The sequence below is a fragment of the Carettochelys insculpta genome, chromosome 1 (assembly GCF_033958435.1).
Source record: "Carettochelys insculpta isolate YL-2023 chromosome 1, ASM3395843v1, whole genome shotgun sequence".
In the NCBI taxonomy this organism is placed as follows: domain Eukaryota; kingdom Metazoa; phylum Chordata; order Testudines; family Carettochelyidae; genus Carettochelys; species Carettochelys insculpta.
The window spans coordinates 28,645,047-28,933,404 of NC_134137.1; the positions used below are offsets into that span (position 1 = coordinate 28,645,047).

Below are 288,358 nucleotides of genomic sequence, written 5' to 3' on the forward strand. Positions count from 1 at the left end.
GGCCCTTTAAAGGAGCTGCTTGCAGCTGCCCCGGAAGGGCTAATGTGCTCTGTGACCCAGTCTGCGGTCTCTCCTGGCCCCTTATTTCGAAAGAGGATGCTTGTGTGTGTGGACGCTCTGCATTTCCTTCCAGGGTGGCTCCTTTCGACGTTCCCCCTCGCTACTTTGACGTTGAACATCGACGTTGCCAGCCCTGGAGGATGTGTAGACGATAATTGTCGAAGTAGCCTATTTCCATGTTCTTACTTCGAAATAGGCTACTTTGATGTAATGTGCTAGTGTAGACATAGCCTAACTGATTAACCCTTTCCTGAATTTCCTTTTTATTGTAATGTTGATTACTTGATCTCTTGTTTGCTAATTGTGCACCTTTGTTTGTCATGAAAACAGGGAGCACTTTTTTCTCAGACCCATGATCTTGGCTGCTGACAGATTAATTTTTCTCTGGTCATGTTTCAGCTGTTGGAACCATTGAGCAATCACAACAATGCTTTGGACCAAGGCTGCTGAGCAAAAATGTGAATTCAGGCAACACCATTTTACAGCCTGTCATCATGTCAAAGGGAATGACACGGTTGTTGTACTTGGAGTAGTTTGAAGAGTTAAGTACTAAGAGCAATTTAATGTTCCCATATTTTTATTTTCTTTGAAGTATTTAATAAGCATCAGCTTTAAAGTGTTATTACTTCTCACTACCACTTCTGATGACAGTGGATGATAAGCAATAACATATATCTACTCTACTCCCATCATGATTGTGGTGTTCCCCCATTATCTTCCCTAATCTGAATCAGTTGTACATGGAAATCCCCATCTGGCAAAGACCTGCTCAAGCAGAAGATTAGCAATAGCAGTGGCCTTTTTGTTCCTTATGGGGATTGCTTCTATTCATTTGTGGGGTGGGAAGCATCCATGAAGACCAAGGAATATAGATTTCCTCTGGCTGTTTTTGGCAATGGTTCAGTATAATCAATTTGGAATTAAATTTGTGGGACATGAAATTTGTTAGTGACTTATTTTTCCTTTTTTTTTCAAATGGTTTAAGTTTTACATGTGCACATCCTAGAGAATTTTCTATATATTGCTTAGCATCCTGATTTATCCAGGCTCACCAACCAATCTGCTGCATTCCTTTCAGTCTATTTCTAACCCCTTGTTGCCCTTTAATGAGTACAACATGACATAATTCTGCATTACTGTAATACACTCCAAACCATTAATCATTGGTGGTTTTGGACTCATGAGACTAGCACACACTGGCGGGACCACATCATTTTGGAGTCCTGGGATGACCATCAGTAGGTGCAAAACTTTTGCACGCGCAAGTCTACTTTTATAGAACTTTGTGATGTGCTGGCCCCACCCTGAAGCACAGCAACACAAGAATGAGGCCAGCTTTACGGTTCAGAAGCGAGTGGCAATCACACTGTGGAAGTTTGCAATGCCCGACAGTTACCAGTCAGTGGCAAATCACTTTGGGGTGGGAAGATCTACAGCGGCATCTGTGGTGATGGAGGTGGCCCGTGCAATCTGCCGGCATCTTCTCAGGAAGACCATGACTCTGGGAGGTACACAGGCAATAGCGGATGGCTTTGCTGCACTGTAGTGGGGCAATAGATGGCACACACATCCCCATCATGGCTCCAGACCACTGGCCTCAGAGTAGATAAACCAAAAGGAGTACTTCTCCATGGTGTTGCAGAAGTTGGTAGATCACAAAGGTCATTTCACCAACTTCAGTGGAGGATGGTCAGGGCGGTTCATGAAGCACGCAGCTTCTGACATTCTGGCCTGTACAGAAAGCTCCTGGAGGGGACTTTTTTCCCCATTCAGAAAATCATGATTGGCGATGTGGAGATGCCTCTTGTTGTATTGGGTGACCCTGCTTACCCTCTGCTTCCTTGCCTTATAAAGACCTGCTCAGGAGCCCTGCACCCCAGCAAGGAAAACTTCAATCACAGACTCAGCAGGTGCAGAATGGTGGTTGAATGCACCTTTGGCTATTTAAAAGAGAAGTTCAAATGCTTACTGACCCGTTTGGACCTTTCTGAAACTAATGTCCCCAGTGTAATGACAGCATCCATTGTTTTGGACAGCATATGTGACTCCAGGCAGGAGACTCTCCCATCCATCTGGAATTCTGAAGTTGAAGCCATACACAGGGCTTACTCGCAGCTGCCTACACAACCATCCACCAGGAACCACACTGAGGCAGCAGCAATAAAGAATGCTTTAAAACATAGCTTAATGAATGATCTGTAACACACATCCTCCCAATGTATTTCTCTGTCATAATGACAGTAAATCATGTTGTGTCTTAACAAAAGAATGCTTTTTTCTTGGTGGGAGGAGGTTAAGTTGCAGTACGTAGAATACACGTGGCAGGCAGCTGTGCATTCAGCCCTCCCACAACCAGCCTGGTCCCATCAGCTGCACATCTGCCGCAGACCTGGGAGTATTAGTGGGCAGCTGTGCCTTCAGATGTTCCCCAACTGCTCGGTTCCCTCAGCCATGTGTCCTCTGTAGACCTTTGAGTATTGGTGGGCAGCTGTGCCTTCAACCCTCCCCCAACTCCCACAACGATTTGTGTTCCCTACCACTCCTGCATGCCATGAAATCACACCAAGCTCAGAGAAATGATTTTACTTTGTGGGGAGGAGAGGTTTCAGTGGCAGGGAAAAGAAGCCTTCTCAACGGTTCCTGAATAGCCTTTTGCAGCGTCCCTTAGGGCTGGAGCAGCAGGCTATCCTTGCCCTCCCTTCCCGCGTTCAGGGACCATGACAACAGAGGGTGGGCAACCTATATTCAGGAGATTCCAGGTAGCAGGTATCAGCTCCTGCAGTTCTGTGTTGGGAGTCCCTCTGCAGCTGCAGCAGGGAACACAGGACCCTTATTTCTTCTGTAACTGCTGTTACGAGCTTTGTGGTGGCCTCACTCTGCTTTGCCACTTGCTGCTCCTGGAAGTCAAGCATTTGCTGCTGAAACTCAGCTTGACTCTGATGCCACTAAGGTGTACTATGATGCCACTGAGCAGTGTCCTTTGTCAGCTTAGTGTGTTCTGCTTTATTTTGCTTCGTGTGCTGCAGGATAACATCCTGCTTGCATCTCTTTCTCCTGTTCCTCTCTCCTACATTGAGCATTGCCTCTGGAAGGTGGTCAAAATTAAGATACAATTCACATAATGTGCTTTCAAATTGAATGAATGGGTCTCTGTGTCTATTATCAGGGAAAGCTTCCTTTTTGAAGGCCACTAAAGGCTTATTAAGGGTGGCACAGTAAGCATGCATTTCACATTACATCAGTTGCCATCACTTATCCAGCACATTTTCTGGATAAGCTATAAGCAATTCTCCTCTTTTTGGTAGAAGGGGAGGGCTGCAAAGCAGAAGAAGCCACCAAATGTCCTGGCCACATGTCCTCGGGGTGTCCCAGGGTAGGGAAATTTTTTTTATTTTTTTACCTTTCCTGGAGCACTCCTCCCCAAGGAGCAAGCTGTATAGAGGGAATGATGGGGAAAGGTTCAATTACAGCCACATGGATTTCTGCGTGGAGGGGGCTGACATAAAATAAAACAAATTTTAAAAAAATACAGTAAATAATTCAAAGAAATTCTGGGTGGAAAGAGACATGGGGAGAGAGATGCCCTTCAAAGCCTGGCAGCTGCATGGCACCGGGGAGTCCTGAAAATGAAAAGAAATGATGAGAGTTTCAAGAAGAAGGGTTCTTTCGAAGCTGGGGTTTATTTCTGAAATAGCCCCATCTACACTGCTTTTTTTATTTTCAAAAGAATTTCTTCTGAAAATAGATTATGCAAATTAAGCATGAGATATGTAAATCAATGCCTCTTTTGTATTTTTGATTCTCCTCATTGCAAGTATAGATGTAGCCCTTGTACCATGTTTTAAAGGGACAATACACTCTGTTTCAGGGAACAAAGGAAATCATGTAAATACAGAAGTAATCCTACCTACTTATCTAAGGTAGAACTGGTACATTTTTAAAGTGAAAACAACCTATGCCTGCTTGCCTATTCCCCCACCTGTGAATTTAGCACTCCACCTACTGGCATGCAGTACTGGTGGCCAAAAAACTTACCTGTCCATAGATGAGAAGCAGCACAAGGTTTTCAAAAGTATCCTGTTAATGTGTCTGGACTCTGGCTGGACCACATCCTGAGGAGAGAAGATCAGACCTCCCTGCTCAAACCCATGTGTCAAATAATCCCTGCTATATTTGCTTTTCTGTGGACACATCTTCAAGTGGACCTGGAATGAGACCAACAATCTCACGCAATGAACCTGCCAGATAGTTACAGTTTCTAGTTATTCCTGTCTAAGGTTTCATTAGAACCAGTAAAAGCTAATGCTGCTAAGGGGTCTATTGTTAACCCTCTAAAATCATCTAGCTCCATGATGTTATGATTAAAATATAGTGTAAAGTCAGACCAGAGTAGTATAAGGAAGTGCAAATTGGGGAAAACATGCCAAGTTTGAGCACACCAGACAGTTACTGAGCTGCTGGTTGCATAAAAAATAATATATAAAAGGTTACTAAATTTGATGGGTAATATAAAAAAGTAATATTTTACTCCAATTTTTTTCCTGTGAAATAATTTTGTTGAAAATATTTTGTTCAACGAGCTATGCCAAAAAAGTCCTCATTTACTGAAAGCATTTGACAAAACTTTGAAATTTGGACATTCTTCAAAAGTATATATATATATATATATATATATTACAAAATCCACATTAAATTTGATATTGTTTTTTCAGTCAGAGTTCTAAGTATATCAATAAAAGATATCATGGAGGCTTATAGCCTCTAGTTATAAGCTATCAATTTTCCTATTGGTATCTATAACAACCAATGAAAATCGATAAACCATTAATAAAAAAATCTAATAATTATATATTAGTTCTTTAGAATCTATTTATATTCATATTCTTAATATGAAGGTGACAAATCATGTGTTGGCTAATGAATTTTTTTTAATTTGTTCACTGAAGGAATGTGTCATCTTACACATATACCTAGTTATAACTAATTCTATCAGGCTACTCATATATCTAAAGTTGTGTGTTTTAGTAAGCATTTTTTCATGTACAGAGTCCTACATTTATCTAAAGTTGCAGGAACATCATCAGTGATATTACCCCTACACTGTGCTGCTCATTAAATATTGCAAGGGGAAGTATGTACCAAAATAAAATAAAATAAAAATTCTGCACATGATATTTTAGAATTCTGAAAAAGGTCTGCATAGTTTATATGTCAAAATAATACATTATAATCATGTCACTTTAAATTATTTTTGTAATTTATTTCAAAATACACATCAGCAGCTACGTCTGTAATAATACAAACAAAAAAACAGGAAATGTTTTTTGACAAATGCAGATACAAAACTCTGAGCAACAATTAAATTCACTTACAACATAGAAACATATTTTCGAGGAGTCAGAGATAACAGGAGATAAAAGGGTGTCTCCGTGCCCTTCTTCCCCTCTACTACCATCATCCTAATGTATTCTGTACCCCAATCCCTACTTAGTCAGATATAGTTACACTGTCTCCATGTGGCCATGAACCCTCACTCCCTCACAGCCCATGGTTCCACGTTGTTACCCCACGAGCTCCACCACATTTGTCCTCCAACTAGCCCTTCTGAACCCCAGCCTGTAACGCCCCCCAAATCTCCTATGCCCCACTCTGTCTACCCCCACATATTTCATGTCTCCTCACCTAGCCCCCGCAGCAGGCCACTGTCAGGAAGGCAGCCTCTGACCCATTTCTCTCTGCAGCTGGCTGCTCTGCGCAATGAGACAGCTGCCCTCTCTTCTGGTGCCACATTGGCCCCTGGTGGGGCCAAAGCTTCTCTTTGCCTCCCCATCAGAATCTGCAGAGGCAGAACATAATATGTACAGGACATTAATTCTGCACTTGTGCAGTGGTGCAGAATTCCCACAGGAGTTATTAAAGCAAAAAGAACTGCCATTCAGAAGTCTTCTTTGGGATACCCAGCATCTTGATTATAATGAAATCAGTGTCAGATCTCTCTGGCTTTTGTTGAAAATTCTTTAATTTTCTAAGAGCTGAAAGCTTTCTAGCAGCATCATTATGAATTTTATTTGGAAGGGAAAGAGAATGAACAGCTGTCACTCTTGTTCCTCTGCCTGTATTTTGCTGAAATTCGTATTTTAGTGTCTGACACCTTCAAAGAAGCAAACACATAATTCACCATCTGTGTATATGAGTGGAATGCAAGTCACTTTGAGCCACTGGCCACAGCAAGCTGAAAACTTACAAATCTGAGTTGTTAAAAATTGCCTCTTTTCTTTCTCATGGATTTAGAGATTCCATTACAGTTGTAATTACTGAAAACACATTTAACTTTGCTCATTGGTATTGTTTTTCAGTGGCTAGTTTATAAATAGGCTGTCCCCTTAGTGACTGTACATTCCCTGGGGGCAAAGGAGTTAATACTGTACCTAGGAGCAATGGAAGTTCACTGAGTTAGAAGAATACACTGAGCATCTCCATACCCCCTGTGAACCCACTGACCCCATTCATAACCAGTGGAAGGGCTCTGCAATCTATTATTACTTCATGGCTATGTCTACACTAGCACACTATGTTGAAGTAGCCTATTTCGAAGTAAGGACATCGAAATAGGCTACTTCGACGTGTATCATCTACACATCTTCCAGAGCTGGTGCCGTCAACGTTCCACGTTGAAGTAGCGACGGGGAACATTGAAAGGAACCACCCCGGAAGGAAATGTGGAGCGTCCACACACACAAGTGCTCCCTGTCGAAATAAGAGGCCAGCAAAGCCCCAAGCCGCTCCCTTAAAGGGCCCCTCCCAGACACTCTTGCCCTGCACAGCATGAGATCCACGGAGCCGACAACCAGTTGCAGACCCTGTGCACACAACATGGACCCCCAGCTGCAGCAGCAGCCAGAAGCCCTGGGCTAAGGGCTGCTGCCTGCGGTGACCATAGACCTCACAGGGGCTGGGCAGAGCGTCTCTCAACCCCTCAGCTGATGGCCGCCATGGAGGACCCTGCTATTTCGAAGTAGCAGGATGTGGATCGTCTACACACACCCTATTTCGACGTTGAACGTCGAAGTAGGGTGCTATTCCCATCTTCGAATGGAAATAGCGATTTTGACATCTCACTGCCTAACATCGATTTCAACGTCGAAATACCACACGGCACGTGTAGACGCGACACATGCTATTTCGACATTGTGCCAGCTACTTCGAAGTAGCTGGCTAGTGTTGATGCACCATATGAGATATATAAAGTACATTGAGGCTGTGTTGTCACCATAAAGTTAGATTAAGGAGCAGTTCATAGTTGCGCCACTCCAGGAGTACACCCAATGTGATTCAGAGTCACTATATGATTCCTCACTCCACCTTGCTCCAGGGAGTTAATCTGTGGCAGCCCAACACCTGGCACAGATTACACACATGGCCACACACACACAAAACACACACTCCCTAGATACTTCATTAGGCCATGTGGATGAAGACCACAATAAGTTCTGTAGAGGCTGCTCTCTCCAATGAGCTCTGACCTGCAAGGAGGACAGATGACTTGGTGAATGAAGAAACACCTTCTTACTTCACCCACAGATCACAACCGTACCTTCAGAAGGTATAAAACACATATTTTTTCTCACAATTTAAATTAAAGGAACACAAATACTGAGGCAGTGGTTTAGGTTGCAAAGTTGTTGACAATTTTTTTCTGTAGCAGCTTAAAATATTCCTTTTAGGGTTTCTGGCTTTATGCAAATATAAGTGGGGGCCTTTTAACCCTGATAAATTTTCCTGCTGCTTTACATCTTTGCAAAACTTTTGACATCACTGAGGTAAATATAAATAAAGGAAAGTACTTTACAGAGCATTTTAATTCATGAGAATGAGCCAGGCATCCAGCTTGCTTTGACTTGTATACAACTGAAAACCTTCCTATAATCAGATTTAGTTTTTCTTCATCAGTGACTCATGCTGATGAGCTGTTTTACAACGCCAGTGACATCAGCCACCTTCACTTTACTATGCAAACTATTCTCAGCTTATGTTCAGTGTGATAGCATTTGATAGCATCAGCAGCTGTCTGGTGGTGAGGAGTCTGTAGCCTGACACTGAAAGAAGTCAGAGGGTACTCATCAATGACATGCAATATGTCTGAAGTTGCATAGTCTACATGGCAGGTCATTAGAAAAACTGCATTTGAAGTTACTGGCCTCACAGTTCCCCTGCCCTGTTCAAAACTGGTTCATGGATGACCGCGGGTGCCTTTATAGGTCAAAACCTAGCAGGCAGATGTTTGGTTTGGTGTCAAGAGAATGGTTAATGACTGTCATTGTTAACCACTTGTTAATGCCAAGCACATTCCACCATCCGGTCCTGTGGTGGCACAAATGACCATAAAGGGAGTCTAGAAGACAGGTGAACTGGTGGTTGGTTGAAGATGTCAAACTACAGAGGCAAGTCGCTCTTCTCACAGATCTTTGCAAGGAGCATAATGGAGGCCCTCTCCCAGTAAATATGGAGCAACGTTATGTTACTGAGTATTGATAGCCATGGCAATGGAGTTGTATGTAAACAGAGCTCTCTTAAGCTCTACATCAACCAAACTCATGTTTGAATAGGAGAAAGCAAGGACTGACGTTTTAAGTATCTGGTCACTCACACATCTGGATAAGCTGGCTAGTTTTCTGAACAAGTTGTTTCAAGTGCATATTTTGGTTGCAGCCTTCTTCATGTGGTTGTAACGCTTCAGTGACCTAGCCAATGTCACACCGAGTTAAACCACGCTTGGGTTGTGCTGAAGAGTCTCAATTTCAGAAAATATTTAACTTTTAGCTTGTATTTGCACAGTGCAAATGGAACACACTAGAAACCATCTTTGAAAAGGTTGGCCGCAGAAGCCATCAACTACTGTCATCTACTATCAGTTTCACACCACTCAGAAACTCATCAATTTCTTAGAAACGTGCTTGCTAGCTGCAGTATATGACATCAGCATAGATAATCTTGCATGAATACTGATGGAAAGTCAATGATGATGATGAACAGTATTGGTGAAAGAACTGAAACTTGAGGAAGACCATTAAGCTGACATTTCCAGGAACTGCAACTGTTGCCCTTGTGTACTCCGCACTGCTTGAGTAAGAGCTTTACTGCTTCGACCATCTAACACAAGGCAATTTGAGAGAGATTACGTAATAGCCCTCTGTGACAAACTGGGTGTGTCTACACTAGCCAGCTACTTCGAAGTAGCTGGCACAATGTCGAAATAGCATGCGTCACGTCTCCAGCCCCGTGTGCTACTTCGATGTTGAAATTGACATTAGGCGGCGAGATGTCAAAATTGCTATTCCTATCCGAAGATGGGAATAGCGCCCTACTTCGACGTTCAACGTCGAAGTAGGGAGTGTGTTGACAATCCGCATCCCACTACATGGAAATAGCGGGGTCCTCCATGGCAGCCATCAGCTGAGAGGTTGAGAGATGCTCTGTCCAGCTCCTGCAGGGCTCTATGGTCACTGGGTGCAGCAACCCTTAGTCCAGGGCTTCTGGCTGCTGCTGCTGCTGCTGCAGCTGGGGGTCCATGCTGTGTGCACAGGGTCTGCAACCAGTTGTCGGCTCTGCAAACCTTGTTCTGTGCAGGCTGAGTGTGTCTGGGAGGGGCCCTTTAAGGGAGTGGCTTGCTGTCACCCCAGAAGGGCTAGTCCAGCCTGTGACCCCGTCTGCAGGCTTTGCTGGCCCCTTATTTCGAGGGGAGCACTTGTGTGTGTGGACGCGCCGCATTTCCTTCCAGGGTGGCTCCTTTTGACATTCCCCGTTGCTACTTTGACGTTGAATGTCGACGGCACCAGCCCCAGAGGATGTGTAGACAATACGCATCAGAGTAGCCTATTTCGATGTTCTTACTTTGAAATAGGCTACTTCGACATAGTGTGCTAATGCAGACGTAGCCACTATGTCATAAACAGTGGTCAAATACAGGGAGATCAGTGCCTGTCTTTAATTTCTGCTGAAAAGCATTTTTGATAAATGTGGTCAAGACCAAGTCTAATTTACAGCTGACAGGCCCTTTCCTAATCCGGTCTTCTCAACCTGCGAGACATCATCTAGCTCCAGAACAACTTGTTGGAGGATCAAGTGCTCAAACACTTTAAAAAAATACACTGACAATAAGAATATTGGGTGGTAATGTGTGACAGTGTGGGAGTCCTTGCTCATCCTCAGAATGGTGATTATCTTCACTTACTGCCAGAGGCATGATTGCTTCTTCTCATTAATGACTCATACACAGAAATTAGAGACCCACTGTGATGCCTCTGGTCTCAAGTGCTGAAGCACTTCTGGCTAGATGTTAGGATAACCTGCCACAGTGCCTGGTTTAATGAAGTTAAGTGCTTATCTAGCTTGTCGATCATGAATGGCTCTGGTTGATTCCTGCCCACGTTCTGATGTTGAAGCTGATACCATTTGTTGTATGCTTTGCATTTAAAATACTTCTCTGCATGAAACTTTGCAACTGCAGTAGATAGTTTACAACTTCACAGGGCTTATCCAGTGGGGGATTTTGATGTGGAGGTCACTGGGTAGCTCCCAGGTGGTGAATCTGGTTCCAGCATTTCCAGCTGGAGTAAGTGAAGTCAAGGTTCTCCATAAATTCTTTTCACTGGCCGCGTCTACACGTGCTGGCTACTTCGAAGTAGCGGCGCCAACTTCGAAATAGTGCCCGTCACAGCTACACGTGGCAGGCGCTATTTCGAAGTTGACATCAACATAAGGTGGCGAGACGTCGAAGTCGCTACCCCCATCAGGAGATGGGAATAGCACCCTACTTCAATGTTCAACGTTGAAGTAGGGAATGTGTAGTCGTTGCGCATCCCGCAACATCGAAATAGCGGGGTCCTCCATGGCGGCCATCAGCTGAGGGGTTGAAAGACGCTCTGCCCAGCCCCTGAGCTCGATGATAGCCACGTGCAGTGGCCCCTTAAAGCTCCCCGCCCCCTGCCTTCCTGTGCAGGAAGCTGAGAGATCGTGCAGGCTGCAGCCCAGCCATGCGGCCAGCCTGCACACTCCTCTGCAGCCAGAACAGCTGCCCACTGCTGCGATGGCTGCCCCCTAGCCCCCAAAGCGCCACCAGGACACCCCCCCAAGGGCAGCCAGGGCTCCCAGACCAGCAGGCAGGCTGGGAAGCAGCAGCGGGGCCCCTCCTGGATGGAGGCTGAGCTTCGGGACCTGCTGGGGCTCTGGAGTGAGGAGGAGGTGCTCCAGGTAATGGGGAGCAAGATGCAGAATGCGGATGCGTTTGCTCAGCTGGCCGAGGGCCTGGCTGCCCGGGGTCACCCTGCCCGCACTCCGGATCATGTCCGCAGTAAAGTGAAGGAGCTGCGGCAGGGTTACGCCCGGGCCCGGGATGCGGCCGGCCGATCCGGGGCCGCCCCCGTGTTAGCCGGCGGCCAGGTAATGTGCGTCCGCCCACTGGATGTCCCCCGACTGTGGGAGAGGACCATCAGGTATGTACCCCCCAGGTGCGCACCCCCGGGGTTGAGGGGCGGGGGGATCAGGTATGACCAGGGCCCTCCACATGCCCAGACGACCATGGCCCCAAGGACAGCGGTGGCATGTCCCTCAGAAGAGTGCATCAGCATCTGCCCCCCAGCAGGACAGCGCCATGCCCCATCCCCAGGGTTGGGGGGAGCGGAACCTAGGGTCCCCCGGGGGGAGGGGGTGGGACACCCATCATCATCAGCAGCAGCATCTCCCGGGGACGGGGATGGGGAACCTGCAGCAGAGGGGTGGGGGGACAAAGGCCATGGCTCGGGGCCCACACTAACGGCTGTCTCCACTCTTCTTCCCCCCCGTGTTCCGCAGCTGCACCATCGGAAGGACCGGAGAGTGCCGGCGAGGTGTCAGTGGTCCCAGAGAGCCCACCGGGGCCATCACTCCAGCCCAGCCCCTCAGCAGAGGACCAACCAGCCCCACGGTGGGGACGATGGTGGACCCAGCACCACCACCGGACAGCGACAGACCCCCAGCTGCTGGAGATCCACCATCGGCAGCTGGAGGTCGCCGAGCAGCGTCTGCGGGTGGAGGAGCAGCGCCTTCAGCTGCAAGAGCAGGTGCTGGCCTGGCGCCAGGAGGCATGGGGGGCCTTCATGCGTACGTTCGAGCGTATCGCGGACTACCTGGCCCCTCATGCCACGCCGGCCGCCGCCCTGCCCGCTCCACCCGCTGCTCCACCCGCCGTCGCACCGCCACCTGCCACCGAGGGCCCTTCCGCCGAGGGGGACCTGGGGCCAGCTGACACCCGCTGGCCTTATCTCCCGGTCTGCCCGGCCCCCAGCCAGCCCCGGCCAGGGCTGAGGCTGAGGCATGGATCGTGGCCACCCACCCCCAGTGCTGGACATTAGGGGGTGTGGGGCCCAGGATGTGCCCCCCCCGCCCCCTTTGTATATATTCCCCTCAGTTTTATGTTCGTTTGTAAACAGTTTCTATTAGACCCCTGTTGTTATGATGCTGATACCTGCCCCCCCATGTACATAGTTCTCCCCTTCCTTGTCTTCCCCTTTTTCTCTTTCATCTTATTGGACTTATAATATATATATATGTAATATTTATTCGGCCTGTAAATAGTTAGTTAAGATATTAATAAGGAGAGTTCAATATAGATCTTGTTTTACAAACAAATGTCTGTTTTTATTTTCAAGAAAGGTGTGTGGGGGTGTTCTTGGGTGCTCTGTGGTGTGTGTGTAGGGGCAGGGAGTGTTGTGGAGGATGGGGGGGCAGTGGGGGGCCTGCCAGCGTTCACCCCGCAGCCTCGTCGAACTTGGCCCACAGGGCCTCCCGGACCCGGGTCCCTTCAGGGTCCACCTGGCAACTGGGGGCAGCGGGTGGCTGCACATCGGCCCTGCCAGCCTCCACAGCCCAGCCCTGAAAGAAGGCCTCCCCCTTGCTCTCGACGAGGTTGTGGAGGGCACTGCGTGCGCCCACAATCTGGGGGATGTTGGTGGGGCCCACATCGAGGCGGGTGAGGAGACACCTCCAGCGCCCTTTGAGGCGGCCAAATGTGCGCTCCACCACCTGGCACGTGTGGTTCAGGCACAGGTTGAAGCGCTCCTGGCTGGCTGACAGGTGGCCCATGTAAGGGTGCATGGGCCAGGGCCGGAGGGGGTATGCCGCATCTGCAATGACGCAGAGGGGCATGGTGGTGTCCCCCACAGGGATCTCCCGCTGGGGGATGTAGGTTCCCGCCTCTAGCCGGCGGCACAGGCCCGAGTTCCGGAATACCCGGGAGTCGTGGGTGCTGCCAGGCCAGCCCACATAAATGTCCAGGAAACAGCCCCGGCTGTCCACCAAGGCCTGGAGGACCACTGAGTGGTAGCCCTTCCTGTTTAAGTAGCGTCCTCCACTGTGCTCTGGGGCGCGGATGGGGATGTGGGTCCCATCCAGAGCCCCGAAGCAATTGGGGAAGCTCAGGGTGGCAAACCCCGCGATGGCAGCATCCGGGTCGCCAAGCCTCACGAGCCTGTGGAGGAGCAGGGCGTTGATGGCGCGGACGACCTGCAGGGGAAGCACATGGGAGAGCACCAATGAGGGGTGTGCAGGGTGTGTGTGGCCCTCCCCTGCCAGGGCTCAACACCTGTATAGCTCCCCATCAGACACTGACAATGGCTCACATCCCCCTGTCTGATCTGACTTGTTTTTTCCTCTTTTGATAAGTACTGTTGATACTGGGTCATTTCCACCTTGCTGAATAGACCTTGCCAGCTCTGGCCCTCCCTCTCACTGGGACCCCACTCTTTAAATATGCCTCTGAAACCACCGCCCCCCCCCACTCATGCATCTGATGAAGCGGGTCTTTGCCCACAAAAGCGTGTGCTCCAAAATATCTATTAGTTTATAAGGTGCCACAAGACTTCTTGTTGTTCTCGAAGCTACAGACTAACACGGCTACCTCTCTGATACATGCTATTAGTGTAGCTAGAATCGACTTATACCTGGTGTAGATCAGGGCTCTTCAGGCTTGTGCTGATGTCCCTTACTCCTTGTGACAGTGTGGAGTACCAGGTTTGACAGCCGAGCCCAGAGAGATTGATTTTGCCACATCTTCACTAATGCAGCAAAATCGATCTCTGGAAGCTCAATCATAGTGCGTTGACACCCCACCCCTCCATAAGTACAGACACACCCTCTGTCTGCCCCCAGCCTCATTCACTTTCACCAGGCTGAGGCAGGGGATTGGGGTATGGGAAGGGTGGTGCTAGACATGACAGGTTTGGGGTGAGAGGGGAGGTGAAAATTTTGGCCGGGGGAGCAGATTCTAGGATGGGGCTAGGGATGAAGGGTTTGGGATACAGGAGGGAGCTCTGGGCAGTGGTCAAGGGGTTTGGAGTGAAAAAGGGAATTCTGATCCAGAGCAGGGTAAGGGGTTCAACAAGGGGCCAGAGATGCATGTTCAGTGGTGCTTACCTCAGACTGCTCTTGGGAAGGCATTGTTCACCCTTCTCCATTCTGAAAACTAACCATTTCTTCCTACCCTTTGTTTCCTACCTTTCAATCAGTTACTCATCCATGACAGGACCTTCCCTTACATCCCACAACTGCTTTCTTTAAGAGCCCTTGGTGAGGGACCTTGTCAAAGATTTTATGAAAGTTGAAGTACACTATATCCCGTTTGTTGTCTACATGCTTGTTGATCCCGTGAATTTTGTGCTACTTGCTCTTTAGTATTTTTTATGGGCCTGTGTAATTATATCTTTATACAGTAAAACCCCTATTTATGCAATTTCGATTTGCACGTTACTTGGATAAATGCGAGTTGAAATCACGAGTGGCAGGGAGCTGGGAACCAGGCAGCTCCTGGCTCCCCTCCACTCCCTGCTCCCCTCCATTTGCAGGAGCCAGAAGTCAGGTTGCCACTTGGTTTGCAGCTCCCCCGACTTGTGCGAAATTCGACTTACATGCCTTTGCCTGGAACGCAGCCCACACATAAGTTGGGGGTTTATCGTGTGATTTATAATTTAGCATGTTTTGTTTCATCTTGTTACTGTGAAAATAACCAACCTAGTCACCATCACATTGACGTAAAGAAGGAACAAGGCAAAATTTCTGCATGCACACATGTATATTTTAATAACTTCTTTTTAGTTTTTCACAGAAAAGATTGTTCTTGACATCTAGTCTGAAATCATAGTTTGTACACAAATTTCTTCCAGTTCTTTTCCATGGCTAGCAAAATTTTCATCACATCATTTTCATGTCAGACAGTGACACTGTAATGTGTTGCAGGGCTGTAAGTCGGAGGGAATCGGAGGCACTAGGCACCTTTCAGTAGCTCTCAGCTCTTTGCATTGAGACTCTACAAGACAGTGACTGCACCGGAGCTTCATTCTAGCTCTTATTGAAGTCAATGGAAAGCCTCAACAATGTCAGAGGAGGTTGGATCAAGCAATTAAAAATGTATTTTGAGAGAGGTTACTGGTTCTGGGCCTGATTGAGTAAAGTATTTAATGACATACATAACCTTAAAGACATTAAATCCCAATGACTTCAGTGGGATATAAGTATGTGTTTAAAGGTAAGCACATCCTCAAATACTTTACCAAACAAGAATTGACCTCAGTCACATGGCTGAAGTTAAGTATGAGGGTAAGTGTATTGCTCAGCAGGGATCACCAATGGTATTCCTCACTGTAAGGATAGAGGCGTGACCCTACATCCCCATAGGTTTTTTGGAAATGTTTTTGAATATGAAAGTGCATAATCGGCATATGCCTATGCAAAATGTGGCATGTAACCTCTTGTTGAATATTTTATAATCCACTGAATGTGTATGTGAAATTAGCAATATGAAGTGTAAGCCTGCTTATTAATCTTGATCTTTTAGAGAAAACAACAGAGAGGTAGCCCTTTTAGTTTGTATCCTAGCAAAATAAAAAACACAGTCATGTAGCACTTCAAAGATTGACAAAATAATTGATTAGGTGATGAACTTTTGTGGGGCAGACCCACTTCTTCAGATCTTGAGATTTCCAGTACAACATTGTCTCCAGGTCTGAAGAAGTGGGTCTGCTCCATGAAAGCTCATCACCTAATAAATTATTTTGTTAGTCTTTAAAATGCTACATGACTGCTTTTCTATTTTTCTAGAGAAAGCCATCAGAGTTACTTAAGAAACTTAATGACTTGGTGCTCAAATTAGCTATAAATAGTTTTGTTTTCCCTAGAAGCCTGAACTGTGGTGGGGCCTACAAAGACATGTAACCATGCTGCCTGAATCCATCCTGAATTTTGCACTCTTTCAATGGGGAGCAGAGAAGAGAAGAGAACTAAGGATTCCTGCACTGGGGAACAACAAAAAGTCCTGTGGCACCTTATAGATTAACGGACATTTTGGAGCATAAGCTGTTAGCTAATTATCTGTTAGTCTATAAGGTGCCACAGGACTTCTTGTTGTTCTTTAAGATACAGACTAACACAGGCTACCTCTCTGATACCTGCCCTGGGGAAATTCTATTTAAGGGATGGAAAGCAATCAGCCTTTATCTTCAGTTGGCCTCACACATTGCTCCCCTCCTCAATACATGACAACGTCTGGAAAGAAAGAACACTAATGAGGGCAGAAGCTGTTAGACCCAGGTCAGGGGTGAGCTCTGGCTTGTGCCTTATTTCTTACCTGAAATAAGGCTAGGGTGAGGAATCATGTTTTATAGCAATTTCTCTTGATGTATTAGACTTAGCCGACATGTTTATTTTAGTTTAAGAACTTATTTTGTCTGTCACCACTTGCAACCACTTACATTTGACTTTTTATACTTCATAAAAATATTTTTGTTTATTCTCAAACCCAGTGTAAAAAACTTTTATGGGGGTTGGAGGGGGAGAGAGGGAAAAGCAGCTTTGCATATCTATATTTCATTGATGAAGACAGTGAACTTATGAACTTTCTCTGCATAAAACTTTTATACACAGTAAGGCAGACTTATTGGGGTTTTGGTCTTATTTAGAGGTGTGTTCCTGGGTGCTGACAAGTCCCTGTAACTGAGCCCTCCCAGCTCTGAACTGTTATCAGTGTTTGTGTTACTCTGCTGGGGGGCTGTTACCCCATCTCTGTGCCTTTGCTGAGGGAGACCAGAGCTTCTGGTCTAGCAGGACAGGGAGGTGAGGTGCTCCAGAGTGCAGGAAGGCAAGCTCAGTGCTATGATCAGCACATTGGGTGGCAAGTCTCAAGGGAATCTCTGCGATCCAGGCTGTCATAACAGAGTCTCTTTGAAATCCTTATTGTTACTACTATCAGCAGAAGCTGTTTTAGGATCACAGTTGGAGTCAGCAGCAGATTTGCCATTGACTTCAGCAAGTGTCGAATCAGCTACATCACCCCTGCTTATACTTTTCTTCTGTCCTTACATTTCAAAAGAGATGTTCAGAACTTAGAAGACTGGCGTTTTTTCTGAAGCTAGTGATCATGAAATGGAGTTTGCATGTTCCACTGGGACAAATTCTTCCTTTGTTTAATTTGATCTCGTTATTGGAGTTGTGACAGAACATTTTTGGCTAAGTCTCCTCTTTCGACTGTCAGTGTATTTGTTTGAGATCCCCATAGCAAATGAAAGGTGTGTGTTCCTAAATATGTCATCTGAAATGCTTCAAGTTTACTTATGATAGTAATATATATCTACAGTATTAATGAAAGTGGTATGTCATGAATTAGAAACAGTTCTCAACCCAACAGCTCTACCATGTTTTGCTTAGTTGTGGAATGTTCTATTTATTCCTACATCATGATGTTTTCTGTAAAGTGAATACCTTGAGAATACAGCGTCATAATTATACAAAGAGTAAATGAACAGTGCTTTATCAAATAAAATACAAGGCATGAACCCAAGCTATTACCTTCTGGTAATATAAAGGAACACAATGTTGCTCAGTAGCATGTGAACACGTAAAAGAACACAGATGAATTATTTGCTTGTCAGGATGATGACAGATAAAATAGTAATACAGTAATTTTAGAAAAAAAGGTATTCTAGCCTTAGTGCAAGAGAATCTTCTTAAGTATCTACATAAATTAGTAATGTAGGAAGATTCAGTGAATCACAGACCTATGATATAACACGAGACATAGTACTTGGCAAATCCATCACACTTTTCATCTAAGAAATGTAAGTGTTTAAAATCACTGATGGCAACCACAGTGCTGTGACGCATATATTACTATCCCCATTTCAGAGATGTGCAAGCTGAGGGAAACATTTACTCTGACTGATCCTCCGACCACCTGTAAATTGGGATTTTAAAAATGGAGCCTAAAGCAGTTATTTGTCAAATTCTCCCTGAAATTCCTGAATGACTTAAACAAACTCCAGATCAAAATACTAGGTGGTGTGGTTTGACCAGCATCACATGATGACGCTGTGGCAGAACAGGCAATGGACCCTCAGGTCCCTGACTCACTTTTTCCTACGCTAACCAAACCAGTCCTGTTACACCTTAAAGACTAACAAATTCATTATTGGGTAACGAGCTTTCATGTGTAAGATGCACTTCTTCAGATTTTCAGATTGTACTAGAAGTAGGAGAAGAATCTGAATAAGTGGGTCTTACCCACGGAAGCTCATTACCTAATAAATAAATTTGTTAGTCTTTATGGTGCTCCTGGACTGCTTGTTTTTTGTGAAGCTACAGACTAACACGGCTACCCCCTGAGACTACAAATCAATAAACTACATTGCCTCCTGTGAGCACCAATTTAGAAAGAGCTGATATAGAGAAGCCTATATCTGACCTAGAAATAAGGAAATAGCAAAAACGAAACAAAACACCCTAAGCAGCTGCACCCTAAGCAGCAAGAGATTTCAGCCCTTAGAGTAACAATCTAGATCAAAATACAGAGGATAAACAGGCATTCAACCACCCTTCTGAATACCTCTTCCTCTCATGTGTTCCTTGGAAGTTTCAAGATATAGCTTTTTTTTTTTTAGCTTCATGACTTATTCATATAGGTCGTGTCTACACTAGCCCAAAACTTCGAAATGGCCATTTCGAGATTTACTAATGAAGCGCTGAAATACATACTCAGTGCCTCATTAGCATGCCGGCAGCTGCGGCACTTCAAAATTGCCGTGGCTCGCTGGCGTGCAGCTAGTCCAGACGGGGGTCCTTTTCAAAAGGACCCTGGCAACTTCAAAATCCCCTTATTCCTAACAGCAAACAGGAATAAGGGGATTTCAAAGTTGCCAGGGGTCTTTTCAAGAAGGAGCCCCGTCTGGACGAGCTGCATGGTGATGAGCTGCGGCAATTTCGAAGTGCTGTGGCTGCTGGCATGCTAATGAGGCGCTGAATATGTATTTCAGCACTTCATTAGTAAACTTCAAAATGACCGTTTGCATGGCCATTTCAAAATTTTGGGCTAGTGTAGATGTAGCCATAAAGGGACAAGAATTCCATTCAGGAAGCTAAGCCAACTCCATCCCCTTAGCACAGTATTTACTGTATTGATTGTCTTGCTTGGGACCCACCCCTCTTAATCACTCCAATTATTTATTTATTTATCTTTTTAGAGCAGCACAAGTAAGAAGCAGCACTGACTGTAGAAGGCTCCTTCTCTCTAAGAAACACGAGTCCACACACTGCCTTGGGGTTGACACCAATGGGTAACATTCTGCTCTTCCCATGCTAGGCAGCAACACTTACCCTGGGCTCATTTATAATGACCTGCAGATGGACCCGTCAGAGGTTGATCTTCCAGGATCTCATTTAACACCTCTGGTAGGGATGCGCTATAGCAAACATTGAGGGTGCTCCCACTGATTCCAGTTGTGAGGAGTATGGGAAGTCAATGGGAGCCACTTGCTGTGGGGATGGAGCCAAAGTTTGAATCAAGGTACACAGACTCCAGCTATGCAATTAACATAGCCGGAGCTGCATATAAGAATTCAAATTTATCCCCTAGTGTAGACCTGGTCTCTGACTGATTCTCCTATCACTGTAAATCAGGAGTAATGCCACCCAAAACCATGGAATTATGCTGGTATAAAATACATGTCAAGAGACAAGAATCAGGCCCTCTCTTTCCCTTCTTTTCAGAGGGGTTTCTTCTACTCCCACACACCTGTAGAAACCAGTACAGAATATTTTACAGTTCCTTCATTTTAAAAGGAAGCTGTTCATGCTCAGGCCAGATTGTGACCACTTTGTTCACTGCAAATAGTCTTTGTCTTCATGAGTCAGGGCCATTGAAACCAAAGGAACAGCTTGTACAACTTAGCGAAATCAAGGGTCTCACAAACTGGCTCAGAGACACCAATGTAGCTTGTCAAAGAACAAGAGAATTGGGCCCAAAGTTCCATTTACCCATTCCCCTGGCTGCGGCAGGCCCTTAGTGAAAACACTGTCTTCTATAGACCTGCAAAGCCCGAGTCTCTCCTTTTCAAAGACACAGAACAGAGTATACGGGCAGTGAGTAAGACCATTTGACAGCACAACCCTCTTTTTATCTCTTTGTAGGCTACATGTCCCCAGGTTTCCAGCACAAAAGACGGGAAATATTTATTTATATGGTCAAAGGACCATTATCGTAGTAGAAAAAATGGGAGCTATATGGAAACAGGATGTGTAACAGAACCACGCAAGTACCAAGTGCTGGGCAGGGCCTGATACCTGGGGTAAAAGCACAGCCCTAAAGCATGCTGAATTTTGGGCCTACCAAGGAAGGAAGAGAGCTTAACAGGGTTGGATCCCCTCCCTGAAGCTGGCACAGGAAGTCTGTGGAGGTGGATCTCTTCCTATCTGAAAATCTCCCTTTCCGGTTCTGTCTCTCCAGCCACTGAGTCCCACAAAAGGCACCTTTCAGGGACTAGTGCAGGAACTGAGCCAATACCTACTACAATGAAAGGGAAATTCCCACTGATTAGGCATATAAAGAAGGTGGAGGCCTGGGAGGGGTGAGAGTGATGTGGAGGCACGGCTGTGGTTGAAACTGAGCAGCTCCACATCTTGGGAAGTGGACTTAACCTGCCTTAGTGAAAGCAGAAAACGGGAATCTCTGGCCTCGTGGTGGCTGGGAGTGATAGTAAGACATTTCCAAAATTCTTAGCTGTTATTAAAAATGCATATTTTCAGTTGTTCCTGGGACACTGAAATGCACCCTGAAGCAATGGCTCTCAACCTGCGGCCCACTCAACACACAGCAGAGGCTCATGTGACATCTTCAGGGATATAGAGGTTGTGTATCTGGGCATGTGTGCAGCTTGAATAACATAGAGAGTACTGCATATGCTGCCTATAATGGTAAGCAGGCAGACAACCATAGCCATGATGGCTAAGATTCTCAAAGAGCAGAGGAAATTAAGCACCCAACTCCTACTGGCTTTCAAAGGCAGTTAGGTGATTTTGACAATGCCACTATAGCTTCCTCTAGCGAGGTACAGTGGCCTCCCTTGACACAGAGGCTGAGGAGGCCTCTCAGAGACATTGGTGGGCAGGCCCAGAACACCTGTGCCCCGCCTCCCAGACAGCAGCACCTGAGGCCAGAAGTACCAGGGGCAGGGCTCAAAGCTCATTAAAAGGCTGAACTCTGGGCAGGGCAGAGGCCTCTGACCAGGCTCCTAGGAGCCAGAGCCAGGGGACCCAGGCCAGACCACCAGGCCAGCAAGAGCCACCAGTCAGCTGCCCTGACCAACCTGGAGGGCTGCAGCCAAGCCTGCCATCAGCCAGGTACCCAGACTTTCCTGATCTACCAGGGCCCTTGGGCCTGCAGCAAACCCCATGCCCTGAGACCCTACTGGAGCCAGCCAGCCAGCCCATAGCCAGCTTCCCCAGGGACCCAGATGGGCATGAGCCCGGAGTCCTGCCTGCTGTCCACAACACCAGGGCCTTGGACCTGCCTGAGCCCATGGTCCTGCCCCCTGCACACTATCCAAATGACATGGAGATGCCCGACTGGCCAGACCCGCCCACTACCACTTACCTGGAGGAGACCCGCCTTCCTCAGCTTTCCAAGCACTCTGAGTGGGACCAAATACCAATGGAGGTGGAGGTAGGAAGTGGCACAGGGAACACTCCACCTGAGCCCATGGTAGTATGTAGTATGATCCCCACTACCCAGATCATGGTGCGAGGGCCCCAGGCTGGGATGCAGTGGAGTGGGAGGGCCTACGTCCCCCTTTCCCACCCCTGGAGAGGCAGCCCCTCGCCCATCCTGAGCCACACCGATTTGGTGGCTATCTGGTTGCCTGCTGCCTGCCTTGAACCATGGCCAGGCTCACTGACTGTTTACTGAGGCCCTACCCTGAACCAGGACCTGGGTGTGTAACCTGCGGGCCGGCAGCCCCGTAAAAGGGGACCAGACTCTTGGGAGACGGCTGTTGGCCCCAAGGTCGGCCGTATGCAGACTGGGGCAAGGTGCGTAGGCCCGTACCGCCCAGAGGGGGCACACACCGCTCACTAAGAATGTTACACTTCCTTACACCCCTTTAGAAATACTTTTTACTGTTATAAGAAAATACTTTAGCTGGGAATAGATAAAAACTTGGAGCAGAAACGGTGCACTTTAGGAGAGGGAGAATAAAGGAATCCAAACAGTTCTGCTCACAGTTAACAAATCAACATTTTCCAAAGAAAGATGTGTTTTTGAAAAAATCCTGATTGGTTTACTCAAATAGCTGCTGTACTCCTCTTCCAAACTGCTCTGTTCTGTCTAGAGCTTGCCTCTTCCTGGGAGTTGACAGAGAATGCTGTGCAGCATTACTAATCAGACTGCACAGAGTGCATCTCAGGACACATTCCACTCACAACATGTGTGATCTGGTCTTTTGCCTTTCTCTGGGCTTATTAATGGGAGAAGGCAATGCTGGGGTGCTTATTTATTCTGTTCAAAGCAAGTGTTACTATTCTAACATGAAACAAGTCTACTTTGACCCAGGAAAGGATTGGTCATCACTGAAAGAGCTGGTACGGTATTTCAAAGCTGAAATAAATGCTCTGACATAAATGAATAATATTCTTGCCTACATTCCTACAGCGTGAGAAGATCTCACTCTCTTTCCCCTCTAAAATTTCTTCCCTGGGGTAGAGGAATATCAGACTAACTGTGACCTTTCAATGACAGAATTGTAATGTGCTACTGGTGCACCAGAAGCAATGCAGCAGCTTTTCTCCCTTCAGTGTTGCTATGTACAGGAGACATCTATGTAACACTGATTCTCATCTTCAAGTTTATCATTACCTAGGGTCAACAGCAACCAACCCAAAATTTATTTATCCAACTGTCAGTATCTTTTATAGTCAGAGTGCAGGGCTGTGCTTGCAAACGAAATGCCAGTGAATGAGTTAAAAAGGCTCAGCGCTCCAAAATAATAAAATGCACTAAAGACAGAAGCTGATATGGCCCTTTGAAAATGGTAAATTAGAAATAGCCAGTGGTATTTGTACTTCAAATGTGCTATATACTTCTAAAGCATTTACTAAATTATTCCAGATTTCCTCTGAGTGCTGGTATTTTAACTCTGCTTTTTGCATGAGAAAGGTTTTCTTTCTAAGCATTACCTCACAATCCTTGGGATAATACAGCCACACCTTATTTGACAATGGGAATGATTCCTATTAGATTTGGCAGACCAGGAAAAATTTCCCTTCTCCCTCCCTGCTAGCTACATAGCCTTGTCTTGACGGATCATTTGACTAATCTGTTATGACAGCATTTACCTCCAGCTCCAGGGCCTTCTCCTGACTCTCCCCTCCTCCCCTTGCTAGGAAAATTACAAATCACTGGGCAAAAGGTATAAATCTCAGGTTGGGGGATGGGAAAATTTTGACAGCAGCCACAGAGGGATGCACTTCTGTTGCACGTGGATGATTTTATTGAAATTTGACATGATCCTGCGCTCAGACTTTCAAGGTCTCTGCTAAAAGCCAAGCTGGTGTTCGATGCATGGCTTTCCCCACCTCTCCCATTATAACAGTATCTCCACTGCAACACATGAAGCTCCGCTGTGGTCCTCTCAAGGGCCAAGCTCTCACTGAAGACTACAGAAACTGGGGGTGTTCAGAAGCAGGCCCTTAATGTACTTGGCACGTTATGGCTACCTCTACACTACAGTGATCTTACGGCTACATCTACACTACAGCGATCTGTTGACAGAAGTTACTGTCAACAGATTGAGGCTACAAATATAAGTGGATTTCTCTGTCGATCCACTCTGTCGATAGTGAGCGGCCGGGCAACCCGGCCGCTTTCTCAACAGACTGGCCAGCCGAAGGCACAGCAGACAGGGCTGCCTGGTGTCCTGGAAGCCCTGTCTGTTGACAGAGGGCTCCCTGGAGTGTCCACACGAGCTTTCTGTTGACAGATTCCATCGAGAAAGGCATTGTGCCTCCTGGAGAAACGGCAGAATGCTGATGACAGAATTGCCATCTTCTGTCAATTTACTGTTGACAGAACGCATTTGTAATGTGCATGTGCCATGAGTTTTGTCAACAAAACTCTCTAGTGGAGATGTAGCCTATGTGATGGATTTCTGAGATACTAACTGCTATAACTGCGCTAGTCAGTGCCACAAGGTAGGCACAGTGATGACTACCATAGTGAATACCAGTTAACATACATGAATATAAGCACCAGAAGAAAAAGCATTTCTTACTTGAAACCGCTGGGCATGACAAAGTGTTGTACATATTGAGTCAATGAAAGGTGTCCCAGAGACTGATTCTGACCAGATCATAGCACTTAGCACCCTCACCTTCAATGGAGGTTCCTTCCAGGATTTTGTCACAGCTCCTTGATGGTTCAGGCTCATATTGGGGACCAAAGAGTCTCATTTTAGTGACATGCTCTTCCACTGGTGCAACTACACAGCAACCTCAAGGCAGGTTATTACTCTTGATTTACACCCAGGGAAATTCAGACTCAATATTACAATTCAGAGCATGACGGAAACTCCCCAGTTGAAGCATACATATCCATGCAAGATGCACCTCCATTACAGGAAAGGTCAGTTCAACTTGCAAACCTGAGACATTTCCATTAGGTTCTCAACTGTAATGTTGAGAATGTTTAAAAATAGTGCCTTTAATTTGTGGAAAAAATGGTACTAAAATGGGACGTATAATCTACAGAGGAGCAGATCCAGCTTTTTCTTAAATCATGCTGACATGCATATGAAACGACTGCTTGTTTGGCGGAGGTAGAAATTAATTTGCCTACAAGTTATTTTTCTACAAGTAAACTCTGCTTTTCAATAACCATGTCTTCCTGTTCCTTAGCTGCTACTGGCAACAACTTGTTAGCCTCCTGCAGGCTTCTTCGAGCAATGTCTTTCAGTGTAAAGCCATCCTGATGGGTGAACGCTCTCTGAATTCAGGCTTTTCCCTTGGGCTGCAGCTTGGATAACAAACTTCCTGCTAAACCATTACTCCTGTGATATTTTTAAAAAGCAGGAACAAGAATTACAGCCTCCCAGTCAGACTTTCATGCTTTCTCCTTTCAATCATATCCTAGAAGGAATTAAAGACATGGGATGAATTCTGTTCTTGTTTGTGAATCTAGAAGTATTCTAGTGAAGCCCATTGGGTTATATCAGCATGAGATCAGAAATGGCCCCTTGTGCAGCATGCCTACTAACAAAAGATAAGAAAATCATCAATACAACAATACAGAACTAGAAGGGACCTGCCAGTTCATCCAGTCCAGTCCCATGCTACCGCAGGAAACCCATCATATAATCCTGTTAATAAATTTAACCAAGTTCCTTCTTCAAGTCACCACTCTTCCTACTGGGAGGCTGTTCCAGTTCCTCACTCTTCTGATGGTTAGACACCTTCTAATTTCCAGCCTGAATGGGCTTCTGGCCAGGTGACAGACCTCTGTTCTTATGCTAACACTGACTTTTAGCTCATCTCTCCCCCTGTGTACTCCCCTGAACACGAGGAGGGCTGAAACTCAGCCATGCTGCAGACAGCCCCTGTGTAAGGAGCTCTACGACACTTTTGTTGTAGGGCTGTGATGGAAACTGCATGTGTGGCAGCACACCCTCTGAGCTATGGAAGGGGTCTCTGTGCCAGCCCCAAGCAAGCGCCTGTGAAGGGACATTTGTGAACAGGGCAGTGCCGTTGCAGCACCTCATTCTCTAGCACATGGACTGAAAGAATGGCCCTGGAGGTGCGGCACGGCAATGCAGGAATGTGCCTGCAAATGGTGGGGACAGATTTCAACCTTTGCCAATCTTATACCAGGCCCCCAGTTGTCCCCGGGCAGGCACACTTATGCAACCCTTTGTCACAATGATGAACACTTACTCGCTTGAGCAGTCCTGGGGACTTTACTGTGACTGCTTAGGAGAGTCAGTACCCGCCAATGTAAATGCTGCACTCATCTTCTGCCCCAAGCGCAGTCCTTCAGGGGCTGTGAGAGAGGGCAGAGCATCACACAAGGCAGTGGGGTTGGGTTTAATCATGGCATGAGATGAATTCCTGCCATGTGAAATACACAGCAACAAAAGCACTGAACTGCTAGGATGACACAAAGCAGAGAGAGAAAGGCACCTGCTGTGGAAACATTGGTGGGCCGGCTGCTTTGTCAAGCAGCAACTAAGAAGTGGTACAATAACCAGAGGGATTCTCCATAACAGTACGGAGCAGCTGACAGCCTGGCTTACACAGCATGTTTCTAAGCCCAAAGAGACATTCCATTATGTAAATCTGGCTGATCCATCAATGTGGAATTAAGTGTTGCCAACCTCTTCTGACTTCCCTGGCATTTACTGTTACTTCTTATATATACCTTCTTGGCTTTGGGGTGAAAAAGCTTTGTAGTATAAGGGCACTGCACTGTTTTTTGTCAGTCTGTACACCGTAAAGCACAGTGTAGAGTGCAGCCAGCAAAAAGCTCTATTTGTCAATAACATTTGCAGCTACTGAAGTCAACGAGGCAAGATTTCAGCATCACAAACCTTACCCCTTAATCTCTGTGCAGCTGTAAAAACCATGCCTCAAGGAAAGCAAAGTAATTCAGGCTTCAAGCCTCTCCCTTCAGTTCACACCACAATGTGGAGAGAGTACTCAGATCTCAGCAATACTGAAAGATCCAGTGATTAAGAGCACCACAAAAATGCAAATAAAAACACAAAACAGCTACATTGCACCTTTTGTTGTAGCACTGCCAAAGAGAATCAAAAACACAATTAAGCCCCACAAAACCCTGATGAGGTAGATGGTTTTAACCCCCTTTTATAGATGGGCAAACTGAAACAGAGGAAAGAATATCTACCCCCACTCCTCATAAGAAAAGCCCGTGGTTTAGACAGAAGTTGAAGTGAAGATGTCTAGCCATTTAAATCCCTGTTATATTCTTGTCTGCTAAAATTCATAAGGATGGTACTAGTTTCTCCCACCATTTGGACTAAGAGGATAGCTCATTAGTCTTTTAATAATAAGATAACACTTTTAGTGGAGCTAGGACAAGCTATACAGCGTATAAAAGTGTTTGCTCTTTGTATGTTAATGCAACAGCTCCACCTCAGAGAGGAAGCAAGCAACTGTAAACATTTTGTAGGTAATTGCAACAGAAAAATGACCAATATATCTGTACTTGAGGTTAACAGATTCAGTTATTACACCACTCATAACAAAATAACCATAGCCCCCTCCCTCTTCATGTACAGCAATGCCTCATAACTATACAAATTGTTGGCAGAATTATGTTATGTTTAATATCAAGCTAATACAGATATCAATAGAAATATTCATTATTGATATAAAGGGTCTGATTCTCCAATTTTATGTTGTGGTAACTGTCTGAAAAAGGTCTGACTGGCTGGCCATAGAGGTCTTTTCTGTCCATAAAACCATATTAATTTACAAACCACGTAATGAATTAAGCCCAGAAATTAGTGGGTGGGATTTAGGCTGTCGCTGAACTTCAATGGGATTTGGGCACCTAACTCTTTTAGGCTCTCAAATTGCAGCCAATCTGAAAACAAACTCTTTCCCCCTTCCATTTACTTCAAGCAGAGCAAATTTTGGGGCACAGATAAGCACCAGGGAATTTTCCTCACACTTCTCTGCCTAGGCCCTTCAGTCCTGCTATGCCAGTCCTGGTGTCTTCTGAGCAGCAGCTGTGAAAGCAGAGAGCAAACTCATTTTCACTTGTCATATATACAGCAAACCAATATATGAGCTACTGAAAGAATACACCCCTCTTCATGCAGACCTCAGTATTAACAGACACCACTCCAGAGCTGCTCCTGTATGCTGAAAATTAAAAAACCCTGGTGATAAATAAAAGTTGAATCGAGAGCCATAAAGTAAACCAAAGTGTGAAGTGGTGACATAAAGGAAAGCCACAGTGATGAGCGGTGCTGAGACCCTCCTGGTTCACTGTATGTCGCGAGCGTCAGTGATGCTCTTGAGCTTTACATGAAAATTATGGGCCAATGATGATATAAATCAATGATGATCTATTAAAATCACTGGAACGACAGTGATTTGTGCCAGCTGAGGATGGGACTCTGATTGTGTCCATCTTTAGTTCCATCGTATCCTCAGAGAAGAGCTTTACCATGAGGAAACAGAACTGGAGGATTAAAGAAGACATAAGGAAGGCCAGAGCAATGGGATTGGATGGGAGGGAAAATGTTGGTCCTTAGGACGTGGACGTTCTGATTCCCCCCTGGTTATTATGTACAAATTGGGAAACTGCTGTTAGGAAAGTGAATGCAAACTCTGAAGCGCTAGGAAAAGAAAAACAACATTCTACAGACTGGGCCAGGCTTCCATCAGCACACATGAAGCGAAAGGTCACAGCAATTAAGGCTAATTCTTAACATATTACAAATGGTGATGCAAATGACACACTTGGCCCAATTCTCCTCACAGTTATATTGACGTCATTTAGCATCATTCCACTGGAGTCAGGTGAGAGGCTGGAGTCCACTTGAGACACTCCAAAGTATGTGAGTTGTAAACTCACATCAACCAAAAAAAGGGATGCGATCTCATTCTTGGTGCAGTCTGTATGCAAAGTGATCACGACTTCCATGCTGACTTGGGGATACAGCAGAAAAATCTGACTTTGTCTCCTGCCACTTTTCCTGATACAACTCCCTCTATGGGCAGAAATCATACAGTTTTTGCAAACCCTCTCTGTGTCAAACTGGGACAAGTTACACTAGTTTACCAAGTATCCCCATGGGCCAACTTACACCTCACCTGAGACTTATATCACCATAGTATTTGGCCTAGGTACTTCAAAGGGTTGCACTTACTTCCTCATAGACCAGAGAGAGCTCTCCAACTATACCCCTACCTGACAGTTCCTGGTATGGAGGCAGGCTAGGAAAAATAAACTAATATTTTACTTTGAGAATCCCAATCTGCAATATTTAATTTAAATCATTTAATATTTTTGCCTGGAGTTTTTTCCATTTCAAAGCAATTTCACTGGTGTTCAAATAAACAGTCTGTTTTCCAAAGCACTTTTAATTCTGATCAATCTGGTGTTCATTTAAGCAGCCCCAGTCTCAGACAATTGAGATTACCAAAATGAAGTGGAGAAATTTCAGATGTTTCATAGATTGTTCTTGAAACAGATATAAAAACAACTGTGCTTTTCACTTTTTTTAAAAACATCGGTAATTTACACACTGATAAATGACACATCCCCACCGTTAAAACAAATATTCTGAGCCCTTTTGGCTTTGAGCATAAACATTCAACAAGGCTTTGTACTCTGCTGTAGTCTCCCTATTTCAGAGTTTTAAATATTCATAAATAAAAAAACTTGTACTCTTTGGTACATTGTGTCTGCTTAACACACAGCTGTGATGCTTAAGTGTTACAAAAATAATTGCACTTCTTTCTTCCTTAGAGTCCTGTAAGTTTGATAGCTTTTTAGCTGAAGGATTCTTTATTGTATTCAAACCTTGTCCCATAGGAGTTGTTGCTGTTGCTCAATTTGTGGAGTACCTTGGAGATTTCATTTGGTCCACAACAGAAAACGCCAACGGTTTTCCTATCAAGAATGAAAAGCGAGTCACCAAGTCAGATAAATTGTGAGTCATGTCTAAAGGCACACAGAGACAAATTCTAATTTCTCTTGCCACGAAATTAGAATCATAGAACCCTAGGGCTGGAAGGAACCTGAGGAAAGCATCTAACCCAGTCCCTTGCCTAAAGCAGGATCAACCCTAACTAAATCATCCGAGTCAGGACTTTGTCAAGCCAGGACTTAAAAACTTCTAGGGATGGAGACTCCACCAGCTCTCTTGGTAAAGCACTCCAGTGCTTCACCACCCTCCTGGTGAAATAGGTTTTCCTAATATTCAACTCACACCTCTCCCTCTGTACTTTCAGACCACTGCTTTGTTATGCCATCCATCCCCTGAGAATAGCCTCTCTCTATCCCTTTCAGAACCTCCTTTCAGGAAGTTGAAAGCTGCTGTCAAATCGCCGCCCCTCCGCCTTCTCTTCTGCAAACTAAATAAGCCCAAGTCCCTCAGCCTCTCCTCATAGGTCATGTGCTCCAGATCCCTAATCACTTTTGTTGCCTTCCACTAGACCTGCTCCAATGCATCCACATCTCTTCTATACTGAGGGGGCCCAGAACCAGATGCAATACTTCAGATGAGGCCTTACCTGTGCTGAATAAAGAGGAAAAATAATGTCTCTAGATCTGCTGGAAATGCTTCTGCTAATGCACCTCAATATGCCGTTAGCCTTCTTGGCCACACGGTTGACTCATATCCAGCCTCTCATCCACTGTAATCCCCAGATCCTTTGCTGCTGCACTGCTACTCAGCCAGTCAGCACCCAGCCTGTAACAATGCTTGGGATCCTTCTGTCCCAAGTGCAGGACTCCGCACTTGTCCTTGTTGAACCTCATCAGATTTTTTTTGGCTCAACCCTCCAATTGATCTAGGTCACTCTGGACCCTATCCCTACCCTCCACTGTATCTACCTGACCCCCTATCTTAGTGTCATCTGCAAATTTTCTCAGGTGCAATCCATCCCCTCATCCAGGTCATTAATAAGGAAACAATACTGTCCCTAGTACCGATCCTTGGGACACACCACTTGAAACCGACTGCCATTCAGATATTGAGCCATTGATCACTTCCTGTTTGGCCTGACCATCCAGCCAGCTTTCCATCTATCTTACAATCCGCATATGAAATCAATACTTCCTTAATTTATGGGCCAGAAGAGTTGTGGAAGACTATCAAAATCTTTGCTGAAGCCAAGGTATACCACATCCATTAACTTTCCCATGTCCACAGAGCCAGTGACCTCAACATAGAAGCTAATCAGATTGGTCAGACACAACTTGCCCTTGGTGAGTCTATGTTGACTACTCTTGATCACCTTCCCCACTTCAAAGTGCTTCAAAATGGATTCCTTGAGGATCCCCTCCATGATTTTTCCAGGGACTGAGGTAAGACTGACCGGTCTATAGTACTCTGGATTGTCTTTCTTTTCTTTTTTAAAGATAGGCACTATATTTGCCTTTTTCCCATCATCCGGGACCTCTCCCAATATCCACAAGTTTTCAAAAATTATGGCCAAAGGTTTTGCAATGATATCTGCCAGCTCCCTCAGTATCCTTGGATGCATTAAATCTGGATCCATGGATTTGTGTGCACCTAGCTTTTTTAAATAGCTTTTAACCTGTTCTTTCCCCTCCAAGGGCTGCCCACTTGCTTTCAATACTGCATGGTCTAATGCCATAGTATAGGAGCTGACCTTGTCCATGAAGACTAAGGCAGAAAAAGCACTGAGTACTTCAGCCTCTCCCAGGTTACCTCCCTCATCCAGTAACAGCCCCACACCCTCCCTGATAACCCTCTTTTTGTTAACATGCCTGTAGAAACCCTTCTTGTTGCCCTTCATATTGCTTGCTAGCTGCAGTTCCAATTGTGCTTTGGCTTTCCTGATTACTCTCTTGTATTCTCCAGCCATATATTTATACTTGTCCTTAGTCATCTGTCCAAATTTCCACTTCTTATGTGCACCCTTTTTGAGTTTCAGCTCACCAAAAACTTCCCTAGTAAGCCAAGCTGCTTGCCTGCCACATTTGCTTTTCTTAATGCAGATCAGGATGGTTTGTTCCTGTGTTTTCAGTAAGACTTTAAAATTCTGCCATTTCTCCTGAACTCCTTTCACCTTCATATTAGCTTCTCTGGGGATCTTTTCCATCAGTTCCCTCAGCGAGTTAAGTCTGGTCTTCTGAAATCAAGGATCTGTATTTTACTGCTCACATTTCTTCCTTTTGTCAGAATCCTGAAATCTACCATCTCATGATCACTGCAGCCCAGGCTGCCACCCACTTCTATTTCTCCTATTAGTTCTTCCCTGTTTGTGAGCAGCAGGTCAAGCTGCGCACATCCCCTGGTTGGTTCCTTCAGCACTTCTACCTGGAATACACTGATGCCATATATTTTAAGGACAGAAAGGACCATTATTTCATTTAATCTGACTTCACGTACATCAGGTGCAGCCATCAGAATATCACCTGGTTATCTCTGTATTGATCACAGCACATCTTCCAAAAAGGTATGGGCCTGAACTGAAGATATCAAGGGATGAAGATTCCATCACTCTCATTGGTAATGTGTTCCACAGATTCATTACCCTCACCGTCATTGTTACAAAGTGTGTTGCTTCAATGACTTCATTAGCGTAACATCTTGTTTATGCCACTCTGAGCTCACAATCCAAGTCTATTAGGATTCAATACTCTAATTAAAAGGAAGCACTACCACCAGATTATGCATTACTCCTAGCAGTAACAGAATGTCTCTATTGCTACAATGTTCTCAATTTAAGTATTTAGACACGAATTCTGCCCTCCCTCTATGCATGTCAGAGTCTTGTGAGCACCCAAAGACAGAATAGGGCCCTCTATCTGTGGCCAAAATCATGAAGCTGGATTCACTGATATACTCCAGCTCTTTTGCATCACTCCAGTCACAACAGATAAATAAATAAGTTATCTTAGTGTCTTGTCTTCAACTAATAACAATTAAATTGGGTTTGTGGCACCTCTGAATCATGGGAGGAACTCCATCAGAATGTACTGCTGAATATGCTCCAGATTCTCATCCTGCTCTGAAAACTGAAAACACGTACAGAGGAACAGAGTAAAGGATGTGCATGGAAACTTATCTGTGACATTTCCTCACTTTTGAGTGCTCACCCAAGAAATCTTAATGTTCTTTCAATATATGTTGGGGTTAGTGTGACTGGTTTTTGTTGTTGTTGTTGTTTGTTTGTTTTGGTAATTTACATCAGGGATATTTGATCTGTAGCTACTTTTCAATTCTGAAAATCCAGTCCTATGTGATTTAATCCCTAGGCACCATTTGGAGGGGAAAAAAAGAGGGGATATGAGTATAACTAGAATGGGACTATGAATCCAGCGTGTCCAAAATCATGGAAGTCATTAAGACATTTAAATATGGATTTGGGTGACCAATATTAGGAACATTTGAAAATATTCATTTTTTTATCCAACTGGAATTTTTAGACTCGTATTCTATAGAGGCAAATTCTTACAATAAATTATAAAAATAATATTATGAAATTGGTAAGGAAAAGGATAAAGAATATTTAGCTAAGTCAGCAGGGCCTGATGAAATTCATCTTATGAAATTCAAGGAACAAGCTGAAACAATCTGAGAACAGTTCGCAACTGACTTTCATCCTCTCATGGAAGATAACTGAGATTCAAGAAGACTAGTGAAGCGAAAACTTAGTATCCATTTTTAGAAGGGGAACAAAGGATTTAGGAAATTATATACCAGCCAGCCTACCTTTGATTTTGGAAAAAAACTACAACAACATGATAAACTATCAATCTGCAAGCACCTACTGAACAATAAGGTTATAAAAATATTCAGCAAGGAACTGTCAAGAACAAATTGTGCCAAATCAGCTTAAGTTTTGAGAGGCTTACTGGCTGAGTGGCTTGGAGGAAGCAGTAGCTGTGATATATCTTGATTTTAATTAGGCTTTTGACATAGTCCCACGTGACACTCTTACACAAATTAGAGCAATAGAGTCTAGATGAAATGATTATAAAGTGGATACACAATTGACTGAAAGACCTATTCAGAGTGCTTATCAGTGGCTTGCTGTCAAACTGAGAGGACATATTTAGTGGAGTTCTGTAGAGGATGTGAGTCCTGAGTTTGGTATTACAGGTTGAACCATCTAGTCTAGTACCTTGGAACCAGACCAATGTTGTACAAGATAATTTGCTGGCTCACAGGAGGTCATATTGTCTAGCAGCATTACCAACACTTCCACTGCTTACTGGGTTCTTAGAATATATTTGGTGTAGATTACAGCTAAATAACAGTACAGAACATTGAAAGCCAGGACTGGTGGCTGTAAACATACTTTATGGGACCACTGAAAACTTGGCTACATCCATGGTAAATGTTCGTCTGGCTAACTAAAACCACGACGGATTACAGATGTTGCTATATGAGAGAGTGCCGGACTAAAGAGATTCAACCCGTTTTCAATATTTTCATTAATGACTTGGACAATATACTACAGAGTACACTTATACAATTTGCAGATGATCTTTGGCTGGTAAGGCTGCAAGAACTTTGGAGGACAGCAATAGAATTTCAAATGACCTGGACAATCAGGAGAATTTGTCTGAATTCAACAAAATAAATTCAGTAAAGACCAATGCAAAATATCCACATAGCAAGGAAAAATCAAATGCACAAATACAAAACGGGGAATAACTGGCAAGGTGTTAATAATACTGAAAAGGATCTGGAGGGTACAGCAGATCAAAATTTGAATATGAGTCAACAATGTGATACAGGTGCAAAAAAAGTTAATATAAGTCTGGGGTGTACTGACAGGAATGCAATATGTAAAGAAGTCTCACTCTATGCAGCACTGCTGAGATCTCAGCTGGAGTTCGGTGTCCAAATCTAAGCACCACAATTCAAGAGAGATGTAGAAAAGTGGGGAGAATCCATAAGACAGCAACACAAATAAGAAAACTATTAGAAGATCTGACCTATGAAGAAAGGTTAAAAGCACTGGCATGTTTAGTCTTCAAAAAAGAAGACTGAGGGGAGCCTGATAACAGTCTCCAAATATATTCTGAGCTCTTACAAAGAAGAAAGGGATCAATCGTTCTCCATGTCCACTGAAGTTAGGAAAAGCAGTAAGGGGCTTAATATGCAGCAAAGGAGATGTAGGCATTCCCATCACTGAAGGTTTTTAAGAACAGGTTTGACAAACCTAGGTTTATTTGGTCATGCCCCAGTACAGAGGGCTGCACTGGCTGACTTCTTGAGGTCCCTTCCAACCGTATAGTTCTATGATTCTATGACTCTTTAAAAGTAAAAAGGGATGGCTGAAATGGGAACTTCCCAACTTTTTAGAAACATCTGAAGAGATGGAGATTCTTACTAAGCATTTGTTAATTAAAGCTCTACAATGCACAGTAATGCTCCTTACCATTTATCCGTGCTACTAGCGTACATCACAGCAGCTCCAAGGAAACATTCTGACAGATGACATGAATGCTACCAGTAACCCGGTGTCCATACTATGAACTCTTTATTCAAAAGGCACATCATTGTTAGCAGGACGTTACTACAGTTGGGTCAAATCCAGGTCCTAGAGTCCTTACTCAAGTCTTAGGGCAGTGTAAACTCCTGTTATATATGGAGAAGTACCTATCTCACAGAACTGGAAGGGACCTTAAGAGATCATCAAGTCCAGTCCCTTGTCCTCACAGCAGCACCAAGCACCATCCCTGATTATTTTTTTTAATTTACTTGCCCCAGATCACAAAAAACCCCCTCAGGGACTGACCTCACAAGCCTGGGTTTAGTAGGCCAATGCTCAAACCACTGAGCTAACCCTCAATAGCAGTTTTGTTCTAGGAATTTCAGTTTCAAATATTCAAAAACTGAGGCACCCAAAATCAGTGGCCTCTTTTAAAAATTGAGGCCTATGTATATAGCAGAGAATGACAACGGCAGTTGGCTGGCACATACAATCTATTCTAATGTTTTGTTATGTTCACATCCCAGTTAACTGTCTCATCCCCTAAACTGCACTGAAGGGAAGTCTGTGTTGCATTGAAGAAAGTCTGTGTTGCCAGACGAGGAAAAAAAAAAGTATAATCTCTGAGTATTGACAAAATTATGGAAACCTGTGCCTTTGAAAGAAGAAAATTTATCATATAAAAGTCTTTGTCCCACACTTTTAAATTTAGATATCTAAAATTAGTCAGCTAAATCCATAACTACTCTAAATAATGGACAGCAACTGATTTTATGCAATTAAGAGAAGCAAACACTAGCATTGCAAAAGTCAGGAAATGTCACAAATATAGTTGCATGGGCAACCAAAATGACTGGTTGAATATGAATTACAATACCATTTTAATTACTTGAGCTGATAGGGTTTATAACCTTTCCTACACACTCAGCAACCCCCTCCTGCTGTTATATATTTACAGTGGATGCCATAATGGTGCAGTGTCACTTCATTCACAAGGGGAACAAAATCAGCAGCCTGATGTTCAAATGGGCTGAACCAATTACTGGCTACTGTCTTGCAAGGATCTGTTGGTGCCACACACTTCTAAAAACTGGATAGCTTGTGCTCCTGTAGAGGAGGGCTACGTCTACACGTGAAGCCTACATCGAAGTAGCCTATTTCGATGTGGTGACATCGAAATAGGCTATTTCGATGAATAACGTCTACACGTCCTCCAGGGCCAGCAACGTTGATGTTCAACATCGACGTTGCGCAGCACCACATCGAAATAGGCGCTGCGAGGGAACGTCTACACGCCACAGTAGCACACATCGAAATAAGGGTGCCAGGCGCAGCTGCAGACAGGGTCACAGGGCGGACTCAACAGCCAGCCGCTCCCTTAAAGGGCCCCTCCCAGACACACTTGCACTAAACAGCACAAGATACACAGAGCCGACAACGAGTTGCAGACCCTGTGCATGCAGCATGAATCCCCCGCTGCAGCAGCAGCAGCCAGAAGCCCTGGGCTAAAGGCTGCTGCCCACGGTGACCATAGAGCCCCGCACAGGCTGGAGAGACAGCATCTCTCAACCCCCCAGCTGATGGCTGCCATGGAGGACCCCACAATTTCGACGTTGCAGGACGCGGATTGTCTACACGGTCCCTACTTCGACGTTGAATGTCGAAGTAGGGCGCTATTCCGATCCCCTCATGAGGTTAGCGACTTCGACGTCTCGCCGCCTAACGTCGAAGTTAACTTCGAAATAGCGCCTGATGCGTGTAGCCGCGACGGGTGCTATTTCGAAGTTAGTGCCGCTACTTCGAAGTAGCGTGCACGTGTAGACACAGCCGAGAAGAGCAGGTAAGCTCTGAATCTGAATTTTTTTTATTATGCATTTAATTCAAAGTCTTAATGTTATTAAATATTTATTTAATACTTTAATTAAATATAGTGAATTGTTGAGTAAAACTCATATAGAATCACTCTTATTCTAGGTACTTACATGACCTTAATCTCCACAGTATCTCAGCCCCTCACAATCATTAACAGATTTTTACCCTGACAACATCTCCATCTGCTTGGCAGTCGGTTTCAAGCAGAGTGCCCCAAGGATCAATTCTAGGGCCAGTACTGTTCAACATCTTTATTAATGACCTGGATGAGGGGATGGATTGCACCCTCAGCAAATCTGCAGATGACACTAAGGTCAGAGGTCAGGTAGATACATTGGAGGGTAGGCATAGGGTCCAGAGTGGCCTAAATAAATTGGAGGATTGAGACAAAAGAAATTTGATGTGGTTCATCAAGGACAAATGCAGAGTCTTGTACTTGTGACAGAAGAATCCCAAGCACTGTTACATGCTGGGGACTGACTGGCTAAGCAACAGTGCAGCAGAAAAGGACCTGGGGATTACAGTGGATGAGACGCTCGATATGAGTCAACAGTGTGCCCTTGTAGCTAAGAGGCCTAATGGAATACTGGGGTGCATTAGGAGAAGCATTTCCAGCAAATCTAGAGAAGTCAGTAATCCCCTCTACTCGGCTCTGGTGAGGCCTCATCTGGAATACTGTGTCCAGTTCTGGGGCTCCCTAGTATAGAAAGGATGTGGATGCATTGGAAAGGGTTCAGCAGAGGGCAACAAAAAGGGGTCTGGAGCATATGACCTATGAGGAGAGGCTGAGAGATTTTGGGCTTATTTAGTTTGCAGAAGAGAAGAGGGAGGGGTAATCTGATAGCAGTCTTCAACTTTCTGAAAGGTGGCTCTAAAGAGGAAGGAGAGAGACTGTTCTCAACGGTTATAGATGACAGAACAAGGAGCAATGGTCTGGAGTTTCAGAGATAGCGGTGTAGGTTGGATATTAGGAAAAACTATTTCACCAGGAGGGTAGTGAAGCACTGGAATGCATTACTGAGAGAGGTGGTGGAATCTCTGTCCCTAGAGGTTTTTAAGTCACAGCTTCACATATTCATGGCTGGGATGATTTAGACGGGGTTGATCCTGATTTAGGAAGGGGGATGAAGTAGATGACCTCCTGAGGTCCCTTCCAGACCTAGAATTCTATGATCCTTGTGTAGGGAGCATTTTACAACAGAAAACTGAGTTAAAGAGAGGTTAAGTGATTTGCCCGGAGCCACTCAGGAAGTCTGTAGTTCAGCCAGAAATTGAATTGAGAGCTCTTAAGTCTCAAATAAGTCTGTTCCTAATCACTAGACACCATCATTCATAGTAAATTTTAGTACTTCTATAGTGCTTTATATTTTCAAATTATCCTGCAAATGTTCATTCATCAGCCCACACAACACTCTCATAAGGTATGCAGGAAAATAAGCACAATCATTCCCATTTTACATAAAGGAGAGGGAGAGGTGGAGTGACTGGCAAGATAATAAGGGCCAGAATCAGGACTTGCGATTTTCTGATTTTAAACCATGTAGTTCATTCCTTATAGATGATTCTCTTCCACAACATGGAGAAAACGTGCCTTATCTTTACATATCCTCTCTCCCTACATCTTTGTTTCTTTTATCTTTTATCTGATCATCTAAACCCTGCAAAATTAAAAAACTATAATAATGTCTCAGAAGTAAATAGCACATTTTCATCCTGGTGCTAAAAGAACCACAGAAAAGGGTAACACCCTTTCCCCATGTAGATTACATGAGAGTCCTGAACACAGGATTCAAAATATATGCTACAAATTGTTCCAATGCAAATACATGGGACTGTAGATGTGGTATAAAATATCAACAGTAGATGGTGCACTTTTGTTCCTCATAGTTTGTCTGAAAGGCTATGAACGTGATGCTGGATTAAATTAATCTGTTAACGGTGCAGAGAACTATTAAGTTCTGGCAGGGCTCAGATATTTGAGCCTTCCCCATCTGTGAGTCAAGCAACCAAAACCAATGAAATGGATGAACTGAGGAGAGCACCCCAGCTGCATGTTTGTTTCTATAGGCTGTTTAGTAGCCATAGTGACAGAACAGACTGGAAGAAATCTCAAGAAGTCATCTAGTCTAGTCCCTTGCACCGAGGCAGGCCTAAACTAAATATTATCTAGACTATCCCTGATAGGTATTTATCTAACATGTTCTCTCTTTCTGTCTCTCTAGGCGTCACCAAACCAGGACTACACACCAACCATGTGTCTTTTAAACATGTCCAAGATCCTGAATGCTAATACCAAACTTGTTTGGCTAAAAGAAGTGCTCTTTGTCTTGCTTTATTTAATGGTGTGACTATTACACCAGGGCTATTCAGAAGGACTTATTGACAAATGGGAAGAAGTAGAAGAAGAAGCTAAAAAAAAGTCAGGAGACCTGAAAACTGAAATAGAAAGACTGTAGTACTGAGTTTGCAGCTGGTAGTTCTATGAAAGTTAATGGGACTTTTTTGTCTTTACCTGCACAGAGCACACAATTGAAGTGTTGAGAGTTTGGTGGTCTTACAGAACAGACCAGTAGACTTTAGCAGAGGGGTGGTATGGACTGAAGAAGGACGTACGAGTCTACCAATAAAGTAAAAGATGTACACAGCCAATAATATAGAAGCTTTACTGAGCTAGTACACAATAGTCATTGTAGACTTACAATGATGGAAGAGAAAGGAGTACTTGGAAGTCCTACCAGGAGTGATGAAAGAAAATGTAGAAAGGAAAAATCCGAAAAAATTTCTTGAAAGTGATAGGCATTCAGACTAGTGTGAATCTCCCAAGATAAATGAAGAAAGTTTCCATTCTTTTGGTCTTTTAAATAGAGAATGGATAAAAGACAAAGAAAGAAAGAAAGAAATGACACCGAAAGGATTAAGATTCCCCAAACTATGCAGGAGGATGTGATTATAGAATGAACCTAGCAGTAGATCCACCTCTCATGTGGTTCCCCATCTCCCTTGCCATGTCCCTATCTCTCTGTGACCCTAAAGAGCCGGACTGCACAGAGATAAGCCCCTGCAGAATTGTTCTGCATGCTGCACAGAGAGTACACACCTCTACCTACACCCCAACTCCTGCCTTCCTTCTGCACAACACTGAGTGGCAGTATTAATATATACTTGTTTGCATTACACTAAACCCCTGAAAAGGAGTGTGCTAAGCACTTTGCTACTCCAGCTGAATAGCAAGATTAGCGCCACACTCTACAGATTACACCTTAGGTCCTGACCCTGAGAGATATCACATACCAAACGCTCACACTGAGATCAGTAAGATGTGCTGTGACTCAGTCCTTCTCAGGAGTTAATCCTCAGAAACCAGTCTCATTGGCACCGTGGTTAAACAACTGGGTCAAATTAAATCCAGAAGAGGTGAGTCCATAATTTGGAGTGTGTCTCACTTATTCTACATCTGCCTTGTTGAGACTGTAAGCTTTGCCTAGTACAACACTGATTACAGAGTCAGCTCTCAACAAACAGTTAGTAGCACTCGGATGCCAATGCCTGCTCCCCCGCCCCCGGCCAAGAAAACATATTTTCTGAAAAAAGTCATAACACAGCAGGACACCGACAGTGTCTTACTGTTCCATTTCTATCGTTCAAACTGCAAAATGTAACAATAACTGCAGAAAACATCAGTTACTTCCTTCACTATAAAACTGGCATATGTTACAAAGAAGATATTGATTACAGCAAAGGATTAAAACATGTTCAGTCCCTGTGCAGAGACACAGAAAAACGACTTTTATTGCCTGGCCACTGAGCAGTTTAGTTGCAGGAGAAGATGAACTGCCATGATTGCTGAAACTGAAAGGTTTTATTTTACAGAGCATCTCCCAGAGGCAACACATTAGATAACATCAACATCAGTAGCTTGAATGTTACATGAGAAAATAAGCCCCAAAGTCATTTCCATATAAATGTAGCTGTTTATTAAACATATACAATCCCCATCCCTCAAACTGTGGCAAAACCCATCATGATTGGTACTTACTGTCTGTTACACTTGGCTATTTCATCAAAAAGGAGCTTCCAATGAGGCCGTCCAATCAAAAGCCTTGAGTTCAGGACGTGATATTTTTCACCAACTATTTTCTGTGAGAAACAATAAATCCAGTCACTGTGTGGTTTGGTAAATACTTACACATCACTCAGAGCTTCCCTATTGGTTTTGTACATGCCCTGGCTTCCCAAATGGTTCAAGTGTAAAAAATGAACTAAGTATCAAACTGTGTGACTTAAATTGCAGCCATTTCTATGCATCAGTACCTTGGCTCCTTGCCTTTCGAATAGCAGCTCTCTGCTGTTTCTTACATAGCTGCTTATTAGTCTCCACATTACTTTTTAAACCAATTTTCCAATTAATACAGAGGGTTATAGTTACAGTCTCATTACTCACTCCTTAATCTGCTTTCACTGCTACCCTTAAAAGGACACTGTCCATACAGGAAAATCACATTTCTGTTTGATGTATTTTTACCTACTGTTGGGACAGGTAATACCTAAATTAACCAGGGCTGAGAAAACGACAAGGGAAATCTTGAGACAATGAGTTACCAACTGCTTTGAACAGGCTCAACAGCATCAGGTTCCAAAGCTGAGTCCTTAGAGTAAGCCCAGTATTCCTCTAACAATTCTAGCTCCCCAAAACCCCAGCTGTCTTTATGCAATAAAATCTGTTTCCATTGCATCACACTACCATTACTTGTTTTACTCTCCTAATATAATGTAACATGTGGCTGGAGAAGTATTATATCAGATCCAATTCTCCATGTTAACCCCATAATTGAATGATCTAAACTGTCTATTATATTAATACGAAAGTACATGGTAAGCTTGAACCAGTTTGCCATTGGTGAAAGTGAATTTCTGAAAAAAAAGGGGGAGGAGGTGCGGCGGGGGGGAGGCTTGATTATCTGCTTTACTGCATCGTGGGTCACTCATTTACACAAGTGCAGAGTGAGAAAAACATGACACTATTCTGGATTGGCAGCACTCACTTTGGATTTTGTCAAAACAGCACACATTAGCACAATGGAGAAATGCATCCAGTGCTCTCTTGAGATATCTGGAGTAACTATTCAAACACAGTTCTAGACTTGCTACCACTTTTTCTATCAAACTGCCATAGAAAAAGAGTTTTAATGCAAATTATGTAGCTACTGGGCACACAATTTAAGAGTAAATATTCTAAGTGGCCTTTCACCTTTTACAGTAATATAAGATTTGATCCTGTGCTAAACAAAGCTAAAGCCAAAGCTCACATTGATTTCAAGTGTGGAGAATGAGGCCTCTCCTTCTGTGTGTTCGTGCAAAGTGCATATAAAATGCTAACACCCAGATCACCACACGCCAAGTTCCCACCAGTGGGAAATAAATTCAGCTCTTGACACTGGCACGCTGCAGCATCTGATAAAGCACAGTTCAGGACATTTTCTGGCTGCATACTTTAAAAAGTTTTAATTCTTTAGACACTTGAGACAAAACCATAACAAAAAGAAACCAATGGGGATTTTTAAAAATAGCCTATTTCTCACAATGTGTTTGCCCTTCAAAAATCTGGGGCTAGAATTATTCCAGCCTGATCCTCAGTCCAGGAATGATGCAAGTTTCCCATAAAGCCTTGCCAACTGTCTAGTCTGTGGCCTGGCGTGGAAGAACCGCTTTCCTAAAAGAGGGAGATATGAATCTCTGCTCATTGATAATCAGCTGACTGCTACCAGACTTCAGTTTTCTAGTGCTACAGGGCTGACCGTGTGATAAAGTCCTCCTGAGAATAGGCCTTATTCCCTGCTTACACCATCTGCAACATTCGATGTTCTGCTTAAATGGCAGTTTGTGTTGTCTACCACCACAAAGTCTAGTGAGGTTTACAAACAGCAGTTAGCCACGTACCTGAATCCCATCTGTTTGACTCAGGTACAGCTGGATGTTTATGTAGTCTGGGCGGTTTTCCTGCCAAAGCTGGGAAGATCAGAAAAACATCATAGCTGTGTCTACACTAGCCCAAAACTTCAAAATGGCCATGCAAATAGCCATTTCAAAATTTACTAATGAAGCGCTGAAATACCACATTCAGCTCCTCATTAGAATGCCAGCAGCCATGGGACTGATGCAGCTTGTCCAGATGGGGCTCCTTTTCAAAAGGACCCCGGCAATTTCAAAATCCCCTTACTCCTAACAGCAGATAGGAATAAGGGGATTTTGAAGTTGTCAGGGTCCTTTCGAAAAGGAGGCCCGTCTGGACGAGCTGTGCTGTGGCGAGCCGCATCAATTTTGAAGTGCTGCAGCTGCCGGCATTCTAATGAGGTGCTGAATATGTATTTCAGTGTTTCATTAGTAAACTTTGAAATGGCCATTTGCATGGCCATTTCAAATTTTGGGCTAGTGTAGATGTAGCCCATGTGAATTAATACTCCTCTTCTGATACAAGCACGCAGTTACTCTTGTCCAGTACCCTGATTAAGCTCGATCACCACAACAGATACAGCAGGCACTTTAATGAAAACGACACATGTACATATCTTCCTTTCACGCAGAAGCTTCCTTATATCCCACGTATGCGCACACATTCTTTTAAAAAGAATTAAGAATAGTTTAAGAGTCCACCCAATCTCTGTTTTCAGAATTGGAGATGACTTTCAGCTTCCACAGCCACTCTACCCTCCCTCAGTCTGCTCGCCAAATATTCTGGACTTTCAATTCTCTTCAAATGAACCTAGACACCTTAGAATCTTCTTGACAATGCAATGGACTGAGTGTCACTTAAGGATCACATAAACTCTGATTTCAGGACCTGTCCCAATATTTTCACATATTTTATAATAATAATACTAATAATAATAAAAAGTGATAAAATCTTGATTTAGCAGCAGGCAATGGCAAAAATGGCACTGACTGCAGGGGTGGAGGCGTGGGGGGCAGGATTTAGTTCACTATTTTGTCGCACATGACTCTGATCCAGTCCTTCCACGTACATCAACAACAAATTTTATCTGCCATTTTGTTGTCCAGCCACACAACTTTATCAGGTCCTCTGAATCCCATTCTTTTCTACTCATGTTTAAAGGAAACAGTGTTGCTCCTAATCTAAATATTCAAACATGCATGTATTTATTGTCAGCATCCCTTTAAAACCAACCCTGTGTAATCATCCCCTTATACCTTGTTATGCAGCATACACAGCAAATCTGCAAACCAGAGAAAGGACTGGATTTCCCTGCACACCCAAATAAAGTAAAGTCTTCTGAGCTTGTAGCATTGCCAGTCATCCCTTTAAAATGAAAATGATATATTTGGGAGATTAATTAACATGAAGTAAGAGGCTTTATATTCAATGTGCAAATGTTAATTTCCATTTCCATTACGTGAAGAGAGTTTTCCACTATCACACTGAAATGCCCAAATCAGTCTAAAATGATGGACTTAAATACTGAACTTATATCACAGAACAACATGCTTCACAGATACTGCCTTTATAGCTGAACAGCATATACTGCACGCTGGGTGCTCATATGATTTCATACATCATGAGCAAGATGCACGTTATCTAAAAGCAAAGCTGCCTCTACATTTCAAATATACAGTGTACATTCCTCATTGCAATTAAACGGCAGAGTAATTCCACAGACTTGCTTCTTCCCAGAGGAGGTGATGCTGAAGAATGCAAACTTCACTCAGCAGAACTCCAGAGCAAAGTTGGGGGCATATTTGGCAATTAGGTGCATGCAAGCATCAGACGATTTCAATTCTCACTTTGCATTTCTATTATGAGAGTGCAGAGGCATAAAAAAGGTTAGAGTCCCATTGTGCTAGACAAAGGCATTGTCCCCAAAGATCTTCAATGGATAAAGCACGTTCATAGCATTCTGGCATTTGGTTTAGAAAACATGACACTTGTGCCATATTTCCTAAAGGAGAAGAAGACACCACCTGAGCTGAGGGACAGAGGGACAATCGCAACAAACTCAGCTAGAAAACAAACATGAAATAAAATCTACTGGTTAACAGATTTAAAAAAAAAAGTCCGTGCGATTTTTAACTCGGATCAGCCAAGGCTAGCTTTATGTTATTGTGTCTTATTGACCTGTAAGTTAGCAGCGGGAGCTTAAAATTGAAGACCATCACAGGTGCATTAAGGATTTCCAAGCTCGGCATTATCTTCGTGTATTAGGCAAAATGCCACTTCCAAGGGGTTGGTTATGGGACAACGGCACAACTGCTCCACAGCTCTTACTGCACAACACGAGTTACAGTAACCACTGTGGTCTGAAGAAGTGGGTCTGTCCCACGAAAGCTCACCTAATAAACTATTTTGCTAGTCGTTAAAGTGCAACTTGACTGCTTTTTGTTTTAACCACTATGGTCCCACATACCGACATTAGGGGTGCCAACTGTTCAACTGCAGACAACTGGACTCTGCCCACCTCATTGCCGCACGCACCTCTTCTTCCAAGTCCCGCCCCGTTCGCCCTTCTTCCCTCACTGCTTGCTGCTTTCCACCTCCCCTTAGCTAGATCCCCTGCAGCTACTGCCTGACATGTAGGAGGTCCTGGTGCAGGCTGATGATCTAGTGCCTTCCCCTCTGCGCATCTGACTGGACACAGCTAATGCATTAACATTAATGATAATGGTTTGCTAATTCAGCTGTATAACTGATAGACCCAATAAACATGCCACTGTCCTTTTCCACACATCAAATCCCTCCATTGCAGGCCTGCAGAGAGCTGCCATGGGACAAATGCTCCATGATACACAGGATGGAGCAGAAAGGTGCTAGCTATACGGGTATTCAAGCCTGGAGAGTCTGTATTGGGAGAGCAGCTTCTCTAATATCCTGGCACCACCTGCTGCAAATACAATGCTGTATTTCTCCCTATTCTGCATGTCACCTGTGCTGGGAGAAACCAGAACAAAGGTAATGGTCTGACCATATGGCATGAGATCACCAATAATGTATCATATGTACATTATGGAAACAATCAGCTGTAGCCATTTACTTCAGAGCAGTATTCGGAAATGATAAAAGCAAATAAATGTCTCTCAGAATAAACAAATTGAAAGACATAGAAGATGGGGACCAGCTTTCATAAACTGACTTTTGAATTGAGCAAACATTAGAAATGAAGCAGCCTAAATGAAGGTTGATTTGCAGCATCCTGTGGCCTAAATCGTAAGTGAAAAGCATGTTAAACACGCATCCTTAGCTCCACCTACAATAGGCTGTGGCATGCAATAAATCTGAATTATCATTACGCAGCTCATGATCTGTCTATGACAGGCCACATCACCTATACGTATGCCACAGACTATTACTACTTGTAATTAATCGTTAATTTCTACATACTTATGCAAAAAAGCTTTTGACTTTCCTTAAAAAACAAAAATGATTTATAATAAATAGGCATCATTTATTAGATATGTGAGAGAGTTAGAGAAAAGCTGGAAGATCCCAGCTGCAAAGACAATATCAAAATAAATAAAAGGAAACAGAAAACAAAGCACTGCATCCTAGTCCTGAAAGATACCCCAGTATCTTCCAAAGCTGCAAGTCCTTAACCACAAGGGCTTTGCCTTCCTATGCCCTTGAGTTTGCATACCACAGGTGCCATTATCATTCCTGCCAAGCACAATTTCTATGAAGGGGCATAAACAACAGCAAATCCACCCAATAGACTTATGTCCTGTGTTGCTGATGTCCTTGAATATTAACAGCAAAACATACCTTGCTGTTACTATTGTACCACACTGCAGTTCAAGACTGGTTCACTGTAAGGCTGAGCTATGGTATGCAGTGTTTGGAAGTGTCTGATTTATCTGATTTTAAGAACATTCATAGGACACTGAGCTGCTGTGGCAATGACTACACAAGCCTCTCACTGCCTCTAAAAACATACTGATGGGGGCAGCTGTCTCATTACCTACTGCTGGCCCATAGTTATATGTGATGTGTCTGCTCATCACTGTCAGGGATGATCCAGCCTGAAAGAAATGGTCAGGAGAGGCATCTGGACTCCAGCCTTTGGTGGAAATGAAAATGCGCTTTAGAAAACGATGCTTTCCTTTCGAAATCTCAAGAGCCTGAGAGGTCACTTAGTTTAGTCCCGTGCTCAAGCTTCCCCAATGAGGAAAACGTGCCTCAGTCCTGACTTTCAGAACCCCTGTTATCTTTGTCCCAAGCCCGCCCTAATACAGTGGGGAGTTTACCAACTGAAGGGCCGGGATTGCAAACAAACATCCCCATGGACTAGGCAGAGCTCAGACTCCATTTTCACTGGTGGCTGGATGGGTAACTGTCTGTAAGGTCACTAGGCAGCACTGTGCTACCTACAGCACTCTTGAGCACTGCATTTTCAGATTCATGAACAGCCAGCATGGGATTTGGCATTTTAGCAGAGAAATCGGTGATGATCTTAAACTCAAAAAGGATGCATACGAGAAGTGGAAACTTAGACAGATGACTAGGCAACAGTATAAATATATTGCTTGAGCATGAAGGGGTGTAATCAGGAAGGCCAAATGAGGGAGCTAACCTAGTGACAGATGATGTGGAAAAAGCTGAAGTACTCAATGTTTCTTTTGCCTCTGTCTTCATGGACAAGGTCAGCTCCCAAAGTGCTGCAGTAGGCAGCACAGTTTGGGAAGGAGGTGGGCAACCCTTAGCAGAGAAAGAACAGGTTAAGAACTATTTAGAAGGCTGGACATACACAAATCCAATGGAGCTGGATCACATGCATCCAAGGTTGCTGAGAGAGTTGACTGATGGTAATCGTGGGAGGTCCCTGGCAACTGGAAGAGGACTCATCTTTAACAAAGGGAAGGAGAATCTGGGGTACAACAGACTGGTCAGCCTTGCTTCAGTCTCCGGAAAAAAATCATGGAGGGGATTCTCAAGGAATCTGTATGAAGCACTTGGAGAAGAGGAAAGTGATTACAAATAGTCAACATGGATTCACCAAGGACATCCCATGCCTGACCAACCTGACTGCCTTCTATGATGAGGTAACTGGCTTTGTGGAGATGGGGAAAGGCAGTGGATGTAATATACCTTGACTTGAGCAAAGCTTTTGGTGCGATCTCCCACAGCATCCCTTGCCAGCAAGTTAAAGATGTATGGATTGGAGAAATGGACTGTAAGGTGTAGAAAAATCTGGCTAGGTCATCAGGCTCAATGGGTAGTGCTCAACAGCACCATGTCTGGTTGGCAGCTGGTACCAAGCGTAGTACCCCAAAGGCTAGTTCTGGGGATGGTATTATTCAACTGTTTTATCAATGACCTGTATGAGGGGATTGACTTGTTGTTAGGATCAACAAGGACAAGTGCGGAGTCCTGCACTTAGGACGGAGGAATCCCAAGCACTGCTAAAGCCTGGAACCAACTGGCTAAGCAGCAATTCTGCAGAAAAGGACCTGCAGATGAGTGGATGAGAAGTTGAATATGAGCCAAAGTGTGCCCTTGTATCCAGGAAGGCTAACAGCACACTGGGTTGCATTAGTAGGAGCACTGCAAGGCGATATAGGGAAGTGATTATTCACCTTTATTTGGAACTGGTGAGGCTGCATCTGGGGTACTGTGTCCACTTCTGGGCTCCCATTACAGAAAGTATGTGGACACACTGGAGACAGTCCAGCAGAGAGCAACAAAAATGATTAGAGGGCTGGAACACATGATTTATGAGCAAATGCAGAGGGATTTGGGCTTATTTAGTTATTTATAAAAGCGAGGGGAGATTTGACAGCAGCCTTCAACTACTTGAAGGAGGTTTCCAAACAGGATGGAGAGAGGCTGTTCTCAGTGGTGACAGATGACAGAATGAGGAGCAATGCTCTCAAGTTGCAGTGGGGGAGGTCTGGTTTGGATATTAGGAAAATTACTTTAGTAGGAAGGTGGTGAAACTCTGAAATGGGTTACCTAGTAAGATGGCAGAACCTCACTCCCTAGAGGTTTTTAAGTCCTGGCTTGACAAAGCCTTGGCTGGGACAATTTAGTTGGAATTAGTCTTCCTTTCAGCAGGGGGTTGGACTCAATGACCTCCTGAGATCTCTTCCACCCCAATGAATCTACGATTTTCAGTGGGAGACCTCAATCCCCCTCCCTGTTGTTCCTTCCACTGGAGAACGGTATTAGATAATAGAAACTATGCACATGGGGATTTACAATATGCAACACTGAAGTAACTGTGGAAAATGGCTATAAATGGGTTAGGCTCACGTACAGTAGTGTGTTGAGTATTGATGCAAATGGAGTTACTCCAATGCCTCCAGCCACACAGACGCTAACCTCGTAATTCAAGGATTCTTCAGAGGGACTTCCAAAAGGACCATCAATATATACCCTGCAGAAAAAGCAGAAATGCTTTTTTCAAAAATGCATTAAAATATAATGCTACACAGTAAAGGAGTGCAATGGATTTAAAACATCCACAAAACCTACTTAAGCTAAATATTCTTTTTGGGAGTCAGCAGAAGGAAGCCTTTCCTGGGAAAGTGCATGTGGTAGAGGCTGTAGAAAGGAACCTAAGTCAAGACTGGAAAAAATAAACTAGGAATACCAAATCTCTGGAGCAGGCATGGGCACAATATGACCCGCGAGCCAGATCTGGCCCCCCCATAACTCTCTGGGTTCAGCTCAACAGGACGCTCGGGCAGGCTGCCTGCTTTCCAAGACTCCTTAGGACACCCAAAGCAGCTGGCTGCTGGGACAAGTGTGTCTCTGCAGGGACACCCCCGATAGCGGGTTCTCTGTGCACTGGCTCTGCCCCAAGCATCATCTTCACTATTTCCACTGGCTGGAAACCAGCCAATGGGAGCTGTAGGGGTGGTGCTTTTGAGCACTGGCAGTGAGCAGAGACCCGCTGTCTCCCTCCCCACAAGGGGTGCACAGAGACACAATTACCTGAGCAGCTGGCCACTCTGAGCAGTATGTGGGGCCGTGGCTGGCAGGCAGCTTGACTGAAAGCTCCCAGCCACAGGCTGCCTACAGGAGGAGGTGCACAGACTGGGAGGAAGTTTGATTACAGGAAGGAGTTGTTACTTGGAGTGGGGAGTTGGGTACAGGAAAGGGTGCTGGGTTGTGGGGGGCGTTGAGTGCAGGAGGGATTGGGATTTGGCACCTGAACCAAGGGGGTGGGCGCAAGGAGATGTGCAGAGTCTGGGAGGCAGTTTGGGTGCTGGAGAGGCTTGTGACCTGGGGCGGAGGGTGGGGGTGCCAGGTGCAGACTCTGACCAGGAGAAACGTACAGTAGGTGACTCCCAGCTGGCAGAGCAGCAGGCAGGCAGGCTGGCTGGCTGCCTGCAGATCATGGTGGTTCCACACTGCCCAAAGTGGCCAGCTGCTGGAGTAAGTATGTCTCTGTGCGTCCCGTGGTAGAACAGCAGGTCTTTGTGTGTTGCCAGAGACTGTAAACACTACCTTGAAGCTCCCATTGGCCATTTTCTGGCTAATGGCAGCCGTGAGGATGGTGCTGGAGGCAGGGGCAATGCGTGGAGAAGCACTACTCCCCTCCACACAAAGGGTGTGCATGCAGAGACAGGCCTGCCCCAGCAGTTGACTGCTTTGAACAAGTGTGGGGCCATGGCAGGCAGCCTGCCAAAGCGCCCCATTGGGCTGCGGGACATTAGCAGCCCAGTGGGTCCTGGCACTCCAGATCTGACCCACAGGCTGCATTTTTGCCCACCCTGCCCAAGCATTTCAATTTTTAAAAACATAATAAAGGGATTGCAATAGAAAACCTGCACTGAGGCTAGCATTTTCGAAAGTGCTATGGGATTAGGAGCTTAAGTCCCATTTCCAAAAGTCTCTGAAGCACTGAGAAGCTAGGTCTATTTGAAAGTCATTGCAACATGGGCTCCTATGCCCATAAATCACTGCTGAAATGGGATTTGGGCATTTTTTAAAATCTTACCTCTAACACTCTTTGTTAAGTTTGAAAATGCCTCTTCGGTCATTAGAAGAATTATAGACAACTCTAAAAATGTGTTGAACAGTTTCACATAAATCAAGGTTATCTTTTTATTAATAGTGTACGGATCTGATGCAGTTTTTGACTCATACTGGAGAAACCAAACTAGCCAGAAGTAGTGAGTATCAGAATAGATGGACTAACACAAAAAAAAAGAGTAGGGCTTTGGTTTTTGATGGGTCTACACTTGGTGTAGCTATTGACACTTGTGCAAAGTGAACATAAAACAACACCATTTTGATGGTCTCACAGTGCAAATGTTTTGGAGACATGAGCCATTATAGTCTCAGAATATTGTACATGGACAGCGTCAGTTTATTCAGCTAAATATACTGTGCACAGGGCAATTATTTAGGAAAACAGATTACCTCATTTGTCCCAGAAAAAAATATTCTACCTCAGATTGGTCAGACTTTAAATTGAGGTCCCACTGAAAAATAGTTTATCAAGTGCTAGTATGTAATTCCTAGCTATTATAATAAATGGCTCATCAACTGTTATTGTTATTAAATCTCCAAAATCAACAGGTAGTCTATAACCAGGGGCTGTAAATATCTAGAACTTCTTCTAGCAAAGTGCATATGGCTGTCTCTGTGTAGATCTCTGACATGCTTATAGCAGCTATTAACCATTTATTAACCCTTTAATAATCACTTATGAAGGGACCCTTAATACAAAAACATACCATGACAACTACTACTCTGAGGTTTGATTGATTTAATCCACACAACTTTAAATGCAAAATGAAATGAACATATTAAATGTTTAACTTACTCATTTTTAGTAAAGTTCTATAATATCTCTCCTTACCCCAGAATTCATCATTTATAATGTTTAGTGTTTCACTTGTCATATTGTATCATACCTATTATACAGACCTCGGACTATATTGATTTTGTCATTGCAAAAATAAAAGTATAACAATACCAGCAGTACTGCCAACCTCTCCTTTATACCTACTTGAATTTCTTCAAATTAGCTACTGATCTTTCTGTAACCTGGCTAGGTTCCTTTCTGAAAGTCTTGAAGCTATTACATTATTGATTCTATTACTGACTTCTTAAATATCTTTAAGTAATCCTAGTGCTAGTCAATATCGGCTCCCCAAACAACATAGTAATGAGCATGGCACAAAAACAGATTAGGTAGAAAGATAGGCATGTAACTTCATTGTTAGGCTGAGAAAGAAATTTAGCATGCTGTATACACGCATCTTGTAAAAACAGGACTTTGTTTCTATCTTTTAATAAAATATGTTACAACATTCTTCTCTAGTTACTTAAAAAGTATGCAAAATTGATATAGAAACCATAAAATGCACAATTTTACTCATTACTGAACCGATACACCTTCTCGAGTGGAAAACAGTAGCAGCTTAACAGATCATTGCAACACTGCACAGCCATTTAACAGAAATGCTTAAGTAGCATTTGCTACCTAAATAACATAGCAGTGGGACTGTAAATAGCTGGACTGCAGTTAATCATCCTGAGATTCGAACCAGAGACCTTTAAAAAATATCTAGACTGCAGTGTAGACCCAAGGTTAATAGAACATGAGTTAGCAGAACTTGCAGTTGTTAACCTAGGGCTTCAACTTCTACACTCCTTTGTAACCCCAGGCTAGGAATTATTGACCCTGGACCCCAATCTGGGGCTCCTGCCTCTACATTATGTTATGTGGACCCAAAGCCAAATCACTCATACCCATCTTTCCTACCAAAACGTACCTGCTCTAGCCCTTTGTTCAGAATGCACCAAACTTGACTATCCACTGTTCACCAAACTTCAAGGTCAGCTCGTGGGATTTTGGAATACGTTTGGGAAAACTCCCAGGGTACGGGTCCACTAATCAAGTATCAGAGGAGTAGCCGTGTTAGTCTGGATCTGTAGCAGCAACGAAGGGTCCTGTGGCACCTTACAGACTAACAGAAAAGTTTAGAGCATGAGCTTTCGTTGAGTTAACTCACTTCTTCAGTCCACTAAGGCTGTGTGCAAATTTCAAAGTAATATGGCTTGAACCCTAGCCCCGGCCTGGGTTTCAGACCCTGCACTTGCATGGGATTTTATGCCACTGGTTCAGTTCTATGGGTTAGCACCATTTGTACAAAGACAAAAGGGAATTAGGCTTGAACCTGAATTCAAACCTGCACACTTACCATTAAGAGAAAATTGCCATGGAGACTTTCATGACAAATAGTGTCTCAGACGTATATCTGATTTGTAAAATGACACCTCCATCAGCACAGTAATAGCTAAGAGAGTTGAGGTCCAATCTGAAGTCTTGGTTGAGAAAATACATATGTATGAAATCACCAGGATTGGTCCCTGCAGCCCACAAGCATTCTTTGGAGGTCTCTCATTCTTGTATTAACCTAGCCAGACCCTGCTGAGCTTGTGAGATCTAAGATGACAGCCAAGATGACAGGAATACAAGCCAAGACCAAACACTTGCCTTGCATTTTATGAGTTTCCTTTTCTTTCTACCACAAAGTTTATGGTTCTTCTTTGAATATATAAAATCATGGCCAAAATCTTAAAGAAAAAAAGAAAACCAGGCAAACTGGATACCGAAAATTGCAGAGATGCAGCAGGCTTGTACAAATATCAGCTTCACATGGTCTAAGATCAAGCACCATGGACTGTGGGCCTGAATCCTACAGAGAGCTAAACAACTCCTGGAATTACTGAATACTCTTAAATCCCAGTAACATCAGTGGGAGTTGACGCTGCTCAACATCATTCAAAATTGGCCCAGAATCAACAAAAAGCATAAGCATGTGTTAAATTCCACGCCTATGACACAAAACCCTTAAGAAAATGCTTATAATTACTTGCATGCATATGTTCTGCTTGCTGAATTAGGGTCATAAACATCAGATTTTATTAGCAAATCCCAAAAAGAGTAAATCAAAGCTAGCTTTGATGTCTTGCCTGTATGATCAATCAGAGCTGGACCTCGCTTCCAATCAAGTCAATGGAAAACACTCCCATACTGAAGGATCAAGTCCTTACTGTACTGACTAATGATTCAAACTCATAAGCCTACAGAGAAGCTTATGCAACTCTCACATCCTGTCAACAGGCGCCTCTCCCACTCAACTAATCATAAGGAGAGAACAGTTTATTAGGTGAGCTTTTGTGGGACAGACCCACTTCTTCAGACCATAGCCAGACCAGAACAGACTCAATATTTAAGGCACAGAGAACCAAAAACAGTAAGCAAGGAGGACAAATCAGAAAAAGATAATCAAGGTGAGTGAATCAGAGAGTGGAGGGGTGGGGGGGAGGTCAAGAATTAGATTAAGCCAAGTACTTAAGTAGATTAATCTAATTAAGTACTTGACTTAATCTAATTCTTGACCTCCCCCCACACCCCTCCACACTCTGATTCGCTCACCTTGATTATCTTTTTCTGATTTGTCCTCCTTGCTTACTGTTTTTGGTTCTCTGTGCCTTAAATATTGAGTCTGTTCTGGTCTGGCTATGGTCTGAAGAAGTGGGTCTGTCCCACAAAAGCTCACCTAATAAACTATTTTGCTAGTCTTTAAAGTGCTACTTGACTGCTTTTTGTTTTGATAGTGTATAGACTAGCACGGCTTCCTCTCTGTTACTATTCATAAGGAGAGAAGTTTTGCATAGAACCCAAGATGTCTGCAAATGAAACCTAACCATGTTCCCTTGAGACAGCCAGGCCAAAGGGAGGTGATTTGATTTCTTGTATTGAGTTTATTCCCAGATGCATAATGTTGAAGAGAAGTTTTTATTTAAAAACATGATTTATGTAAAACGTATAAAGAGATTACAATCTTCAGAAAGTTTTATTAACTGCCCCCAGCAACGCAATTCAAATGAAGTCCCATTTTTCACATTTATTAATTTTCATTCTTAAGGGCTGCTCTCAATTATTCTAGCACAACATCTTGAAACACAGCAGAGGGTATGTGCATGAAAACATTGCCAAAGGAAGAATTATGGCATGGTGTATGTATTTAAAAAAACTCAGAGAAACATGGAATGTGTATGGTCTACATAAAAGTTTAACACCTCTGCTGTATTCCACTAAGCAAATGCAAATGCTGCTGATGGGTCTTGCCTTTTTTCACGGTTTCGAGATGTGGGGAGGGCGGGGGTCGGGGGGATACTGTGTTAATGAAGCAATGAACTGGATAAGAAGTTCACAGTGTATTCTAAATAAAGTAGTATTAGAGTTTGTACTGAATGTTATTTAAGTTTTGTAAAAAGACTGCGAGTGAACCCTAGCCCCACAGAACTCAGAAGCAAAGTTCTTACTGACTTGAATGCAGACAGGATTCTACCAAGGAAATGAACTCTGGTGCCTGAGATACCTGTGCCAAAACCCATGTATGCCAGTGGACACTCACTTCAATAAGCTTTGGATTAAGTCTAATTAAATAGAAATGTGTAGGTTTTAGTCCCCCCTCCCCTTTGTAGTCTGCTAGGCCAATACTTACCTGCTTCAGAGAGATTTCTTCTTCTTTTTCCTTTATGATACTTTTCCAGGTGAGGATTATGGCAACACCACAGAGAACGAGGAGGACTGCCCTCCTTTTCCTCTGGAACATGTTGCAGCTTCCTTTGGCCGTTTCTCCAGCATTCTCCGGCCAGCCAGGAGATATAATCCTCTCACATATCCTGGGTCTCCCTATGCCCAGTGGCATGTGCCCAGTAGAGTTCCAACAGATGACTCCCTGGAGGCACCACCTCAGTTGGCTCCTCTCATTTCAGACAAGTGGCAGCAATAATCCAAGGCCGTCCCAAATAGCTGAGCTCCTCGCTGTCTCAGAGAGTAAGCTCAGCCACCCTGCACAGAAACCTCATTTCTGCTTACTGTACCTGAAATCTCATTCTTTCTGTCCTTACCCGATGTTCGTGACCATAAATGAGAATGAAAACATAAAGTGACCCGTATGCCGAAACCATATCTACACCAGCCCCTGCCTTCAGAAAGGGCATGGTAATGAGTGAGTTGGGAAGATGCTAATGAGGCACTGCCATGAATATGCAGTGCCTCTTTAGCAAAATGGCGGCCATACGCAATTTGAAAGAGCCACTTTCGAATTGCACACCACCCATGTAGACATGGGCCTTTTGAAAGGACCCCCTGGACTTTGACAGCCACTTTTTTCTAACACCAAATAGGAAGAAGGAGCTTTTGAAAGGCCCCCATCTGCATGGGCGGCATGCGATTCGCTTTTGAATCACGCATGGCCACCATTATGCTAATGAGGTACTGCATATTCATGGCAGTGCCTCATTAGCATCTTCCCAATTCGCTCATTACCATGCCCCTTCTGAAGGGAAGGGACTAATGTAGTCATAGCCCAAGAGTATCATTTGAAAACTCAGCTCCCACTTCACCACCAGAGATGGGTATAGTGGCCCGCATTACTGTCACACCAATCTGCCAGTTGACCTCACGCTACCAGTTGCCATTCCTTGTGAACAAAGACCCCTAGATACTAGAACTCTTCACTAAGGCAGCTGCTCCCTGCTTCATCTGGCAAGAGATGTCCACCTTCTGGGAGAGGAGCATGAGGTGCTCCAATTTGGAGGTGCTGATTCTCAGCCTAGCCACTTCACACTCAGCAGAAGAAGGTTCCTTAACTCACATTTATAACACTTGCATAACATCTGTAAGATACACCCATTCCTATCCATCCCCAAAGGTAAAACTATTGCCCAGGCCCTCATCATCTCACTTCTCAGCTACTGCTGCTTTCTGTTCTCTGGCCTTGACAAATGCAATCTTATGCCCCTCTTATTTCAGAATGCTACTGCAAAGATCATTTTGTTAGCCCATTGCTTTGACCACGTCACCCCTCTCTTCACATCCATTCCCCTTTCTGCAGTGCATAAACTGCTTTTCTTCACTTCCAAGGTCCTTTAGGGCTACTTCCTCTCTCCTTATCATCTCTCACTCTCTATCCAAATATCATCGCCTGCTTCCCATCAACCCAGGAGGTCCATCGCCCAGTTGCTGCATTTTCAAACATATACCTTTGTGCTGTCTCCCATGTTGCCTCTTATGTTTGGGAGGCCTTCAACATCACAAAACTACTTCAATATCCTCCTTTAAATGTCTCCTTAAAACCCTCCTTTGATGTGATACCTCCAAAAAACTGACAGGAGTTTAGCTGCTAGTATGCCTAGGTAAGTGCCTGTCACACTCACCAGCACTGTCTCATTGTTTCCTTAAAACCCCCGTTTGTCTTGTCTTTAGCCATCTACTGTCTCTCATTTAATACTTAGAGTGTAAGCTCAGGATCTATTCTTTTGTTCTGTTTTTAAATAGCATCTAGCACAATGTGGTCTAGGTCTATGACTGGGGCTCTTAAGCACTACAGTAATAAAAATAACAGATGGGTTAAAGCTGGGTAAATCTAGAACATAAATCAGGCATACAGTGTACAAGTTCCTGCATTGTTTTGAACATCTGACTCAATATATAGGTTGCTTATTTTATATTTGACAAGTTATAAAGGTTCACAATAGTTTATCTTCCAAGTAGACCAGATTTGCTACTATCAACAGAAGGTACTTGCAAGAGCACAGCAAGCTAATAAATAGAACTCCAAGTAGTTTTTTGGTCTTTGTAAGGTATTAAACATTGTTATCTAAATGTCAAATAATTAAGTGCTGACAGCTTTGTGCTCAGAAAACTTGTAATTGTTGCCATTATTTCAATATCCTTAGTCTTTTTCACATTACACAGAATGATAAGTGAATAACATAGGCATGAGCCTTGGATTGGATACTTTTTCACACCTACAATATGCATTGATTTCATGATTTAAAGTGTAACAAAAGGTGACATCTGGCATGTGAAGCTGGTAATTCCCCTGTGTTCTCCCAACTTTGCAAAGGAAGACGTTTTCATTAATGAAAACAGCAACCACCTAGCCATCACCTTTTTGAAAACCCATTGGGTCCAATTAGCTTTACATATTTCATTTTATGTAAGATGCAAAGTACTAGTATTTTAATTCAATTTATATTAGGGGTTTTTATTTTGAACACCCTGTGCTCAATTTCTATCCAACTGAATCTAAAAAATTATCTATTTCAATATCAAGCCCTGTTTCTGACTTAGAATATGTACAGTGGCTTTCAGAGATTTTATAGAATCTGCTTCCTTCAGGGTATTTATTGGTACAATGTCTAAGTTATAATGAAAAGCACTGCTCAAAAACACACATGGAATCAACTACCATAATATTTTCTTTTCACAGAAAGATTCAAAATTACTATTTCAGTATAACTTCTAGTATAACGTTTTGAAACAGCTCCATAAGATTCCTTTCTTATTGACTGTAAAAAATCTTCCCCTTAATATTGTCATTTAGCCCACTGTTTCTTAAACTATGTTCCGTGGAACACTGGCGTTCCATGAACAACCTGCAGGTGTGATGTGAGCATTTGGAAAAATACGATGGTACATATGTTCTGTTATTAAAACCAAATATAATGTTATGTCTTCATTGCTATGATACATGATTAAATTATCAAAACAAAACGCAGTCAGGTAGCACTTTAAAGACTAGCAAAATAGTTTATTAGGTGAGCTTTCGTGGGACAGACCCACTTCTTCAGACCAGGTCTGTCCCACGAAAGCTCACCTAATAAACTATTTTGCTAGTCTTTAAAGTGCTACTTGACTGCTTTTTGTTTTGATAGTGTATAGACTAGCACAGCTTCCTCTCTGTTATGATTAAATTACTTCACTTTGGTTTTGTGTATATGCTGATGGTCTTGGTTTTTGTTTTTTTCTTTTGGTCTGACAACAATTTTTCTGAAGAAAATTTTTGTAGGTGTTCCCCATAAAAAGTATGATTGTTTGGTGTTCCATGGTCCCAAAAAGTTTAAGAAACACTGCTTTAGATCAAAGAGATTGTTATCGTCTTTCCCCTCCAAACAGAATCCTTGAGGGGGCCATTTAGGGCTCTGAGGCAAATAGATTAAAAAAGGGAGGCGGGAGGGATGGTGCTTGGTCCTGCCAAGAGGGCTGGACTGGACTCGATAACCTCCCAAGATCCCTTCCAGTTTATGAGATGTGTTGATATGTTGTCAAGAATCAAGCTCTTTTAGAGAGACATGTACTAATCTGCATATTTTGTTTGTTATCAAAGTGAAGCCAACAGTGGAGCACATTGGTGTAGAGCCAGCAGTGCATGGACAATCAATGCCTTCAACCCATCACAGAATGCTTTAAAATCATATCTATCAGCTGCATCTTGGAGTTGAACTGCTTGATATATTCACCAGTCCTCTGTTATTTGCTGTAATTTGACTTGTGCCTCCTGCTTAGCTCAAGTATATGCTAATTTCCTGGAGGCATTCTCTTTATCATAGATCCAAGTCAGGTGTGTCACATGCGTCTTATAAAGAATAGCTTGGGCATCTCTGTCCTTGATGTCAAACCACTCCTCGTGCCTGCATTTTTGGAAACTGAGGACCCTGACAGCAGTTCTGTAGGTTGTGTCTTTGATGTTAATCTAATCATTTAAATAATGGGTTACTATTCTGGACCTTCTCTGCTGATGACTAAGAAAGCATCAAGACTGTGTTGAAACTGCTTGTGTCTCAGGTATTTCCAGTTCACCTACACCCAGCTTTTTTCGAAAAGCAGTGGAACGATAACGTTCTGGTGGACAAAGGTTCAAGGAGACAACACTGTGTACCATGTAGTGATCAGAAGAGGAGCCAGTTCCATGCACTGCATGAGTCAACTTGACCTCAGAAAGATCTCTGGTTTGTGATGAAGAAGTCAATCATATGCCAACGCTTAGACTGAGGGTGCACGCAAGTTGCTTTTTATTTGTTTGAGCTAAAACAGCAATGTAGACATTGTGTCACGCATGGCAGGCAGCTCAGGATGGACACTCAAATACAAACCCGGTGGGGTTGAGAGGGCTAGTGAAGTCTGTCTAGCCAGGCTGGAAATCATACCCTCACAGCTGCTGTGCAGAGATACCCAAAGTGGTTGGAGATGACTGGTACAGAATATTCTCTCCTATGTCAACTGCTTGCTACCCCAGCCATAAGATGAAGGAAGGAGCATGGTGGGGGCACGGGCGTGATGGAGGGCATAACAAGGGTTGTGGAGTAGCGGCTTTGATATACCCAATACTCCGCTGGCAGGAGTGCCTTTGTGGAGCCCTAAGCTACACAGCACTAGCTGGCTATGAATGAGTGTACATACCCTGCACTGGATCAGCAGGGGTTAACCCCATAATGTGGGTAAAGGAGGACACACCACCTTGCCCCAGGTGCACTTGCTCTAGTTGAAACCTACATACAAAATAGGAGCTCAGCTCAGTCTGGGCTGACTGCCAAAGGGAGCAGATGTGTGTTGTAAGCTCTGGAGAAGAGATTGCTGGCATTCCAAGACATAGAAAGCAGCTAGGCCAAGGCACCAACTGACCTCAGCCACTGGGGAGAGACAGCAAAAGCCTCGAGACTGCCAGACTCAGGCCAGGTCCACACAAGACCTGAAAGTTGATCCTAGATGTATAATTCCAGCTACGACAATTGCGTAGCTGGAATCAACTTATCTAAGATCAACTTATTGGGCCATCCCCAGAGAGGAAAGTTGATTGGAGAAATTCTCCCGTTGACCTCCCTTACTCCTCACAATAATGAAGAGTACCAGTGTCGACTGTCGAGCCCTGATAGGTTGATTTTGTATGTCCCCACTAGGCGCATTAAATTGAACCCTGGAAAATGGACCCTGACCAGGTCAATCTTCCTGTAGCTAGAGATGTATCCTCAGAAGGAAGTGTAGGGAGTAGCCGGGGGAACTGCATATTGATCCAGTTATGGAACTGCAGATAGCATGGTTTGAAAAGATGCTTCCTGATCCTACGGCAGAAACACCTGTCACAGACACTGGCCTACACCTGGCTGAAGTAGAGTGTATCTGGGTCCATCTACCCCAGCTGCTTCCAATCCCCTCATGGGATAGCCCACTCTCTTCTGGCCTAAGGCTGCAGTGCCCTTCCCATAAGTGCAAATCTCTTGGACTTGGTCCACTAGATCACACTGCCCCAGGAGCTAGGACCACTATGGCAATGTGACAGTAGACCACTCAGGTTGCCAAACTCCATCCCTCACCCCCCCCCCCACCACAAACCAGCACTCCCCTGACAGAGCCATCTACCACATGACAACCACGCTGAGTTTGGGAGCTACAGTTCCAATCTCTCCAATCTGTCTGAGATAGGTCGCAACAGAGTATCAAGGCCAAAATGTTTACTCATTCACTTCACTGTTCATTTGTATTTATAGTTAACAGAACAATTAATAACTCAATAACTTAGTCCCAATCCTCCATTAGAATCCAACAGCACAGCTATCAATGGGGCTCCATGTGAGTGCAGGAGCAGCAAAGTGGTGTTGGGGCTTGGACAGTACAGTGGAGGTGGCCATGTAAGTACAGAGCTAGATAGACTGAAAGGGACCTTCTACATAATGAAGGGTGAGATTTTCAAATATGTTTAGTGCTGGGCTTCCCTGCTTCACTAGTAAAGCTTTCATTAAAATTAATGAAGGTAGCGCTACATCAATGTTGAATGCTTTTGAAAACTGCTGAAGGCACCATACTGCACCACCTGGAAGGCTGGAGGGCACTGTGTGTTTTATGGCTGGCTTCCCTCACAACTACATTGTTTCCTTCATAACTGAATGAAATCAAATACATATTATGCAATGTACTCAAAGAGAGAACCACAATTGTTGTCTCTATTGTAGCCAAGTAGCAGGACTTTATTCTGTTTACTTATTGCCGTAAAAAAGGTCTGTAAAAGCCCATATATGAATTGAATGGATTAAGATGATTTTGTTCTCTCAAAGAAACATGCCTATTTTCTGTACCAAAATTATTGGTTCAATATTTTTAATGCTACCATTATTTTGGTTCCTGAAAGCTTCTATATTGTCTCTTCATTGAATGCATCTAACATATTCCTGTGATTAAATGCCGAATACAATTTAATTTCATTATAAAAAAATTATTCAATATTCTTTTATGTCCATACTAATATCATAATTACATTAGATATTCTTCTAAACTCCCTGAGAAATGTTTTGGTGTTCCATAACATTGTCTCTTATTGGTATTGCCTAAGTTAATGAAGTTAAATAAGCAACACATTTACATCTTTAATAGTTTCAGCCTTTTGAGAAAAGACATGCTGACTAGTCTAACTTGTCTCTCTGAAGGCTAGATTCAGCTATAATACAGGGGTACCAGGAAGTCTCTAATGATGGAAACACACTTCTGAAGAACACTGAAGCCATCAATTTTCACTGGGAAGAAGATTTTGAAGACCTTCTTAACCGTCGTAACTTCATGGTTGCAAGAGAAGTCCTTGAGTGAATCCCTCAGTGATCTCCTAGGGATGAGCTTGGATGCCCTCCAAATTTGCATAAGTTTGCACAATACACAATGTCATTAAGTAGATGTAGAACAACAAGGCAGCAGGCCCAGACTGATACCTGCTGAAATCTTTAAAGATGATGGACCAGAGCCAATTCAGCAGCTTTACCTGCTCATCCTTAAAATCTGGATAAAGGAGGAGATACCTGGTGAAATGAGGGACACACTGATTGTCACCCTCTTCAAAAAAGGGGATAAAGCGGCCTGGGGAAACTATTGCGGCATCTCTCTATTTGCCACTACAGGCAAAATTGTGGCTTGCTGATAAGAATAAGGGGATTTAGATGTTTGCAGGTTTCTTTTGCAAAGGACCCCTGTGTAGATGAGTCATGGGCGAGCGAACTGCGGCGCTTTTGAAGTGCCGTGGCCTGCGGCACACTAATGAGGCTCTGAATAGTAATTTCAGCACCTCATTAGTATTCTTTGATTTGGCCTTTGGCATGGCCATTTTGAAATTTTTTGTAAGTGTAGACACGGCCAAAATGGAGAGAAGCAATACATGATGTCCCCTGCATTTTGAACTTGCCCACTGACAAGCTGAGGAGGAAAAGAGATGCAGAAGGAAGGAGACACATGCTTTTGGTCCTGGTCAACAGCCTCCTGCTGTATCTGGAAACATCTGACCTCACTGTAATAGAACTTGTGGTTCAAGGATAGGCCTTATCACCCATCTGAGGATCCACTATTCCCATGGAAGATGACCATGCTCACCACCCCCAGAAAGTCTACAAACACATGCAGAAATCTGAAAATCAGCGTGTTTATACTGAATCCAGTCCTGAAAAGAGGTGTTAAATGTGGCTGTGTGGATATCAAATGGCTTTAAAATCTATCCTTTGTATAGTATCTACTGATATATTCATTGCCACCGTAATTGTCTGTTTCATATAACAAATTTTATAGCCACAGTTATTGTCCATTCTGTACAACAAATTATATTTATTATATTTTTGTTTTAAAATAGTCAATAGTGGAAATGCATCTTCCCTCTTCTGTGTGTGTGTGTGTATTTTTTTTAACTTTGGGAAATCATAATCCTTCATATGCCTATGCTTGGAACCCACATGGAAGTTTCTGTCTGTCACATAGCCTGCCCACTTCTCCTTGGCAGCAACAATATTCTCTTCTGTCAGTGTCCCCTGGTTCGGCTAGCACCATCCTTAATGCTCACTAGGCCAAATTCTTTGCTGAGAGAACGTCAGCAGAGCTGTCCCAGCCATAGCATGATTGAGGGTGGGTACCCCGGGCCCTGCACCTCAGGTGGCCCACAGCAGCCACCCCAACTGATCTATAATAGGATGGTCCTCCATTTTGTGGTTAGCCTACAGGGTCCTGGGCCCATGCTTCTTGGATGAGGTAACTACTTCCAGGATTTGCCCCAGCATATGAGCCCATCACCCCTTTTTATGATCCTGTGAGTAGAGCAGAGGCCAGGAAGAAAGGAGATCAGGTTCTCCACCTCTCTCACTGATTGACTGTGAGAACTTGAAGACATTCACCCTGGGAAATGGGACACTACTCATCTCTGGACATTGTGAGGCCACATAAATGGTTGCGACACTCTTTGTGACTCCCTCGCTATAGAGTATAACATACTATCCTAGCTCATTTTTATGTATAAGTGTTTTTCAACACTTGTCTTTCCGTTTTTTGATTATTTTGCTTCAGGTTTATTATTGAACATTTACGCATATTAAAGCTCACTTCCTTTTTACTTCCACTCACCTTTTTAAGTTTGTCAGATCATTCTGCAGATTCAATCCATTTGCTCTAGAATTTACTACCCTTCCTGGCCTGATATCACTTGAGGTTTTAATTAACATGACATTTACTTTTCCCTCTTTGTCATTCAATACTTAATATATTGAGAGGAACAAATCCCAGGATGAACTGCTGCATACCTGATACTTCATCGGAAACAGTCTAATTAACAACTTCTCATAGTGTGTAATCTTTCAGTTACTTTCTTTACAAAAAAAAATCCATACTAAGCAATTCTTATTTATGCAGTACTTTTTCTAAAATTTCTATAGGTCAAACTCTAGACCCAAAGAAGTTAGTGGGGAAAAAAACCTCACTGATTTCGTTAGAACTAAGATTTGGCGATAGGTGGATTGAAAGTTACTTTATCAAGCACTTTTATCCACCATTTGACCTTTCTTCACACTGGATGAATTGATTTAAATCAAACTGAGATAAATCACCATTTTAATCATGATTTAAATGTTTTTGTATGTGCCACAACCTGTTACCAAGATTGATCAGCCATCTAACTGCTGTATGATTGAGAGTGGCAAGGTGTTATATTCCAACCTCTAATCTTTTAATTGTGCACCCACTTCCCATGTTTGACCATCTCCATCACTGCCACACAGTCACCTGAGAAGACAGGGGTAAACAAATTTCTATATAGCAGATACTCTTGCCATTCCAGTCTGTTAAGCCTAGTCCAGTCTGGGACACCAGCTGAAAATTGGTGGGTGTAAATATGGCTTTTAAAGTCCGTCAGAATGCATGTCTCTCTGTCCCATAATTGCTATCCCTCTGCGAGGACACAACTGTCTGCCCTGTTATGCCACTGTTCATCCAAGACTGGAAGTATAATGGTATAACAAATAAGGTTTTTCTATAACCGCACTGAGAGGCCTAAGACATCCCCTGTACCCAGAAAGAAGAGCAGCAGTCATTAGCTGTAAAACTAGGAATCACAAGCTCACACTCCACCTAAATTTTATTACAATAGTGTCATACCAGCCTGTTAGAAGGAGACCCTGTCCTAATGGCACCCACTGTCACCAGATAAAGAAACAGATCTCAAGATGGGTAGAGAAACTGGCAAGAAAATACTTATCTAATTTGTCTGGCAAGAAAAGCTAAGGTTGTGGAATCCTCATTCTGTGATGATTGTCCTCACTTTCCTACTGGCTGCCTGTATGATCTCTGTCTGGTTTGTAATCATTTATGTCTGCTGTATAATTAATTTTGCTAGGGGTAAAACTACTAAGGTGGTGGGGTATGACTGGTTAAATACCTCTGTTACAGTAGGTAACAACTGGTTAGTAAAACTGCACTAAAATACTGGACAAGGTTCAGCTAAGCAGGACTCAAGTTCCACTATATAAACTGGGGTCCAGGAGTGGGCCATTCTGCTAAAGACTGACAAAACAAAAAGAAGTCAAGTAGCACTTTAAAGACTAGCAAAATAATTTATTAGGTGAGCTTTCGTGGGACAGACCCACTTCTTCAGACTTCTTTCTGTCCCATGAAAGCCCACCTAATAAATTATTTTGCTAGTCTTCAAACTGCTACTTGACTGTTTTTTGTTTTGATTGTATATAGACTAGCACGGCTCCCTCTTTGTTACTGCTAAAGACTGAGAATTTGTATCTTACAACAAACAGACTTTAAAAACAGATTGCCCAGAGAAATTTGTGAATTGGAGCTCATATTTAAATTTGGCACATTGACACTTGGGCTAAACAAAGACAACAATTACCTCACACATTACAAGGACTGCTTCCCTTTCTTTGATCTTCAAAATTATCTCAGGCAAGACACTTAGCATCCCTCACCCCTCTCCTTCAGTCCTATGTACTTGATTGGTCAGTTTTTACTGCCTTTTTTTTTGTTTTGTTTTTTGGACTTCTGTACTTATAGATGTCAGTCTGTACTGGAAATGCTATTGATCTGATGGAGTGGGTCTGTCCCACGAAAGCTCATCACCGAATAAATCATTTTGTTAGTCTTTAAAATGCTACATTACTGGTGGTTTGTTTTGTTGGGGTCCAGGAAGGAAGGGAAGGGAAGGGAAGGGAAGGGAAGGGAAGGAAAAGAAAAGAAAAGAAAGAGAAAGAGAAAGGAACAGCAAGCAGAAGAAGGATAAGACCTGGGAGACGAATTCATCTCCAAGACACAGTCTAAGACCGGGGCTACTGGGACTCTTCTGCATGACCGTGAGGTGTGGCAATCAGCATCCAGAGAGACTGACTTTGTCTGACCAACTGGGGAAGTCTGCCTGCTTTTATCAGGATTGGTGAGCATGAGACTGGGTGCTCAGCATGCATGCTGCTTTACTGGTAATTTGTCAATAGAGAATATCACTGTATAAGGCTTTTTCAGTGGCAAAGATCCTGCAGACCCATAGGAAGTTACACCCCCAACCCTAGGAACTGAGTAAGGGTCAGTGTTCAAATTAACAGGATTGTACTTGAGCCTTAGGAATTAGGTAAAGGTATTGCATCCCTGAAGCGTGGAAGGGATAAAGAAAGGTGTGTGGCTAACAGCAGTGGACAAGCAGCACTGTACATGAATGCATGCATGGCCACTGAAACAGAGTTTTGCGGAGTCAGTAGGAATTGGAGACATTTTCATTTGGAGGTGAGCAGGCCTTTTGGTAGGAAATTGCACTGCTTATTTGCATCTCTTGGAACCACGTTTGGAATCAGAAAAACAACCTGGTTGTTTCCATGATTCCAAACATGGTTCCAAGAGATGCAAATAAGCAGCACACATTTCCTACCAAATGGCCTGCTCATAGCCTAAGGGTGATGGCATCTCATGGAAGTTTTGAGGGAGTTATATGAGCCAACATCTATAAGATAACTGCAAATGAGAGATGTGGCTGTATTCAACTCTGAATCAATCAATGAGATTCATATGCTCACTTCTGCCCCAAGCTGCTACAAATATTCTGCTGGAGCAAATACCAATGCCAGGTACTGTGACTTGTAGCACATTTGCCTCTGCTTACCAAGGGATTCCAACTAGCTTCTGGCCAAAGGCACTGCATGAGGGTCATCTTTTTCTTGAAGTGCCGTAGACAGATCTAGGGTGTGACTCTTAAATAAGTGACAATTGTCTGTAAAAGGAGCAGATGATCTGCAACACTACGGTTTGATTGGACAGGCAATTGTACAGATAGAAAGTTGTGGTGAATGACTTGATATTGGATGGAATGCCATCATTATGAAGCCAGTCTGAACAAAAGGCAATTGTGGTTCAATAATCTTGTCAATGCACATTAGAATCAATTTCTCCATAATCACGTTTATGACACAAAGGAGAGAAATGAGTGGATAGCTCTTGGAATCTCACAGCAGGCTTCATGGCTTCAGAATGGCTATGACCTTTGCCCCTCACAGCATTTTTGGTTCAAAAGCTCTTGGAATCTTCCAGCTATTTTCCTAGGGATGCAGTGTCTTGGAACCTGGGCAAACATTTAGCCAAAGAATGAATGGAAACAGAGCAGACATTGGGGCCATGTCTACACCAGCCCAAATCTTTGAAATGGCCATGCAAATGGCCATTTTGAAGATTACTAATGAGGATCTGAAATGCATATTCAGAGCCTCATTAGCATGCTGCTGGCTGCAGCTCTTCAAAATTGCTGCTTTTCGCTGCCGCACAGCTCGTCCAAATGGGGGTCCTTTTGAAAAGGACCCCACCAACTTCAAAATCTCCTTATTCCTATCTGCTCATAGCAATAAGGGGATTTCGAAGTTCCCAGGGTCCTTTCGAAAAGGACCCCCATTTGGATGAGCCGCAAGGCAGCGAAAAGCGGGAATTTTGAAGAGCCGCGGCCAGTGGCATGCTAATGAGGCGCTGAACATGCATTTAAACGTCTCATTAGTAATCTAATTAGTAAACCCATTTCGAAGATTTGGGCTAGTGTAAACATAGGCCGGGAATCTCAATACACATAAGACAGTCAGTGAGCATTTCAATGGAGTGGGCCCTTCTGTTAAAGACCTGAGCATTTGTGTCCTACAACAAAGAGACTTTAAAAACAGATTACATAGAGAGATTTGTGTACTGGGCTTTGTATTAAAATTCGACACATTAACACTTGGTCTGAACAAAGACAGCAATTATCTCACACATTACAAGGACTGCTTCCCTTACTTGGATGCTCGTAATGATTTCTGGCAAGAAACCTAACATCACCCAGCCTTCACCCGCCTCTTTCATTCAGTTCATGTATTTGATTTGTCAGTTTTTATTGCAATTTTTTTGGACATCTGTACTATATATCTGGGTCTGATCTGGTTCCGGACTGGAAAATCTATAGATCTGAAGAAGTGGGTCTGTCCCACAAAAGCTCATCACCTAAGAAATCATTTTATTAGTTTTGAAAGTGATACATGACTGCTGTTTTGTTTTGTAATTAAAAGACAGTATCTATCACCGACAGGAAGGATGATTCAGTGATTATAGCACTAAATAAGAGCCTAGAGAAACTCAGGTTCAATTCCCTTCTCTGCCACAGACTTCCTCTGTGACCTTGGGCAAGTCACCTATTCTCTTTTTGTCTCAATCCACCACCTGTTACATGGAGATATTAGCACAGCCCCATCTCATACGGGTGTTGTGAGGATATATAGGTTAAAAGTTGTGAGATGCTCAAATACAACAGTAATGTGAATTGTGTAAGTAGCTTAGATGGACAGAAAGCTCACAGTAAGTCACTAAGGTAAGAGGAAGGACAAGGTGACAGAGTACACCTACACGTGATCTATGATTACCAGCCTAAATGCTAAAATGGCAGTTCTGTGCATTCTGATGGGGAATTCTTACCAAGTGCCAGAGGTCGCATGGGAGAAAGTGTGAAAACACATGTTGGAAAAGCTAATCGCTCTGCAATTTCCTCTACTAATTCGTTTGGAATTCTTGAGTGTATCTCACATGGCCATGACAAATTTTACAAGTAATAATGATATGACTCAGAAGCATGTTGTCTTTCCCTTTTTTTCTTTTCCAGAAGCACTGTCTCTTGTGCGTTGCATCTACAAAGTAGCTCAATAGGGAAAGGATAACGATCCACCAGTTTGTGAAAACAGCTTTCAAATACTGCAATGATAAACATCATCTTCTTGGACGTTACAAAATGGATATATCAGGAAGAACAGTTATCAATTTTAAAAATAGAAGTAAAATTGGTAAAGTAACACAGTGTTTGTGTTGGGCGTTTATTTATTCATCAAAGTAATCTGTTTTCCCTTATATTAAAGGCTTTTACATGTAGAGTACAAAACATTAATTGGGGTGGGCAAACTTCTGGGTTGCTGGCCACTGACCTACAGAAAAAAAGATCAGTCCAGGGCCACACAATTGAGACTCAAAACAAAAATCCCACCTCACTGAGGTGGTCCCTGACTTAAAAACAAACAAACAAAAAACGACACTCTCCTCCTTCCCCATGCACACCATCCCCAGGGCCGGGGGTGGGAGGAGGGGAGGGCAGGGCTAGTAGATTTTGTGGGCCTCCCTAGGCTTTGATGTGGGGCCAAAAATAAGAGATTCAGTGTCGGAGGAGACTACCATGAAACAGGCTGAGGGTGGGATGAGGGCAGGAGGGGGGCGTGGGTGGAGGGCCAGGGTGTGGGTGGGGTCTGGGCAGGTGGGGAATGCAGGAGTGGTCTGGGTATGTGGGATTTGGGCAATAGGGGATGCTTTCACCCGCTGCAGCTCCTCCGCCACTCCCAGGCACCACCCCTTGCTGCTCTGATTGGCCGGAAGAGAAGCCTTTCCACACAGCGCTGCACTGCAGTTCCCCCAGCTGAGAAAGTTAGAGGGGGAGTAGAAGTGGCAGTGGAGCATGGAGCCCAAAGCCACTTTCTGCCCCTGCCAGGCAGAGACCCTGGGCCGGATCTGGTCCTGGCTTGTCTGACTCTGGCCCATGAGGCTAGAGGCTCCACACCCCCTGACCACAGAGTGGGCGAGATGCTGGGGAGCAGAGCTCCCAGTCTCGGGGGCTGGAGTCAGGCTAGCTGTGGGCCAGGTCTACACCACAGAGCAGAAGTTCCTCACCACTGCTTGAGTTTTAAGGGTGCACACATGCTGGAGTACTACAGCTACTATGCAATGGTAGCAAAATCTAACCGCAGATTTGGAGAGGAAAATGGATATTAAGTACCACTGATGCTGCACCACTAGCCTGCTCCTGTTACATTTTGGAATGAGCCTGCACAGAGCCAGGCTGGGCTCAGAACAGCCCAATCACACACTTGCACCATCCTCTCAAGGTCTGCTGGGCAGTCATGGCACATCGCCGAGGATCTGGTCAAATAAGGAGTGGGGATTATGATGTCAGGCATCAGTGTGAACCTCAAGATGTCAGCTATTAACAAAGCACTCCCTTCAATTAGGTTGTTTAATAATGAATACACGAAAGCCATATGAACACACATACACTCACAGAGCAAAATCGTGACTTGACTGACACCATAAAAGGGAGCAGAGAGAAAGCTCAGTGTCCCAGGAATGTGACCAGCTAAGGGCCCAATTCTATGGGGAGAGGCAGAGACCAGTGCTTTGACTGAGATGCACTTTATTGCCCTTCTGAGTAGGAACCTGATGCTGACCTGCATTCTGCTAGGTAGTGCTTGATGCAAAAGGTAGCATAAGTGCCAGCCAGCTCGGAGGGCGGCAGACACCCTGACCCAGAAACTACTCTCCTTTGAGAACACAAAGATCAGGCAGACAGAATACCCTAACGTGCTGCTACTACTACTTGTACAAGGCAAAGAGGATCCTCTCCCACACTACTTTATGCATCAACATATCACAAGGCAGACATCTGCTCTAAGTCAATCAATACTGACAGCATATCATTAGTTTTCTGAAATACAACTGCAGCACCCAGAGGCCCCCCAGTGTACAATCAGACCTCTGTCGTGCTAAACACACTCATTAAAATTGTTTTCACCACACCGAATAACACTGTTCCTTCACATTCAGTCATCTTCCCCATTAAATGCTTAAAGGTCGATGATACACAGCCACACATTTCTGACTTTTTGCCAAGGGCAACATGATATACAGTGTCACTCTGCCCCCTTCCAAATCAATTGGATGGAGCTCCAAATTGCAAAACTTTTCTTTCTAAGTTCACTGACAAGTTTAAATCCAGCAGGCCAAACTGTCACATACATGCCTCCTTTAACAAAAGACGGGCAAACCCAGAGGCCAGTTCAGCATGATTGTTCTACATATGGAGATCTTCCTCGTTGCCCTTTTGTTTAAAGACAGCACAAATATTTTGGTCAATATCTTAATATCTTTTCCAGATAGCTGTGATCCCATTGTGTGGTAGCACCTGCTGTCCCTGCCCAGATGGGAACTGAGACACAGACATGGAATAACTTAGCTGCTGTCAGCCTTTACCTAATGGGTTTTGAGATGTTCCTTATACAGCTGATGTGATGGCACTTTAGCCATAGGCAGTAACAATACAGAAAGCCTGGTTTTGTGAGTGGCATTTGACTGAAACTTAGGACCTCCTTAGTTCAATTTATGGCTCTGCAACAATGTCTCTTATACCAGGATGAATCTAGTTTCCATTTCCTGAGTTTGGATAAAGCAAACAGATGCTCTGTGTCATTTTCCTGTTGGATGATGAGGGAATTTACTCTAAGCTCAAACCCAATCCCACCTGACTGGGAATCTTTGCAACGATGGGAGAGTCCCATGCTAGATTTTCAGGCTCACACAGCATCACTTAGCCTTTATAATCCAAAAATGGCCACAGCATTAGTTTTATGACTCATCCAGAAAGAAGATCATGTTGGTTCAATAAGAAGATTCACATTATCTTCCTTATACGACATAAAAATACACATTTTAAATATGTTTATTCTTGCATTAGAGAAATATAGAGTCTGATTCTGTCATTCTTAATTGTCCCTCATATGGCAGGAAGTCAAACCTGACAGCCCATGTGCTGAGAAATTGCCACTGATGCCACCGACTGCTGCCTTTTCCTTAACCATACCAAAATTACCCCAGAGAAAATGTTACAGCTTTCCACCAGACAATTTCAATGTATTTAGTTAGCACAAAATCTAGAAAATAATTGGAGACATTTCAAATTCTGTTCAGGAGGATCCTGAGGTAAGTTAACAACTTAAAACAACTTTCTTAGGAGCTACAGAACTCTGCTAAACAAAGGAAATATGAGGAAAATTCAGAAACACAGTGTTTCATAAGGAGGGTAATTGTATCTTAAACACTCTGGTGTTTAACTTCCAAATCACCTACAATACTATTTCCTGGGAGCTACTCCTGTGGGAATTCTGCACCATTTCACAGGTGCAGAATAAATGTTCCCCACAGGTTTTTTTTTTCCCTTCCAGGGCCATGGCTACACTAGCCCTGCCTCTTGGAAGGGGCATGGTAATGAGCCACTTCGGCAGATGCTAATGAGGTGCTGTCATGAATATGCAATACCTCACTAGCATAACAGCCATGCACGTTTCGAAAGTGCAGCTTTCGAAACGCATGCCACCCATGTAGCTGGGGGCCTTTGGAAAGGACCCCCTGATTTCGAAAGCCCCTTCTTCCCAAAACCAAATGCAAGGGGGGTTAGTGTGGCCACAGCCACAGTGCTTCTCCTAAGGTGCTTACAGAGGCAGACTACGGAGCAGGCACATTCCCACACATATGCACACATGAAGGCCAGGAAGAGACTGGAACTAAATAAACACAATGCTATATGGAAGTGTTTTTTTGACTTCTTTTAGGACATAAGGTACCTTGACAGGAATAGAAAATAAAGTCATAAAGCAAAATGTTACATGAAGCCTGTGGGTTTCTAAAAACAAAGCAGATTATTTTAATATCTTTCCCTTTTGGTTTGTGCCTACAATGCAGCTTTTGTTTTCCCCCCATGGTAATGACAATCTCATTAGTTTCTACTGAAGAGAGTACAAAGACGGCCTCATTTCACAGGTGCAGTGCATTCTGCTAGGTGAAGTGACTGCTTCCAGTAAGTACATGATTAGAATAAACAGCATAAGACTATAGGAGTACCCACTAAACTTGCGGTGTACTTTAAAAGTCTCTTCATTTCTGCCACATTTGTATCCCTTAAAACACTTCCACAAGAAGGGAACAGATAACCAGGGACTCTAAACACCATCTAGTACATTGTATCAACCTAACAGCTCATTAAAGATCCTTTATTGTAATGGCTTTTGTGTTTTGGGCTTACCTACTTTATTTTCCAATTCCCCTCAGAGAACAGCTTCACCAACACTCAGGATGGATTTGGCAACTAATTTGACTGGCTCTTCCTGTTCTACAGCTGCAAATAATGTTTTCCAGATGCTAACTGTCCAGCTGTTCAAAAGCACTTGTGATTCTTGTAACTTACTTGACACGGGCTTAAAAGTATTTTACTTAAAAACAGATTTGGCATACTAGGGTCAGTCTCTCAAGTGTAAATGTTTAGCAGGGAGGGTAAGTAAACAGTGGGACAACTGACTTAGGGATGTGGTATAGCTTCCATCACTAATGCTTTAAATGAAGACTGGATGTCTTTTTCTACAAGATGCACTGTAGACCTAACAGAAGAAAGGGGCTTCATGCAGGAATTACCAGGTGATGTTACTTGGCTGGTACTATACCAGAGGGTCAAGACCACATGCTCATGTCTGGCTTTAAAATTTAAGAATCTCCTTCTCTTTCCTCAAGGCTCATACTTGCTCTGAGGAAGGTGATGTGGTGTACTCAGACAGCTATGTTACAAAGCATAAAAGGGAGTGGGATGGAGAGCGATCGTGGCACCATATCATCTCTGCCACCTTTTGGGTGGCTGGCACACCAAAGGGCAGGACCCTGCGCTGAGGGCAGCTCGTGGAATATAATTTTGCTTAGGATCCACATAGGAGTATGAAGGGGGAAATGGAGGGGTGTTCCTTGCTCCCTCCTGCACTTTGGCCACATAGTCAAGGATCAGAAATATTATGGACTGTAGTAATTTCCATGTTTCCCATGTTAACATACATGAATTTTGTGTACTTTAATTTTAAAAACCAGAATGGAGCTGATTTTGAAAATCAAAACCTTTATGAACATTTGTGATGCAGGCATCTGGCACCTAGCAATTGGACGGAGACTCATCAAGTCACTTCTACAAAGGCTACCCGGCAGGCTAAGCATTAGCAATAACTTTCAGTCACTTCTGTCTGGGACTGAAGCAGAACAAATCCCTACAGAAGGTCAAAGTTTTCAAAATAAGTAAATAAATAAAATACGCATGGAGGGAGTGTGGGTGGGGGAAGGTTTGGAGAGGACATTTTTCAGCCATCTCTAGTCATAACTAGTTCCATCAAACAAACTCTCAGGCTGTTCAGGAGCTAGAAGAAGAACGTAGGTGCTGGACATAACCCTTGGCTGCTAATGCACAGAGAGTGAATCATGTTGCCCCTTTGTGGGTATTCCACAGCACTAAGAAGGAAGCTACAACTGCCATCAGCCATGACTCTTTTGTTCAGGAGAAAAGGGTTACTACAGTTGAAGGATTCCATGCCTAGCTTCCCGTGTATGAGTCCTATATAAGGCCCTTTGTTGACAGTTTTTACCAAAATATTCCCAGGTTTTACAAAAACCATCACAGGCTGGACATCCCTCGCCTGGGAACCTTGGGACCTGATGGGTACCGAATGAGGGAATTTGCCAGACCAGGGAAGTCCCCTGGCTCCAGTCACCCAACCTGTTTCTGCCCTCCCTAATCGGCTTTCCTACTGTCAGCCTGTCCTGGCTCTATCTCATTCCTGCCAGTTCTGGCTCCTGCCCCAGCTGGGCTTCTGGATGCTGGCCCCGGCCCTGCAGATACTGGCTTCAGCACTTGCCAGATACCGCAGCCAGCCGCTGGCCCCAGAGGCACCAGCACTACCACGCTCCCAGCTGGGCAGGTGACAAGCCTCCCTTGCCACCAGGCTTCCAGACAGCAGGATTCCTGGCCTCCTGCCACTACGATCCCAGTTCCAGAGCTCTGGTCCAGCAACATCCATGGTCTGCTCCAGAGTGTCCCAGATTTGGGAGTTTCAACCTGCAGTAGTTTTTACCAATTTTCAGCTCTATTTTGTAAGTATCTGAATTCCCCAGAATGATTTCCTTGGTTTCCTGCTCCAGAAGGACAGATGATGGCTCAGTAACCCAGGCAGCTCAGGTTACCAATCTGCCATGTCTTACTACCAGAATGACTCGAGCTTCGGTGTATGTACCATTCTCAGTCCCACATTCACTACATACGCATTATCAGATTTGCAACAGCATGGATAATTATCAGCAATTAAAGAAAAGAAAAGTTAGTAAACTGCTTTTCACGCTCAAATGAGTCAAAAATAAAGAATAACTCACTATACTTTAAAACTTAGGCTTTGTGGTTTTTTGAAAGCTTTGAAAGAAACAAAACAGACAGGAGAATGGAATAATAGTTACCCTGATATTTACCCAGACATCTACTACATTAATTTTTGCACTGATTTTCAGGCACTTTTTTACAGTTTTGTAATACACAATGGTGTATGTCAAAGAAAAAAACTGAACAAAAAAACCTAGAACAAATGGCCTTATTCATACAATAATTCTGTATGTTGTCCATATGTTGTTTCTCTAATTGCAACAGCAACATCACAGAGAATAATCATCTTGATAAAATCTTTTCTAATTTGGATAAAACAGTGTCATGAAAGAGAGCAAAGATTTACCCAGAAACAAGCACCATCATAAAAGCAGAGCATAAGATTTCCATCAAAGGAAGCCCTTTTATTAACAGATTGTGTTCGATTTCCACCGACATGGCAAATTTTGTGCTTGCTAATAAGGAGAAGGTAAAGCTGCCTTATTAATGAGCTGATTAAGGCCTTCATTATTTTTATAAACAGTTTTGCTCCATAAATAATTTTAGGTGGACTTGATGTGTGACCAATTCTGCCTGCTCAAATTTTAATTCACATTATTATCTGCTGGTTTAGTTTAATATGAAGAGTAGGGAGGGATGAGGCAGGTTTTTCTAACAGCTTGTTCCTTGTATTTACTCACATAAACAATACTAATACAGGGCTGGAGTGGAACCTCAAGAAGCCATCTAGTCCACATTCCCCTCCCTCCCTTGCAATGAGACCGCATTAAGTATGCCTAGGCCTGGGGTCAGCAACACGCAGCTCTGGAGGCACGTGTGGCTCTTTAAGGACTCTTTCGTGGCTCCCGACATTATAACTGCAAAGTTAAAAAAAAAACCCAGCACCCTCCTGATTATGTTCAATAAAGGATGACCGTCTAAAAGCCGAACAATGAACAACTCATATCTAAATACCAAAAGATATGTGATCTCGAAACACTGGATAACTCCCCCTTTGATAACTGCAGTGCATTGTGGGATATCATACTGTACCAGCGTTTTAATCATATTGCTAATAAAGGCTTGATTTTGAAAAGGAAAAGAAAGCTTGCAGCATTCTGGCTGTTAAGGGCAAAACATATTTTAAGAAAGAAAACTGACAAATAGTTACAAAAAGTATGGGTCGATTTCATTTATTAAGGATTATCTTGTATTCACATGCATTATGGCTCTGAATTATTGATTTTTTTTTTTTTACCAAATTCGAAAAAATGGCTCTTCTTGCTATTTTGCTTCCCGACCCCTGGCCTAGGCCATCTTTTCACAACCTCTGCAAGTGGCACTCTGCAAGGTCTGAATGATCAAAAGTTGTTACTATCAAGTGGATATTCCTCTACGTAGTACATGACCAGCCCTCGTTATTCAAACTATTAATATTAAGGGTCAGATGTTTGCATCGGATAATCACCAACACATTTGGGAAACTCACTGACACCTGCAGCAGAAGTGCCATGGATTACACAGATAATAAATCAAAATCACCTTGTCACTCCTACACCTGTTCCTTCTATCAAAACAAAAAAGCAGTCCAGTAGCACTTTAAAGACTAACAAAAATTTATTAGGTGATGAGCTTTCGTGGGACAGACCCACTTCTTCAGATCATAGCCATAATAGAACACACTCAATATTGAAGGCACAGAGAACCAAAAATAGTAATCAAGGTGGACATGTCAGAAAAATTATTATCAAGATGAGCAAATCAGAGAGAAGAGGGGTGGGGGGAGACAAGGGAGTCAAGAATTGGATAAAGCAAAGTATGTAAAAGAATCCTTATAATGACACAGATAATTGCCATCCTGGTTCAAACCATGTGTTAATGTGTTGAATTGAAGATAAAAGAGAGTTCAGCAGTCTCTTGTTCCAAACGGCTGTTAAAGTTCCTTTTCAGTAAAACACAGACTTTCAGGTCACTGACAGAATGGTCCACTCTATTAAGTGCTGACTGACAGGTCTGTGAATCAGGAGTGTTTTTATGTCTGTCTTATGCCCATTATTTCTTTGTCTTAGAGAGTTTGAAGTCTGTCCAATATACAAAGCATGTGCACATTGTTGGCACATGATGGCATATATGTTAGCTGAGGAACATGAGAATGTGCCCATGATTCTGTGAATAACCTGGTTAGGTCCAGTGATGTTATCTCCAGAATAGATATGTGGACAAAGTTGGCAACGGGCTTTGTTGCAAGGAAAAGTTCCAGGATTGGTATTCTTGTGGTATATTCTGTGGTTGTTGGTGAGAACCCTCACAAGGTTGGGAGATAATCTGTAGGAGAGAACAGGCCTGTCCCCTAGGGCCTTCTGGAGTGTGGCATCCGGATTAAGGATGGGTTGTAGGTCTTTAAGAATGCGGTGCAGTGGTTTGAGTTGGGGGCTGTAGTTAATGACCAGGGGTGTTCTGTTATTGGCTTTTTTGAGCCTATCTTGGAGCAGTTGGTCTGTGGCTATTCGTCTGGCTCTGTCGATTTGTTTATTTTATTTCTCCTGGTGGGTAATTCAGGTTTATGAATATTTGCACTTTAAATGAGTGGACCATTCTGTTAATGACCTGAAAGTCTGTGTTTTACTGAAAAGGAACTTTAACAGCTGTGTGGAAAGAGAGGCTGTTGAATTCTCTGTTATATTCAAATCCAACACATTAGCATATGGTTTGAACCGGGATGGCAATTATCTGTGTCATTATAAGGATTCTTTTACATACTTTGCTTTATCTAATTCTTGACTTCCCCCCTCCACCTCTTCTGTCCCTCTGCTCTCTAATTTGCTCACCTGGATAATTTTTCTGATTTGTCAAACTTGATTACTATTTTTGGTTCTCTGTGCCTTACATATCGAGTCTGTTCTGGTATGGCTATGATCTGAAGAAGTAGGTCTGTCCCACAAAAACTCATCACCTAATAAATTATTTTGTTAGTCTTTAAAGTGCTACTGGACTGCTTTTTTGTTTTGATAGTATATAAACTAGCATGGTTATGTCTCTGTTACTGTCCCTTCTAGGTCAGATATAAATCATACTGCCGGGATGATGGGGGAATTTTCAATGACACTAGTGTCTGCCATATTCACTCCGAGGTACAGGATTTCAGGCACTGGAAGGATCAATCTGGCACTGTTCACACATGTTAAAGCCTACCAAATGTGTTAAAAATATTTCCAGCTAGACTTTATGAAGTAAGAATGATGTGCATTTCTGAACTGGGAACACTCTGATTTGACTCCATTTACAGATCTCTCACAAGACCCAGCACAGTGTCAAAGTGCATTTTTGCTCTCAAGAGAATTTGGAAATAAATGTAATCAAGGAAGGATGATTTCCATATTAACTGTCTCTCAGTTATTCTAGACCACATTTGTCTGTCTTTCAAATTAAAAGAATGGTTCAGCTCAATCCCTCCCAGGCTTAACCCAATGTAGGGGACTTGAAAGAAGGAAATCTCCATGAGGAACACTCCTAGAAATTCCCTGAATCATCCCACTGATGGGCAGAGTTTGCCCAGCCTGCAGAAAAAGCCAAAGAGTGATGACTTATGGATTCCCCCAGATCCAGGTACAGTAAGGTCATGCAAAGTCATATCCTCAGGCCGCTTGACTGCTCTGCACCCCCCACCCCCAGTGGTGAATCCTGGTCGCCAGTGGGCATAGCTGTTTATGGCTATGTCAACACAGCAGTGTCATTTGGAAATAATCCTTTCTGGAATACCTATTCCAAAATATTTTATTTCGAAATAACACATCTACACACAAGAATGTATTTCAAAATAGCACCCAGCTATTTCGAAATAGCATGTCCAAACACATAGGCTACATCTACACTTGGGTAAAACTTCAAAATGGCCTTGTTAATGACCAAATCGAAGAATACTAATGAGGCGCTGAAATGAATATTCAGTGTCTCATTTGCATGCTGCCAGCCATGGCACTTTGAAAGTGCCAAGTTTTGATCACGCGCAGCTCATCTACATGGGGGTCCTTTTCGAAAGGACCCCACACATTTTGAAACTCCCTTATTCCTATCAGGTAGATGCGTAGATGAGCCACACGTGAGCAAAATGTGGCACTTTCGAAAAGCTGCAGACAGCAGCACACTAATGAGGGGCTGAATATTCACTTCACCGCCTCATTAGTACTCTCCGATTTGGCCACAAGCATGGCTATTTCAAGTTTTGCCCAAGTGTAGACATGGCCAAAGTGCCTATTTCAAAATAGCGTCATTGGACATCATTCTGGCTTAGTTTGAAATAGCGCTATTCTGTATCTTAACAGCACCTATTTAGCCTTCCTGCAATGAGGTTTACACAATTCGAACTAACATGCCAGCTATTTCAAATTTATTTATTTATTTATGCTCACAACGCTACTTCAAAATAAGGGCTGTTATCTCAAAATAACATTGCTGTGTGGCCACAGCCTCTACGAAAACTGGAATTAAGATCCATAGACGACACAAGACCTCCATATTACCATTTCCTGGTTATCTCTGCAAGGAGAACTGCTCCTTCCATTCTACTGGAGTGCTTCACCTTCCAACCCCCTCTCCATATAGATAGATCCATTATCTATAATTTCAGAATGCACTCTCTTTAATTTCAAGATGATGCAGTACAAGAAGGCAAACATATTTTGACTAGTAGGTCAGTCTCACTAGTTTTAAGCACAGAGCATACAGATGCTTATTTCCCCTAGGAAAGGTGATGACTTAGATGGTAAAATGTCAGCAAAAATAATAAGCCAATGGGGGTCTAAACAATTGATGACATTTTGCAAGTAATTAATTTACAGTCTCCTGTGAGAGCAGGAGGAATTTCTAATCTCTTACATGAAGATACACTCCTCATGCCATAACAGAGAAAATTCAGTCTGAAAACCTGATCAACATGTATTATTGTGAAATGTGACTCACAAACAAATGCTAGAAAATGTTAAAGTAAACTAGAACCATCAAAATGGTGTTTTACAAAATTGAAAGCCGTAATAGAGCAATCTTGGCCTAGCCACTTAGAATAGTTCTGTGGACTGTTTTCATGAACAGTGTCTGTTTTCACAGAAAATGTTGATTTTTCATACAAAGACAGAAAGCTCCAGACAAGAATTTCTTTAAGTTTTATGTGACAACTCAAATAATTCTAAAATGTTACTGTGGTGTTCCTCCTTCATGGACTGAATTCATCTCCCAAGATGCACAAGCCATGATGAACTGTGACCCTCATTGCAAGGGGAGACTGTCATGATTCATGGGAGATGTAAACCAATCAGAGAGTCCACTCATAAATCAGAATGGAAATATGAGGTATCAAAACTACAACTCCCATCAGGCACTGTAGCAGCATTTCTGAATAAAAATATTCCATTTTTGCCAACATATTTCTGTTTTTAATCTTCTGCCAAAAATCAATTATTTAAAGGAAAATTGTTATAAAAATGACCTCGCCCTTCCGTAAAGTATATCCCAAATAGGCAGTCTCTTCTTTTACAATCCTACACTTTGTTTGGTTTGCATATAGCCCAGCCTTCTATACAGATCAAAGTATGGTCACAAATTAGGTTATGGAGTTCCTCCCCATTTCGGCAAGGCTACATCATCAACATAAGATTCCATAAAAAGCCTGCGTAAGTGGTGAATTACCCTCAATGGTGGGCACATAAACATACTAAGAAAAGCTTTGCACCATACATTCTTAGGGTTATCTGTTATTAAGCATTTTTAACAAATTCATGATTTCATCTCATAGACATTTTGAAAGTTTTATGAAGCTTTTGTATCCTACCAGCACACCCCACCCTCATTTAGAAGAGATGTTTTCAATAAAACAAGTTCCTCTATGTTCTACTATACAGACATCCAACGCGCTGCTGAAATTTAGATGACTTACAGCTTAAAAGTGCTCATTTAGCCACATGAAACTTTAAAACAGCTAATGAACATGGTAAAGGATACTGAGACCACTGCAACGAATTATTAAAGACCTACAACCTATTCTTAATCAGGATGCTACACTCCAGAAGGCCCTGGGTGACATGCCTGTTCTCTCCTACAGACAACCTCCCAACCTCATGAAGATCCTTACTAACAGCCACAGTCTATGCCCCAGGAACACCAGTCCTGGAACCTTTCCCTGCAACCAGCTGCAACCAGCCCGCTGCCAGCTTTGTCCACATATCTTCTCTGGAAATACCATCACTGGACCTAATCAGGTTACTCACAGAATCACGGGCACTTTCTCATGCTCCTCTACTAACATCATATATGCCATCATGTGTCAACAATGCCCAGATGCTTTGTATATTGGACAGACTTCTAACTCCCTTAGACAAAGGGTCAATGGGCACAAAACAGACATCAAAACACTCCAGACCCACAAACCAGTTAGTCAACATTTTAATGAAAGGGGGCATTCTGTCAATGACCTCAAGGTATGTGTGTTACTGAAGAGAAATTATCGCTCCGTTTTAGAAAGAGAAGTGGACGAACTGACATTTATATTCAAATTCGGAACATTAACACATGGTTTAAATCATGATGGGAACTTTCAGAGTCACTATAGGGGCTCGTCTGCATACTTGACTCAATCTAATTCTTGATCTCCCCCCCCACCCCTCCACTCTCTGATTTGCTCACCTTGATTATCTTTTTCTGATTTGTCCTCCTTGCTTACTGTTTTTGGTTCTCTATGTCTTAAATATTGAGTCTGTTCTGGTCTGGATATGGTCTGAAGAAGTGGGTCTGTCCCATGAAAGCTCACCTAATAAACTATTTTGCTAGTCTTTAAAGTGTTACTTCACTGCTTTTTGTTTTGATGGTAAAGGATAGTTCTTGCCATTTCTCTATCTTGAACCCCAAAACCTGCTGCTATGCTATGTTTTCTTTTTCAGTCTAATCTGACATCCTTTGTGACCTTGCCTATTCCAGACACAACCCTTGCACTTTGGTTAAGATGGCTACTGCTAGGACACGCAAGATTTTTTAAACTGTCTTGATACCAGTTATCACCACCCAGGTTACTCAAGAGCTGGCAACTCTCCCACATTTCTTGAGATCCTGGGGGGGTCTCAGCTGAGATAAGGATAAGGTGAGATTCTTCTAATTGCCCTTGGCAATAGTCCCCTTACTCAGATCAAGAGCTATATATAGTTAGCACTGAGACAGGTACTGTACACACTTGCCTCCAGGAACAGAAATATAAACAATAAACACTGAAACTAACACAACTGTACTTAAAAGTTAGTCAAGCAAGAGATAAATATAGGTTAACTGTTACAGATGTACCAGATCTGTAGGTGGTGCTGCAATGGCTCAGCAAATAGTCAACAGCAACATTCACTAATTGGCTTATGCGTATTGAGATTCCTGACATCTGCTCTGTGTACATTCATTCTTTGGAAGAGTGTTTGCCTGGTTTGTCCAATGTACATAGTAAAGGGACCTTGTTGGCACATAATGGCATATATAACATTGGTCGAGGTACACAAGAATGAGCCCTTGATCCTGTAATTAACATGGTTAGGTCCAGTGATGGTATCCCCAGAATAAATACGTGGACAAAGTTGGCAATGGGATTTGTTGCAAGGAATAGTTCCAGGATTACTATTTTTGTGGTATAGCCTGTGATTGCTAGTGAGAATCTTTCTTAGGTTAGGAGGTTGTCTATAGGAGAGGATAGATCTGTCACCTAGGGTCTTCTGGAGTGTAGCATGGTGATCTAGAATAGGTTGAAGGTCTTTAATGATGCATTGCAGAGGTTTGAGCTGGGGGCTACAAGTAATGAGAAGTGGCGTTCTGTTATTGATCTGCACATTTCAGTGGAGTAGGCCATCCTGTTAAAGACCTGAGAATATGCGTCCTACAACAAAGAGACTTTAAAAACAGATTGCATGGCGAGATTTGTGAATTGGGGTTCATATTTAAATTCGACACATCAACACTTGGTACGAACAAAGACAGCAATTACCTCACAGATTACAAGGACTGCTTTACTTCCTTTGATCTTCGTAATTATCTCAGGAAAGACATTTAACATCCCCCATCCCTCACCCCACTCCTTCAGTCTCATGTACTTGATTTGTCAGTTTTTATTGCAATCTTTTTGGACCTCTGTACTGGAAATGCTACTGATCTGATGAAGTGGGTCAGTCCCACAAAAGCTCACCACCTAATAAATCACTTTGTTAGTCTTTAAAATGCCACGTGACTGCTGGTTTTTTTTTTGTTTTTTTTTTGTTTCTTAACATTCACCTAGTCAACACTCTAGAGCTGCATTGCCAGAGTTACAGAATGTTGGCCTGAACTGCCCACTCAGCACTCCAGTGCAAGAGAAGAACAAGGACTATAAACTTGAGTGTCTGCACTCAGGGATGCAGTGGGACTCTGGCAGTCCTAGGTGAAACTAGGCAGCGATTCTGTACTGCGCCAGCCTAGGCTGTACAGGACTAGCTGTCAGTAACATTTGTTACATGAGAAAGCCAGAGACTGTATCATAAATTCCCTCTCGTTTCTTCTGGGACTTAAAGTAGCTACACTGAGTCTTAAGACTGCTCCTTCAACCAAGAGAGTGCAGCTAGCAGTAACTCACTCTTTCCTCAAATCTGCCACACAACTGACAGCTTCTGCTATCAACGCCCAGCTGTGCCAAAGGAGTCCTTGAACGTGGGTCTCATTACTAACAAGTTGTCAACCACAGCATAATATTACTCTTGGTTGCGTGTGTTTAAGCCTGACAACTCAACAAAAGGACTCTCTGCTCCAGCTCCCTCCTGGGAAATTGAGTCTGCCACCTCTCTGCTGCAGTTTCTGACCCAGTCCCAGCGGGTACCCAGCACTACATCATGGGATTTGAGGTCCTTTCAGGCCAGCACAAAGCATACAGCGGTATTTCTCAATCTTTCTGAAACCATCTTGCTGCCTTCTGAAATTGAGTCAGGAAGATCTTGGGGACTGGAACCAATCCATGGACCAGTCACTGAGAAACGCTGGGGTAGAGGCCTGCTCAGTCAGGATAAGGTTCAGAGGTTCCTTAAACAAAGAATGGCACTTAGTTTAACCAAATTAAGGTTAAGAGGTGAACCGATTACAGGCTGCAATTATCCATATATGGAAGAATCGTCTGACAGTAGTGGGCTCTTAAATCTAGCAGAAAAGGGTGAAAAGTGATTCATGGTTGAAAGCTGAAGCTAAACAAATTCAGACTAGAAAAAAGACACATTTTGAACAGTGAGGGTATCACAGGCTGCCTCTGCTGCTTCCTAGCAAACCTCACTCCCTAGAGTTTCACAATCACACACACAGACCAGGGTGTTTTATCTCTCACCAGGATGAGCATTTATTTCTCTCTTTCATAGTAATACCATGCAATGCAGGTTAATATCAAGAATAAGCTTGCCTTCAGCACTCATTCCTTTGCCCAGGCCTACCCTCTGAGCCCTCTCTTGAGTTGTCCTTGGCTTCTGTTTTCTTCCCTTTTAGTGTTCTGATACTTTGTTAGTGATTGCCACCAAGTGCTCAAATTCTCTCAATGGAAAGTAAATACTTGCCCTCAGTTGGGCCTGCAGCCTATTCCACGTTGTAGACATGTCCAGGATCAGGGTGCTGCTGCTGCTGCTACCTAAAATGTTACCTTCAAATGTGGTGAATTTTCCTTCACATGAAGTCTTTAAAACTAGACTACATATTTTTCTAAAATATATATTCTAAGTCAAACAAGTAATGGGCTTGAAGCAAAAATTAGCTAATGAAGCTCTATGACCTATAGTACATAGCAGGTCAGATTAAATGGCCATACTCAACCCTTCTATCCTTAAAATCTCTGAATCATCCAAGAAGATTTCCACCTAGACTTGACATTTCTGGTACTTCTATGGTAAACACAAACTGAGACAAACACAGCATACTTGAAAACACAGTATCAGGTAATTTTTAAATAGGGATCAACCTGCAAGAAGTGCATGGTGCTTCTGAGAATATTTTACACAAGGGTTTGATATGTTCCTAATTAGCACAGTTCTGTTCTGTATTAGCTTATTTCCGGCATGCTTCACCTAACAACATAATTCCTCATTCAAATGCAGTGACTCTCAGCTACTTTATCTTTTCCCTCAATCATTTTCTGTTTTACCTCTGACAAGCATCCAATTTGGCCCTTTTAAGAAGCTTGGCATCAGGCAATGTAAGAAGATTACATGAATGCTGTTTAGTCTCTCACTCTTAGCAGGGCTCACCAGCAGTACCTCTACGGAAGTCAAGGGGAAATTGTAAGCACATCAGTCAGAGGCCCATGAGGCCCATGATGTTGAGAACTAAGTTGGATGTTCTCTAAACATTGTCCCAGTGCCAGGGTCAATAGCTTGATTAATGAACATAACTGTATCTTCTTCATGAACATTTTTTATAGTCAGTGTCAGCACTGCTACTGCTTACTCTTGCATCATTTGTGGATGGATGTGTAACAGGTGGACATCTCAGAAGCTAGGCAGGATACTGAGTTAAATTAGATCTCATTATCAATGCAAAGTGGGCTCTGACAAGACTATACCAAGGGAAACATTCTGAAAAGCAGCTAAGTGAATCAGCAGCCTGAGGATATGTCTACGCTGCCCTGCAGTTCAGACTAAGGGAGTGTGAACAGCAATGTGCACCGGAGTGATGCTCTGTAACTCCCAGTGTGAATGGTGCAGCTGTGAACTTAAAGGCCCCTAATTTACACATATGTAGTAAAGGTTGAATCTCTCTAGATGACCACTTAGCATGGGTGTGGCCAACTTTCCATGATCCATAAAGTTTTTTACAGACCTTACTCCTGGCTCTCAGTGTTCTGTGCTGTAATTTACCTGTAAGTTACCCCTTAATGTCTTCTAAGAGCCCAGTAAACAGTGAAAGTGTTGGTGATATTGTCAGATAATATTGACCTCCTGTGATTCAGGAGATTCTCTGGTTCAGCACAGGTAAGGTCCTGACTCTGCCAGACTGGAGAAGTTCAACCTGTACTCTCTGAAGATGGAGTTACTCCTGACCCATAGAAGTGTGGTTAGGGGAACAGGTCCTAAATATTTTTGTGTTTCAGTTCCTGTGCACAGATTCTTACCAGGCTGTTACTATTCTAATTATAATATAGGCCCCACCCTATGGCATCCTGCAGCTGCATACTTCATGCTTGTATTAGGATATGAGAATTGCCTGGATCCCATGGTACCTACATATTGGCTGGGTCTACACTTGCCCCCAACTTCGAAATGGGGCATGTTAATCAGGGTGATGGGAAATTACTAATGAAGTGATGCTAATTCTCCCCCATGACAACTTCGAAGTGTCAAACTTCAAAGTGCTAGCATGCATGTACCGACAGGGAAGTGCCTGTGCTATTCTGAAGTGACTTTATTCCTCACAATTTTGGGGAGTAAAGGCACTCTGAAGTAGCGCGGGTACTTCAAAGTGCCCGCGACTACATACATGCCTCCACTTTGAAGTCTGACACTTCGAAGTTGCCACAGGGGAGAATTAGCCGAATGAAGTTCTGCACATTCACCACAACACTTCATTAGTAATCTCCCATCACCCTGATTAACATGCCCCCTTCAAAGTTGGGGGCAAGTGTAGACAAGCCCATTGAAAGATACTATAAGCCCCCAGATCCTCAGCTAACGCTTTATGCTTTAAGAAGTTTTTTTCTGCTGAAGTCAATGGAAAGGGACTGATTACAGCATCTGGTTTTATGTGATCTCAGCTTACATTAAGTGTTCATACAATGGAAATCTACCCAGAATAGGGAAAAGGTGAAAGTGGAATGAGAGTATGGCCTATTAAAGGAGTCTGACTAGGTTCCCCATATAGATGAGCACCAACAGAAGCTTGTACCAGAATTTTCAGAGAAATATGGATGTATGAACAATCACCAATCAGTTTGTAAATGAACTACAGCCAATGACTCATGTCGACAACAAGCAAACAATTCTGTACTGAGTAATGCCATTATAAGCAGCAGTCAATTACTTATGAAAACATCTGTAAAGAATTTTTTTAATTAGCTGCCACAGTCAGGCTGATTCCATGTGTTAGGATCAGTCATTCTTGTCAAGAAATGGTACAAGTTCAGCCAATCATATTGTTATACTATAATGCAGGAACATTACAATTTAAAACAGCATTACAGCTCAATAATATAAACAGCATGAGATTCTGATGAAAAGAATTTACTTTGTGATTTTCAGAGAAGCTGAGTACCTTCAGTTCTCACCAAATTAAAAGAAGAATTGCAGATGCTCAGCCTCTCTGCAGTCCTAGTCATTAGTTACAGTACAAGTATACTGTACCTTCAGGAACACCCACTATAAATCTTACTATTTTTACACAGTCCCACAGTCAGAGACTTTAATTGCAAAAAATAAAAAACACATGTCTTTGTTTATTCCTCAGCGAATAACTCCCTATTGAATATGAACATCACTGAATCGGTCTGCAGGTTTTATCACTGCTGTCAACAGAATAAAGCAAATTACCCGGGGGAAGAGAGTGCTCCTGTGAAACCAAAAAGGGAAGGGCAAGCAGATGATGAGAACTAGGGGGAAAACATTCAAGACTGCAACCAAGCAACAAAGCCAAAGCCAAAATACTGACCATAACCTAAGCAGTGACTATACTATTAAAAGGGCGCAAAGGAAGACTTTCCATAAAGATTACTACCAATATTAATATCGCCCATCTATTTTACATGGAATGCACCCAGATAGTCTGGTCATGGTCAGCAGTGCAAATCTACCAGCAAATAGGTAGATTTTGTCAAAGAAACACTTACTTTGACTTTCCATCAACTTCAGTGGATCCATGATTTCATCCTCGGTATTTTAAGTTTTCGGTGCCTACGGGACATGCTTTGAAGTAGCATTATTTTCAGCAAATGATGAACATCTAACCTTTTAATTATTAAATGTTCTTGAACAGGGGTCATCAACCCCTGGCACGGGTGCCCAGAGTGGCACATGAGCCAATTTTTATCAGCATGCGAGGCGGAAGCTCAGCTCCGCCTCTTCTCCCCCGTGTAGCCAGGAACTTGCACAAAGCCATGCCACCTGTGGATTAACAGAAGACCAGCTAATGCTACCAACCACAACCTACATGGTAAAGCTCTGCACCTTTATTTATTAATGAAGCTGTTGTAAGTAGGACTATTAGTGACTTCAAAAAGTGTCACCAGCACTCGGTCTGTGCATAGAGGTCAAAAGGTCAAATTTCAGAACTACACCTCGGAAAGGTTGCTGACCTCTGTTGTAGAAAAATGAGGGCTTGCCTATACATTATTGCATTAGCTATCTGCACTGACCCTTATGCTGCTCACTAAAGCTACATCTACACGTGAAGCCTACATCGAAGTAGCCTATTTCGATGTGGAGACATCGAAATAGGCTATTTCGATGAATAACGTCTACACGTCCTCCAAGGCTGGCAACGTCGATGTTCAACATCGACATTGCGCAGCACCACATCGAAATAGGCCCTGCGAGGGAACGTCTACACGCCAAAGTAGCACACATCGAAATAAGGGTGCCAGGCACAGCTGCAGACAGGATCACAGGGCGGACTCAACAGCAAGCCGCTCCCTTAAAGGGCCCCTCCCAGACACAGTTGCACTAAACAGCACAAGATCCACAGAGCCGACAACTAGTTGCAGACCCTGTGCATGCAGCACGGACTCCCAGCTGTAGCAGCAGCAGCCAGAAGCCCTGGGCTAAGGGCTGCTGCACACGGTGACCATAGATCCCCGCAGGGGCTGGAGAGAGAGCATCTATCAACCCCTCAACTGATGGCCGCCATGGAGGACCCCGCAATTTCGATGTTGCGGGACGCGCAACGACTACACGTTCCCTACTTCGACGTTGAACGTCGAAGTAGGGCGCTATTCCCATCCCCTCATGGGGTTAGCGACTTCGACGTCTCGCCGCCTAACGTCGATGTTAACATCGAAATAGCGCCCAACACGTGTAGCCGTGACGGGCGCTATTTCGAAGTTAGTGCCGCTACTTCGAAGTAGCGTGCACGTGTAGACACGGCTTAAAGGTTCCATAGTGCACTTTAATGCCACTTGGAAATTAAGCCTGACATCATAATTCACAGTACACAAAGAATTACATTCTCATAGCAAACAGCTTCCCATTATTTTCCGGATTCCATTCAAAAACCACCTGCTTCTTTTCAAAACTGTTCTTACACTTGCTCCAACTCTTCTCATGTACCTCTCTTCTGCACCCTGCTCCCTCTGTTCATCTATCACTGGCTCTCCTCCACGCACTCCAGTCATGGCTGGGGAGAGACCCTGCATTTCAGAAGTTCCTTCCATCTGGAACAGTCTTTCTATGTCTTTCCATCTCAGTGACTCATATCAACCCTTTGCTGAAAGCGTCTTCCTTCCTTTTTCACGCAACTCAGTTTCTCTTTTATGCTCTTTGTTTCAATGGACTTGGCAAAAATACTACTTATTATATAACCCTGCTCTTCTTTGGCTTTGTCAAAATAGTGTTATTGTTCAACACGCTCAATAAAATGATGCATTACTGCACAATCGGAGGCTTTGGTCAGGAGCAATGTTAAAGGGAGATACAGCACATTAAAACATCTGAATGGATTTCCATGCTGAAAGACAAAAACTTTTTAAGCGGGGTAATCTCTTAACTCCCTTGCATCGGTTATGCAATTGTTTTTATAACAGAGAAGCACAACATGAGGAGACAGTGACAGACAGATAACTTGTTTGTCTGTATTCTATCAAAACAAAAAAGCAGTCATGTAACATTTTAAAGACTAACAAAATAATTTATTAGGTGATGAGCTTTTGTGGGACAGACCCACTTCTCCAGATCATAGTCATACCAGAACAGACTCAATATATAAAACACAGAGGTCCAAAAATTAAAACAAAAAGCAGTCAAGTAGCACCTTAAAGACTAGCAAAATGGTTTATTAGGTGAGCTTTCGTGGGACAGACCCACTTGTTATCAAGGTTGACAAATCAGAAAAATTGCTATAAAGTTAGGCAAATCAGAAGAGCAGAGGGATGAGGCAGGGCAGGGCAGGTGTGTGGGGTGGGGAAGTTAACTATTAGATAAAACATCAGAACTAGCATTCATATTCAAATTCGACACATTAAGACATGGTTTGAACAGGGACAGCAATTACCTGACCCATTATAAGGACTCTTTACGTAGCTTGATGTTTTATTTTGTTAGACTTTAAAGTGATACATGACTGCTCTTTTGTTTTGATAACAGGAGGGGATGCTGTTCTGTTTGCTCCTAGCATGCACATCTATTCCTTTGGTTTGGCTGCCCACGCATTCCTAACAAGGGCAGCCAGACAGTTTTTTGCACTCGCATGATTTCACAGGATAGCCAGTTAAAATCCAAATGAATCTGTCAGCACAAATGATGGAATCCCACAAGACAAGAGCAGGGATTAGTGTGACAAAACATCCGCCTATGTAGACACACAATGTCAAGTGAAATGAAGCTCCACCAGACACTGATCCGTGCAGCTTATCAGCCGCACTTTGCCACTTTACTCCTCTGTGACAGCTGGGTGCACTTGAAAGATGTGTGTTTCTTCCTGATGCAGCCATGAAGAGCACAAGGCTTATTTTATGGGAGGCTCCCTGATGGCTCTGCCTTAGGCATTTATGCTGAAAGCATTTATAGTGAAATGCTTCTCTCCCTCCAGTGAATTCAGAAAGACCGGCTCTCCTGAGGAGGCAATTTACTTACCTGGGATAATTCCTTTGTTGAACGCTGGGTAGAATCTCTGTGTCCAGACTTGAACGGAGAAGCAGTAAATCTTGAAATCTTTCTGTCAAAGGAAAAGGAAAAGGTCTAAGGTTGTGCCTTCATTTTATAAAAGTTCAGCCCAGGAGTAAACAAGCAGTATCTGACATACATTCTCTTCTATGGTACTGTTTAAAAGTCCAAAATCTAGACCATTAATAACCAAAATACTTCCACTAACACACTGAAAACTGCTGAAAATACTAGAAATCATTCTTCTCTATGAAATGTTACAATAATAATAATAATAATAATGTTTTTGTACTTACTATTGGTTATGTTTTGTATTCTCAACCAATAGCACCATTAAGCCCCAGCTGATGTCTCAGTCCCTACTCTGGTTTTAGGTATTACTGTGATGATATTCTAATTTGGAAAGGATCCTGCCATGTCTGCAAAGGAGTCAGTTCCAAAGGTTAAGTGTCTAAGTTGATTTGATTAAATTTGTTAACAGCCTTTGATACAGCCCAAAACGTACTGAACACATTTCTAAAAAGCCTCCAGGACCTGCCAAGGTATATGGGGATTCTGGCTATCTTCCTTCCAGTCTCTGGGGTCTCCAAGAGTCACCACCCTTGCCCTCATGTGTAGCTTCTCAAAGGTTTCATTCCGTCATTCCACCTGCTGAATAAGGGTAGGTCCACACAAGCAAAGTAAACTGCTGCTACTTCAAAATAATTTGTGAGCATCTGCACAACACAACTATTTCAATATAATTTGAAAATAACAGCTCTTCTGGAATATCTTATTTCTAAATACGGCTGATGTGTAGACATACCCTAAGAGCAGTGTCATCCACACAAGATGCTACAGCTTTTTGGCTCCCTTGTGTCAGATCCTGGTAATGCACATTCCAGGCTTGCTCTGTGCCTAGAGACGGGGATCTGGGAGAGACTAACACGATCAAAGGGCAATCATGACTTCCTGAAAAGACTGATGTGAGTCTGACTAGGAGGGAAATTAGTGCCAGGAACTGACATGGGCTGTATTTGTGTAACCCACACAGCTATATGTGGTTAACTGTCCCATATAATGGCACTAGACCACTTCACAGAGAAAGAATGAGTGTCCTCTACATCCTGAGCTGAAACAGATGTTTGGACAAGCCCCCACATGTAACTGCCCAGAGGCAGAATTGAACCTGGGACCTCTAGAGCGTAGTGCAGGCATGTCTGAGCTAAAACCCAGCTGGCTCTCAGCTCAGGCTGTAGAGGACACACTGTTTCTCTATGAATGGTTCAGTGCCACTACATGGGACAGTGAATCACACATAGGTGTGTGGGTTACATTTTCCCCATAGCGGAGGAAGCACCTACCCTAAGCTCCAGAGGTTCCAGGTTTCAAGCCTGCCTATAGGTAGTTATATCTCGCCAAAAGAAACTTGCCATTTTGGATTATTTTTTGACCCATCTGTTCTTGGATTCTCAGGGAAGTGCAGTGACTTGACAATGCACTAAATGTTAAATCAATGTACCACATCTCTCCAGTGGCTTCCTGCCTCTAGTTTGGTATTACTACAATGTGCTCTATAGACATAACCTGACACCTATAGAAGTCAATGGGAGTTTTGCTACTAACTGTAACAGGAGCAGAATTGGACTCTATTTGAATGCATGTGGAAGCCATTTGGAAGTTTCAGTACAGAATTCAGCAGCCCTTCTAACAAATGAAATTAAGAGTAAGCACATTAGAGTTATGCTCTACATATTGCAGGGGCTTCCCATCAGTTTCCCAGTGCAATTTAAGATTTTGGTATCTCAAGGCTGAGAAAATAGCCTCAAAGACAGACAGAACACTTTTTAGCAAGGGGATAGACACGTTGTGCCACCAGTGTCTGTCTGAAATAGGCTACAGTCTAGGGGATACATCACAAACCAAAAGACAGTCTCTCCCTCTCTCTCTCTCTCTCTCTCTCCCTCCCTCCCTCTCTCTCTCTGGATACACCTGGCCTCTCTTGTAGGTGCAAGCCAGGTGTATTTGACACAGTCATATTGAGAATGGTTGCCAGTAATGTGACTGTGCTCGCCATTGAGGAAGTGGCCAAATAGTACTGGCAGGAGCCATCCTGCATGTCTTTCTTAATGGAGTCTGTTTCCCAGATCAGTTGGACAAAAATATTTCAAACTACAACCTGTTGCTCAGTTTAGATGGGCTTTGTCTCCTTCTCTACCTATGGGGGCTTTGCGCGCCCTTCCATGCCAATGGGCAAGAAATACCTTCTCACATAGCCATGTATTTTACAATCTCCACAAGGAAGTGAAACCTTCAGCCCTGACAATTATTCACATGAAAGAAAATGCTATTGATGTCCTTGTCTCTCCCTGCTCTCTCTCATCAACATGTGTCTAAATTAGACTAAGTTCCCTAGGGCAAGGATTTGTCCCTTTATTTCATTGTGTTTATTTAGATTTAAATAACTAAAAATATACCTATCCAAGGCTCTAGACACCCTAACACACCCATAAATATCACCAATCAAATCTCAGCAGCATTAAAATAATCAGTTTGACAGGAATATCACCAAGATGGACACATCGCAAAACTCTATCCCTAGTAAGCATCTACAGCTCCACTGACTTCTACTGCAGTTCTGGGCACACAGCAGCTCTAAAAAGACAGGTCCTGTTTTGGTTTGCTCCCATCTGTCCAAAAGATCATGAGCACACTCATGCAATTCCATTCACTCCATGGAACTGCTGCAGATAATGAAGAAGAGAATATTTTAGGAAAACCTTAATTATTCTGTCTTCCAGTTATCAATTTACACAGGCAGAACTGTGCATTTCAAACATTTTCTTTTTTGATTATATCACTATCCGTGACATTCTCAGATGTTAAGCATGTGTAGTTCTCATTAATTCAGTCCTTCAGAAGATCACACCATAAGAGACAGACCAAGGTCACATAGTTCCTCTGTAACAGAGCCGGAATAAAAATCCAGGTCTCCTGATTCCCATTCCTCTGCCCCTCACCCGTTTATGAAATATATTACAGGAAATAACAATACATTATCTATGCTAGTTAAGGCAGAGAATCCTATATCTGTTACTGAAAAACATTTTGACTACAGATCCATTAAACCAGAATAGCGCACAGCTGCAGTTTGAGGTGCTGGTCCCCTCTAGATCCAAACCTCTGACCTTCTTTTGAGCGTTTCAGATGTCCCTGAACTCTTAATGGATCCATTGTGCACACTGGACCGGATTAACAGTACAAGTGAAGTTAATTGCTTTTTACAGGCAATGAGGCTGCTTAAGCATATCAGTACAATTACCACATCTTTTAAAAATCAATGTTAATAAGAATGAACAGAAACGTAATTAGAAAGTGACTGTAAAATGAGCAAAGTGTAAGAACAAAAATGCTTCCCTTTGTCAGCTATGCAGCAGATAACGCCACTCCAAATGCTTTGCTCACTCCAAAGTTCTCCCCATAGGGACGCACACACAGATTGGAATATTTCTCATTATGTTTCTGTAGCATTCCTGATTCCATCTGCGACACAGGTCTCAGTTCTACCCTAAGCTACATGGGCGTTTACAGCTCTTAGTGATATCAAACTTAAAACATTTCCTTAGGTCTGGATAAATTCATCCTGGCTTTTTGTTATGAATGCCTCCTTGAGCTGCTGTTTACTATCTTGCTATAAAAGATTTTTCTCCCCATAAGTCATATCTCATAAAATGAAGTGCTTTAAAATGAAGTCCAGGCCCACCACCCGGGTTTTGTCTCCAAGCCTGGCAAATTTAGAAGGCACTTTCTCTGTGTAATTTTTTAAAAAAGTACAAAGGATTTAAGATGGTGTTTATGCCAGTTAACAGCAATAAAATGGATTCTTTTTCGAGCAATACTAGGTCACTAGAGTCCAGCGTCCCTTGTTTTTGTCTGATGACTTATTAACGTCTGAAAATTTCTGAAGTTTAGGAAATGCTGAACATTCAACTTTCTCTGAAGAAAGTCTCTATTACAAATATTCTAGGTAAGACTGAGATGTGGGGAAGACTCAGTGAGATGGAACATTCATAAGTGGTTAGAGCGCAAACCACAAAACACCTGGAACAAATTCCTTTTGTTATTACTAGCACATAGGAAACCATTTTCATCAGCCCTCCCTATTATGCTTTACACAAAATTAATCCATCCTTGTATTTAGCTCACACATTTAAGAATGCTGACAATTCCCCGTCCCCAACAACCACAATCTCGTTCTTAGAATGACCTGGGCATACTCTTATTCATAGAGCTGGTCTGAAAAACTCTTTTCCTCACAGAAGATTTTTACAAGTTTTCATTCAAAATCTTTTGACTTTGGCCTAATGACTTGGTGGACAAAATATTTTCTATGGAAAGTGAATGCTTTTCATTAACAAAAACACTGCTTTGTTAAAAGCCCAGTTTTCCAATTCTAAAACAGCTTTCTACCAGACCTAATTATTTTAATTACAGTAGCATCTGTAGGCCCCAACTGGAATGTGTGTCCCATTGTGCTACGTGCTGTATGAACACATACTAAAAGACAGCTCAACCCCCAAAGAACTTATAGCTTAAATGGATAAGACAGGGCGAGGGTGGCAAAGAAGGAGGAGTATTAGTCTCATTTTAAAGGAGGAGAAGTGAGGCACCAAAAGGTTAAGTGACTTGCTCTAGGTGACACAGAAAGCCCATTGTAGGGCTGCGAACAGTTGTCAAATCTTCTGAGTTCCAGTCCAGTGCCTTAACACAAAATTGTTCTTCCCCTCAGACATACTGCACATTATGCATAGTTCCTTTTTTAAGCCAACTCTACGAGACAAGTCACATAAAGTGCTACAATATAACAGTGCTCAGAATGAATAGAGAGTTTTTCAAAAACCCATGAGTTATATTTTAATATAAAAAATCATCTCTTTATTTAAATGTGTTAAGCCCAGACACTGGTGCTTGCTCTGAAAAGTCTGTGCAAGGCTTCCATTGTGGCTGCTCAGAGTTGGGTATACAAGGATGTGGGTGAATTTTCCTAGGCCTCTCCCCAGTCCATGGTGGGGTGGGGGCGGGGGGACAGCGACGGGGACAGTCTAACACTGGAATCACCTGTGGTTTGGTTATTCATTTCATTATAAAACAAACAAACAAAAAAAGATGCAGTGAGAGCAGAATGCAACCATGGCTTCAGTGAGTGTGTGTGTAAAAATCCAATACTGTATAATAGATACAAGGACACACTCTATAAAAACAGTACTAACCAGATACATCAAGATGATCACAAGTGTAAGATACTTTTATATATATTCGCCCAAGTGAGCTGCAGCTGCCCCACTTTGCATCTGACATATTCAAGTAGCTGCAACAAAATACAGGAATGAAAAAGTCCATTCCAGGCTGAATTTTGTATCCATCGCCAGCAGAAACACCATCTCATGACTGTGTTCTTTTGCAAAGTACCAGCTGGCCTGTCCATTCACATTTGGTCTTATTTTAGACCTTAAGTACTGGATCATTTCACGAACTGTTTCCAAATACACATTCATTATGGCACTCAAGAGAAATACACAACTACTATATAATGGCTTGAGACATTTAAAATTAGAGTGGACAAAGCACTAGGACAGGAGAGAATAATCTTGCAGTTGCAGGGCTGGACTCATGGCCTTTTCCATCTGTAATTTCTGTGATATCCAAAGGCTGTTTTGAGGTTGTTAACAGGCCATTACATGCATCATCCCCTTCATCCACTATTTTTCGGTGCTCTGCAGCTCCCTACATCTCCAACCCATATAAATATCTATCCCCTGGAAAAAGAGTGTTCAGATTCCATCACAATAAAACACTGAACAAGTGCTAAAATACCACAAAACTAGGTGGCAGGGCAGGGGAGGGAAGACAGAGGGGTACTATATAAAGATTGGTGCAAAGTGTTTTTAAATCTCCCATCCATTTGTAATTTTTTTTAGATCACGCAGAATTCCCCTCATGAGACAAATGCAATGGACTCAGCTTTACAGAGTGGAAGATATGTCATTTTAAATCAATTTCTTTCTTCGCTATTGCTTGCTGCTCATGATAGCTAGAAGTGTTACAAATAAGTTTTCAAAAGCAAGCAAGTTCACACAAGAAGGAATAACACAATGAAAGAGAAGGATGGTCCCTTTAAGGCACCCTGGGCAAGTAACTTAAGAGAATGACTAATGGATGATTTGGTGGGTCTGTATTAGATTCACTAAATCAGCCTTTGGTGGATCAATCGCTGCAGTGGCAATCCACCCGGTAGTGGAGACAAGCCCTCAGAGCCTAGACGAACAGACTCAGACTCACAGGACTTTGTCTATGGTACTACATACAGCAGGACAGAGTCTCTGGCTTGGGCTGGAGCTCATGCTCTGTCGCCCATTCCACTCCCCTGGCTTCAGAGCCCAAGCTTCAGTTTGCACCAAACATCTGCACAGCTGTGTTAAGCACCATAGTGAAAGCCCCATGATCCTGTGGCTGTGGAATCTGGCTCTGCAACTCACTGCTGCAGGTTTTAAAATGCAATGTAAATGGGCCCCTGGTCTCTCTGCACTTCAGTGCCTCGTTTCTAAAATGGGGATAAGCGCACCTCCCTTCCTCACAGGGAAGTTGTGAGGGTAAATACACTAAAGGTTGTGCAATGCTCCCAAAACTATGGTATATGGGGCCACATAAGCCTGGAAAACACACCACCATTATGCACCCTGAAGCCAATGCCTTTCCATGGCCTCCAATCCCTTATTAGACATACATTTATTGAAGCAAAAGGGATAAAAAGCAATAGAAACAAGCTTTGAATAAGCTTACATTTGTATAAATTATACATTGTAACTATATATTACCACTAATTATACATCACATAAATAATGTAGCACTCCCATTGTGTTGTCAGCTCTCCGAATTTTTCAGAATACTTACAAGTTTAATTGCAAAGGCTTCCCCTGCTATGGCTGCACTGAAACCTCAGGGCACTGTAAAGTAATCAGAGCTCAGCTGGATCCCGAGTTCCTCTTTTCTGTATCAACTTTAATAGTTGGCTTGGGATGGTCACTGGAAGAAAGGCATGACTTTTCCCAAGACCCCACCACATCTGAAACCACCTCTTACCAGATCTCATGAAGTACAATACCAAAACAATGTGTGAAGATCATTTGAATGATGGGCAAATGAAACCAGACATATTAGTTTCTATTTCATTCAGATGCATAGCATAAAATATACCATGTAATGTGTCAAGTAATGAATCCAACTATTGTTTTCATCTCATTCTACGCACATTTTTGCTATTATGCCTTAATCTGAGCTAAAGAAGTTATTTGTGGTAATTTAAACCAGCCAATATCCTCAAGATAAATTACAGTTGACAGTCTAATCTTAATACTTTTCTTTTTCTTTAGTGGCTTGAGAATTGGCTTGCTAAACCCTTGAGGGGGTCATTTAGGGATCTGGGACAAACAGTTTAAAAAAAAAACCTGTCAGGGATGGTGATAAGTCCTGCTGTGACTGCAGTGGACTGGACTCAATGCCTTCATAAGGTCTCTTCCAGTTCTATGAGATAGGTATAACTCCATATATATATTCACAGTCTATAAATCATGGATGTCCAACCTTTTGGCTTGCCTGGGCCGCATTGAGTGAAGAGGAATTGTCTTGGGACGCATATAAAATATATAATATAGTTAATGTATATAAATCACATAATAATGTTAAAAGTCTACGATCTTGTGGGGCCGCATTGCTAGCTGTCCAGGGCCGCATGCGGCCCGCGGGCTGGACACGCCTGCTATAAATCCTGATTTACCTGTACTAATGTCAGCAGGAGTTTGCCTCAGTAAGTACTAGGAGATTTGCTCCTCGATTACCTTTTCCATCTTTCATTTCCATGGTTCTAGGAATGTAACAGGAGTATTAAAAAAAAGTACAGGTTGAACCTCTCTAGTCTGGCACCCTTGGGGTCTGACTGGTGCTGAACCAGAGAATTTGCCAGACCACAGAAGGCCAATATTGTCTAACAGCATTACCAATACTTATACTGATGACTGGGCTCCAAAAGACATTTTTGGGGTAAACTGGAGCTAAACAACAGTACAGAATACTAAGGCCGTGTCTACGCTAGCAATTACATTCGAAACTGAGGTCGGAAGACGGCCTTCTTTCAAAATAATCCATGGAGCATCTACACACACCCTGTCATCTTACTAAAGTAACTTCGAAAATAACTTCCATCCCAGTCAGTCCTCCGTTCCCACGTTGGTAAGAGCGGCCCACTTCAAAAGATTATTTAGAAAGACAGCAAGTGCAGATGCTCTTTAGCTGACTATTTAGAAAGAGGGAGTCTTCCATGGTGGTGATCAGCTGGCAGGTGGCAGTGCCTCTCTCAGCATAAGGGGAGTTCTGTGTCTCCAGCATCCGGCTGTGTTTAAAGATGCAGGCTCCCACAAACCTCAGGCATGAAGCTGACAGCGTGCAGGCAGCAGGGAGACCACACTGCTCTCCAGCTTGCTGGCTCCTGCAAAGCCTCAGCCAGCCCCTCGTCCTATGGCCAGCCATTTGGATCCCTGCCCACACCAGGGGTCCCCAAGGACAGTAGGGAGCTCTCCCAAGTGGCAAGCCAGACCCCGAAGCACCAGGCCCCCTGCTGGATGGAGGCTGAGCTCCAGGACCTCCTCTCTCTATGGGAGGATGAGAAGGTCCTCCACCAAGCAGAGGTCTGGCGCTGCAGCCTTTGAGTGGCTGTTGAAGGGCCTGGGGCCACCCCATCCACAGCAGGCCCGATCAAAGGTGAAGGAGCACCGGCAGAGCTATTGCAAGGCCTGGGACACAGCGAACACAAGCTACCCCTACTATAAGGAGCTCCACCACCTCACGTGGCCCAAGGAGGCCGGACCTGCTGTCATCATGCTGGATACAGCCGAGCCCGACGCCGAGCCAGAGATGACCACAGAGGGCAAAGAGCACCCGGGACCAGCAGCCGGCACCAGGCACCCACAGAAGACACAGCAACTTGATCCCAGCAGTGATGACGAGAGCTCAAGCAAGGGGGGCCCTCATCATCAACATCCCGTCCAGGCCATCCTGCGAGGCCCCATCTGCCTGTGCCTCACCCGACTTCCTGGAGGGACCCACTGGCAGATGGCTTGCATACCAGCTGCTCCAGTGCCTGGGGAGGGGGCACTGGATCCCACCCAGGGTGGCCACAGGGCTCCCACACGGCTGCCAGCCCCGGTGCATGTGGACCCCAGATGGCTATGCTCCCCGGGCTCCAGGGGGCCGATGCATGGCATTCAGCGCCTTGTGGCCAGGAAAGCACCAAGGTTGGCCAGCTGGCCATGAAGGGACCAGGGGAGAGAAGTGGGGGAGCCCATGCCCTTGGTACCCATGCAGGGAATCCTGGGACATGGGCATCGCAAGGCCCCTAGGATGGGGGAGGTGGGCAGGGACATAGGGTCCTGCATCCAGAACTAACAGCCTGTTCCCCTCCCACCTTCTGTTTCCACATCTCCTGCAACCAGCAGCCAGACCAGCCCCACCACTGAGGGCAATGGGGAGCGGCCTGGATCCTGAGCAGGGCTGCCACTGGGCCATCCACCAGCACCATCAGAGCAGGGAGGAAGAGGTGGGGGACGCTGCCCACACTGCAGTCTTGCTGGACCGTACCAGCATGCTGCAGGAGTGGCTCGTTAGGGAGCAGCAAGCCTGGACCGGGTTGCAGCAAACCTCAATGCCCTGATCCAGGCCACGGTGGGCTGCTTGGCCCTGGCCACTGCCCCCTCGCGAGCCACTCTCGCACCTGTCCCTCCTGCCCCCACCCCACCGTCCCCACAGCACCTGCTGGATCGTATGTTGCTGGCCAGGGCCAGCCAGGAGGAGGCTGCACCCCCCTGCTCCTCCTGTGCTGACCCTGGGGAGTCCCCAAGGGCCTTGCCCCAGCTGCACCCTTACCTCCCTGTGCCACCAACCCCGGCCCAACCCCAATGGGGCCCCCAAACACAGAAGGGAAGGCATGGGTACAGGACATGGGTATCCTGGCTCTCAACTCCCGTCAACAGGTGGAGCCCCTGCCCCGACCCTTGGCTCTTCCGAGGCTCAGAGCCTGCCTGCCTGGGGCTGCAATGGCCTGTACATAGCTCTCCCAAACCCACCCCCCGTTCACCCCACAAGCCACAGGTGATTCAGGGGACTGGGTGGAGACATCATGCCCTGAGGATGGCCTCCAGGAGGGTGGCTAGTAGGGTGGCCACCTGGAGCCACTCGTGCACAGTGGTCAGGACCACGGCTATTGTGCTGCCACAGCCTCGATGAGGGGGGAACTGCTCAGGGTCCATGGGGGCCCAGGCTGCCTCCTCTGCTCTGTGTCATTTGCATGCCTGGGGACAGTTAGCTGGCCCTCAGTGTGTGCAAGCCGAGTCTTGGAGTGGCAGGCCCTTTAATGGGATGGCAGGCAGCAGTCCCGGAAGAGCTCATCCGCCATGCAACCCCACTCGCAGCACTTCCTGTCCCTGTACTTTTGAAAGAGCACTCTGGAACATGTGGACACTCTCTTTCAAAAGCACGGTGGGGGCCATTCAAAAGGGCAGGTTGAACCTTCACTCCCCATTTGCCTGCGTGGATGCTCCCTTTCAAAAAGCTGTCTTTTGACGTTAAGTTTCAAAAGCCGCCCTTTTTAAAGGGAGCTGTAGTGTAGATGCAGCCTAAGAACCAGGACTGGTGGCTGTAAACAAGCTTCACGGGATCACCAGAAACTTGACCACACCCACACCTATGCAGTCAGCAGCTGACTAAACTCAGGCTGGACCACAGATATTGCTGAACCAGAGAGAGCCATTTTAAAGATATTCAAACTATCGGTTTGATATAGTATAGCATCTGCTCCTACTCAAGCCAACAGAAAAATGTTTCATTGGGTTGAACGGGAAACAAACATATGCTGTAAATGTTATCAGTACATTAGTGAATTCGGATGAAACATTTCCAAATCCAGTTGGTTAAATTTTATTTAGACCACAGTTCCTTTTATAATGCTCATGAAATATGTGCAGCAATGTACTTTTCAAACAAGAGCATTTTTCATATTCCTAAATTCACTTATTTAGAATCACAGAAGATTATGCCTGAAGAGACCTCAGGAAGTCATCTAGCCCAACTGCCTGCTCAAAGCAGGACTAACCCCTAACTAAATCATCCTCGTCAGGACTTTGCCCAGCCTGGCCTTACGAACTTCTAAGGCTGGAGATTACATCACATTCACATGCAACACATTCCAGTGCTTCACCACTCTCCTAGTGAATTAGTATTTTCTTAATACCCAATCTAGGATCTCTCCCACTGCAACGAGGGAGACCACTGCTCCTGATTTTGTTATCTGCCACCATTGAGAATATCCTGATTCCACCACCTTTGGAACCCCCCTTCCGGTAGCAGAAGACGTCTGCCAAATTCTAACTTACTCTTCTCTTTTACAGACTAAATAAGCCCAGTTCCCTCAGGTTCCCTTCAAAAGTCATGTGTCTCACGCCCCTAATAATTTCCATTGCTCTCATCTGGACTCTCTCCAACTTCTACATTCTACCTCTAGATTTCATTAAATCTATAGAAGAAGATTATCTTAGGATGTCCACGTAAGTGCTTTCCACAGAGCATCAAACTTATTTAAATCCTACGAAGTATTGGCTTGCCATTATAAATTAAGCATAACACCACACATGAGAGGAAAAGTAAAGTCTGCTGCAAACAGAAATGACAAAATATAATGAATTAAGCATTAAACAGTTTCTTTACTGTCCACTGAATTACTAGGAAATTACAATTAGCAAAATTAGTTAGCCATGCTATTCAATTATGGGGTGTAATTATCCTAAAAAATTACACAGAAAAAAATATACAACAGTACATATTCAAATAAATTATTACTCTTCAAATTAATATTATTTTGCTTTTTTAAAAGCCCATCACTGTTGAGCTGAAGGAGCACTTCAGTAACACTTATAGCACAATCAAAATTGCTGGGATAATTAACTATGCAGTCAGCAGTTCAGTGATACTCACTAAAGGAAACAGTAACTTTGGGTATGTTTTTAAAAAAATGTGCGTGGGAGTGTATGTGGAATTTTCCCTGAGGAAATGGCATTTATATCTTACACAAAACACGTTAGGAAATACATTCACTTTGTGTTCAGGGAGGTAGCTAAATTCTGTTTATTGAAATGAGAATACAACCCACCCACTTATTTATTCAGATTTGAAATAATAACAAAATTACTATAAACACTCTGAGAGTTCTAACAATTATTGATAACACAATACAATCCCAGCAGTATAAAAGCAATTCTTCCACAAAAACTCCTTTCCATCACTCCACTGTTATGGGAAGCATAACCTCACAGCACTTCTCCAAAAAGCCCATCAAAATTCAGTTCCTGCCTCCCAACCATCCAGTCACACAGCAAGATATTTTCCCTGAGGAGAAATCCTTCCGGATGCTCCCCTAGGGAGGGTGGTTATGCACTTATTCCATATGCACAACGCCCTGCATAATTTTTTTTTTTTTTTTTGGTAACAACTGGGTCAGAAATAGCCAAACTCCCACTGTAATTAAGTATAACTGCTTCCAAACAGGCTTCATCTACACTCATAAGTTCCCTTGGAAAATCTGTCCCTTTTTTCAAAGAACACGTGGAGCATCTACACACAAAATGCACTCTTTCGATCCAAAATCAAAGGAATAAGGCTCTTCTTCTGGATGCTGTCTTCTGCTCCCAGATCTGGAAGACCCTTCTTTTGAAAGCTTTTTTTTTTTTTTTTTTTTGGGGGGGGGGGGGGGAGGACAAAAACACGTGTAAACACTCCACGGGCCCTTTTTTCAAAAGAGACTTCCTCCTCGTGCTGGATTTTTTGATCACTGTCGCATTCTTTCCAAGAGCAGCTCAATCTTTCGACCACCTTTTTTCTGTGTGGATGAGCTCTTTTGAAAGATGTTTTTTCTGAAGAGAACTTCCAGAAGAATTTCTTTCAAAACATTGCTGTAGTGTAGACATAGCCACACAGAACATGTAGACGCTCTGCAAGTTTTGTCAACAGAAGCCCTATTCTGTTGACAGAAGCTGCCCTTGTAGACGTGGCCTTAGACAACTGGACTTCTGACAAAACAAAATTTTTCACAAGTGTTCACTTCCTGCTAAAAAATAATTTTGTTGTTAAAAAACCAAAATCCAAATTTATTTCTGTCAACCTCCAAACTATTTCAATCTGGCTACACTATCGCACTGCCTCATGTCCTCCTCCTCTTTTATCGAGCAGGATTCCCATACAGACTACCTTTCCCATGATGTAGACTACATCTCCCATGCAGCAGGATTCCCATTCAGACTACAGACTCCCATGACACTCCACCTCTCCTCTCCAATAGGTGAAACTATAGTCATGATGAACAACAAGAAGTCCTGTGGCACCTTATAGACTAACAGATACTTTGGAGCATAAGCTTTTCTGGGCAAAGACCCACTTCCTCAGACGCATGAGTGAGGGGGTGGGTTTCCAGAGGGGTATTTAAGAGTGGGGTCCCAGTAAAAGGGAGGGCCAGAGCTCACAAGGTCTATTCAGCAAGGTGGAAATGCCCCAGTATCAGTAGTATATGTCAAAGAGGAAAAAACAAGTCAGAGCAGACACGGGGATGTGGGACCATTGTCAGAGTCTAATAACTGGGCCATTAGCTCCATTGCTACGGGGCAGCAGTGCTGACATGCATCACCACGGAGGCACCAGAGCCCCTCCACCTCCCATCTCACTCTGACAACCTACAGAAGCCTCACCTCCTTGCCAGCAAATCGCAGCCCCCCTCCCCCAGTCACCCCGGCCCTGCCACTCTCTGGCAGTGCAGCGCCATCTGCCTGACCCCTGCCTCAGGCACCCAGAACTGCACCTTGCCACCACCCCCTTCCGCCTCTCCCATCCGCGAGGCCCGAGAGTAAGTGCACGAGTGGGGGTGGTTTCAGAAGGGGGGTGGTTCAGAGGAGGATTAAAGGGGGGGAGTCTCAGTAAAGGGGAGGGCTAGAGTTGACAAGGTCTATTCAGTCAGGGCAGAAATGGCCCATCATTGGTAGTATACATCAAGAGAAGAGAAAACAAGTTGGATCAGTCAGGGAGGGTGTGGCCCATTCCAAGATTCTAATGTGGAGGTGTGAACATCCAGAGCAGAGAAACTGCTCTTGTAAGGGGCCAGCAACTCCCAGCCTCTGTGTAATCCTTGGTTGATAGAATCAAATTTGCAAATGAATTGCAGCTCAGAGATTTCTCTCTCCATTTGATTTTTGAAATTTTTTTGTTGTAGGACAGCTACTTTTAAATCTGTTACTGAGTCTCCAGGAAGATGGAAGTGTTCTCCTACAGGTTTTTGTATGTTATCATTCCTGATGTCTGATTTGTGTCCATTTATTCTTTTACGTAGAGACTGTCCAGTTTGGCCAATGTAAATTGCAGTGGGGCATTGCTAGCACATGATGGCATATATTATATTAGTAGATGTGCACGTGATGGTGTGGCTGATGTCAGGTCTTGTGATGATATCGCTGGTGTAGACATGTGAGCAGAGCTGGCAGTGAGGTTTGCTGTAGGGATTGGTTCCAGGTTTAGAATTACTGTGCTGTGGTCTATAGTTGCTGATGAGAATTTATTTAAGGTTGGCAGGCTGTCTGTAGGCGAGTACAGGTCCACCTCCCAAGGCCTGTGAGAGTGAAGGATTGTTGTCCACGATGGGTTGCAGATCACTGATGACTCGTTGGGGAGGCTTTAGCTGGGGGCTGTATGTGATGGCCAGTGGTGTTCTCTTGTTTTCCTTGTTGGGCCTGTCTTGTAGCAGCTGGCTTCTGGGTATACATCTGGCTCTGTCAATCTGTTTCTTCACTTTCTTAGGTGGGTATTGTAGTTTCAGGAAAGCTTGGTAAAGGCCTTGTAGATGTTTGTCTCTGTCCGACAGATCAGAGCAAATACGGTTGTACCTTAGTGCCTGGCTGTATACAATGGATCATGTAGTGTGCCCTGGACGGAAGCTGAAGGCGTGTAGATAAGCATAGCGGTCCGTGGGTATGTGGTATAGGGTGGTGTTTATGTGCCCATCACTTATTTGCACAGTATTGTCCAGGAAGTGGATCTCTTGTGTAGACTGGTCCAAGCTAAAGTTGATGGTGGTGTGGAAACTGTTGAAATCACGGTGGAACTCTTCAAGAGCTTCCTTCCCATGGGTCCAGATGATGATGATGTCATCAGTGTACTGCAGGTAGAGGAGGAACTCCAGGGGATGAGAACTGAGAAAGCGTTGTTCCAGGTCAGCCATAAAAATGTTGGCATATTGTGGGGCCATGCAGGTGCCCACAGCAGTGTCACTGATTTAAAGGTATAAATTGTCCTCAAATCTGACATAGTTGTGGGTGGGGACAAAGTCACAAAGCTCTACCATCATTTGTGCCTCAGTCTCATCAGGGATAATGTTCCTAACAGCTTGAAGTCCATAATCACGATGGGTAATGTAGTCTGATCTAGGAGGTTGACCTATAACAGACTGGGGGCTTGACGCTGCCTAACTACCACTGCTCTGCAGCAAGAAGCACATATTTCCAAATCAATATTTTTATTTTCAAGCAAAATATTTTGATAGTTAATTTTGGTCCTCCCATGCTCACCAAAATCAATCTTTTCTGGTTTCACTGAAGTTTTCTTCAGGGAAAAAAAAAAAACCTTAATTTTCGCAGTAGCTAATGTACTGATGTTTCTGTCTATAAGCAGGGTGACAACAAATAACACAACAGATAACTTCAGTATAGTGTGACCTGGACTAACTTGGTAAAAATGTCACTGATCCCCCGTTTATTTATTTGTTTGCTTTATTTGTTTATGGTCATTCCATTCTCACTACCACCAAGAATTGGGGGTCAAAAAAAAGCAGTACGGACTGCAGGATGACAACATATAGGTGATGTCAGTTAAATGAGTAGCATGATGAACAATGACTTGTCAGATGCTTCTTTTTTTTATGACAGTTGTGCCAAGGCCCTGCTAATTAGTGTCTCAGCACACCCTTCCGTGGATAGCATTACTCTCATCCATTTCATTCCCTTGCACAGCACACAAGGATGCAATGCCATTCACATTTTGATAAACAAAAGCCATTCTGTTGACATCTCCCACATGGTTGTATTCGCTTGTAATATTAATCACCTACTAAATATTAGTTAACTAGCAGATTTACCCACCATTGATCAGGTCCTTAACTCAATTAAGAGGTTTTATTTTGAAAATAAAAAGAAAACAAACATGCTTTATATAAATGATTTGATTGCTCAAAAATACAGCAATGTTTTCATGAAGTTATTTTTTATTTTGGATTTCTTATAAAAAGAGACTATTAAAATGTTTCCTTTTAATTTTTTAGGAATTTTAAAATAGGAATTCCATCAAGTGCATTTTTTTCTTCAGCCCTATAAATTCTTATAATTCGCTATGCTTTAACAAAAATGGGTCATAGTCAATATGGCTTCCCATAATATTTTTTCTAGTTTTCAAACCTTTTGCTTTGATGTAGCTGTGTCAAAACAGAGCACTGCTCCAAATTTCTCCATTTTAATCTCTTTTCTGTAAAATTTACTGAGAAGCAGTCCTAGTCCAGGTTCATCCTATTTTTCCGGTTCATCTGGATTTGGTGTCAACATTCACCCAGCTATATCAATTTTGAGAACTATGCTCAATTTGGTGATTCTGTCTCTTTTCTGTTTGGCTTTATGAACAGCAATCCTGTTTTCCCAGCACAACCAAACCCTTATGTTGCTTTAAATTGTGATAAGAAGAAGCTGTATATCAAATCTGGTGGTCCTAGCTTTCCAAAATATACAGTAGATAAGCATAACCTAAACCATTCTGTCACAGAATCACAGACTCTTAGAACTAGAAGTGACCTCAAGAGGTCATCTAGTCATCTACTCTGCACTCCTGGTGGGACTAAGTATTATCTAGACCAGTGGTTCCCAAACTTTTTGGCATCACGCCCCACTTTTGATCTTTGAGAAATCCTCATGCTCCCCCACCTCTTCTTTACCATCATCCAACCCCCCATTAACAAAAAATCCAGTTAGTAATTTAAAACATGACATAAAAATGTTATTTAAAATTAAAAATAAGCACACATAGATTTTCTTGGCCCTTTGCGAGTGCCTGGTGCAGCCCCAGCTGGCCAACTGCTAGAGCTGCCCACACCAGCCGCTTGCCCACGTGAGATCTGCACTGCCAGAGCCAACTGCCCAAGTTCCGCTTCACCAGGGCCAGCCAGCCGCCTGACCCCTGCAGTGCTGGGGCCTGCCACCCACCCAAGCCCCATGCTGCCAGAGCCAGCTGCCCGCCCACCAGCCCAAGCCACCCAAGCCCCACACAACTGGGACCAGCCATCTGCCTGCCAGCTGCCTGAGCCCCGCGTTGTGGGGACCAGCTGCCAGCCCGAGCTGCCTTAGCCCCATGATGCTGGAGCCAGTCGCCTGAGCCCCCCAAACCCTGCAAGCTGCCCGCCCCACGCAAGCACCTCCCCTCCCACAAAGCTAGGCACCACGAACCCCCTGCTCTTACCCCATCCCCCTCACATGAGCCGGGCACCCCCAGCCTCCCATTTAAGCCCATCCTCCTCCTCCTCCCCACAACCCACACTCACTCACCTTTGGAGGAGGCAGCTAGCTCCATGTGGGTCTTCGCCAGCTGCCTGCTTTTTATAGCAGCTGCGCCACATCATGCACATAAAAAATGGCAGAGGCTGAGAGCTGGAAGCAAAGGCCAGCTCTTTCTTCAGGGGGAGGGGGAATAATGCCAGGGAGGGGGGCTGGGTTGCCTCACGCTCCCCTGCAATTTCTTCACAACCCCCTCCAGTTTGGGAAACCATGATCTAGATCAGCCCTGACAGATATTTGTCTCACTTTTCTTTAAAATTTCCAACAATGGAGATTCCTCAAGCTCCCTGGGCAATTTATTCCAATGCCATTCTATGTCCATTCTAAACTGCCCTTACTGCAGTTTAGGCTCATTCCTTATGCTATTCTCAGAGGTTAAGGAAAACTATTTTTCTCCACCTTCTTCCTTGCAACAACCTTTTTATGTACTTGAAAACTGCTATCATGTCCCCTCAATTATTTTCTTTTTTCAATTCTTTTCTTCTCCAGACTACACAAATCCATTTTTCAATCTTCTCTCATAAATCATGTTCTCTAGACCTATAACCATTTTTTGTTGCTTTTCTCTGGATTTTCTCCAATTTTTAACTATACTGTAAATAGATTAAAATAAATCATTAACCAAAAGGAGACAGGAATAAATTTAATTTACTGACTCGACAAGAAAAGGCTCAGTGTTCTTACTATGAACTATAAGTTAATGACAGACTGCTTACATTTGTAAATTGTTTTACTCAATCTGCATTATTTTACTTAAACTGATCTCCATGTGATTTGGTATAAAACATGCGGTTATCTGAGTCAACTTTGCTTAGAGTTGTCTGTTTTGTAATCTAAAGGGAAACAATCAAGATGCTTCTACAGACTTTCAGTTTTGGTTTGACCTCAATTGATTTTTTTTTCAACTTTTCAGAACTGCAACAACCCAACAAATCAGTTACTCACCGAGTTCTATTTAGTTATGCAAATGGAATAAGTGACAAAATCAAAACTCTTTAAAATCATTTCTGTGACCCTACGTCAGGGAAGCACTGAATTCAGTGAGTAAGACTTACAGAATCTGGAGTGAACTGCAAGATCAAAGGGCTTCACAAATAATATGAAAGTCATTAGTGTGAAAATCCGATAGCTAAGACTAAAGCCTTGGGGTGCCAAAATCCTGGGACTCTACATCATCAGATCGAAATACCAGGGGACGATTGCTACGACAGGGCACATCATCCTTTGATGGTATATGTACGAGCTATGCAAAAGAACTTCATCTCAGAAGGAAAAGCTCTCAGACTGAGGAATTCATAAACAGACTGACATGTTTACTGCCTTCGACCATGCAAATCCAGTATCGGGTGGATAAGCCATGAGAGAAGCTGCAGACTCAAACACTGCCCATAGATCCTCACCACTGCTGCTAACTACCATCTCTCGAGACATAAAGGGGCCATATTCATATTCAAACAACTGGATATTTGAAAAGAAACCTGACAGTAATCAATAACTAATGGAGACAATGGAGCAGGTTGGTCACCTTTTTCACTCAAATGCCACTTTCTTTTCCTTTTCCTTCCTTACCATTCTGAACCAAACCCAGTTAGGGTTGTGGTGACTACTGATTACATGGTTGGCTGTCTCAACAGCTTTAAGTGCATCCTGGGCAGCTGACAAACTTATCAGGTTCCAGTTAGGATGGAGAGAGTGGCTCCATGCCCCCAGAGGTGGAGCTAGGGGGGAGTTTGGGCAGGAGAGGTGGGGCAACGACCAGCATCCCCCAGTCAGCCCTTCAGCACTGCCTGGAACATACCACTCAGATCTCTGACAGTGATTTAAAGGGCCCAGAGCTCCTGCCACTGCAACTCCCAGGTCTTTTTAAATTGCCAGGCCCCAGGGCATCTGCCCTGTCCTTTTTGCCCCTCCTCACCAGTTGGCCTGATGCCATCACATAAGTTTCTAAAATGCAGTATCACCCTCTTTCCAGTTCTTCCATTTACTGCTAAATTATATCTGGCTGAAATGTCTCACAACCCATCAGGACTTGCCCTCAGGAACACCTCCCATAACCAGAGCCACAAGGATTTAACCCAGGGTTAACCCACCATGTCATCATTACTGGAGAATTTCCTACCCCAGGAAATCCCCCAGTGTCTATTTTAGCTACTTTTCTAGCTCAAACCACAGAAATCAAATTCCAAAACATCCTAAAATTTTATTTGGTTTCTGGGTTAGAAGCTCCCAGGATGTAATTCATATATGTTTTCAGGTTTTATAACACCCATCAGAAACCAAAATTTTTTTTTCCTATTCAAATGAAATCTGGAATTTTCTTGAAACCACTTGACTCCAGGAGCTGGAGAGTTAAGAAAAACACAAAATACGGCAAGAGTTGGCAACAAGCAATGAAGATCATACTATACATGATTCAAACCACTGTAGTCTATACCTAAAGCTGAGGAACCTCACTGCAATATTTATCTTTATTTCCAAACGAAGCAGACCAAAGTCACACAATCTACCACTTCCTGGGCCAAATGAGTGATGTACAGGATACTAAGGCTGTGTCTACGCTAGCCCCCTTCTTCAAAACGGGCATGGTAATCAGCCTGATCGGAGAATACTAATGAAGTGCTGCAATGAATATGCAGCACTTCGTTAAGCTAATTCTACCCACGGCAACTTTGAAGTTGCAAACTTGCCGTGTAGCTGCAGGCACTTCAAATACCGGCGCAACTTCGAAGCTGACATGGGGAGAATTAGCCTAATGAAGTGCTGCATATTCATCGCAGCACTTCATTAGTATTCGCCGATCAGTGTGATTACCACACCTGCTTTGAAGAAGAGGGCTAGTGTAGACACGGTCTAAGAGTTCCAAATTCAACTGAAGGCTGAAAGAGTGCTATTCTACTGTCCTTGCGAAATTGTGTTGTGACTCAGCAACACTGGATCTGTCTTGAAAACATCTTTAACATGACGAACAGTCTGAGAGCACAATGATATCATTACAGGATAAAAATTATTAAGGTGCAGTACAAAACCGATGCTTTTAATATAACCCTAACCATTTTGTCCCAGCAGACCTTCTAATATATTGCAATCTCTTTACTGGATTTATTAAAAACATATAGTTCACCTTTATTCTTCTGTGTGCTGTATATTTATTTTCCATGACAACATCTTCCAGAGCAGCAGAAGAGCACGTCTCTTTCAGTGCTTTCAATATCACTTTCTGTCTCAAGACCTAAAGTACAGTTAATGAATGAGACACACTGTTTGCTACACTGTGGTATCTCGCTTTTGCTGCTGTTGAATTGCTGGACAGATCATCATGGCCAATAACCTCTCAATTCCTTTCAGAAGGTTCTAGCTGGAAAGTCAGCTTTAAAGCAACCTAAGAATTGTCCTTGCAGGAACAGTGAGAGGTAGGAACGTACTAGGAGACAAAGCTGTCAGCAAGTATTAGGCCAAAAAAATTTAAAAAGGACTTCTGCAAATGTTCAGCTAACAAAGTGCCCAGGTTTGGAGGGGAAAAGGGTCAGCTGCCAGAATCAGGGAAGCAGAAAAAAAGAGATGCTAATCAGCTCCTGTTTATCTACTGAATCTGAGAGAGAGACTATAAGCCTTTGTCTGGTCTGAAAAGTTTTGCTCTTTAATTAAAGTGGCAACTCTAACTCAGCTACTTTTATGGCCCCCATCACCACCCTGTCTGAGCACCTCCCAGTCTTGAATGCACTTGTCCTCCCAACACCCCTGTAAGAAAGAGGGAAGTGCTATTATCCCAATTTTACAGATGGCAAGTTGCCTAGGCAACATCCCTTCATTTCCTGTGAGTTACTTGTCTGAAAGTGCTTTATTCCAATTTGGAGAGCAAAATAAACTATACCGGTAAGTGTATAAACTAGGGCTTTTATTGCCATAACTACATCAGCAAACAAAAAAAAAATCACGGCTCTGACCAGGATTAATGGACAACTTTGTTGGCACTTCCCATCTGCTAAATGTTTTATAGACATCAAATCATTAATCCTCACAACGCCTATGCAGTGGGAGGGTTGGGAGGAGCAGACTTGATGGAACCCTGGACAAGGTGGGAGTGGGGGCTCTGTGCTCTCAAAAGGGTAGAGGCCTCTATGGAAAGGGGCAGGGCGGGAATGAGCTAGCCTTCAGCACCACCTGGAATGCACCATGCTGGTTCCCCCACCCCTCAAGCTAGCCCTCAGAGCCATTAATTTAAATTTAAAGGGCACGGGCTCAGGCTGCTGCGGGAGACCTAGGCCCTTTTGAATTGTCAGGCCCTGGGGAAAGAAATTATGTCCCATTAACAGAAGGAATTGCCAGATCAACTATCTTTGCATCACCATCTGCAAGAAACAGCGCAGTAACCAATCTTTCAAACCTCATCTGCCTTCACAGCTACTTTCATCTCCTGCGCACATGCCATTGTCTCCCTGCTCCCAAATACCCAGCCACAAGCGCTTCCATTCAATTTTTAAAAAGCACAAAACCCACATGACTGACTTAGCCAAAAATATCTTTGGTAGGTATGCCTACAGCAGCACAGTCTATCTGCTGCTCTCAATCATTAGAGCCAGAAGCAGTCCAGGTTATCACTCCTTCACAGCATCTCCCAGGTGCAGGTAGCAAAAGAAGCAGCGAGGGACATGGAAATTGCTCTGAACTAACCAGAGAGTCTCTGATTCACAATACTTGAGCACCAATGCATCCCTTTAATTCAGGCGTTTAATTTAGATCTCTGCAATACATTGTGAGCCCTCGATGTTGGATGTAAATTACTTGAAACGTAATGATGGGATACAGAAGGAGAGCTGGAAATAACAGGAATTCAAGCTGTGGAGACAGACTTTAAGGAAAGTACAACTGTCTATAATTGTCCATATTATTATTAACCATACTTATTACAGTAAAACCTAAGGACCAACCAAGAACATGGTTGGAGTGTGTCTATATACAGAGCAGAACACAGCCCCTGCCCCAGACAATTTACAACCTAAACTGATAACACAAGGCAAGGGAAACGGACTCTAACATACAAAACCATGTCTATTAAAACCAAACAGCCAGTGGCACCTGCTGAAGCTCGCACCCCTCAAGAAAGACCAGTTAGTTAACACCTTCTTGCCTTCTTTGTTCTTCAAGCAGCGCTCTGGTCCTGGGAAGAGACAGTGAGTAAGGAGTCCACTCTGCCCCACATCAATGAATCAGAGTCAGTGAATATAGAACACATTCTGCTACAAAATGCAAATGACCTGGCTTCCTGCTAAGATGGAAAATGCAAAGCTGGAAAAAGTCAACCATCAGGCACCAACGACAACTGTCACCTAAGTAAACAGCTGTCACAGCAAGTGGCAAATTAGAACTCTCCTCCACATGGAATCCGGGTTGACACCTGCGGTCTGGCAAACATTGACAGAGCAGCAGAAGAGCAGGGGAGAACATGAAAGTAACCTGTAATCTCAGTGTGCCATAGGTGTTAATTAACCTGGCAGCCAACCAAACTGCTGGCATTAAAATCCCCTTATCTAGGGAATGCACATTTCAGCATTCCTGCAGCCACCGTTACACTTGGCACAGTGACAGCAGGTAATTGTAAAGAGCACAGAGAAGGAGGCACGTTGCTAATAATTAGCTGACAATCAGAGCACCTGTTATTACTAACAAAACCGTAAGTGTTATCTAAAGAAATACATATCTGAACAAGTCAGTGGTGGCATTGGATAAAGCAATAAAAGCAAGTTTTGAAAAATAAATGTAAATGACTTCTAGAGAGAAAAAGTTCATAATCGAAGTGTGATCGTTGTACTCAAGCCTCCAGAGGATAACATTTCAAGGTATTTGTGCCTAAAAAGGAAAGTTTGTTTCTACATACCTGTCCAGTCTCCCACTATTTTAAGATGGACCCCAAATGTTGCTTTGGTATCTGTAGGACACTGAAAAAATTAAATAAGTTAAGGAACATTTCTAAAAAATAATGAAATAAAAACTGAGATTTAAGTACAATTTTGAGACCAAATTCTTATCTGGTATAAATGGAGGTAGCTTCAGTGATTTACACCAGATGAGGACCTATCCTTTTATTATAAAGTAGCTGAAAATACAGTACAATACAGAAAGCTTAGAAAGGGAGGAAGGAAAAAACTTGTTCTCCTTACCCTCTGATGACAGGATAAGAAGCAAGGGGTTCAGATTGCAGCAAGGGAGATTTAGGTTGAACATTAAGAAAAACTTCCTAACTGGATAAAGTGTATTACCACCTGAATCAAAGGAAGGCATAAATTCTGTAGAGAGGTTGCAGAATCTCTGTCATAGGAGAATTTTAAGAAGAGGTGAGACAAGCACCTGTCCACGATGGTATACATTGGGGGTGGCCAACATGTGGCAGCAGCACCAATTCACAAGCTGGCTGTTGGGTGAGTGGTCAGCAACCTGCAGCTCCTGGACCACATGTGGCTCTTTAAGGAGCCATTTGCAGCTCTGAACGCTGCCATCACTGACTCCTCCTCCAGCTCCCTGCCCTGCTGCTCTGAAATAATGGAACTGAAGTTAATTGGTTTAAGGGATGATAGGAGTGATCAAACCAGTAAACCAATTAAATTGAGTCCCATTATTTCAGCAGGGCAGGGAGGGAGCTTCCCACTCTGTATATGGGGGAAGGGAGTAGGAGGGCGGGAGTGGGAGCTACACTGCCATGCTGAGGAGGAGGCGGAGGAGCAGCGGGGGGCAACAGCGGCTGGCCCCAGCAGCTCGGGTGGCTTGAATAGGTGGGTGGGCAGCTCAGGCAGCTGGCCCATGGCTTAGATGGGCATCTGGGGCACATGGCTGGCAGTACAGGGCTTGGGTGGCTGGCCCTGGCAGCACAGGGTTCTTACAGCTTGGGCTGGTGGGTAGGCAGCTGACCTGGCTCTTGGGGCTTGGGCAGGCAGCTTAGGTAGCTGACCCACGGCTTGGGCAGGCAGCTAGTGGGTGGGCTGCTGGCCCTGGCAGCATGGGGCTCAGGCTTGTGGCTCGAGTGGATGACCCTTGCCTTGTGGGGCTCTGGTAGCTGGCGGGTGAGTGGCTGGCCCCAGCAGCGTGGGGCTCAGCTGGCTTGAGCACAGGTGGGTGGCTGGCGCCCACAGTGTGGGGCTTGGTCAGCCTGAGCAGGCGGTTCTGGCAGTGCCTGGCTTGGGTGGGCAGGCAGCTGGCGTGGGCAGCTCAGGCAGCCGGCCAGCTGAGGCTGAACCAGGCCAAGAAACCAGGCTGAACAGGGCCAAGAAAAACTATTTGTGCTTGTTTTTAATTTTAAATAAAATTTTTATATCAAGTTTTTGTGTTTATTTTAAATTAGGAATTGAATTTTTTGTTAAAAGGGGGGTTGTGTGATGGTAAAGAAGAGATGGGGGTGTGAGTGTATCTCAAAATCAAAAAGGGGGCGTGGGGCTGAAAAGTTTAAGAACCACTGGCCTAGCCGATACTAGCCAGACAACCTAGGCTGCAGCCAGTAACACAGAACAATGGGGCCATTTTATTCAAGCAAAGGTAAAGTTTGTAATTCCACACCTGGCCCGCTCCTCCTGCTGCTTTTCTGAAGCAAGCATGCAGCATGCAGCACCCTTCCCCCAGATGTCTGCCAGCAGATCTCCAGAACAAAACCTATGCAGAACTGAAATCTTGAGCTGGGTTTTGTGCTGGATCTCTGCTGTGCGGGTAAATTTCTCTACCCTGGGCAATGAAGTGATCTGCTCTACCCAGATGTCTAGAATTCTAGTTCTGCACGTTGTCTACAAGATGAGTGTGTGCCTGGCACCCACAGCCTGGCTGCCATGGAATCTGATGCTGTACTCACAGGAGGTGCCAGCTGCTCGCCCATGGCCCAGCCATCACAGAGTATGGTTTTATAGAGAAATGCAGAACTGCCAAACCAGAATTTTTTTTAAAAACAGATATTGAAGAAATATAATTTTTGCTTTTAACTGAGGAGGCACAGGCAAGAAGCAACCCTTCCAACCTCCTCAACCCTGACCAGTCACTGTCAATACCCACTGAGGAAACAGACCATCGTTCCTCTCCTGCTAAAGCCTCTCCCTCCATCAGCACGAAAGGCAAAACACCCCCTAACTCAGGTGGGTGCAGGTTCAAACCCACTGTTCTTTATGTGACTTACATGAGTAATTCCTTTCTGCACTATTCCTAACAATGACCCCATAACATCAGGATTTATTTCATCTCACATTTAAGAAGTATATTCTGACACCACAGGTCTAAGGGTCCCTTGGAGGGTCCTAGAAAATCTTATTGTGCCATTAAATCTTCATAGAAAAAAATTAACTCATCATGTAGGATATACAGAGACGGGTTTTTAAAGCCCTAGTTAAGATTTTGTTCTATAAATAGTAGAATCACATGTTCCGGTCTTCTGAGATCAGCTAAACTTGAGAAGCCTGGCGTAACCCAGACTGCCAAACAAGTGCTTGGATGGACGTTAGAGATGGATATTCGTCATCAGAAGCAAGATCCCTCATGGATCAGATCCTACCAACTCTAAAATAACTTCCCACATTGCCAGAACAACAGACACATAACCTGAAGACATATCGCCAATTGCTACAATGATCAGTATCACCCAGAGCAACCCACCTTTTAAGATCAATGAGTCTTACACATGCCTGTAACAACTCGTGCTTACCTCATCCAGGACACTAACTGCCCTCAAGAGCAATCATGTGGGTGAAACCAAACGATCACTACACTCTCAGGTGAACTAAGAACCATATATATTTGCAAATTTGACTCCATCAACCAAGGATTAACAAGAGACTAGGAGTGGCTGGCCCCTTACAAAAGCGGCTTCTCTGCCCTGGGTGTTAAGATCTCCCCATTAGACTCTGACAATGGGCCACCTCCCCGTCTGATTTGACTTGATTTTTTCCTCTTTTGATACATACTGCTGATACTGGGCCATTTCCACCTTGCTGAATAGACCTTGTCAGCTCTGGCCCTCTCTTTTACTGGGACCCCACTCTTTAAATATCCCTCTGAAACCCGCCCCCACCCAGGCATCTGATGAAGCAGGTCTTTGCCCACAAAAGCTTATACTCCAAAATATCTGTTAGCCTATAAGCTGCCACAGGACTTCTTGTTCTTGAAGATACAGACTAACATGGCTACCTTTCTGATACTAAGAACCATATATGATCCTGAGAATACGTCCATATGGGGATAAAAAAAAAAACAAAACTGTTGTCTAGACATTTGGCCTAAGGCTACAGCCCAACATCTGCACAGCAATTCGTAGCCCCAAGCACGAGTCAGCTGAGCTGACCCAGCTGCAGCCCTCTTCTCATTTAAAAGAGTAGGCATGAAAATATGGAGCCTTGGCACGTTGAAATAACACATGCCAATGGCAGAACTCTGCATACAATGGCATTAAATGCTGCTCGGATGACTAAAAATCTGAAATGTAAACCTAGATTCTTTGGAGCATAAGCTTTCGTGGGCAAAGACTCACTTCATCAGATGCACGAGTGGGGGTGGTTTCAGAAGAGGATTTAAAGAGGGAGTCTCAGAAAGGGCAGGGCCAGAAATGACAAGGTCTACTCAATCAGAGTGGATGTGGCCCATTATCGGCAGTTAATGTGGAGTTGTGAACATCAAGAGAGGAGAAATCAAGGCAGCTCAGTCACTCCCTCTTTAAATCCTCCAATGGAACCCACCCCCCACTCATACATCTGATGAAGCGGGTCTTTGCCCACAAACGCTTATGATCCAAAATATCTGTTAGTCTACAAGGTGCTAAAGGACTTGTTTTTGGAGATACAGACTAACTTGGCTCCCTCTCTAATACTAGATTCTTTGGCATTTCTAGTCTCCAAACCAGAGTACCTCTGATCCCTGATTCAGGAAAACAAGTCTTTTCTGGACAACATTTACACATACACTTAAACTCACATGATTACATTGCACTGAAGTCAAAGGAACTTCAGAGCATTCGTAAAGTTAAGCACAAATTTAAGTGTTTTCCGGAACTGAAACCCTAAAGAGTACGCGTATGACCTTTAGCCAAACTAAGAATGTGAAAGTTACTTCAGGAACACAAGATACGCTCTTTGCAGCTCTGATCAAAGACAATAAAACTTCTTCTCAGAAAGCTGTAGAAGACAGTGACTACAAAACTTGTTAGGATTATCCACTTCCAGGATATACAAGCTGTTTCAAAGAACAGTATTTCTGTCTTTCCAAACGAACATACATACTTGTGCTGTGTCTAGATTGCTGAGAGCTGTTGGCAAAAGATAACGCTAACTGCACAGTCTGCCTATCTTTTGCCAACAGTTCTGTCAAGAGAAGTTTTTCCAACATTTGGCCCATCCACCTGGGGCCAAATGTCAGAAAAAAGCCCTCTGTGGAGACATCCCTTCTTCCTCGTGGAACAAGGTGTACAGGGATGTCAACAGAATGCTCCATCGGCAGATCTCTTCTGCTAGATCTGCAGTCTGGGCACGTGCTCTGTCGACAAAACTTTCGTCAACAGAAGTTCTGTTGTTGACAGAAGTTCTGTTGACAGAAGTTTTGTTGACAGAGGCCTAAAGTCTAGACATAGCCTAGATGACCTACTTGAGAAGGTAGGGTTATTTCCTAACTATATTCTTGGACTGTTGTAGAAAAGGAAGATGCTGAACAATGTAAAAATGGAATATTTCTGTACACAAAAGAGCTGTGAATGAACCCTACTTGATGTACCAACCTAATTAACATGCTAGTGAAATAATGTACATTTATTTTTGCAAATAAACTGTCTGGAATACATGAAACTATGCTCATTTTATCGTGTTCTCAAACCAGACATGAATATCTCAGAAAAGTGGAATATTTGACATGTTCTAAGAACCTCTAAAGGTTATGGGACACAACAGTAATATGTGCAAATTGGAATAGTTCTATTGATTAATATGGAGTTACCCTGATTTATATCACCTGCGAATCTGGTCCTATATCCTCCAAGATTAATCTTCTGTATTTGAAATGACAGATTTCCTGCTAAGAGGTTTAATTGAAAGTGAAATGTAGAACATGCCAAGCCCCACACACCTTTTTGTTTATTTTGTATTCTACCATTTTAAACTCTAGATTTCACATTCTATACCTGGAGCAAATTTATGGAATATAATTTATCTGCACCCTTTTCTGGAAAAAACACCTGCTATTTCTGAGCCTTCACAAAGGCATATTTCATAGGGAGTTGTCTAGCTACATGAGATTTTTAGGTATCTCTGAGTTACAACTCCAAAATCTTGTATTCAGAGGACATCATGTGGATTTGTGACAATCCCTGGAAGAGTGCATGTTCATAAACCAGCATATGGATGACTCTCACCTGTGGTGTTGTTTATTTCAATCAGCAACAGAAAGAACATGGGTAATACTCTTAATTTAACTAATCCAAATTTAATTAATTGCTATTTACTAGTACATACTAGCAATATACTCGATGTTATTTATTGGTTGTTTTAGCAAAGAAAGCATAAATTACTCTACTAAATTAGAGTGGTAAGAGCTCATATCCACTTTACACCAATGCAAGTGACAATACAAGGTGCAGAGCAATGAAAATTCTGGTCCCATGTGTAAGCACAATGAACAAATTAAAAAAAAAAGATAAGACGTGTAAATTATGATCTACAGTATATAAGTATGATCTACAGTATATAAGGTCCTCAGGTACCTGTTCTGAGCCTTTCCCTAGAACCAGAGATGTGTTCAGTAGATGGCCCTTGCCTATCACTTTTGCTCTCTGTGGCAGTTCGCTACGGATTTTGTAGCCTTTGGGATATATTTTTGATTTTATTACGGTGGGGGAGTCACTGGCTGGTGGATACTCCAGACCACACTGTAGAAAGTTCATCATCATCACAAAGGCTCAAAGATATTAGGGATCACATGGCAAGACAGTAGCAGATCCTGCACTAAACCCTTCTAAGTTCCCATCCAGGCTCATATTCACTAAGCCAAATAATACCTCTAGTTGGAGAGAAATTTTTTCCTGGGTTACCTCATGTAATTCGACTTGGTCCTGGGGATAGCAATGGAGGGAAGAGGGACAGCATTCTCTTTTGACAGTGGCACACTACACAGAATTAACATCAGCCTAAGGGACTAGAACTTCCAGCAAAAGTGACTAGCCAGATGAGATGCCTCTGAGGCCACTCCAAATCACCCACTGTAAATGGCTGTGCAAGAATTCCTGGCTGAGCTGTACTCCAGGAATGCCAAGTATGTGCATCCCATGGACAGCTCCCCTCTTCCCACACCACCTGCAGTTTGTCCCCTACATGAAATGGACCTGCTCAGAATCTACTGCCCAGGGGTCCTCTACATAGGCATAAGTGGGAACAGGACTGCCTATTAATTGGCAATGACCATTATTATGTGTACTCTGGCTGGCAGAAGAATGAAAAGGGGACATATCCTCATTCTGACAGCTAAACAGACAGAGCCATGATGTGATTCTAAGAGGAATTTGCAGACATCCTGGCAGACACTGTGACCGCTCCGCACTCTTGTAGCTGGTTCCTTGTCACAGTGATTTCCTCCAAGGATAAACACTGCTCTCTTGCAAACCTTCACTTTATTGTCCAAGTTTGTGATCGCCAGATCAGTTACGCAACTCAGACAGAAAAGCACTTATGAGTTAATGTATAAAAGAAAATGAGAGAACTAAACTCCGCTTAGCTAGATTTTTTTTCCTCACAGGGACAGTGGGAGTGGATTTTCAACTCTGCCAATCAGCTGCAGAAAGAATTTGAGTTCAAAATTTGAGTGAGCCATAGCTTGTCTGGTTTTGACAGGAAACTGATCGAAACACACCCAAAACAATTTATCCAGAGATTAGAAAACAATGAAGAAGATTGATGACAAACACAGGTACATTAGATAAAGAATACAGTCAATACAAAACAGCAAGTCTTTGGTCTGACTCATGGCAAGTAAGCCATGTTAAATCAGGCTAACCCAGTTTTAACTAATGAATCACACAGCCATCAGAAAAAGGTTCTTGTAAGGGCTTAAAAACCACATGTTTTTGTCTGAAAGAATGAGCTGCGTGGGCAGTCTTCTCTGCAGCATCATTTATTTCTACTGTGGACTATTTTGCAGATTTGGCTTTGTTTAAACACCCTCCATGTTGTAAACTGAGCCTCACAAGAGACTTACTTTAACTGAGATATTATAATTTGGTTGTATGTGGGAGAACCCTAATCACAGAACATGATTTTGTGATGGGGGTGTCTGAATGAACGAAGAGAGATCTATTGTCTTTAAATCTACCAGCTCTTTGAGGCAGCCGCAGCACTCAAAGCAGGGCTGCCTCCCACAAAACTCTGTAGCTCACAAGCTTGTCTCTTTCATGTACAGAAGACTGTCCAATGAAAGATATTACCTCACCCACCATCTCCCACTTAGGGGTGTCTAACAGCTGCAACATGGCCCAGGAAATCCTTTTACTTTCCACTCCTTCTGGCCAAGTTCTTTCAAAAATTCTTTCAAAAGAAGCTGTTTTGTGTGTAGACACTCTGTGGGATATTTTGAAAGAGCCCATAACTTGCTAGTGTAAAACGCAGCCCATAACAACTGCCTTGTGATTGAGCTGATGAAGTGGCTCTGTTCCACAAAACCTCATCACCAAATAAATCATTTTGTTAGTCTTTAAAGTGCTACATTTTTGCTGTTTTGTTTCATTGGAGTACAAACTATCATGGCTACCTCTCTGTTACTGCCTTGTTTTCGTGCTTTTAAAAAAGATATTTAGTCTTGATTTAAGATTTCAGTTAATGGAGACTTGGCCACATCTCTGTGTAATTCTTTCGTTGGTTAAGCCAGTATTGCCCAAAATAATTTGGTCACAGAACACTTTTGGGCTTGAAATATACTGACAGAACACATATATGCTGGTTCAAGGCACAGGGTGGGTGGAGGGTTTCATACTGAAAAATTGTCGCACATAATGATCAAAAGTTGCTTTAAAACAATTAGTGTTTTTAGATGTCTTTTATTTTACAAGGAATGAAAAACAACAAGAGAAAATCATCTAAGTGAATGAGGTTCGCAACCTTATAATTAAGTATAAAAACAAAAATTAAGTACAAATGCAAAATAAAATGTCATTACAACAGCCAAAAGAAAAATAGTCAATGTCATTCTCTTGTACAAAAATAGAAAGGACAATATTGTTCAAAAAAGGACTATCCTTCCTTAGAGCTTAAAAGAACATTTTTATGAAAAAAATGCAAAACAAATTACGTATGGAAAATATTTTTTAATTTTGTGTTTTTATAAATGTGTTATTTTTACAAAAACTACTGGTAAATAAAAATAAGTAACATTTGACAGTTTTTTTTAATAGGAAGAGTGTTTCTGCATCTTTTGATCACCAATCGCTTAATATTACAAATGATGCTGGACAGCTGGATCCTGATATCAGGTGCAGCAGCAGGTGATTTTTCTGAACGCAACTTGTGCCAAATTCCTCTGAATCAGCTTGGACTGTCTCATCAAGAGTCGTACAACTATACAGTAAGGTCTCTGAGTATGCCAGGGTTCCAGTCCAGCACCCTCACGTAACCCGGATTTCGCATAAGTAGCAGTCCAGCTTTTTCCCCAGCACAACACATGTTCTGCAGACGGGGAAGCAGTGGAAAGGTAAGTCCTGGGGTGGGGGGGCAGTTGGAGAGGGTTAAGCTTGGCAGTGGGTTGAGCCATGGGAGGTGGGTGTGGAGGGGATAAGGCTGGGGTGGGTTAGGGCTGCGGGGGGAGAGGGGTGGAGTTAAGCTGGAGCTGTGTGCAGGGTGGTGAGTCAGAGCCGTTCTCGGGTGGTGAGCCAGGATGCGGCGAGGTTGAACCAGAGCCAGAGCCAGGTGAGGGTGGTGAGACGGCAGGAGGGTGAGCTGGGGATGGGGGGGGTTGAATTGGAGCTGCACTTGGGAGTAGAGGGTGAACCAGAGCCATGCACGAGGGGTGGTGAGCCAGAGCCAGAGGTGGGGGTGTGAGGTGAGCCAGAGCCATGCGCGGGCGGTGAGCTGGCAGGGGGTGTTGAACAGGGACCAGGGAGGTTGAGTCGGAGTCGCGCCTGAGGGGTGGTGAGCTAGAGCCAGAGTCAGGGGTTGGGGGGGTGATCAGGAGCTATGTGCAGGTGGTGAGGAGAGCTGGGGGGGCTGAGCCTGGTCCGTGCAGAGCCAGTGGGGTTGAGCCAGGGCAGGGGGAGCAAGTTAAGCGCAACTGGAAATCGCGCTACAGGGTTTTCTGTAGGAATCAGGGTCAGTTGCATAAGAACAGGGTCTCATATTCTGAGACCTTACTGTACTATTATGAATGAGTTATAAATAGGCATATACCTACAATCTTAATACTATTCAAACACCTTAGTATTTTTGATACATACATAATTTTATATTTAATATTTAAGAAGGAAAAATATCACTAGTATCAAAACTTTTTCCATGGAACACATATTCACACCCCATGGAACACTTCCATGAAAAACAGTTTGGGAAACACTGTGCTAAGCTATCTTCACTGTTAAAATTAATTTTAGTATGAATTTGTCCAACTCTTTTTTCTTTATTTTCTCTGGAGGCAAATGTCAATGTACAATTGTAAATGTCTTGGCAATGTCAATAGACAAACATTTTCCAAAATGGAACTCCTTTTGCAAGGTAAATTCTGGGGTTGTGGGGGGGCAGTTGGGGAGTGTTAAGCCTGGTGGTGGACTAGGGCTGCAGGGGGGACAGTTGAGCCAGAATCATGCACGGGGAGGCGGGGGAGGGCGGCTGAACTGGGAGGGGGGGGAGCGTTAAGCTAGAGCCATGAGCAGAGGTGGTGAGCCAGAGCCATGCTCGGGGGGTGAGCCAGCGGGGCGGTTTGAACCAGGACTGGGGGATTCAGCCAGAGCTGCGGGTGAGGGGTGGTGAGCTGGAGCCAGAGCCAGGACGGGGGGTGATCCGGAGCCGTGAACGGGTGGTGAGCAGGGCCAGGTGGGGTTGAACTGGGGCCGTGCAGGGCCAGGGGAAGCAGGATTCTGAGTTGCACTTCACCACTCAAGGACCTACCATTGGGGTTCTTATGACTTTTTTTTAATGCACCTGGAACTGGTCACTGTCAGAGACTGTATATGGAACTAGGTGGCATTTGGGTGTGAGCTAGTATGGCAATTTCTATGTTCCTATTAGTTAAGTGTGACCAGAATTTTACTCCCTGTTTAAATAAAAGCCGAGGTTTATTTAGAATGTCTCTGCAGCATCAAAAATGATTCTGTAAAACAACAAGAACAAAAATACCTAAAAGCAAATGGATGCAAGGCAGCACACAATGAGCAAAAGAATGGTTAATATACACTATTTTTGCTGCACTTGAATTCTACTCCAGACAGTTATTAGATTTCCTATTTTTATGAAAAGCAGACAAGCCTCCGGGACTTAGATTGTCAGCAATATACTTCACAATATCTGTGTCTCTGTTAGCATTCTGTGGATCACCTCATAAAGCCACGTTTACCATACACAAAAGGGTTAGAAAATTAATAAAACTCATTAAAAACCTATCACTTTTAGATTTAGTTTTCTCTTGTATTACTCTGTTAGCATTAGGCTACTCCCTGAGACTCTTACCTACTTTTTACTCAGGCAAACTTCCAACAGCTTTGGAATTTGGGGCACCTCAAAATCTGGCCCTTGGGTTTTTTCCTGTTGTACATAATTTGTTCCTTAGGTTTACCATCCAGTATACAGACATCTTCAGCAATTTCCAGTTTTGTTCTTTGCATAGTACAGTACTATATTACTTGCTTGAATGACTCTCAGAATCACATTTCACTGAGGGACTGAAAATTCCACTGAAGTCAATGGCAGACTTCCCACTGACTTGAATGAACTTTAGATCATGTCTCCAATAAGAAAGAAATGTGGTTCATGGTTCTGTAAAATAAAAAGCCTATCTCACTCAAGCAACAGGAAGCATTTGCATCCACATTCTTGTTGGCATTTGTCTGAATAATGTTTACATTTTCATTTGTTTAACTCGCTCTACCAAGGTATCAAGCACCAACGGTCTCGAAAGCTTTACAACACTAGTCCTCAAGCCACACTGGCTGAAGTTAAATTTGTCATGTATTTAAACCCATGAGCCAACAGAACTAAGCTATTTCTCAGGAAAAGTGTGAAGTAAAATAAAAAGGGAAGACCAGAGTGCAGAAGAGAAGCTCATAAGGATGGAAAAATGCATTAAAAAATAGACATCTACAAGCAATATTAAAATTTTTCATATAAACACATAACCCCATTTCAGTAAAAGAGAGAAAGCCATGCTAGTCCATGTTCCATCAAAACAAAAAAGCAGTAAAGTAGCACTTTAAAGACTTACAAAATAATTTATTAGGTGAGCTTTGGTGGGACAGACCCACTTCTTCAGACCATAGCCATACCAGAACAGACTCAATATTTAAGGCACAGAGAACCAAAAACAGTAATCAAGGTTAACAAATCAGAAAAAAAAATGATCAAGGTGAGCAAATCAGAAAGCAGGGCGTGGGGGAGGGGGGCATCAAGAATTAGATTAAGCCAAGTATGCAAAAGAGCCCTTATAATGACCCAGAAAATTCACATCCCGGTTTAAACCACGTGTTAACGTGTCAAATTTGAATATAAAAGAGAGTTCAGCAGCCTCTCTTTCCAAAGTAGTGTGAAAATTCTAGCTCAGTAGCCGTGTCTACACGTGCATGCTACTTCGAAGTAGCGGCACTAACTTCGAAATAGTGCCCGTCACAGCTACACGCGCCGGGCACTATTTCGAAGTTAACTTCGACGTTAGGCGGCGAGACGTTGAAGTCGCTAACCCCATGAGGGGATAGGAATAGCGCCCTACTTTGACGTTCAACGTCAAAGTAGGGACCGTGTAGTCGTTGCGCGTCCCGCAACTTCGAAATAGCGGGGTCCGCCATGGCGGCCATCAGCTGAGGGGTTGAGAGATGCTCTCTCTCCAGCCCCTGCGGGGCTCTATAGTCACCGTGGGCAGCAGCCCTTAGCCCAGGGCTTCTGGCTGCTGCTGCGGCAGCTGGGGATCCATGCTGCAGGCACAGGGTCTGCAACCAGTTGTAGGCTCTGTGTATCTTGTGATGTTTAGTGCAACTGTGTCTGGGAGGGGCCCTTTAAGGGAGCGGCTTGCTGTTGAGTCCGCCCTGTGACCCTGTCTGCAGCTGTGCCTGGCACCCTTATTTTGATGTGTGCTACTTTGGCGTGTAGACGTTCCCTCGCAGCGCCTATTTCGATGTGGTGCCGCGCAACGTCGAAGTTGAACATCGACGTTGCCAGCCCTGGAGGACATGTAGACATTATTCATCGAAATAGCCTATTTCGATGTTGCTACATCGAAATAAGCTATTTCGATGTTGGCTTCACGTGTAGACGTAGCCAGTAAGACACAAACTCTTAAGTCATTAACAGAAAGGCCCACTCCGTTAAAGTGCTGGCTGGCTGGTTTGTGGATCGGGAGTGTTTTTATGTCTGTTTTGTGCCCATTAATTCTTTGTCTAAGAGTCTGCAGTCTGTCCAATATACAAAGCATCTGGACATTGTTGGCACATGATGGCATATATGATGTTAGTTGAGGAACACGAGAATGTGCCTGTGATTACTTGGCTTAATCTAATTCTCAACTCCCCCCACCCCCCGCCACTAATTTTGGTTCTCTGTGCCTTGAATATTGAGTCTATTCTGGTCTGGCTATAGTCTGAAGAAGTGGGTCTGTCCCATGAAAGTTCACCTAATAAATTATCTTGTTAGTCTTTAAAGTGCTACTTTACTGGTTTGTGTTTGCAGCTGCTGTGCTCCTATTGTGTTTCCCTCCTTCTGACTCTAGAGTGTCAATGCTGCCTCTAGAACATGAGGCTACATGAGCCGGGACTTCGAGAGGCTAGATAACAAGTGTCAATATACCATTGTGCTGAGATGTTGAACTACTGAAATCTCTCTGGTATAAAATTTAAGCAATACGTGGTGAGCACTAAAGAAGACTGGGTCCCAAGCTTTTTAAATTTAAAACAGAGTCATGAGTTGCAGTATCAACTACACTTTACTGGCATAAATTAGAAGATACTGAAACCACTTTAAGCGATAACTCAGCTTTGCCATAGTACCTAGCTGTCATGGCAACAGACATAAGAGAGAGTCCAATCATCATAAAAGGCACCCAATGGACAAGTCTCTAAAGCCACCTACACAACAAACAACTATAAAACACCCTTGCTGGCAGTCTCAGTTTCAAAACCAAGGACTGAATAGGCCATGGAATCTCTCCCACCAGAGGCAGTGTTTCCAGGCTATGGATGAGGAATATTGGCATGATATTTTTTCAGAGCTTACTTCATTTCTGTACGTGTCAGGACAGAGACTTCAGTCTGTAAGGTCAACCCAGGACTAGAGTCACACCAAACCAAGGGAAAGGAACAGCACCTGTTTGTGAAATATACTGATGAGTTCTGATTTGAAATGTATGCACCACTAAAAGATAGACAAAGTTTTGGAAAATTCTGCCTTGATCCAAACCCTGTGGCTAGCTCATACCTCCAGAACAGTCTGAATCAAAACCTCAGACTGGAACCACAATTGAAATTTGGCTGATACTCCTTTCCCTAATTCTAACCACCATATCCTCCTGTCACTGATTCTGGTGCAGGACAAAGGCTTAACCAAGTCAACATTCTGTGTGAAGACACACCAAAAAGATGCACTTTTTTTAGTCCTATAAAATAAACTACAAGAAAGTCAATATAATTAACTTAGCACAGCTATCTCATACAGTATACTTAATATTATCTGAGGTAGATGGAAGTTTATTTATTAGCCAAGCTATGTATTATAGCTTGTAAAAGATTGTGGCTTGCTTTGATTCCTTGGTGAATTTTACTGAGACCACATGAAAGGACCCTGTATCTCTAACAGCTCTTTATATTTGCATAAGATAAAGCTGAATGCTTCAAGGCACAAATCCAAGCACCCTGTGTCAAAATAAAAAGTGATGCCGCTAAGATTGCAATGAATATTTTAAATGGGAATCCCTCTTCTGAAATCATTCATCAATAAAAAGGAAACGTGCAACAATAATTTACTAGTACTGTGGTTTCATGCTGCTAGCAAATAATCATTTTTGTGGGTAAGTGTCTATAAATTGAAGAAATTCAGTTCCCCTGATTGGAAGGCCTAGAAATGAGACCATAAGAAATAGAAGACAAAGATTTCTTCAAAACTCTCCACATAAACTATTGACCCTGACTCTCCTCTCATATGTATAGTTAAACTCAGGAGCAACTTTCCTCACAACAGTGAGGTACAGCCATTTTAAAACTGGTGCAAATGGGAAGCTCAGTGCCATAAATGTGTGATTGTTTTTTTGGAAGGGAAAAAGGAACAGGAGGAGAATTTTGATCCTATTATACTAAACAGAGCAAAAAACAATGCTTTGGAAATGTGAACTGAAATTTTCTGTGACAAGCATTATTGTGTTTAAAACAAACATAATTGTTGAGGCTTGCTATTACTGAAAAGCCTGAAGAGATGGCTCCAGGCTCATACTCATAGAGCAACTGCTGCACACATGTAGAGAGATGTCCTGGAGACTAAAGTCACAATTTCCAAGTAGCCTCAGAGAAGTAGCCATGTGAATTTCCAAATAAGACTCCCGATTTTGGCTGCCTCAGTTCTAAGGTTCCCAACTTGCAACACCTTAAAGGGACCTGATTTTCATAACACGGTGCACATCAGCACTCTGAAAATCAAGTCTCTTTATGGAATTCCAAATTGGACACCAAAATGGAGACTCCACAGAAACCACTAGTCCCCATTTGAAAATCTTGTCCAAAATATATATTTACACAGAAACACAGGAATCACAAGATTAATCTATGAATCACAGAAAGAGGAACATCCTTGAACATTCTTGTTACCTTGTCAGGTAGGCCCCCTCTTAAAGTGCATACTGAGTCTGTCACCCTGACCCGAAGGCCTTGGAGTCAGTGGAAAGCATCTGTGACTACAGTGGGCTTTGTACAAGGCCCTGTGATAATTCAGAAGCCTCAGGACACAATAAGGGAAAAGATTCATGTTTATTTTGTTTTACACTACTGGGCTTTTGAGGTGAAAAGTGACAGAAAATACTCATCCAAAGTATGGAAATTGGGCATACGGGGGTCCAAGTAGACCCATTTAGGCATCTCATTTGAATGCCACATAAAACAGCACTTCACGGGTGACTGTTCAATGTTCTGAAAGGGACCAAATGAAATACAGATCAGGAAAAGAATAACAGAAAGCATACTGACAAAAATTGCACAAAGGTAGCTGAGAGCCAATGGGGAGGATTATGTACCCTATTCAAGGATGGTGCGAATTCTATATTTTGTGAGCTATATGGGAAGTCCCAGAAGAATCTGTCGGGCTTTGCAGCCTCTTCCTCAGCCATATGGACTAGCAAAACAATTTATTAGGTGGTAAGCTTTCATGCTAGTGGACTGCTTTTTTGTTTTGATAGTATATAGACTAACACGGCTACCTCTCTGTTACTTTTCACCCATATGGAGATTTGAAAATGTTAGCAAGACAAAATGAAAGAGAAGCAGCATCCTAAAAATGAATGGAATTTTCTAACAGGAAAAGAAAAATGTGTCAAGTAGCAAAATGTTTCCATTTCAGTCATTGGGGCAGGAAGGAGGAAGCTCCACAGGATCAATGACTGCTCAGATCCAGTGATTTCAACAGGCTACACAAGTCGCACTGAAGCCTCTGACTGCTGACCAACCTTATAAGGTAAAACAACAGACTTGCAAAGGGAAAGGAAGGAAGCAACTCTGAGCCCATGTTTGGGATATAGACTTTGCCTCTCCAAATCCACATGAGTTTCTCACGTTATCCCTTCCACTGGGAGGGAATGCTACTAAATTGCACAAATTATTCCACAACTTTACAAAATACCATCTCATGTACCTCACTGGTCATACTGGAATCCAGGATACATTCTGGATGATGTAGAGACAGAGGAGAGTTTTGCCAGAGGTTTCAAAAGAAACAAGCATGAAACTTCCAACCCAGCCTTAATGTCAGCCACTAATCCAAGGAGCAACATAGTAAATGTTTATTTTAAAGTGGAACCAATAAAGATGCATACTCTCCTTCTCTGCCTAATTTACCCTTCCCCGAACTCTGTCTGTTGGCACTGCTAGCTGCATTATGCACAATATTAATAAAGTAAACACCCAGGCCTGGCACTTTTACTTGTTTATTAAGAATCATGCGTGTTATAAAATAACAAAAAAAAGAGATGATTGTGATGATGATGATGATGATGATGGATAAGAAGTAAATAAGGAATTCATCTGCGAACATCTGTAAGAAATTAAGGTGATAAGAGACAGACAGCATGGATTTGTAAAGAACAAATCATGCCAAACCAATCTAACAGCTTGCTTTGATAGGCTAACAAGACTTCTGGGTAAATGAGAAGTGGAGGATGTGGTGTACCTAGACTTTAGTAAGGCATTTGATACAGTCTCACATGATCTGATTAATAAACTGGGCAAACACAACTTAAATGGGGCTACTATAAGTGGATGCATAATTCTTTGGATAACCATTCTCAGAGGGTAGTTATGAGCAGTTCACAATCATGCTGGAAGGGCATAACAAGTGAGGTTTCACGGGGGTCTGTTTTGGGACTGGTTCTGTTCAGTATCTTCATCAACAATTTAGCTATTGACATAGACAATATGCTTAGTAAATTTGCAGATGATACCAAGCTGGACGGGGCTACAACTGCTTTGGAGGATAGGGTCATAATTCAAAAAGATGTGGGAAACGGTTTGAGGTAAACAGGATGAAATTTAATAAGGTACTCCATTTAGGAAAGCATAATCAGTTTCACACATACAGAATGGGAAGCAACTGTCTAGCAAGCAGTACTGCAGAAAGGGATCTAAGAGTGGTAGTGGGCCACAAGCTAAATATGAGTCAACAGTGTGATCCTGTTCTAAAAAATCAAACATGACTCTGGGATGCCTTATCAGGAGTGTTGTGAGCCAGACACTAGACATCCTTCTTCCACTCTACTCCGTGCTGCTTAGACCTCAGTTGGAGTACTGTGTCCAGTTTTGGGCACCACATTTCAAGAAAGATGTGGAGAAATTGAAAAAGGTCCAGAGGAGAGCAACAACAGTGATTAAAGGTCTCAAGATCAAGAGCTATGACAGGAGACTGAAAGAACTGGGCTTGTTTAGTTTAGAAAAAAACAACTTAGAGGGGACATGATAGTGGTTTACAAGTACTTAAAAGACTGTTACAAGGAGGAGAGAAAAAAAAAATGCTTCTTGTCCTGTCCTCAGAATCTAAGAAAAACAATGGGCTTAAACTGCAGCAAGGGAGGTTTAGGTTGAACATTAAGAGAAACCTCCTAACTATCAGGGTGGCTAAACACTAGAATAAATTGCCTAGGGAGGTTGTGGAATCTCCATGACTGGATATATTTATGAGCAGGTTAGATACACATCTATCAGTGATGGTCTAGATGGTGCTTGGTTCTGTCATGAGGGCAGGGGGACTGGACTCAATTACGTCTCTAGGCCCCTTCCAGTTACAGTATTCTATGATTCTATGAAGTGGAAGAGGAAGTAGGAGAAGAAGAAGAAGAAAAAGAAGAATAGTTGGCAAAATTCCTCACACAGAAATCATTAACGCTTCGTAACTACAAGTAGGTCAGACAGAAGCAGAGGAAAAAATTACTGAGTCAAGATATTGCTTACATACCCTTAAGCACAGTCCCATGTCTAGCATTATATCATAGTCAAAAAATGCAAAGACGGAGCTCAAAGCAGAACAATGACCTAGAAAGACATCTGGAAACTACTGTCCCTGTCTAGACTGAACTGAGAAGAGTATGATAAGCCTAGATTTTTAAAGTCCGTACTATGCAATAAAGCAACCAAAAATCACATCTATTCTAATGTAACTGAAGTACTACTGAAATACATTCAGAGCAATAAAAATCAGAGCTAACATCACAATTTCAATTTAACATGACACAATATTTAAAGAAGTATATACAGTGTTGTATGAGAACAAAAATGATCTTACTGGGTCTGACCAATGGTCCATCTAGCCCAGCATCCTGTCTGCTGACAGGGCCCAATGCCAGATGATGTGCCAGATGATTCCAAGGGACTGAACAGAACAGGACAATTGCTGAGTGATCCATCCCCTCTGGACCAGTCTCAACATCTGTCAATTACAAACCTAAGGACTCCTGCTGCATGGAGTTGCATTCCTGATCATCCTGGCTAACTGACATTGATGGACCTATCCTATAGGCTGTTAATATAACCCTACTGTAGTATAGAATGCATTGTACATAAGAGAAATTTACTTTCCCATCTCTTCTGCTAGCAATCTAGACTAATCTATCAACTTGATATTTGTACTCAGCTAAAAATGCATAACACTGCATATTATATATATATATACACACACACACACACACACACACACATATATATATGAATTATTCATATTCACTGAGAAACCATATCTGCCTCACTTACCCAGGATATTTGCTTTTTGCAATGTGTGCCATCATGGTAACAGACTTTTCCAAATAGTGAGCCATACCCTCAACTAGAGGCAAATTCTGCACTAGCTGCAGCTGCTATTCTGGAACCTGCCACCACACTGGTCACTGATTGTTGCCAAGTGAGATAATATAATAAGAAACATATTTACATGGCATTCTATGTTTTGCAAGCACTGTACAAATACTATCAATGTATCCTATTTGTTCCCCCTTAAATGAAATTGACCAAAGTAAAAACTATCAGAAGACCTTTTCTATTGCTGTTCACATGAAATGGGTTGATTCTCCCCTTTTCACATGTGGTAAATCAGTTATAATAAGAAGAAATAAACCCATACTCTCCAACTGTGCAATCTCACTGATCCTACATCATTTGTAAACTTCACAACAAATCATGGTTTACTGAAAAAAAGAACTTACTTATAGACTAGCCTTTATTAGGAAAATAGAAACTGACAAAACACCTGTGTTTAAAGTTTCTTTTTTTTCCACTGAATAGATAAAATGAAAGTTTGCATTTAATTTTATATATTTTCAGGAATATTTTGTTTATATTTGAATGAACAAAACAGAATTATTATTATTTTCCACTAATGGAAGTTAGAAAATAAGTCATTTGTTATTTTCTCAACCGCTGACAAAATACACATCAAGTGTCAAGAGACATAACAATCACATCACTTTGTATCTACAGGCAGGCTCTTCAATGAATCATAGTCTCTTGTTCAAGGAATTCTCACTGTGAGCAAAAGAGAACATTCACACACCAAAAATAAATAAATGGGAAATTACTTAAAATGCAATAACTCAAAGAAAATGGATTTCTTACCATTGTGAGTGTAAATGGATGGCTTTCTAATGCTGACACTCTTGGACAGTGCAGAATAATGTACTGAAATAAATCACCCAAAGAAAAATGAATGGTACAAAAGATACATTCAAAACATATGGTTACAACTGCTACTAACAAATATCCCAAAGTAAAAAACATCTCTCAACCTTCATAAAAGAGATGCAGAAATGTTACGTGTTATGAATCCACTCACCTGACCAGGCCTTGCTTTAAAGTTTTCTTTTCTCATGCGTAGTTCAAGGACATTACAGGGATGGCTTATCACTGATACGATTGTGACTGGTTTATTACTGCGGATATAGCGGTAGAGCCTTTCTGCACAATATAAGCACAAAGGTCCAGAAATCCAAAGCCAGGTCTGCAGAAAAACCAAAAACATTATTCCAAGTAATTTTCTCCTATTTTAATTTCAAAACAACATGAGTACTTATATAGCTTAGTTCTACCATCCTTATGTTGACTAGCATTTTAGGGTATGCCTACATTTATGGCAGCTGCTGAAATATAAGGCACTACACAGCAGTGAAAGGCCAGCTGTGTCCACATGGGACACTGCAATGTAGAGATTAAAAGGAAGGGGTGAAACTAGATGACGTGTGCAATTTTTCTTAATTTTAACATTCTATGACTCTACATGCCACAGTGAAAGGCTCCAACGAGGCAGCAGAACACTATACTGCTACAAATAGCAAGGTAGACATGGGAGTCATACCTTGGACATGTAGAGACAAGTAGAGGATTTACCCTGGGGGGTTCAAACAGCTAGGACTCTCTACACTACTCCACTCACTGAAGCCAAGTGTGACCATGCCAGCTGAGCATATAATGCCTTGCCTCTACATACCACCGTCAGCGCAGACACAGCTTTCCTTTGAAAACAGTCCTAATAGAAGAGGTGGTAACTGCCCTAATCACTAGGCTATACAGTAATGATTCTAGCCCAGATAATAATATTGAATTATTCAAATAATTTAATTAAAGTGGAACAACTTCAGTTGCAGATATTCCCACATCAAAACATCCCATAGCCGAGCTCTTAGAGTCCTCATCTGAAAGGCAGCAGACTCCTGTTCAAATGCATTCTCCCCATCTGACAAAGCAGTGCTTGGACAACAGGTATATCAAATCTCTGGTGAGTAGGCTAATCACTATGCTAAAGGAAATTTACCTTCCCTTCCTCCCCCATATTCCATATGCTTTCTACGAACTTGCCTGAGAAGCTCGACCAAGTAGGCAGCCTCTGAGCTAATCTACTGGACTGGGCCTGGACCACAACTTAGGTGTTCATCTGTCTATATTATCCAGTCAGAGATTGCTCTAGGGCTTAGGCAGGATGTAGGCCCTGGACACATGAAGGAAGGCATGGCCAAATGCACAAACAGAGGTGTGCAGTCTGTATGGCCAAATGAAGAAACAGAGGTGTGCAGTCTGTATGGCCAAATGCAGAAACAGAGGTGCTTGATGTACTTGAATTAAACCCTTGTACTCTGAGTGGAGCATAGGTCATCTACAAGTCAACTCTACTTCACTCTGTCTCAAGAGAAAACTTCTAGCAGACTCCAGGAGTACCCCCATTGTCATCCTTCAATCTCAGTAGCTCTCTACATCATCCGAGGTCTTCTGCTTTTGCATTTTCCTTGGGAGTCCCATTTGAGAGCTTGACGGACTATGCTGGATGAGTTTTCTGAAAGCGTGGCCTAGCCATCCCCACTTTCTTCTCTTGATATGAACATAATGTGGTTCTTGTCCTGCTCTGTTCCAAAGCTCCACATTTGTGACCAAGTCTTGCCATTTGGTGCAAAGGATATACCTCAGGCATCTGTTCATGAATGTCTGTAGCTTGTGATTTGAAGACTTTTCAGTATGGCAGATCTCGCATCCATACGAGAGCATAATCTTCACGTTTGTGTTGAAAATAAGCAGTTTTGCCTTCACAGATATTATTTGTGAACTCCATGTGGGACAAAGAGTCTTGAATACAACTGTTTCTTTCCCTGTCCTGGAACTGATACCCTTTGTCTCTTCCTCCTTCCCTGCCTATAATGCTCCCCAAGTAAGTGAACTGCTCCACATCTTCCACACCATCCCCTCCCAGTATGATGGTGTTGTTCTTGGACTCGTGGATCCTCACTGTCTTGGTCTTTTCCTTGTTAATGCTTAGTCCAGTCACTGAGGCAGTTTTGTCTACTCTTGTGAACTTTTCTTCCATGCGTTCATGTGGGTGTGAAAGAAGGGCAACATCAACAGCAAAATCAAAGTCCTCTAGGTGTCTGAAAAGTGTTCATTGAATGTCCTGCTGATGGCCATCTGTTGTCCTGGTCATAATCCAGTCCACTGTGATCAAAAACAGGAAAGGCACCCTTGTCACACTCCCTGACATTACACTGAAGGATTCTATCAAGACACCTTTGTGAACAACTTGGCATGTCAAGGGTTTATACATTGAATGGATTAAGTTAATAATTTTGGATGGTATGCCATAGTGTTGCAGCATTTTCCACAAGGTGTCTCCGTCAATGCTTGTTGAAGACTTTTTCAAAGTTTATGAAGGTTAAGTACAGCAGGGAAGTCTCCTTCAACCAGCTGCTCCATAATCACTGTAAGAGTTGCTATTTGGTCAGTCCAAGATCTCTCGGTTCAGAATCCAGCCTGCTCTTCCCTGAGCCGTCTATCGATTTCTGTCTTCATTCTCTCCAAGAAAATCCTACCAAACACCTTTCCTGGAACAGACAGTAACATGATGCACCTCCATTTCTTGCATTCCTTCAAGATGCCTTTCTTTGGAAGCTTAATAAGATAACCATGTTTCCAGTCTTGTGGGAACTCCTCAGTGTCCAAAATTATCCCAAACAGATTATACATGATGTTGACCGATGCCTCACTACCTGCCTTGATTGTTTCTGCAGGGGATGTTGTCTGGACCAAGTGCTTTTCCACTGGGAAAAGGCTTTCCTGATTTCTTCTTTTGTAGGTCTGCTGCTGTTAATTTGCAGAGGTGTATCTGCAGGTGGTAACTGTGGAGGTTCCATGTGAGCAGGGCGGTTCAGTAGCTCTTCAAAGTGTTCCTTCCATCTTCTCAGCTGCTCACATGAGTTTATTAGCACACACCCCTCTTTATCCTCCACTGGCTGATCCACTGTACGCCATGACCCAGCTAGCTTCTATGTGATGTCACACAGCTCTTTCAAGTTTCTCCACCCTGCAGCTTGTTCCGCTTGTTGTGCAAGGTTTTCCACAAAATTCTTCTTGTCCCATTTTACAGCCTTTTTAACTTCTCTTTCGGCTTCTGAATACAGTCTCTGAGCTTCTGCCTTGGCAGCTCTTGCTTTGCTGCTGTTGATTGCTGCTTTACTGTTCCTTTGTTCCTTCATTTTTCTCAGTGTTTCTGCTGTGATCCATTCTTTGTGACACCTTGTTCTCTTTCCCAATGATTTATCACAGGTCTCTTTCCAGGCTGTTTTGGTGTGTTCCATCATTTGTTCCATGACAGAATCTTCCAGGATAACGTCTGTCACAAGTATATATCTATTGGACAGCTCCACTTGGAAACCAGCTCGTGTCTCTAAATCCTTCAGCTGCTCCATGTTGAACTTCAATCCTGGCTTCCTCACTTTTGTGGTGTACCTCTTGAGCTTGAACTTGAGTTTTATTGTGACCAGATGGTGGTCTGAACCTACATCTGCTCCTCTTCTAGCATGGACATCCTGCATTGATCTTCTGAAACAACTGCTGATATGGATGAGATCAACCTGGTTTTCTGACTGTTGATCTGGTGACTACCCCATGGTCCATTCCTTGTCATGGTGAGGTGGCTTGTGTGTCTCAATGACCCAGAGAGCCATACCAGTGGGAGCCAGTGGCTCCTGGAAGGGTCACCCAAAGTGGGCAGGCCAAAGGGTAGAGAACTGACAAATTTGGATCACCTCTCTCCAAGGTAAAAGCGGTTGGCTTACAGTTAACAACCCTATCCAGAAAGAAAACAAAAGTTCCAGAAACATCTACATAAAAACCTACAGCTACATAAGTCTTGGGAGGAGCTGACTGCTCACTCAGATTGAGTATGAAGCATGGCATGGAAAGCCAAAAGGAAGCTACCCTCCAGATGACCATTCTCTCACCCAGGACAACCACCCAATTTGGTACGTGGAATGTTCAGACCACGTGTCAAGCAGGGAAGATAACACAGATTGCAGCAGAGATGAAACAATACAAGCTTGCAGTTTTGAGATTGTGTGAGACAAGATGGACACAATCTGGGCAGCTATGCCTGGCAACAGGTGAAACCCTCATGTATTCAGGACATGAAGAAGACGGAGCATCACACACAGAAGATGGGGGCTTGTTTTTATCAAGAGAGGCATCTGGTGCTTTACTGGAGTGGACAACAGTATCAGCATGCATCATCACAGCCAGATTCCACAACAAAGGGTGGAAGGTACTGATTGTGCAATGTTATGCACCAACCAACAAAGCAGCAGAGAAATGTAAAAAAGACTTCCACAAGAAACTACCAAGTGTTGTGAACCAGATAGCAAAAAAGGTTATCTTGATTTTTATGGTCAATTTCAGTGTGAAAATTGGAAACATAAATACAGGCAGAGAATAGACCATGGGAAAAGAAGGCCTAAGTAACATGACTGAAAATGAAGAGAACTTCAGTGACTTGTGCTCCTTCCAACACAGGTGCTAAGGGAATTTTTAATGAAAAAACTTGGGCACCAAGTAAGTTTAGGTACTTACAGCAGGAATTGTATTGACTGCAGTGGAGCACAAACCAGGACTTCAGTGCTTATGTCTTGGGTTTAAATACCTAAGACATATCGTCTAAATAGTCACAGTCTAAACAAACAACGGGTGGGACGTACAAATCATTCTTAGTTCTTTTTTCAAGTGAGAATTTGCCCCAGGGAGCATAAGTGAATTGCCCTTGGTCATACACTGTATGCCTACACATTCTGCCGCAACCTGACTGATTTGACACACTTGGACTAGTGGAGCTCATGCTACTGCCCTAAGAACAGCTGTGTAGGCTCTGTGGCTCAGGCTGGTACCAGGCACGGGCTGGCTTCAGAGCCCAACCAACCCACATCTCAACTTTGACCTGGGTTTGGGTGCTTGCTGCCATTGCCTGTATAGACAAACCCTTTGGAAGCATGTGTCAGAACTACAGACTAAACCTACCTGTGCTGCATACCAGTCCACGTCCCAAGCTACACATTCAACCTTCCTCTCTGATTTCACATTCACAATACCAGCATCTCTCAAAGGTGGCAGAGTCTGTAAATTCCACAGGCAGCTACAGCCCTAACAAGTCTGGTAGCTCACAGTGCTTAGGAATTCTGTACACTTCTCTAGCCCTAGAAGCCCTCAGAGCAGAAGGCACTTCTGATCCCAGCCCACTTCCCCTGGCTGGACAAATAATAATGTTGCCTGGTGCTGGGAAAGCACCAAACATCATATACCAATTATATTAATTCATCTCCCACAGAGAACACCGTTTGGATGCCCTGAGAGGCATACAGAACAGAGACAAGGTAACACAAGTAAACCAGGTGCATCTGATTCATTTCCATTTGAATTTTAGCATGCCAATTGAAAGAGTTCACCAGCAATATTGGCCTTGAGGCACAAGGACCTATGCTGAAGCATTATCCAGAGTGTCACCTTACACATACATGGACACCCCTTGACTACAAGTGTGAAACTTTTTCCAGAACCAGGAACTATGATGCCAGCTCTGCAAGATCAGGTCAGCAAAACACTACAAAACTTCCTTAAATACGGGAGATGCATCCAGCCTACGGATGCTTTACAAAGCTTCTGCTGCCTCTATCATATTTTCAGGCTCCAGCTTCTTTCTCTGTCTTCCATGGCACCATTACCTTCCAGCTAGACAACTGCACACTTGTCTATAACCTGCCTGTCACACACCTCCCCCACCTCTGCACTTAGGTCCTTTTCAAACGCTGCTAATAACACTTGTATTCACCTGTAGGACTTTTCCCATCTCCCTCATTTTACTGATGTATCTCACCACATCTCACCTCCATCCTGCTGAAAATACCAGCCTCAATCATTCCCTTGCCCACTTCTCCATGGTGGAAGGGTGGTCCTTGCAAAAAGGGGCATTTTGTATATTCCAAGGCCAGAAGAGACCACTGTGATTGTCTGGTTTCACTTCCTATACAACACTTCCCCTGAGCCCCTTTTTGCATGGCTTACTCTCCTTAACTAGTCTGTCAAGCACTGCCCTCTCCACCAAATCTCTACTTAAGGGTGAGGGATAGATCAGTGGTTAGAGCATTGGTCTTGTAATCCCAGAGTTGTGAATTCAATCCTTGAGGGGGCCTTTCAAGGCTCTGAAGCAGGTTAGATTTAAAAAATATATATATATCAGGGATGGTGATAGGTCCTGCTGTGAGTGCAGCAGACTGGACTCAATGACCTTCCAAGGTCTCTACAAGATACATATGTATAACTACATGAGTCCAACAATATATCACTTGTCAAGTGACAGTGGTTAGGTTAGTGGCCAGTACAGACAGATTGCTTTAATTTCTAACAATACTCCCATTACTTCCCACTGTGTGTTACAGCCTCTCATGGTGTTTTGTCTTCAGTTGAGCCCTGATTCAGCAAAGAACTCAGTGCTGATGAAACTTTGCACGCACACAAAAACCCACTGACTTCAGTAATGCTCTACAAAAGAGTTTTCTTGCAATTCGTTGCAAGCTTATGGTCTTCATCTGTAAAATTTTCCATGAGAACTGTTTCTTCTTACATTTGGCACAGTGGTTAGTACAATGGGGCTCCAATGCTGACGTGGGACTTTAGGCTCTACTGTAATATAAACAAAAGCAATAACAATAATCTATAGCTATGCTAGATTATCCAGGTTCTGCTACAAAGTCAAAGCTATATTTTGATAACAATTACACTAAAATAATGTGGAATAGTAACGGAGAGGAAGCCAGTAATCAAACATATGTGTATATGGTTAAAATCAGAACAAGTGGAGTTTAGGTGTTTGAATTAAGCTAAAATATTACAAAGCTTATTAAATGTCCCTAATTTTGTCCCCACTGTTCACCACCCTGGATGGTGCTCCATGAATTTTATACAGATTGCTTTATGCTACCAAATCTATGGATGCCTGAAAAGGTTTAATACTGTTTTCCATTATGAAAACATGGGGTCCAGAGTAATTAGTGGTTGTGACTAAGTGAAAGTCTTGACATTGCCTACAAAACATGAAAGGTTGGATGATACAAACCTCTGGGAAGTGTGACTGGAACCTGGGTTCGGCTGTGCAAATTTTCACAAAGTTATTTTGTACAAATGGTTCAGGTTGTGCTGGGAAAGGCTCAGGAGTATATTCAGGAAAAGGCTCTTCAAAAATCCCTGTCCCTGGTCTATCCTCGTGGAGAGATGTGTTAGGATGAAGGCAGCCAGGAGGGTGTTCCTCTAGGTTAATCTGGTACTTAAGCACTCCTCTATAGAAAACAAAAAAAAAGACACTGAAGCACTGATCAAAATCAATCGACTTCTCTCAATTTGTACGGGATATTATACACTGTCACAAAGCTGATCAAACGCTGAAATTCCACAAGCATTTTTACTTTGTTTTATCTGAAGGAATCTGAATTAATTTGAAGTTTTACAACAACATAATCCTTTGTCACTAGAGTGGAGAGGCAGCCCACCTTGCATGCCTGATACTATTTGGTGATAAGAGAAATTATGGAGGTCTCAGAGAGAAATTAAATAGTCGCATTTGTACTTCAATCACCCCAATGCTATTTCTAACCACAATAGGTGTGTTACACCAGCCCTCATTTCAATGCAGTCATAAGCATAAGTGGCCTAACAATACGACAAACTTATAAACTGCAGGGAGCACTTCCATCATACAGTGAATTTCATGTTTGCACATGACAGTACTATATGTGAACAACCTTGTGCTTTTGAAAATCCACTTGTCAGATGAAAAAAGTATTACGACAGGTTGCTCGCCACACACTGATGCATTTCATTAGGCCCCCCAAAGGGCCAACTCATCTTCATAGTTGCACCAGAAGGGAGGGTCAGGGATTTATAAATACTAATGGCTGCTGATGCTCAGCTGAGAGAGAAGCTGGGTAAGGAATAGAAAGAGAGGAAGTGATTAGTAGCAGGAAGCCACAAGGAAAGCATCTGTAGTCAGTTGTGGGGAAATGAAAGTCTGAGAAGCCTGAGTAGAAAAAACCCAAGGAAACACAGAAAGGGAAGGGACATGAGTTCCCCACCTGTCATTGGGAAATGGCACAGAGATGTTGGAGATGCCACTCAGACATCTGGTCCAGTGAGACTCTGAGACTCTGCAACAGGGGATTATATAGTGATGTAGCTGGAGGACCAAATCGCCAAAATGGAGCACTGTGAATTATGGAAAGAGACACCCTCACAGCCATGGATTGACTATTGGCAGGGGCTGCCATATGGGAAGAAAGCCACAGTGCCACGTCTGGCCAGGAAGAGGTACTTTTGAAGAGAGTGAATCCATTATAGGCCTCCATCAAAGGTGTCATACAGAGAAAGAGAGAAAATGCACCTTGAATACTAGGCCTAGAAAAGGACCTGAGATCTGACCCAGAGGCTGTGAACCAAAGTCAGGGAATTTATTAAAGCAAATTCATTTTTTGGTTCATAAACTCGTCAAAATTGTGGCTGGCAACTAGGCACTAACATATACACATCAATCCAATATATTTTTGAAGATTAGTACTGACACATGACCCCTAGTACAAGAGAAGATGGTTTAATAGAGTAATAGAGATTATTTTTCTCACATATTAACAATATACAAAGGGATTCACAGATTCATGAATCATGCAGGGCCATACATAACTTGTTTCTCTCATATTTGGCTCAGCCTGTAAACGTCAGGCTACCTTACCCTAGCCCTTTGGCCGCATCTACACTAGCAAGTGCTGTTGGAACATCAGGCCCTTTTTGGAAAGAACACGCGGCACGTCCACTCACAAAATGTGCTCTTTTGATCCAAAATCGAAAGAATGCAGCTCTTCTTTCAGAAACCCTCTTCCACTCCCAGATGAGGAAGAGCATCTCCTTTTGAAACCTTCTTTCAAAAAAAAAGGATGCATAAACGCTCCGCGGGCCCTTTATCTCAAAAAAGCAGTCCTCGTGGTGCTTCCTTTTTTGATCCCTGTCCTGTTCTTTCAAAAGAGCGGGGGTTGAGTCAAGGCGCTCTAGAGAAAGAGCAGATCAATCTTTCGATCCACGTTTTTGTGCGTGGATCTGCTCTTTTGAAAGACTGCTGCAGCGTAGACGCAGCTTTGTGTTGTCAAGGGGATAGCAGACTCCCACTTCTGACTGAACGGCTCCTGCCATAGGTCACTCATGGGTTAATGTATTTGTTCAAGTTGTGCAGCCATTGGGTTTGTGCCTTGAGGGCAATAAACCTGGCTGAGCCCCAAACCAACCATGTCACCGAACCATGCCTGGGGTCTCCATGAGTAAGTAGCATCAGAGCTCGATGCATTAGCAAACTGCGCTGATAGTACTGGGGCTCCAAGGGCACCAGGTACTGAGCAGCTGTTAACAGCTTAGCAGCCTTGACAGCCTGTCTAGTAACAACATTCCACACTTCTACAGACAGCCGGCAACTAGGTCACATTAAAGCACCTCAGACAGATAAGAAAGCAGCACTAGGTACTCACCCCATCAATGCATTGGGAATCACACTATGTCTTTTCTCTGCTTGCTCAGATATCAAAGTCAAGGGCTTTTTCCCAACGGAACCCCGTCTACATGGCTGTTTTTGCTTTTGGAAAAGTCTCTTCCAGAAATGTGATCACGCGAGATTATGCAAACAAAGCATGAGATTTGTAAATTAGGGCTTCATTTGCATTTTCGATCGCCGTCATGTACATTCCTTCTCTGAAAGGGGAATGTAGTTTAGACACAGCTAGGGTGGTTAAGCATTGGAATAAATTACCTAGGGAGGTTGTGGAATCTCCATCACCGGAGACATTTAAGAGTAGGCTAGAGAGACATCTATCAGGGATGCACTAGATGATGTTTGGTCCTGCTGTGAGGGCAGGGGACTGGACTCGATGACCTCTCGAGGTTCCTTCCAGTTCCAGTATTCTATGATTCTGTGATTCCCAACATTCCTAAATGTTGTGTGCAGATGTGATCTCCCCATCTCAAAAAAAAAATCTATTGGAACTGCAAAAGGTTCATAAAAGCACAACAAAAAACATTATGAATATGGAACAACTTCCAAACGAAGGGAGATTAATAAAACTGGGACTTTTCAGCTTGATTAAGGAGACAAATAAGGGGCTTATGTTAGAAACCTATAAAGTCATAACTTGTGCATAGAAAGTAAATCAGGAAATGCTATTTGCTCTCTCTTAGAAAACAAAAGCTAGGGGTCACCAAATTGAATTAACAAACAGCAGGTTTAAAATTAACTAAAGGAAGTATTTCTTCCTTTAGCGCACAGTCAACCTATGCAACTCTGACAGAGAACGTTATGAAGGCCACGTCCATGACAGGGTTTAAAAAAGAATTGGACTGGAGAACATGGAAAATAGGTCTATCAATAAACTATTAGCAAGGATGGGCAGGGATGCTGCCCCTAGTCGTTATGTGACAGAAGCTGGGAATGGGCAAAGGGATGGCTGTAAGCTGACCTAAATTATGCTACTTCAGTTACAAACGTTACATATGGTTACAGTGGTATCTATACCAGGTAACGTTAACAGGAGATGTTCTCCCACTGACACAGCTTCCATCTCTTGGAGAGGTGGAATACAGATGCCAAGGAAGAGTGCTCCTCCGTCAAGTCTGCATGTCCTCACCAGACCCAATAAAATCAACACCACTGAATCAACCACAGCAGTACCAATTTAATCAGCAGCATAGACATGGTCTGCATCTCTGTACAGACAAAGCCTTCCTTCCCCCCACTTTAAAATTTATATATAATTACATACAATTTTGTCACCTCTCATGTTATGTAAGGTTTACAGAAATTTCATTTTAATAATAGAATTTTTGCTTTCATTTAGCCCCAGCTTCCACTGCAAATGGAATCTTCAACAATCAGACTACAACACATTCACAAACATATTATATAAATGAAAGACTAACCCTGTTCTTTGAACATTATCCTTTTTGACAGGTTATGTCCAATACACAAGATATTATCTACTAAAAGCAACAAATCATCAGGAATCATTGTCCAAAGGCAGCGATTCTTTGAAAAACTATAAAATCTATTATCATAGCTAAAGACACTGGGAAAGCTATACACTGTTTGATAAATCCATTAGGACCACATTAGCCACATCTAGGCCTTCCTCCAAATACTATTTGACAAAGAATAATATAATTGAAACCCAGGACAATAAAAATTACAAATACGTCCTAGGTTTCAGATCACCAGCCAGTATTTCACAAAGTATCTTCCATGAAGAGACCATTCCAGCAAAGCACTTAAGTATGTGCTTAACTTTAATACATACATTTTTTTTTAACATTTAATCCTACTGAAGCTGAGTAAATTGCAATCATGTAGGTTTATGGGGTGGGGGGGCAGGTTAGGATTATCTCTGCATCCTCTTACTGGAGTCCCAGAGTACGTTTTGCTCCTGTAGTTCTGAATCTGATCAAGGACAACATATCAGTAGAATCTTAACAATTCTTCACCCTTTAGGACAGAGGTTCTCAACCAGAGGTTCAGGGCCACTGTGGACCGCAAGCAAGTTTCAGGGGATTCTCCAAAATAAATCAGAAAGCAAGGCTGGTGTTAGACTCACTGATGCCTCGGACAGAAAGCTGAAGCCTGAGCACCACTTGGTGGAAGCCAAAGTCCAAGCAACTTTCCTGCAATGTTACTAATTGACTGGATACGCAGAAAAAAGGTTGCTGTGGCATAGGTGGGACACAGACCTTTAATCACATGTTGTGGGAGCCTCAAAAAGAAGAAGATTCTGAACCTCTGCCTCAGGAGAAGGGTAAGTCCTAAGAGTAGCTACTCCCCAAGGTCAGATCCTCAGCTGATGCAAACTGGCACACCTCCTTTGTCTTCAGGGGAGCTAGCCCAATTGGTACCAGTGGAAGAGCTGGCTCCAAATGTTTTAGTAATCCTTATGTTTGTAGAGTAAAGTTGTGAATATATCTGTTTTATGTTTCCTACTGACTTTTTGTTATAGTTGGCTTAATACCAAAGTCAACTTAAAGATTTGGGCATCTCTACCGTAAGTCACTGATGTATTTGCGGCAAAACATACCACAACAGCCAATGCATTAATTATTAAGGCTACTCCCTTCTCACCCCTGGGATGAGGATGAAAGAAACAACAAACCAGACATGACAGAAGTTAGTCCTCTCACTTACGGCTCCACTGGGAGGTGCTTGGTTACTGTAGTGAGCAGGGCAGTATAACAACACACAGAACAGAAGAAGGAAATACCCACAAGAGAGGATCAGGGAGGAAAGGGCATGGGATAGCCTAAGAAAATTCCTTGCAGAATCTTCCCCATATCATTTCATTGGTGGGAAGAGGCTTGTCCTCTGAGGAATGACCTGCCATCCCACACACATCAGGGACTCCCTGCCCACTTCTTTGCTCCTTAGCAGTTCAGTTCCTTTGAAGTCACGCTGAAAGTCTTTCCTCAGCTGTGTCCACACTACCCCTCCTTTTGGAGGGGGCATGCTGATAGGCCACTTTGGCAGATGCTAATAAGATGCTGCTATGAATATGCAGCGCCTCATTAGCATAATTGCAGCCATGCATGCTAAGACTGAAGCGCATGCGGCCCCCATTATGCTAATGAGATGCTGCGTATACACAGCAGCACCTCATTAGCATCTGAAAAGGGGCTCATTAACATGTCCCGTCCCACAGGAGGGAGTAGGGCGGCCACAGCCTTCCAGTTGCTAATGTCCTATAGGGCAGTATTTAAATAGAACCCAGAATGAACATGGCAACAAAAATAACCCTAATGCTGTCCCTAGCAATGGTCCCTACCCACACTACTGCTGCCTGCTCCCCTACTCAGTTACTCACACTCTAACTCAAGAGTTGAATAGTAACAGAGAGGGAGCTAACTCAGAGGTGAGCAAAGTGGGGGGCCGGCCCCTGCGGGGGGGGGGGTGAAATTTCAGAAGGGGGGCACAGCATGATCGGCTGCTAGGTCTCAGGCTCATGCATCTCATTATAAATGCTGCAATGTGTTAATGTTTTCATGTATATGTGTTCACATTCATATACCGATTACTAGTTTTCACATTCTGCATACATATTTTCTTACACGTGCCAAAAGGGTTTTTTTCCCTCATATGAGCATAACTTAAATTTCCATCAGTTTGGATTATGTTAGATGGGAGGAGGCCCCGCGAACTGCAGGGATGAAAAGTGGGGCCTGACATTAAAAGCTTGCTCACCCCTGCTGTAACCCACAATGGAACTTAGGCGGCTTCAGATTTTAAGGGCATTTCTGCCACCTGGGGGAAGTCTCCCCTGGTGGCTCAGATTTTTGGGGCATTCCTGCCATCCACCATGTTGGCAATTTCTGTGCAATGAAGAGGGAAGACAAAGAACTTTTTTCCTAGCCTCTTCTATCCTCTTTCCACTAACTTTGCACCCCCTTCACGCAGGAAGAGTGGGTGGAGGTCCATTTAAGAACACAGATTGTGCACAGAAGCTGTATAATGGACTGGGAACCCAAAAACCCTTCTCTCAGCAACTCTTTTCAAAACCCCATCTCTCAGCAACTCTCTTTTTTCCAAATGTTTACTTTTTCCTCTTTCTTCATGCTTTTCATTGTCCCTGAATTATTTTCAGGGATCAGATACAATCCAGGGAGGACGGGACAGTCAGTGGATGGCCAGTTGAGAAGACACACACCTGCTAATTTTTATAAAATACTTGATAATTCAGTTACTGAAGACAGATTTATGTTAACTTGACGATCTCTATGGATGCCCTACTTTTACTTCCCGCTGACTGGAAAAATGGACATTTGCTTACCACGGGAGGGGAATGAGGGCAATGAAATGTGGGAAGATGATGTCAAATACTAGCGAAAATACCCAGAATACTACGGGGATGAGGGAACTGTGGGAAAGATTCCCACAATGCACTGCTGAAACAGTCGATATATGCCAATTGAGTGTGGGAGCAATAAATTGACCTTGGAGGAGCACACAGAGAGGTGAGGATAGTCATATTCAAATTTATAAAAGCTAGCGCTACAAAATCAATATTAATAAATTCAAATTTATCTCACTGTGTAGACACAGCCCTAGATTCTGATTCCAGTTCTGAACAATGACAAAGGAACCTGGATGCCAGCCCTGTCTACCAGAACTGCAGCCCAAGCCCTGCTCATGACACACATGTGGTCATTGACACCCATGGAATAGTTGTTTACAATGCTTGGGAATGGACGAATAGCTGTTTTCATAGAATCAACCAAAGAATCGTAGAATACTAGGACTGGAAGGGACCTCGAGAGGCCATCGAGTCCAGCCCCCTGCCCCAAAGGCAGGACCAAGTACAGTCTAAACCATCCCTGACAGACATCTATCTAACCTGTTCTTAAATATCTCCAGAGATGGAGATTCCATAACCTCCCTAGGCAATTTATTCCTCTGTTTGACCACCCTGACAGTTAGGAACTTTTTCCTAATGTCCAACCTAAACCTCCCTTGCTGCAGCTTAAGCCCATTGCCTCTTGTTCTATCCTCAGAGGCCAAGAAGAACAAGTTTTCTCCCTCCTCCTCATGACACCCTTTTAGACACCTGAAAACTGCTATCATGTCTACCCTCAATCTTCTCTTTTCCAAACTGAACAAGCCCAATTCTTTCAGCCTTTCTTCGTAGGACACATTCTCTAGACCTTTAATCATTCTTGTCGCTCTTTTCTGGACCCTCTCTAATTTCTCCACATCTTTTTTGGTTACAGCAACAGGGATGTGGAGAGAAAGGAGAGACAAAGGGTGATCATACTCCACTCCACTGCCAGCAGCCAGCCAGCGTGGTTCTGAGGGCACAGCTACAACATTGATTTTAGTTATCACCAGAACTTGGTGGAATGGGCAAAGAGAAGGGGTTGGTTCAGGTTTTGACCTTACAGTGTTCTCATCTATTGTACCAAACAATGCTCCAACCACAACACAAGTTTTACCTGAGCAACTGCCACTGTGAAATACTAACTAGCACAAGGTCATGTCAGGAAGATACCACCTGGCTACCCGCCTCAGTTCCCTTCTAGTGAGCCTTCCCTTCCTCATTGTGCTTAAAGAACAGGAACTGTTTACTTTGTTACATACCCAGAAACGTGCACCATCAGCAGCACATAGAAGACAAAGAAAAGGTTGTGTGTGTACCAGAAAACATCATAGTCGGAAAGCCTGCAAAGAATAAACTGGGAATTAATGCCATTCTCAGATATTACATGCAATGTTACTAATAACAAGCAGCTCTGTGTACCTATGTGAAAATAACAGACAACACACAAAAGTCAAAATTCACTTCAGTTGTGGTCCATATTTGTAAAAATATATATACGTACATTTGCTCACATCGAATTATTGGAAAGAAGGACAGGGTAGACGTGGAAGGGAGAGGAGCAGAGGAGGGCCTAAGAGCACATGCAGGGTAATAAGATATGGAGACTAGCTCGTTTTTCAAGGTCTCTACGCAGTATTCTTCACCATCCATGCTGTCATAATGGCTTCTTGGCATCAAATCTATATCCCCAGCCCTACCACCAACGCTGGCTCTCTGAGGCCATACATCTTGCCCTGATTCTCTTATAGACATTTAGGACAGGTCTACACTAGACCTGAAAGTCAATCCGAGATACACAGTCCAGCTACGACAACTGCATAGTTGAAATCAATGTATCTAAGATCAACTTATCTAGCCCTTCTCACAGAGGGTGGTCAACGGGAGACCTCCCTTACTCCTCGCCGTAAGAAGGAGTTCACAAGCTGTCTGTCGAGCCCTGATAATTCAATTTCATGTGTCCCCATAGGCACACGAAATCGAAGACTGATCCTGAGTGTGTCAATCTCCTGGTAAGTATAGACATATCCGTATTGTGTTAAACATTTAAAGTAGGAATTAAGCATTGTATGTACAAACGGGTGGAATGGGAAACAGGTACCAGTGCAGAGGGGCATAGTCAGAGTCAAGGGAGAAGAACTGAAGAAGATACAGGTAGCCAGGGTGCACACACAGGGAACTGAGGCAAGAGGCAACACAGAAGGCAGCATGATGATATTTCAGGAATTAAGCTGACATACAGAGAAGGTGTTCTGGAGTCTGGAGCATGTTGATGTAATTTGCCATAACAAGCAGTGCCACAGAAGTGCAGAGTGTAGGGCAAAGGGGAAGGAGAACTTCCTTCTACTGACAATTGAAAAACTAAGGAAATTCTCCTCATACAAAAACTCTGTGAAGTATCTCCTAACCTTATTCCTTTCTACCTGAATGAAATCATCATTAAAAAAAAAACAACCCTAGGAACTCACCAGTTAAGGAAATATTTGCCCATAAACTACCTATCTTCTGAAATACATAATACAGCACATTCCAACTCTACATAGCAGCACATTATACAGTCTTCCAATACAAACCACTACACTCACCCATAATACAAAACAAAAAACAAAATCAAAATACAATCTTAACTCTGACTATATAACTTAAGCTATTAAGGCATTGCTAACATACATTATGTCCCTCTCTAAAAAGACTTCATCTCCTTTTACCTAAGCAGCTTATATTTGCTCACACACTGACTAAAAATAAATATTTCTTTTTTAACTAAATCAGATTTTTTTTGCTTTCTGTTTATAACACTTTCAGTTCTTCTTTTCTATCTGTGGTTCAAAATACACATTTATCAAAATATTATTTTTCCTAGAAATCTAAGTCCTTCAAAACCTCTGTTCAAATTGTGCATTTCATTCACATGCTGGGAAATCGGCCTTGGTATGTGAGAGGGCATAGAATTGCACTAGAAGGGAATGAAAGCATGGCGGTTTATAGGATAACAAAGTGAATACCTATTGTTATATGTGATTGAGAAGATAATTTGCGCATGGGTAGTTTGGAGCTTCAATGCTTCACTAAATAAATGGCTTTCTAGAGTCTTAGTGACTCAGTTCATGGGAAAAGCCCTGTTAACAACGTTAACATGTGACTGGATCGCGTCAACACTTTTCTGTGTTTTATTATATTTTATGATAATTCTGCCACTCTCCTAGAAAGTGGCTCTGGAATGAAAAACAGAGAGTCGATTTGCAAGCTGCTGTTGAGCTACAGTGTTGCAAGACTTGTGTTTTTAAATGAAGATTTTTCAAAAAGTGCATTTAAGTGGTGTTGCCCAAAAATTCATACATCAGAAACTGACTATTCATTTCACCTCACATCCGTACAGAGCCTTTACTTATATTTATTTTGCATACATGGGCAGCATGAAGGAAATTGTAAAGAGTCTTCAGAAGGTAGAGAGGACATGAAGAAGAAGTTTGGCTTTCAGGAGGGACATGGGCTGAGTCGTGATAGGTAGCTGCAGAGCCATGGAATGCCTGAAGAGAAGAAGCTTGATTCTTACACCACAGAGGAAGAGACACCGGTGTAATTACTCAAGAAGACGAGGCATTGTTGGAGCACTGGGGGAAGACGGTGATCTTGGGCTGAGTTTTAGATTAAAGTGTAGTTTTAGGTAGGGGAGACTGAAGGGCAGGAGGTTGCAGTAGTCAAAATGCGAGATTAGTACACAGCTTTGAAACAAATATACAGATCTTGGAAGCAGGAAAGACTTGTTGACGAGATCAGAAAACTACTATAATAAAATTTAAAAATATATGAAAAATTTAAAACTGTTCATTATATAGAAGAATATTTGCATATCTTTTTTACGGCTTCCCCATATTTATTATATTTTTAATTTAAACAAATTATGATTTTATTTTCTAATTCCTGTCGGTCTCAGAAAAAAAAGACTTTTGCCCGGGGAAAAGCCTTGTAGAGATTTATCAGTATGAAGGGATACTTCCACCTTTTATGAAATGGGTTTGGCTTTGGAGGCAAAGCCTTTAGTACAGCTTACATCCTGCTCAATTATCGCAAGAGCACATCCTGAGTTAGCAGCACTGCATTCTAATTCTGCTCAAATTCAGGGCTTCTGTAGCTCCATCTGGAGCTGCCAAATCTTCACTAAGGTCCTGATTCACAAAAGCATCCATGTTCAGGACTGGTTCTTAAGTACATACTCAACTGCATTCTCAATCAGGGTCTACTAAATAATAGTAATAATAATAGTACCTAACTAAGACATGCTGATTCAGCACTGTAACTTATATACGCCTAACTGACGTAATTGGTACTGATCTCTCATGCTTAAAGATAGGCACATCTGTAAGTACCCTGCTGAATCAAGATATAAAAACCCCAATCCTGAAAACAGAACTCTTGATCCAGCAAAAACATTGACCTACTAAAGTGAGTACTCAATAGGGACTGCTGTGCGAGTAGAAATTATGCATGTACTCAAGTGTTTGCAGGATCGGAGACTCAGGCTGTGTGTGCCACCATACTTGATCCTGCAGGTTTGAACAATCTGACATGCACTGCCCTAAAGCAGAATCAAGCTGACTCGCTGCTGAAAAGGGATTACAGTTCCCTGTTTGTTTTCTCTCTAGACTAGGAATGTAAAATCCTGTTTAATTAGTTAACCAGTTAAATGCTACATTATTTGGCTTACCAATAAACAGGTGAGGGGGGCAGCTTGAGCAGCCCCTCTGCTATGAACAGGGGCTCCTCCAGCTGGGCTGGAGCTCCTTCATCCATATCAACCACTGTCTGCAGCAGAAGTGCTGCTCCAGAACAGCTGGTCCCCCAGTCTCCTACCTGCTTCCCAACATATCTCTCTCCCCATCTTCGGTGCAGCCATGGATGGCGGCTGCTCCAGCCCAGCTATCATATCTAGACAATCATTTCTATTAATGTCACCTGAGGCTGCGAGCAAAAATTACTGCGTCCAATTACACAGGTACGAACCCAAAAGTCTTAAATAGACACAGTCAACTTAAATGGCACACTTCTATCTGAAACATTTTATCATTTTATTGTTTCAACTAAGACCCATGAAAGATTGAAGAGAAACTACATAAACCTCTGAATTTTCTAGCAGACCTACTTTGTGCATCTGACAGCACTGTGTGCACAATTAGTTTCACTGACAGCAACCAAGGGTCCTGTGGCACCTTATAGACTAACAGAATTAGTTTCACTGTTTCCACTAGCCAGTCAGTTTTGTGTGTCGTTAGTGTGGCTCTTTCACACAGTGAGAGGGAAGTGTAAAACTGTCTGGATTCCAAGCACACCATTTCTCTTACATAAACCTATGCTTTGAAAACATCACAAGTTTGCATTTCAATTGTGCATATCTTGATTCCAAAACCTTCTGGGCTAGTTCTCCTACAAATTAGTGCAACCAACAGAATAAGATATTTGATATTTTCCTTCCATTTATTTGAACACCTGTTACATATCACTGAATTGCTCGCTCTGCATTCCCTCTAATCTGCCCGAGAATATGATTCCTCAGACTGTGACGTGCAACATAATAACCAGATTAAGTCTTACCTGATAGCATATGTAGAAGCTGTACACATTAGGAATAAAACTAACACCATAAGGACCCCAGTCAGTCCCGGAACTGTAACATAAAGACATATAGATTTAAAACTGTATTAGGAAAAGTTACACTCATCTATTATGGCCATTTATAGCAGTGGTCTGTATTAGGAATACAAAATATGCACTGATCAAGATGACTTATTTCAGTTGCGTAATTCATTTACTTCTAAGAGCCAATTCATTTATTTCTAAGAAGCAAAGAGCCAAAACTGACCATGATTTCAGAGAACTGTGTACAAACCAGATTTTCACCATTATTCTTCACCTCAAGAAGGAAACTATGCTTTCTTCCTTGCATTACTCCAGGTACATACAGATACAGCTGAAACTCACATTTTACTGTCGGCTCCTCTTCTGGTGCTGGCAGTGCACCATGAGCCAGCTGGATCTCAGCAGGTAGCTTTCTAACAGCACAGGTTTTCTGTTTGTGCTGAAGACTTATTCTACAATAGCTTTTTAAATCCCTTTCAAAGCTATTACTTGCGGAACATTTCTGTTTTAATGTGGAGAGTTATGGATTTTTTAAATGTACAAAGCTCTCCAAACAGCACAATTAAAAAATTGGTCATAGAAAGAATTTGAAGCACATCCATTGTAATGGCAGCTGTTGCTAAGATCATCTGACGTCCCATTTTACCATGAAATGGGAAAAATGCTGCAATTAGTCTTCCTGACAGAGTAGAATGTTTGAAGTTGTTGACTGCAGAACACAACCTGTGAGGATGAGCTGCAGTCAGCATTCCAGAGCCAGAGGACAATGACTTTAAATTACCTAAGTTAACACTGGCATCTGATTTGCAAAGTTTGTGGCCTAAGAATGATATATAATGAGCAAATATTTAAAAGCCAAGAAGAGTTACCTCTGAACATTTTACTTCTCAAAGAAAGCAAATCCTTTAGGCCTGCAAAGCCACATGCCCAATATGACATGAAGCCACTGGCACAACTCACAATGTGTAGGGTTAAGCACAGGCCTAAATCTTTGCAAGATTATGATTTAAGAGCTAGATCCCGCTTCCACTCAGTCACACGGACAGGGGAGGCAGAGAAAGAGGTGGCATCTGCCCTAGGGTCAGGCAATTTACAAGGACCAGAGCTGCTGGCTTCCACTACTGCAGCAGCAGTCACAGCCTCAGACCTTTAAATTGCTGCGGGAGCCCTGGCAGCTCACTACAGGTTGTGCTGAAGATTGGCTGCCTAGCCCCGCCCTTTCCACCTCAGACCCTATCCCTTCTGAAAGCATAAACCCACCCTCCCTTCCCCCCTGCTTGCCTGGGGACCTGGCAATTCTGTCAGGCCCCCGTTTCCACTGAAGTCAAAGGTAAGGCTTCCATTAGTTATAATGGGGCAGGATCAAGCTTACACGTGTAGGCCCAAATTTTCAGAAATGACAAGTGATTTTAAGCATCCAATGTTTGAATGCCCCAAGTGAGAGCTGATTTTTAGAAAATACCAAGCACCCACCTGCAAAACACAAGATGAATGTGCCCAAAGTTAGGGGCCTAAAATTTGAGGCACCCAAAATCACTTCTCACTTCTGAAAATCTTAGGGTGGAATCCTGGGTCCATGATCAATGGAAGTTTTGCCATGGACTTCAGTGGGTCCGGGATCTCACCCTGGATCTTAAAAAAACAAGGGGAATGGCAATATCATGTGTCTCCTTTCTCTTCATTTAGTCCTTCTCAGTGTAATTTTCCTTCTATGCATGACTGAAGATATCTCCATATCCCTATCACAATAGATGGCAGAACAAGCAGCAATGGTCTGAAGTTACAGAGTGGGAGGTGTAGGCTGGATATTGTGAAAAACTATTTCACCAGTAATGTGGTGAAGCACTGGAATGTTTAACCTACAGAAGTGGTGGAATCTCCATCTTTAGAGGTTTTTAAGTCCCAGTTTGACAAAGTTCTAGTTAAAGTTGTTCCTGCTTTGAGCAGGGGGCTGAACTCAATGACCTTCTGAGGTCCCTTTCAGCCTGGGATTCTATGATCTACTCCTCCCGTTACCCCTTCAGTCCAATCAAAATACAGCAGCTAAAACTAACCTCCTAAGCCTTCTACCCAGCCACGTCAACCCTCTCTTCAAATTCACACAAACACATGCATGCTTGCAGACACACACTCCGGTCCTGCTGCATCAAATTTAAGATTCTTGTTTTCACCCACAAACTCTGAACTCTGTTAGTCCTGGAACAGTAACATAAAGACTTATAGATTTAAAACTGTATTAGGAAAAGTTATACTCATCTACTCTGACCATTTAAAGCCTAATACTGAACTCTGTCCAACTCTGTCCTCCCTACCTTTTTATTTTATACTTCTTTTCCTTTCACCCTATGTTCCCACCCCACCAAACAACATTCCTTGTACAAGTATTAGAGGTAGCCATGCATGTCTGTATCTTCGAGAACATAAAAGAAGTCCTGTGGCACCTTATAGACTAACAGATATTTTGGAGCATAAGCTTTCATAGGCAAAGACACACTTCCTTGTACACTCATCCCTCGTTAAACAAGTACTTTACTTACGAGTACTCGCTTAAAAGAGGGACACATATACCTACCTTTGTTCACAGGACGAGTGAACTTCCCCTGCTAATATGCACCTACCCCACTTCCCCGAGGCTCCAACCCGCCGCAGACTGACCCTCCCATCAGCCCCGCAGACCCAAACTGCCGCAGCCTTCCCCCCCACCACCGGCCCCGCACACTTAAACTGCCACAGCCTTAACCCCACCTCTGGCCCTGCAGACCCCAAACAGCTGCAGCCTGAACACCCGCCCCCCGCCCACCCCACGGACCCAACCTGTCATCAGGTTTTAACCTCCCTTCCCACTCGTGGCCCCAAACTGCCCCCAGCCTTTAACCCTCCCCAATCCCCAAACCAACTCCACCATGAAGCCACTGAGAGCTCCATGCCAATCCCAAGCCTGGATGAAGGAGGAGGGTTGGTCAGATGTGCGTTGATGCGCTGACTGTTAAACAACAATGCGAATGAAATCTGATGCCAGTAAAACTAAATGTTACAAGATGCCAGCTTGGACGTCACATGGATAAACAAGGTCCGCTATGCCAATTGAGCGATCGGGGTTGGTCGATAGGTTGGCTATTGAAAGAAAATTACACCTAACATATATGCTATCCAATGGAACATGGAACGTCCGGACACTATGGGCAACTGGAAAATTAGAGCTGCTTTGGAAGGAGATGGAGAGATACCAATGCAATATACTTGGACTGACAGAGATGCGTTGGACAGGATCAGGATAGATATGTGGTTGTGAGGTCATTTGGTCAGGAAACTAAACAAAGCATGAAGCAGGACTTGGATTCTTTCTTAACAAAATAGCTAGAAGAGCATTATTAGGATACAAACCGGTAAGTGCAAGAATGATAGCAGCAAGATTTGAAGCAAAACCATTCAACATCTCAGTCATTCAGATGTATGCACCCAGGTCCAACAGTATGGAGGAAGAGATTGGGCTATTCTACAAAGACTTGACAAAGACGGTGGAGGAGATACCGAAGAAAGATGTGTTGATCATTGGAGGAGATTGGAATACAAAGGCTGGAACAGATAATGAAGGTTTGGGGAGAGTCATGGGAAGGTTTGGACATGGAGAAAGAAACAAAAGAGGTGAGAAACTGTTAGAGTTTGCTACAGAGCATGAGACAGTGATCTGCAACACAAGATTCCAACAAAAGGACTGTAGGAAGTGGAAAAGCAGATCAAATGATGGGAAGTCCAAGAACTTGATAGATATGATTTTGATAAGAAGATGGATAACATCAGTACAGCAGTGCCGAACTTTCCAAGGAGTGGATATAGACTCAGACCACAGTCTAGTGATCGCAAACATCAAGATAAAACTCAAAATGTGAGACACAGTTTAAGAAAAGAAGAGATGTGGCGAGGCTATGTGAGGAAGAAACAGGGAATGCATACAGAAAAGCGCTCGAAGAGAAGATTAAGAATATTGCCACAGAAAAAGACCTAGATAAGAGAGTTGCAGGGATAGCCATCGCTATAGAAGAGGCAATTGAGCAGACTGTTCCAGTTTAAGAAAAGATCAATAAGAAGTGGATTACCCAGAAGACACTGAAGTTGGTTCAAGAGAAAAGAGCATTGAAGATCAGAAGAAATGCTTCTGAGATGACAGAACAGCAATATAGGGTGAAATGGAATGAGGTAAGGAAAGCAGCCAGAAAGGATAAGGAGAAATGGTTAGAGGAGCAATGTAAAGATATCAAGAGGTATTATGGCAAATGTAAGACCAGGCAGGTGTATAAAACAATTAGGAATATTAACAGGAAATGGCAAGTGAAGCAGATGGCGATCAAAGATGAGAACGAAGAAGTGCTCATGAACAGGGAGAAGATTGTGCAGCGATGGATGAGATATTACACCGATCTATACAAAGCACAGTTGGACCCGAGTGTCTCAGAGAGACTGATCGAAGAATTGAAAGAGGTATCTCCCCCGAGCATTGAGGGTGAAAACGATATTTCAAAGGAGGAAGTAGAAAGAGCAGTAAAACGACTAAAGAACAGCAGCCCTGGAAATGATAATATCATGGGAGAGATGATCAAATACCGCAGAGAAAGCATGATTCAGGAAATACACTGACTACGTAACATAGCATGGAAAGAAGGGTAGGCACCTAAGGAATGGACGAGATCTGTGCTAGTGACAACACCCAAGAAAAGAAGTATATCGGAGTGCAAGAACTACAGAGCAATTGCCCTAATGAGTCATCTAGGTAAAGTGCTGATGATGATACTGACTGAGAGATTAAGATCGAAGATAAAAGAACATATACCAAACAAGCAAGCAGGGTTCAGAAAAGACAGAAGTGCCATACAGCAGATATTGGCACTAAGATGCATAGCGGAGAAAGCTGAATGAAAGAAAAAAACATATACACTTGCTTCATCGATTTTCAAAAGGCATTTGACAGTATACATCAGAAAGTGACTTGGGCAGTGTTGGAGTCATACGGAGTGGATAGCATATTGATACGGTTATTGAAAGATATCAATGATAATGCGGAGGCAGCGGGGAGAACATGCGGGGAGTTGGGAAGTTGGTTTAAAACAAGTAGAGGTACGAGACAAGGAAATCCAATATCACCAAGTATCTTCATCACACATCTGGAGAGAGCGATGGACAAGATCAAGGAAGAGGCAGAAGGGATAGCTGTGCACGGGAAAAGAATTAACAACTTGAGGTTTGCGAATGATACAGTTATCATTGAGGAAGATGAGGAGAAGCTAGTGAAAATGGTGCAGGTGTTAAACGAAGAAGGGAAGCAGTACAGACTGATTATGAACATCAAGAAAACAAAAACAATGGTATTTGGAGATAAGGAAATAAGAAGGAAGATCAGTGTTGATGGTATTGAACTAGAAAATGTAGAGAAGTTCACATATCTGGGGAGCAACACAACACATGATATCGACTGTAAGAAGGAAACAGCAACTAGAATAGCAAAAGCAAGAGTGAGTTTGAAGGCGATGGATAAGATCTGGAAAAGCAAAGCAACTAGCTTAAGAACGAAGCTGGGCATCTTGAAAACGTGTATTCAGCAGCATGTTGTACGGATGTGAGACATGGGTGATAACGAAAGATTCGAAAAGAATATTGGCGTTCGAAAGGAGTTGTTATAAAAAGATTCTGAGAATCGGATGGATGCAGAAGGTCACCAATGAGGAATTATATAAGAAGATACAGCCGAAAGAGAACTTGCTGCAGAAGGTTATAAAACAGAAGCTAGAACTATTTGGACATATTTACAGAATGAACAACAAATGAAAAATCAAGACCCTGGTATTCGGCATAATGTACAGTTCGAGTAGGAGAGGCAGACCCCACAGAGAATGGATAGATGATGTAGTAGATTGGTGCGGAGCTCGTCTACAGAAACTAAGCCACTCTGCACTGGATAGGGAAAGATGGAAGGCAATAGTGAGAGAGGCATCAGACACCAATGGGCGCTGAGCCCACGGTTATTGATGATGATGATGATGAATCCCCAAACCCAAGGTTCACTTACCTTTCAAAAGCAGCAGCACCTGCTGCCACTCCTTCCCCGAGTTAGGAGCACTAGGAACCAGAGACTTTTATGTGTATTTTAATGGTAATTTAGTGTCCCTGTGACGAGTTTTCACCCACGAGCAGAAAGCTGGGAACCAACTGTGCTTGTGTAGCAAGGGATGAGTGTACTCTAGTCATGGCAATCTTCAACGTCTGTTTCTCCCACGAGCATCTTCACACATCCCAATATGTTGCCCCTTCAGCATGGAATGTCCTCGCTGGATTAATTCCTAAAGCTGTCATCATCCTGTGCCTTCAAACCCCTCCTCAAATCTATTTGTTGCTGTGTTGCCTTCAAGAAATCAGCCAACAAATCTGACTTTCAGCTTCTTGGAGCAAAAACAGTCTTTCTGTTCTGTATTTGTATAGCACCTAGAACCGTGAAAACTTGTCAATGGCTGGGGATTCTAGGCCCTATCGACAATAAAGAATAATAAAGTTAGGTCAGGTATAGCTCGTTTTACTTATATTTAAGATGGACGTAAAAACATAAGAATGGCCATTACCGGGTCAGACCAAAGGTCCATCCAGCCCAGCATTCCGTCTGCTGACACTGGCCAGTGCCAGGTGCCCCAGAAAGGGTGGACTGAAGACAATGATCAAGTGACTTGTCTCCTGCCATCCATCTCCAGCCTCTGACAAACAGAGGCCAGGGACACCATTCCTTGATTCTGTGCTGTCTTGCACCAACTCCTACCAGCTCTGAATAGCAGCTTTCTGACTTTGCTCTGAACAGGTGGCCACACAAGGTGACAGGCAGTGGAGAATCAAACCCTTCAGTGGCACTGGTACTTGTGTCTGCATGAGGAGTGCCTGCAACAGGCCCAGTGAAACCACTTTCTAATGGGAGCAAATCTGTCTCTGTCATGTGCATGTGGCTCAAACCTCTCTACTCATTTATTTTTACCACTGTAGCTACTTGCTCCCATGTTGCAAATTCATCATTCTAAAGTTAAAACGATCCTTACACAAACAAGCTGCGACAACCTCTCTGCATTTCTTTTCCCCAGAAATTTGCTTTTAATATTATGCAGAATCGCTGTTTGAGAATTACTATGTTCCACTGCCTCATCTGCAGAACAGCAACACTGAAGAGACTGCTCACTCTGCTGCACGGGGTTCTGCAGCTCCCTCTTCACTACTGAATAAGCAAACCCAGGTTCCTCTCTTCAACTGCTTGATGTAATAAATGGCAAATTCATATAATAGCAGACCGAGAAAGTAAATATTTTGTCTGGAATGCAAAGATGAAAAATGGCAAACGATTACAGTTATTCTAATTTGGTTTGCAGATAACAGAACAACACATTATCAAGCCATTATATTTCATTCCTGTTTTCTAAATATGCTAATCAGGGTTACCAAACCAGTATCACACAGCCTCAACTAGCTCACAGTTTTCTTTACAAAACACTGCAATTCTCCCTGAAGCCATCTTGAGTGGGTTGGGGTGGGAGGGAGGAACTATTTTCTACCGACACTCTGGCTATGCCTATACCACAGCAATCTTTGAAAGATGCCGTTCCAAAAGCTCTCTCCCGAAAGAACTTCCTTTGAAAGAGTATGGCCACACACAAAAAAAGCGGACCAAAAGAGTGATCTGCTCTTTCAAAAGGAGTGTCCACATAGCACCCTCTCCCCCGAACTCTTTTGAAAGAATGCGTCAGGGAGTGAAAAATTGGGTGCCATGAGGACTGCTCTTTCGCAAAAAAAAAAAGAGTTTGCGGAGTATCTACACATTTTCTTTAGAAAGAATCTTTGAAAAGAAGGCACTTTTCCTGAAATGGGAGTGGAAGTGTGCTTCCTAAAGGAGTGCCACATTCTTTTGATTTAATTTTGAAGGAACATGATGCTCCGCTGGATATTTCAAAAGAGACCCTTCTTTCAAAGAATATTTCAAAAGAACTTGTTAGTAGACGTGTGGCCTCTGTGAGGCAGAAGTTTTGCCTCTGTTTAGGGTTAATCTTGCCTCTGAGAGACTGAACCATCCATGTTCACTGAAGTCAGGCAAGGAAATTGAGGTTCCTCGGTATCTTGAAACTGCTAAGCCTTGCAGGACTGGGCTGTCCATAAAGGATGAGTAAGCAGATGAAGTCGGTCAGTTGTTCTGTAACAACAAAAAGACTCTAAAGTCTGGTTCAGGCTACACACCAGCCCTTCAGTTTGCCACCTTCAGAGATTTTGCTCCTCTTCTAAATACTAGGAGCTTTATTAAGTGACCTGTATTAAGTTGGAGCAATAAACTGGACCAGCCATCCACAATGACTGCCTGCCTGCTCTGCATCCACTCACAGCAGTTGAGGAGTCTCCATCAATGCTACTCCATGAGATGAGGTTCGCTATGGCCCCTTTTTGTCTCGAGAGACAGTGGTTAGCAGCGACGGTGAGGATAAATGGGAACTGTTTGAGTCTGCAGCTTCTCTCATGGCTTATCTATCCAATATTGGATTTGCAAGGTCGATTGCAATAACTGCACATCAGTCTATTGCCAAATTCTTGAGTATGAGCGTTTTTCCTTCTAAGATGAAGTTCTTTTGCATGGCTTGCACATACACTATCAAAGGATGAGGTTCTACAGCAGTGGTTTTCAACCTTTATTCATTTTCAAATGGAGGTACAGACTCCTTAAGTAATCTTAGGCCTAATCTGCAGACTCCCCAGAGATCCATCAACCACACATTACAAATCAGTGTTTTAGGGTACCGACAACATCACACAGACCCCTTAGACATAGTCTGCAGACCCACAGAGGTCCATGGACCATATGTTGAAAACCACTGCTCTGATGGGTCCATCTTCTTCTCCAAAAACTAAAGGCCTCATCCTTCTCTTGCTGAAGCCAATGGAAGTTTTGTTTTTGACTGGAACAAGAGCAGGACAGGTCCCTCCAATCATTTGTACATTACTAGCTGTATACAGTGAAAGAACTTTAAGAACACTTAGCAACACCATGATCCGAACTATGAGGCTAGAGACACAGAGGTAAATCCCACTGACTTTCTGTGGGCACTGTGCCTGCATATCTGAGGGTAGGAATGAAAACATATACAGTTAACCCTCAAAATGCACAATTTTGAGCTGTGCTTAACTCGCATTAATGCAAGTTAAGCACAACTCAAAATCCTGCTCCCGCAGCCCTGGCTCAACTCCCCCATCCCACATGGCCTTGGTTCAAACCCCGCCGCGTGGCCCCAGTTCAAACCCCACCCCACGTGTCTCCTGCTCCAGCTCACCCCTCCCCACCACCACCACAGCCTGGTTCTGGATCACCTCCCCCGTGACTGGCTGTGGCTCTGGATCTCCCCCCTGCCCCCTATATGGCCCTGGCCCTGGCTCTGGCTCGCCCTCCACCCCCCGCGTGCCTTGTCTCACCCCCCACCGCACCTGGCTCTGGCTCACATCCCTCCATGCAACCCCAGCGCCAGCTCACTCCCCACCACACCCAGTTCACCCCCCTGCATCCAGCTCCTGCTCGCCACCCTGCGCAGCCCTGGCTCAGCCCCCCGAAAGGGCCATGCTGCCCTGGCTCCACCAACCCCATGCCCCTCCCTGCAGCCCTAACCCACCACAGGCTTAACCCCCTGCCCCACTTTCATGGCCCCAACCCACTGCCAGGCTTAACCCCAGCTGCAGAACATGCATTCTGATGGGGAAAAAGCCGCCCTCCGACTTACGTGTAATTCAAGTTACGTGAGGCTACATGGGAACACAACCCTCACATATCTCAAGACTACTGTATTTCTGAGTTTATTGAAATATGAAATCCGATCTATCTAATCCACTTATCAGATCAGCAGAGAACAACGCCAACTTACCAGTAGTGAAAAGGAGTTTCCTGGGGTCCTGAAAAATAGACACAAAACAAAAAAAATCAGTTGACACTTAATTTAAATATATAAGAAGCAACTGCTCATGAATTCCACATGCCTCATGGCGGCAGCCAATCACTAACCCTGGCTGTAAATATGGACTGGGTAACTGGTAATAGATAACAATGACAACTATGCGCTCCCAATGTAAACTGAACCTTCTGCCAACTACAGTCGGACTAAGAAAGAGTAATGAGATAATCAGATGCTTCTCTGCCTATAGATAATCGTTTTACAAAACAATTTGCTCTAGCTATTGAACAGTTTTAGAGGAACTGAGTTGTTTTAGAGGAGGGATGAGATTTTTAAAGCTGAATATGAATACCTGTGTTTCTACCAGTGAAGTCAAGTGGAGTTTTATCATAGTCCTCACTGGGAGTAGAACTGATTTTAACACAGATGCCTGAAGAAGGGCACAATATCAGGACAAACATTCTTTCCACTTCCTTGTGGGAGGCTGGGGAAGAAAGCAGCAGAACTGAGTGGAGGGTGAAGGGTGGTGTGACTTGATCTTGTGGAAGCCTCTCTATGGCTCTGTCTTCACCTGTGGGGGAAAACTGTTCTTAACTTGAGTTAACTAGCATGAGATAAAAGCCTAGTGGAGACAAGGTAGATAGTAGTGTTTGCATTAATTAGCAGGCTGTGTTAAAGACTAGGCTTCCCTATTGGCTTTCACTTAACCCTACTAATTCAAGTGAAAATTTCTAACTCCCTTGCCTCTAATAGGGTGTTGCCTCAGGTTAACTCAAGTTAAAAATACATTTTTTTAAATGAAGACCAAGTCCATGTGGATCATAAGTGAGAGGCCCCTGGGTGAAAGGCTGAAGGAATAAGCAAGTACGGGGCAAAGGAGACAGTCGTCTCCACACAACCATTCTCTACTTAATTTTAGAAGAAACAAAAAAGCAGTCCAGTAGTATATAGATTAGCACGGCTTTCCCTCTCTTACTGTTTATTTTAGAAGGATTCTGTCAGCATACATTAATGCTGACCTCACTGCTGCAGGCACAGCCCACCATTCAAAGAAGAATTTAGGGAGAGATGCACAGTGTAGAAGCTTCCGGGAGCATGACCCCTATTTGGCAGCGCAAAGACAGAAGACATTTAAGACTTCTTAAGGCCAGTATGTTCTCCCCAGATGACCTTGGACCTTACATTACAATATGACTTGAGGAGACACGTCAATGGAAAAAGGTCAGGGGAGTACCGTATTTTGCAAGCAGAAGGCAGCTTCCAGCCCAGTTTGGGCAAACAACTAAAGCACAATAAAAGTATTTGATGCTATTCCAATTCAAGGCAAGAGAAGCTTTGACAGTGAGTGGAATGACAGTAAGACTGGCCCAAATCTTGTCATTCTTCAATCCATATGTCATGATACACTGTCTACGAAATGCTGCAAGTGCGACATCTCTTCTGCCCATATCAGCTTATAAGGTTTGAAGACAGGGCTACTGATAGCAACAAAAATGACGCAACAAGACATTCCCAAGAGCATCGAAGTGCATCTGATGAGGTAGGTCTTTGCCCACGAAAGCTGATGCTCCAAAATATCTGCTAGTCTATAAGGTGCCACAGGACTTCTTGTTGTTCTCAAAGCTACAGACTAACAAGGCCACCTCTCTGATACTTATTCCCAACAGCAGTGACCTGTCAAAGGTCACATAGCAAGGCAGTGGAGGAGACTGCTGATGGAGATGTGGGTCTCCGAAAGCCACACTGGCTCACATGTGTGGGGACTATCAGTCCTTTCAGTTAGATGTAGGTAGGAGAATTAAGAAGATAACTGATACCTCCTTAAAAATGACTCCACCATACTGAAAACGTTCCACCTCCATGGAAAGCTTGTTTCCCTAGTGCGGTGTTTGTAGCTAAACCACTCACTTTACGTAAACAGAAAAGCAGCATGCCTCTATGGACAGAAGTCTGGCTCAGCAAGTTGGCTGTCCTGGCCGCTAAACAGCAGATAACATCTTGGAGAAAAGGGATCTCAAGGCAAATTTGCAAAGATACCATCTAAGTCTTTAAAAACCTTTCATTCTTGGCAGACAGAAACCAAGCTGTTACTTTACTTCCTTTCCTTCCCTCTTTGCTTTTCTCCTCTCCCCTCCTTTCCATCCCTTAACTTTTTTTGCTTTTTCTGCCTTTTTGGAGTGATGGGGATGGGGGGGAGGGGGGACGAATCTAATAAAATATACATAGTAAGTGAAGTAATGTGCTCATAGTTGCAGAGAAAGTCAATGTCACAGTCAGGTCTCCTGACTCCTAATCCTAGTGCTCTAACCACGGAAAGGAAGAAAAATCAACATGATGCTGCTTTTTCATAGTATAAAAGACAGGCACCACTGTACAGATCACTCATGGAAACTATGAGGCACCACACAAGTCACATCTGTTTCAAGGGAAATATAAAAGTATGGTGACCACATTCCCCTAGGGTAAATACGGGAACACGCTGGGGGTCGGGGATTGTCCCAGCTGCAGCAAGCTGAATGGTCACCCTGCATCAGGCAATGGCTGCACCCTTCTTCCCATCCAGACCTCTCACCTCCAGCCTGCCCCTGACCCGCCTCCCACTGCTGCACGTTACCTCCCACCCAAACGCCCAAACCCAGCCCATTCCTGTGCCCTCCCTCCCAGCCTGACCCCACACACCCAGCTGCAGCCCACTGCAGCTGGGGAGACAAACAAGCCTGCAGCAAATTCTTCAGGGCTCAGTGATGCAGACTCAAGAGGGGCTCTGGCCCTAGCCCCACACCAGACAGGGCTCCAGGGCAGAGGGGGCTCTGGCCCTGCGGAATGTCCCAGAGGGCCTCAGCCCCACACAGTACAAGGCTCCAGCCCTGGCCCTGTGATGCGGTGAGGGCTGTCTAGGGGTTAGCTTCACCCTCACACCACGCAGGGCTGTGGCCCCAGGCCCACAGCAGGGGCCACCCCAGTAGGGCTCCAGCCCCAGCTTCACCCCAGCTCTGTGGTGGGACACCAGGAGGGGGGCTCCAGCCCCATGAGAGGCTCAGGGGGGCCCCTGCACCATACAAGGCTCCAGCCCTGGCCCTGTCACGTGGCAGGGTTTGAGAGGGGACTCTGCCTCTATCCTGTGCAGGGCTCCAGCGGCAGTAGGCCTTTGGCTTAAACACAGCCCTGCAGTGGGGACTGGAGGTGGAGTGGGTTCTGGCGATGGCCCCAGCACTGCACTGTGAAGGCCCCAGCTCCACCGCTCCATCCCCCACTTTCCCAACCCCCCAGCTCTGTCCCCACCCCAACCAGGCACCTGAGCAAGGGTGGGGCTGGCAGTGGCATCCCAGTGGTGCAGCAGGCAGTCAGCTACATTTTAAAAAATGCCCTGCAAATCTCCAGCCAACACAGGAAAAGGTCACCAGGGAGAGCCAAACACGGGACAATTGGTCCCATTTAAAAAAATAAGTCGGGATGCCTTTTTGGTTCCCCAAATACAGGAGCAATGGTCACCTTATATAAAAGAACGGATCACCCACCTCACCGCGGTAGTTTGCTGCATTCAGCGTCAAAAATTCTTCAGTATAGTTCACAGAGAAGTTCAGGACATTCACCAGGTGTGCAGCAACATGTAAAACTATAAACAACCAAAAAACTCAGTTCACTAAGCTGCATTTTGAAGGTTCTATGAAGCCCCTAATCGCAACAGCTCATACACAGAGAAGGATCTCGGTTCTTACATGTGAGTTTGTAGACCCCGATCCCAAGTGATTTAGTAGGCTGAGTCCACCATTCTAATTTAATCCAGCCTTTATAATATAAACTACCTATTTTATCATTTTCCTTTGCTTATTTAGAACACTGAATTTACTAACCTGCAGATTTTATACATGTTGAACCGCTGTAACCCAGAACTCTCTCATCTGGCAAACTCCATAATCTGGCATGATTTTATTTAGCTGGGCTATGATTTATCATGGGTGTGACCAATATTCCCATTGTCCCAGAAAGTTTGTATACAGCCATCAGACCTGGCTGTCAGCATTCTGCACTGTTATTTAGCCCTAAATGTCTTCTAAGAACCCAGTTGGCAGTGGAAGTGTTGGTAATGTGCTTGAAAATAACGACCTCCCATCATCCAGAAAATTATCTCATCCCGCCCTGGTAAGGTCCCAAGGGTGCTAGATGACAGAGGTTCAACCTGTATAAAAACTTTTTTTTATGGAACTGACCCAGCTGTGACTGAAGTTGATCAGAAAACACCCATTCACTTTAGGAGAACCAAGATCAGTCCTAAGATAACATGTTATTTTTGTACTAAGTGAATTAAACAGATAGGCTAGTATGAAAGTATTACTAATTTTGAAACTTTAGAAAACTGTGATTTCTTTTCCCACTATAATTCTCCAAGTGGGCAACTGAATCAAAGGATTGTGTCAAAACGAAGTTAATACATCAATGAAAGTGGCAATATTTTGTGATATTTACTTATGTTGCTCATATGTTTGCAACAGGTCTTTTCATCTCTACAGTCCATGCCTCCTCATTGACATTGACAACATGTTGCCTGTAATCGGTTAGGATGTAATTTTTTTACAGCACAAGCTTTGTTATCAGGCATGCATGATAACATATATGATAACAGTCGCTGGCTAATCAAATGTGCCAGTTACTCAAGATTTTTAACAAATGCAAAAATATTTAGGAAATTAAATCACCTTACTTAACACAACACGTTTTGACACAGTAGACAGGACTGTAATTTACTGCTCCTTTACTGCCTCAGAGCCATCAAACAAATGCTATTTCCAAAAATGCTAGGAAATGGTGCCAGAATTTTCTAGTTACATAAAGGACAAATTGTATTGTCACCTATGGCAGATGCTGGTTAACTGAGTTTTCTGCATATGAAAGTGATGTATAACACAGCTTGTACTGTAATTTTATTTATTTTATGAAAAAGAGCCTGTAACTTTTAAGAAACAAGCAGTCCTACAGCATCTTAAAGACTAACAATTTTATTTATTAGGTAATGAGCTTCCTGAAGAAGTGGGTCTTACCGATGAAAACTTATTACCCAATAAATAAAACTGTTAGTCTTTAAAGTGCGACAGGACTGCTTGTTTTCTGTGAAGCTACAGACTAACACAGCCACCCCTCTGAGACTGAAACTTTTAAGGAAAGTTTTTCCACCCAAATTTAGATTTGAGGCTTCAAAAATGTCTGTGGAAACCATTACACATCTCCACAAAGAAACAGAAGAAAATACCTTTTATTGCACAAGCCACGGGTGACTTGTATTGTTTAATATGTTTCCCACATGAGCTAGTGCTCAGCACAATAAAATCTTACCTGAAAAGACACATATAGTAACACCACATGTTACATGGAAAGTTTTACTTTTATCCAACAGCCTTCTTGTTTTCCTGCTGGCAACCTAGTAAAAGAAGAATTCAAGCAATCTCTCTTCTAAAATGAAGCAGTGGAAAATAAAGTGCAAAGTAATTAATGTTCTATATGTGATTCCTTTGTAAAAGTAACTGTCATGTGAGAAGCACCCTACCAAATTCACATGCATGAAAAACACGTCATGGATCACATATTCTCCCCCAACCCACTCCTGACTCCATGCCACCCTGTGAAAAGAGAAGTTACTCACCGTAGTAACAGTGGTTCTTTGAGATGTGTCCCCGTGGGTGCTCCACAATAGGTGACGGGCTTGCCCGGCGCCGCAGATCGGATCTTCCAAGCAGTTTCTGCCGCACCGCGCATGCGCCGGCGCGCGCCGCTCCCTTGCGCACTCCTGGCCATGTGCGCGATCCGGTCCCCGCCAGTTCCTCGACCAACCGCCTCGGGTGCCCCTGCAAAACACTAACAGAGATCCGAAGCGGGGAGGATGGGCGGGAAGTGGAGCACCCACGGGGACACATCTCGAAGAAGCACCGTTACTACGGTGAGTAACTTCTCTTTCTTCTTCGAGTGTCCCCGTGGGTGCTCCACAATAGGTGACTACCCAGCAGTAACCCAAGATAGGAGGTGGGTAATCGGATTATGTGCAGCTTGTCCCCGAGAGGACCGCTGCGGAGAGACGGGTATCCTCTTGGAATACCCTGTAAAGGGCGTAATGTTTGGCGAACGTGTCGTAGGATGACCAGGTCGCCGCTCTGCAAATGTCTTTTAACGCAACGCCCTTGAAAAAGGCTGTTGATGCTGCCACCGCCCTGGTGGAATGAGCCCTGGGAGTGGCCGATAAAGGAGTCTTTTTGAGCTCGTAGCACATTTTTATGCAGGATACAATGTGCTTCGAGATTCTCTGCGATGAGAGACCTTCTCCTTTCGATTTGGGAGCGAGGGAGACTAGGAGCCTATCCGTTTTCCGGAAGGACTTGGTCCTGTCTACGTAGAAGGCTAGCGCCCTCCTCACGTCCAGGAGGTGTAGGCGCGCCTCTTCGTTGGAGTTATGAGGTTTTGGATAAAACGAGGGTAGAACAATAGGTTCGTTGATGTGAAACTTGGAGGAAACTTTGGGAACAAAGGCTGGATGCAGCCGTATGGTTACCGCCTCCTTGGAAAAAACAGTGCAGGGTGGCGTTGCCATGACTGCCGCGAGCTCGCTCACCCTACGAGCTGACGTAATTGCAAGAAGAAAGGTCGTCTTTATTGTAAGGAGGCGGAGGGGGACCGTGGCCAAGGGCTCGAACGGTGGTCCCATGAGTGTGGTAAGCACCAGGTCCAAGTTCCACGAAGGTGGAATCGGTTTCCGAGGGGGGTAGAGGTTTACCAACCCTTTGAGGAACCTGGTAACCACAGGGTGGGCGAACACCGTGTGCCCTTCCTCCTCATGTCTGAACGCCGAGATGGCGGCGAGGTGGACCTTTAACGAGGATAGCGAGAGTCCTCCCCTCTTGAGGTCCAGTAAATACTGTAGAATGGTAGGTATAGGCACCGAAAGGGGGGCCAGTTGTTTGGCAGAACACCAGGCCGTAAAGCGAGTCCATTTTTGTTTGTAGGCCTTCCTAGTGGAAGTCGTCCTGCTACTTTCTAGGACTTGCTGTACTTCCACTGTGCATGTGCGCTCTAGGGAGCTGAGCCATGGATTAGCCACGCTTGCAGTCGCAGGCTTTGGGGGTGCGGATGCACTATGGACCCCTGGGCTTGCGTGAGCAGATCCGGCGCCACCGGAAGAGGCATCGGTGGACAGTCCGACATGCGCAGGAGTAGGGGGAACCATTGTTGGCGATCCCACGTTGGGACTATCAGGATCATCCGGGCCCTTTCCCTCCTGGCTTTTTGCAAAACTTTGTGGATCAGCACTGTGGGAGGAAACGCGTAAAGCAGGGGGCCCCCCCACTGGATCGTGAACGCGTCCCCCAGGGACCCCCAGCCCAGTCCTGCTCTGGAGCAGAACCGTGGGCACTGCTTGTTGTGCTGAGTGGCAAACAGATCTATTTGGGGAAACCCCCATGCGTGGAAAATCGGCCGTAGCAGATCGGGACGGATCTGCCACTCGTGTGTGAGCGCAAAACGCCTGCTCAGCTGGTCTGCCTTCACGTTGTGCGCACCCGGCAAGTATGAGGCTTTCAAGAGTATATCGTGGGCGATGCACCAGTTCCATAAGCGGATTGCTTCCGCGCATAAGGCACGGGATCGAGCTCCTCCTTGCCTGTTTATATAAAACATGGTGGAGGTATTGTCTGTACTGATCCCGACGACTTTGCCTTGTATGTGGTCTCGAAAGTGTTTGCAGGCGTTGAACACTGCTCTGAGCTCCAGTACATTGATGTGTAGTGACTGTTCCGTGGGTGACCACAGTCCTTGAGTCACCTCTTCGCCCATGTGCGCTCCCCAACCTATGAGGGAGGCATCTGTGGTGAGGAAAACCGAGATTTGCGGCTGATGGAAGGGTACCCCTGTTAGCAGGTTCCTGGGGTTTACCCACCATTGCCGGGATTTGCGCACCCCGGGTGTGGGCGACACCGCCCTGTGAACGGTGTGTACTGCCGGCTTGTATACACTGGCCAGCCAGTGCTGCATGCTGCGCATGTGCAACCTGGCGTTTTGTACCACAAACGTCGCCGCTGCCATGTGGCCCAGCAGCTGCAAGCACGTCAAGACCGGCACCGTAGGGCTGAAGGTGATGACTTGCACGAGGGAACCGATGGCTCGAAAGCGAGCCTCTGGTAGGTATACTCTGGCCGTGATCGAGTTTATGCGAGCCCCTATGAACTCTATGTCCTGTGTGGGGTCTATTTTTGATTTCGCCAGATTGATAACCAGGCCAAGTGAGGAGAACGTGTCTGCTGTGACGCGTATCATGCGGAGAACCTCCCCCTTCGAGGCCCCTTTGAGCAGGCAGTCGTCCAGATACGGGAAAATAAATACCCCCTGTCTGTGCAGGTAGGCTGACACCACTGCCAAGGTCTTGGTGAAGACTCTGGGGGCCGAGGAGAGGCCAAACGGTAGGACTTTGTATTGGAAGTGTTCGTTGCCTACCATGAAACGGAGAAATCGCCGGTGAGCCGGATGGATGGTTATGTGGAAGTACGCGTCTTGCAAATCGAGGGCTGCGAACCAATCTCCATCGTCCAGTGCTGTAAGGATGGAGGCAATTGTGATCATCCGAAAACGTTGTTTGCGCAGATACCTGTTGAGGCCGCGAAGGTCTAAGATGGGCCTCCAGCCTCCTGTCTTTTTCTCCGTTAGGAAATACCGGGAGTAAAACCCTTTTCCTTGCAGTTGCTCCGGCACCCTTTCCACCGCCCCTATGAGCACGAGATGGGCCACCTCCTGCCTGAGCCTGGCTACATGGGAGGCCTCCTGGAGGTGGGGCTTGGGCGGAGGTTGCGATGGTGGGAGCGACTGGAAGGGGATGGCGTACCCCGTGGCTATGATCTCCAGCACCCATTTGTCTGTGGTGATCCTTTGCCACTGGTCGTAGAATGGTCGGAGGCGATGGTGAAATAGCCGCTTCGGATGACCTTGTGCGATGGTAGTGATGGCGCAGCCCTGGATCTGTATGTCAAACTTGTGGCCTGTGGCCCCGCCCCGAGGACGCACGGCCCTGTTGTGAGCGTCGCCTGGGAGTTCTGTACTGCTGGTGCTGCTGATGCCGCCCTTGCTCGTAACCCCTGTGATACTGGGGGCGCTGTTGCTGGTACTGGTACCGCCTTTGCTGAGGGTAGTACCTTTTCTTTGTGTATGGAGGGGTGTAAATCCCCAGGGTCCTGAGTGTGGCTCTTGAATCTTTACTGGAATGAAGGACCGAGTCAGTTGATTCAGCAAACAGCTTCTGCGAGTCGAAGGGAAGGTCAACTATCTTTGCCTGCAGATCTCTCGGTATACCCGAGGTCTGGAGCCAGGACTCCCGTCGCATCACCACTGCAGTTGCTGTGGAATGTGCTGCTGTGTCCGCAACGTCCAAAGCAATCTGAACTCCCATCCTCGCAGCCGCGTAGCCTTCTTGCACTATGGCCTTGAGGACCGGCTTTTTGTCCTCTGGAAGCGAGTCCATGAGGGAGGTTAACCTAGAATAGTTGTCAAAATTATGGTTCGCCAAGTGCGCTGCGTAATTTGCCATTCGCAACGTTAAAGTAGAGGAGGAGTAGACCTTTCTGCCGAACAGCTCTAGCTTCTTGGCATCTTTGTCCGTTCCCCCTGTTTTAAATTGAGATGTTTTTGATCTTTGTTGCGAGGACTCCACCACCAAGGAGTTTGGCTGTGGGTGGCTAAACAGGAACTCCATGCCTTTCGCCGGCACGAAGTATTTCTTATCCGCTCTCTTTTGGACCGGCGGAATAGTTGCAGGGGTCTGCCATATGGTAGTGGCGGACTCTAAGATCGCTTCATCAAGCGGTATTGCTACTCTGGAGGAGGCCAGAGGTCTCAAATTTTTGAGGAGCTTATGGTGTTTCTCTTGCACCTCTGCTGTCTGGATGCCTTGCGTGAAGGCCACCCTCTTAAACAGCTCCTGAAACTGTTTGAGATTGTCCGTAGGATGGACGTCCCCCAGGGCCGTGGCCTCGTCCGGGGAGGAGAGTGAGGAACCGCTGGGGTACGTCTCTCTGAACCCTTCCGGTTCCTGCTGGTGCTGGTACACCCTCTCGCTGGAGGTTTGCGAGGGAAAATCTCGGGGTTCCATGACCAGTCCCCCCTGAGATGCTTGAGTCTCTGTCCCCGATCGCGATTGCCCTCGGGGGTACGAGGTAGTGTGTGGGGATCTATCCCTAGTAGATTGCCGATGGTGTCCGTGCCCCGCGTGGTAGGGACGACCATGGCAGTATAGGCACTGTTCCTGGGAAGGTGACCTCGACCATTCCCTTGGTGCGTACCCTCTGCGTCTGGGGGAGGGAGATCGTCGAGACACTGGAGAGAGCGATTTAGCATAATAGTCCAGCGGTTCAAATCCCAGGAAGGGTGAAGGAGGTACCAGCCATGGTGAGGCTGGCTGTAAAAATGGAGAAGGCGGCTCCGGGTAGGCTAGGGGGGACCCCTGCCTTCTGGTTGGAGTCTGCAACATAAGCGGAGGGCTGTGAGAAAGCAGCTCCACAGCCCTGTCCGGAGAGGGGCTGCAGTGCCTCCTCTTGTGAGCAGCCTTCCCCCTCCCTGGAGGAGGTAACTCCGCCCCCTGATGGGCAGGGGATCCCGGCCCCGTCAGCACCGTGCTAGGCACGCTCGAAGGCGGTGCCGCACGTGCGGTGTCCTTCTGCGCCTGCAGGCTACGTGCCTGCGCGCCCTGCACCGCCGGTTCCCTGGGGGTCGGTGCCGCTGTCTGCGGTGCCGCCGGTACCGGCGTTTGCTTAGCCGCCGCCCTGCCTGCGGTGCGGGGCGGCTGGCTGATTATCGGAGGCTGAGCCGTTTGCACGTGGCTCTCCGTGCCGCCGCCGATCAGCTGTTGCTGCGGCTGGGGGCTGCTTGCTCCTCCCGTCCCGCTCACTGTTGCTGCCGGCAGGGATCAGGCTGGGGAGACTTTCCTCCGTTTTTGCGCTGATGGAGTGAGGGAGGCAGCTTTCCTTTTATGGGCCCCGGAGGGTCCCTCCTGCTGCAGCCGCTCCGGCACGTCTGGCTGGAGGGCCTTGTCAAGAAGCAGCATTTTGATCCGCATCTCCCTGTCCCTCCGTGCTCTGGTTGTTAATTTAGCGCAGAAGGCGCATTTCTGTGCCACATGGGACTCCCCCAGGCACCTTATGCATAGACTGTGCCCATCGGACACTGGCATCGCCTCTCGGCAGGACTCACATTTTTTAAAGCCTGAAGAGGACATTGTTGGTGAGTCTTTGAGTTTTTAAGTGGGTACTTAGCACCTTCTTTGTGCTGTTTTCCCCCGTCCGATGGCCTGCCTCAGCAGGAGGGCTGATGGCCGTAGCTCCTGGCCTACGGCGCTTGTTACTGGGACTGGGCTGAGCTGTCCCTCTCGTAGCTTGTTTGTTGTTGTTTTTTTTTTACAAAATAACAACCGGCTAACTTATAGTAGCCTAAGTAACTGAAAAACTTCAAAGAAAAAAACAGATAAAGTCGTTGAATACGCTATTTGGCCTTAGCCTAGTCGGATTCCGTCTGCAGCCGACGGCGGTTAAGAGGAACTGGCGGGGACCGGATCGCGCACATGGCCAGGAGCGCGCAAGGGAGCGGCGCGCGCCGGCGCATGCGCGGTCCGGCAGAAACTGCTTGGAAGATCCGATCTGCGGCGCCGGGCAAGCCCGTCACCTATTGTGGAGCACCCACGGGGACACTCGAAGAAGAATCTCATCTTTTGTCTGCTTTTACCCTACACTATACAGATTTCACAGGGCAACAAGTGTTTCTCATACTGGGGATCCTGAACCAAAGTGAAGCTTTGGGGGAGCTGCAGTATTTAGTGGGGAGTCGCAGTATTTCCACCCTTACTTCAGCACTGCTTCAGAGGCGGTGGCTGGAGTGGTGGCTGGTGGCCAGGCACACATCTCTAAAGGCAGCACCCCACCAGCAGCAGAGAGGAAGTAAAGGTGGGAACACCATACCATACCTCCCTTACTTCTGTGCTGCTGCCTTCAGAGCTGGGCAGCCAGGCCATTTCTACACAGACCATTTCCACAAGGGAGCGAAAGATGCTAATGAGGCGTGGATGCAAATTCCCCATGCCTCATTAGCATAACATCATGTGATCTGGAGTCCGGAAGACCTTTCTTCCAGACTCCAAAATGCCATGTAGAAGCGCGGCCCCGGGAGGCTTCTGGGAGGAAGTCCTCCTTCCAGAGGCCCCTTCTTCCCAAAAATTTTCGGAAAGAAGGGGCCTCTGGAAGGACTTCCTTCCGGAAGCCCCCCGGCTGCCGTGCTTCTACACAGCATTTTGGAGTCTGGAAGAAGAGTCTTCTGGACTCCAAATCACGTGACCTTATGCTAATGAGGCATGGGGAATTTGCATCCACGCCTCATTAGTACTTTGGCTCCCTGTATTAGCATGCCACTTCCGAAGAAAGTGGCCTGTGTAGAAACAGCCCCAGAGTGTAATGGATGCTCACTGAAGGCCCAGCTCTTCAGGAGGCAGTGCCGAAGTAAGGGTAGCAATATTACACCATAACAACCTTTTTTTCTACTTTCTGTCTTCTGAGTTGTGCTCCCAGCCAGCAGCCACCACTCTCCAGCTGCCCAGCTCTGGAGGCAGAGCCACCACCAGTAGCAGTGCAGAAATAAGGGTAGCTGCACCTACCACCCCCCACACAATAATCTTATGACATGTACCCTCCAGTAATTTCTTTTTGAGTCAGGGCCCCTATAATTACAACACCGATAAATGGCTGAAATCATCACATTTATTATTTTTAAAACCCTATGACCAAGAAATTGAGCAAAACAGACTGTGAATTTGGTGGGGCCTTATATATGAGGCTTAATTATATTCTATGATAACACCTACATTCAGCAGAAACAGGATTAGAGATAGTTGTTAACTCCACTGGCTTAATGCAGAAATGACTAGATGATGTTACTGGCTGTGTGTTATTCAGGAGATCAGACTAGATCAGCATAATGGCCCCTTCTGGCCTTATGATCTGTGAGTCTTTTTAAAAGTGAATAAACTTTTTTTAACGTAAATGACCAGTTCCGTAGGGCAACGTATTAGTTTACACTGTCCATTTGTTCACCTCAGATCACTGGCAGGCACAAGATAGAGGACACAGGTAAGGACAATAAGTATCTTCAATTTGCAAACATCCAAAAATGTTTCACACATCCAGTAAATCTGCACTACTTAAGTAAAAACAACAAGGAGTCTAGTGGTACCTTAAAGACTAACAAATTTATTAGGGCATAAGTTCTTGTGAGTTGCAGCTCACTTTATCAGATGCACGAAGTGAAAGAATCAGATGTGAGGGACACAGAAGATTGCTATGCTAACATTACACACGAAGATGGACTACAAGCCATCAGGAACTGCTGTATTCTAAATGAGGTCAGGGCACAGCCGGTTGCTGAGCTTCGTGATTTCGTTCTCACCCACAACCCCATCTCAGATTTGGGGACGATTTGTGCCTTGAAGTCAATAGCACTCTATGGGTACCTGCATGGCCCTAACAAATATGTTAGTCTTTAAGACGCCCGCAGACTCCTTGTTGTTTTTGCTGAAACAGACTACAATGGGTAAGTCTCCACTACTTGAGTAGCGTTACTTAGATTTTGGTCACAAGTAGTGAAAGAGTCACAACCCAGGGAAAATATTGTTTATTAGCTATTTAAAGACACCAAACCTTTTCTAGTTTGTCAGATTTCTCCTTTCAGGATGCCCAATATGTTTTTATTGATTTGAAATTCAATTATGTCCAGTAAGGGAGATATGTCCACTTGTCTACACTTGATGCACGATATTTCCTCACTGCTTGGCTTGAGGTGGGGCCACTGTCTGCAGCCCCCTTTTCTCTGTGTTAAGATAGGAGAGAATAAACCTCATATTCAGAGGCCACAGCAGCTATAGAGCAAGAGAGGAAAAAGCGGGTAATGAGGCTTCACTTGCATTCACTCTTCTTGTGCACACAGGCACAACAAGGCCTTACTTACCAGAGCAAGAAATGTTCTTAGCACCAGGTCCAATCAAGCTACCAGCCAAGCTAGTAAGAATACTTTCCTTGACTTCTAAGGGATCTGAAGCTGTGTCCACACACAAAGCCTCGGCCATGTCTAGGAGGCTATCACTATACACAGCCATGCAAATGAATAGAAACTAAGAATGTGTGCAATGTAACTTTTCTAAGGAATGTGACTTCATGCATGGCCCTCGTTAGCTGGTTGTATTCTAGCAGTTGTTTTACCTGTTGAGATCCTCGGACGAAGGCCAGGAGAATACGGCACATGGGTAAAAGGACCAGGCTGCAGTTGAGGTTGAGGACAGATGCTGAAGCTCTGCTAACGCACAATCCTAGCTAAACAAACATAGCAAGACTTAGATTATGGAGACAGGATGGTCCACTGGGTAAGGTGCTAGGCTAGGAGACCCAAATTGAATTCCCTGCTCTATCACAGGCTTCCCATGTGACTCTGGGTTCTCTGTGCCTCAGCTACTCCTATAAATAAATATTACTTCCCTAACTGATAGGGTAGTTGCGAGGATAAATGCACTAATGACTGTGATGAGTACAGATAGGGGAGTTATGGCAGCTCACATCAAAAAATATATTCCACTCTTAGGCTGTTTCTGTACAGGCCACTTCCTTCGAAAGTGGCATGCTAATAAATGGAGCGAAAGATGCTAATTAGGCGCGGATGGAAAGAAGGGGCCTCCAGAAGAAGCACGTCCTTCCGGAAGCGCCACCGGGGCCGCGCTTCTACATGGCACTTTGGAGTCCAGAAGAACAGTCTTCTGGACTCCAAATCACATGAGGTTATGCTAATGAGACACAGGGAATTTGCATCGTGCCTCATTAGCATCTTTTGCTCCGTGTATTAGCATGCCACTTCCAAAGGAAGTGCCCTGTGTAGAAACGGCCTTAGGGTGTGTCTACACTAGCATTCCTTTCAAAAGAGGTATGCAAATGTGGTATAAATTTGCATATTTGACACTTAATTTGCATATTCTGATGTTGAAATAGCTTCTTTCCAAAGAAGAAAGCCAGTGTAGAGGCTGCTCTTTCGAAAGTGAACCCCATCTTCAAAGGAATCCTTCTTCCCATTAAATAAAGGCAAGAAGGAGTCTTTCGAAGATGAGTTTACTTTTGAAAGAGCAGTGTCTACACTGGCTTTCTTCTTTCGAAAGTTCCTTCGAAATTAGAATATGCAAATGGTGTCAAATATGCAAATTTACACCTCATTTGCATTTTTGAATTCCCTTATTTGCATACCTCTTTCAAAAGAGGGGTGCAAGTGTAGATGTACCCTTAGTGTCAAAATTAAAACGACTTCACAAAATGAACTAAAATTTGTCCCAAACAAATAGTTGTGGAGACCCTGTAAAGTAGGTTGACCAGATAGCAAAAATGTGAAAAATCCAGGTGAGGGTGGGATAATAGATGCCTATATAAAAGAAAGTCCAAAATATTGGGACTGTCCCTATAAAATCACAAGTAATTAAAAGAATTCTTTAGTTTTCCCTAGAGGAGTTTTGCGATGCCCAGTTTTTGCCTCTGAAAACAGAAGACTTTGGAAAGCTTTCATAAAGTGTAAGACTCTGTAATTACAGCTCTAATTCTGGCCCTAGCTACTTAAGAGACCAAATCTACTGTGAGGATTTAGTTGACCTAATCATGGGCCTGATCCAACTCACAGCAATCACTTTAACTTCAGCAGGAGTTGGATTTGGCCTCTTTTTATGTCAAAAGGTGGCATCTCATTTGGAAAGAACTGCCATTCTAAACTATGCACACAAGCATGTGACATGGAATAAATCAAAAGCCATGCTAATGTCAACAGAGCAGCCATCCTTTCTGTGACCAGAGGGGTTAAACAGCCATAGTTAAAGAGGGGGAAAGGATTAAAGAGCATGAAGATCCTCATTAGCTGCTTAACTAAAGTTTAATGACTTTGTGATAAATGAGCCAAAGAACAATGTCATGCATTAATTTAGTGAAAATGGAAATAATTGTACAGTTTCAGAAACTGTTGGAATAGATTCACAGTAGGTTCTTACCAAGTCATGCAGCGCTAATAAGCACATGTCCTAATATGGACCCCAAATCAGCAGCAGGGAGCTGACAGCTGGGACTCCAGTATTTCAGTACAGAGTTTATAAAATATGCTAAATGACACTAACTAGTCCACTTGGATCCCAAGCAGTTAAACCTAAACTGCATGTCAAATAAAAGAGCAAAGTACACCTTGTGATGCCATAACACTGTATTGTGTTATTTCATTACGTTTGCTCATTCACCTGCTAATTCATAAAATATTGCAATTTGTGGCATCTTTCCCACCTATTAAGTTTGAATTAGCATTTTTCTGTAAGCTTATACAAAAGATGCAGTTAGACAGTTAATAGATAAAGAAACTTTACTCCTAAGGGTCTTCTGTAGAACCACAACATCTTGCACAAAAAACAGAACTGAATTAAAAAGAGTATAGGTTAAAAGACAAGTCCTTTTTGCATAAAAGATTTATATACGTGTATTTTAATTAAAATATTAATAAAAACTTAGTATTAATTTATAGGTTATTGCTGACTGAAATTTTTGTACTTTTTTAAAATAAAACATTGCTATTTTTCTAACATGTAAATTCTAATGTAATCAAAATCATTTCAGGTTTTCCTCACTTTTTTGGAGAAAAGAAAAGAAAAGAAAAAGAGGGTGGGAACCAGAAAGGAGGTAGTTGAAAATATTTTTAAAAAAATAAACTGTGAAGTGTTTTGGAAACAAATGAAAATCTGTCATTTCATTCTAATTTTTTACATGGCAAACATAATTTTTCAACCTGCTGCAATATCACACACTCAAATAAATAAAATAATTAACAAACATGTCTTATTTAGAATTCACATAGGTGCCTGTCTACCGTGATTACATTCATTCTTACTGGAGGCACTGTCCAGTTTCATGACCATGAAAACCACACCACAGACTGTGAAGTCTGGTCTCCCACACATGAACCTCAATAATTTGTTAGTTTTTACCCTATATTATATGGATTTCCTGGTGAGCAGAGAGACCAACACTTCCTCAGATGTTTTTCAGCTCTGGTTCTCTGTGCCTTAAATATTGAGTCTGTTCTGGTATGGCTATGATCTGAAGAAGTGGGTCTGTCCCACAAAAGCTCATCACCTAATAAATTATTTTGTTAGTCTTTAAAGTGCTACTGGATTGCTTTTTTGCTTTCATAGTATATAGACTAGCACAGCTATCTCTCTGTTACTAGGAGTTTTTCAGGGGAGCATAAGGTTATTTTAGGGGCAGTCTGAGTATTGCTACCCTTACTTCTGCACTGCTTTCAGAGTTTGGTGACCGTAATCTGGAAGCTGTTCGCTGAGAACCCATGTCTGAAGAACTGCTACCAGCAACAGTGCACAAACAAGGATGGCAATACCATACCATGCCATCCTTCTGCACTGCTATTGACACCACCAGCTCTGTCTTCAAAGCTGGGCTCCCAGCCAGCCACCAGCACTGTCCAGCTGCCCAGATCTGAAGGTAGTGTCACTACTAGGAGTGGTGCAGAAGTAAGGACTGCAACACCGCCTACGAGAACTTTGCAACTCCCCAACTCCTTTTTTGCATCAGGGCCCCTACAATTATACCACCATGATGTTTCAGATCTGAATAGATGAAATCATAAAATTCATGATTTTTAACAGTCTATGACCAGGAAATTGACCAAAATGGACCGGGAATGTGACAGGGTCCTACTGATGAGGCATTAAACTAAGATTTAAATCCTTATGGTCATTAAAGATCCCAGGTGTGTTTTATAAAGGCAGAGGTAATAACCCAAGTTTCTTGGCCAATATCTGACATGGAGAGTTATGTTGCCCGAACAGAATTAACTCACCATCTACAAAGTATTCTTCAGTTCCCGTTCTGTTATTTAGAGATGCTGTGTGTTATTTAGGAGTGCCACATTCCACTCCAGAGGGACAGCATTACAGTGACAGATGAAGAGATGCCTAAGTATTACATTACAGATTATTATAAAAAGCAGTGTTTCTCAAACTATGCTCTGCGGAACACTGGTGTTCCATGAACAATTTGCAGGCATACCCCCAGTGTTTGGAAAAAGACATTGATGGTCTATATTTTCTGTTATTAAAACCAGATACAATGTTACTTCTTCATTGCTATGATAAAATTATGGTTTTGCTGTATCTGTATAGGTTGCTGTTTGTTTTTTGTTTTTTTTGTCTGATAATTTTTTAATAAAATTTGCGTAGGTGTTCCACATAAAAAATATTATTGTTTGATGTTCCACAGTCTCAAAATGTTTAAGAAGTACTGAAAGGACAGAGAGAGACACAATCCTGTGGATTCCTACCAGCCATGGAGCCACAGAAAGGAGGTGATAATAATAGTGATCTTATTTTTACTGATATCTTTCATCTAAAAGGATCTGAAATGAGTTTGCACACTTTGAGGCCCGAGGTTGCCTGTACTGGGAAAGGAAACTGTGGAACACTGCACACCTACCCAAAATCTAAAATAATAGGTGACTCTCCCCCATGCTCCCTTTATCTCTTTGTATTAAGTTTGACCACAAAGCCAGCAGGTACCTGAAATAGTCACAGCCTATATGAGATCTTCAAAGGAGTGGGCCGCATAGATGGAGTGTACATGCCTATCCATTGGCTTCCTATTCCTCTTTGCTCTTTTTAGTCTCTAAAGTTGAGCTGGGAACTCCCCCAGCAAACACTAGCTCCAAATGCCTCCAGAGAATGAAAGGGAGACTTCCATGAATGGACTTGCAAATGTTCCTAATGCTGAGATAAAAGCATCAGCCCCACCCACTCATCACACACATACATCCAGTCTTATTCCCTGCCATTTGTGGAATCTAAACCTTTGCTGAGCATCAGCTGAGCTGCTTCCACTAGAACAAGGACAAATGGGATTTAAATAAAAGAAAACACAGTTAAAAAGTGTTAAAAATTATTCGAGCATTATGTCATTCATACTAACTATAGCCTTTCCACTTCCTTGGCATTAGGCTTAAAGGCTGCATCTACACTAGCAAGTTCTTTCGAAAGAATGTTTAAAAGAGGGGGGCTCTTTTGAAAGAGCCCATGGAGCATGTACACACAAAAAACCTTTTTTTGAAAGTAAATCGAAAGAATGTGGTGCTCCTCTCAAAATCACTCTTCCTTTCCTGTTTCAGGAAGAGCACCCCCTTTTGAAAGCTTCCCTCACAAGAAAATGTGTGTAGACACTCCGCAGGACCCTTGTTTCAAAAGAACAGCCTTCATTTTGGCCGTTTCTACACAGGTCACTTTCTTCGAAAGTGGCATGGTAATACATGGCCCGAAATATGCTAATGAGGTGTGGATGAAAATTCCCTGCACCTCATTTGCATACGGTCATGTGATTTGGAGTCCAGACAACCGTTCTTCCGGACTCCAAAACACCGTGTAGAAGCGCAGCCCCGGGGGGCTTCCGGAAGGAAGTCCTTCTTCCAGAGGCCCCTTCTTCCCGAAAATTTTTGTGAAGAAGGGGCTTCCGGAAGGAGGAGTTCCTTCTGGAAGACCCCCCCAGGGGCTGCACTTCTACACGGAGTTTAGGAGTCCGGAAGAACGGTCTTCCGGACTCCAAATCACATGACCATATGCTAATGAGGCACAGGGAATTTGCATCCATGCCTCATTAGCATATTTCAGGCCACGTATTACCATGCCACTTTCAAAGAAAGTGGCCTGTGTAGAAATGGCCTTTCAATTCCTGCCCCATTCTTTTGAAAGAGTGGGGGCTGTGTGGACTCTCTTTCAAAAGAGTAGATCACTCTTTTGAGCTGCTTTTTTGTGTGTGGATGCGCTCTTTTGAAAGAAACTCTTTCGGGAGAGATCTGCCAGAAGAGCTTCTTTTGAAAGATCTCTGTAGTGTAGACATAGCCAAAGTGATTCCCCACTCACACAAAATGAATAATTATAGCACTTCACTAATAGTTTTGGAGTATCAGAAAAATGGCAGTGTTCTTGATATTCTTCTGTTTCAACTCTCGCATAATATTTGCTTAAGCCAAAACCTGGAAAAGTTAAGTTTGTTGCTATTTTTATTATTTCTGTACAGTATAGGAAGTTTAGAAATAAGAAGTATGTAGACAAGGTATGCTTTAAAAACAACTGACATGAAAGTTTTTGAACAGTTTCATTAAAAGCTTTTGACACAAAGAAAGGGTTAGAGAATCTCAGAGATGAAATGAGAAATACAGCAGTCATTTGAACTGTAGTTATTGCAAAGCCCAGAAATAAAATAGAAGTGCTAAGAGTAAACAAGAGCTCAAGAACAACAACCAACCAACTGGTACACTTTATAACTTCTGTTATCTGACACGAGATACATCACAAGTTTACTGAACAGGAGATTTCTCCTGAGGTTGAAATGTACAGTGTCCATGGAGCAGTTAGCTAACAGCATTTTATTTTTCATTTTATTGTGAGCTCCTTCAGGCAAGGTCCATGTTTTGTCATTCTTTTTGCACAGTGCTTAGCACCCTGGAATGTTTCCCCACAATTAGTACCTCTTAGGCATTACAGTAACACCAGTAAATAACAATAACAATAAAATGATTCTCTCACACATAATTAGAATGCAATCCCATGTCTATTGCGAGCTGAGCCAAGGGTAATTTCTGTCTTGAATAAGTGCAAATATTTCTTGTCAGAATTCTAGAACCACAGGATTAGAAGGGATTGCAAGTGTCACCAAGTCTATCCCCTGCCAAGATGCAGGATTTATGAAGTTTAAACCATCCAAGGCAAATGGTTATTCAGCTCCCATTTGAAAACCTCCAGCAAAGGAGTGCCCATGACTTCCTGAGGCAGTTTGTTCCATTGTCCTAAGCTGGGTCTACACATGCCCCTTCCTTTTCAAAGGGGCATGTTAATGAGCGGTTTCAAAAGATGCTAATGAGGTGCTGCAATGAATATGCAGCACCTCATCAGCATAATGGCGGCCACGGCCATTCGAAAATGCAGCTTTTCAAATCACACACCACCCTGGAAACGGGACCTTCCGAAAGGACCCCCCCAGTTTTTGAAAGCCCTTTTTCTGACTCCAGATAGGAAGAAGGGCTTTCAAAAACTGGGGGGGAACCTCTCGGAAGGTCCCGTCTCCATGGGCGGCACGCGAGTCGAAAAGCCACCATTATGTTAATGAGGTGCTGCATATTCATTGCAGCACCTCATTAGCATCTTTCAAACCCGCTCATTAACATGCCCCTTTCGAAAGGAAGGGGCACGTGTAGACCCAGCCCTACCGTTCTAGTTAGGAAGTCTTTCCTCAGATCTAATCTAAATCTCCTGTGTTGTAGTTTGAACCCAATGACTCTTGTCCTGCCTTCTCTGGCAAAATGGAACAACTCTTCTCCATCATTTTACGGCTGAATTTTAAGTATTTGAAGACTGCTATCATGTAACCATTTAATTTCCTCTATTCCAAGCAAACCATACCCAGTTCATCCAGCATTTGCTCATATGACTTACATTCCAACCCCTTAGTCGTCTTTGTCACTCACTTCTGGATCCTTTCCAGTTTTTCCACATCTTTTTCTACATTACTAAAACTGGACACTATACTCGAGCTGAGACCTAATAAACAAGTGCCCAGCAGAGCAGTTCTATCATCTCCCATGAATTACATGCTATCCCTCTGTTAATGCAACCTAAAACCGCATTTGCTTTTTGTGCAACAGTGTCACGCTGCTGACTCATGTTGAGGTTGAGATCCACCACAAATCACAGATCTTTGTAATCATTGCTGCTGCCAAGCCAGTTATCCCCACTTCTGTATTTGAGTATTTGTTTTTTCTTCCCTAAAGACAGAACCTTACTTTTGTCTTCGCTGAATTTCACTTTGTTGTCCATAGCCCAGTTCTGCAATTATCAAGATCCCGAGTCTGAATTCTATCTTCCAAAGCATTGGCAGCCCCCTCTAGCTTTGTCTCATCTGCAGGTGTTGGCCAGTACGCTCTTCATTCCAACAGCCAGGTCATTAACAGAGATGTTCAACACCACTCAGAAAAGATCTCTGGAGAACCCCACTTGACTCCTCCCTCTAACATCATTCCATCAACTCTTTCTTGCTCTTTGTTTGCGGCTGTTTACCCCAGTGTTTCTCAGCGTGTGGTATGCCTCCAGGGGATATGCACACTGAAGTCACATGCAGTTATCTGAGCAGTAAAATGCTCGGAGCTGTGAAAGCATTGTGCACCGTTCTGCTCACATGTCCCTCCCTAGTGCTTGGAGGGAGAAGCACATGGCAGCGGCGGCTCCAGTGAGTTGCCAACACTGGATAACAGCCGGGGCGGGGTGCCTGGCTCTGGAGGACGAAAGGGTGAATTTGGTTAAAGCAGGGAGCTGGGGGTGCCTGGCTCTGCAGGAGAGATGGGGGATTGGTTAAAGTGAGGAGCTGGGGGTGCCTGGCTCTGGAATATTATGCTTGTTATCTGAAGGAAGTGATAAAATTGCTATTTGTACAATTTCAGTTCAGTACTTACAATTACAACTGAAAGGTTTTAAAATGGACCAATTCCTTGTGAGAGTATCAGTTTTATTAGAGAACGTGGGTATCGATCCCACTACCTCTCACATGCTAAGCAAGCGCTCTACCATTTGAGCTAATTCCCCTTACGAGGCAACAAAGGATAAAACTGCAGATTTGGAAGAAGGTAGTATCTGATACAGGAAACTGACAGAAACAGTGATTAATTGTGGCCCTCAGCAGCTTGAAACCTAGGTTTGAACATATGATTTCATCCAAACAAGCTCAAATTTTGCATTAAATCAATTATAATGTCTTGTAATTTCACTGATCAATGTTCATTGATGTTTTCGTAAAAATATTTACATATGTATGAATAAATAATTGGACTTATTTCATATTCGGCAAATATTTTTTTATTTACCCTCTTTGAACAATCATAAGTATTTGCCTACAGGCAACTTCTTCCAACCAACCAATTACAATTCAGTTGTTTAAACAAATATGTTGCAATGGTAGAAAAAAATGTGCATGTCTGAAAACTGTGAGTACTTAGGGAACTTATAATTTTTTAAAGGGTTACTTTATAAAAAAAAAAAACAGAGAAACACGGGTTTACCCAATTACGTATGAATCAATGGACTCACAAATAGGAGGGTAACATGAAGACATCCTAGTCCTTATCAAATGAACCCCAAGAGAGATGTAGACACCTAATGGTAGTTCTGCTGAACCCACATATCTCCAGCTTACTTAACAGAATGTCATGTGGGACTGACATGCCTTGCTGAAGTTCAGGTATATTATATTCACCAAACCCATTACCCTGACAAAGAAGGAAACCAAACTCAGTTAAACCGGCATGACTGAGAGAAGCAGCACACTCTTTGCACGCTCTGTGTACACAGACTACAGGTGTTTTTCAGCCCTTACTGGGAGCTTAGCTGATTCTGCTTTCTGTACATAACCAAAGCTACGTCTACACTGGGATGCTACATCGACATAGCTTATTTCGATGTAACGAAATCAAAATAAGCTATTTCGACGAATAGCGTCCACACATCCTGCAGGGCTGGTGCCGTCGACGTTCAACATCGACGTTGGACTGCACTACATCGAAATAAGCGCTGCAGGGGAGCGTCTACACACCAAAGCGGCCCAAATCGAAATAAGGGTGCCAGGAACAGCTGCAGACAGGGTCACAGGGCAGACTAGCACCTCCGGGGCAACAGCAAGCCACTCCCTTAAAGGGCCCCTCCCAGACACACACAGCCTGCACAGCACACAGTCTGCAGAGCCACAGGCACGCACACCCCGTGAAGCACCATGGACCCCCAGCAGCAGCAGCAGCAGCAGCCAGAGGCCCACACACCCGCCCCTGGAGGAGCAGTGGCTGCCCTGCTCATTGCCATGCAGGAGGCAGCTGACCATCTTTTATTTGAGGAAGATGAGCTGTCCCAGCACCCCACCCCACCCCGCTGCACACGCCGCCAGCTGTGGAGATACCTCACAAGCACGGACTGGTGGGAGCAGCTGGTGCTCGGCGAGTGGGACAACGACCGCTGGCTCTGGAACTTCTGAATGAGCCGGCAGACATTCCTGGAGCTCTGCCAGTGGCTCACCCCTGCCTTACGGCACCAGGACACCCCCATGCGATGTGCCCTCACTGCAGAGAAACAGGTCGGCATCGCTGTCTGGAAGCTGGCCACTGCAGACAGCTACCGATCCGTAGGGCAGCAGTTCGGCATGGGCAAGGCCACCGTTGGGGCTGTCCTCATGGAGGTAAGGGGACCCGGGGGGGGGGGAACCCTGGGGGAAGCCCTGGGGGGGGGAGCCTGAGGGGGGATCCCTGGGGGGAGGGCAGACACACCCTGCACACCCCTCACCGGTGCTCTCTCATGTCCTTCCCCTGCAGGTCGTCCACGCAATCAATGCCCTGCTCCTCCACAGGCTCGTGCAGCTTGGGGACCTGGATGCTGCCATCGTGGGGTTTGCCAGCCTGGGCTTCCCAAATTGCTTTGGGGCTCTGGATGGGACCCATATTCCCATCTGTGCCCCGGAGCACAGCGGAGGACGCTTCCTCAATAGGAAGGGATACCATTCCGTGGTCCTCCAGGCCTTGGTGGGCAGCCAGGGCCGCCTCTTGGACATTTATGTTGCCTGGCCTGGCAGCACCCATGACGCCCGGGTGTTCAGAAATTCGGGCCTGTGCCACCGGCTGGAGGCGGGGACCTACATCCCCCAGCGGGAGATCCCTGTGGGAGACACCACCATGCCCCTCTGCCTCATTGCACATGCGGCGTACCCCCTCCGGCCCTGGCTCATGCACCCTTACACGGGCCATGTCACAGCCAGCCAGGAGCGGTTCAACACGCACTTGAACCACGCGCGCCAGGTGGTGGAGCGCACTTTTGGCCGCCTCAAAGGGCGCTGGAGGTGTCTCCTCACCCACCTGGATGCAGGCCTCACCAACATCCCCCAGGTTGTGGGCGCATGCAGCGCACTCCACAACCTGGTGGAGAGCAAGGGAGAGGCCTTCTTCCAGGGCTGGGCTGTGGAGGCTGGCAGGGCCAACGGCCAGCCACCCACTGCCCCCAGTCGCCAGGTCAACCCTGAGGGGATCTGGATCCAGGAGGCCCTGCGGACCCATTTTGACCAGGCTGCGGGGTGAACGCTGACAGGGCCAGCTGCGGGTGAGCCACTCACTGCACCCTCACATCCTCCACAACACTCTCTGCCCCCACACCCACACCACAGAGAACCCGAGAGCACCCCCCCCCCACACTTCTGTGCAATAAATGGAATTTTTTTTAAACAAAACCCTGCAACCTGTATTAATTATTAACAGAAAAAGGGGGGAACTATGCACATGGGGGGGCAGGTACAAAACAGGGGTAGAACAAAAACTATTTACAAAGATGGGGGGAATATGTCCAAAGGAAGGGGCCGGAGGGGGCCTTGGGGGGCAACGTCCTCGGCCATGCACCCCCATTGTCCTGCGCCTGGTGTTGGGGGGCGCGACCCACGTCTCCACTGGAGGCCCGGTCAAGGCTGCGTGGGGGCCGGAAGAACCGGCAGATAGGGCCAGGCGGAGTCCGGAGGCCCATGGTCCCCCTCAGTGGCAGGCCCCAGGATGGCTGATGGTGGAGGGACGGCAGGCGGAGCGGCGGGCGGAGCAGCGGGCGGGGGGGGGCCAAGTGCCGTGCGATGGCATCGAAGGTGCGCAAGAAGGCCCCCCAAGCCTCCTGGCGCCAGGCCAGCGCTCGCTCCTGGAGATCGAGCTGCCGCTCCTCCACCTGCAGGCACCGCTCAGGCACGTCCAGCTGACGCCAGAGTGTGGCAAGCAGCTGGGGGTCCGTGGATGCCTGCAGATGGCTCCGCCGCTGTCGGGCTCATCCTGGGGCTGGTCGGTGCTCCGCTGAGGGGCTGGCCTGCTGGGATGGCCCCGGTGGGCTGTCCGGGACCACTGACACCTTGCCGGCGCTCTCCGGTCCCTCCGATGGTGCAGCTGCGGAACAGAGGGGGGAAGAAGAGTGGAGACAGCCGTTAGTCTGGGCCCTGACCCGTGGCCCTTGTACCCCCACCCCTCTGCTGCTGGTTCCCCATCCCCGTCCCCTGGAGATGCTGCCGCTGATGATGATGAGTGTCCAACCCCCACCCCCGGGGGACCCTAGGTTCCGCTCCCCCCAACCCCAGGGATGGGGCATGGCACTGTCCTGCTGGGGGGCAGGGGCTGATGGTCTCTTCTGAGGGACATGCCACTGCTGTCCTCGGGGCCATGGTCATCTGGGTATGTGGAGGGCCCTGGTCATGTCTCTTGTCCCCGCCCCTTAACCCTGGGGGTGTGCACCGGGGGGGTACATACCTGACGCTCCGCTCCCATGGTCGGGGGACACCCATCAGGCGGACGCCCTGCTGGAGCTGCGGAAGGGGAGGTCGATCTGGAGCCCCCTGTCGCTGGAGGCCCCCTCCTCCTCCTCCGGTGTCCCAGGGGTGGGCTCCTGGGGGGGTCCTGGGGTGCAGAGCTGGCCTCCGGGGCAGACTCCGTCTCCAGGGCCTGCTGGGGCTCGTTGCCCGATGTGTCAAGGGTGGCCGGTGGGGGAGGAGGTGTACCGGGGGCCCAGGATGGCCTTGAGCTCCCTGTAAAAGGGGCAAGCGGCGGGGGCGGCCCCAGATCAGCTGGCCGTGTCCCGGGCCCGGGCGTAACCCTGACGCAGCTCCTTTACCTTACTCCTGACGTGGTCAGGAGTGCGGGCAGGGTGACCCCCGGCAGCCAGGCCCTCGGCCAGCCGAGCGAACGCATCCACGTTCCGCCTCTTGCTCCCCATTACCTGGAGCACCTCCTCCTCGCCCCAGAGCCCCAGCAGGTCCCGGACCTCGGCCTCCGTCCAGCTGCCTCTTCCCCCGCTGGCTGGCAGGCTGGGAGCCCTGGGTCCCCTGGGTGGGGGGGTGCCTTGTGGGCGCTTGGGGGGGCTGGCTGGATGCCATAGGGTGCAGGGTGGTGGGTTGGGGCTGCTGAGGGACGTGCAGGCTGTGCACGTGGCTGTGCTGCTGCCTGCACAAGCTCTCAGCTTCCTGCACAGGAAATAAGGGGGCGGGGAGCTTTAAGGGGCTGCTGCATGCAGCGACCATAGAGCTCAGGGGCTGGAGAGAGCATCTCTCAACCCCTTAGCTGATGGCCGCTATGGAGAACACCGCTATTTTGATGTTGCAGGATGCAGATCGTCTACACGTGCCCTACTTCAACGTTCAACGTCGAAGTAGGGCGCTATTCTCATATCCTGATGGCACATGGCAGTAGCTCAGCCACACCCCTCCTCCCCCATCATGCAGCACAGGAGGGGTCAGAGAGCGGGTCTGGGCCACAGCCCCTGCTGCCAAGGCCCCAGAGGCAGTGTGGGGCTGGGGTCAAACCCCGCTTTGAACCTCCACTGCAGTGCAGGACCAGGAACACAGCCCCCCAGAGGCCCCCTGTGTGGTGAGGGGCTAGGGCTGGAACCCTACTGCAGCAGGCCCCACAGCACAAGCCCCCTCCAAGGGTGCTGGGACCAGGTTCCCCCTGGAAGTCTCTCTGTGGCACAGGACTGGAGCCAGAGCCCCCTGTAGCCTCTGCTGAAGCTCAGGCTGGGGCCAGAGTGCCGTCCACAGTGCAAGGCTGGGGCAGGAGCCCCACTGGAGCCCCCTCCACAGCATGGGGCAAGAGCTGAAGACCCCATCACAGAGCCTTGCAGAACCTCCCACAGGCTGGTTTCTCTCTGCCTCCCCCATGGGCTGGGTGCAGGTTCTGGCTAGGAGGGAGAATGCTGGAGCAAGCTGGGGAGTGTGTTTGAGGTCAGGGTGTGAGGGAGGGTGCACGAGCAGGCTACGGGTGGGAGGTCTGGGCAGGAGCAGGGTCGGTGAGGGAGGGTCTGAGCCAGAGGGGAATGTAGGAGCAGAGTTGGGGGAGTTTGGGCAGGACGAGGGGGCAGGAGCAGGCTGGGGGAAGGGGGAGAGCTCATCTCCCTGCAGTGTTTTCACTGTCCCCTCCCTCAGCCAGTGGATTCCCCCTGCCCAGGGTCAGCAGCAGCTCTGCACCTCTGGTCACTGGGGCTCCCTGCAGCTCCTGTAGAAGTGAGTAATTCGGCAGTAGCCACCACAAAGGGACGGGCTCTGCTAGTGACCATCAAAATTATGTCAAGATATAGCTGGGGTAGAAATAGCATATCCTATGCTGCATAACTGTGGAGAAGGCTGCAATTTCCCTTACTTATAGAGACAGCAAGTAGGACTCTAATAGCTCATTCTCCCTTAATGGCACACCACCTCTATTTGCTGCGCTCCTATGTTCCCCTCAGTAAAATATACCTCCTCCCATTCATGAGTGCGCACGTCATCTACCCAACAATTTCATAACTCCCCGTGCACTCCCACCTTAAGGTATTTTTAGCCCTGTAGCAGAAGCCTCACAAACCCAACTCAGTTGACCTGGGCTGAGAGACTCACCACCATGGGGTGCTTTTTTGCAATGCAGATGTATCAAAATGACTGCCCCAAATCACACAGCAAGCCTGTGCTAGAGCACAGACCTGAACCCAGAGTCGCATGCTAGAATCCAACACACTGGATCTTCCTTTCTCTCTAGGCTAGCACAAAGGACGTCTGCGCCACAAAAGTGTATAGGGGACAAGGGAGAGCATAGGTACCAATAGGTCAGAGTGGGGAACAGAAATGGGTGGAGAGGACAACTCTCTAGTTATCCCCAGCAACATAGGGTCCCAATGGGGACCACTGCCAACTGGTACACACATCAGAGTAGTCCCCAGGCTGCTCTAACCTGAGCTGAAGCTAAAAAGCCAGGGTGTCATAACTGGTTCCTATTTCCCTGGCAGCTGCTGCACGGGATGCTGGAGGAATGCTGTGATGGAGGACATAGGCTTTTCTGGAGTTAAACAGGCTATTTCAGCATGAGCACCAGCCGGGACTAAAACTATTTTATCATTACTATAAACCACATGTGATGTCAAAACTGCACGCACTACAACCATTATTAAGCTCAGGGAATGCATCCGAAGAGAGATCGCAGATAAAACTCATCTCATCGAGGTCTTATGTCACATGTTAAACCCACAAAATACAAAACCTTGAAGACTAAGGCTATGTCTACTATATCCCAAAATAGCCACTCTGTGTCTCTGAAATACACCCATTATTTTGAAGTATTTTTCCAAAAAAATGGGCGTGCTGTTTGGCATCCCTCTAATCCTCGCTGCAAATTCCCTAACTTATTTCAAGTTTAACCTGTCATGTAGACACAACCTAAGTCAGCTTCTCTGTGTCATAATTATTTATGGGTGCGTCTACACTAGCCAGGTACGTCGAAATAGGACGCGTCACGTCTAAACGCGCCGTGCGCTATTTCGACGTTGAAATCGACATTAGGCAGCGAGACATCGAAATCGCCATTCCTATCCGGAGATGGGAATAGTGCCCTAATTTGACATTGAATGTCGACGTAGGGCGTGTGTAGATGATCCACATCCCGCTACTTTGAAATAGGGGGGTCCTCCATGGTGGCCATCAGCTGAGGGGTTGAGAGATGCTCTGTCCAGCCCCTGCAGGGCTCTATGGTCGCCACCTGCAGCAGCCCTTAGCCCTTAGCCCAGGGCTTCTGGCTGCTGCTGCTGCTGCTGCTGCTGCTGCTGCTGCTGCTGCTGCTGCTGCTGGTGGTCCATGCTGTGTGCACAGGGTCTACAACCAGCTGTTGGCTCTGTGGACCTCGTGCTGTGCAGGCTGACTGTGTCTGGGAGGAGCCCTTTAAGGGAGCAGCTTGCTCTTGCCCCAGAAGGGCTAGTCCAGCCTGTGACCCCATCCACAGGTTTTGCTGACCCCTTATTTCAACGGAGAGTGCTTGGATGTGTGGATGCTCCGCATTTCCTTCCGGGGCAGCTCCTTTCGACATTCCCCGTCGCTACTTCAACGTTGAACATCGACAGCACCAGCCCTGGAGGACGTGTAGACAACACGCGTCGATGTAGCCTATTTCGATGTTCTTACTTCGAAATAGGCTACTTCGACATAGTGTGCTAGTGTAGATGTAGCCTATAGGATCTCCTGAGGAGGAGGCAGGCTCCACTGCACGTTAGTTAATTTTTACTCCTTTGCCTTTTGTTTATGCAGTTCATTCTTTCCTTATTCCTGACCACACAGCACGCAAATGTCACACACTTTACAATCAGCGACAAAAGAAAAGTATGGTATTTAATTTGAGATGAAATTAAAAATTGTAGTTTAAACTTGGTTACGGTCAGTTGCTTATTAAAGGAAACTTCTTCATTCCCATAAAAGCTAGCCAAATTTGGCTGGACATCTGGCAAAAACAGCTTTTCTGGCTGGATTTCTTTCCAGAAAATGGAAGTAGAAGGGGAAAAAAAATCAACCAGAACATTTTAGCATCTCATTTTAGCTTGTACTTGTATGTAAAAGAGGGTGCTCTGGAGTAAGAGAGTTATGTAATCCCATCTTCAATTTACTGCATTTCTTTAAAGGTCTTTTAAGTCATTGGGGGCATATGGCAGCCATACAGTTTTGAAATGTTTGATACCCAGTCATATATTCACAGATACATCTCTCTCTCTCTCTCTGAAAATCAACAGTTATTCTAACTTTACACTGTTGTAATAGGGATCAGAATCTGGTCCTGATGCAGTGCAGAATAAGGAGGTAAATGTGACAAAGCAAGCACTGGCTGCAGATTTAGCTGCTTCCTCAACTAGGGGAATGGCCTTCAGAACAATCCTGAAGCTCTAAATTCTGGTGGCCAACTATGAATCATTTACTTCCCATTCCACTTGGAACCCATATTCCAGGACACGCCTACGGGACAGCTTTTTGCCTATTCCTTTCTTCATATCCAGTGCATGTACTTATTATACATAACGAAACAACAGAAATGGAGCACGTTAAAGACTGACAAAGTGATTTATTTGGTGATGAGCTTTCATGGAACAGTGGGTCTGTCCCATGAAAGCTCATCACCGAATAAATCATTTGGTTAGTCTTTGAAGTACAGACTAACTAGGCTACCTCTCTGTTACTACTCATTATATATGTTACTTTCATATACCACATGAGCTTTGTAATTCTGCTGGAGACAATGAAACAATCTAGCCAAGCAAAGTAATAGTCATTGTGTAAAGTGTACCAGAAGCCATCACAGCCTACACTGTTCTCCCAACTAAATATCTCTATGTTTTATTACCTAGCCCTATTACTTGAGGCTCGGGGGCGGGGCACGGAGAGCTGATATAAGACTTATGTGCATTCTATTTTTCAAAAACTGGGAAGAGGTAACAGTGCCCTGAGGTACTGACCTGTTGAGTGAGAAGAATATTCACCTTATTTAGCACAGACTCAGAGCAGGTAACGTGAAGGTAGAAAATAAAGATCAGGCTCTTGTCTGCACTCTAGCATGACGCACACATTTATTGTCCTGCGAGGTGTGTGACATTTCAAATCACACTTCCTTTGAGAGAACATTGCCCCTTTCCACACACTAGGACTCCACAGTCTTCTGGTAAAGAGTGTATAGTAAAGGGATGATCCTGCCAGACATTGCATGCTCTAAGGTCTCATGGAATCATTTGTGGGAACACCTGAAAGGACATAGATTGCAGACTCTGGCCCACAGAAGCTTCCCTTTTGAGGTGTTTGGCTCTCTAATCCTATCAGCGGTTTGGGTCACGATTTATTGAGAAGTGCTGCTATTTCTGGGATTTCCCCTTTCTCCCCACCCCTTTTTCCCCTATTTCTGCTGAATTCATCCTTCTTTTTCATTAGCTGCACAACTTATTACAAAGACCAGGGATCGGCAACCCCCGGCACGCAAGCCCATTTTGTCTGGCACTTGGAAGGACACTTTTTCCTTCACCTCTCCCCATGCAGCTTACCAGCAGCTCCACACCCGTGCCCTCGGTAGGCTGTCCGCCTGGGGCCAGCAGTGGCTGCCTTTCCCAGATCAGCCAGGGCTCTGTGCCCCTGGTGACTGGGGCTCCTCACTCAGGGCCAGAAGCAGCCATTCACATGAGGCTGGAGGCAGCTGCCCACCCAGGAGCAGCTGGGGCTCCCCACCTCTGGCTGCCGCGGGCTGTCCACTGAGGCCAGGTGTGGCTATCCATCTGGGACCACCAGCAGCTCCATGCTGAATCAGGACATCAAAGTCTCCATATCCGCATAGTGCTGGGGGATTTCCTTCTGCATCAAGCTGTTGCTCTTGGCCCAGCTTCTGCTTTTCAAACATAAGTGAGGTAGTATGGGGTAAGGCTGGCAAGTATTCCAACAAAAAGCCCAGCGTTGGCCTGTGGAGCCAGCTGGCTGACAGTTTTGTGGGAGGAGGGAAGGAGATCATAGCTGGTTCTGGTGGAACAATGGAAGGGAGAGCACAGCTTTCCCAAAAATCATCCTATCTGCCCGGGATGCGATCTGTGGGAGCTCTGCAGAGCCTCTAGTGTGCAGGAGATGCCGCCACCTCTTCTGACCCTGTGCACATAAAACTGCCCTTTCTGGGGTCTATAATCTGCCCTGCCCCCCTGCACTGCAATGGGCAAGGCTGTGAAGCCTGGGTTGCTGACATGACATCTGGCTACTGAAAGGGGGTGAATGAAGTCCCTTAAGATGTAGCTGCAGTTTGTGGAGAGATCAGCTAGCCATGTTGTCTGTGATTTGCTGAAGTCACTTGCAGCACAGGATGAGGTCTGAACAGTCTGTTCCATTTGCTTATAAACCCACTTGGGAAGGCTTAAGTGCCAAGCCTCCAACCACCTACACATATTATTGCTAATGACATTTGTCTCCTTTGTGAGCACTTTAAGATCTGTGGATGCAAACGTTATATAAGACCTCAGGACTAATGTCTGAGCACAGCTACACACCTCTGTGTGCGGCAGACTGCACCTTGCTTGGTCATTTTTATGAGTTTTGAATCCAGAGATATCTAAGTCACAAAATTCAGACTGGGATTAGACTCTGGCTCCAGAAAAACTCAGGGGAGTTTGGAATTGAGGGCTGAGTTTTTCATATGCCACAATGTTAAGGCAGGGTGCCACTAACGGCTCCAGCCAGGGAGCCCTGGAGGCCAGGGGTGCGGATACTGCTGGAACAGAGAATCCAGGATAAGGGAAGTTAAAATCCTGGACACTTTTAGATATTTTAAAAATGGAGATTTAAAAACTGAAACAGTAAAGCTCTGCATCTTAATTTACTTATTAACGAAGCTGTTGTAAGTAGGACCATTAGTGACTTTAAAAAGTATTACTGGCACTGGGACCATCCATAGTCATCCAAAGGTCAAATTTTGGCACTTCGCCTTGGAAAGGCTGCTGACCACTGATATAGACTTTCATGTACACTCCGGGAATGGTCAGGAAACAAACAAATTTCAAAAATCAAATGGAGAGAGAAATCTCTGAGCTGCAATTTATTTGGAAATTTGACTCCATTAACCACGGATTAAACAAAGACTGGGAGTGGCACGCAGCTTTCAAAGGCAGTTTCTCTGCTCTGGGTGCTAATATCTCCCCATTAGACTCCGACAATGGCTCGCATCCCCCTGTCTGATCCAACTTGTTTTTTCCTCTTTTGATAAGTGCTGTTGATACTGGGCCATTTCCATCTTGCTGAATAGCCCTTGTCAGCTCTGGCCCTCCCTCTTACTGGGACCCCACTCTTTAAATACCCCTATGAAACCACTCCCCCCAACTCATGCATCTCATGAAACAGGTCTTTGCCCACGAAAGCTTATGCTCCAAAATATCTATTGGTCTATAAGGTGCCACAAGACTTCTTGCTGTTCCTGAAGCTACAGACTAGCATGGCTACCTCTCTGATACAGGAAACACAGTACTCGTGTCAGTCTCAGGGAATTAATCCAACAAGACAAATTTCTTTAAAGGTAAAATTATCTCTCTGAGATTCCTGACCCCAGACACAGCTTCCTGGCTGACAGCTCTCCAGCCCCGGCCACCCACTCCCCGGATCTGGCCACACCTTCCCAGACACTCCCCAGCCACAGCTCCCCTGCACCAGCTGTCCACTTGCCAGCCCCAGACACAGCTTCCTGGTCATGGACCACCACTTCCTGGCCCCAGGCTGCTGCTCCACGGCACCAGGTTGCCACTCTCCAGCCCAGGCCACCTGCTTTCCTGCCCCAGCCACTGTGCCTGGGCTGTGGTTGCCCTGGCCAGGGCTCTGACTTCTGATCTAGCTGGTGCCCCTTCCCAGCCACTGGGGCTATGTGTTCCAGTAACATCCGTGGTCCTGCTGCACCAGAGAACCCCAGATTTCAGAGTTTCAACCTGTAGCACAACACAGAGACACCTTGATGGGAATACTACCACTTGAGTGGAAAAGACTTAAAATGCAAACAATTAATGGTAAAGGTCTGTACAGTGCAAAGAAGAGTCAGAGAAGAGAGGGAAAAGGGTTAAAGGAAATGCTGCAAAACACCAGTATGGCAGAAAGAAAAGGCAGACAGAACATTATACTAAGGATCAAATTGCCTCCAAAGCTGGCGTGAAATATGACGACAGTTGGACACAGGGGCTAAAGCCTTAAACAAAATTGTGAAATCCCAATACAGGAAGAGGAGCTTAAATAACCAAGGAAAAAATTAAAGCTTCTAGTAACTATTTTTGTTACACAAGACACCTACTGGAAAAAGCAGATTAATAAACACATCTGGCATGCCTTGGTTACAAGGCAATTACATGCAAAAGAGTACTTCAAAGCAAACAAAGTTTCAAGATGTCTAATTCCCTCTAGATTTCAGTGGGAAAAACAGACTTCAGTGAAGTAGCTGCAGAAAATTGAAGGGAGAATTTGGCCTCAAATAGGAAAGTCTTTATCATGATAAAGCAGCAGCAAATGAGAGCTCAAACAACTGTATTGTCTGGAAACATATTCCAAGCAAGAAATAAAAACAGTATCAACATAATGTATTGTAGCTTTTTCCTTCTCATCAGCCTCTGACTCATAGATGTATCTAAGGTCCTATTATTAGCTGGGTATCTGTGCCTCCCACTATTTTTAACATGTCTGTGCTCACAGCTCTCTTCTGAACTAGGGAGGCGTTATCATACCCATTTTACAGAAGGGGGACGAAGACATAGAGCAACGGTCAGATTTTACTCACTATATTTTTCCCCCTTTGAACATTCCCTCTGGACAATTTACAGTGAAAGCTAATTGTACGTATTCATGACATACTGATTACTTCAAGAAAGAAAAAGACCCACAGGTCATCATCTAGAAACTGTTTCTTGTGGGTCATCATTGCTAATGCAAAGAGGAGACATCAGCATTATACCAGAAGATGCCCACACCGCCACCCTTCTTCACACTGATAGCCAGGCATGAAGGCAAAAACATTATGCACTGTATAATTATTTATTATGCTTCCTGTGTGCTTGCTTGAGAATGACATGCAGAGGCAGAAAGACTAACACAGTTAATAAAACAACTCCCCAAAGACATATACATCATGAGAACTAGCATAAAAGCTCACCGGAACAAGCCTACAAGCCTGCTAAAGTGATGATGACTAAAAAGTAAAGCTCCGGTCATGTGTTGTTATGTTTACAGAGTCAGATCTTGTAGGCATGCCTGCAGCTGGCTTTCCCAGACGCTTGACTGGCTCCTTACCTTTTATTCTTTCCAATACAGAGATTGTTCTCAACATTGTCAATTGTGCTAACCACAAAAATGTCAACAATCTCCATAGTAAATGTCTTATTGATCTTCCACTTCCCCACCACCTTCCAGATCTATGAAGCAGCCCAATTCTTCCCTCGTTAAAGCTTTCTTGCCCTTGACTCCCTATCCCACTACCTCAGAAAAAAGGATCACTTACACCTAGCATCTGATGTAAGTAGTAGTACTGCGGCCCACGGTAATACAGCAGAAAGGTTTTCCCAAAGAGCCCCACGTTGAGGGAGATCCAGAAAAGCTAAAATGAACAAGACAAGAAAGAATACCTGTAAATGAAAGGCATATGTACAGTCCAGAGCTTCTCAATATTTCTTTTCACCACATAGCACACATGCAATGAACTCTCTAAGGATTTTGCAGCTGAATGAAAAAAACCCACAGAAAGACATAACCAAAACAGCCCCTGCTGGCTGTAAAACTTTTTGTTCTCAGGCAGCCTCCCAAAGGTTTGCATTCTCAGTGCAGTCCTTTACAATCTTATATAGCACCTTGAATGCAGCTGCTATTAAAGTCAAAGAATTTTTTTGACAAAAAAATGAAGGAAAAGACAAATCATGACACCTATGCAAGGAAAAGTGTATTTTCAGATGCTTTTTCTGTCCCAACTCTCCTGAGAGGCTCTACCACAGATCAAATCCACATGCACTGCACATAGATACACAGGCATTCATTACCCCTTATTTACACAGGCAGTGCATCAACTTTTGTACCGCAGGTGCCCAGAACCATTGGCTCAAACTCTAAACTTCGTATAAGACAACAACCACAACAAGCCACGGATGCTGAATAGTAACAAAGAGGAAGCCGTGCTAGTCTATACACTATCAAAACAAAAAGCAGTCAAGTAGCACTTTAAAGACTAGCAAAATGGTTAAACCATTTTGCTAGTCTTTAAAGTGCTACTTGACTGCTTTTTGCTTTTACAAGCCAGGGGTGTGACAATGCTCTCTGGAAGTTGAGCACTTGGGCAGCCACCCAGGGGAGATTCAGGTGCCGCGCAGACGCTTAGCAGAGTGCTCACAGCCCCCCGGTGCGTTTCTATCAGTGGTGCACAGCAGCACGTGCCTGGGTGCATATCACAAAATTTATCCCACCCATGGATGGGACATGTTAGCGGGAATATTGTCCTGCGCCTATGTTCGTATAACGCGCACCCACGCCATGGGGCCATTCAAGCACGCAACTCCCTAGAACACACACTGCACATCAGCCACCTACCCAGCCCACCTGCCCCTGCAAAGGGGACCCCGAGACGCCAGACACAGCCACGCACGCACGCCTGTGTCTCCAGGCCAGCCAGCCGGCCGGCCCCCACGTGCGCACAGCCATGCACTGCGCACGTGCCCGCCCAGCCCAGCCTGGAACCAGACGGGCGGCCCCGGCAGCCCCGCTCCGCACGTGCAGCAGCGCCTTAGCCCCCCAGCCTGCAGCAGCGGCAGCTCCGCGCACCCTCCTACCAGGCAGAGGTGTTTGCTCCCCTCGTTGGCTAGCCAGCTCCTCCCGCACAGAGCCATGCTGCAAGCGCCGCTGGGGCTGCTGCTGCTCCTCAGCGGGGCCAGGCGCGTCCTGCCGTTCCCCCTCCTTCCCTTCCGGCCGCCGCCCCCTGGCTGCACCTCCCCGGCCGCTCTGCTGCGCTCTGCCCCCCGGGCCCAGCCCGCGCGCACCAGGCTCATTCCCACGCTGTGACGCCCCTGCTCTGGCTCTGCTGGCACTTGCCCTCGGGCCCCGCGGACGGGAGAGGCGGAAGGGGGTGGTGGCGAGGTGCAGTTCTGGGTGCCTGAGGCAGGGGTCAGGCGGATGGCGCTGCACTGCCAGAGAGTGGCAGGGCCGGGGTGACTGGGGGAGGGGGGCTGCGATTTGCTGGCAAGGAGGTGAGGCTTCTGTAGGTTGTCAGAGTGAGATGGGGGGTGGAGGGGCTCTGGTGCCTCCCTGGCGATGCATGTCAGCACTGCTGCCCCGTAGGGATGGAGCTAATGGCCCAGTTATTAGACTCTGACAATGGTCCCACATCCCCGTGTCTGCTCTGACTTGTTTTTTCCTCTTTGACATATACTACTGATACTGGGGCATTTCCACCTTGCTGAATAGACCTCGTGAGCTCTGGCCCTCCCTTTTACCGGGACAACCCTCTTAAATACCCCTCTGGAACCCCAACACCACACACATACACTCATGCATCTGACGAAGCAGGTCTTTGCCCACGAAAGCTTATGCTCCAAAATATCTGTTAGTCTATAAGGTGCCACAGGACTTCTTATTGTTCTCAAATATACAGACTAACATGGCTACCTCTCTGTTACTAATAGCCCAGCATACCTAAGTGCTTAGAATTTAAAGCCTCAGGATGTCGGCTCTGTGAGGTTTGATGGAGTTGTAACACTTCTGTGCACACATCCAACCCTCAGCAGGAGTGTGACCAGTCTTCTCTGTAAGCTGAGTGTGGGAAGCCACCCAGGAGAGAAATGTGCCCCCTGCTGAGTAGCAGAGAGCCCACCGTTGGGTTTGTGTTTCTCCAGGTGGTGCACATCACACATGCTTCAGTGCACGTAACAAAATTTATTTTGCACATGGATGGAAAATATTAGAGGGAACATTGGCTGTGACCCCATGGGCCAGGCTGCAGTTCTACTAAGATTTGGCCCACCTATCCATCTATCATGGCACCAGGGAAGGGGCTTTGTCTTTTCCATCCAACTCCAATCAGGGGACAAACATGGGCTGTGGCTGTCTACTTTCTCCTTCCTTCACTGCGCATTTTCTGAGTTCAAGTTCTGAAACACACATTCATTTTGGCACCTAACTGTGCATTACCAAACAAACATATATTATACATTGAAAAAGCTGTTTGAAGAATAAAGTGCTTGCATATTTGGAAATGTTAGATTTGCCAATGTTGGTATGGTTTTATCAAGTATCAGAGGGGTAGCCATGTTAGTCTGTATGTGCAAAAACATCAAGAAATTGTGTAGCACCTTACAGACTAACAGATATATGGGAGCATAAGCGTTTGGGGGAAAAACTCACTTTATCAGCTGCATCTGCTGGAGTGGGTCTTTGCCCATGAAAGCTTATGCTCCCATATATCTGTTAGTCAGTAAGGTGCCACAGGACTTCTTGTTTTTGAAGGTATGATTTTACTTCTCTCTCCTTGCGTGTCCATCCTGTCCACTGAGGGACAGAAGTCTTATGGAAAAGAACAGTAAGTATGTAATTAAAAACTGTTACAACAGTGTGTACAGGCAAAGAAGCTGAATTAAAGATTTCCTTACCAACTGTAAATCTGGGATTTCCTTACTTTTGAGGGTTTGACTTTGGAACCTAAAACATAGTTCTTTGTGTGTATGGTTTTTTTTCCTACCAGGGCTTTTAAAAAAGCAGTCAGCCGTGATATCATCCCACACCCATCACCAGCTCAGCTTGAGTGCAGAACTTTCAGCGTTCTGCTATTCTCTATTTCTTGAGCAACGGAACGTTGCTTTGCTTTTAGCATTTTTTTTTCCCCTGAATGAAGCATGCTGGTCTAGGATGTGAAGAAGAGCGATGTAGCCAAACCTGTCTTTTCCACTCTTGCCCTAGTAACTGGGGAAAAAGCTGCCATACACCTTGCCCCTAGAATATGGGGACTTGGTCACTAGAGCCATGTGCCCCAGCCTTATATCTCTCCCCTTTGGTGTACAGGTGGAGGGAGAGAGCCTGTCCCATTAGATGGCCTTGAAAGAATCAACAGGACATGGGAATGAAATGACTGAAGGGAGGACCACACCCACCACTCTCTAGTACAGTTGCTCCTGCAGCTCCTTGATGGTCCCAGTGCAGTGGATGCTGAATCTGCTGATGCTTCTTTAGCAGTGACTGAGCCCAGGCTCAGAACGCTGAGTGACTTTGGCAACTGCTGAATTCTAAACGGAAGACCGCAAAGGGATGGGCTCAGAAAGGCAGCTATACAGAACAGAGCTATTGCTAGGAATACTGGAGGCAAGCAAAAATGCCATCCCTTGAGTTTGGAAACTGATCAGAACTATCATTTGAGGCCAGTGCAGGATGGCATAAACCAAAAAAAAAAAAAGAAGAAGAAGAAGGTGTCACCATTGTTTAACTGCCCAAATAACAAGCAGTCATGTAGCACCTTAGAAAATAACACATTTATTAGGTGATGAGCTTTCGTGGGAAAGACCCACTTCTTCAGATGACTGAAGTAGAAAAAAATAGAATCCAGGGTGTATATAGCAGGGAGGGAAGGGAATGGAGGAGGAAAGGGGTTACCTCTCACTAGTAGGACCAGTTGATGAAGCAAATTTAGTAGGATGTGTCCCATTCTGCAAATGTGAAAGGGGGGCAAATTGCCCTTGTAATGGGTAAGAAAGGGTGAATTAATACAAATTGGACATCAGGAATATGAACACACACCAACCAGTAGGGGAACACTTTTACCTCACTGGACAGTCAATAATGGATTGAAAATTAGCCATTCTTCTACAAAAGAATTTTACTACAAGATTACAGAGGGAGCCATCTGAATTAGAATTCATTTGCAAATTTGACACATTTAGCCTCTGCCTTAACAGGAACCTCACCTGTCTTATGTTTTATAAGGGCAATTTCCCCACCTTTGACATTCACAGGAATGGGACATATCCTACTTAATTTGCTTCATCAACTGGTCCTAGTAGCAACAGGTGACCCCTTCCCTTCCCTGCTGCTGTACTAACCCTGTGTGCTATTTTTCCTGCTTCAGTCATCTGAGGAAGTGGGTTTTACCCACAAAAGCTCATGACCGAATACACTGTTAGTCTGTGAAGTGACACAGGGCTGCTTGTTATTTGCGAAGCTACAGACTAACGTGGCTACCCTCTGAAACTGTTCAGTGACCTGGGACTTCTTATTTCTCTCCCATTGCTGTTGGAATGTATTGAAAAACTTATGCAATCACTTCACAGGGTGAATATTGGAGAAATGTTCTGAATTGAGAATGAGATTTGCAGGATGTATGTTGTCTAGCACAACAGAGCCTGGTGGAGGCTTTGATCACTACCACCATAGAAAAAGCAACAAATAATCTGACCCGTGTAATCGCAGACTTGGCAATAGGCTACCCTGCAGGTTCTTAGAGAGGGCTCAGGAAATGTAGCTGATGCAGCACTTGACTGCTCACTTACTGAATATTCTTCCTCGCATGGCACAGAAGTCACATGTTCCAGTGACTGTACTGGCCGCTTTCTCATTTCCATGAGTTCACTTCAGCCCTTAGTTGTTTGAGCCCAAGGCTTAATTTGTAGTGAAAGAGGCATTGGGTAATGTTTCCGCTATTTTTTGACATCCATGTGAGGAAAAAAATTTTATGTGCACTGAGGCATATGTGGATGTGCACCATCCATAGAAACACATGCTGCTGGCTGTGGGCATTCTGCTAATCAGATGAGCAGCATTTCAGTCTCTTCTGGATGGCCACCCAAGCTCACAGGTTACAGAAAGCCCCCGTGCAATTAGGTGTCTGGGCTCAAGCAAGGTTTTTTTACATGCCCAGCTATTGCAGCAAGCCTAGAGGTGGCAGGGTTATCAACTCCTAAGCCTAGAGGTGCCGGGTTCAGCCCTTGCATGAATTAAGCACTATTTGGGCCCAGATGAATTACAATCTGCTTCTCTCCCCATGGCTCTCCCAATCATTGGGAACAGCTGAGATAACATCCCAAAAACGTACATGGGGGCAAGGAGAGGCAACAGGCCATTTTCAGCTGAGAGCCCTTGGCTTGAGTTTATTTGCCTTCCTTCTTCAGATTTGCACTTGTCTAGGGGTAGGGCACAGCCCAGGTCCTATAACAGGCTTTTCCTGGGGACAGTTGAAGGGCTAAGTGAGGAAGCAGAAAAGTTCTTGATATTTTTGTATTTAATCAGTCTAGATATACTTTGGCACGTGTTTCAAATTCTTTGTAAGTTCGCCAAATTGTTGGGCTCTGTGCAGGAGTAACTGGATGACATTTATTGGCTTGTGATATGCAGGAAGATAGATCAGATGATCATATCCCTTCTGGCCTAAAATGGTATGAAACAATAATATGTGGTGTAAACTGCAATAAATAAGTGAGAACTAAGGGGTCCTCTCAAACTTAATTTAGAGAACCAGAGCACTATCTTATTCAATATACTGTGTTATTCATTTAGCTACTAGGACCTTACCCGATCTTGCAGAGGGCTAGCTATTAGGAGATTACCTATTGTTTCCTTGGGCTGGGGCTGGGGCTGGGGCTGGGGCCAGGACTTGGGAATCATACCCTGTTTGCTGGCCAACCCAGGGAGAGGAGGGCCAGACATCCTACCTGCTGGCTGCTTCCTGGGCATGCACAATTTCTTGTATTTGCTAAATCATATTTAGTTATATGCTGTTTGTCTTTATTTTTCCTTACCATAGTATGTGAGTCAATATCAAGGCAGAAGGTTAAAATGATGTTCAATATTTATATTTCTGTTTTCACTGCTGGGTAAGAAGACTATCCTATGTGAAGGGCACCTGGCCTTTAGGGCAGGGATGCTCAAAGTGGGCTCTCTGAAGTATGGCATGAAATTTCATAAGTGGGCACACAGCAAAATTGGCTGCTGGGTCTTGGGCTCATCCATCTCAATAAAAATGTTGAAATACATTACTGTTTTTATATGGGTTTATTCACATTTATATACCAATTAATAAAGATTTTATGTACTTATTTTCTTACACATGCCTAAAGGTGTTTTGTTTTGTTTTTTCATATGAACATAACCAAAATTTCCATCAGGGCTTGGATTACAGGAGACAGGTTGGGGGCCCTGCTAATTGCAGGGATGAAAAGTGGGGCCCAACATAAAAAGTTTGCTTACTCCTGCTATAGTATAAACCCTGCTAGGAATGGCTTCCTGACAGACTCTATGGGCTCCCCCCGGGGTCTGAAGTGATAGCTACTTCTGAACAGCTGGAACCAGAAACTTCACAAGTATAAATCAGTTTAACTTCATTGATTTCGGTGGGCAACACCAATTTGAGTAATTAAAATGCTAGTTCTTGGTTCTCACAGAACTAGCAAAATCATTAGTGAGCCATTAAGGGAAAATGTTTGTTAAATTTAGTAATTGTTTTAGCAGTGTAAGTTTTGCTTCTGTTAATAGTCCTCCAAACTACTGAGCCCAGTTCTTACTTTTAAATTCCATGCTACAAGTATCACAAAATATAGCATGAAGTCATGTACCATTATGGCCTCAAATAACCTCCCACATTCCTACTTTAAGCAAGAAAAGACTGAATGCCAGCTCCAGCACACAGCAGTAACACTGATATATATAATGGAATGCAAGTAAGCAGCACATGCAGAGAACATGTGTATAAGAATTACAGCTGCAATGCATTCCATGACAAACTGGTGAGAAGTATTACTTACATTCACTTGTCCTGCTGATTGTAAAACGTGCCCTGGGTTTGTAGGTTCTTTATAGAACTGACCCACAGAGTGAGAAGAAATTTAAGATGGTAAAGCTTCATAGCTTTTAAAAGGCTTAACACCCAATCCCACTTCCCATGAAGGTTTTTTCACTGACTTCAATGTAAGCAGGGCCAGAGCGTTGCTGAACAGTACAGTACAATGTGCAAAAGCAGATTAAAATTTAGTTGTATACTGAAAATATAATAATTAATAAATTTTAAGGCCATGTGGAACCATAATAATCATAGAAGCTGGCCCTTCTTAACACAGGCCTAAAGAGTTCAACCGTAATTCTGTTTGAGCTAGAACATATCTTTAGAAAGATATCAAAATCTTCATTTAAACATCTAAAGTGGTGGAGAATCCACCGCTTCCTTAGCCAACTTGTGCCAGTGGCTGAATACCCTCAGGCTGCATCTACACTAGCAAGTTGTTTGGAAAGATTTTTTGAAAGAAGGGGGCTCTTTCAAAAGAGCCCATGGAGCATCTACACACAAACTGTTTTTTCAAAAGTAAAATTGAAACAATGTGGTGCCAATATTTTGGACAGGTAGATCATCATTTCCAAAACTGGAGTTTAGCTAGGCCACTTTGACTCTAGCAAGAGTTTATGGGAACTTCAATTATCAGGACTGCATTTTAGAGTTCCAAAAGCCTGCATCTTTGGCAACACAGGACTTTCATTCAGTGCCAACTGGGAAAGCACAGTGTCAAATAGTCTGCAGAAGCCAGGAGTACGTCTAGAGTGCAATTAAATACCTGCAGCTGGCCTGTGGCAGTTGACTCTGGCTTGCAGAGTTCAGGCTGTGGGGCATTAGAATTGCCATGTAGACATTTGGGGACAGGCCTAAATCCAATCCAATCCAAGATAACTCCTTATTGCAAGTCCCACAAGTCTGAATCAGGTGACATAGGCCAATCACAGGTGTTTATTGCACTGCAAATATATTTAGGTGTCAGGAAGCGATCTCTTTCCATTCACTGATCCAGCACAGGTGAGCCCTAGCAAGCTGTGAAGTCCTTAAAAAATGCTATACAACATGCAACTGCAGCCGTTTTTAGTAATTGTGAAGACCTTTACAAAGGAATAGTTAAAATAGGCATGTGTGAGGGGGTGCCACTGGTTGCTTGGGGAACTATGACATTGATTTAAGCCCAATTCCTGGAAAAGCTTTACTCTCGGGGATTAACAATGCTACAAGTGTCAGAACCCAAGATCTAAGAAGTTGGGCTGTATCTAGACTATTGTTGCTATACCCTGAAATAGCAACACCAGAGCTTTTTGCTGTGCTCAAAATAGCACAGCTATTTCGAGCACAATATTCTGTTTCTGTTACCCCGCTTTATGAAGAGGAGTAGCAGCACCTCAAAATAGCCAAGTTAGAGCTACAATCTAGATGTAGCCTGGGTGACTTCTTCCTTGTTAATCTCTCCCAAGATGCTATACACCTTGCTACTACAAAGTAAGCAAGAGAGAAGCAATACCAAAAATAAACTGGAATGACAGAAGCAGAGTATGGGAGGAAGTTAACTTAAATAACTAAAGGGACTAAAGCTCACGTATAGCCTTCTTTATGCCCTCGTACATTCCCCTGAGATTACCAGAGTCAGCACAGTTCTGGATACTGCTGCACATCTTGGCTGCGTCTACACGTGCACGCTACTTCGAAGTAGCGGCACCAACTTCGAAATAGCGCCCGTCACGTCTACACGTGTTGGGCGCTATTTCGAAGTTGAAATCGACGTTAGGCGGCGAGACGTCGAAGTCGCTAACCCCATGAGCGGATGGGAATAGCGCCCTACTTCGACGTTCAACATCGAAGTAGGGACGTGTAGACGATCCACGTCCCGCAACATCGAAATAGCGGGGTCCTCCATGGCGGCCATCAGCTGGGGGGTTGAGAGATACTCTCTCTCCAGCCCTTGCGGGGCTCTGTGGTCACCGTGGGCAGCAGCCCTTAGCCCAGGGCTTCTGGCTGCTGCTGCTGCAGCTGGGGGTCCGTGCTGCATATACAGGGTCTGCAACTAGTTGTTGGCTCTGTGTATCTTGCACTGTTTAATGAAAGTGTGTCTGGGAGGGGCCCTTTAAGGGAGCGACTTGCTGTTGAGTCTGCCCCATGACCCTGTCTGCAGCTGTGCCTGGCTCCCTTATTTCGATGTGTGCTACTTTGCCGTGTAGACGTTCCCTCGCTGTGCCTATTTCGATGTTGGGCTGAGCAACGTCGAAGTTGAACATCGACGTTGCCAGCCCTGGAGGACGTGTAGACGTTATTCATCGAAATAGCCTATTTCGATGTCGCAACATCGAAATAAACTATTTCGAAGTTGGGTGCACGTGTAGACGTAGCCCTTAAGTCAGTAGTTGTTGGCACAGCACCTGGCTGTCTGCTATACGATTTTTCTGGCTACTTTGAGTGCTTGCTGGGTACTCTGACTGGGTGAGCGTTTATACTCCAGGGCCGTGTCTACACTAGCCAAAAACTTCAAAATGGCCATTTGCATGGCCATTTCGAAGTTTACTAATGAAGCGCTGAAATACATATTCAGTGCCTCCTTAGCATGCGGGCGGCTGCGGCACTTTGAAATTGACGTGGTTTGCCACCACGCGGCTCGTCCCGACGGGGCTCCTTTTCGAAAGGACCCCGCCTACTTCGAAGTTCCCTTATTCCCATCTGTTCATAGGAATAAGGGGACTTCGAAGTAGGCGGGGTCCTTTCGAAAAGGAGCCCTGTCTGGACGAGCCGTGCGGTGGCGAGCCACATCAATTTCGAAGTGCCGCGGCCGCCCGCATACTAATGAGGCGCTGAATATGTATTTCAGCGCCTCATTAGTAAACTTCAAAATGGCCATTTGCATGGCCATTTCGAAGTTTTTGGCTAGGGTAGACGTAGCCCAGAAGTGCAGCACACTTCTTTTCGATGACTGAAATCATCTCATCGGACTTAGCTTCGAACCAGTCGTTTGTGTTTCCAGCTCTTCTTCCAAACACTGACAAGGCCATATTGTAGATTGTGTCCCTCAGATGCTGCCATCTGGATGTTGCATCAGCACCCCCAGGGCTGCTGCGCAGATTCTCCTCAAGGGTCTCTCCGAACATTTCAGCTTTTTCTGAGTTTGCCCTCTTTCTGGCATCAATGTGGGGCCTTCCAGTTGGTTTAGAATGGTGCAGCTTCTTGGGTCTCAGCTTGAGCTTGGACCAGACTAGCGAATAATATGTATCGCAGTCAGCACTATGGTAGCTGCGTGTCAGGAGGACGTTTTTGACGTCGCATCTGGTGATGACGAAGTCTAATTGGTGCCAGTGTTTCAAGCGTGGGTGTCTCCATGACACTCTGTGCTGTGGCTTGGTTTGGAAGCATGTGTCTGTGATGCAGAGATTGTGGTATGTGCAAAGTTCGAGGAGATGCTGTCCATTGTCATTCATTTTTCCCACACCGAAATGACCTAGGCAAGAGGGCCATGAGTCACAATTGGCTCCAACTCTTGCATTGAAGTCACCCAAAAGGTACAATTGGTCACGAGCAGGTATTTGCACTGTGGCAGCACTGAGCTCGTGATAGAACTTATCCTTTGCTTTTGGTGTGGCATTCCGAGTTGGAGCGTAAGCGCTGATCAGGTGGACGGGACTGGCACAGGTTTGAAGTTTGACCTGAAAGAGTCTTTCTGATCTGCCCGTGACTAGTTCCACCATTTGCAGAAGGGTGTTTCTGATGGCAAAGCCAACACCATGCTCCCTGGGTTCCCCCTGGGCTTTGACCTGCCAGAAAAAGGTGTAGTCCTTTTCCTTTAGGGACCCCGAAGCTGCAAGTCACGTCTCCTGCAAAGTGGAGATGTCAGCTTGGAGTCTCTTCAGTTCCTTGTTGATGACAGCAGTCTTTCAGGTGTCGCTGATGTCCTGAAGATCTTCAGTCAAACCGGTCAACATGGTCTGCACATTACTACAAACAAGCTTGACACTTTGATGATTTCCTTTTCTTAAAAATTTTCTTGTTGGTTTGTCTGGTGCTCATTTCAGTCACTTGTCAGGTTTGGGAACCTTAAGCCTCATGCACCCAGTGAGGCAAGTGAACTGTGGCGAGACAGTACCCCACTGGCTGTGGGCTGCCCAGCTTCAGGCGGGCAGTGACTGTCCAATGAGATGCGATGATCTCTCCCACCGTCGGAAGCAACCCCTGGCGCCCGTTCTCTACACCAATCAAGCAAGAGTTTATAACTGGTATCTGTTGCCTCCCGTGTTGGTTCAACACTGCTAAGCGATGCTGGAGTACCTTTCCAGGCGCGAGCCTGGGCAATCTTTATGGAGACCCTGGGCTGCCCAGACACCAGGACCCCCCATCTTGGCTTTACTGATATAGTCCAAAGGAAAGGATAACCTCTACATTTGGTATCAGCTCAGCTGCAGGAGTTGCCGGGACAGTGCCAAAAGTTGACACAGAACTGCCTTAGGACTCCCCTCCGGATTTTCTGTCAGGGTTTACTCCCTAGCCTTACTCCTTCCTAGGATACCCACAAGGCAGCGGGGCATCTTCCTCCGCCTTCACAGGAGTTGTCAATTTGCAGCACCACACCTCCTGATCCGCCGTTGAGACTGTGCATTAGAAGGGAGAAGGAACAAGTCCCTTCATAAGGTCAGTATGTGAGACAGACACAAAGGACATAGGTACTAACCCTAATGCACTTACAATCTCAAGCTTGGGTACTGCAAAATGCTGAGGACCCTCAACTTGTCCTCCATGCAAATTAGAAGGAATCAAAGGCACCCAGCATAACTGCTTGCTGAGTCAGGGCATTATACAGAAGTAAACCTTGAGCAAGACTTTCAAAGTCAATGGAATTACCATGGTATAATGGAGGACAAATTCTTATATTCCCTCTTTCCACCTAAGACTTACTCTAACTGTGGTTATTAGAATCTATCCTGGCATGGAAAGCTGCCAATATGAGAACTTCCATTTCCAACTTTCTTTGTAGGTTTACGAATCGCTTGTGTATAAATAATTTACACATAACAGGTGATGAGACATTGGTGAAATATCTATTTCAAATCATGCCATTCTTTTGCAATTTAACTGGGTGTAAAATTGTGGGCAAATGCCAGCCATTTTCAACTGTTTAGTGGTCATGTGTGTATCCAGATGAACCTACAAAGTGATGAAAAGCAGCTGCCCCTTGGGGTGGGTTATGGAAACTGTGCAACAGAGCATTTTAACAGTATCATGACAGCTAGATCAGAGGAGTAACCTAATATCTTCTTTCCAGTTTGAAAGAAATTATCTTTTGAATGGCAAACAACGTAACTTTTAACTTCTTACATAGTACAGGTTGGGCTTTTGTCTGGATTTTCAGACAACCATGAAGTTCCCACGGTCTTTGAAAGATCACTGTTTTCTTTTTGTGCCAGAGAACCTTATGGTTCCTAAATATTCTCCTTTGCCTTCTCCTTATTTTGTCTGATTGAAAAGCTCAGTACTGTCATCTTTAAGTATGTCAATTCTAACTTGTGCATGATTGCCTACTGACCCTAAAGGTCCCCCCAAGAATTACTACTAGCAAACAACACCATAATTACCTCAGATCAGATTCTCAAAATTATTGTCTAGTATTTCTGATTTTCATCTAATTTGGAGGAAAACCTTTAGGATTAGAGATGGAAGGTCTGGAAGAAAAATTGCCTACATTTCCAAAGTAGGAATTCTCTTCTATTGCTTATTCTTTCCCTCTGACATTATGAACATTTGGTAATCTAGAATAGATGGATGACATTTATTTTCCATTATGCTGACCCTTTAGCATGGCAGCAGGCACTCCCTGGTATTTTTGCACTCTGATGTTATAAAAAGACTTTCTCAACCATAGTTTCTCTTTCCCTTTCCTGCTCTCTCTCTCTCTCTCTCTCTCTCTCTCTCTCTCTCTCTCACACACACACACACAATTCAAAATGCCTCAAGTCACTCAGGCGCTAAATGACATACCAGGTGCTTTCGAGGAAATATTTTTGGCTAGGGCTTTTTTATACCTCAGAATAACCTGACATACTATTAGGAAACCATACATGTACATCCAGGCAACTGTGTAAGGGTTAAACAATACTCAATTTTAAGTGTGCAAGGTGTAAGGATAATCAAAATCAAAAGTCAATGAGAGGTAACATTTTGTAATGACTGTACAATAGCAAATTTGCTAGTTGCTTTCCTGAGAAGTTTGTTTCATCTTCTAATTCCCCTTATTCAAACATGTTAACATTCCCTCATTGATTAAGGGTATGAGAATGAGGGGATGGGTAGAAAATATCTATATTATTTATTCATAGTTGTTTCTTTACCAAAACCAAAAGCTTCTATTTTTTCCTGGATTAGTTGCTTCTAAAAATAATTAAATAATTTAGTCCAATTCTACAGTTCATCTGTAGGCAAAACATTCAATATTCTCAAGGAGCTCTCAACATCCGCAGTTTTGGTACCTCCTAAATGTGTAAATCCATCAGGTATTTATTCAACATTCATACCACTAGTATGAAGAGGCCCAGAACAAAGAAAGAGTTTGCCTGACCCGGTCGTGTTAGTTAGCTGAATATGGGATTCTTAGCTAAATGTCTCATTTTCATGTTACTTTGCTTTATGTCCAAGGTGAGTGTGAGGAACATCTTAATAATTCTTTCAATTCTTTCTGAAAAGGAGTCATAAAGGCAGGCCTATAGACACAGTGGCTATGTCTAAACTAGAGGGATTTTGTTGGCAAAATGGCCATTTTGTCTACAAAACCCACAGAGCATCCAGATTCCCACGGGTGTTCTGTCACTAGTAAGTCAACAGAACGCAGCATTTTTGTTGACAGCCATACCCTGCTTGCCATGAGGAAGAACGCCACTGCTGACGGAGATCCATCAACAAAATGCCAGTCTGGATGTTCGGGAGTGGCCTTCTGTAAACAGAAAAGGCTTCTGGGGCACTGCACAACTCTGTCTGCTGTATTTCCAGGTGTCTGTTTTGCCAGTAGAACAGCCGGGCAGTATGACCGCTCTCTGTCGAAAGAGCAGATCACTCTCTTAATCTGCTGTTGTGGTCTGGCCATCATCTGTTGACAGAGGTTTTGTCACAAGATATCTTCTGACTGTGGGGGGCGGGGAGTGAGACCGAGGGGTGTCGGTGGTGGGCATGTGGTTTGGGGTCATGTGGTACAGCTGTGCGGATGGCGGCGCCCACTCAGGCTGGTGGTGGCGCGCCTGGCTCAGATTGCCTGGGCTTTCAGGCCCAGTCCTGCGATCCCTGCATACGCAACCCGCAGTGGCCCCGTGGGCAGCCGCAGCCAGAAGAAGAGTTGGAAGCTTTGGCAGGGACCCAGGGTGTGGCTGGGCCACGAGATCGGCACCTTCCTGGAGGATGTGGGGCTGCAGCAGCACGCGGCCAGGTGTGGAGAGGCTGGGGAGGGGGAACCTGGGGGCGATGAGAGCTGATGGGGGGGGCAGTGTGGCTGAGGTGGGGTGACATGGGAGTGAATGGAGGGCAAGGGGGTGGAAAGGGGGGATCTGGGGGTGTTGGTAGCTGATGGGAGGCAAAGGGGTGGGGAGGAGGGTCCTGGGGAGGTGAGGAGGTCGTCAGGCCACGGGGAGCTTTGGGGACATGTGGTGCCAGGGAGGTGCAAGAGGTAGTGGGATCATTACCCACATTCTCCATGCCCCACTGCCTTGTGGGTTATCCTGGGAAGGAGAAAGGCTGAGGGAGTAAACCCTGACAGCAAATCCGGAGGGGAGTCCTAAGGCGGTTCTGTGCCAACTTCTGGCATTGATCCAGCAATTCCTACAGCTGAGCTGGTACCAGACGTAGAGGTTATCCTCTCCTTTGGACTATATCAGTAAAGCCAAGAGGGGGACACTGGCGTCTGGGCAGCCCAGGGTCCCAAAAAAAAATTGCCCAGGCTCGCTCCTGGAGAGGTACTGCAGCATCGCTTAACAGCGTTGAACCAACAGGGGAGGTAACAGATACCGGTTATAAGCTCTTGCTCAATTGGTGTAGAGAATGAGCGCCAGGGGTTGCCTTTGATGGTGGGAGAGATCATCGCATCTCACTGGACAGTCACCACCCACTTCAAGCTGGGCAGCCCCCAGCCAGTAGGGTACTGTCCCACCACAGTTCACCTGCCTCACTGGGTGTGTGAGGCTTACGGTTCCCAAACCTGACAAGTGACTGAAATTTGAGCACCAGACAAACCAATAAGAAAATCAACAAGAAAAGGAAACCATCAAAGTTTTAAGCTTGCTTGCTGGAATGTGCAGACCATGTTGACCGGTTTGACTGAAGATCTTCAGAACATCAGCGACACCCGAAAGACAGCTGTAATCAATGAGGAACTGAAGAGGCTCCAAGTTGACATTGCTGCTCTGCAAGAGATGCGATTCGCATATTCGGGGTCTCTAAAGGAAAAGGACAACACCTTTTTCTGGCAGAGTAAAGCCCAAGAAGAACCCAGGGAGCATGGTGTTGGCTTTGCCATCAGAAACATCCTTCTACAAATGGTGGAATTAGTCATGGACGGATCAGAAAGACTCCTTCAGGTCATACTTCAAACTTGCACCAGTCCTGTCCACCTGATCAGCGCTTACGCTCCAACCCTGTACGCCACACCAGAAGTAAAAGACAAGTTCTATAACGTGCTTAGTGCTGCCATAGCGCAAATACCTGCTTGCGAACAACTGTACATTTTGGGTGACTTCAATGCAAGAGCTGGAACCGATTGTGAGTCATGGCCTTCCTGCTTATGCCACTTTGGTGTGGGAAAAATGAATGAAAATGGACAGCATCTCCTTGAACTTTGCACGTACCACAATCTGTGCATCACAAACACATTTTTCCAAACGAAGCCACAGCACAGCATGTCATGGAGACACCTATGCTCGAAACACTGGCATCAACTAGACGTGATTATTACTAGACGTGATAACCTCAAAAACGTCCTTCTGACATGCAGCTATCATAGGGCCGACTGCGATACAGATCACTCGCTAGTTTGCTCCAAACTCAAGGTGAGACCCAAGAAGCTGGACCACTCTAAACCAACTGGAAGGCCCTGCATCGATGCCAGAAAGACAGCAAACTCAGAGAGAGCCGAAAAGTTCAGAGAGACCCTCGAGGAGAATCTGCGCAGCAGCCCTGGGGGTGCCGATGTGACATCCGGATGGCAGCATCTGAGAGATACAATTTACAGCACGGCCTTGTCGGTGTTTGGAAGAAGATTTAGAAACACAAATGACTGGTTCGAAGCTAAGTCCAATGAGATGATTCCAGCCATCGAAAAGAAGCACGCTGCACTCCTGGAGTACAAACACTCACTGAGCCAGAGTACCCTGCAAGCGCTCAGAGCAGCCAGAAAAACAGTACAGCAGACAGCCAGGTGCTGTGCCAACAACTACTGGCTCGAGCTATGCAGCAGCATGCAGACCAGTGCTGACTCTGGTGATCTCAGGGGAATGTACGAGGGCATCAAGAAGGCATTAGGACCCACCCAGAACAAGAGGGCGCCTCTGAAATCCAAATCTGGTGAAGTCATTGCTGACAAAGCCAAACAGATGGAGCGCTGGGTCGAGCACTACTCTGAGCTGTACTCACGCGAGAACATTGTGGTTGATACAGCCCTCGATGCCGTTGAGCTCTGACCAGTAAAGGACAAACTGGATCAGGAACCAACTGTGGACGAACTGAAGAAAGCCATTGACAGCATTGCAGTAGGAAAGGCCCCAGGCCAGGATGGTATACTATCAGAGGTAATCAAGTGTGCCATGGACACCCTCCTGGAATGCCTACATGAGCTACTGTGCCTGTGCTGGAGAGAGGGAGAGGTTCCACAGGATATGCGCGACGCTAACATTGTAACCTTGTGTAAGACCAAAGGAGACAGAAGTGACTGCAACAATTGCTGTGGAATCTCCCTCCTAAGCATCACTGGTAAACTGTTCGCTCGCGTCATCCTCGGCAGAGTCCAGAAGATTGCTGAGAGGGTGTATCCCGAATCACAGTGTGGATTCCGTGCAGAGATCTACCATTGACATGGTCTTCTCTCTGAGGCAGCTGCAGGAAAAATGCAGGGAGCAGAGCAAGCCACTCTATATTGCCTTCATCATCCTGACCAAGGCCTTCAACTTGGTCAGCAGGGATGGACTGTTCAAACTGCTCCACAAGATAGGCTGTCCACCACAGTTACTCAAGATGATCCAGTCTTTCCACAAATACATGAGAGGAGCCATTCAATATGACGGCACATTATCGGATGTTTTCAGCATCAGGAGCAGCGTCAAACAAGGACGTGTCATTGCTCCGACATTGTTCGGGATCTTCTTCGCACTCCTCCTGAAGCACGCCTTTGGATCCTCAACAGAATGCATCTTTTTGCACACAAAACTGATGGGAAACTGTTAAATCTTGCAAGGCTGAAAGCTAAGTCTGAGGTGCAGGAAATCCTCATCAGAGATATGCTGTTCACAGATGACGCTGCTGTAGTGTCAATGCAGAAGACCAGCTTCAGGAACTGCTGGATCGGTTCTCCAAAGCATGCAAAGACTTCGGGCTTTCCATCAGCCTAAAGAAGACAAACGTACTTGGTCAGGACATTGCTGAACCTTCATCTATCAGCATTGACAACTATACGTTAGAGGTCGTCCACGAGTTCGTTTACGTCGGGTCCACCATCACTGACACCCTGTTGTTGGAGACTGAGCTAAATAGGAGGATCAGAAAAGCAGCCAACAACTCTGTCCAGACTCAGCAAGAGAGTGTGGAATAACATCAAGTTGTACACCCACACCAAAATGCAAGTCTACAGAGCCTGCATCCTCAGCACCCTCCTTTACATCAGCAAGTCTTGGACCCTGTATGCCCGCCAGGAAAAGAGGCTGAACGTCTTCCACTTGTGCTGCCTCAGGCGCATCCTTGGAATATCATGGAAGGACAGAGTGCCCAACACCGCCATCCTTGAGCAAGATGGAATCCCAACCATGCACACCCTCCTCAGGCAGCAGCGGCTCCGCTGGCTTGACCACGTCCATAGGATGAATGATGGAAGGATCCCAAAAGACATCCTGTATGGCGAGCTAGCCTCTGGCAAAAGACCTCCCGGACACCCCTAATTGTGCTACAAAGATGTTTGCAAGAGGGACCTCAGGGAGATAGACATCGAGCCGGACAGCTGGGAGGAGCTGGCAGACGATCGCAGCAGATGGAGGCAGGAACTACACAAGGGCCTTCATAAGGGTAAGATGAGGATCAGACAGCTAGCAGAGGAGAAGCGAGCCCACAGAAAGCTCAGTAAGGACCTGCCAGACACCCACTACACATGCAACAGATGCAGCAAGGACTGTCGCTCTCGTGCGTGCCTTCACAGTCACAGTCAACGCTGCAAATGATGATCCCAAATGGAACTACGAAGGGCGCGATCCATAGTCTATGTAGACTGAAGGATGACTACTGGATCTTCTGACAGACACTTCTGCCAACAAATTCCTGCAATCCAGACATAGCCAGTGGGACATTTACAGACCCAGAAATATGAAGCTATTGCACATCTGTATACACAGAATAATACAGAATGTGTATTTAGAGAGATGGGTACCTCAAATGGGTATTGTATTGGGTCACCACATCAAATTCTCTACAGAGAGTCCTGCTGGAGTATTGCCCTCTGTCGTTTATTCCAGACATCTTGGGAATAACTATTCAACCGGGCTATCGAGGAGTTAACCATTTGTATGCCTACTGGCAATAGTATCTCCTTACAGTCATTAATGAGGCAGGAGCTGGTTCTGCCATCTGCAGGACCTGAGCCAGAGCTGTCTGCTGGGTCAGCCACAGGAGGATGTAGCTTCCAAACCTTCCCCCAAGTGCCAAGGGGGAGAACCTGAAAGAAAACCCCTCTCAGGAGGCGGAAAAGGGACTGTCAGGGCCATACCCCAAAGTGAAGGGACAGACTGTTTGTAAGTGGCTGGAAGTCCTACACTCTTCTAAGGGCAACATGTATTAAATGAAATCTTCAGATCAAAAATGGTTAAAATGAATTTCCAGTTAACATAGCTGAAAATATCAGTCTGGGAAGTTACCGCTTAATTGTTTCAAGACCAGCTTTTATTGCCCAGGCTCAGAAAGTATGAATTTTGTTCTTATCTTCTAATCATTGCCTCTCCTCTGAGAGTACAGGTGCATGGAAAGCCTCTTTGCCACCATGTTCTTGCCTCAGTTTTGGGGTTTTGTTTGCATTTCATAAAAACATAATTGTTAGTGTACGTAGTACTATCCTTTAATTCAGCCATTGGCCTGAGAACTCCATGTGTGCCCTATAGTAAGCCATCTTCAGTGGTACCAGTGTTTTAGTCTACATCTCTCTTGTTTGGTAAATCTATATCCTTCAGTTGCCTAATATAGGAGAAGCCTTGATACAATTTCTTTTCATAATTTTGCATGTAGTACTAAGTATCATTGTAGCAGGGGCTGTAGGGAATTTGGGTGTTTGTTTGAACACTGAGTAACCTAAGACCTAACCACTAGGCCACCTCCCTACCTGGAGGAGCCAGCTAATCAAATTTCCAAGAACTGTTTTTCCCTCTCACCTTTTTTCTTTTTCACTATGGAAAACCTCTACATTTCAGCTTCATTTTGTTCCAAATCTTAGCACATCAAATAGTAAGTTAGCATTCTATTTCTTCGTTTCCTCACACTATAAGAAAGCATTGACATTCTTTGCCAACCTCAGAGATGCACGGTTAAACATCATGGATTCATTAATTTCCAATTAAACATTACACTCCTGTTTCCACTTGCCCTGAGGTCACTTATAAAACTCCGCCTACTTCAGCGGAGACATAATTGGGTGCTCTGTCTTCAGACACCTTACATACTCATGAGTCAGTCCTAAGGCATTTAGAGTTCTAAGGGGAATGTTTCCCTCAGATGTTTAAAGGACCAAACAGCTGAGTAAATTCTGGGTCAGTGAGAAATACATTTCTGAACATGATTACAAATCAAAACTTCCATCCATAACCTTTTAGGAACATAGGATTTTCTATTTTCTGTTGCTCTTTCACACATCTGGCATGTGTACTCCTAGGCATAGCCAATATCTGAAGTGAAAGGGAAAGAAACAACTCACTGACCCCATAATCTATGTTACCTATTGGGCACCACTGCACAGGTAGATAAGAGTAGAGGAGGCATTTGCTCTTGACCACTGCAAATATAACCCTTCTACTTCACCGGGTTTGAATTTGAGGACTTCAGCACCATTCCATGGTTATCTATCATGTCAGATAAAGGAGAAACTTCATTACCTATCAGAAGTAGGGGGATGGGTAGCTCAGTGGTTTGAGCACTGGCCTACTAAATCAAGGTTTGTGAGCTCAATCCTTGAGGAAGCCGTTCAGGGAAAAACAGATTTTCTTCTTTAAAAAAAATGGTGTGGGGAGTGATGGTGCTTGATCCTGCCAAGAGGGCAGGAGACTGGACTCAATGACCTCCTGAGGTCCCTTCCAGCTCTATGAGATGCATAGCTCCATGTGTTATTATAAGTAGTAATCTATTATACTCTAGCGAACCAGGCAATAGAGGGGAAACACTACACACCATACTAGCAAGCATTGTGTGTTATCTGGTTGCTGTTATCTTTCAGGTGCACAAGGAGCACAAGGTGAACTGCTCTAATCTGGCACTCTCTCATCCAGCAATATATGTGATCCAGCATGATTTTAGTTAGCCCAACAACTTCTTTCATGGGTGTGTCCAAATTTCTTGTGGTCCCATAGCCACCAGTCCTCACTCTCAGTGTTCTGTGCTGTTATTTAGCTGTAATTTACCTATAAATGTCTTCCAAGAGCCCAGTAAACAGTGGAAGTAATGTAGAAGTTGGTAAAGTGCTAGAAAATATTGACCTTCCATGGTTCAGCAAATTCTCTTGTCCAGCACTGGACAGATCCCAAGAATGCCAGATGAGGGAGGTTCAATCTGCAAGATGATCGGGGAATGGGCAGTCTATTTTATAAGTAGACTAGACGTGGTTGGCTTGTTTGGCCTATCAAAAAGAAAGTGGAGAGGGACACTCTGTATTAGAGGCACAAATACCAGGCTGGGGGAAGTGAAATCTAAGTGAAAGAACAACGTCGACCCCTCTGATACTTGACACAACAAAATGTGATCCAAACTGGCCATGAACAAATTCACACTGAAGATTAGAAGAAAGTTTCTAAAGATCAGAGGAATGAGGTACCAGTACAGCCCCAAGTAGGAGCTGCAAGGGGGAAATTACTTATTTAGATTTAAGTGACAGATGGGCAAATTTATGACTGTGACTGTGCAGCAGAATTGCTTGTGATGGTAGTGGGGCAAGGCCCAGCAGCCAGGGCTCACATTTGGCACACAACTTATGTTCCTGAAAGCACACGCTCAGGGCCAGGTTTCCAGTTAGTGGAGTAGGAATGTGCCTAGCAGTGTCAGTGTTCTAGGGCACTTTAAAGTTAAAAGAGGGTTCAGAATTTCATATTTTACAGAGAACATGAAGGTCAGCTGTGGGCGGAGGAGGGTTGGGGGAGTGCTGGAGATGCTGTGCCTGGAGGGGCATAAGGTGTAAATCCAACCCTGCTTTGCGCCAGGGTTTCAGCCAGCCACCTGCAAGGTTCAGGAAAGAATTCCTCTCCCTGCCCCATTTTATTCTGGCTTGTTAGTGGTGATGATTGGTTGGTTGCAGGGAGAGTCGATGTGTTTGTTTTGTTTTGCTTTAATCTACCTCCGGGGTCATGCCATGAGCAGTGATGGGAGATCAAACAGGGTATGCCAGTGCTCTGACCAAGCATGTTCTTTCTCAAGTTCCTGCCTGGCTGGATCTTGTTTATATGCTCAGGGTCTCACCAACCACGATATGTGGGCTGAGAAGGAATTTTCCCCCGGGGCAGATTGGCTGTGATATTGGAGGGTTTTGATCTTCCTCTGCAAATGTGTCAGTGCAGGACACTTGCCAGGATTATCTGAGTATATCTCACTTAATCATTTAATTCCCTGCCACTGCAGGGCCTCAGGCATCTGTGTGTGTGAGTCCTTCCTGTGGCACACAATAGGCTCATCACATAATAGGCTCAACATCAACCCTGTGGGCTGTACTACTCTGGTCTAATTTTGGTTGTGTTTAGTTGTGCGGCAACTGGATGGTGCTGTGACCTCTGATATTTAGGAGGTCAGATCTAGTGGTTCCATTTGATCTTAAATTCTATGACTCGGACTGTATCTTTGCATGAATACATGATATTTTATTTATTATTGGTAAAGGTACACATTTGTCATGGCCATGAGGTTTCTGACATAAATATTCAAAATAAATTCACATAACAAACATAGAGGCCCAGTAACCTTTTGAATTTTTATTACTCTTTTTTTCTGGGAGCAAATACCCATCAGCAGCATCATATTCAATTTCAAATATTTAACAGGAACACTGGCTTTACATTAAAATGTTGTTTTTCAAGATCATAGCAATTTAACTGTTTAAAATAAAAAAAGATAGAGGCTACTTTTTCTGCACAATTCCCAATGCTTTCAAACACAAAGTTTCTGGGTGTTGCTATATGTTGATAATGTGGCTTTTTTGTTGTCATTGTTAGATAACCATATTACCATATCTACATACACATACTACGGTTGTATGCTGGAAAATATTTGATTCTTACGTGCTTACATATTATACTGTACAATCTTTCAGTATGCTGTAAACTGTAGCAATGAAACTCACAATTGCTGGATATATGCCAAGATAATGTTTAATCTGGATTACAGTTTCATTCTTTTTTTCCCCCTATAGAAATGAACAATTGTTATTTATAGCTCATGTTACTGAAAGAAACTAAATACCCATGTATCCTAAGGAATCGTGAGTGGTAACTGAATGTTCCTTTTATGAGCACAAAGAGTGGGAGAACAACCTGTGTGTGCAGAGTTTCTGAATTTTGGGGGAAAAAATAGTACTTGATAGTTTGAACATTTTTCCATGGTTGATTTAAACACCTCATTTATCACCACATACTTTCTCAAAGCAAGAATAAGTACAAATTGAAAGGTGTAAATAAAGGAATAAACAGTACATACAATGTGCAATTACAACAGTTGCCCTTCTATCTCTTGGGTACCTTTGCAAATTCACTTGCCAGGCCAACTGGGAGTGTTTTCCTGAGAATATGTTTACTGGAGTATAGAGAATGTGACTAAATTAGCTAGACATTTCATATTCTTTCATTATTGTACATATAAACAACATTTATAAAAAAAGGCAATAAAAGAATGTATATATTACATTCTCCCCACACTTCAGTAAAACCCAAACTACTACAATAAAATCTTGCAATATTGTTTTCAGAGATTATTTTCTAATTAACCTGTGTGCTACAGTACGAATTATCTTTATGGTGTTTTATTGAGATATAAAATGAAGAAACTCAAAGAGCTACGAGAAGCTTCCAGAAAAGGTTTGATGGGTTGGTGACAGCAAATATTAGCTCCCTGGGTTTTCTTTTATATTGGGTTCCATTTAAGAGATAATAAAGCCAAGATCATGAAGAAAATTGTCTTCAGAGGTGATAGACAGAACATCTTTTACTTGTTCAAAGAGGTGTGCAGATAGATGGTTATGCTAAAGCCCATGCATATTTGTCAACTTTGAAATAAAAGTTTCAGGAGAATTTTCCAAACTAGTTGGCAATCTCAGGGCTGCCACAGAAGTTCTTTCTGTGCATCCCTGCAGCTATTTGTGCTCAAGTGCTGCTTTTCAGACATAAGAACACAGTGGCCGTGTCTACACGTGCCCCAAACTTCGAAATGGCCACGCAAATGGCCATTTCGAAGTTTACTAATGAAGTGCTGAAATGCATATTCAGCGCTTCATTAGAATGCGGGCTGCTGCGGCACTTCGAAATTGACGCGGCTTCCCGCCGCGCATCTCGTCCAGACGGGGCTCCTTTTCGAAAGGACTCCAGCTACTTCGAAGTCTCCTTATTCCTATGAGCTCATGGGAATAAGGGGACTTCGAAGTAGCTGGAGTCCTTTCGAAAAGGAGCCCCATCTGGATGAGACGCGCGGCGGCAAGCCGCGTCAATTTCGAAGTGCCGCGGCAGCCCGCATTCTAATGAAGCGCTGAATATGCATTTCAGCACTTCATTAGTAAACTTCGAAATGGCCATTTGCATGGCCATTTCGAAGTTTGGGGCACGTGTAGACATAGCCAGGGACGGCTACTATTGTGCTTTGAGTAGCAACCACTGTAATGGAAATGATAGAAAGGAAGGACAGTCTTATGAGTAAGGCAATGGCTTGAGACTCATGTGGTCTGGGTTATGTTATTTTTCTGCCATGCATCTGGAGCCCAGGTAAGTCACTTTATCACTGTGTGCTCATTTTGCAATCTGCTGTCTTTTTATACCTCAGGAAGCTGATGTGAGACAGGGAGGTATTATTGGTGATCATTTGAAAGCTACACTAACTAGAGGTGTAAGCACCTAGGACAGAAAGGAGAAATAAGTATGGAGGTTTTCTGATATGCCTCCATTCCTTCTCTTTTCTGCTGCTTCTTTTTCCTTTATTCCACTTCTCCTGGGGTGCATCTAAACTTGCATTCCTCTGTTGAAAGAGGTATGCAAATGAGGTAGATAAAATGCAAATGAGGCACACCTTTGCATATTTGGTACCTCATTTGCATATTCCAATTTCAAAAGTGCTTCTTTTGAAGGAAGAAAGCCAGTGTAGATGCTGCTCTTTCGAAAGTAAACCCCATCTTTGAAAAATTCCTTCTTCCCATTAAATAAATTAATGGGAAGAAAGATTCTTTTGAAGATGGGGTTTACGTTCTAAAGAGCAGTGTCTACACTGGCTTTCTTTTTTTGAAAGAAGCTCTTTTGAAATTAGAATATGCAAATGAGGTGTCAGATATGCAAATTTATATGCAATTTGCATTTTATTCACCTGACTTGCATACCTCTTTTGCAAGCAGAATGCAAGTGCAGACGCACCCTATCAGAAATTCAGGTCATCTATCCAGGAAATTCCATTTGTGGTCAAACATGATTCTGTTTATTTCACGGTCATGGATCAAACAAGGGAACTGTGATTTGCCACGTCTTTTGCAAAGGCTTTCATGCATTCCCAAAAGCAATTCATGAACAAGAAGGGGTATAACAGTGCCTTGTAAAGAACCACAGCAATAATCCTACCTTCAGAGCAAATGTGTCTATACTTTTTCAAGAAAATTCTTGAAAGGGAAAGAGATGTTCTTTCAGACCATAGCTACGTCTACACTAGCATTTCTCTTTTGAAAGAGGCATACAAATGAGAGAAACTGAAAATGCAAATGAGGTTCTGATTTACATATCTGGCATCTCATTTGCATATCCTTCTTTTGAAAGAGCATCTTTCAAAAGATGAAAAGCAGTGTGGACATGGCTCTTTCAAAAGTTATCCCCATCTTCAAAAGAACCCTTCTTCCTAAAAAAAATTGGAAGAAGAGTTCTTCTGAAGATGGGGATTACTTTTGAAAGAACTGCATCTACACCGCTTTTCTTCTTTCAAAAGAAGCTTTTTCAAAACAATATACAACTGAGGTGCCAGATGTGTAAATCTGCACCTCATTTGCATTTTCAATTTCCCTCATTTGCATGCCTCTTTCAAAAGAGGAATACTAGTGTAGACACAGCCCGTATCTTTTTAATTCCTTGCATTTTATAGCCTAGTTTGGGCTTTTAGCAAAATGATGGCTTACACCATATCAAACAATACATCTTCCATGTGTTCAAAAATGTTATATTAGCCCCGCTTGTCAGGTTGATGCTATAGTTCATTTTTCACCCTCACCTGAAAGCTAAATGAATGGTTATATAACAGGTGACTACTGTTTCTGATATTGTCATCTTACTTGAAATATTGATTAAGGAATTAGTTGAAAATTCAAAAAACCTTGAGGGTAGAATTAAATAAAATTAAACTTGAGGAGCCTCCCATAAAAGAAAAAATGAATGTAGCTGGCTGCGTGACAACAAAGAAGAAAGTGACTAATAACACTGATTCCAAATTTCAATAATTTAGCAGGCTGTGATGGTTTCAAAAAGACCTCAGACATGCAGAAGAGAACTCATTTATCTGCTAAATCTGACTGTGCACCCTTTTAGAATGATTAGAGCTCTAAGAATTTATTGAGGTAGTAGCATGAACAAAATTAAATTATTTACTGCTTCAATGCTAAAGGGAGAATTTTAAAGCAAGAGACCAACATAGATTATCGTACGCTTGAAAGGCTTTTTTGCATCTAAGGAAACATGTAGCATCCCTGTCACAACTGCTGACAGATCAATTAATTTGTCTACAATGTATATTTGATAGGGAATTGAATTAATGTTAAGAATGAGCTGTAAGATTATATAATTCCAGCATCTTTAGAAGCAGACTAAGTTGGTTTCAGGGTGACAGTTTCAAAGACAATTAACTTGCTAAAGCATGTTAGTCAAGATCTGCAGAAAAGGTAGGAAGCCTTGGAGGTGAGGGCGGGGGGTGGAATAAAAGAAAGGCTGGGATAGAGGAACGGTACAGTGGCATTCAGCTATCCCTAAGGAAATGGAGGTTCAATTGTCTTCTCTGCCACAGACTTCATATGTCACCATGTTCAAATCACTTGGAGCTAGATTCACAAAGGGGACTTAAGGCTCAGTGTGGCAGTGATTAACTTCAGCTGCCTCTGCCTAGTGGAACCACAGCCCTGAGTTAGGCACACAGGTGCCTTATACAATGCATTACATTAATCTAGTATCTATTTATCTCAGTTGGAAGGGCTGTTGCTAGTTGATTTTATTTTTTTGTTTGTTTTGTTTTTGACTGCTGCTGCTTCTCAAGAACCTTGAAAAAATGCTAAAATCTAAACTATGGTAGTGAGAACTAAATGTTGTAAAGCCCATAATTATGACTACTTAATAATAAATAGAGAAACTAAACTAATTAACTTCTTCTAGATTTCTATTGCTGTTCCACTTCTCAAGTTGCAGTCTTTATTTTACCACTATTTAATGTTTTTACTTAGTTTGTCTTTTTGGCTAAGTTTGAATTGAGGTACAACTATGGCTGTGTCTACACTTGCATTCCTCTTTCGAAAGAGGCATGCAAATGAGGGAACTTGAAAATGCAAATGAGGTGTAGATTTACATATCTGGCACCTCATTTGCATATTCTTCTTTCAAAAGAGCTTCTTTCGAAAGAAGAAAACCAGTGTAGATATGGCTATTTTGAACGTAAACCCCATCTTCGAAAGAACCCTTCTTCCCATAATAAAAGGGAAGAAGGGTTCTTTCAAAGATGGGGTTTACTTTAAAAAAAGCTGGGTCTACACTGCTTTTCGTCTTTCACAAGAAGTTCTTTTGAAACAAGAATATGCAAATGAGGTGCCAGATATGTAAATCTATACCTTATTTGCATTTTCAACTTCCCTTATTTGCATGCCTCTTTCAGAAGAGGAATGCAGGTGTCGACACATCCTTAATATTAGATGCTAAATAATGGGTGCCACAAAAGCTGGGAAGCTAGCCTATGGAAAATGTTGCAAGCGCTGAAGCCTAAGCCTTGCCATTATTGGGGTCTTAGGTGCCCAATCCCACTTCGATTAATGGCCATGAATTCTTGTCTAGAGTTAGATGACCAAGGCAGGTCGGCCTTTTCTCACGAGATGGTGGTGCTAGCGCCCTTTCACACAGCACCCTTCACTTCCGCCTAGATTCTGATCCTCACGTTGCCTCAGAGAGACCAGTCACTTGCACACTCCACTTGCCAGGTGAGTGCACTGTAGGGTGACCACATTGCCCTCTTGCAAATACGGGACCCCAACGTCCAAGCATGGGGGCTGCTGTCCCATGTCAGGGCTACTCAGTGATGGGGGCTGCTTCCCCATAGTGAGGCACTGGGGATGGCAGCTCAGCAGCCTGCCAATGGGGAGGCATCCAGGATGGGAGCTCTGCAGCCTCCAACTGAGGGGGAGTGGAGGATTGAGTTCCACAACCATCTGGCAAGGGGTGCCGAGAATAGTGATTTGGTAGCCCCCCAGTGGTGGGGACGGAGAATAGGGAATGTGGAAGCTGCCCTATGGCAGGGGTCCCTCTCAGCAGGGGCTGCAGCACCAGAGAATGGGGCAGGTGCCCCACGGAGATGCTTCCCCACTGCAGGAGCTCCTGAGGCATGGAATGCCAGGGAATAAGGCAGAAAACTGCCTCCTCTAGGTGTGGGACACCAGGGAACAAGGCAACCACCACCTGGTGGAGTTTGCTCACAGAGGGGGGGCAGACACTGTGGGTTTGCCAGGAAATAGGGCAACTGCTCCATGGAGGAGCTTCCCTGCAGCAGGAGCTGCTGTCCTGAGGCACAGGGCACCAGGGAACAGGGTAGCCACCCAGCAGAGAAGCTCCCTAGTAGCAGGGGTTACTGTCCTGGGACACCAGCTGCTGGGGAGCAGGAGCCCTGCAAAATATGGGATAATTTGCCCATTTTCTAAAAAAGTCAGGATGCCTGTGAGACAGCTTAAATAAGGGACTGTCCTGGTAAAAACAGGACAGCTGGTCACCTTGCTGCACTGGGCTATGGGACAGTATGAGGATATGTCTTCCAGAGTTCGACTTCACGCTTCTAGTGGCGACAGGGAAAACTGAACTATCAGAGGTCGACAGTGGACCCCTGTACACCCCAATCTCATGAGGAGTAAAGGAATTTCTCTTATTGACCTCCCTCTGTGAGGACGGCCAGATATGTCAATTGTAGCAAAGTCGATTCTAGCTATGCAATTGCCATAGCTGGAACTGCACATCTACTCTCAACTTTAAGATCTAGCGTAGACCTGGCCTAAGGCAGGTCTCTCTCAGCACCTCCTTCTGGAGCTATTCCACTTTGCAAGAAATACTCAAATAGCCTTTGGACTTGAAAGGGTGGGAATGAGCTATAACCCGCTGGTCAGGACACTCTCATGTGATATGGAAGAGCTAGTGAGTGTTCTGAAAGCCATCCCCTGAGCAGCAGATAGATCACAGTAATGGCACTTGCTGGGAAAGCGGGAGGTCTGCACTGTAAGCCTCTGTTGTTATCTGGCTCAGTAAGGATTGGACCATAGGTCCTTGCCGTCCTGGCAAATACTCTAACAACTTACCTATCTCTTTGTGGAGCTACCCCTTGTTTTTTCTGTGCCTCAGTTCCCCATTTGTCAAATGCAGCTAACAACACCGACCTACTACACAGAGCATTGTGAGCAAAAACACTAAAGACTGTGAGGTGCTGAGGCTGTGGTAAAGGGGGCCATATTAGTGCTTTAGACAGACAGAGAAAGGTAGGTGGGGTAATATCTTTTATTGGAACAACTTTTGATGAGAGGAACAAGGCTTGGAGTCTACACAGAGCTCTCCTTCAGGTCTGAGAAAGGTACTCAGAGCCTCACTGCCAGCTACAAGATGGACCATACTGTTTAGCATAGTGGTTAATGCATATTTCAAGGGACAACTGAATAGTCATTAACATCCCTCCTGTGACAGGGAGGAAAGGAAGTGAGGGCGAGAGGGGCTACTGAGAGGGGGTGTTTCCATGGTAGCAACATGCAAGGGCAGAACTGAGACAGTTTTAATGAACATTGATTTGGGCGGTGCGTGGAGAGCAGACCTAGGGAACGTTCCTTCGGGGAGGTACGTAGTATAATAGAAGAAACCTTAAAGGGCGAACAGAGCTCTGAAGGGAAAATCAGAGGAATCAGTTGCATGACAAGTTGACAGGCTGAGTCAGAACTGAAGAAGGAAAAGAGCTATACCCATGCACACTAACCCAGGCCAAGAATAAGATTAACTAGTAAAGTTGGGGGGCAGGTTCAATTGATTTTTCTTTCTATTTTTAAGGAATATAATTTTAATTTAGTCCCTCTGATGAACAGAACTCAGCAAACGAGGAGGCGAGTTGTTCAATATTTATTTTTATCCTCTTCATCAGTGTGCGGCTCCTGACTTAATTGCTGTGTGCTATCCACAGTGTGCATTGAATAGAAGATATTTTACTTCTTTGTGAACTTTTCTCTTGTGCTCATTACTGGAGAATTCAAGCATCTCACAAATACGAATACAAATTCATTAATGTCAGCCTTGTGAGGTGGGGGAAGTATTACTAATCTTATTATAGAGCTAAGAAGCTAAGGTATTTAGATCAATGACAAAAATTGCTTAAGCCTGAAGGACTGGGTGCCTAACATGACACACTGACACAAATTCCCAAGAGATTTAGGCTCCTAGCTTCCATTGAAGTCTTTCAGTATTCCCTTTCTCCAATTTCTATTGTATTCTGCTTCCTCAAAACATGAGAATAGCTCTTCAAGGCATGCCTTCTTCTTTGTGTTCTGTCTGGGCCACACCACTAATAAAAGTTCCTTCTATAAAGTTTTGGATTCCACAGACTGTCAAGGAGTTTGTTGTTGCCTGGCCAGGCAGCAGTATCTGACTATTGGTTAGTTATATTGCAATTGGAGACACATACTAAGCTTCATTTCTTCAAAAAGGCACCCTGTGCCACAGGGGCTTAGATATTTGGCCAGAACCTCAAAGATATTTAGCTCTTTAATTTGACTGAAATCAGTGGACATTAGGGTGCTGAATACCTTTAAGGTGAATCTTGCAGCTGAGACAATAAAAGATATTGCAACAAAGTTACAATAGCCTTGAAAGGCAAAATGTGCAAAAGGCAAAGTGGAAAACTACCATTAAATGGTGCCTGAATTCAAACTTAGCCAAATAGACAAACTAAGTAAAAACATTATAATGGTAAAATAAAGAAAGCAACCTGAGGAGAAAAAGCAGACCGGTACCAGAAATCTAAAAGAAAGTTAACCAGTTTCTCTATGTATGTATTATTTTAAGTAGTCATAATTATGGGCCTTATAATATTTGGTTATGATCACTACCATAATTTAGATTTTAGCATTTTTTTCAAGGTTCTTGAGAAGCAGCAGCAGCCAGAAAAACAAAGAGAAAATCAGCTAGCAACAGCCCTTCCAGTTGAGATAAACAAATAGTACACTTATGCAGACTAATTTCTTTGGTATTTTTGGCCCAGTTTTTGTTTGTTTGGTTTGTTTGGTTTTGTTTTTCTGGGCCAAGTTGTGGAGTTTTTAATATTTTTCTGATGGTAGAGGGCCTTCTTGTACCTGAGGGAGAACAGAAACAGAGGCTGGCACATCCAGCAGTTGGAGAGGGATGGCTTCACCGGAATGTGTGTGTGAGTTGACTCATTGAAGGCCAAATTCTGGTCTTATGTACACAACTGTAGATTGTGGATAACTTCAGTGGCATTTCTGTGGGTTTTTACTGAGTGAGCAAGGGTCACAATCCGGCTCTTGATCCAAATGAGTCTGGATACTGCAAAGTGGACTGGAGGCTTTTGTCTCACTACACACACAAAGAAACACAGACACGAAGAAAACAAAAATACCCTAAACATATTTTATCTGTAAAGGAGCAAATAAATAAAACAATAAATAATTTATGCCTACTTTTTAAAAGTAGTACAGAAGGATATCAGCATTGTTATCTCCATTTTACAAATGGTATCATAGCTATAGCAGCATAACCCTGTCTTGTAGACTTAACATACAATGACAGGAGAGGTTTTTTGTCACTAAGGAACATCACACTTGTATGGTAGCTAGGTCCATGGAAACATTCTTCCACTGAGGTAGCTGCATCTACACAGAACAGGGCTGCCTCCCAGGGGGAGGCGGTGGGACAGGATGGCAGACAAAGTGGGCAGCTGCCCCAGGGTCTGGAAATTTAAAAAGGCCCAGAGCTCCTGGCCACTGCTGACACTACTGCAGCCACGGCAGCAGCTGGAACTCAAGGCGCTTTTAAATCACTGCTGGAGCCCCTGGCCACAGGGTCTAGGCAGCTCAGAAGCGCTCTTGGGGGAAGACTAGCCCCCAGCCTGCCCTTCTGACCCAGGCCCCACCTCTTCTGGGATTGCCTGGAGCAAGGACCTCCCTCCCCACACACCTTTCCAGGGTACCCACATTTCTGCCCTCAGCTCTGACCCCGGGAGTTATGCTGACATGGCTATGGCACTCATGGGGTTGGATTTTTCACACTCCAGAGTACTATAGCTTTGTCAAATTAAATGTTAATTGTAGACAAGGTTTCAGTTACACAGGTTCCATGCAGTGGTGTCAGTGCAAAAAAGCGAGGCTTACCAAAATCTAATCTTAAACAGAAAAACTATTTGTTTTCACTTTCAAAGCCCTTCATGGCCTGCCTACACCCATGTTCCCTGTAAGTGGTGCATTTGTGATTCAGGAGAGATTCAAATGCAGCCCAGTTGATAAGCAGGGCCCCTGGAGCTAGGGTTTTCATATTTTCCACTGGTGGTGCACATAAAGAAATTATTTTAAACTTGGATGGAAAAGATTATCCTCATCATCTATCTGCCTATCATCAACATCTACCCATTCCTCATTCATGCTTGAAATGTTGAATCCTATCTCTGACTGACCTATGATACTAATATCCATCACCGACTTCATGTTTTCCCTATGTCACCCCTCATGCTTGGAGAGAAGGAGCTTCCTGTAAACAAACATCCACATAGCTGTTTTATTCTCCTGCAGATCACTGTGCTGTGCTGCCTATACAGCAGGACAACAGTTAGGCAGTAGGTATAGTGTCAGTATTGCCCATCGTGTTTACCAATACTGTCTTGTTGTGTCCTTGCCTGGGCACATCTGTTGTCTCTTTTTAATATTTAGGCCATAAGCTCTTTTGTTCTGTTTGTAAATCACCAAGCACAATGGAGTTCTGGTCCACAGAATTGCAGTAATACATACAAGCTACGTCTGCACTAGGAACATCTGTCTATAGAAGTTACTGTTGGAAGAGATGTTCCGACAAAACGTTTGTTGACAGATCGCGTCTACACATAAAAGCGGGTCGATCTTTTGTTCCACTCCATTGACAAAAGAGCCTTCTGGAGAGTCTGCACAGCTTTTTAAAATGCATTTTGTGTGCAGATGCTCCATAAGTTTTGTCTATAAAACTCCACTTTTTAAACCACTAATCATTCAGTTGCCTCTTCAGAATGTTAGTTTAAAATTAAGTAAATTAAAATGAAAATGTTTTACCCTTAAAAAGTAACATTATTAACCAAACCAATAATGAAGCTCTTTCTGATGAAAATGTTCAGGACCAAATTCTGCTCACTGCTACATTGGAGTAAATGCAGGGTTAGTTCTTGGAATTCACTGGTATTACCTTAGATTTACACCATCTTAAAGTGGATTAGAATTCAGGCTTGAAAACACCAGCAAATGGGCACTATCACAAACTGCATTAAGATATCTAGTCAAAAAATGTTCAGAAAAGAAACAGAACTTGGTCTGCAGTTAAACCATATCCAAACAGCTCATGGAACCCAGGTCAGGATCTGAATTTTGTGACCACTCCTGTGTCTATAGAGGACCAATCAAAAACCTTTGCTCCAAATACCTGTGAAGTTTGTGCTGTGCAGATCTGGGTGTTAATTTTGTGGCTCACACCCTTCTCTAGGCAAGTGTCTCTACAGCTCTTAGAGAAAGTTTTGTGGGTTGCAATGGAGTCACATGGCTTTCCAAACATACTTGAGAGAATAGAGATGAAAGAGATGGAAAAAACTTTTTAAGCCATCATGTGGAGTATTTTTGTGATGTATAAATGATCTGAAATGCAGTGAAGTCAGTCAAAAAGAGCACAAAAATAGCTGTGTGTTAATCAATTGTGTATACCACAATGGAGCTCCGCAAGTCATTGGGTCCTACAGGAGATTCTGTAACTGTAATGAAAATAATAATACCACTTAACCCAAGTATGTAAAAAGTGAGAAGTCTGCCAAGAACTGTAAAATCAAAAGACAAATTAAAGGGTTTGGTCAAAATGAGGAGGTATTGGTAGCTGTAAAAGAAAATAATAGCAACAAGTAAAGTCAACATTGGACTATGCAAGAAAAAAAACCAGAAAAATATAAAAACTCTATCTTTCAAGAAACAATTAATAAAGACCTAAAGACATGTTTTGTACTTTGGAGAAAATGAAGGCTGAACTTGACAAAACATATAATCTCTATGGTTATTGCAAATGGCCAGTGTACAAAAGAAAGAGTATCTCATACTAATTGGCAAGTTGAAAAATATAATGATCTTAGCTTAAAAACAAACAAACAAACAAACAAGCAAACAAACAGAAAAAGAATCCCAACACTGGGCTATGCAATACCACTGAATTCCCCATTTATTCCAGTGAAGAATCTTATTTAATAATTTATGGTACAATATGACCTTCTGGGAGGACAAACACAGGGAGAAAAAAAGAAATGAAGCTTCAGAAAGAAAAACTGATGTCAAAGGCTACACTAGAGAGTTTTGTAGATGAAACCCCAGTTTTGTTGAAAAACCTTGTAAAGCATCCACGCTAAAAATGCATTCTGACAACATACTGTTGACAGAACTTGGCACTTTTGTCATCAGATTTCTGCCTCTCCCCCATGAGGCAGAGCGCCTCTGTCAACAGAATCTGTTGACAAAAAAGCCATGTAGACACTCCAGGGGCTCCTCTGTCGACACCAGCTAGCTCTGTCTGCAGTGGTTCTGGTTGGCTGTTCCATGGAGGGAGCTTCCAGGCAGTCCAGCCGCTGTCTGTTGACAGAACAGGTTGGCAGAGGGATCAGCTTTTGTGTGTGGCTGCGATCCGTTGATAAAAGTTTTGTCAGAAGATATCTCCTTACAGTAACCTCTGTCGATAAATTGCTGCAGTGTAGACATAGCCAAAAAATATCTGAGAAGCAAGATACTGGAATTTCAAGAATGTGTATTTTGGGAAAAGGAAAAATCCATCAAGGATCCCCAAAAGAGCCCAGAAAAATCATTTGTAAAGAGATATCAGAAGATAGTTGATTACCAGGTAGGTGGAGGCAACTACATTGAAGACTCAGGTTCCCTGGCCACAGAGCACAAACCTAACCTAAAGGCAAAAAGGGAGAAAGAGAAAGAATTGTTGTTATAGCAACAGAACTGGTATTTAAGCACAGCTAAAGAGAAATAGCAGAAAGGTCATTTGAAAGAATGTGAGAATCCTAAGAAAGAAACTGTGGGAAACGGTAAACAGAAAGTCCTAGAAGAGAAGCGCTAATAACAAAAGAAGAACTTCCCCTCCCTGTTACTTATAGAAAGTGAACTAGCTTTGGCTAGCTGAACAAACCATTAAAATACAAGAAGCAATTCTCAGAATGCAGGAAAATAATCACCAGGCCATTACAGAAATCCACAAAGATACACATCAAGGGTTGCAACAGCCAAAAGCAATCAAGAAAAAACAAAGATTATCTCATTTAGACAGAGTTAAAAGGAAAGACATGCAGGGAACAAACTTAGAGGGGATTGCTGATTCAGAATATCAAAAGATTCTGCTTCAAAAACTTTTCTTATGGGCATATGAGTTGGTGGCACTTTAGACTTCAAATATAAATTGCATTGGAAATGGGTTTGAAAGAAAGGGGGTTGGAGCTGAACCCCAGCTGTTGGCTCTAAATTCTAATCTGTACCATCCTTTTCCCATGCCAGCACTGCAGACCTAATGAGTTCATGACTCACCTGCGTAGTGTGGCAGAAGTGAGTGCCTGCACAAAGCAATGAGGTGTGCTAGCCACACAGACTATGTCTACACTACAGAGTTTTGTCAACGAAATGCCAGTTTGGTCAACAAAACCCATGGAGTGTCCACATTCCCAAGGCATTCCGTTGACAGTAAATGTACAGGGGCTATGTCCACACGGCACTCCTCCCAGCACTGCAGCTGGCAGTGCTATGCAAAATGAGCTTCTCGGGATTGCAAATAGAGCTTCATTTGCATACTCACAAAGCTCATTACCATAGCCCTGCAAGAGCAAATAAGAGCAAATTCTATATTCTGACTGTTGACAGCTTTCTTATTCTAGCCATCATCAAACCATTAATATTTATCAATACATTAGATGTGATTTAAACTAGCAGGCATTCAGTAATTCAGAGGAAAATTGAAGTGACTGTGAACCGGTATAATGATTTTTGAATATTAATACAAGGATTGTAAGTAGCAGTAGCTAAGGATTTTAGGATGCTTATTATTACTCTCACAGTTTGTATTTCAGGAAGTTTTGGAATTCAAGCTTTCTTGAGAAGAAACATTCAAAGAGCAGAAGAAAAACCAGCAGAGATAAAGAGACTGAATTGATACAAACTCTGGTTGAGATTTTTCCTGGCTAGATAAATTATTATTTTTCCTTATGTGGTTCTTCTGTAGCGAGTGTTGAGTTTAAAATATATTTGCATATCTGGAAGAGGCCTGCATGTACCTGGGGAAGGAGAGGATGTGCCCAAAACAGTAGCAGAGAATAGAACGTTCAGATATTGAAGATGATGACCTCACATGATTTTTGCATTACTTGGCTAGTTTTAAGTCAGCTAATTCAGTGATTTATCTGAGAATGTGATTACACCATTAGCAGAAGCACTGGGATACATAGTTCCATTTATACGTCACACTCCCCATCAGCACCCAGATTGGGTCAGAGAAACTAATGAGCCAACCAGTGGACCAAATTTGGTGATGAGTCCTGGTCATAAGCCACATTGGAGGTATGTTGTGCATATGCTAAAAAGAAGACATTGAGGCAATCAAACACTTCTACTCCCATGTTAACAACAACGAGAATATCTGGAGTTTAAATGCACAAGAGTTAGAAAATGGTCATGTTAGCTTTCTCACAGGAGTATTGGCTACTTATAGACATCTCTACCAGGCATATATTAACCATCACGAGAAGTTATTCGGAATACTTCACACAGGATAAGCAATGAAACCAGTTCACTTTTGAATGGCCTTGCTTTTGGTAAATTCTCAGTTGGCCTACATTTTCATTTAATTTTATTCTTCAAAAAAAAAGGAATGAAACTTTCCACCTGAAAAAGAAATGGCCTGTACGTTATTCTGACACTTCCATCTAACAAGTCCATCAGTGTCAGTCTGCGACTGTATTCTTTGTGTTTTGTCCTCCTCTTTCTCCAGGTAGTCACCCCAAGCCACCAAAGCACCAATCAACATCCAGCCCTCATCGTTTGTCCCTTTTTCTCCAGAGCCTCAAACCACTGTTCCTCATCACTCCTGATTGAGGCTCCTATCGGAATCCCAATCATCTGGGCAGCAGTGCCTCCAAAAACAGACTCATTTGCTCCCCATCATCTCCACCAGCAGCAACCTGTCCCAATCAAGTTCCCTCTTCCACTTCTGCAAGCACCCTGCCAGTGTAGCCACCATCTCCAGCAGCAAATTTCTCAGCCCAACACATTTACTCCAGCTCACTTTACACTGACTTGGAAGGAGGCTAACAATATACTCTGCAAGAACAGTCACTACGGGAAGTTACAGTGACTTGGTTCTCTAGGTAGCTTCTTTTCTTCCAATCACTAGTGGGCAGTCCAACAGAGGGCTCTTCCCTCTCCCCTCATCATGCCTTACTGCTTCTCTTCCTCTCACACTGAAAGGCTCCTGGCCTGAAATGAAAAATACTCTAGTTTACACTGAAGCAATACAAATGCCACTTCTTGTCACACAGATGCATATGCATATACTCACGTGACCTATCTCTGTTGCTTTGGCTGTGAACACCAGCAGGGAGGGAGAAAGTTTGACCAAGCCTAAAAAAAAAAGAGAGATTTAAGTTTTGCAGAAACCGTATTTGCTATTGAAAGAATTCAGTGGAAAGTTTCTGATCAGTTCTAGTACTTTATGTAGTACTTATAGGCACAGGTAAAAGTTTTCTGTGCCTCAATCAAAGGAACCAGTGCAGCCATTCTAAACCGATGGGAGAGAACACTCCAATCAACATAACTAATCCACCACCCAATGTTGGCAGGAGAAACTCTCTCGTACCCATGCAACTTATTTTGCTCCAGGGGATGATTTATTCATACCCCTGAGTGATAAATTATACTGACATAAATGATAGCGCAGACATAGCCAGAGTGTCACAGCTAAATGCAAGGTGAAACAGATTATTGAGCATAAGTAGATAAAGTAAATTCTAAAGGAGCATTCAAGGTGACATGCCCCATTAATGGTCCCTTGAATGGTCTCTGAGAATGTGTGCTAACTACTTACGCTAAACTAGCTGTTTGACCTTGTATTTAGCTTATGACACTCTGGCTACGTCTACACGTGCACGCTACATCGAAATAGTCTATTTCGATGAATAACGTCTACACGTCCTCCAGGGCTGGCAACGTCGACGTTCAACTTCGACGTTGGGCAGCACCACATCGAAATAGGCGCTGCGAGGGAACGTCTACACGCCAAAGTAGCACACATCGAAATAAGAGTGCCAGGAACAGCTGCAGACAGGGTCACAGGGCGGACTCAACAGCAAGCCGCTCCCTTAAAGGGCCCCTCCCAGACACAGTTGCACTAAACAACACAAGATCCACAGAACCGACAACTGGTTGCAGACCCTATGCATGCAGCATGGATCCCCAGCTGCAGCAGCAGCAGCCAGAAGCCCTGGGCTAAGGGCTGCTGCACACGGTGACCATAGAGCCCCGCAGGGGCTGGAGAGAGAGCGTCTCTCAACCCCTCAGCTGATGGCCGCCATGGCGGACCCCGCTATTTCGATGTTGCGGGACGCGGATCGTCTACATGTGCCCTACTTCGACGTTCAACTTCGAAGTAGGGCGCTATTCCCATCCCTTCATGGGGTTAGCGACTTCGATGTCTCGCTGCCTAACGTCGATTTCAACTTCGAAGTAGCGCCCAACACGTGTAGCCGTGACGGGCGCTATTTCGAAGTTGGCGCTGCTATTTCGAAGTAGCGTGCACGTGTAGACGCGGCCTCTGAGTATCTTTCCCAGACTTGTTTTGAAGAGCTCTGTGTAGCTTGCAAGCTTGTCTCTCTCACCTGCAGAAGTTTGTCTAATATCCTGGGATTGACATAGTTACAACAATGATGCATAGAGCATTTGAAAAAATTGCCCTGAAATTGTAAACATCTCACATCACATTCTCTTCTCCAGTAATGAAGCCAGATGTCTACTGTGATGAATTACCCCCTCCCCTTGGGGGACCACCTGTATTGGGGTAACATAGCACCCTCCACTAACTGGACTCCCACACACCCTGTAGCACATCTACACTAGCAAGTACTTTTGGAAAAATCCAGCCTTCACTTGAAAGAACACGTGGAGTGTCCACACACAAAATGCACTCTTGATTTGAAATCAAAAGAATGCAGCTTTTCATCTGGAAGCCCTCTTCCACTCCTGGATCAGGAAGAGCACCTGCTTTCAAAAGAGTATTTCGAAAGAAAACATGTGGAGATGCTCCCAGGACCTTTTTTCGAAAGAGCAGTCCTCATGGCCCCAGATCTTCCAATCCCTGGCCCTTTCTTCCAAAAGAGCAGGCGATGTGTGGACACTCTCTATTGAAAGAGCAGATGGATCTTTCCATCGTCTTTTCTGTGTGTGGATGCACGCTTTCAAAGGAAGTTTTTTTGAAAGAGATCTTCCAGAAGAATTTCTTTGGAAGGACTGCTGTAGTGTAGACATAACCCGAAATTCTGTGTCAAGGTGCACACATGCTCCCAGTCTCATCCTTGCACAATGAAAGTCTTTGCACCATGCAAGTAGAGACATACCCAGCTGCACATAGGCTTTCTGACCAGCCTCTGCATGGGAAAGGCTGTACAGCTAGGGTACTAATCAGCTTCACAGGTTCATCCCTGCTTTGGAGTGTAAACCCAAAATTTACAGTCTTGCATTGTACAGCAAACTATACAGCATAAGCTCATGAAATTTGATCCTTCCCTCAGTGAGGAGAAAGATTTGTAACAGCTTTTTGCCCCTACACAGTTTTTTTAGACAAAACTAAGCAAGTTGGTTAACTACAGAACATAGGCTTTAATTGATAGGGAAAACAGAAAGATCAAACCAGATTACCTATCTGTAGGGAATGTGGCAGCAGGAACGCAAGGTTACTGAGGCTGGGAGAAATGTGTCTCCCAGAGGTCATCTGCATGAGAATGCAAAAGGCAGCATGTGTGATACTGAGGCTGGGAGGAATGTGTCTCCCAGAGATGATTTGCGTGAGAATGCAAAGGTGTGCATGTGTGATACCTTTCAGGCAAAGCCTAATGGGTAGCAAGTAAGCCATGACATTTGGTCTATTGTAAACATGTTGTTGTAGAATCACAATTTAAGCTGACACTCAGTGTGGGAGTTGTGAGATCTCACCAATGCTCTGGGTTGTTGTGGGGGACAGGGCAGTCACCATAGCTGCATAAGACATTGATTGCACAGGGTTCCCTGGTTTAAAGCATTGTAAAGGAGAAGGGGAGGGGTACTAGTTAAGTTAGCTTGCTGGGTGCCTTGGCCCTGCTTATGACTTGGCTAGATAGCTATAAGCCTGGCTTGACAAGCTCTCCTCACCTGTTGAAAGATAGAGTTGGATACTAGGGTGTTTGTGAAATCCTACTGGAGGTACTAAGAACTGAAATGACAAAGTGGCAGCTGAGGCCATGCAGAGCTGCAATCACAGGGTTCTGCCTCAGGGTGATCCCCAGCAGTGTGATTGGTAAGGGAGCGATGATGGTGACTCGCAGGCGGCTGGTAGGAGCAGCAGCAGACTGGTGGGTGGCTGGTAGGAGCAGCGGCGGACTGGTGGGTGGCTGGTAGGAGCGGCGGTGGACGACAGTGACTGGCAGGCGGCCGGTAGGAGGAGCGGCCAGCAGGTGGCAGCAAGGGGATGCTGCAGACAAGTGGACAGCTTGTACTGCCCTGGTGATGTATCTGTGTTAGCCTGTGGCCGGGTAATGTGCGGTGAGGTACCAACTATGCCCTTGTTACCATCCGAGTCTTTAACTGCTAGAGTGCCGAGCTCCATGCAATGGACAGCTCGGGCCAGGCTGACGGATTCCCCTGGGTCCTAAACACCCCAGTTTTTTACTGCTAGAGCAGGGAGCTCCTAGCACTCTCACCTATGGCCAGGCTGTGGTAACCAAACGGTTAAAGTTCTTTTTATTGTGCCGGCTGTGTTACAGTGACAGAGAGTGACAGCAGTCAGGCTCAGATCTTAACTAGTTACAAGTTTATTTAAGCTACAGTTATAAGCGTGCAGTTACAAAAGGCTATTGTCTACTTCTTATATGCTAGCAGAGTACAGGTGTTAACAGGTTACGTTACAATCCAATACAAAGATATCTGTTGCCATCTAACACAATGATATCTTAATACAACAACATCTAGTTACAGAGCTCTAATTCCTTATCTGTGTACACCAAAAAGGAGACCTTAATGTGGGTGTATCTTACCCTCCTTGCGTCTCTCGATACCTGCGTAGCCAAGCCAGGATCGGTCACTCAAGTCCGCGGAAAGACGAATACGAGGTTGGGCGTCCCCAGTTGCGGATCTCGGGAGGCAATCACCTGACCCAACCAGCAGGTAGTTGGTGGGAATGCACTCAGAGTCAGAGTGCTGCTGGGCCCATCTTTATACCCCTTGGGTCACGTATCCTCTTTCTTATCTATGGTGCCAGATCGTACTGGTCTGTCTTTTGTGACTCCAGTTTTTACAAGAGCAATTCTTAGTTAATTTGCACTTCTAAGACAGGAGATAAGCAATTTGGGAGTACAGGACATTCTTTTACAAGGGCAGAGATTTCTCTTCTGGGATGGCTGTGTGGGTGCGTCAAATCCATCAATGCCAGCTGGGGTAATTTCCTGAGGCCCCATTTATTGACAGTTAGCCTGCTAGCCCTCTATCTGTGTTTTCTGTTTCTCAGGGTCACGATGAGCCAGCACATCTGGGGCCCTTTAGGAAGGCATCAAAGACTGTGCTGTTTAACTGCTGTTCAGTGCCCTGTGTGCTCTGAGGCACCTTAGAGGGGAGGCAAAAGCTGGTCTGTAGTGGGGAGATTTTTGTCTGGCTACAATCTGGGCCCTGGGTTTGGGACTGCACCGTGGGAGGTACACCCGGTAACTGTGTGTGGGGTAAAGGGCCAAGAGCCCCAGCAAGAGACTTGGTTCTACTGCATATGGGATGGTATCTTGGTAAAGGGGTTTGTCTCTTCTTTGCTTAGATATACTGCATCTGTCACTGTAACCTTGGGGTAGGTTATGGTCATTAAACAAACTGTTTCTATCTCAGACTCTGTGCTTGTGACGGGGGGGAGAACCGCCTTACAGGCACCCAGCACGTGGGGTGAAATTGTCCCAGGCCACTGGCTGGGGGCTCAAGCCGGCTGGTTGTATCCTTGATAGGAAACCCCCCAGGAGTTGAACCCGGCCCTTCTGGCAGGCATCTGGCATTAATAGAAGGGTTACATATCAAAAAATCAAAACTGTAATCTCATCTTAATATACTAAGAAATGGAATATTACCAGCAAAATTCTCACCTTAAATGTTGTTTTAGGCAGTTTACAAAGATTCTTGAGGGTAAGCTGCTCTTGCTTGGATCTTAAAACCCCAGGTATATCTTTCACAAATCAGGAATCCCTCTAGCCTGGGTTCAACCCTTCTCCCCCAGTTCAGTCCTTCTTTCTCACATTTCTGAGTATCTCATTTGGATGGGGAATCAGTGGTGAAGAAGCACAATCATATCACTCCTCTGACATAAATAGCTTGTGCATTCAGTGGGAAGTCTTTATCTCCCAGTTTCAGTTCCCATGCTTTATGATGAAAAAACAGTAGGATTCTATGATGCAGTCCAGTAAGGGGGTGACTTGGTCACATGTCTCTGTAAAGCTGCAGTAGCAATGACTATGGGCCTGGTTTTGGCATGTTTCTTAAATTTTTTGAGACCATAAAACACCAAACAATAATATTTTTTATGTGGAAAAGCTATGAAAAAAAAACCCAAAAACCAAAAACAAACCAAACAGCAACATTTAAGGCAAAAACAAAAAGAAGTAATTTAATCATGTATCGTAACAATGAAAAAGTAACATTGTATCTGGTTTGAATAATAGAGAATATATACCATCAGTGTATGGTATCAAAAAGGTGTCAGACACTCACAGCACACCTGGGAGTTGTTCACAGAACACTGGTGTTCTGTGGAACATTGTGTGAGGCAAGGCCTACACTAGGGAAATAAGTCAATTTCAGATATGAAATTCTAGCTACAGCACTTGCATAGCTAGAATCAGCTTATCTGAAGTTGACTTACCTGGCCATCCTCACTGAGGAAGGTCAATGAGAGATTAGCGTCTTCTAAGACCTTCTCCCTAATGCCCCTCCCAGCCGGATCTATACTGATTTCATTCTGCCTAGCCAATATTTACAAGGTGTAAGCACATTTGTAATAGATAATATTCCTTACCTCCAATAAAAAATTGATACGTGCATACAGACAGGATAATCTTATTCAGTAAATTGTAACCTTTTGAAAGGGCATGTGAGATATCAGTCTTGTATAAAATACAGCCTAGTTATGCCATAATCATATCATATCAATATTTCTATAAAGAATATGAGCCATAGTGTCACATCTATATTTAATAGCAAAGCTTTATGTTTCACTTGAAGTTTCTAGGTTATACCAGTTCAACAAAGCCTATACATTATATGTTAGAGCACTTTTACCAGAAAGACTACATAACAGGCCTTGGAAGCTGCAGAAGGAAATAAAAATACTGCTTTGCAGTAGCTTCAAAAAGGGAACAGCTGTGCTGAAGAGATGTAAGGATGAAGAGTCTTTTGAAACAGGAGAACAATAGATCCATTTAGGATTGCATAATTCACACTGTGATAGACTGAAAGCACACATACCACACAAGAGGACTATGAATCTGAATGAATTCAAGTATATATATATATATATAATTATTTTCACTCAAATGTAGACTTATTGTTAATTATGTAATTAGGGCAAGATTTTCACTTACTCCGCTGTATGATTATGCAGATAGAGAAAGGGGGTGGAATTTTCTGATTTGGTCTCCTTCCTGGGCTACCTGTATCATAAGACGCATGTGATCTAGAAGCCTTCCACCCACCTCTCACGCATACAGCCTGGGGAGAGCTAGGGGTAGATGCAGGCCTGGTTTCCATTTCTCAGTCCACAGCACATAAACCAAAATAGCTGAACCAGGGCAGAGGGAAAGAAGCTACTCCAGGCAAACAGCTGATACAGATGACTCTCTGGGGAGTACCAGAACTATGCAATTTATACAATACCGTTAAGGTTTAGGCTCCATCCTTAATTTTTTCTGCACTATGCTCAAGTTGTTCAGAGTTTAGGGTGTCAAAGGAGGCTGGATCAGATCACTCTTGTACATTTTAATATGGCTTCAAATAGTATTTTTCCTAAAGTTAACAATCAAATTCTGTAACTTCTCTTAAATACTAAAATATTTGAAGAAAGAATATTTTGTATGAAAGAAATGAGGTTGAACTTTCCCTTTAGTAAAAATGTTCTTGTTCATTAATATTTGACTTATATGGGCATATAATGTGATTTCTCTTGGAATCCAGATAGGTATTTGTACTTGACCTTAGATTATTTTACAACAAAATCATACTTGCTTAAATTGCCTGTAATATCATCAGCATTGCTCAGTTACTTGTGAGCTGATTTTAACTACAGGCAAAGGGCAATTTGTGTGGCTGTTTGGGTCTTTAACTTTGCTTAACTTTTAATATCTTTACAGTATTTCAAAAAAGGAAGCCCCAATGGTATGTAAGAGGGCTAGAGAGCAAACCAAGCCTGCTGAATAGAACCCTGGACTTGGGACACAAAGCACTTGGTTCTCTACCCAGATCTGCCAACGACTCTGTGGCACTGTAGGCACGATATTTCATCTCTCTCTGCCTTGGTTTTTCTCTGTCTAAATGAGACTGATGACATTTATCCTCACTGAAACTCAGATTCCAAGGGTGAAAAACACAGTAAGTGCTAAGTATATTATTTTTTCCTGCCACATTTAGTTAGTCTTTGCATGCCCCAGCACAATTTGTTCATGATACTGTTGCTGCCTCTAATTCTTGAAAATATTTTCATCTAATCTGATGTTGGTACCATTGTTTGCTCCTGTGTGACCCATAAAAGGGAGCACTTTGCATATGCAGAATGTGAAGAGGAGAGAAATCACTTTCCATCTATTTTATAAAAAGCACTTGGGCCAAAATCACTACTGGCCTTAGTGAATCTACAGGCAGTGGGTCTGGGTCAACTGAAGCCAGCAGTGAATTTGGCCCTATGAAGGCTATATAGAACCTGTATTCTTGCACTTAGAGGACAAATAAATCCATAAAGCAAACAATCTTGTTCAAGTAAGTACAGTTAGATTTTGGGGGCTGGAACAATCTTTTTGTTCTGTGTCTGTACAACAATTAGTAGAAGGGGATCATGGTCTGTGACTAGAAGTCCTACAAGCCACTTCAATACATTAACAGTAAACGATAGCTTCATCATCTAACGGGTTTCTGAAGTATAAGTACACACAAATAGTCCAGATTGATAAAACAAGAAGAGAAATTTCTGTGAGGCTGAAGAATTCTAGGGACTTGTTACTATTTAGGGAAAATATGAATTTAAATCTTGGCATCTAACTACAAAAGTCTTAAAGAACCATTGCAAGTTCCTCCTTGACAAGTACATGGCCCAAAACATACTCCAGTATACAGTGAAGCAACACATACACATACGCTGGTCATCTTGGTAGTTTCTGTTTAGTCTCCTGCTACCACAGGCAACCCCATCATGTAATCCTGTTGGTAAATTTATCAAGACCTATCTTTAAAATGATTACGGTAAATGTCTTGCCAAAGAGCCGGGCCCAACCAGGAACATTAAACCTTTGGCCTAATGCTAATTATTTTTACCCCATGCTCTCTTCTATTACAATTTACATTTGTTTTGTCTTTGCAGAAACAGGAGGAGAAAATGGCCAAACCCAAGGTTAGACTACTCTATTCAAATTCAAGCAGGTTAATAGAAGTTTCTTATGTTCAGAGTTGTTGAGTAACTACATTTCAGGTTGAGTATCTGCAGGTATTCAACACCTTTGAAAATCATGCCACTGCTCACACTTGGAACAACATCTCAAAGACTTTAAACTTCAGATAAGCCCGCTAAATAGGTTCAAGGCAATAGGATTCCAAATCAAGCTTATTCAGGGGAAAATACTGTAGGTATCAGCCTACAGTGCATAAAGCCTCAGCATTAGAACAATCCATATTTAAATCGGAATTATTCATTAGAAAAATCTGGGTTCAGATTGTAACTGTTAGGCACTGGCTTTGTTCTGTGGAGTGAGGATGAGGCAGATATGGGGTAATGGAAGATCTGTACGGAGTTCTGGGTGATTTACCTGCAATATGATTCTGTGGCTCTATTACATGACAGAGAAATTTTCTCCAGGTAGTTGGGGGTGGAGTGGAGAGAACAGGTTTTTATATTTGAACATTAAGAATACCACTCAGTAAGCCCACAGAAGATAGTGGTATATTTCAGTGATCTGGATGAAAACAAGAGAGCCCAGCATTATGGTGTGTGGTTAATTTTCTGGAGAGGTCACTTCATATTCAAGTTAAAACTGTTTAGGTGGGTGCCCAATTCAGTCTGAGTCCACTTACACGATTTCACTGGGCAGCTACTTGGGCTTTGTAACAGAGCAAATCACAAGTTAGGTTTATGCTCAATGCTATGTACACCACCTACCTCCTAAAGCAGCAGTCACATTTTATGGATTTTTTCCTGGCAATCAAATAGAAATACACTGCAACCATATATTCTCTTTAGGCCAAGTCCAGTGGGCCCCCAGGGAACATTCAGAGAACTGAGGACTTGAGTGTTCATTATTGTTGCCATTTGCCCTTCCCTCACCCCCACCAATGAAACGATTTTAGAGCTAGAAAAAAGTACCAGGCTGACAGCTGCAGAGCATGAAGATCTCTGTGCACAGGATGGGAGTAGTGATACCGCTGCATCTGCACCACTGGCCTAAGACTTTGGGTTAATTCCTGGCTCTGCCGCAGACTTTTCTTGTGATATTGGGCATATCTTCTAAGTTCTCTATGTCTTGGGTCCCTATCTTCAAAATGGGGACATTACTTCTTTCTAAGTTATTAATATTGTCCCCCTTACTGTATGATCTGAGCCCTTCAGAGTTTTAGTATAGGTATTTTCCCTATAAGCCGTGTCTACACGTGCCGGCTACTTCGAAGTAGCCGCGCCAACTTCGAAATAGCGCTCGCCACATCTACACGTGGCGAGCGCTCTTTCGAAGCTGAAATCAACATAAGGTGGCGAGACGTTGAAGTCACTATCCTCATGAGGAGATGGGAATAGCGCCCTACTTCAAAATTGAATGTCGAAGTAGGGCACGTGTAGCCGATCCGCGTCCCGCAACATGAAATAGCGGGGTCCGCCATGGTGGCCATCAGCTGAGGGGTTGAGAGATGCTCTGTCCAGCCCCTGCGGGGCTCCATGGTCACTGTGTGCAGCAGCCCTTAGCCCAGGGCTTCTGGCTGCTGCTGCTGCAGCTGGGGATCCATGCTGCATGCACAGGGTCTGCAACCAGTTGTCGGCTCTGTGGATCTTGTGTTGTTTAGTGCAACTGTGTCTGGGAGGGGCCCTTTAAGGGAGCGGCTTGCTGTTGAGTCCGCCCTGTGACCCTGTCTGCAGCTGTTCCTGGCACCCTTATTTCGATGTGGGACGCTTTGGTGTGTAGACGCTCCCCTGCAGCGCCTACTTTGATGTAGTGCTGCCTAACGTCGACGTTGAACGTCGACGGCACCAGCCCTGGAGGACATGTAGACGTTATTCATCAAAATAGCTTATTTCGATGTCGCTACATCGAAATAAGCTATTTCGATGTAGCATTCATGTGTAGACGTAGCTATATTGAGGTAAGGCAGTACTAGCATTCCCACTGTGAGGTGTTCAAGATCATGCAGAAACCATAGTGGAGCAGGTTATTAACCCAGGTTTCCTGTGGCCTAGGCAAGCACCCAACATTTTGTACAACTCTTCCTGTCACACAACTGGCACACTTCTTAGGATATTGCATTTCCTGCTTCCCTATTTCACTTGGATGTAACAAAGATCAATCCATGAATGATCATGATACAATGCAAAATCAGACGTTGAAGTGATGGTGACCATCTAAATGCATGGGCAAATAAGCAAAAAAAAAAATGCAGAGAGCATCACTTGGTGTTACTCTACATTCAAGCTTTGACCTCTTTTGTTAGATGGCTCCCACAAATTCATTCACACTAATTGCAAGAGTGATAATTCCAGTAGGGACACCTTCCTTCCAAAGCATGCCCCAAGCACAAAACAGTGCCCCAGTGTTCTTGTCACGATTAATAACTTTCACATGTTTAAAACCCCTAAAAACAGTCTCTTTCACACACACATACACACTTTTTGTTGAGGTTACTGGTGAGTTGAGTTTGTTGAGTTAGGTAACTTTCTAGGGAAAATATGTGAAGACATAACCACAGTCACATGATAACAGCCTGAGGTTTTCAAAAGAATAGTTGGTTGTCTTGCAGTCAAATGATTAAAAAAAACAGATTTAAGAATTGTGTAATTGTTTTATGATGCTTTGTTGCAGTGGTATACCTAGTGCCCACATGCCATCAACAGAGAACACAGCAAGAGATGACCTACTATAGCTGGCTGATTGCCAATGAAGAAAATCTATTTTCCTTGCAATTTATACAAGTTTTCTATATATTGTTTGAAGAGAAAGTAAAGCTGCCCCATTCATAGTTGGCTGCAACACAATGGTAATATCATGTGATACAATCTACAAGAATGTTTCCTTGCAAAAGGCTCATTACAGCTCATACTTTCTGAGAACGCAATACCTATCTTAGAAATGTGAATACATCTTTCTTATAGGACCTTTTCTAATATACATTGAGGGAGAGAACAAGTATCCTATAGGCTCAAGATTAGCTAGGTAGGTACACGTGAAGGACTTCAGGTCTTCCATTGAAATTATTCACAGTTAATTAAGGGTGCTTCCAATTAGGCACACGTGTGAGTCCTTGACAAATCAAGGATTTAATAAACAAAGCATCAGCAAAAAGGAAAAGGAAATTGACTGCCCAAGTAATTAATCCATAATAATGTCTTGAAGCACAAGATGGCACTATTATGGATATTGTCCATGTTCTGTTTAGCTGAATGAATAGGTAACTGGATCTTAGAGAATATGCAATTCTTCTTCACTTAAAAGCTCTGAGTATGAAACAAAGCAAATTCTATTAGGAGAAAGAAAAGAGCCCCAGCTTGGGAAAACACAATATTTCTGCTTGAAAGATAAACTCCCCCATGGTAACATTTGCATTAGTCTGTCAATGCTGTTTTCCACTCTCTGGTGTGTACATCCATTAAGTCAGAGGTGGCCAACCAGCTAGAGCAGTGGTTTCCAAACTTTTTGGCATCATGCCCCACTTTTGATTTCTGAGAAACCCTCATGCCTCCCCACCTCTTTCTTACCACAGGCCAGTCACCCTAGCCTCCTGTGAGCCACCCACCTGAGTCCCTCCCCTAAAGCCAGGCAGTGCCAGCCCCTCATCTAACCCCATCCACCTGCCCCCTACAACCCACACTCACTCACCTTTGGAGGAGGCAGCTAGCTCCACATGGGCCTTTGCTGGCTGCCTGCTTTTTACAGCAGCTGCAGCTGGTCCCCATGTGAAATGGCAGGGGCTGAGAGCCAGAAGCAAGGGCCGGCTTTTTCTTTGGGTGGGGGAATGATTGTGAGGTCTGGGTTGCCTTATGCCCCCCTGAATTTATTCAGGCCCTCTCAGGGGAGCACACCCCCAGTTTGGGAAACCATGAGTTAGAGACTAAGAGCCAAAACTGCTGTGGATAGAGTGCAAAGAGCCACGCAGTGTGTAATTATTTTTATGTATCTATATAGAGATAGAGATACATAATATATCATTTATTTTCTCTATCTATTGATAGATATGTAGATATGGAAAAATACATATATAATGCGTGGCTCAATGCCCTCCCCCCCCCGCAGAGCCAGGAACCCCCAGACTTCCTGCTTTAACCCATTTCCCCTCCCCTCCCCCAGAACCAGGCACCCCCCACCCTGCCCCCGACTGTAACTCAATGCCTGGGACTCACCAGAGCTGCTGTCACCACCACACACTTTTCCCTCCAGGCTCTCGGGTACCTGCACAGAGCAGCACTCCTGGCGTGCAGCTCTAAGCAGGAGCCGCATTTCATTGAACAAAGAGCTGCAAGCGGCTCGAGAGCTGTGGGTTGACCATCCCTGAGTTATGGCTCTAAACACTGAACCTGGCCACCCAAGGCCCAGTTCCTGACACTCCCATTCACTAATACATTGTGGCAGAAACACCCTTTCCTTATGGAGATTCTCTACTCTGGCTGTCCTTCTACCATCTTGTTAACAAATGAGAGCAGAGACCCCCGCCTTCTCATGATTCACCCACAGTGTTTAAATAAAAATGTTGCCATCTACAAATCACCAAAAAATGGTGTAGAGAATTTTACTTTTTTCTCATTCTTTCCTAGTTTATGAACCCAAGTGTTCTGGATCATGAATTAAAAAAAAAAAAAAAGGGAAAATTTATATTTCTCATGACTTACCCTACGTGCTTGCATATTTAGCAGAAGAGGAAAACCCGATCAACATGGTTTTTAATTAAATTCAGTATGTTCCATGAAGCACTTTAAAAAACCAAACAATCAAAAAACAGATAAAGTACATTTACGTATGCTGAACCAGTTTGTACTGCAGATGGTTAATTCATAATCCAAGGGAAGACATTAGTCACTCTCCAAAAATGTTTGATCATCTGTTAGCAGCATGCATCATTAAAGGAAGAACATGCTATATTATCAGCAGGAAATGCTAATAGCTATGTGAAATGGACCAAAACAGCATTTTAATAGGATACACACAGCATTCAGAGTGTTGGGAACAATATCACTATGACACTGTAGCAATACCATTTTATACAAAGGGCATGGCCATACAAATGAATTACTAATACATTGATGCAACCACCATAGATTCCTGAACAGAAAGCACCTTTGTATCAGTATAATGCGTCTCCATGTGATGTGGGGTACCAACCTGCTCTGGGACTGCAAGGGTAACCCTGTTCACCTAGCCAAGGAGGCCAGGCATAATGGTCTACAGAGCAGCTCAGTTTGGGATGACTGCTGGTGGAGAAAGGAGGAGTGCAGCAGCTCCTGAAGAGGAACCACTGGTACACCAAGCCAATGCCAGCCAGAGGGAAGTCAACATGGATGCCCCAGCCTGGGCACCACTCAGAGGGAAGATAGAGAGAGCACAGCACTAGTGAGTTGGGTAGGAAGTAACCCAGGGGAATTGTGTGGAGAACAATACCTTTTCCAAAAAGGGCTCAGTGTTTTTCAGTGGGCTCACCACTGAGCTGGTGGCAAGCAACTTTGCCACTGACAGAGCCCTGGGTTGGGACCTGGTGTAGAGAGTGGGGCCAGTCCCTCTACCCCATCACCACCACCACCTACTGTGGTGACCCTGCATCCCATTATTATTTACTGTCTTCTAGGCTGAGCTGCAGAGAAGGAACTACACATCTTCTTGATATTAGCAGAGTGTGTGGGCCCAAAGCCAAAGTATCAAATTTTGTGTCTTCTTGGATCCCAGTCAAGACATCGTTATTGACCCTGGTAATTAGCCATACAGCCTTGGAAGAGCAAGGCTTTGCTATTGACTGAGGCTGCCCAGCCAGGTTGTCCATGGAGCTGGGACTATAGGACAAAGACCTGAACTTGGTGAGTCCCACTCACTTAGAGCATGTGACCTACTTCTAGAGGAGAACAAACACACCAACCCTGTGATTCTACACAAAAGGCACTGTCTCACTAACAGAAAAATAAATATCACATCCTTAATTAGCATAGTTAAACTGGTACAAAAAGAGCAGATCTTGAAGGTTAATATGGAGCACAAAAAATGGAGAATGTGTGAAAATTAAGAAATAAATCTGACATATCAAGCTCAGAACAAAGAGTCCTGGCTGTTGTGTCCTTTCCTTGTTTCCCCTCTGGCCGGGCACTAGAATGAAGGATGGACTAGAAAGCCTTGACTGGGAGCCAGGAAGACATATAATTTTGATAGTTTGGGTTTGGGCCCACACACTCTGCAAATCAAGAAGATGTGTAGTTCCTTCTCTGCATTTTATTCTGGAAAGATGTAAAGTTAAGCAATGATTGATCCAATGGCATTACTCTGCACTTTCGCTCTCAGATAGTTTGATTAGAAAGACAGAAGTGGAAGCAGTCCTGTAACACCTTAAAGACTAATAAATGTATTAGGTACTCCAGGACGGCTTGTTATTTGTGAAGCTGCAGACTAACATGGCTACCCCTCTGACTTATCCCAGTGAAAGTCTTTGAGTTGGAACTTCAGGAGTGGGGTCCAGATGTTCACACTAAAAGGAAAATCCACAGAAATATCTTATCAGATGAGTAGCCATGTTAGTCTGGATCTGCAAAAACAATGAGAAGTCCTGTGGCACCTTATAGACAAACAGATTTATTGGAGAAAAGACCTACTTCATCAGATGCATTGGAGTGGAAATTCCAGAGGCAGGTATAAACACACAGGTACAAGAAAAGAAGGAAGTACCAATCCAGAGGAAGGTCAGAGTTAACGAGGTCAATTCATTCAGGGTTGATGTGTCCCACTTACAGCAGCTGATGTGGAGGTGTGAACACCAAGAGAGGAGAAACTGCTTTTGTAGTGGGCCAGACATTCCCCGTCTTTGTTCAGTCCTTGACTGAGGGCATCAAATTTGCAAATGAATTGTAGCTCTGCAGTTTCTCTTTGGAGTCTGTTTTTGAAGTGCTCTTGTGGAAGAATGGCTACCTTTAAATTTGCTACTAAGTGCCCAGGGATATTGAAGTGTTCCCCTACAGGTTTTTGCATGTTACCATTCCTGATATCTGATTTGTGTCCATTTATTTTTTTTTAATGTAGAGACTGTCCAGTGTGGCCAATGTATATGGCAGAGGGGCACTCCTGGCATCTGATGGCATACATTACATTAGTAGATGTGCAGATGAATGAGCCCCTGATGGTGTGGCTGATGTGGTTAGGTCTTATGATGGTGTCACTGGTGTAGATGTGTGAGCAGAGTTGGCACCAAGTTATTTTGCATGGATGGGTTCCTGAGTTAGAGTTACTATGGTGTGGTGCATAATGGTGGGTGAGAATTTGTTTCAGGTTGGCAGACTGTCTGCAGGCGAGGACTGGCCTACTTCCCAAGGTCTGTTAAAGTGAGGGATCATTGTCCAGGATGGGTTGTAGATCACCGATGATGCACTGGAGAGGTTTTAGCTGGGAGCTGTAGGTGATGGCCAGTGGCGTTCTGTTATTTTCCTTGTTGGGCCCGTTTTGTAGCAGGTGGCTTCTGGGTACGTATGGAAATAACAACACCACTGGCCATCACCTTTCTGGCCAAGATGTGAAAGACACCTGCATGGTAGAGTCTCTGGAGGAGTGTGTACTTCCTAGGTAATACAGGAGGGTAAGTGACTGGCCGGCCAAGTTCCTGTGGAACAGATTTTTAATGCTGCTGAGACTAAATTTATTTACATTCATTATATGTTAAGATGCACTTAGCCTTAGAGAAGCAAATAATTTTAAATGTAAATATATAAAAACAAATCCATACCACTTCACTATGAGCTGACTTAAAACCCACAGAAAAGAGCCTGATTCATTGCCATTTTATTCCATTTTTACATCAGTGTCACTTGGTTAATCTCTCCAGAGTAACACATGGCAAATCTCGGCCTGTGTTTTCATCTAACACAGATTGAAGCTTTCTTGTCTGGCAACCTTGGCACCTGACCAGTGCCAAACAAGAATTTGCTGAACTACAGCAGGTCAATATTGTCTAGCAGCATTACCAACACTTCCAGTGCTTACTGGGCTCTTAGAAGACATTTTGAGGGTAAATTACAGCTAAATAACAGCACAGAACACTGAGAGCCAGGACTGCTGGGTGGAAACAAACTTTATGGGATCACAGGAAACATGGCCACACCCAGGATAAGTGGATATCTAGCTAACTAAAATCATACTGGATTATGGAGTTTGCCAGCTGAGAGTGTTCTGGATTAGAGAGGTTCAACTGTATCACTATTAACCTTACCAAATGACATCATAATGGCAGTGCATGGCATATAGCACAGCCTCTGCATAATAGAAAGTAGCTTGAAAATCCAGCTTCATCACATTGTGCACAGCTCTTGCCTTGTGTTTCCTTTCCATAAATCCAACACAGCTGATGCCATTTGTAACCTGAATTTCTAAAGACAAGAGGGAAAAAAATCAATTTCTTGACTATCTTCCCTCGATGATAAATGCTACATCTGAAGGAGTAGGGAAAGAACAACAACGGTAAATGGAGTATTAAGCTGAGAAAGATTCAGGATTTACAGACACTGGCATATGGCATGAACCAAAAAAAAAAACAATTAAGTGCCCTATTCATTCAAGAGATTCATTGGCAGCTATTTCATGCCAGGAGAAAAGAATCGAGTCACATCAACTAATAAAGTCTCGAAAATAATCTTTTCTTTGGCAAGATTCCTGTTTTTTATTCACAGGGTAGCACTGACAACTTGTTGAACGGCACCTCCAACTCCCCAAATGCCTTTGCTTCTTTTCCCATTCCTTGTCCATTTTCTGCTGACTGCGGCACAAGCAAGCATTGTGAGATGTCACTATCATGCAGATTACTCACATCAGCCATTTGCCTAAGGAATTACAAGATCTAGTGGCACGTGTTAAAACATTATTAGAATCAATCTGCTTGGGCAAAGAGGACATTGTTAATAAGGGGACAGTGTTCTCTCAGCTCATATCTGATCTAAAAATCTATATACTGAACTCACTAGTGTTGCTGTCACCTTACAGAAGGAAGATGTCAATGTTTACCTAACAACTCATAAAACATTGTAGAAGTAATGAAATACATAATGATGCACACTCTGCTAAATCTTACCACTGCTGAGGGTCAGCACTACTGTTAAGCATATCTTCAGTCAGTAGTAGCAGACTCTTTGGAAGGAGCCCTGGAAGGTGAAATGACACCAATGAAAGATCCACAACAAACTGCAGTCAGATTTAAGAACCTACTGGCTCCCTCAGGTGTGGGGAAGAAAGGAATTTTCATGCTTCAGCTACAGGGTCTTCCTACGTGACTTAAACAAAGGAATGGCAACAGTGTGACCCAAAGGTTTGATATGACGAAAGCCCAATTGCACAACGAAACACTGCTTGTAAAAGGCTAACCCATTAAGAGACGTTACCCCATTCTTCCTCCCATTTGCTGTTCTGTGCACTCAAGCATGCAACACCTCTAAACACTCTTCCACACATTTTTCCAGTAGGTCAAGAAATAATCCTCAAAGGAAAACACCCTTCATTAAGAACCATCAGCACAGACTGGTGATCAGAGCCTGTATTTGAAATCAGATACTGGATCAGACCTTGAAAAAACTTTACATTTACCAAAGATTAGACGTGAACAATTTATCAACTGAGGATAGAATAGGGGGCACCATGCCAAAACCTATTCATCAGAAGCATTGCTGCTTCTGACACCAGCAGGGAACGTAGCTGTTGGAATGCGAGATTCCTGGGTCTCACCACAGGCTTGCTATGTGACCTTGGCCAAGACATTTAGTTTCCCTGTGCCTCAGTCATCTGGCAAGAGTCTTGGTAGCCTTAATTAATGGTTGCAAAATACTTTTTGAGATGCCCTCCTGAAAAATGCAGCAGATTGTTATTCCAGCTGTTTCACTTCGTATTTTTGATATACAGATTTGCTGATCTTCACTAAACAGACAAGCTTTTTTTTCCCCATATCTCTGGGATGGAACATCTTAAGGGACTCTGACTTTCAGAAAGAGCTGAGTGCCTACCCTCTGGAAGCAGGACAGGACTTTTACAGAGGTCCAGCTGGGCACCCAAGTAACAGAGGACCACCCCCACCTAAAAAAGTCAATATAGGTTGAACCTCTCCAGTCTGGCACCTTCAGAACCTGAGCAACGCTGAACCAGAGAATTTGCCAAATCACAGGAGGTCAATATTGTCTAGCAGCATTACCAGCACTTTCACTGCTTACTGGGCTCTTAGAAGATATTTAGGGGTAAATTAGAACTAAATAACTGCACAGAACACGGAAAGCCAAGACCGCAGGAAATGTGGCCACACCCATGATAAGTGGACATCTGGCTAACTAAAATCATGCTGTATGATGGATGTTGCCAGATGAGAGAGTGCTGCTCTAGAGATGTTCAGCAGTCTGCATCTATGGCCCCCTTTTGTCCCAAGAGACAGTGTTTTTTTCACACACCAGCTTGTGCTGGTGAGCGTCTCCCTCTTACATGCTGCATTGCCTAGGCCAGTGTTTGGAGCAAGTGTGTTGCCCAAGTATCACTGTCCCTCTCTCAGTCACCCCAGTTGAATCCAAAGGAAAGACAGAAGTCAGCACTTTTGGAACTGAGGTGACTGCAAAGAGATGCTGGAAAGTAGGTTGGATGAATCTGCCCTGCTAACCACCTTATGGTCTCCATTCCAGATTTTCTGTCTGGGTTTACTTCCATAGCCTTTGGATCTCCCAAACCTACCTACAAGGCAGTGGGGAATTTTCCGACAGGGTTGTCTTCCCTGGGGCGGTGTAAGGAGTCACGCTCCCTTGGATGTCAGTGACCAAATCATGGTTCATACGCCATTTGGATTATGCAAAATAATCCAGCGACCAAGTACCCCAGACCCTCATCTCATGTAGAACGAGGTGGCAATAGCCTTATCCGATGCCACAGCATTGTCATCGGGCACTTGTGATTTTTAATTGGGACACTGGATGCCAACCAGTGCTCCTTAAACCTTGGTAATGTTGCTGCTGGTGGTCTGCAGCTGCATATTTGCTGGACAAAGCGCACTTTTGCAGCAAACCTCTCAGGAGAGGCCCCCTCCTATCCACCACTTACAAACATGCTGGGTAGCATGCAGCTCTGCTCCCCCGTGTTCACTGGGGACCTGGGATGCAGTTCAGCAGTAGGACCTTTTGAGAATGCAGGTCTAATAACTGGAGACCCATTGGATGTCATTTCTCATGCTTTTCTTTTCATTCATTTCTCTTAAAACAAAACTTTTAAAAGTTCTTTTCAGGAGGGTAGTTAGGAAAGGATAAAAAAACATTGATGTGATCTGGAGACGTCAGACCAAACTATCATTTTTCTAAGCACTTCAAACAGTTTTAAACATGCCCTGAGAGGAAGAATAAGGACAAAAGATAAACACATTGAGCAGAGCTGGGTTGTTTTCCTCCACCGTCATCCACCATGAGGTGTTTTTAAACAATGAGAAAAACTGAAATAAATAGAAATGCGAATGTAAGCAGTTCCCCCTGATGGCAAGGTGGCCTAGTGGCTAGGCCCCCAGCAGAGCCTAGAGGCCTGGGGTGTAGGTCTGCAGCCCACCCCTAAAGGCTGTGGTCTTACTTTGGGGTGTGACCCCAAGAGCCTAGCTTCCCCTCTGCAGCAGGGGGGCTCTCTGGGGTTCTTCCCTCTCTCTGCCTGGGGAAGGGTTTGGAGGCTTCTTGCTCCAACAATCAGTCTGGTAGTGGTTCTGACTCAAGCCCTGCATACATCAGAAACAGCTCCTCCTTCTTGGCTGTGCAACCTCAGTCTAGGCTAGCTTCTCCTCTTCTATACTGCCTCCAAGCCTGACACCAGCTGCAGGTGAACTGGGGTGGGGCTAATTGGGCAAACAGGCTCTGTTTAACCCCTTCTTGCCCAGCCTTCCTCCTACTCCCTTGCAGTGAAATAAAACTGAAATTTTTATTTCACCTTAGATAAAAATTCTCTTTCCTTTTCAAAGAGCTTTTTGGTTTTGATGCCCCACCCCTTGCAACTCCAGCATTTTTAGCCCCACCCTTCCTTTTTGGGGGACGGGGGCTGAGGAAGGGGAGAGAAGGCAAGCGTAAAGATGTTTCTCTCTCTCCCTCTTTTTTTTTTTTGGTCTTCTCTTTTCTAGGGGTGAAGAGAAGAGGGGAAAGTAAGGGACTGTCCCACTAAGCACTCTAGACATGTCCTGGAGTGTGGTTACCCCTTACTGTTCACGCTCAAACCCTGAAGCACCTGTCTCATCACAAGGAGGTGCCACATAAGATAGCTCTCTGAAGAGTGTGGGTAGAAGCACATGCTAGCCACGACATGGCCCCTTACCTGGCCATCTTTGCTGTGTGGAGGCAGTGGGGGAGGAGGGGGGCATTTTCCAGAGTTTCAACTGTCCTCAACTCCCATTCCCACAATGAACTGTCACCATTTCTCCCTCACCCTCACCCCGTCTACAAAGGTCCTTGTCTGCTATATGCTGCGGTCTCACCAGCACTGGTCCTTTTTTTACTGAAATTCAGGTATGCTCTGGGGGCCAACTTGCTGCACCCTGGGAAGTTTGCTCTGACAGATGAAAAAGGCTGCAGCGAGCTGGTCCCAGGGCATATCTGAGTTTCAGTGGAAGTCTGGGTAGAGCTGAGCATCCTGCACAACTCTGGCTGCAGCAGCAGGGACACCTGCCTGTGTAACATAGACAGGCAGAACCAAAACTGGGCCTCTACTGGTTGAGCTAAAAGCCAAGGCTGTAGAGGAGACTCAGTCTTTTCCTCTGTGGGTGGCTGAAGTGCTAGCGCATGGGACAGTGAATGACACCCAGTAAGTGTGTGGCTGACATACTTCCCATAGCTAAGGAAGCATATCCCAAGCTTCAGAGAGTTAAAACCCCAGACAAGCCTCACTTGTAACTGCCTATAGGCAGGCTTGAACCTGTGACTTTTGGAGCTTAGAATCAGAGGCTTGGATAAGACCTAAGGAGGGCATCAAATCCAATCCCCCGCTCAAAGCAGGACCGGTCCCAACTAAATCATCCCAACCAGGGCTTTGTCAAGCCAGGACCTGAAAACCTCGAAGGATGGAGAGTCCACCACCTCCCTAGGTAACCCATTCCAGTGCCTCATCACCCTCCTGTTGAAATAGTTTTTCCTAGTATCCAATCTAGACCTCCCCCATTGCAACTTGAGACCATTGCTCCTCTTTCTGTCATCTGCCACCACTTAATTCAGGAGCCTCTACAGTTTGAGCTAAGAGCGAAGTGGACCGCAGCTAAGGCCATACAGGAGACTCATTCTTGCTCTCTGTAAGCGGTCTAAGTACATTACATGGGATAGCAAACATGGGCAGGGAATGAACAAAATGCCTAAAGAAAGCCCAGGACATCACTAATCAGTCCAACAGGGCTCACATCACATGCCCATTCTATGAGCAACTGGATCACATGCTCTCACGGGTGCTTGGTGCTGATATTGCTGTGGCTCACTACCCCCAGCTGAACCCAGCCAGGCTGACTGCCCAGCAGGACAGAGGTGAGGGCGAAGAAGGAAGTGATTCACTCTGGAGGAACAGGTGGAAAATCTGTCAGTAAGAACCCTGACAAGGAACCGGTACCTTGGGGGAACCAGAGTGGTAAATTAGAACAGCCTTTCTTGCCCTGTTCCCAAACTCCCATCTCACGTCAGTGGTTAATTTGAATATTTTAAACCAAGGGCGTTTGCATTCATGTGCACTTATTCCTTCTGTCTGGATAACATGCCATGCATTGCTCTGCGTCCCTGTGTGTGCAGCATATGCTGAAATCACACCCCTTTCCCACCCAATCCCCCTCTGCACCTCCTCCAACATTTTCCCTTCAGTCAGCCCCTGCTACACCCAACCCCATCGTGATCCCCCAACAAGATAGGTTTATCAAACGTTAATGCAACTGATTTCTGACGAACCACAATTACAGGCTGTCCAACTAGCCTCACAGATCACATTACGTAATCACTGGGAAAGGAAAAAAAAATCTGTGTGACCCTGTGCCTGCCTGTTTCTCAGCCACCTGTGAAGCAGCAAGAGTCCCAGCTGCTTGGCTGAGGGAAAGATTTCCACTGAAATTCTGAGTGACAGGAAAGTTAGTAAAGTTGGCAGTGTCTCTTCCTGCTATTCCCTTTCCTGGCTGTCAGCATAGCAGGCTTCTGGGGCCATGTGGAGAAGGGGAGTTATGGTCCAGTCTCACAGGGAACAGAAAACAGGGCTGCATAGCTTTAAAGTTATCTGAGGCAGGCCCACTGATGGAGAGGGATGGTAAGGGGCAGGGGGGCGGCTGTTGCACCAGGGCCTGGAGATTAAAAGGGTCATGGAGCTCCTGGCCACTGCCGCCATTACTGTGCCAGCATCAGTGGCTGGAGCTCCAGGCCCATTTGAATTGTCACTGGAGTGCCAGATCGCTGCTGTGCTCAGCTATAAGGACTGAGGAAGCCCACTCCCAGTGTTGTGGTCTGGGCATTGCTAAGCGCTGACTGCCTGAGGCCCTGCCCCTTCTGCAGGTGTAGAGCTTCCCTCCCACCTTGGCTTAGGGCCCATGGTGGCTGTGGGACCTATTGGCCTGAGGGAAGTTTCGCAGTGCTACACTAATTGTCCTGCAATCCAGAAAAGCTGCAGCATCTCTCTCCTTGCCTCTGAGTGTTTACAGTGGTCAGTTAGGGCCCAGGCAGGGCTCGAGGGATGGATAGAAGTAACGTGTGGGACAAGTCTCCTCCTGGATGAAAGCTCTCCACCCCACATCAGAATTGTAATTTTCTTCCAACCCTGGTAGCCTGATCAAGCAAACTTCCTTTCAGCACGAACTCTAGGTGCTCCTTGAGATTCAATAGGAGGGAAAAACTGTTTGGCCATATTAAACTCAGGCCTTCCTATACTCCCATGTGCACAGAAGTGACCGTTCTCACAAACCTCTTCCCGGCACAGGTGAGGGGACCCCACCACGGGCTTGAATAGCCAAATCTGTTTTCTGTTCAGGGACTGGAAATAACACACTATCTCCCAAAGGTAAACCAACCTTATAAGGATGACATATGTTACTGGCAACAGAGCCACAGCAAGGAATTGCTGACCCCCACCCCTCAGCCCAGCACCTCCACTCCCTGATGATATAAAGAAAGTCTCAATTGGTTAAAAATGCAAAGGGTTTGTATCTCCTGAGCAGCCACAGCTTTCTGTGACCCAGGGCACAGATTACGGAGGGGGGCTACATTCATTGAATGTTTAAAAGTAGCCAAACTGTGGCTTCCTCAGGAAAAGTTATACAAAGTTGGAGAAAGTCTTTAGCTTTTCTTTAGGCCCAAAACAGAATGCTCACCTTTCATTAAATAGCAGGACCTGGTAGGGTGACCATCCGACCTGCTTTGGCCAGGACAGTCCTGTATTTCAGGAACCTGGAAGGCATCCTGATTTATTTAATAAACAGGTTAATTACCCTGTGTTCATGCCCCCTGCTGAGCTGCCCTTTCCCCAGATCAGCACAGGAACAGCTGCTGGCTGGAGAGCACCTGGAATGTATGTACTCAACAGCCACGTGTTCAGGCCAGATATGGAGCCACAAGGGGTGGTGGCATAGCAGGTATGTTCGGGCACAGGGGGGTTGGGGGGTAGTGTGTGTCGCCTTTCTAAATTTTAATGGGTCCTGGCTCCCCAGCAGCTACTTCTCCAGCCAGGGAGACAACCCCCACCGTCTCTGGCAGAACTCTCTCCCTGCAGCTCAGGGAAGCCAGGAGCCACACCAGCAGGGCTGAAGCCCTGTTCCTGGCTCCCCAGGGTTTGGGGAAACCAGGAACTTCACTGGTGGGTTTGCAGCCCCACTCCCAGCTCCCCATGGTGTGGGGAGAAGCCAGGAACCTCACCTGCAGGGCAGCAGCCCTGTTCCCAGTGTCCAGACGGATGGGACAGCTAGGGAGGTCCCCCATAGGGTGACAGCCCTGTTCCTGGTGACCAGTGTCATGGGTTGTTGGACTTCTCTGCCTACTTTCCACAGGGCAACTGCCCCTGCAACAGAGGAGCTTCCCTGTGCAAAGGAGGGAGCTCCATTCCAGCACCCCATGGCACGGAGCTATCAGGGAGCTGCACGTCTTGGCAGATGGGGAGCTGCCCTCCCCCCCAGATGTCCTGTATTTGGTCTAGGGAAATATGGTCTCCCTATAGGACGCTCAACTTTGGAGAGTGAAACCATGCCACCAAGAGGGCAGGAGCAGAACCCTAGAGAAGGGAGAAGACAGCCTAGAAGGGCCACGTTTGCTGCAATAGAGCAGAGAAATCAGGAGTGGTTGGAATTCCTGAGAGCAAGAGGAACAAGTTCTACAGAAGAAGAGGAGGCTTTTGGTTCTGGAAGAGAAGGGGCCACATAGTGAATGGGAACAGATCCTTATGCAGTAGCTAACTAGAATGGTACAAAACAGAGTGCAGCATCTGCTTGCTAAGGCCCCAGGATCAGATCATGAGCTTCTCCCTCCTCCTCCTTCAGTTCAGCCCCTGGTGCAGCCACACTGGCAGTTTTGTAACCAAACAGCCCCTTGCCCAGGCAGGAGGACAATGGTGGGCTGCAGACACACTAGGAAATTCACAGTTACCAGCCTCTGTGGTCTCTTTTTAGAGAAACTCCTCTGTGACCAGAGCTATCCTGCCTCACCAATTGCCCAACTGAGTAGAAGGTGAACTGCTCAGAGAGATTACAATTTCAGTGTAAGTCTCAGTTGATATTTTTCTCTTTTGGAAACAAAGCAACTTCATAGTTCTCAAACTCTTGACTTTTGACATAGTGCACAGAAAATTGGGCTTGTGAAGTTATTTTGTTGATTTTTTAAAAATATGTTGCCTTGAGAAATATTTTGCTATCACTGGGACATCTGTGTGTTTGTGGTATTGCAATATCTTCTGCCTGTTAAGACCGGGCTGCACAGAGCTTCTGCTTCTTGTTTGTATTACATTTTTTTTCATAAACACATTTGACCATCTAGCTCCCCATTTCAGTAAATTTTACTTCACTATGTTTTTTATGTCCTGTGTATGGTGAATGACATCCTTGGTTGCAAAAGTAGACTCAAGTTTTCTACCCTATGTAACTGAGTGGTGTAGAAAGTTGTATTGGGATGAACTCCCAACAAAGTTCAGAAATATCTTAGCGCTTGTACTCACTAACATAGGGGTCAATAACATTCAGCATGGGGTCCATAAGGACAATGTTGGTAGGCTGCAAGTCATTTTGCTTAGGTTAACCATCTGCAAGCACAGTCTCCCACAGCTCCCAGTGTCCGTAATTCACCATTCCCAGCAAATAGGAACTGTGGAAGGTGGCACGAGTTAAAGTGAAGCTCAGGGGTGAAGTGACTGACTCAAGGCCATAGAGCCAGGACGAGAGCCTATTAGTTCTCAAGCACTACCCAATTCTCTATCTCCCTGTCCTTGAATAGCCCAACTCAACACTAACAGCTGATGAAGAGCTATCAAGATCTGCAGAGCTTGTGTTATCAGTCAGTCAAATGGGCTTTGACTGTCCCATAGCCTAATGATATACTGCCCACTCAGGACTACAGATTGGCCATTAAGGCCACCTAATTGGATAATGATTTAAGATGTGTGTTTATAGGCAGAGTGGGAGCACAGAAGTTGGTGTTACCAGCAAGCGCCTTTCTCATTGAGTGGATTAATATCACACACAATACTTTTTTCTCAGCAAGAGCTCTGAGAACTGGCTGTGAAACACCAGCTGAAACCCCTCAGTCAGATTTGGACAGCTGTACACGCACCACTGTTGAGTCATCTGCAAGAACACACTTGGTGTTGGCTGCTTTCTGCACTGTGAGTAACTCAGAGGCCGCACTAAGAGGATATAACATCCTGATCAAGCTTGATTTTCCACTTCCTTCACCACTTCTTATGCATCTGTGTTTTCTCCTGCAGTGCTAGCGAATGCCAATGAGAATATTTCATTCAATGCTGGTTGGCCACTGTTAAATAACTTGGTCATGGAACCAAATAATCATTAAATTCTTTTAAACAGAGTGGTCCAAACCAATCCCCTCTATCCAGGCAGACTCAAACCTTCCAATTACCCAAGCTAGACCTTCATGGCTCTATCTGTGTCCAGATTAGATTTTACACAAAAGCAGTTGGAGGATGGTATGTAGGTTTTGTAATTATGTGGTAAGTAGAGACTGCAATATACAATTGACTTCATTTTCATCTCATAGTTTCAGTGATTAAAAAAACTTATTCTGAGCATTTTGAGGAAAGCAGTAGCACATGTCACATAATGGCCAAACAGTATAGCTATGCCACATATGGTTTTCTTGCATATGAAGTTAGATATGCTTTGTAAACATTTATTTACTACAGTGATACCCAGGAGTCCAACTGAGATCGCAATCCCTGTGTGCTAGGCACTATGCAAATATGTAGTGAATGAATATCCCTGCCCCAAACCTCTTATTGTCTAAATGCATCAGGTGGACAAAGGGTAGAGAAAAGGGGTGCGTTAACAGGAGTGTCATATGTAAGATACAGGAGGTAATTCTCCAGCTGTTCTTAGCAGCAGTGAAGCTTCAGTGGGGATAGTGTTTCCAATTCTGGGCCTCTACACTTTAAGTGAGATGAGAAAGTCTAGAGGAGAGCTATACACATGAAAAAAGCTTCAATGAACCTGACCTGTAAGAATAGGTTAAATAAACTGGGAAAGGACCTGATAACAATTTTTGGGCAAGAGCGATGGTATAAAGAGGAAAAATGACTTCCAATGAGACTTAAGTTCCTAAATGATTAAATCACTTCTGAAAATGAGACACAGGCTCCTAAATTACATAGAGATTTTGAGGTTTGTACTTTATATTTAGTGCTGAGAGAAAATAATGACTAAAATGGAGTTCAAGATACCATTGGAACTGTTAAGGATACAAGGATAAACAAGAGAGAAAAAAGTGACTAATACACATCCAGTTGTTTGTAAACAGTGTGGAAGAAAGGTGCATGCATGTAGTTTTCTGATTAGCACTCAGAATATAACGGCAGATTAGCTCACAAAGCTCACAAAGCCAGGTCCTCAGCGGAAGTAACTCAGCATAGCTTCATTAATCTCAATGGTGCTATGCTGATTTCCTCCATCTGAGAATCTAGCTCACAAACACTGGTTGATGAACAGCCTGTGAGAAAGGTCCATGATCATTGGCAATATTAGCAATTACACTAATTTCATCTTCTATACTGACAGAATTAGGCCTCCAATTGGAAATTTGTCCGATTTGAGCCTGCAAGGATTACTCAATATTAGCATTGATCAGATTTTCTCCATATCTTACCTTCTATGTTCCATGAAGAAGACTTAGAACTACTGAAGCTCTGAAATGATGAACCACACTGCAGAATATGCATTGAGAATAGCAAGAAGGATATACAATGTGGAAAAGAACTGCTACAGGAGAAATAAAGCCATTGTACCCATTTCATGAGAACCCTGTTCCATTTCAAAGACCAGCAGTCAACTTTCAGTGGATTTGAGCAGCTTTCTCCAGTCCCATTGCTAATAGCTTAGGTTTTATTTAGAGCACTGGCTTTATAAACCAAAGCTTGTGAGTTCATGCCTTGTTGGGGCCTCAAATGTAGTTCATGAGAATACCTTTCAAGGGCCCTGAAGCAGGCTGGATGAACATGGATCAGTGATGATGTACACACACCACAGAATGGAGTTCCAATGGGGAGACATTTGGCCTTCAGAAGAATCTCAGAATGATGAACATCAGAGTTACAAACTGACCTGTCAACCACACCCCTCATTTGGAACTGGAAGCATGCAATCAGGCAACAGCAGACTAAAAAGCAGCAAATACAGTACAATGCTGTGTTGAACATAAACAAAAGGAAAGCAGATTTTTTTCCTCTGCTTAGGAAAGTATCAAAGCTCTATGGAGTCAATGTTCAGTTGTGAAGCCTGAAAGTGCAACTGTGACATCTTATTCAGAATTATGAACATATCAGTGACAACCTCCCTTCCTGATGCTCCTCCCTTGTAATGCTGTAAGTTCTACTGTCATCTGTTTTCATTTTAACTAAGCTTTGATATGCCCTTTTGAACATGAGCATAATGTGGGGAGGCAAGATTTTCCTTAGCCACAGAAACATGAGTCCGATGTGATGAAGTGAAAAGATTTGTATTGATGTCTTATGAATCAGTTGAACCAACCTTTATCCAAACCAAACTTTTGGCACCTAATGGGATGGGAGCCAGTCATCCTTGTTGAGCCTGCAGAAACTTACAGCCAGAGGCCGAGCAAGAACATCCCTCTTTGCCCACTCCTCCAGTAAGAAATAACAGAGTCCTCCTTATCGACATCTTTAGCTTTCAAAGACAAAGGGAATCAGTATAATACATTTTGTCAATTTTCTTGCACAGAATTTACTTTGTAATTCCTGTATGTATGGACGTGTGTGTATGTGAGAGAGAGAAAGAGAATGCATATAGTCACAATAATTTGGAACCAGAAGTAGTCACAGTGTACACCATACACAACCCAAATCTCTGCCCTATGACACTGTTGCATTTTCTATGCTATGTCAGTTGTACTGACAAGAAGCTGCATTCTGTATGAAGAGGCAGATGATGTCATCCTGTGCCACCCGGAAGGCAGTGTAGTGACTCAGCAAGCATCTCAGGATATCCAATGGCCAGAAGCATTTGAAGCAAAGTAGGCTCCATTATTCCATTTCCTACCAAAACAGACTTTCGCTTGCTGATATAGTAAGCCAAATTCTCACCCTGGGCTCTATTTAAGCATATAAACATTTATAGACACAAAATTGACCCTATAGTTAAAAAGGGGGGGTGCTTTTCTTGCACCCACAAAAGGAAAAGGGATAGTAACCATTGGTATTACCGTGTGGCCTACCTGCTTGCCCTGCTGGGTTGCCACTTCGGCAGCCTTTTTGGAAACAGCATGGCAAGGTAAGGAAGTACTAAGCACTTGCAGACCCCATTCTAAGCCTACTTCACATAAAGGATAAAATCTGGCTAAAAGCCACAGCAAAGCTCCCATTGACTTCAGTGGGGCCAGTATTTGGCCCAGTTTCATTAGAGAAGGCATCTTTGGGTGCCTCATTTTCACCATTATTAATGCTCGGTGCACACCGTGCATATTCATTTGTCCCACATTCACTAGATATGGGGCGGTGCAACACAGTACGGATATTACCCTCTTCTCACTCTGCCAGTAGTGTACCTCTCACCACTGTAAACCAAGTGTCGTTGTGCTAGTATGTAAGTGACGTGCAAGGCAGGAGAATAGATAGATGCAGAATGAGCAGAGAGCAGCTCATGCTAGCAGAAAGCAATCTTTGGCTAAGGAAAGAATGTGTTCCTGCTCAATATTTTGCAGACACAGTGAAGTATGGTTATCCTCTTTTAAACTCCTTATAAATTTGTAACGCTGTAGTCTTCATTCTCAATAGTTTAAGTAAAAGCCACTTCTCAGTAGAGATTTCCACTGAAACAAACTGGCTTACTAGCAAGCCTCTAGAAATCTCTCTTACAGCTGGTAACAGGAAAACAAGAGTGGGCACCGTAACAAACAGAGTAGTAGAGTTTGCAGTGCTATTGTAGCTGTGTGGGTCCCAGAATGCTAGAGAGACAAGGTGGTGAGCTAATAGCTTTTGTTGGACCAACTCCTATTGGTGAAATAGACAAGCTTTTGAGATAACACAGAGCTCTTCTGGCAGGACAGAAAGCAGATGCAGTGCTTGTGGGATTGGAGGACCTACCTGTAGAATTAGAGAACATCATCTAGGGGTTTTTTTAAGCTTGTCCAAAATAAGAAGTTCACAAAAACTTGCCTAGCACTGTATTGGAGTTCTTACATAGTTAACCCTATTGTGATGTTGAGTTAATACCTTAAATTAATTATAACAGCAACAACAGCAACAACAACACCCTCCCTCCCCTTGGGACTATTTATGTGTACAGCTTGATTTAACTGGCACCAAGCCAGCAGCAACTATAGTACTTCATCCAAAAAGTAATTTCATGTTTTGACTGTTTGATTTCAAGCCTCCCCATTAGTGAAGAAAAGAGACAAAGTGAGTAAATGTGTTAGCAGGGGGGCATTCTGAGTAATAGCCATGAATTTCAGCACATAACAGTCTAATTAATTTCCCTTGTCTTCAGATGCAATCATGCAGAAGTGCTAGAGAAAACACCTGCTCTGTACAAGTAGGAAAAATATTTTTTTTACAGATAAATTCTGCTCTCAGTTATTAACATGTAACTCAATAGATTATTCTCGATTTACATCAGGGTAAATGAGACCATTTTGCAAGTTCAGTACCATAGAGCTTATTAACAATGGGAGTAGCATATAGCTGTTATGTTGCCTGTCTGTAGCAGGTGAATTTCAACATAAGAGCTTACTCTGCAATTATTAGTATGGTTGGGGTCTTCTGCCCATCTCAGTTTGGGCAAAGAATTATATATACAGTTTGCATTCAGTTACCCTGGAGTTATTAAAAAAAAAGAAGGAAAGGTAATGCATCTATTGTATATTGATTCAACAAGCTCTTTTCAAGACCTTCATTTTCATCTGGTTTGTGATTGTGGCCACAAATCAGGTAGAAGAAAAAACTGTCTGATTTGGATCCACATTATGTTTGTATTTGCATGTAACAAAATGCCCCGGGGGGAATTCTGAGCAGCTGCAGTTGAACCCTGGGATCTAAAAAGCATAAACCTCCACTGCCTGAGCTACAAGAGATCAAAGACTGTATGGGATGGAATTTCGGGTAGGGGGAGGGTGAAGAGAGAGAAAGAGAGCACATGCAGAAGCACGTACACCTCCCACTGCCCTGACTGTTCAATAGTCCTGGTAATTAGGTTACTCTCCTGGGAAATGAACGACTCGGGTTTGAATTCTGGCTCTATCATTAGCCCACAGTTTGGACATTAGGCACTCCAATAATAGCTTGTCTATGATAATGCAATTGATTCCACCCAAAGGGTTAGTAAGATGGTGGCTCACCCTAGGGGAATAGCATGTGAATCCTGCTAACCCTTGGAAGGATACACAATACAGCCCTCCACTCGGAGGATTGACATGCAAATAGTAATTCTCCAAAAACAAAGTATCCTGTATTTGAAGGCAATAAGTGATTACAATATACTTAACTAGAGATGTACCTGGCATTGGTCATGTCCTTATCTCAAGGAAGTTTTGTTTTTCTTCATTTAAATCATTGCTCTGGGTTGGGGCTGTGGGTGAGGGGTTCAATACGCAGGGAGAGAGGACCATCAGGGCAGGTATACACAGCACAGTTACTTCAAAATAACAGCATTCATTTCAAAATAACTATGTTAGGCTGCATCTACACTATGAGATAACATCAATTTTATTAAAATCGATTTCTTAACACTGGGTTTTATCCATCCGATTTTGAGCATCTTCACCTTCCCACGTGCTTCCCACAAAATTGATTTACTGCTGCCACACACAAATAGCTTTAATCAAGCTTAAATCAAGTGCTGCAGCAGTGTATTGTAGGAACCTATCCCACAGTTCCCTGAGCCCCATTGCATTCTGGCCCCACAAGTAGATGCGGGTATATGATGCCATCTTCCCACATTTTATTCCCCTCCCATGTTAAATATGTTTAAGTAGACACGGGCGCTACACTGAAACAGTGTGCCTAGGCTCTATTTTGGCCTTGGGTATGGATTTACACCTCCTGGGAAAAAGGACTCTAAGTAGACGTGGGTGCTACAATGAAACTCAAATGAATCATCAGGGTAAAAGACCCCAGACTACAGCCAGGTTTGGACCTGGAAAAGAAGACCCTAAGGACAAGAATATTTCCCACAGCAAGCCTTACTTCAACAACTGAGGTAATTGTATGGCTAACATATTGCCTTCATTCAGACAACCTCTCAACCTTATGAGGATTCTCACCAACAGCCACAGTCTATACTGCAGGAACACCAGTCCTGGGACTTTTCCTTGTAACAAAGCCTGCTGCCAACTTTGTCCACATATCTATTCTGGAGATACCATCACTGGACCTAACCAGGTTAGTCACAGAATCAAGGGCACATTCTCATGTTCCTCAACTAACATCATATATGCCATCATGTGCCAGCAATGCCCAGATGCTTTGTATGTTGGACAGACTTCAGCTCTCTTAGACAGAGAGATAATGGGCACAAAACAGACATAAAAAACATTCCTGATCCACAAACTGGTCAGCCGACATTTTAATGGAGTGGGCCATTCTGTTAATGACTTAAGAGTTTGCGTCTTACTGAAGAGGAATTTTCACACTACTTTGGAAAGAGAAGCTGCTGAACTCTCTTTTATATTCAAATTGGACAAATTAACACATGGTTTGAACCAGGATGGGAATTTTTGGGGTCATTATAGGGGCTCTTTTGCATACTCAGCTTAGTCTAATTCTTTACACACACACACACCCCGCCCCTCTACTCTCTGATTTCCTCACCTTGATAATTTTTTTTTTCTGATTTGTCAACCTTGATTACTATTTTTGGTTCTCTGTGCCTTAAATATTGAGTCTGTTCTGGTATGGCTATGGTCTGAAGAAGTGGGTCTGTCCCACGAAAGCTCACCTAATAAATTATTTTGTTAGTCTTTAAAGTGCTACTTTACTGCTTTTTTGTTTTCATTGAAACATTTATGGCTCGGGGCAATTAAAAGAACCCCAGCTACAGCCAGCCCCTGAAAATTATTATTGCCGAGGGAGAAGTCCCCTGGCAGCTAAAAGAACCCCTGGTAAAGCCAGCCCCCGAAAATTGTGACTGCCAAGGGAGATGTCCCCCAGGTGGCTAAAAGAACCCCGGCTATAGCCAGCCACTAAAAATTGTGACCACCCAGGGAGACGTCTCCCGGGCAGCTAAAAGACCACAGGCTAGAGCCAGGCCCTGAAAATCAGTACTGTCAAGGGAGAAGTCCCCTGGGCAGCTAAGAGAACCCCTGCTAAAGCCAGCACCCGAAAATGGTAACCGCCAAGGGCAACATCTTCCGAATGGCTAAAATACCCCCGGCTACAGCCAGCCCCTGAAAATTGTGACCCTCATTGTGTGCAAGCTGCCTGGCATCTTGCACGGCACGTCCTTTTATTGGTCGGTGAAGCCATGTGATACGGCTGTACGCGGGGATGTTCCAGAGTGTGTGGTGCCTCCAGGGGGAGAAAAGGGAGGGGGTGTGGGGGCCTGACACCATGTAAATGGGTGAAGAGAAGTTTCTCATCCTACCAGACAAGCATGACCCCCACTCACAGCCTAACTTACACACGGTACGAGGGACCAGCAGCTGGCACCAGGCAGTGCAGAAAAAGAGGCAGCTAGAAGGGGTATACACAGAACCATAGCCCCACAGCTGCACTCCTAGCAAAGAAAAAGAAAGATTTTTCAGCCTCCTATGACCCTGCAGCCACGAGTTTGCAGGTGCCGAATTGTAACAGTCTTCCTGTTGCCTAATTCCTCTGCAATTGAGAGCAGTGGAGATGTAAGAGGCCAGAATAGAGAACTGTGGTGCATTGTGGGGCACATACGGGACATCTGTGGAGGCTAATGAATTCGATTCAAAGACATGCCGCATCCTCACTACCCTTCGTTCAGAATTTTAAATTCTAATTGAATGCTACATCTGTCAGGTTACTCTGATTTTAGGATTTCAATATCATGTCGATTTTAGTGGTCCATAAATCAAGCTCATGGAATTTACAGTAAGGACAGGCATTTGGAAAAATCGGTCTAACTGACTTAAAACTCGATTTTATCCCGTAGTGTAGACGCAGCCTGAGTGTTTACACAATGCAGCTGCTATTTTGAAATAAATTGGAAATAGCGTCCATCTTATTTCAAAATTGATAACCCTCATTTCACAAGGAATAATGCCTATTTCAAAGTAGCTATGTTGAAACAGGTGCAGTCAAGACAGGGAATAGCGCCTATTCCGAAATAAGCCATAGTGCATCCAATGGCTCTATTTTGAATTAGGCTCTATGGCTGCATCTACTCTACATTCCCCTTTCAGATGAGGAATGCAAATGAGGGAGATCAAATGAAGTAGTAGGCATCCTTCAGTCTGCATAGACTATGGATCGCGCCCTTTAAAGTTTCAATTGAGGACTTCATTTACAGTGTCTACTGTGACTATGAAGACCCACACGAGAGTGACAGTCCTTGCTGCATCTCTTGCAGATGTAGTGGATGTCTATGAAGTGCTGATTTACAAATCTCATGCCTTATTTGCATAATCTCGCACAACCATGTTTCCAGAAGAGAGTTTTCCAAAAACAAAAACAGCTGTGTAGATGGAGATCCTTCAGGAAAAATCCCCATTTTCAACAGAACCCTTCTTCCTATGGGGGATGCACTCCATCGAATTCATGTCCCAGTGTGGATTCGCACCCTCAACTTTACAAAATTGGGTGCTACAAAATCAGCCTTAACAAATTCGACCTAATTTCCTAGTGTAGACATACCAATTCTGAGTATTCAGCTTTAGCTTTAAATGCTTGGATCTTCAAATATACAGGATGAACCTTTCTAGTCCCACACTCTCGCGACCTGACTGGTGCCAAATGGGAGAATTTGCCAGACCATGGGAGGTCATTATTGTCCAGCAGCATTATGAACACTTCCACTGCTTACTGGGCTCTTGGAAGACATGTAGGGGTAAATTACAGCTAAATAACAGCACAGACCACTGACAGCCAGGACTGGTGGCTGTAAACAAACTTTACAGGACTACAGGCAACTTGGCTTCACCCATGATAAGCGGTCATTCAGCTAACTAAAATCATGCTGGCTTACAGATGATGCCGGATAAGAGAGTGATGGACTAAAGAGGTTCAACCTGTATATGATTTAAAAATTCTTCAAAAGACAAACCTTATCTAACATATACAATTTACTTGTAATTGCTATAGTAAAACACTTGCTTCCAAAGTCTTCCTGAACAACAAGAAGTCCTGTGGCACCTTACAGACTACCAGATATTTTGGAGCATAAGTTTTCGCGGGCAAAGACCCACTTTATCAGATGCATGAGTCGGGGGGGGGGTGGATTTCAGATGGGTATTTAAAGAGTGGGATCCCAGTAAAAGGGAGGGACAGAGCTGACAAGGTCTATTCAGTCTGAGTGGAAAAGGCCCATTAGCAGTAGTATGTATGAAGAGAGGGAAGAACAGGTCAGATAAGATGGGGGCGATATGTCCCATTGTCAGTCTAATGTGGAGATGTTAACACCTAGGGCAGAGAAGCTCCTTTTGTAAGCTGTGCACCGCTCCCAGTCTCTGTTTAATCCTTGGTTAATGGAGTCAAATTTGCAAATAAATTGCAGCTCAGAGATTTCTCTCTCCATTTGATTTTTGAAATTTCTTTGTTTCAGGACTGCCACCCTTAAATCTGCTACTGTGCGTCCAGGGAGATTAAAGTGCTCTCCCACAGGCTTCTGTACATTACTGTTCCTGATCTCTGATTTATGTCCATTTATTCTTTTACTTAGAGACTGTCCAGTTTGGCCTATGTAAATTGCAGTGGGGCATTGCTGGCACATGATGGCATATATTATATTAGTAGATGTGCAGGTGAAGGAGCCCCTGATGGTATGGTTGATGTTAGGTCCTGCGATGATATCACTGGTGTAGATATGTGAACAGAGTTGGCAGTGGGGTTTGTTGCAGGGGTTGGTTCCAGGTTTAGAATTACTGTGTTGTGATCTATAATGGCTGGTGAGGATTGTACCTTAGTGCCTAGCTGTATACAATGGATTGTGTAGTATGCCCTGGATGGAAGCTGGAGGCGTGTAGATAAGCATAGCGGTCCATGAGGTTTTGGTATAGGGTGGTATTTATGTGACCATCGCTTATCTGCACAGTAGTGTCCAGGAGGTGAATCTCTTGTGTGGACTGGTCCAAGCTAAGGTTGCAGGTGAGGTAGAAACTGTTGAAATTATGGTGGAACTCTTCAAGAACCTCCTTCCCATCATCATCATCATCATCATCATCATCAATAACTGTGGGCTCAGCGCCCATTGGTGTCTGATGCCTCTCTCAATATTTCCTTCTATCTTTCCCTATCCAGTGCAGAGGGGCTTAGTTTCTGTAGACCGCCTTCCCAGGTGTCCTGTCAATTCTGTTCATCCCCGCTCCTACCCCACCATTCCCACTGAAAAGAGATTTTAAAGTGAAAACATCCCTTTTTTTTTCCAAACAGCTGGAAAAGTGAGCTTCTCTTTACTTCTGACTATTTGATGAACTAGTTTTAAATCACCAAAATCAGTACCTTAGTAAGGTATAAGAATCATTTGTTATGCCTAAAATCTTTGGAAACATATTTTTAACATAAACATTTTGTGAAATTTCATAGACATATCTATTGTTGTGGAGATCACACAAAATAAATGAATGTTCCCTTTGTGACAAACACATGAAAAAGCTCTGACTGATAAACTAAAATGTCTGTTTCAGGCCGTGTCTACACGTGCACGCTACTTCGAAGTAGCAGCGCCAACTTCGAAATAGCGCCCGTCACGGCTACACGTGTTGGGCGCTATTTCAAAGTTGAAATCAACGTTAGGTGGCGAGACGTCAAAGTCACTAACCCCATGAGGGGATGGGAATAGTGCCCTACTCCGAAGTTGAACGTCGAAGTAGGGCACGTGTAGACGATCTGCATCCTGCAACATCGAAATAGTGGGGTCCGCCATGGTGGCCATCAGCTGAGGGGTTGAGAGATGCTCTCTCTCCAGCCCCTGCGGGGCTCTATGGTCATCGTGTGCAGCAGCCCTTAGCCCAGGGCTTCTGGCTGCTGCTGCGGCAGCTGGGGATCCATGCTGCATGCACAGGGTCTGCAACCAGTTGTAGGCTCTGTGGATCTTGTGTTGTTTAGTGCAACTGTGTCTGGGAGGGGCCTTTTAAGGGAGCGGCTTGCTGTTGAGTCCACCCTGTGACCCTGCAGCTGTGCCTGGCACCCTTATTTCGATGTGTGCTACTTTGGCGTGTAGACATTCCCTCGCAGCGCCTATTTCGATGTGGTGCTGCCCAACGTCGAAGTTGAGCGTCGACGTTGCCAGCCCTGGAGGACGTGTAAACGTTATTCATTGAAATAGACTATTTTGATGTCGCGACATCGAAATAAGCTATTTCGATGTAGCGTGCATGTGTAGACGTAGCCTCAGTGTGTTAAATATAGAGTCTGGAATGGTTACTTTATGAAGGACTAAGACTACATTTAACATATAAAATCTACTTTAAAATGCTGATTAAGAAAATGTAAAACAGAAGAGCTACACCAGATAGTCTGTAATATTGAATGTTGTATTCCAGAGGACTGCTGAAGTGTCCTTAAAACAAAGTGTTTGCAAATAAATCTCTGACAGCCTTCAGGGGCTATCAAAAAATCTGTGACTGACATTTTACTCCCAAATTTAGTGTTTTTAATTAGGTACCTTCTGTATTTCCAGTCTTCACAATCTGGCATGCAGTGGAAAAGATGCTCCATTTTCTTTAGAAATAAAATTGCAGGAAAGTATTTTTGTTTTCAAATGTCATTTGCTACATTTGGGTTCTGAGATTTGGCTGGAAGCCATCAGCAGAGAGGGAAATGGAACAAAAGAGGTAGGCAGTGAGGGGAGGGGCTGCACAGAGCAGTGGTGGAGTATGGGCAGGGCCACAGGCTGGGAAGCTTGCCTCCTCCATTGGCAGCTTCACCTTCCATCCATGTATGAGGTCCAAGAATGTAAGGATTGCTCAGTGGTTAGCCTGTGTTCTGGGCAGCCAGGATTCAATTCCTGCTCCACCAGACTTTCTGTGTGATCTTGAGCTACTCTTTTAATCTCTGTACCACTGTCAGATGGGGAGGACAATTATTTCTTGACCTAACAGGAGTGTTGTGATGATACATTTATCAACTATTGTGGAATACTTTTGTTTTTATGGTAAGAGTTGGCCATAGTTGTACCTAGATTGCATTTACCACAACAGTGTTGCAGGCTCTCATGATTGTATGCTGAATTGCACAATACACTCATCCCTCACTATACAAGCACAATTGGTTCCCAAATTTCTCCTCGTAGGCAAAAATTCATAAGAGCAACACTACATTCCCATTAAACTACATGTAAAAGTCTCCAATTCATTCCAAGTGCTTGTAACTTGACATAAGCCAGTTGAGTTTAGGTACTTTCCTGATGTATTTGAATAGTTTGGCACCAGAAATAGGCTGTGGTGTATGTATGTGGAGCAGGGATTCCCAACCTACAGGTCAGGACCCAAACATGGGTCCCATTAGATTTGTTAAGGGTTGCCAGCTGGGCAGTTCCCAGCTGTGTGTGGCTGTTAAAGAAGCCATTTGCAGTTTCTTAACACTGATGCCTCAGGCAGATATCTATCAATAGAGAGAGCTGCTGGAGATGGCAGCTATCTCTGTCACTAGGAACAGCAATTACCTTATGCCTAGGTGCTGAAAGCTTGAGTTAATTGCTGAGAGCAGGAGGGTTGGGGGAGCCACCCAGCCAAGCAGCCCCAGTGAAAGGCTGCGGGAGGAGGAGTGTCTAAGGCTGGGGCTGTTGAGGGATGCAAGGGGGGTCTAAGATTGGTGGAAGTTTGGGACTGCAGGGAAGGTTGTAAGTCTGGGGTAGTTTGGGGCTGCTGGGGTGATCTAAGGCTGGGGGTGGTTTGCGGCTGCTGGGGGGGTTAAGGGTGGGGTCAGTTTGGGACCTTGGGGGGGCATTAAAACCTGGCCAAGGGTGAGAGGCCTGTGGGACAGGCGGGTGGGACTAATATAGTAAACCCTGGAGTTACCCAGGGGTCATTCCTGCAACCCAGCATAACTCGAATTTTCCTGCAAGGGGAGGGGAGCCAGGAACCACCGGGGATGATGAGGAGTGGCAGGAGCTGGGAACCAGGGGCAGGTTCCAGTCTGCCCATGGCTTGCAGGACCTGGAAACTGATTAGCTCGTAGCTGGGCAGTTTTACGTTCCTGCCATTGCAGGGGAGGGAACCAGGCTAAGAGCCTTCTCTCTCTCTTCCCACAGCATAAGGGCTGTCAGACAGCTGCATGTCTGAGGGAAGGGAGGAAAAAGGCTCCAGATGTGGGGCTGCAGGTCTCCCTGCCCTCTGCCTGGGACTCCATGGCTGGCTCCACGCCAGCTATGGGGCTGCAGGCCTCCCTGCCCCCTGGCCAGGGACCCCTCTCATATAAGCAGGGGAAGTTCACTCATACAGTAAATAATGGTGGGTAGACATGTTCCTTGTTTTAGAGAGTACTCATTAGTAAAGTACTTGTTAATGAAGGATGAGTATATTTGATGTTTTTCATAAAATCCCAACTCCTGGTATCAAATGATTATGTGACCTCTTTGTTTTCATTGTATAAATGTACTTAAGCCAAAGGTTATGGCTTCAGAAAAAAGCTTGAATACATGACCAGTATGTACCACATAAGCTCAAAAAACCTGCAAAACTGCAAACCCAGGAAGACAGACAAAAAGAGCTACAGATTCATTATTTAATTTAAAAAAATTCCATTACATTTAAGCCAAACTCATGAGATTTTGAGGATCTAACTCAGGATCTCTTAGTGTTTGGGGATTTCACTACTCTGTTTATCGTAAAGAACTTAAAAATGTTTGTAAATTCTGTTTAAAAGTGGCATAAAAACGTTAAGAAATGACAAAGTTATGAATAATTTTGCTAAAGAGTGAAAACAGGGCATTATGTAACACACTAGTGTTAAAATTAAACTTTGCTCAGTGCTATATAAATGGTCAGAGGTGGAGCCACATTTCTCAGGTGTCTTGGAAGAGTTTGGATCTATTCTGCAACGTGCTCAATAAGCTGATTACAGTGTCATTTGCCCCTGGTGCAAAGCAGTATTTTACATTGATCTCTGTTAAAAGGCAAGAGAATTAGATTTTTTTTACCCTGATTTATCTTAGAAATTCTGCAGCCTGATGAGATGCATCCCACTCAGGGGAGGAGAGCTTTTTTGATCTGCAATAATTACTTATTAACTTGGTTGAATTAACAAGAAAACCTGAGAAGGTGCTGAGTTCCCACATACAATAGAACAAGTGACAGTTTGATCCCTGAAGCTCAAACTGGGATGTTCTCTCCTCTGACTCAGAGTGCATCTCTCTGGAACTCATTTGTGTGTCATGTAGAACATCGGGAGCCCAATTCTTCTCTCCCACTGGTGTAAATTGGGGAATCATTCAACTAAGCCTCATAGGGAAATATCCACATGTAATCCCCAAGGCACTGAGATCACTACGAGGGTGAGTGAAGTCTCTGCTTTACCGCCCTGGCAGTGAGCCAGCTGGCCTTTATCTCATGTGGTAGAGCATAGGGCTTTAGACCCTCTGGTTGCAGGTTTAATCCCTTCAGCTGACAACGGGGGTCTGTTGGGAGAACATGCAGAACACTGGTAAGAAGGGAGATTAGTATCTTGGCAAGGTAGAGAAGCTTCAAGATGTGAAGAGTTAACAGGTCCCAGCTGGCCACATGGTTGCTTAGGACAGAGTGTAAGTAGTTCTCTCTCTCTCATTGATTCCTGGACTAGGGGTAGGTTGGAAGCAAGAACTTTGTTTGGCAAAAAGACCCTGCTATTTTGAATGTGGTCTTCATTCTGTATCACTGCTGAACTTCATCCCAGCAAAGGAAGGTGGTTCAAGCACTCACCTTGGCTGTAATAGAGCTGGGGCTTGAACATGGCCCTGGGGCTCAGGCTATTGAGTCAACCTCTATGGCCTAAGGAATATTCAGTTTGTAAATAAGTGGAACATTTCAGAATAAAGATTGAGAAACTGGGGTTATTATAGGATTTAAAAAAAAAACTGGGTAAATTCCTGGAGGATATTTCAGGACATTAGGCAGGGTGGGAGGGATGATGTCCCTAGCATGTATTTGCCAGAAGCTTGGAATGAGCGATGGGATGCATCATTTGATGATGACCTGTTCTGTTGACTCCTTTGGAAGCACCTGGCATTGGCAACTGTCAGAAGACAGCAGGGCACAGAGCTCAATCTGGAAACGTTTGCTGTACAGAAAGCCTTGTGTGAAAGCAGAATATGATTTAGGCAAGTGGGAAACTGCATATCCATGATATCCAACAGGGATGCAGTATACAGCCAGGACATCTTGTTTCTGCTTGAAGCTCTGATACGCGCCTCATACATGAGCTTGCATCCCCTGTGGATGTCATCTATAAAAATCACACTCACCTTGTTTTACAAAATGCTCCAAGATCTATGGATGAGAAGTGCTTGCTACAAGAAACTAGTATTTTACTGGCCAAAAAAAAACTGATTTAAATAGTTCAGTCATCACGGAAGGTGCACCCATGGTCAGTGAAGGCACAGAATATCATAGTCAGACATTTTATATAGTTTATGTGCTAAATTTTAAGCACAATTATGGGATGATTGCTCCACATAAGAATGTGTAACCCAATGCTTTATGAATATTTATTTTAATTATGTATTTGAAAGCTTCTGTAAGTCTGTAATTCATTCTCTTGCTTTTGGCTTTCAATTTACTAAATGCATCCTTGATTTACAAGTGGTATTTTATCTTTTATTCCCTGACTGCAGAATCAGAAAGGATTCTTCTGGAGTCAGCATGTTCACATCACAAGTGATTTTATAATGAAGCTTACTATCTACAACATGGTTACCCAAATTGGGGGCGTGCCCCTCTGAGGGGGTGTGAAGAAAATCCAGGGGCTAGGGGTGCAAGGCAACCCAGCTCCCTCCAATCAATCCCCCGCCTGAAGAAAGAGACGACCTTTGCTTCTGGTTCTCTGCCCTTGCCATTTAATGTGGGTAAGCTGGCACAGCTGCTATAAAAAGCAGGCAGCTGGCAAGGACCTACATGGAGCTAGCTGCCTTCTGCAAAGATGAGTGAGTGTGGGTTGGGGGATGGGGAGGAGGAGGATGAGATTAGATGAGGGCTGGGGGTGCCTGGCTCAGGTGAGGGGGATGGGGTAAGAGCGGGGGGCCGGTGGTGCCTGGCTTTCTGGGATGGGAGGGACTCAGGCGGGCAGCTCACAGGGCTTGGGTGGCTGGCCAGCTTGTGGGATTTGAAGTGCTTGAGCAGCTGGCACTGGCATCGCAGGGTTCAGGTGGCTCGGGCTGGTGGCTGGCCCTGGCAGTGTGGGGCTCAGGTGGTTGGCCCTGGCAGCATCGGGCTCGGGAGGTTCAGGCTGGTGGGTGGGCAGCTAGCCCCAGCAGCGTGGGGCTCAGGTGGCTTGGGCTGTCAGGCAGGTGGCTGGCTTGGGGGGTTTGGGTGGCTGGCCCCAGAAGTGTGGGTGAGGGTGGGTAGCTTGGGCAGCTGGCCCGCAGCTGGGATGGGAGGCTGGTGGGTGGACAGCTGGTCCCAGCAGGGAAGGGCTCAGGCAACCAGCAGGTGGGCAGGCAGCTGGTCTGGGTGGCTGGCCCCAGTGGTGTGGGGCTTGGGCGGGTGGCTCTGGCAGCGCAGGTCTCAGGCGGGCAGGCGGCTGTCGCATTCAGCTCTGGTGGCCCAAAAGGGCCAAGAAAAACTATTTGTGCTTATTTTTAATTTTAAATAACATTTTTATGTCAAGTTTTAAATTACAAATTGAATTTTTTGTTCAAAGGGGGGTTGGAGGATGGTGAAAAAGAGGTAGGGGCATGAGGGTTTCTCAAAAATCAAAAAGGTGGGGCATGATGCTGAAAAGTTTGGGAACCATTGATCTACAACAATCTGACATAGTCCTGGCAGGAGAAAAGGCCAAGAATTTTTTTACCACTGGGTCAAAATAACCATTGGAGCCTTGCTGAAGGGCCATATTGGTGGCAAATGTTTCAATGTCCTAGGCACCAGTTTTACAGTATTTGAAATAGCTAAAGCTGCCTTCCTTGCCAAGATGAGGAAATTGGTACCTTATCATAAGCAAATACTTCCATGAGCACTGCAGTAGTTTGTTTTTTGTGGCTTTCTTGATATGGACTTAGTATTAGAATGGAAGATGATGAATTCTGAAGCACATGAACCAAGGAATGGCCAGCGAGCACGTGGGTGCCAAAAGCTTCAGGGGTAGAAGAAGATTGATAGTAATGTACAGAAGCTCAGTACACAGCCAGACCACCTTAATGGCCTGCCCAGGGATTCGTTTGGGTGGCGTTAGATTTGCAAGGAGTTCTGCATCTTGGGAATGTCATAATAATGATGATAAACACAATGGAAAGAAAAGTCAGTGCCTGCACATGTGTGGGGTGCAAACACAGGAAGACTGTGGTTTAATGACAGGAAGATGAAACATTCTCAGTGCTTATTGCAAACAGAGATACTACAAAAGTAATTAGGTAAAAACTGTCTAGAACTTTTGCTTAATAACTTACTTAATTATCTGGAAATAACTGAGAAGCAAGCAACATAAGACAATGTTTCCCTAGTCTTAAACTGCAGAAACCCTCTGTTAATGCTCACCTACATATATTACTAGTTTAGATCTTCCTGTGTTACATACATTGCAAAAAATATTACCACTGAATAAAAAAGCCACTTTTAAGCAAGTGTTTACTATACATGGGGCCTGCACCTACTGAGCTTAATGGAGAATCTTCTACTGTGGATATGGGAGCAAGCGTGGACCATTATGTCATGATCCCTCCGACACTTTTGCATGTGACGAAAGTTGCTCATGAATGGTAACACTGCAGTACATGAGAATGCTTAGTGAGTGCTCGCAGGAGCAGGGTCTTAGACTCTGATTACCAAAAGCAGTGTGTAATTCTGAGTGCCTGCTTTTCAGCATTGATGAGCCCCCATAACTCTGCTTGAAGTCGACAGAAACTGGGAAAGCTCAGCACCTAATGAAAGCAGCCTAAAATTGCTAGGAGTGTCCCATGAACAGAAGCGCACAAAAACTACAGGCTGCCCCTGAAAAGTTGTCCTCACGTACCAGAAACCAATTTTAATCTTCACTTCAGGGTCTGGTAAGAGGACACCAGAACTTTTGCTTCTGTTCAGCATTTCTCAAAAACAAGCCCTGTGACCACCAGCAGTTTTTCTTGCAGCCGCAGCCTCCTGGGCAGTGATGGGGGAAAGGGCTGGCAAAAGAGTGGGCCCTTCCCCAGGGTTGGGCCTGCCCCACTTTGGAGCCACAAATGCCAGAGGACCAGGTAGCTGATGAATTATGCATCTTCCCAGGGCATTGAGGCTCAGACATTTGCCTTCAGTACAGGGTGGCAGGCAGCAGTCTCCAGCCATAGGATTTTGGGCTCTGGCCCTGGTGCTGGCTCGTGACTTGTCATCCTCCCGCTAACCCTCGCATCACTTTTGGTTCCCACTGCCTCCCTGGGCCCTCCAACAGTCCCCCCATTGCCCCTAACCCACTCTGTTTCCCTACCCACTTCCCCATCCAGGGCTTAGTATGCTGCAAAACTGGTATTTGAATGGTTGTAAATATCACTTTTCACAGGCTCTCAGCTAACTAGTAAGTCCGCTGTGAGAACGGAAATAAACATTACTTTTTGCAGCAGCAGACTTACTAGCTAACCTTTTCTTTTCCTAAAAAAGACAACTACCAACACAAGAAACAAAAACAATGACAAAAAAGACGAGAAAGTTCAAAACACTTTATTTACATTTTTATTTTCTTTAGGCCCAGTAAAGAATAGAGACAACTCGACTTTATTTTTCATGTTCAGTCTGCCAAGAAAACCCTCTACATACATAAATTATAATGATTGGACCATGTATATATGCCTGTACTCTTTTCTTAAAAATTCAATTAAATATTTTTGGAAAAATTGTCACAGTGGCCACCAGCACAACTTGGCCACCGCACTCTGAGACCACCAAAAAATTTGTCATGAGAACTCCTCCATCCTCAGTTCCAACACAGACCAAAGAGGCAGGAGTAACGGGTCTGAAGTCAAAATCAAAACTGAACAATGCTGTGGTTCTGAATCACATATGTGTCAAAAGATGTTGAGCATCAGAAAAGTCACTGTGGAGAAAGTGGGAGATATCTCCCACTGCCACATGCCCTGCAGGAGCAGCCACCATCACTGAGCAAGCAACTCATTGTGTGAGACAACTCATTGTCTGTTTGCTTTAGGCCTGACAGCCCAGAGCTGTAACACACACCTGCATAGCAAATTCTTAGTCCTTCTCTAAATGCAGAGGTTGTCTCTATTGCCCTTTTACTTTGCCTCAACCTCAGACTCTCTCTGCCAGGTCCAGAGTTTCTGCTGGAAGGGTGGACTGGGTCGGTTTCCTTGCTTGTTTTAAATTTGAACAATGCATCTCTGATCTAAATCTCCAATAGTTATTTGCAGCCAAGAAATTCAAACACCACCAGAATAATACAAAGTCTCTCAGGAAAGAGGGGGTATGAATATGAACAAAGAGCTTTGATATACTGTACCCAGATTTTAGTTACAAAGGGCAGTAAAGCAAAGATGTCCCCCAGAAAAAATGAATATTTGGCACAAGACTATACAGTTATGACAAGCATAGAGGAATACAAAGACACAAATTATTACATAGGAGTCAAGAGGGATGGAAACTAAACTGATCAGCACCATTTGTTCTCAAACTAAGAAAAGCACAATATTGGAGAATGAATATCTAGAAACATTTGTACTTGCTTCAATAAGAGCCGGTATGAAACCACTTAGAATAAATTAAAAATGCAGTCGTATGAAGTCTTTAAATGAAAAGCAAAGTGGAACTGATACAAATGATACAAGTAATTTGGCCAAAATTAAAGACCCTACTGCCACAAATCATCTGGAAAACAGAAAAAAATCATATCATAAGTACCACCACAATAAATAATAATCTAGCTCTGCAAGACAGCAGCACAAAATCTGAAGCAGAATTTATAGAATTTAGGGAAATTATATTTTTTAACAAAATTAGCAGGGATTTAGAAACTAATAGAATCTTTTGGATTAAATGACAAGTTAAAAAGGAACAGAAAGGTGTAACTCAACTCAGGCACTATGTGATGTTCTATTCCTAGGAAAGAACCTGATTAGGTCAGGATTTTAAAATTTAAAGGGAGACAAAAGTACACTTCAAGTGAGGGAAATCTTTCCAGGATGGAACTAGTAAAGTAAGCAAGATAAGACCTGCCTACCAGACCAAAATGTGGCTCAGAATAAGCACCCTACTCCTGCACAGGAGGCATGTTCTCAGTAAAGTAATAGCACCTGCCTCTTTTGCTTATAAAAGTCAAATATAGAATAAGAGCAAGATCAATTACTACAAGAAAATACAAACAATTTGAACAATGAAAAGTCCTGCAGCACCTTAAAGACAAATAAAGTTAATTGGGCATCAGCTTTTGTGGGCTGGAAGCCACTTTGTCAGATGCATGAAGCGGAAACTTCAATTTGGCAGGTAGATATACACATGCAAAGATACATGTGTTACATTACTATGTGGAGGACCAGTGCGCACTAGGTCAATTGAGTCAGGGTGGATGTGGTCCATTCCCAACAGTTGAAGACAAGGTGTGAATACCAAAAGAAGGAAAATTACTGCTTATAGTAATCTAGCCCCTCGCAGTCTCTATTTAGACCCAGTCTGATAGTGTCAAGTTTGCATGAGTTCCAGCTCTGCAGTTTGAGTTTTAGAAGTTTTTTTTTTTCTGGAACTCTTATACTAACTTGACAGTATACCATTGTAATTCCAGAGATATCAATGGTATTATTACAAGTTTACTGTGGTGTAGCCTGGCCTCTCATATTCAGGGACAGAAGGAGTTTTGGAAAGTCTAAAAGAGTTTCCACAAATTTTTAGTAGGAGACTCACAGTTATGACTGTGTTGCTAGTAGTTATTAAAATCAACGAATTCAAAGATTCAGCACTCGTCAAAGCAAAACACCTACCTTTGTGCAAAAACAAAGAGAGGTAAACTCCAGTTGCTAGACCCCAATTATCTGATATTTGGGTCTGAAACAACAGTGAATAAGTTCATTTATTTTCAGTCACGTCCCTTCATCAAATAACCACTTCCATGTAATCTAGTATTTTTTTCCTGAGTACAATGCAAAATATATGTCTTAACTACCTTGTCATTCACTACAGAAGGTTTAAGTTTAATATGATATCATGAGGGCAGTATAGGGACACCTGCAAATAGACCAGATGTTGCTGGTTCCTGATGATTACTGTGCAACATGTTTGTATATGGTTCTCATTTATCCAGCAGCAGTTGGAAAGAACAGCTGGTGCTGGGAATTCATCAGCCATACTTCATCAACATACTTTCTAACAGATTGTTACAGGAGTGACAGTGAATGCTGATAATTTTCACTGGAATTAAGGGAAAAAATAATAGGTAACCAGAGCAGGAGCAGACAAAGATTAATCAAGGCTGAGTAACACAATAGGAAAATGATCCTTGCTAGTACTTTCAAAGAAGGAAGCAGAAAGATTTATTGAGCTGAGGGGTAATTTTTGTAAACTAGGTCCACATAAGTAACCTCAGCAAGTCCTCTAACTGAGCTAACAGAAATAAAGCAAAAAAACATGCTGCTCTAAAAGCAACCAAAGCTTTACAAACAGCAATAGAGACACATCTATATTAAAGCAAGCCTCGGGCAGTACTGTCACTCTGGTATTAAAACCATAAATGTTCCATCATATTTTTAAGAGGTAATTATTTGTTAGAAAAACAAAATATTTTATGCTATAAAATGAAGTCTAGTTGCCTATGTGCACACCAGTAAAAAAGTGTCATATGCACACATAATAAAGAAGTGTGTGCCTATATATAGTAATATACACTTAGGTGTATAGAAGAGCAGACATTCCAGTCCAGCATGCTGAAGTTTACACATACAGTTTTAACTCAGTTCCCTTGTACAGACACATTTCAAGAATCTCAAAAATATGACTGCATGTTTCTTCACAAGCAGAAGAACTGCTGTATGGAGGAATGGTATCGGAAAGGGTCCTAGCCAAACCATCCCTCTTTTCACCAACCCCTAGATCCCAGAACCCCAAGGCTGTCCCAATGCCAAATGGTGATCCCCACTCCATTTATTAAACTTTTCAACACTTTACTTTTGTTCCATTTGTATCCCATCATGAGTTTGATGCACCATCTGCCTGCATGATTTATCCCTGGCATATAGAACAATGTATTTGCATGAAAGAATTTGTCAGTCTGCATTTATTCATGCTCTGTAAAAGCAAATTACAAAACATTATTTTCTCTAAGCTTAGAGAAACTTATCAATTTTCAGAATAAGTGAAATATACAGGTTGAACCTCTCTAATCTGGAGCTCCCTCCTCTGGCAACATTTGTAATCCGGCATGATTCTAGTTAGCTGGATGACCACTTGTCATGGGTGTGGCCAAGTTTCCTGTGGTCCCATAAAGTTTGTTTACAGCCACCAGTGTTCTGTGCTGTTATTTAGCTGTAATGTATCCCTAAATGTCTTTTAAGAGCCTAGTAAGCAGTGGAAGTGTTCATAATGATGCTAGGCAGTTTTGATCTCCTGTGGCCTGGAAAATTCTCTTGTCTGACACCAGTCAGGTCTGGAGGGTGCTGGATTAGAGAGGTTCAACTTGTGTTAACATGAAGAAATAGAACTATGCAGCAAGAATGAGTGTACTAGGCTCATAGGAAGTGCCAAATTTAGAATGTTAACCCTAATTTTTAGTTCCAAATGTCACTTTTTTCAAGGACTGAAATAGCAAGCAATGTCAATCTCTCATCAGCCATTGCTGACCAGGAGAGGCATGCAAGTGGGGTTTGGTGAGGGAGCAGAGAGAGGCATAAAAAGACAAACTTTTTGTTTATAGAACTGAAGAACGTGAGGCAGAAGGCACTCTCCCATGCATTCTGGGGTGAGCATCCTGCTCACAGTTTTATGATTACAAATCCCACCTGGAGCATTTGCCCTAATTAATGTTGGGTGACTTCCCTCCTTTCATTAAAAGTTTATTTCTAAACTCAGACTCTGTGCATGTGAGAGAGGAAATTTTGCTTCTCAAAGACACCCCGAGTGGTGTGTAATTTTCCCAAGTTACTGATTTTGGACTCAAGCCAGTGTTGTCTTGTGGAAAAGGAACTCCTAGATATTGATCCCACACCTGGTTTCTGCCAGCTCCACTTGGCAGAAGGGTTACTTTTGCATTTGTACATATATTCAGTTTGAGCTGGGGCTTGAACTCTATCAATTTGGAGTAGTCTGTAAAATGGCTAGTTGGCTTTTTTATGTTGATTCACAATATCAGCTAAATTATGCCAGTAATTGCACCCATAGAAGGCCAGCCAATGAGCTGGCATTCTCTTCCAACAGTTTGCAACAAATCCAGAACATTTTGTGGGGAGTTGAATTCAATTTAAACTAGTGAATGCCAGTTCAGGTTCTGACCATTTTCAAGTACT

The 288,358-nt window shown here is 44.2% G+C and overlaps 1 protein-coding gene across 2 annotated transcripts; it reads right to left on the reverse strand.

Annotated features, from left to right (window-relative positions):
• Positions 1-29,462: 29,462 nt before the first annotated feature.
• On the reverse strand, positions 29,463-202,030 carry NOX4 (NADPH oxidase 4). 2 transcript variants are annotated; one of them, XM_074981473.1, is made up of 18 exons: positions 201,974-202,030; positions 200,659-200,754; positions 178,983-179,093; positions 170,053-170,137; positions 168,240-168,337; positions 164,695-164,722; positions 154,733-154,805; positions 150,403-150,483; positions 142,327-142,546; positions 135,247-135,411; positions 135,030-135,092; positions 115,437-115,497; positions 91,821-91,902; positions 49,701-49,820; positions 44,650-44,758; positions 43,381-43,449; positions 41,480-41,580; positions 29,463-30,043 (listed from the first exon to the last, which is right to left on the reverse strand). In XM_074981473.1, exons 1-18 carry the CDS (start codon positions 202,028-202,030, stop codon positions 29,923-29,925), a joined length of 1,740 nt encoding a protein of 579 aa, XP_074837574.1. In that variant the 3' UTR covers positions 29,463-29,922. The 2 variants fall into 2 exon arrangements, with proteins under 2 accessions (XP_074837574.1, XP_074837580.1); XM_074981479.1 differs by lacking the exon at positions 49,701-49,820.
• Between the last annotated feature and the right edge of the window lie 86,328 nt (positions 202,031-288,358).

Coding starts and splice junctions, on each gene's coding strand:
- NOX4 (XM_074981473.1), bottom strand. CDS start 202,030: ATGGCTCTGTGCGGGAGGAGCTGGCTAGCCAACGAGGGGAGCAAACAC. Junction 164,723..168,239: donor CAGCAAACTACCGCGGTGAG/GTGGGTGATCCG, acceptor TCTATTTTTCAG/GACCCCAGGAAACTCCTTTT. Junction 41,581..43,380: donor GTCAAACAGATGGGATTCAG/GTACGTGGCTAA, acceptor TGTTTCTCACAG/AAAATAGTTGGTGAAAAATA.